This window comes from Aotus nancymaae, unplaced genomic scaffold (genome assembly GCF_030222135.1).
Source record: "Aotus nancymaae isolate 86718 unplaced genomic scaffold, 86718_ANA_hifiasm-v0.15.2.pri h1tg000059l, whole genome shotgun sequence".
Lineage (NCBI taxonomy): Eukaryota > Metazoa > Chordata > Mammalia > Primates > Aotidae > Aotus > Aotus nancymaae.
In genome coordinates this window covers 51,306,048-51,594,405 of record NW_026988473.1, presented here as the reverse complement: position 1 = coordinate 51,594,405, position 288,358 = coordinate 51,306,048, and the positions used below count along the sequence as shown (strand labels likewise).

The window sequence follows — 288,358 nt, the reverse complement described above, 5'->3', positions numbered from 1 at the left end:
TCACTTGAACCTGGGAGGTGGGGGTAGCAGTGAGCCGAGATCATGCCACTGCACTCCGGCCTGAGTGACAGAGCGAGACCCTGTCAAAAAAAAAAAAAAGAGAGAGAGAGGAAAAAAAAACCAGTGAGAGATGAGGTTGGTCAGGGTGAGGGTGAGAGAAGCCTTGACTCCTGAACAGAGGAGTGTGGACTTGAACATGTAGGGGTCCTCTGGGCAGGGGAAGGAAGGACCTGCCTGAGAAGAACACCCGGGGGCAGAAGGGAGAGTGATGAGAAGGCAGTTGCTGTAACCCATCTTCCTCGAGAGGAGAGTCTGATCTCATTTCTCCACCTCTCCCTCAACCTCCCCCGTCTGACTATTACCACAGTCACCTCACGCGTTTCCCTCTAATCCTCCCAGATCTCTCCACCCCTGCCTCTCACCCCGACCCCTAAGGCCAGGCCACCTTCAGCTCTCTCCTGGGCTACTGCAGAAGCCACCCTCCTGGACTCCGGGCTGCCCCCTGTATCCCCTCCTCTCCATGCCTGCCTTGGTGAGCTTTTTGGCCAGGAGATCTGACCTGTCTCTTCTTTTTAAAAAACGGCAGTGGCTAACACTCAGGTAGTGCTGGCCACAAGCCAGGCACTGTTTTAGTCATTGTAGGTGAATGCACTGTCTTGAACCTAGCCACAATCCTATGAAGTTGACGCGCTTATCAATCCCTTGGTTACATTTGAAAAACAGATCCTGAGAACTTAAGTAATAGTCCAAGGTTATATGGCCAGTAGGTGGCCAAGCCAGAGTTTGAATCCAGACCCCCTTCACTTCCGCCCTTGACCTCTTTCCCCCTGTTCTCAACGATGACGTCAGAAAGAGCCTGATCATGTTTGAGTCCTTACGATCACCTGCAAGGCCCTGTGCAACCTGGTTCCTGTCACTTCTCTGCCTCCCTCTCCTACGACCTCCCCATCCTCTCTCCAGAGCAGCCTCCTGGCTGTCCCTTGAACATGCCAGACCTCAGGGCCTTTGCACTTCCAATTCCTTCTGCCTGGGATTCTCTTCTGTACGTCCGCTTGCCTTGCTCCTCTGCCTCTTTCAAGTCTTGGCTCAAATACTGCCTTCCCAAGAAGGTCTCTATATAAAATGTAGAATTGGAACTCCTTCCCTGAGCGCCCTGTTTCCCTTCCCTGCTTAATTTTTCTACATGGCACTTCTCACTTTCTGACCTATTATACAATTTGTTTATTGCAGTGTTATCTTTGTCTTCCCATGGAAGAGAATGAAAACTTTAGGAGGACAAGGATTTTTGTCTGTTTTGTTCATTCAAAGATTCCTTGTGCTCAGAACAGTGCCTGAGACACAGCAGTCACAATAAGTATCTTTTGAATGAATGAAAGTGTCTTCACACTTCTCTACCTTTGCCCAGGTTGCTCCACCTCCTTGGAACGCCTTTCCCCACTGATGCATGTGAGACTCCAACATGCTGTCTCTGTGACCCATCCAATGGCACTCTGCTGAGAAGCATTCCCCTAGGATGGTCCCAGCTCAAGGACCTGGCCCTATGCCACCAGCCACACATGCACTGTCGCCCTGTGCACTGTGATCCCTGCATCTGACTCATCACCAGTTGAGATGGAGATGCTCTGACAAGGGGGGCAGGCGGGTGCTCCACTCAACGCTTTCTCTCAGAAAGGACACTCCCTTCATGCTCTGCAGACAGGAATGAGCCAAATCTCATGTAGCAATGGTACCCAGGGAAGAGGACCTCCGCTCCCAGCCCCTGGACCTGTGGTTCCAGATTCACCTTTGCGGTTCTCTAGGACTTTGCTCCCTTGGCTTCTGCTTCCACTCCCAGGACCTTCAACTCTTCACTTCAAGTCCTGATCTAAAAAGCGTAGGCACCCCTCTCCGACCTGGCCCCACCCCCATCAGTCTAGCTCCAATCTAGCTTTGGGCCCAGAGTCCAAGTTCACCATGTTCAGTTGTGGAGGTTGTATGCTGCACAATGGAGAGGGCATTTATATTGTGGTCTGTGGAAATAGCACTCCCTGGTGCCTGTATGATGCAAAATCAGCACAACACTCAGACCTGCTGGCCCCCCATCCACAGTGCTTCCTTGGGCAACGTCTCCACTGAGACAGCAGCAGGGTTTAGACACCAGCCCTGTTCCACTGGTGTCAGAATTTACCTACCCTGCTGCATACAACCTCACTGAATTATCTGAAAAAAGAAGATTCTAGGAAGAAGGATCATCTGCTTCTGAGTCCTTCTGCCCCCTTCTGTGGGAGAGGCTAAGCCTGCAGAAGAGCATGGGGGAGCAACCGGGAGCAGCCACCCCTCAGGACTAGGACTTGAACTCATAGCTAATGAATTTCTGAGCCCTTTACACTTGATGGAGAGACAAGAAGACCCAGTGGGCAGGGTACTTTGGGGATCGTCCCTGGACCAGCAAGGTATTTTTGATGTGGTATGATCACTCCTCATCATGTGGGGTAGCAACATAGTGCCCCCTGGCCATCCTCACCACCCCACTTCCCAAACCCAGCACTAATTGCCCTGGCTCAGGCCCATCTAGTTATGTCACCTGCATCACTCAAGACAGCCCATCAATTTCCCCATCTTCCTCTTTGGACACAACACAGACTAAGGGCATAACAACCGTTATAATCACTTTCATTTTTCCATTTATGAGCATCAGCCATATACAAGCAACTTACTAATTCATGTATGAGATGAAGACTGTCATTATCCCCATTTTAAAAATGTACAAACTGAGGCTCGTTGAGGTTATGTGACTCCACCCAACTCCCAGCAGTAAGTGTGGCAGAGTTAGAATTTGAACTCAGCTTGTCTGGCACCACATCCTACAGGCTTAGCCACTCTATTTCTGTCTCCAAAGCCCCTGGATGCTGAACAGCTGGTTGAATGCACATCTAAACTACCCAACATTCAGGTGCAAGACAGGGATGTTGGCCTGTGCCCCAAGTTACAGCCAAGGCAAAGCGTGACCTGCAGTAGGATGGATTGGGTGAGGGCTGTCCCTATGCATATTTGAGGGTCTAAGGAACAGAACATGGAAGCTTGGGCCTCTCTTTTCCCCAAAGAAGCAAATGCCTGAGTGAATTTCTTATTGAGCTGAAGTCAGGCCAAATCTGCTTCCACACAGTTGTTAGGTTATTCTCCCTGTTGGCTGGAAATTCGACTGCGGTTGATTTAAAATCCCGACACCTGTGTCCATCACCCGCGCCTCTACCATGATTACTGTCCCTATAAAGTTCCTAATCCCTGTACTTATGCAGTGTCCTTACCCTCTGACGGGCCAGACCTATGTGAGCAGGGAGATTTGGTTATTATGTAGAAGAGTTATAATAAGAAATATGACTGCAAAAGCCAAGTCAGTTGAAATTGGACTATAATTAAATGCTTAGAAAATTCTATGCTTGGCTCATTTTAAAATCAAGTGCTTCTTTGTAGCAATTTCCTTTCTTTAATTACAATTTCCTGTCTAGTTTGACATTTACAATGCAATCTTGGGGGACATGTTTGTGATTTATTATTCCTGCTCCTATCAGGATATCACTGTGCAGAAATGAGTTTATAAAATAAGAGCTCAAATTATTATGGCCTTTGACCAATAAAGCAGGCTCATAATTTCAGGCCTGAGAGGAGATTACCATTTTTGACAACCCAAGGCAGAAATACTGGAGAGGGGGAGGGCACAGTTTGGGAAATTCACTCCATGTTCAAAAACACCACACTGTCTCCTGAGGGAAGGCCAGCGTTGGAAGCAGAACATATTAATAACCCTTCAAATTTATACGAGACTTTTTGCAGCTTTGAAGAACTTTCACTGTCATTGATTGCATCATCTTTGGAGGTAGACAGGTAGGTGTCTTCATCCCCCTCTTACAGATGGTGAAACTGAAGCCCAGAGAAGTTAAGTGACTCACTCAAGGTCACAGAGCCAGAAAACAGTAATTGATTGATTGATTGATTGATTGATTTGAGACAGTCTTGCTCTGTTGCCAGGCTGGAGTGCTGTGGCATGATCTTGGCTCACTGCAACCTCTGCCTTCTGGGTTCAAGTGTTTCTCCTGCCTCAGCCTCCTCAGTAGTTGGGACTACAGGTGTGCGCCACCACGCCCAGCTAATTTTTGTATTTTTAGTAGAGACGGGATTTCACCATGTTGGCCAGGATGGTCTCGATCTCTTGACCTCGTGATCTGCCCGCTTTGGCCTCCGAAAGTGTTGGGATTACAGGCGTAAGTCTGGCCTGAAAACAGTGGTCTTTGAAACAACACTCAGGTCCAATCCAGGGAGTCCTTTCCCCACAACTTAATAGCTGCCCCCAAAGGCTGGAGAAGTGTCCTGAGACATGAAAGATGTCCTCAGTGCATCTCTGGGTAGGGAGCCTCTCTGCTTCCCACAGCAGGAGCTCTGACCAACCCCCAGAGCAGCATGTGGCCTGTGACTCACATATGTGCAGCCAACAGATGCCATGGCGGCTGTTGGTCCCAGCTCATGAAAGAGGTGCCATCGTTCCCTTGCTTCTGTTTCCTTTCCTCCTGAGGATTTGTCTAGAAATTGGGGAGTACTGTGTACTCTTGGCCCGAAACATGCTCTTTAACCCCGGGCTGCAAAGTGAGATTCCAAGCCCAGCACAGGGGGGTCTACCTCTGTGTGCCCATGTGGATGTACAATTGCTCAGCTGTGTGTGTGCCTGGATACCACATATGTTTGGAAGTGCTGTGTGGGGACCTGCGCACATATTCAGGGCATACGTGTGGTAAGTATCGGTAGGTATGTGGGTGCTTGTATAAAAGTATGCATTATTCCCCCATCCATTCTTCCTAATCTAAAGAAGAAAGGCCAAAGTGGACGACACACCAAGTAACTTTGGTGGGCCAGGTGCGGTAGCCCAAGTCTGTAATCCCAGCACTTTGGGAGGCTGAGGCAGGCAGATCACTTGAGGCCAGGAGTTCAAGACCAGTCTGGCCAACATGGTGAAACCTTGTCTCTACTAAAAATACAAAAATTAGCTGAGTGTGGTGGCAGGCACCTGTAATCCCAGCTACTTGGAAGGCTGAGGCAGGGGAATTGCTTAAACGCAGGAGACAGAGGTTGCAGTGAGCCAAGTGAGCACCATTGCACTCAAGCCTGAGTGACAGAGTAAGACTCTGTCTCAAAAAAAAAAAAAAAAAAAAAGAGTAACTTTGGTGTATTAAGTGCAACAGAATCATGAAAGACTGTTTCAGTCTCCTGGGAAGACCTTGAAGGGGATGAGAAGGGGAGAAGGAAGTTGGGTCTCTGGGGGTTGTCTATGGACCCTTCATCCTTTTTATTTCCTAGAATGTGCTGTGGTGAAGGTACCAATCAGCCCAGTCCCTAGCTGGGGGTGGATGGTGACTTCTGGTCAGGTGGAGCTCACCACTGGCCCTTCTCTGAGGCCACAAAGTCTTTAGGGGAGTGAGCCTCCCCAATCCCACCTTCATGCCAGCTGGCTATGCCCTCTGGTCAGGAAGGAGGAGATGGCCTTGTGATGATGGGGAGCACAGGAGCTAGGACAGGTCTAGAGAGTCCAGGGGTGGGTACAGTGAATTGGTGGCACCTGTGGGACATCCACAGGGAGGTGCCCAGAGAGGGGTTGTGTGTGTAGATCTGGGAGCTGGGAGAAGGTCTGTGATGGGCTTGTGCTTTCTGGCCCTCTGCCCTGCCCCCTTAACACCTGCTCTGTGATTTTCAGCTTTAATGTCCCTCCCCAGGTGTGATGGTGGCTGTGCTGCCAGGATCAGAACAGATCAGGGCACTGGAGCTGAGCCCACCATGGAAGCAGTGGGCATGACAGCGCCGGGACCAAGGTGGCCCCAGAAGCTGGTTGAAGGGGTGCTTATGGAGCTGCTGGCTGAGGTTCATTCATAAATAAGGCTTCTGGGCCCAGAACAGGGGTTTCTGGGGTGTCCTCTCCTGCTTGTCCTCCTGAGGATGAGTAGAAGTTGGGCTTCCTCTTTGTCTCACTTGAAAGGAGCCATTATGGGAGGTAAATCCCTGTCTCTGGCTTTTGGCCTTAGATTAAGTCTGTCCAGAGACTTATCTGTTGCCTGTGAAAATCTCCTTATTACTTCAAAACAATTTGAAGGCAGAATGCATTAAGATTTCTGAAGAAAGAGAGAGAATCATATCCCCACACCGGGATGCTGGTTGTGAAGTTCAAATGGATGAGGGAAGGCAATCCTCTTACGAATGGGGAAGAGCTTGGGCCTGCCCCTCAGAGTCTGGAAGAAGCACGAGATCACAAAGCAAAGCAGCTCTCCCGAAGGCCACCTTCTGGGCTGGCCTTGCCAGGGAGGCTGGGCACTCCCTTTCTTCCCCTGCACATAGGTACCAAAATTCATGAATACATGCACACGCACAAACGCACTGCCCCTTCTTGTCGACAGCTACTTCCGCGAATCATCATATTGTCCAGGGAGGAAGCCTGGGAGGCTATTTGATCCCAAATGTTCAAAGGAGGAAATCAAAGCTCTGACTGGGAAAGCAACTCTTCCAAGGTCAACCAGGACCAGAGCTGACATCTTCGCTTTCTAAGATCAGGACTCTCCCCCTAGAACTTCCTGAACCCATAAGCAGTCCTGAGGCTTCCCCTTGGTTCCTGAATCCATGAACGAGGCTAACCTGGGCTCATTTGGGCCTGGGACTGTGAGACCGTACCCTGCTCAAAAAGACAAAGAAGTAAAGCCATATGAATGCTGCCACCCTAACCCCATCCCATCCTCTTCTGAAATGGCCCTCTCAAGTCCCAGCACCAAACAGGGAGAAAGGCAGGAGGAGGTGAACCCATAGAGATCCAACCATCCACACATCCCTTCTTCCATCCACCCAGCAAAGTCATCTATGTGGGTTACGGGAGAGAGTAAGGAAACCGCAGTTCTGCCCTCAGGTTGCTCGTGGACCTGAGAAGACACAGGCATCTCAAACCAGTGTGTTAAATGTAACAGGAAAAGCAGAGGGAGCCAAGAGAGCACAGAGTCACTTACTCAGCTAGGGTGAAGGCCTCCTGAGCCTAAGCAGGTGTGAAGGAGCCAGCCACGTGAGGAGAGGGGAGGGTGCCCAAACGGAGAAAGGAGATTGGATGATGTGTGGCCAGGTGCCTTCAATAGGTTTGGTTAAGGAGGCCAAGGGGAAGGGAGGCTGGGTCCCAAGGACTGCCTCTGTTGGGTGTCCTCAGAGTTTAGGAAACCTTGGTGTGGCCTCATCCAAAGCCTGCTAACCTTGATTCCACTGCATATCCAATGCAATTCCACCATTGCACGTTCGTCAATGTGCTTAAAATAGAACCATCTCTGGGAGGAACACTCCAAAGACGTGTGCCGCGCTTTACACTAAATGCTTTGGGGATGTCATCTCCCTTAGAGGTAATGAAGTAGGTACAAACTGCTCTATATCACTTCAGGTGCAGTCAATGACATGTTTTCTTATTTGTCTAACACAAATTAAGTCTGACACTGGCCAAGCTCACAAAGATCGGCAAGAGATTCAATACCAGTCATTTGTAGGGGGCTCTCTCTCTCCTGCTTTTACTTTTACAGAAACTCAGGGGTTACACATCCTAGAAAACTAAGGAGGGCTTTATCCCTAGATACAGCTGTGTTTGCTCCTGATCTAGGCCCATTTAAAGGCAGGTGGTTCTGCTGGGACCTGCTCCCTTGGGGTTTCTCAGCCTTCCACTGCTCCCCAACAGGAGCTAGAAGCGTTGTCTCTAGGCTGTCCTGGGGCTTGAAGACAGATCCTGTGGAATAGACCACTTGAGGGACCTCCCATCTGAAGCTAATAATTTGGTCTAGAGGCCAGGAGATCCCCTTTGGCCGTCCAAGGTCTTGGGCTGTGGACAAGCCCGGCATCAGGTACCCTCCTTGCTGGCGCACCAAGGATGCTCTGGTAGCCTGCTGTCTCTTTGCTCTCCTGCCAAAGGCCCTACCAGCCTCTTGATCCCCCGCAAGCTGACCTAGCTCTGTGACAATTCAGAAATTGTGCATTCAGTGGGAAGATTAGGCCTGATTAAGAAATTTGCACTAACGAACTGTGCTTAATTGGATTTGGGGAAGGACACAAAATGGGCTGCTTGACATTCCGGGGTCCTCAGCAAAGTCCTGGGGCCTCCCTGGATCCTCCCCACAAGGCTAGTCATACCCCCAGCCCCTTCGCCCCCAATGCCCCAGCCTTCGGCCTCTCAGCCTAGTCACAGAGAAGTTATCTGCCTAATCAGACTAATTAGCACTGGGGACACAAAGTCATAATCTACAAAGAATGCAAATGCCAGTTTTACAAAATGAAAACGCCATATGTGCAGTAATTAGCAAACCACGGGCACATTTTATAAATCATATTTATTAGTTTGTAAACAAATCAAGCTCTAAATGAAATGAAAGATGCCATTAACTGAGACAGCAGCAGTGGCAGTGCTAAGCAGGCCTGGAAACGGGAGACTGAGGGTCCAGAGTCCTGCCTGGGAGCCCACCAATCTTCCCTAACCTCCACCTTAACCAAGAGCCCTAGTGTGGGTGGCAGGGGTCTGTGCCTTCGCTCTCCAGGATCTATGGCCCACTTGCCCTCCCACCAGAGCTCCTGCCCACCTGTTCAGCATTCCATGACTCTGGGCTGATTATTCAAACCAGGGCTTAAACAAGTGTTTGTTCCTATGTGAAGACAAGATGGCACCTGAGCTGTCAGCTCAGCTCCAGGCCCCTCTTGCCTTCATTTTGGAATCCCTAGTCTCTTTGTCTACTTACATATCTCTGGAAAAGAAACTGTCTCAGTTGAAGAACCTTTATTTACTGACCACACCTACTGCCCTGATTCTTAGCCTCTGTTGTCCTTGGAGAAAAGCTAGGGGAAGGGGCATTTCTAGGCTGGTTCTCTCCTGTGGTGCACTCATGTATTCTATCAATCTGGCTGAGCTCCCGCTGTGTACTCAGCCCTCCTCTGGACTCCCAAAATGTGGACATGCAAAGATAAAGGTAAGTCTTAGCTTTCCAGGAGCTCCAGACTAGAAGGGCTCTAGGCCTGGACTGTGGCCGCCGTGACTGTGTTCTGCTCAGCACATGATCCCATCTCCTATTTTTGGTGAACTAGCCCTCCTTTCCTTTGGAAACACTTTTCTGTCCCTTGTGGCCATGATAAGGCTATCAGTCCAGGTGCCCTGGCACCTCCTCCACAACAAGGTAAGCACTCAGGCCAAGGTGAACTAGTCATTCCACTGCATACCCTGGACCCAGTGACACAAATTGGGCACATCACATTCCTGATCTGGGTTTTCTGAATAGAGATAAGGGAATTGTCATCTTCAGGATGGTATAGTTGGTTCACACTTTGATCATCTGGTCCAGTCTATATAAGAAACAGTGACAGTAAATTATATAAAGAGAACACCAAAGTTCATAGCCATGTTCAAAAATAAGATTAATACCTCCATGAACCTGAAATGGAATAGAAATTTAAAATGATAAATGGAACCAAGGCCATAATTTTGCTGGGTTCTCGGTCTAGCATCAAGCAATTAGGTCCACAGTCCAATCCAGGTAGGTTAGAGGGGACAGAGGTGCTCCTAAAGGGTGGGAGGAGTAAAGATGTAGCTTTGTGGTCAGGAATGAAGGCTAGCTGCCTGCTGACTCTGTGACTGTGACTATAAGCGTGACACCCCCTGCTACATCCAAGGGAAAGGAACGGCAAGTTACTATATAAGACCTGGTTCGGGATGGGAATAGATGAAAACAGAGAGGGGAGAGAGAAGAAGAAAGGAGAAGGAAAACACAAAGGTAGAAAATCCCCACTTAAAATGAGCCTACAAAATCAATATTCCAAGTATATATGAAGGAATTTATTGCAAAGAAAAAAAAATCAACAATCCAAAGAGAAATTCACTCTAGATAAAATTAATATGACTGAAAAGTCTGACAGTGACATTGGGCATGTTTAGTTGGTCAAAGAGATAAAGGTAAAAGACTCATTAAAAGAAAACAAGAAAGTTACAAAATAAAAACATAAATATCAAGTGCTATGAAGAAGAATCAATTGCAAATGTGGGTGAGGAAAGATACAATTATTGAAATTAAATGCTCAGTAGATGAAATAAATTCCAGACTGGGCACACTTAAACAGAGAAACAGAGAATTGAGTTGAAAGCTACTATTGGAGAAATTCACCCAAATTGCATCACAAAGAGACAGTTACACACATACACACACACACACACACACAATTGAAAAACATGGAAGTTAGATTGAAGAGTGCCAACAGGCATCTAATAAAAGTTTCATAAGAAGAAAATGAAAGAAATAGTAGAGAAACAATATATAGAGATAATTGTCAAGAATTATCAAAAATTAAATCAAGATGTGAGTTTTCAGATTAAAAATTATATTCTGTACTGGGTGAGAAAACTAAAAACAGATCCACATCTGAAACATTATAGTGCAACTTCAGAACTTCAAGAGTTTAAAAAGGGCATTTAACAAGCAACCAGAAGGAAGAGACAGGTCACAACAACAACAAAGTTAGACCAATAACAGGGTTATCTTCACCAATAGTAGACATCAGAAGAAAATGAAATCATATCTTCAAGGTGCTGAGGAAAAATAACAATCAATCTAGAATTTTATACCCTGCTCATCTATTATTCAAAAGTGTAAGCAAAATAAAAGCCCTTGTAGACAAGCAAAGACTAGGTGAATACACCCCCATTGCCCCTCATTGACATAAAGATGTCCCTGTAGCAAAAAGTAGATACAAATGAAAAGCAAATGCATTTCAAGAAACCATGGTTGACTACAGGAAATAATAAAAAACATGTTGGTAGGCCGGGCGCGGTGGCTCAAGCCTGTAATCCCAGCACTTTGGGAGGCCGAGGCGGGTGGATCACGAGGTCAAGAGATCGAGACCATCTTGGTCAACATGGTGAAACCCCGTCTCTACTAATACAAAAAATTAGCTGGGCACGGTGGCGCGTGCCTGTAATCCCAGCTACTCAGGAGGCTGAGGCAGGAGAATTGCCTGAACCCAGGAGGCGGAGATTGCGGTGAGCCGAGATCGCGCCATTGCGCTCCAGCCTGGGTATCAAGAGCGAAACTCCGTCTCAAAAAAAAAAAAAAAAAAAAAAAAAAAAACATGTTGGTAAATTCAATTAAATATTGACTACAAAAATAATGATACCTATATTTTATATGATTAAAAGAAGCTAACTTTTTTTAAAGAAAGAAGCTAACTTCTTTAGTGTAAACTAAACTTCTAAACAAAGATAATGAAATGGATGGAGATGTCCAATAAAACAAGAAAAGGAAATCTCCAGGATCAGAAACAGAGTGTATTTATTACTCAGATGGCAATCAAGAAGTGATGCTATAGGGTCCCATGCTGCTGCTGGTGGTGGTAAGAGAATTCAAACACAAATGTATGGCATAGGGGCTGCTGGCTGGGGATTTAACACCCAAGCAGGGACTGGAGATTTAGCCTCTTGCCTGTGAAAGACACAGAGCTGGAATTAAGTCTTTCATATGTGGCTGGAAGCACTAAGGGCTGTCATCTATTTTCTTAAAAAAAAAAAAAAAAGGAAATAAAAAACTAAATTCACAAGCTCAGGAGGCAACAGGAAAGCATATTGTATGCCTGGGGCAATTAATTGGGGGAAAATTCCATGAGAAATGGAAACCTTGGGAATGGGACAGAAGTAAGTATAAAATTCAAATGCATACTACCTTTGTGACAGGGTCCACAAGCTGAGAGTAAGAATTGGTCTAGGGGACCCAGGACCAGCAATCATGAAATTGCACAGAAGGAATATTTTGACAACTATAGCACATAGGACGCTAATAAAAGCACAACTCCTGCTAAAAACGAACTCAATAACAATTTACAAATGACACAAGGAAATGAGATACCACAAGGAAGAATCAGCAGAAATTAGATGGTTCAAATATTTCTGATACTAGTTTCAAAAGAAGAGAGAAGAAAGAATAGGAGAATGCATATTAGAGGAGAAATGCCTAAGAATTTTCCATAACTGAAGAAAGAGTTGAGTCTTCAAATTGGTTAAACCCCTTCATGAGAAGGATAAAGAAAACAAATTCATACTAGATACATTATGAGAAAACTTCAAAACAGCAAATAAAAGAGAAAAGCAACTAGAGGCAGCAGAATGCCTAAAAAAGCACAACACTTGGGCTGGCAGCAGACTTCTAGCAGCAAAATTGATTCCAGAACACAGTGAAATAACATCTGCAAAGCACTAAAAGAAAATAACAGGCAATTTATAATTTGTTTGAAGTAAAGGCAAGATAAACATGAGAAAAATCCAGAGAGTTTACTATTCACAGTTCTGTGTAAACTAAAAGATAAGCGGTATACCTTACTAAGAAGGAAATTGAAACCAAAAGGAAGGAATAGTAAGCAAATGAATTAGAAAACACATTTCATTAATCTAAATAAGCATTGACTACAAAAAATAAAGACATTTTTGGAAAGAGTTAAAAGCAGGGTAGAGCGAAAATATTTAATTTATTTTTAATTTATTATTATTTTTTGAGATGGAGTCTCACTCTGTCACCCAGGCTGGAGTGCAGTGGTACAATCTCTGTTCACTGCAACTTCTGCCTCCCAGGTTCAAGCAATTCTCCTGTCTCAGCCTCCCGAGTAGCTGGGACTACAGGTGCACACCACCATGCCTGGCTAATTTTTGTATTTTTAGTAGAGATGTGTTTCACCATATTGATTAGGCTGGTCTCAAACTCCTGACCTCAGGTGATCCACCCACCTTGGCCTCCCAAAGTGCTGGGATTACAGGAGTGAGCCAGCACACCCAGCCTAGAATATTTTATAATGATAGCAAGAAGATGGAAAGGAGGATTGTAGTTAAAACATTTAAAGATCTTTGTATTATAGGAGGCAAATAAAGATATTGATTAAATTTAGACTTTTAAAACAGTTATAACACCCAAAGCTGTGGAGAGAAGAAAAAAGGTAATAAAAAACTCAATAAATCCAACTGAATGCAGGAAAGGGAAAGAAACAGAAAAATACATGGAAAAAATTTTTAAAGGTGGTATTAAAAACTCCAATTTTATCAGTAATCACAATAAATTTAAATGACTTAGACCCATTTGTTCTGAGATATTTCCAGATAAGATTTTTTAAATCCAGTTATAAGTTGTTTATAATAGACCTAATAGCTAAAACATAATTATATGGAAAGCTTAAAAGTAGAAGGATAGGGCAAAATCATAAATACTAACCAAAATAAATGAGATATAGTGACATTAACAGCAACCAAAAGAGATTTCATGGTTTTAAAAAACTGAGATTTAAAGAGGGTGACTGTTTACTGACAAGAAGAACAATTGAATAGGAATCTATAGTGATGCTGAGCCTGATTGCTCATAATACTATAACCTCCTTAAAGTTGACAGAATTATCAGGGAAAATTGACAGAGGATATTAAGCAAAATACACAGCAAAACTGACAGTCTTGTGGTAGAAACTGGCAAACCTACATTTGTAATGAGAAAGTTTAACACTCCTCTTCCAGAAATTGATGAAACAGATAAAAATTAACAAGAACATATAGAGTTGAATATGGTTGAACAACACAACGTTTGTTTGATGTACATATATAAAACACTGTTTGCAATAATTGAAGAGTACATTTTGTTTTCAAATGGAACATTTAAAAACTTACTGGGCACAGTGGCTCACGCCTGTAATCCCAGCACTTTGGGAGGCCTAGGTGGGTGGATCACCTGAAGTCAGGAGTTTGAGACCAGCCTGGCCAACATGGAGAAACCCCATCGCTACTAAAAATACAAAGTTAGCCGGGCATGGTGGCACATGCCTGCAATACCAGCTACTCTGGGGGCTGAGGCAGGATAATCAGTTGAACTCAGGAAGTAGAGGTTGCAGTGAGCTGAGATGGTGCCATTGCACCCCAGCCTGGGGAACAAGAGCGAAACTCCTTCTGAAAAAAAAATTAGCCAGCCGTGGTGGTGGTGGTGAGCGCCTGTAATCCCAGTTACTCAGGAGGCTGAGGCAGGAGAATCGCTTGAACCCGGGAGACAGAGGTTGTGGTGAGCCAAGACTGCACCACTGTACTCCAGTCTTGATGACAGAGTGAGACTCCGTTTCTAAATAAATAAATAAATAAAACTGACTATATAATAGGACACAAAGGAAGTGTTAACAGATACTAAAAATTTGATATATTAATGACACATTCTATGACTCCAGTGCAGTAAAGTTATAAAACAATAAAAAATTGGGTCCAAAACACCCCACTTATTTTCCTCATTGTAGTGAACTATATAAATATGTATAAAATAATATGTTTAATACACAGAATTTAAAGAAATATAATACAGTAAACATCTATATAACCATCACCCAGATTAGAAAACAGTACCTTTCCAAGACCTCAAAAACCTTACGTGTACCCCTTTCCAGTTGTATCCTCTTCCTGCTCCCCAGGAAAAAGTAGCCACCATCCTGACTCTTAGGGCAGAGGTCTATGACGCAGCTGCTGTGAGACGCAGCATTAGCGTCTCATTGGAGCTCGGACCCTGTTGTGAACTGCGCATGTAAGGGATCTAGGTTGCAAACCTCTTATGAGAATCTAATTATCCCTCCCCACCTTTAGGGTACTCATTTTTGTGCTTTTTTTCTTACTGTTTTACTGCTTATGTATGTGTTCCTAAACAGTGGTTGATTCGTTTTGCCTGTTTTCATCTTTATGTTAATGGAATCATATCGTCTATACTCTGCCTGGTGTCTGGTCATGTGCTGGGTACAGGGAATATAGTTGAATTAGACGTGAGTCCTGCCATCAAAATGATCATATTTGGTTGCAGAAATGGTAACTGCCACAGTAGTAATTAAGCTGTGGAGAAGGGGTATCACATCACAATCAAGTTGTTGAAAAAGAGAGACTTCTTAAAGGAGTTGACATTTGAAATGAATTTTTAAATGATTTGTCTTATTTTCCAATAAGACAAGGGAGGTGAGACTTGCCATCCGTGCGAACATCAAGTGCAAATCAATGCAGCCTTGTCTTAGTCAAGATTTCAAACTAGCTTAGACCAAACAAAAGTTAAAAAAAATTACACAAGTGAACAGTCCATGTGATGTGACTTCAGGCAAGGCTGGATCCAAGAGCTTAATCAACTGCCAGCTTCTATCTCTTTTTTTTAAATTTAAAGAAATAGAGATGGGGTCTTGCCATGTTGCCTAGGTTAGTCTTGAACTCCTGGGCTCAAGCAATCCACCTGCCTTGGCCTCCCAAAGTGCTGGGATTACAGGTGTGAGCCACCGTGCCTGGCCTCTATCTCTTTCTACATCTATCAGATAGGCTTTCTCTACCCAATGAATCAGATGGTCCTCAAAAACCTTAGACTCACTTCCTGTTGGCTTAGCATTACCAGCAAGTGGTGCTCTCTTTTATAAGTTCAAGCCGAAATTCCCAGAGAAGATTCTAACAGGCCCTGTTTGGGCCATGTCCACATTCCTAAATTAATCATCGTGCCTAGAATAAGGTGTTCTTATTGTTCTAGATCACAAATTAGATCACCTGCCCATCTTATTCAAACCTCATAGAACTGGTTCCTCACACGAGAGAAGGATTCTGTTCTCAGAAGTGAGAAGAAACCCTGAGAAGGCAAAGTCAACTGGAGTCCACCTGCAGTAGGAGAGGCCACTTTGCATTTGAAAAACCACAAGCTCTTTGGTGTGACTGAAGGGCAGGCTGGAGGGGGACAGGATCAGAAAAGAAATAGGCTGGGGAGGTGACCGGAGGAGTTTTATTTTATGCTGAACATAACAGGGGCTTTACAGTGACTGGAGAGATTGAAGCAGAGGGTGACAAGTTCAAATACTCATTTAGGAGGCTCCCTCTGGGGCCTGCAGGAGGGAGGGCTGGGGTGCTAAGACTGTTAGAATAACCCTGGTGAGGAGGCTGAAATAAGGTAGCAGGAAAGGAAGCCTTGTGGGCCAGGGATCAGGGCATGATCAGGTAGGAAACTAGAAAGAAGTAGAAACCATAGATGGGGGTAATGAAGGACGGGATGATGAAGAAGAGAGTGGAGTCAAGCAACATTCACATTTCATATCTGAGCATCAGGTGGGGGTGCTCATCACCAAGACGAGGAGCCTGCATTTGATGGGCCTATTCTGTGATGGCTATGGCTTTGCTCCTCTCCCCAGCTTTGAGCCTGGTGTTGGAGAAGCACGAGGTTCTTGGTATACACTTATGGGTAGACTAACCGGGAATCGAAATGCAGATGCTAAGCGTGGCTCATGCTTCAAGCTGCAGGTCTCCTTGAGCCCCCATTGCCAAGGCCTTGAAAGCCCCACTGAAGAGGGCTAGACTGATCCTGTGTGTGTGTGTGTGTGTGCGCACGTGTGCATATGTGTGTGTGTATCTATGTCTGTTCCTATCTCTTTGAATGGAACGATTTTTCGCACACACCCCCTGACCTCCCCATTCTTGACAGCCAGGCTCCTAAGCCCAGACATCCTACTGGCCAGGACCATATAGGCTGTTCCTCCCGATACCTACTCAGGCATGAAGGAGCATCCTGAGACATTCTCCTCCTCTAGTTCCTCCCTTCCCAGCCCTGCCAAACCTTCCAAAGGAAATCCTGGAAAGACTAGAGTGACACATCCCTACTCCCGCGGGAGACTAGGCTTCAAAGAGGGAGCACAGACAGGTGCTGCACCCTGCTGTGTGTCAGGGGCTCTGCAATGCCTTCTCTCCACTCACACTCACAACACTCTACGAGGCTAGTAGTAGCATTATCCCCAATTTACAGATGAGGACCTGAAGCCCAGAGAGGCGAACTGCATTGCCTGAAGCCACTAATTGGTAATTACAGATCAAATTGCAAGTCTAATCAGAATATTGGGGGCTTCAGCCTCCCTGGGACTGTTGTCAGGAGGCAGGCAGCTGGAAGCGGTAGGGTCCCAGGCTCTTTTGAGAAGAAGCTGGGCTCCAGAAGGGGTAGACCAGAAGCCTAGCTTTCCTGGATCCACACTAACCCCTCCCTGTTGGGTCTGGGTTTCTGGGGGCCCATACAGCTGATGGTGATAGGCAGGAGAGGGTTAGTGGAGACGGAGGGAAGGGCTGGAGGTGTGGGGGGCTGGGGGTGGGTTAATGCTGCTGCCTTATGAAGGACATTTTTCAATTGAGCCGGTAACTGGAGGCCCTGCGAGTGTGTTCTGTCTCAGCAACTCCACAATCAGAGGTTATGAACTGGCTGTGAGAAAGACATCAGAGGCTGGCTATTCCCAAACTCTTGGAAGCACGGAGCTAGATTTAATAAAAGGAGAAAATGGAACATTTTCATTAGCACCAAATTTTCCATTTAATTTGGACTTTTACAAAATAAGTGGCCTAATTACTGCCATGATTTGAGCTTCTCGATAGGTTTTTCCTCTAAGAAGCTGCAGACGCCACACAAGCTCCACTCTCCAGGGCTCGCCCTTGTGCCACAGCCCCTCATAGCTCCCCATTCCTGGAAGCAGGAGGGCTTCTGAGGCCTGAGCGAGGAGGCAGGGCGAGCCTCGGGAGGAGCACAGGTGTGCTGGCTCAGCTGACCTCTCAGGGCCCTGCCTGCCCCACCTGGGCCCCAGGTCTGAGCAGCCAGTGGGGAAGATGCCCTTCTGGAGCCTGCGGGTCTCGGCACTGGCCTAGACTGCGTCCGAGACCTAGTCTGAGTCTTGCCTGAGTCTCAGTGCAAGGGCCGGGAGTTTGCTGAACTGAAGTGAGGTGACAGCAGCTTCACCCCAGGGCTCTGTTCTTGGCCTGTAGAAATGACTGTAGCCCCACAGTGTCAGCACACAGGCCATTTACACTGACCTCCCAGCGCTGGAGAGGCTGAGGGCTGGAGAGGCTGAGGAGCGGGATGCAGCCCAGCCTGGGACTCCAGCTCCCGTCTGGACCCTGGAGGGCACTTGCTGTCCCCACCTGGATCAAGCCTGGGTGCCTCAGGCTGGAGTGACCTCCGTCACCTCTTTTCATACCTCCCCCACATCCCCCACGTCCCCCTCCCCACTCTCCACCTCGGCCCCTGGCTTTTTCCTCTGCCTTCTGCGCTTGAAGAGAACCAGGGATTAAAGAAACGGAGCAAGAAATTGCCAAGAACTAGCCTAGCAGACGATCAGATAGAGGGATGGAGGGAAGGGGCCCTTCCCCCAAGACGAGTCTGGGCGGTCCAGCCTGATGGGGCTGAGAGACATGGGGTATGCCGGGGGGCAGGGGCCGTGTCCGGGGTGTGCGCAGTGCTGAGAACATCCTCCCAGCCATGACCTAAACCCCAAGTCCTCTTTTGTCCCTGAGAATCAGTTCCAGCAAAGGTCTCACCACTGGGCCCTTGTCCTAGGTAAACTCTTCTACCCCATCCCTCCCCTGCCAAGGAAAGCAAACCTCTCTCTGGCCCTTCTCCAAGCCAAGCCCTGCTGCCCCAACACCCTCAAGGGCTCCAGGCCCGGCCTCCAGCCTCAGTCCCCCAGTAATTCCCCCACCTTTCCAAGGGGGAAAGAGGTAACCCCAAGTCCCTTATGGAAGAGTCGTTGGAGGGATGTGAGGAGACACCAAGAGAGATGTAATTACTAGGATGTCGGCAAAACTAGGTAAGATGTTTTCCTGGGAGCTGTGAGGTCCCTGTGACCTGGGGGAGGCTCTTCTTATATTGGCAATTTCTTAAGCCACAGAGGAGGGTCAGGTGCAGTCCCTATTCTCATGGAGGGCTCAGGATAGGGGGAAAGAAGTGGGTGATAGTCTCCGCATTTGTGGATAAAGAGACAGAGCCTCAGAGATGTTGGATGACATGCCTAAAGTTATCTGGCTGGGACGTGGTGGAGCTGGGATTCATTCATTCTTCAGGGCAGAGTCTATATCTATTTGCTTTTCGTCACCACAGTGTCCAATAAACATACAGCAGAGCATGGAGTCGACGGCTTGTTATGTATGTGTCCACCCATGTAATCACCATCCAGAGCAAGGTTTCGGTGACTTCCAGCATTCCAGAAGGCTCCTTTGTGCCCCCTCCAAGTCAGTATACCCCACAGAGTTCCTCTGTATTCTGCAAATCCTGGCACTGTCTTGTGGGGTTGGGGGTATGTGACATTTGTTGGCCCAGGGGATTCCCTGTGGATGCTGTAACTCAGCCGTCCTGCAAAGATGGCATGGCCTAGCACCCAGCTGGCACACAGCAGGAAACCCTGGCACTCTGGAGGGTGAAGAGAGGCGCTGTGAATAATGCCAGAACCACAGGTATTAACAGGGCTGTCTCAGCCTCACTTTCTCAACCCGGCCCTGCTGAGCCAAAGTGTTTGGTGGGAGGTGGCAGGGGAGGTGTGCTCATCTGTGGTAGCACAGACCTGGCCCTCCAGCCCCTTCTAGCAGCCTCTCAGTCTCAGGACTCAGCCGGGAGAGTGCAGGTAAGGGAGCTAAGGCTCTCTGGGTCCTAGAACAGGCTTCCTTTGCCCCTGGGTTCAGGCTGTGCTTTCCTTAAGAGAGGACTTCAGAGATGGCTAGAGGAGCCTCTGTGTCTGCCATCACAGGCAAGGGAGACTCAGAAAGCAGTATCCCACACCCCTATCCAGCCAACGGCCCTGAGAGGCCTTCCCAAGCCTATGGGGCCCCACATCCCTAGCACCACAGCCCAGACCCACCCACACCTGCCCCACCCCACCCCACCCACCCCATCTGCATCCACTGGCCAGTGGGGGGCCATTCAGGAAGACCCTTCCTGCCCTACAGCCTTGGCCCTGACCCCAGCTTGGCCTCTTTGTCTCTGAGCCCGGCCAGCCAGTTCAGCGTTAAAGCTGCTGGAGCATCCAAGGAGACATAAAGAAAGTTTAGAGACTTTTAATTTGCCAGCACAGCTCTCTGCTGGCCAGCAGGTTGAGCGTTTGTGGAGAAGGGCAGCCGCAATAAAGGCTTATTGTTCCTCTCTGAACCACTGCTCGTGACTCCTTTCTTAAGTGAGACAAAGGGAACCCAAGGCCCACAGGCATCCGCAGGCCCAGAGATGGGGGCCTACAATTAGCTAACGTCCCCCTGGGACAGGCCCCGGGGGTGGGGGCCCAACTCAGCCCCTGTTGGGCTGCAGTCACAGGAGAGTATAAGCCTGGGGCACTGTCAGCAGGGAAACACTCTCCAGTGGGGACCCCAGGGCAACAGGAGGCAGGACTCCCACAGGGAGGGGCCCAGAGCTCCCTAAGGAAGCACTGCACAGAAGAGCAGCTGCAGGAGCCGCCGGGATGGGCCTCGCAGTCAGGGTCCACCCTGGGTGCGGTGGGGGTGTCCCAGGAAATGTTTCCTACAACCAGAGAGGCATCTCCAGAGGGAGAGAGTTGCCCACAACAGGGAGCATGTAAGGGGAGGGTACCCAGAGGAAGGTGGAGCTCCGGCTGAGCAAGTCCCTTCTGGTGCCCAAATGGCCAGGCTTAGGAAGCTCAAGCAGACCCTCTTGGCTGGGCAGGGAAAAGGCAGAGCACAGGAATGTGGTGACCCCTCCAGAGACACCCTGCCACTGAGGCAGCCACTGGGAGCCAGGTATCCACATCCCTGGGGAGAGGACGCTGAAAGGTGGCACCATGTCCCTTAGCACCCCTTGCTGGCACCGCCCAGAATCACATCGCACAGGCAGTACTGCTCGGAGTCTCAGACAAGCGGCTGCACAGTTTGTCTGTCCCATCCTTCACTCACCCACTATGAGGCTCAAGACCTGAGAAATGCATCCTGGCAGATGGTGATGATGGGAATGTCCTTTCTCACTCATCACTGTGCCCTCCGGAGACCCTCCACTTTGCTGCCCAGGACATTATTGGCTTTGGAGACATGTGGCTAGTGAGTTCCTGAAATAGTCACATTTTAGGCCAGGAGGCTGCTGGCAGAGAATAGGACCATCATGTACAGCGGTGTGGGTTGTCCACTGCACAAGGACTAAGGGGGCAAATGAAGAATGGAATCCAGACTTTGTTCTGCTCACCAATCCATGGGCACACATGGTCTGCCATTGCCTGTAGGAAGGGGCACCTTTTTCTAACATACACAGAGGTACTGTATGTATATTACTGTGAATAAATAATATATTTAATATATAATGCTGCTATATTTGATATACTGTAACACACAGAGGAACTGTATATGTATGTGTGTGTGTGTGTGTGTGTGTGTGTGTGTGTGTGTGTGTGTGTGTACTGTGATACAGAGGTACTATAAGGGCTAGTGGAGACCCAGAAGAGAGGAGGACATTTTTAGCCAAGAGGCAGCCACCTCACCCATGAAGACTGGCCTTCCCACTGTCTGGCTTTTGCTTCTCTAGGGCACTCTGACCAAGTGTCACATTTCTGAAGCTTTCATGACAGACTCAGTTCTGGTTGGCTTCCTGCCCCTCCATCCCTGGCATGTGGAGGCTTCCCTGGGATGGGCAGCCAGAGCAGGTGTCTGAGATTGTGATGTCTGCACACAAGGCTACAGCCCCAGTTGCATCTGTGGCTGCTACTTCGGCCCTCCAACCTCCCAGAGCCTCTCTGCCTTGGGTAATTGGATTGGGGAAAGGGAGTATTATTTACTAGTCGTATGGACCTATTCCTCTCAGCCTCCCCCCCGCCACCCACCACCCTCCCTTTTCTCTGCCTTGCCAAAGAACAAAGATTGGGGATGAAATAAATTTGATAATAACCAATAAGGACCCCAGAGAAAATAAAACAGCTTTTATTAAACTTCTTCCAAGACCTTTTGTTCTGAGGCTCTGCAGGCTCTCTCGGTGGAGACTTGGAGGCTTGGCTCCTTTCCCAGCCGGCTAGAGGAGCCCCAAGTGTGGCCCTCACGGCCACTTCTGCAAACACCCGGCAATAACTTGGGGCCTCATCCTTCCCATCGCTGTCCTGAGTCTACTCCTATTTGAAAGGCAGTTAGGGCCTCAGAATAGCCTCTCAGCTGCGTGTTGCCTGGCTCTGAGGTTTTGCTACAGTGGCCTTACCCGGCCAGGCCAGGGCTGTGGGTGGCCAGTGTTGACGGGTCCACAGCTCCAGAAGCCACCGGGTAGAGGCTCGGGGCCTGCCGCCATTCATCCCCGGAGTCATCCCTCCAGGTTGAGTACGGCACGATTTAATGCTCCCATCCCTCCATTCCTGCTCTGCATGACAAATTGTTTTAATAAACATAAACCGGGTAATAATAAAGTCATAATAAGCCCGCGACTCACCTTATATCACTGCAGTTAAATCCTCCCATAAGCCGGCACTGGTTACAATGACAATTACGGCCGGGCCAATCCGCAGGCAGGCCTGCATGTGGACAGATTTAATATCGTTTGTAAATATGATTAGTGGGCTGTCATGTTATTGCAGGCTGCTATTTACATTTCTCTCCGGGGTTATACACTCCGCCAAATCAACATTAAGTAGTGGGTCTCTCTTTCCTCCTTAAATCATACATTCCTTCTGCCTGCGCCAATCCCGCTTAATGAAGAAAAGGAAACTGACGGCGGGCGCTGGGTAGAACGGAGCCTGGCCTCGGCATTTTTCTGAAGACAGATGGGCACGGGGAGCCCCAAGAAAGCTCTGCCCGGAAACTCCAGTGGGTACACGGGCCCCGTCTGCTGCAGCCCCTTCTCTCCCACACCCGCCGCCCCTGCCCCTCTCCCTGCCTGCTCGCTTATGAAAAATGTTCAAATAATGAATGGTTGTTGTTTACAGAAGTAATTTCATGCTACATTTCCATTATTGCCCGGATTTGTTTAGCTTCGCACACTACCCCATTGCCTACGATGAACTTTTAAGGAAATATTGCTGGTGCTTCCCGCTCTGCCGTTCCGCTTCTAATAGAAGCCGTTTGCATTTGAGACATATTGTGACACTTCATAACTGTGTGCAAATAAGCATCCTTAAACTGCTGGTGTCAATTAATCATTGTTTCAAAGGCTGATCTGCTCTAGGTGCACCAGAATCCACCCCCCGGAGAGCCAGGGTGGGTGAAAAACAGCTGAAAACCTGGTGTGGAGGGTGCAGGGGACAGGGGAGAGTAGGACCACGGCTCTATTTCCAGATCAGCTAAATCACTGGAGACAACATGGCTGTGTTCCCCTCATCTGCAAAATAGGTTCACATAGGCCCATAGGCCAGAGTGTACAGAATGGCTTGGGTGAGGAGCCACTTGGAAGAACTGAATAAAAAATGAATACCGTATGCCTCCCATGCTTCCTAAAGAGAGCGCTCTAGACAGGATTTAATCTTCTTGTGGTGGCCAAGGTCACCGTTGTGTTTGGAGGTGTAATATATTGATGCACTTTGAGGCTCTTGTGGCTGCAGAATGCCCCAGCACCACATTTTCTGAGCTCTGTGGTTGGATGTGTGCTGTGTCTCTGTCCCTTCTCTTAATGTCTGGCTATAGTTGGGGTGTCTGTCCCCAGCACCCTCACTTCCTCATGCTATTCCTAATCTTTGGGGAGCTTGGAGATCAGGAAATCAACTTTGGAGCATGAAGACTAGAAAACCAAACCTTACAAATGTTTTGTGAAATAAGATGAAGTAGGATCTGTCTGAGAGCATGGGAACTGTCCTCTAAGTAAGATTTGGGATGTGCATTTTATTCAGAGCCTTTTGCTTGCCTGATTCTCAGTTGAGTTGGAGCTGGCAGAGGGACTAGACAGAGGCTGTAAGAAACTATATCCTTAGGCAGAAGTGTATTCATTCATTCACTTTGTTAGCTAGGCACCTACTATATTCTAGGTGTATATAGGCAGTACTATATACAACACTGTTCTGGGCACTGTTGTAACCAACCAATGGGTTCACCCTGCCCACTACCTAGACAGAGCCAATTTATCAAGACAGGGGAATTGCAACAGAGAAAGAGTAATTCACGAAGAGCCGGCTGTGCGGGAGACCGGAGTTTTATTATTACTCAAATCAGTATCCACAGCATTTGGGGATCAGAGTTTTTAAGGACAGCTTGGTGGGTGGGGGAAAGCTAATGAGCCAGGAGTGCTGATTGGTTAGATAGGAGATGAAATCATGGGAAGTTGAAGCTGTCCTGTGCAGTCAGTTTTTGGGCGGGGGGCCACAAGTTAATCGACCTGGGTGGTGCCAGTTGATCCATCAAGTGCAGGTCTGCAAAATATCTCAAGCACTGATCTTAGAAGCAGTGTAGGGAGGGCCAGAGTCTTGTAGCCTCCAGCTGCATGACTCCTAAACCATAATTTCTAATCTTTTGGCGAATTTGTTAGTCCTACAAAGGCAGTCTAGTCCCAGGCAAGAAGGAGGTTTATTTTGGGAAAGAGCTGTTATCATCTTTGTTTTAACTATAAACTAAGTTCCTCCCAAAGTTAGTTCAGCCTACGCCCAGGAAGGAACAAGGGCAGTTAAAAGGTTAGAACCAAGATGGAGTCGGTTCAGTCACATCTCTTTTGCTGCCTCAGTCACAATTTTGCAAAGGCGATTTCACTGTGGATCACAGTTCCCTGTTCTCATGGAGCTTACACTTTAATGAAAGACGGTAGCAGGGCTGCTGTGTATGGTCACACAGGCGCACACTGCACAACTCTGAGAGAGCAGTGCACCCTGCATGAAGAATATAATGCGAGCAGCATCCCTGAAGCTGTGCAATGTCACAGCTCTGGGAGATAGACGACAAAGAAGTCAGAGAATTTTGGAGAGGGATAACTGCTATGAAGAAAATCGTATGGGGTACAGAACACAAACTGATTGGAGACATGGGGTCTCCTTCCTTGTCTGAGAAGGTGGCGTTCGAGCTGTAATAAACAACCCCCTCTTAGTGGACACATGCAAATCCTTACAGATCCCATGTGCATGCACACCTGTGTGCCTTTCCTTCTTCATTAATAACACCAGAATGAAATGGGTTCTCCTCATAATGGCCTACAGTTGCCAAACTTTGTATAATGCATATTTATTATTTTAATAAAAAGAAATAAAGGTATAATTTTTTAATGTCAAGGGAGATCTGAAAACATTTGGGGATGATTTTCAGCCAAAGCGTTAAATGATAAACTGTTGATTCTTCAATGGCCACACATTACACTATCTGGAAAATGTGGGTGACTTGAAAAACGCATTCCCAGAGGTTCATGCATGTGTGTAAGGAGAGGCAGGGATGGGCGTGTCTACGGGTGACATGACAGGCATGGGGGGTGGCCCCAAGTTCCAAGGCAGTGAGAAACAGACCACAGGTTTGAGGGCCATGTGTTAAATGGGCATATCAGCGAGCACAGAGATTAGGGCTGGGTGGTGGCCGGAGAACTGTCTCAGTCCCAACAATGCCGAGGAAGCGTGAGATGTAATGAAAGGGTGTCGCTGGGCCCTGAAAGTGGAAATCGGTATGGATTTTCCAGTGCCTGCTGCTCAGGGGAGCGCATCAGGTGCAGCCTCACAGGCGCGGTCCATTCGCTCTGGAGGGCCCGCAGGGTCTGTGGCGCCCCCTGCCTGCCATGTGTGTCCCCTCCACAAGGGCCAGCTCTCCCAACCCAGCCTCGGCAAATTCTGCAAAGCGCCTTCCCCTCCGTGCCACTGACCCCGCTCAGAGAGTGGAAGGGAGGTGACAGTGGGACAGGAGAGTCCTGAGTGGGCACAGCTCTTGGCTCTGAGACATGTAAACAGAAGTCGGATCACTGCCCCAACTCTGGATTCCTGCCCTTCATCACCAGCTGCCACCAGGCATCCAGCTGAGCCCCCAGCATTTGAACCTGTCCCTGCATGAATCCAGAGCCATGTGGGAGAAGAGCAAGCTCCACCTAGAAGCTGGGAGCAGTGAATAAAGGTGGAAACTCCCATGAGTAGTCCTGGATGCAAGGCCAGTGCAGCCCCACGAAACCTCACATCCGCAGGTGGGGGCTACCATCTGGGGAGGTGATAGAATGCAACTGGTAAGAGAGGGACCTTCAGAGTCAGCCGGGCCTGGGCTGGCATCCTAGCTCTTTCATTGCCCAGCTATGTTAACCCAGGCAGGTGAGTTAACTTTCTAGAGCCTCAGTAGTCCTATCTGTAAAATGGAGATATTTGTTGTATTTCGAGGATTCCATCAGATAAAGCAGGCAAAGCACTTAGCCCCGGCTTGGCTCTAGTACGTGCCCATGAGTGTTAGCTAAAACAATAGCAACAGAAACCAAGGACAAAGGGCAGAGCTGGGGCCCACCTCTGTTCCCACCCCCTCGACTTTCCCTTCATGAATGGGACCACCATCCTCTCAATTGCCTGAGGCAGTAACCCTGGGATGGTCCTAGACTCCTCTCTCTCCCCAGCAGTGAAGCAGTCATCTGGTCCTGCCCCTTCCACTTTCTGAAGATCCTTCTGTTCCCACTGCCTCCTCTCCCACCCAGGCACCATGATTTCTCTCCTGGGTCACTGCAGTAGCTCTAGACTGGCCTCCCCAAATCCACAACTCCCCATCCATTGCATTTGACACCCCATGTCTAAAACAACTCTAAAACATTCCTCACATTCTGAGTTAATGTCTTCAGTAGCACCTCTCCCCTAACTTTATTCTGTCCTTGTCTGTCCTCCCGTCTGTCTCCCCCAGTGGAATGTGAGCTTCTTGGGCAGAGCCCTTGGATTCTCACCACTGTATCCCCAGTTCCTAGCACAGCGCTTGGAACAAAACAGGCTCATAAAATGATGGTGGAGTGAATGAATGGATGGAGGCTCCTCACCCCCGGCCAGTCTACACTGGTATTTAAAGGCAACAGTTTGGTTTATAACCATTGTACTATTCTGCCTTGTTTGTTAAAATAAGTGCTCAATAAGATGATAGTTGTTATTTTTCTTTTTCTGAGACAGAGTCTCACCCAGGCTAGAGTGAAATGGCATGACCTTGGTTCACCACAGTCTCAAACTCCTGGGCTCAAGCGATCTTCCTACCTCAGCCCCCGAGGAGCTAGGACTACAGGTGCACACCACCATACCCAGCTGATTTTTGTTTTCTTTTTGTAGAGACAGGGGTCTCACTTTGTTGCTTAAGCTGGTCTCAAACTCTTGGGCTCAAGCAATCCTCCTGCCTCGGCCTCCTGGAGTGCTGGGATTACAGGCATGGGCCACTGTGCCTGGCTTATTTTTCTATTTTTAAAAATAATTTTTCTTTCACACACATGCCCACACTCCTGTTCTCATCAGCACATACATCTAGGTAGCTGTGAGCCTCTCAGCTGAGAACTTGCCTTCTGAGGCACTGGAAGTTCAGGGACCCGGGATCATGCTAGAAAGGTCACTTCTGGGGAACACAGGCCCGGCAAGGAAATAGGATAGACAGAGCCAGGCTGCTGCAGCCAGAGGGTACCCACTCCCCTCCCACCAGGCCGAGGAAGGGCATGAGCAGAAGCCAGAACACAGAGGAGGGGACCTGGCTCTCAGCCAAGCCCACTGTGAGTAGCAAGTGGTCCCTGGTGTCACACAAGGCCATGCCAGGCAGCCTGGCTTCACCAGTGGGAACTGGGTTTCCCAATTCCAGAAGGTAGATCGAGAACAACCCAAGCCCTTCATTACTCTGTAGTGTGATTCAGGGGCAAAAGGCCTGTGTGCAGACTCCTGGGAGAGGGGATGAGAAGGCAGGTGTGAACTCTTCCCTGGGGTCCCAGCTGAGTGGTACTTGGCCCCGCTTCCAACCTCCAGTGACAGGGAGCCCACCACCTCCTGGGGTGGCTGTGATAATGCCATTCATCAGCACAGCAACACCATCCGCCTACCTGCAGCTTCTCCCTTCCGAGTCGAAGCAGGCCCCTTGAAGCCTCCAGCGGCTTGTGGAATCCTTATACCACCTGGTGCTCAACGAGCTCAACGACCCTCCTCCCTGACAACCAGGTTTGGCCTTATCCAGGCCAACACCAGCCTTGCTTTCCCATCTGCTCAGACCACCTCAGCCAGGTTCCTCCTACAGCAACCGGGCCTGGGACCGGTTTGTTGGAGTCAGTAAGAGACAATTGGAAAATATCCAGGAATTTTTTGAGTCAGTTATTAAACTATTACTTGTTTAAAATCTGCCACTGTGGGAGTATTTACATCAAGGAAATTGGCAAACACTGTAAACCAGGACCTTTTCCCCACCCGGAGAACTGATTTAATAGCACACCACTGCCCTCTTCCCGTGGGCCAAGTGTTGGGAAAGGCCTAGGGGAGTGTGTGTTTGCTTTTGTGGGTGTCTCTGCATGCAACTGTTTATGCATATCCATGGGCATGCATAAAGTGCATGTGCGTTTGTGTGTCCCTCTGTGTATTCCAACAGAGTGGATTCTCTGTGGCAAGAATTTCCCATTGTAGGGGAATTCTCCCCTAGAGGTCTAGCAAGGAGCTCAGCACAGAGAGCCTGCCCTGTGATGGTGCAGGCTTTCCCCACCCATGCACGGGGCATTGGCCCCCACCTTAATTGTATAGTAAAGGACTGGGGCTTCAGTGCAAAGAAATCCAGTGGGCTCCAGAGTCACTGCACCTGGTCCAGTAGCCGGCTTGGCTAACACTGTTCACCAGCTGTGTTCTGATGCATTTGGTTGTTATTTGACGTCTTAATCCTCATGGGAAACAAAGTTTAGTCCTTTTGGAAAGGCTTAAATAGGAAACAGTTTAAAAACAGCAACAACAACTACTGGAAGTTAGTGAAGGGATAATCTGCAGTTTTTCATGCCAAATTGTGTTCATAGTGAATCCAGAGCAGATCGGTGAGCAGGCAGAAACGGAGGGCCTGTTTCTATGAGGCTCTGTTCACCACGACAGGTGGGGACAGGCCAGGACTCAGCTGGGCCAGGCACTTGTGGAACAAAGTGGGAACTTTTTCTCTGTCAGAAAGATTACCAGGGGGTGTCAGAAAGATTACCTGGGGGCGTCCACCAATGGGAGGGTCAATGAGTAAGTGACAGTGCCATGTCCCCTGGGCTGGCCACACACAGTAGGTGCTTGGTAAATGTTTTTTGTAATATCGTTTTATTTGGGGATTTTTTCCTAGAGGAAAAAAAATAAAACCTGAGCTGTCTGCACACCTCAGGTCCCCTGGACCCTGGTCAGAGCCCAAAATGTGAAGACAAGGACTCAGGGCCCTCTTCCCCTTCCCATCTTCCCAAAGGCCTGAGAAGGACTTTGTTGCTATGGTCCCACAGGAAAAGCAGCCAGGGAAGGTTTCAACCTGCAGAAAGGGTGACCACAAGGGTAGGGCCCTCAGGCTAAGGCCCATTCACTCTCTAATCCTAACTGACCACTCTTTTGGGGAACTCTTGGAGAAGTTGGTTGTAAACTTTCTGAGAAAGAGTATGGGGCCACAGCTGACCACCAGCTGGACCAGCCCTCCTGGTCTTAGCAGCTATCCTCAGCAGCACTTGGATGGACTTGGCTCTGCCTCCAACCCCTTGCCAACCCAGAACATGACAGCACATTCATCTTGCTGGAGCCATGGATAAAGGAGGCTCCTTGGGAGAAACAAATCCAGGGACCACAAACTAGAGGCTTGGCTTCCTAGTGCTGAGCAGCTGCTATCTGGAAGAATTCTAGGGGTTCCCCCTGCCCCTGAGACAACTCAGAATGTGGGAGAGGGGAAGAGGAGTGGCAAATAAAGACATTTACCCCAAGTTGTTATCTGCCTTGCATAATGGGCTTATACAAAAGATTTGTTTCAAAAAAGGGCTTGGCCACTTTTTAAAACCTGCAAATCATTAGTCTAGGAGTGGCAATCCTCACTGTACTGCGTAAGCTGGTTAATACCCATAAGGGATTCCACATGTGTGTGTGAGGGGGTAGGGGTTGTATATATTTTGTGAAAGAGTCTCAGGGGGTTCTCATATGCTCTGTTTGAGAACCAGTAGCCTAGTGAATCAGAGAAGGCTGAGCTGGACAGGTCCTAAGGACAGGACAAACATGCCCTTCTGTCTGCCCACACCATCTTCCTGTGACTCATCTGAGGGCCCAGGGGCCTGCCTGCCTGCCTGTCCTGGGTTTACGTGAGGTGCCATCCTAGTGGACCAGGCCAGGCTTTCCTAGGATTACAGGTGCAGCATGCCCATGCTGGGGAGGGGTGATTGGAACCTTCCCCCATCTCTCAGGCAGGCCACTCAGAGGTAAAGGAGAAAAAGGGAGCTCTCTGCAACCCTAAGAGGACAGGGAGTCCTCTCAGCATGGCTGGGGCCATAGAGATTGCTTTGACAGGCAGGGAAGGGGAGGGTCTCTGAAGAAGGTGGCGCCATTCCTCATATTTCTCATCCCCCACTCCAGCCACATTCTCAGTGCTTTGTGATTTGGAACCTACAAGAAGGGGATCCCTGAGACAAAGGGAGGATGAGAGGCTACCCTGGAGGAGGCCATGCCCAAGGTTGGTGCCAGGCCTGGAACTGGGATGCTGAGGGGCAGGAACTGACAGGAGGCCCTGGCCCCAAGGCTCTGTCCTCCCTTCCCAGAGCCTATCGGCCTTACCTGCTCCTCACCACCTGCAGACTCCCTTCCCATGGCTTCTTCTTTCTAGGCTGGGCCTCTGTGTGCCCCGCCTCCTCCCCATCCTCTCTGCTTACTCCTGGCCTGGCACAAGTCTTTCCTCCCTGTCCTGCACTTGTTCCTGTGTGATTCTGCGCACCTGCCCAGGGTGAGCCTGTGCCAGACCCCCAGGTCCTCTAGGGGGCGGCAGAGAGAGAGCACAGGCTGAGCAGCCGACCATTCATTCGTGTCCCTAAATTGGGACAATCCAATGGCCTCTCCGGGCCTCCGTTTGTACACTTGCTTATGGGGAGGTGACTCACCAGCCTCTCCCTGTCAGAGGCACAGCTGCAGCTGAACTGCTGCAGAGAACCCAAGTGGGAAGTGGGAAGGAATGCATGAGGGTGAGCAGTGGCAAGACCTGGCCAGGTGAGTGTGCTGGGGACAGCCACTGCTCAGCACCCCCGCCCCAGGACAGCAGACCAGCAGCTACAGCCAGGACAGGACGGCATGCTGCTGCCGGTGGCCTGGGTCCTAGCCCTGGGCACTTGGGCACTGAGAACCAGACAGTACTCTGTGCTGGGAGGAGCCCAGCACCCCCGGGGGCCTCGAGTGCCCACTCAAGAACCACCTCTCCCCCAACCCCTGCCTGGATTTTCTCAGCTCTGTCTGACTTTAGGACTAATAGATTTGGGATTTCTCTTTGTAAAGAATACAAGCCCAGTGCACAGGGGCCAGGAGGTCTCCAGCCCACCCAGATGCCCGGAATCCTACATCCTCCATGCCTCTGCCCTGGGGAGGGCTAGAGTTTGGGTCCAGGGGAGGTGGCTGGCCCTGCCCAGGAGGGCTAGTAAGTCAAGGAGGCCGGGGGGCCTGGCCCCTGCCTTGTTATACCAGGAGGCCCAGAGGGGTTTATTTGGATTTTTTAATTATCATTTTTCACTTTTTTTCTCCTCATGAAAAAGTTTTAATATACACAGTAAATTAAGCCTGGAAAAAGGGAGGAGGGCACATTTCATCTTTAATCTATTTACTTCTGAATATTTAACATACAATTCTGGCACCAATCACCAAATTTAACTGGAAAATTACTCACTAATCTGTTTGCTTATTTGGAATAATTGGGTCGGCTGCCAGCGCGAGGATTTCGCCCCCCCGTTTAATATCTCAGTTAGTAGTCCAATTTCAGCTTGGCGGCATAATTACTCTGACAGAGCTGTAGCCACGGGGCCTGTGAGTGGGGCTGCTTTTAAACCGTAAATTATGAAGGATTAGCATTTATGAATTTTAAATCAGGGCTGGGGTAGGAGACACTAAAGCTGCTTAACGCTGGGGAACAGCAGCCTCCACTCAGCAGCAGAAGCCGTAACCCTTCCGCTCCCAGGATGGGCCATAGGATGTGGGAACTTGAGAGGCAGGAAGTGATGACCTGTGGGACACGGAGACCTAAGAGTTTGGATCACAAGGGACATGGCGAGTAAGGGATGGCAGAGAACGCTGAAGCACCGATGCAGCCCCTGGGGGCTAGAAGCCTGGGAGATAGGGATGCAGGGCAGGAGCTTTGGTCTCTCCCCTGGTCTGTGGGGTGCAGTTTTCCTCTGGGAAGCAACAGGGCTCATTGCCCCAGAGGAAGCTTGGAGTGGCAACCTAGAAGCGAGGTGGTCAATCCCAGCAGCCCCCTGCCTCCACCCTCCCACAGGTTGTATCTCTACCTCTCTTAAGAATCCCCATCTGCAGCTGCTAACAGTTGCATTCTTTTTTTTTTTTTTTTTTTTTTTTTTTTTTTTTTTGAGACAGAGTTTCGCTCTTGTTACCCAGGCTGGAGTGCAATGGCGCGATCTCGGCTCACTGCAACCTCCGCCTCCTGGGTTCCAACAATTCTCCTGCCTCAGCCTCCCGAGTAGCTGGGACTACAGGCGCGCGCCACCATGCTTGGCTAATTTTTTGTATGTTTAGTAGAGACAAGGTTTCACCATTTTGACCAGGATGGTCTCGATCTCTTGACCTCGTGATCCACCCGCCTCGGCCTCCCAAAGTGCTGGGATTATAGGCATGAGCCACCACGCCCAGCTTTTTTTTTTTTTTTTTTTAAGAATCCCCATCTGGCTGTGAGCCAGACTGACCCAGTGCCCTCCAGTTCCCAGTGTGACTTCCTAGTGTGCCCAGCTCTGCTCTCTGGGGTATGTCCTCTGGGTCCTCACCTTCCTTCCCACTCTTCCTCCATCCCTCCTTCCACCCTGCCCCTCTCTAGCACCATGGCGTCATGAACCCAAATGTAAAACCAGATAGAGCTGACTTGAAAGCTGGCTGTACTTCTTATTAGCGGTGTGACCTTGGGCCAGTTACTTAACCTTTTTTAGTCTCCACTGTAGTTCAGTTCATGCTAGGCATAGTACTTGGCACACGGCAGGTGTTTACTGGGTCAGCCCCATGCTCTTTGGAGACTTCCCCAAACCTGAGTCAATGCCCTGTGTCCACTGCCCTCTCCCTGTCCCACATTCCCCCATCTCTCACAGAGCATGGGAAACTTGGGCGTCTACCCTCAAGACTCAACAGGTTCTCCAGGACTGGCCCCTTCCAGGAGAATCCCTCTGTCTAGGAATCTGCCCGTCAGCCTCACCTTATTGGGAGTCGGAGGTGGTACCAAGGTTGGATGCAGGGCACCAGTAGCCTCTAGGTCCGGGACATCTGCTGGACCACCAGAACATTCCGGAGCCAGTCTGGCTGGGTTTGAACTCGTATTCTGCCATTCACTAGCTGGGTGACCTTAAGCAAGTTATTCAGCCTCTCCATGCCTCAATTTTCTAATCTGCAAAATGGGAATAATAACAAGAGAATCTCATCATGGTACTGGTAAGAGGATGAGTGAGTTCGTCAGTGTGCAGCATTCAGAACCACACTCGGCACACAGGAAGCACTGGCTGTGCTTGCTCATTATCTGCTCTTCTTCTGAGGGAGGTGGCTGTCCTTCTCTGTGGGACCTGCCTGTTCTGAGGTGGCAGGTTGATTTCTCTGGGCTTGAGAGCTCTCCAGATTGCCTACAAAAAACAGGAGGAAAGAAGGCAGGACCTGAGTGGGTAGGACAGGACCACCTGGACTATGCTGAGGACCATTCTGGATCACATCACTCTGTGTGGGCTCAAGCAGTCCCTACTGAAACCAGGCCTCTCTCTGTTCCATCTGCTGGCCATGAGGCCTTTCCATGACCTGCGGCTCTGGCCAGGGGCCTCCTGAGGTACCTGGTAGGGGAGATCCCCAGGGTCCAGGCCAGCTAGGAAGGCAGCAGAGGCTGGAGAGTACCAGGGACAGAGCACATGGATGCCTCAGCCCAGAGAGACCTCTCTGCAGGCCAGCCCTCCTTCCCAGACTGACCAAAATCTCCATCCTCCAGATCTGAGCTAGAACAGGGCAGTGGCGGCTGGAAAGGAAAGGGCAAGTGCCAGTCCAGGGACCCCAGCATGGAGGCTGAGGCAGGTTGGGCCAGTGCCAGGCCCAGGTATCTGGACTTGGGGCCTCCAGACGTGCCCTCTAGGCCTCGCCCTTTCTACTGCCCCTTGCTACCCACCCAGCCCCAGCCACACTGTCCTAGACTATCATGTATACAATGTGACAAACTGCCACTTCCTTAATGCAAGTCCTCTGGCAATTCACTTCTCCATTCTGGACCCCACTGTGCACATCTGAAAGAAGCCCAGGAGGGGCTTGCCTGCCTGTGGGTCTCTGACTCAAGTGAGCGGCCTGCTGTCTCAGCAGAGTGGACACGGCATGGCACCTGCTCTCTGCAGAAGGTATCCCATAGGCCCAGGCTGGGTGAACTTTGACTTCATGAGACATACTGGATGGATGGGGCTGCCCAGTATCATCTCCATGACCTTAGGCTTCATGCCAGGCCAAGCCCCAGTTTCAGCAACCCTGGCATGGGCTGGCAACAAGAGCCCTGGGGAAACATTGCAGCCTGCCTGCAACATCTGGGACTCTGTGGCCTTCACATGGCATTAATGCTCTTTTTTAAAAAAAAAAAAAAATGGCCTGCATGATAATTTTGCTTCAGCAAAGAAATTCTTAAGTATCCCCCTTTTACCTCCATTGTACCCCACCCACACCATCGCCCCAGGTCATCTGGCCCTTAGGGACCATGATTGGGGGTGGGGGGCAGAGGGAGAAGGAAGCAGCTGCAGTAGCTGCCACATGTGTGTGTCCAGGCCCAGGAAAAGCACGTTCCCAGGGGCCTCACAAGATTTCTGGCGCTGCTGGTCTCCGACCACGCTAGGATGCTTGATGGATGGGAAGTGCCTGGTTTGTCGAGTCCTTGCTGGGCTTTGTGATAACTCATTATATTTCTTTCTTTACATATTGCCCCATTAGCACTCCTGGATTGAACTGAATCATAAAGCCAGGAGCATCTCAGCCTGGGCTGAGTCTGGGCCATGAATTACCTGTGGCGCGAAGGCCTGCATTCTGGGGAGGAGGCTGGGGGCAGCTGGCTGGAGTGAGCCCTAAATTCTGCAAGGGAAATGGGTTTGTTTTCTTTAAGATCAAGAGAATAAAAGAGTTCTAACCAAGTCCTGCTGGATTTAAATAGCAAGATCTGCCTCGCTGCTCATTGGCTTTCAAGCTGGGGGCTCTGATCCCTGTTTGAGGGGTTAAACTCTAACCCCATTAAGCCATTTATGGAAAGCTGACCACCAGGGAGGGAGGTGGCCCCTCTTCCTGCAGCCTCCCTAAACCCTACAGATTCTGAAATTGGTTGTCACTCTCAGTCAGAGGATTCTAAACAAGTAGGCGCTAATCCCCTCTGTTAAGGAGATACTTATTTTGTCTGAAAAACTTCAAAGAGCCCATGACAGACACTCAAAATCAAAATTAGCATTCCAATGAGGATTTAAAAAATAATAATTCTTACAGTTCTGCAGAAGAGAGGAGGAGAGGTGAAGTGACTGGCCCGGAGGCTGGGGGAAGGAGGTGGGGGTGAGCTCCTTTCATCTGCCCACCCCAGGAGCTCTGGGGATCTGCCCTGCTGGCTGAGATGCAAAGCCCCCTCTCCATAAAGGGGCAAAGGCTGGTCTGCAGCCTGGGCCCCCCAGGGTGGGCAGAAAGTGGCCACTGCCCCCCATAGGATTGTGCAGATGAGGAGTCCAGGGCTTAGAGAGGGCTGTGGTAGCCTGGCTGTCAGGGACCAAGCTGCGGCTGAAGCCAGGTCTCTGCACCTGGGGTGGGCCTGCATAGCAGGATGGGTTGCCAGTCAGTCTTCCTGAAGGCTGCAATGGCGATCTCTACTGGCAGCACTTGTAGGAGGTGGAGACACAGGCATGTGTCCTGGGACAGGTGAGTGAGTGACAGAGTGTGGAGCCAGCCTCCTGACCAACACCACTGCCATGTTACAGCAGCATCAGGGCACTGCGGCAGGGCCGGGGTTCTGACACTTCCCTCGGAACCTGGTGAGCTCCACTCACCCCCATGCCTGACCTGTCCCTTTGCTGGATGATTTTACCCCAGCCCCACCCAGCCCCACCCCACCCCTTAACTCAGCCCACCCCAGGAGGTCTCTCTAGCCCTTCCTCACCTGTGCCATCCTGGCATCTTCCTCTCTTGAGGGACCCTGCTGTTCCAGACGCCCCCAGCTTCCAAGGCTGGGAGGAGTCATCTCCAGACATGCTCCTCCCTCCCAGTTCCTCTGGCGCCTTCCTTTCCAAAGCTGCTCAGGTACCTGCAGGGCTCCTGGGACCCCCTTGGCTTCTAGGCCAGCTCCCCCACTTGCTCTGTTGGCTCCTGCCAGGAAGCCAGGTGGCAGCACCATCAGAAGGGACAAAGCTCCCTTCTGCATCCCACGGCCAGGCTGCCCCAAACCATTTCTGGTGTTTGCATGGGAGGGAGGACCTCATACCTTAGAGACTGCCAGGACAGGGATCATGGAGGTTCCCTGGGCGCTCAGTCTTCCCTGGAGCCCCTCACCCCCAACACACACTGCTTTTCTACATCACCGTCAAGCTCTATCCATCCCTTTCATCTGCCCAGACCCCACCAGCCCCTCTCCCCACCTCCAAGGCTGATCCAGAACCAGATTCTGTCTATGTATTCACACTCCTTCAACGTGTGGGTGTGCCCTGTGCCCGGCCCCAGGTTGGACACCCCAGCACACACCCTGCTCTTGGTTGGCTTCCAGCCAAGCGGGAGACACAAGCAGGAGTGCTGGGCCATCGCAGTCCACAGGCTGTGGGTCTCTGATAGAGGGAGCAGAGAACCCCACGCCATGGCAGATCCCTGAGGAGGTGCCAAGGAGCGGGTTCTCAGAGCTTCTGGAGGGAGCCATCAGGTGCACAGAGGAACGAAGGGCTTCTGGGTGGAGATCGAAGCCTGCAAATCACAGGGAGGCCAGCGGTGCCCGGGGCTGAGGGAAACCCAGACCCTCAGCTCAGGCAATTCTGGGCCCCTCCTGATCGCTAGCCGGGGTCCCCAGGCGCTTTATGGAGACTGGGTGGTCCTGGCTACCTGTTCTGTTAACAGGATTGGAGGGCACATGAACTTCAGAGAGGGAAAGAAGGAAACACCCGAGGGCTCCCACCTCTGCTCACCACTGACACTCCAGCCACCAATGAGAGGGACGCCTTGAAGGCATTACCTCATCCAGGACAATGGCCATTGGCTCCTGGTACTACCAAAGGCTGAAGAGTTCCAAAAGGTTTCGCTTTGGGCATTGACCCTCCTTGAGAAAGTCTGGTCTCTCCTGACAGCCAGGGTCATCCCTGTGAAGATGGATCTGTTCAAAGCAGCTTCATATCCACTCTCATACCACAGACGCCTCGAACTTCCACGCTCCGAGACTGCGTAGACCGGCATTGTCCAACAGAAACACATTTCGAGCCACATATGTCATTTTAAAGTTTCCAGGAGTCACATTTAAAAAGATTAATTGTAACAATACATTTTCTTTAACCCAATATTATTATTGAGTTTATAAAACCCAAAACATTATCATTTCAACATGTAATGAACATAAAAATTATGAATGAGATATTTTACATTCCTTTTTGGTAATGAGTCACAGAAATCTAGTGTGTGTTTTATACTCACAGCACAGCTCAGTTCCTACGAGCCAAGCGTCAGGAGCTGTTCCACGACTGCGTGCAGCTACCATACTGGGCAGCACAGAGACCAGCACGAGGGGTCTGCAGAGAAGGATGCTGGGAAGGAGGAAAACGGACTTGCTCATGGCCCAATGCAAACCAGGCTCTGGGATGAAGTCCCCTGACTCCAGCTCCCAGCCCTTCTGCTGTTCTCCTGGAGCCTGAGGTGGCCCCAGGACACTGAGGTGGAAGAGCCCTGGGCAGGCTGGCATCCCATGCTGGGCCTGCTGCTCGCCTGCCCTTGTATGACCTTGGGACCTCACTGGACACAGGGGCCCCACCTGGCCTGGGCCTCTTGCTCTGCCAGCTGAGGAAGGAAGGCCAATGAAGCCACCAACACCTGCTCTGTGCCAGGCACTGGGCTGTGAGCTGGGGGCAGGGCGCCCACCCTGGAGGAGCCTGCAGCGGGTGGGACAATGGCAGCTCAAGTGACAAGGCCTTGAGGGAGGAAGCAGAGGGCACCGTGGGGACACTGAGGACAGGACCTTTGCCATTCACGGGGAGATGGGAAAGGTGATACTTGAGCTGTGGAGAGAGACAGAAAATCTGCCCAGGGGCCTTTTTCTGACCTCACACAGCTTCCTAAAACCCCAGGATGCTCGTGTTTCCTATCAGGTGAGCAGCCTAGGCGAGGAGAGTGCACTCAGGCAGCACAGAGTGGGTGGCCCAGCCCTGCCAAATGCTGCTACCACCCTCTCTGCAGAGCCTCAGGAGAACAAGACCTAGCCCTTCCCGTTTTTCTGCAGGCATTCCAGACATCTTTGGCAGAAGTTCCTGGTGTAAGATGATGAACTGGATCCGTGCTTGAGCAGCAGGGCTGCCTGAGTGCTGCCTGCCACAGCCTGAGGTGGGAGCCAGCCTGCCTCCTGGGCCGAGGCTGGGCGGTGGCCGCGGGGCCCGCGGGCTGCAAGGCAGGTGCTCTGCAGGCAGGGCCAGGCTGCCTCTTGCCCACACCTGGCCACCAAGCCCCGAGGCCAGTAATGAGCATCTCCTGCACCACCGTGGCTCAGAGGAGGCCTCCTGGCAGCCTGGCCTTGTTCTCATTGTCCTGCTCCAGCCCAAATGCACCGGGCCCAGGCCTCAATCGCGATCAATGGGCCGAGGATGTGCTGACGAGGCACTTTCATCTTTTCTCAAGGCTGGTGTTTGAACTTCCCTGAGCAAGCAGCCTTCCCACACGGGCTTGTCTTCTAAGAAGGCGGCCAATCTCCTTTCCCTTGCTTCCTAAGCAGGCTGATCCTGAGAGTTATTGAGGCACAAGAAAGGAGATGTTCAAAGGCAAATCTAAATTACCGTCCTCTTCAGACTGGGGAAAAGTCTTATTAAGTCGCCTGCGTGTGATTCCCGGCCTATTTCTGTCTGCAGACCTTTCTTCCTTTGTGCCACATAAATGGACACATCTTATTGATTTTCTTTCAACCTGGATCACCTCCATGGCTGTGAATATGGGCAGACAAATCCCGCTCCTTCCTTCCCTGTGGGGCTGAGGAAGGACGCCAGTGGCAGCCAACGGGGCTGGCCTAGGGGGGCTGCTGCGCCCTCCTCACCTCCTGCTTCCCACTGGACTCAGCAGCCCTGCCTGAGAGCCAGCACTGTCTGCAGAGGAGCCACAGGGAGGCTTTGGGACCGCAGAGCCACAGAGCCACAGAGCCACAGAGCCACGAGGCAGCCTGCAGTGTGGGCCTGGCAGAGGGAGCCTGAAGACAGCCGAAAGCTGGTCGGGGACCTTGCCCTCAGCCCACTCTCTCACTTCCTGTGCCTCCGACCACAGGATCTCCTCTGTGGCTCCCCCGCCCTCAGCCCTCGCTTGGTTCACCCCACTCCAGCCCTGACTCCTGGCTGAACATACGACACGCATTTCCATTTCAGGGACTCTGCATTTCTCTTCCTACACACGGAAAGCTCTTCCCCCAGACATCCCCAAGGCTCTGCCCTCACTTTCCAGTCTCCATTCAAATGCAGCTTCTCAGGGAAACTTTCTCGAGCCACGGCATTTAAAATGGCAACCCATCCCCCATACTCGCTGCTCCCTTATCTTTCTGCACCTCCCTCTTCGTAACTGACATACCGTATCTTTCCCTCGCTTGTGTTGTCTGTCTCTCTTCACTAAAACCTCCATGTCAGTAGCAACTTCTGCTCCTTTCATTCACTATAGTGGCACCGGTATTTAGAATAGTGCTCAGTATACAGGGGAGCTTAAATAAGTTGTCCAATATGTGACCACAGGTCATACAGAAGGCCTGGTCAAGGCCAGCATCCTGGATTCTGTGATCCCGGCACCAGTCTCCAGAGGGCGCCACACAGGATACCAGACCGGATCCTCCAGGGAGGATCACCTCTGCCTCAGATCACTGCAAGCTCCCAGAAAAAGGGTTCAGACCTTACCTGGGCTGGGGGTTTGGCCTGGGCACTGACTGCCCCAGCTTTGGCCTCAGAACAGAGATGGCTTCTATGTCCAGGACGATGTCTGTGATCCCATCAGTTATCAGGAACAGGCCCCTTGTGAGGGTGTCGCACCCCACCAGACCCAGCTGGCCAGGATGGTGTCACATCAATGCTCTGGGCCCTCAATTGCCTCCCATAAGCCACTCCCAGTGGGTGGAGCCTCCCGTGGAGACCCCAGGGCTGCCACCCACCTCCCTTACTATATCCTAGGCCGGGTAGTGGGCATAATAGTGATTGTAGAAACCACGCTGGTTGGCCCAAGGATACCTGACTCCCCAGTTAGTCCCTGGGTGGCCCTTTCCATCTCCTCACCTCAGTTTCTCCATCCGCAATGTGGAAAAGGTGACCCAAAGAACCAGAGGACCCCGTCTTTTGTGTCTGACAGTCAATGGCGTTTTCACATGTCCCTCTCTTTCAATGGGCTGAATCATTTTTGAGGGCCAGGACAATCTCTAATTTTTCTCCTTATCCAGTCTAGGGCCTGTCTCCAAGTAAGTTCTTAGCAGGTGTTTGCTGACTGACTGACTGACTGAATGAATGAACCTGCAAGTGTGCAGGCCCATAAAGGAATGGACCTTTTGCCCCAGCATCACTGTGCTGATCCCAGCTGAAAATCCCCATGCACCGGCTTGCTGGAGAGAAGCAGACACACGGATGGAAGCAAGTGAGGCCCAGGAATTCTTTGGGGGAAAGCAGCTCATTTCCAAACGGGAGGCTATAGGCTGTGGGAAGACAAAAAAAATTCCTCAAAATTAAACCAAAGGAGGGGTTTGGGGAGCGACAAGGCTCCGAGGGATTTATTAATGCACGCCTCCAAGTGATTCTTCCTCCTGCAATCCAGGCACTGGGTTAGCACCGACTTCCAAATTATATTTAATTGGACAATTATTCAAACTGAAAAACCTGCACAGGAAACGAAGGCGGTCCTTAATAAACACCTTGTCTCCTCAGCCCCAAACAGGCAAGTTGTTTACTGACCCAAGAGGTACAATTTTGTCTTTGGTAAATTTATTTTGAAGTAATTGCCGACTCCGGGAGTAACCATTTTTCAAAGGGAAACTTGGCTCTAGCCAGCAGAATAATAAATTGTTCCGTGACCCGTGTGAAGCCTAATCCCATTAGAAAGATGTGCGCTTAGAGGGTGGAGGGCGGCGCGCAGAGGCCAGGGATGGCCCTGCCTCGGCAGAGTCGCCCCGCTGGTGACCAGAGGGAGCCTCCTGGGCTGACTGTGGCACAGCCTCAGGGACCAGCCCAGACGTTCTCTACAGGGGGGGCTGCAAGGGCTGGGGCAAGGGTGGGCGGGAGGTTGTCAACTAGCCATGGTCGCCACGTCGCCACATGGGGAGAGAGGACTAAAGCTTCCGTAGCCACCTCCGACTCTGCCTGGGGCTGGAGCTCTGCCTGGAGCCCAGCCTCTCCCCGGTCTCCTCCAATGTCTCCTCCCCGACCCCGCCTCACCACGCCCCTCCACTACGTGAGTTCTCACCTCCTGTCTCCCCGCTCTGCCTGGCCCAGACCCCACCCGCCAACCTTCTCCCTGCCCCTGGTGAGGTTGTGCAGAACCCGAGGGCAGAGCGCCTTTTGCGCAGAAGGCGCCCTGCGCAGCCAGCACCTTGTTGGGCAGCTGGGGGCCTTGGGTAACCTGCTTTAATGAATAGAAGTCCATTCCTAAACAGCGTATCCACATGCAAATGAGCACCTCCAACAGCCTGGAAACAGGCTGGTCTCTGATGGCTTCTATTTAAGTAAACACAATTTATAAATGCTGGGGTCTTTTTTCAGGAAAGGAATGAAGGGGCTTCCCTTGATTTACAAATTCCAACTTGAAGGGCAAAGTTCTTCCTTCTGTGTCTAATACAACTCAATGCCCCCACATCCAGGCTTGGCCTAAAGTGATCTCTGAGGTCCTTGGGAGACCTTCGCCTACGGTCCCCAGGGGAGGGGCCTTTGATTTTGTTCACCGATGTGTCCAAGTACCTATAACAGTGCCTGCCGTGAAATGATGTTCAATAAATATTGTTCACATAAATGAGTTCCTGGAGAACCCTCCTCCATTGCATGACACAGCCTTTCTTCAGACCTGAGCAAAGTTAAGCTTATAGGACACTAGAGGTGGACTCTTGAACTGTGATTATTTATCCTCTGCCCTTTTTTTCCAGCTGGGGAAGCTCTGAGAGACTAAGTAACTTGTCCCAGGTACAGTGCAGGCCAGAGGCAGGAGCAGGACCAGAACCTCCAGCTTCCAGCCCCAATCTCTCTAGTCCCTGCTGCCTTCCAGCACCAGCCTGATCCCCATCGGAGTGATGATACACACAGCAGGGCCCAGCGGGGAGCCCACAGAGAGACTGGAGAGCACCAGAACTCTGTGTACCCCTGTTCTACAGACAAGGAAACAGGCTCGCAGAGGTGGGTCTTGCCCTAGGTTAAACTTTGAGGGGCCTATTCTTTGTTTTGGTTTGGTTTTTAAGACGGAGTCTTGCTCTGTAGCCCAGGCTGGAGTGTAGTGGCACGATCTCGGCTCACTGCAACCTCTGCCTCCTGGGTTCAAACAGTTCTCCTGCCTCAGCCTCCTGAGTAGCTGGGACTACAGGTGCACGCCACCACACCCAGCTAATTTATGTATTTTTAGTAGAGACGGGGTTTCACCATGTTGGCCAGGCTGGTCTCGAACTCATGACCTCAAGTGATCTGCCTGCTTCCCAAAGTGCTGGGATTACAGGTGTGAGCCACTGTGCCCAGCCACAAGGGACCTGCTTCCCAGGCTCTTAGGCATCAATGTGCAGCATAGGAGTTAGGGCAAAGCACCCCCACCTTTGGTCCTCTTGAGGGCAGCAGTGCTTGGGCCCATTGAATCTAACAAGGCCACTTTATCAGAGGACAGGGACCCCACTAAGCAGGGAGGCTGCTTCTGTTGGGTCCTCATTCCTGGGCCTTCTACTGCCCTCACCCCATCCCATCAGCTTCCAGACGACCTAAGGGAGCCAGCCCCACACCACTCACATTGACTCCCTGAAACCTTCTCCCATGCCCCTGCACCTGGGCTTCCAGATAACCTTCCCTGCCCACTGGCTTCCTCCAGGATTTCAATGACTGTGGCTTCACTTGCTTAATAGGAAAGAAATGTAGTTGGGCAATGTGCCCTCAAGGTTTTACTCCTACCTAGAAACAAGCCTAGAGCAGCAGCTGGAAAAACTGGGGCATTTAGCCTTCGCTAGAGAATACCAGAGTCAAGGAGCCCATGTCCTCATTGGACTGTGTGGGGAAGCAGTTTAGAAGCTGAGGGTTAGAAATCAGGCACGGTGACTCACACCTGTAATCCCAGCACTTTGGGAGGCCAAGGTGGGTGGATCACGAGGTCAAGAGATGGAGACCATCCTGGCCAACATGGTGAAACCCCATCTCTACTAAAAATACGAAAATTAGCCAGGTGTGTTGGCGTGTGCCTGTAGTCCCAGCTACTCAGGAGGCTGAGACAAGAGAATCGCTTGAACCGAGGAGGCGGAGGCTACAGTGAGCTGAGATTGCACCACTGCACTCCAGCATTACAACAAAGCGAGACTCCATCTGAAAAAAAAAAAAAGCAGCAGCAGCTGGGGGTTAGGAGAGCAGGTCCTGAAGTCAGCCCAAATGTAACCCCTGCCCTTCTTTAACCAACTAAGTGACTTTCAAAAGGCACACCACCTGTCAGAGACTGTTTCCTTGCCTGGAAAATGGAATAATAAATAGAGCATAAATTGATAAGTTGGTGTGATCATGAGAGCTTACCTTCTTTGAGCACTTGTTACCAAACCAAACTTGGACCCACCTGCCAGGCACAGCAAAGCCCAACACTGCCATCAGGATTTGCAGTATGGGAAAGTGAGGCTTCATTGCCCGATGCCAAGCAAGGAGCATGGGGCAGCTCACGCTTGAGGCCTGATGGCTCACAGAAAAGGGCTTCTAAAGGTGAGGAGGTAGGTATATGACACCACAGGCAAAGTCATCAGTCAGTCCACGAAGGCTATGCATTGGTTTGACCTAAAAAGGCTGGACACCTTGAAGGGGGAGAGGAAGCGTAGGTGGATTTAAAGATATTCTGATTTGTGATTGGCTGAGGAGGCTAAAATTTGGGGGTCAGTAGAAGGGAATGTGGAGCTCTGGCATGTGGGTGTGACTTCCTCCAGGACCTTCAGGAAGAACTTTAGAACAAAGAATGGTGCTCAGAGCTCAGTCCTCGATTCCTCCTTACCTGAGGTCTATGTGCCAGCAGTCGGCCTTTCTCATTTAGTCAGGGTCTGGGTTTCTGAAAAACAACTCAGAGACATGTTAAGATGCCATATTTAGTTTCTAGAAGGAACCATCATTTTGTGACTCTATCTTCCTTGGCGATTGTTTTAAGCTACTGTTAGCTTCTTGCTTAGCAGGTTGCTCACTGACTTCGGTGCCTGGAATTCCCCTTGAAGGAACTCAAGACTTTTCTTTATTTTCATGCCTGGGGGCTGGTGGCCCACAGGTCCCTAAGAGGAGCCTGTGGGGCACCAGCTATAGAACAACCACTATTCTCAACACTTTACATCCACTCATTCATTTAATTTGCATGACAAACTTATGAGTTAGGTATTATTTCCTTGTTTAACTGATGAGGAAAATAAGACACAGAGAGGTTCAGTGACTTGTTCAAGGTCACACAGCTGGTAAGTACCTTTCTTTTAATGGATAGAATAGGCCTGGCATACTGTAATTATTAAATATTATTACGGCTATTATGAAGACCTGGCTTTCCTTGTGCCAGACCAAAGAGCAAAAGGAGCCTGGCCCCTGCAGGATCAAGGGAGCAATAAAGGTGTGTGTCAGGGAAAGTGCGTGGAGGCAGGGAGGTGGGGGCGTGAGCTGGTGCTGATGCTTTTGGTGTAGGGGGGTGGCGGCAGGGGTGGGGGGCACTGAGGTGCGACCCCAGGCAGGCATTTGAATCTGCTGATTTACACAGACCTAAGAAGTCTGCTGGGAGAAGGACTTGAATGTAAACCACATATGATCATTTCCTGCAGGGCTTCAGGACTCTGACAGAGATGGGAGCACTCTCCTGATGGCCAGAGGGCAAACCCAGCCGGGCAGAGCCCTTGTGGGAGCGTGGGTCATGGCCAATGAGCCAGAGGGGAGCAGCGCCCGTCTGGCCACTCAGAGCAGTGTGTGCTGTGCCCTGGGGCAGGAAGCCGGCACAGACTGAGTCATGACACATACACCTCAAAACCCGTCACCCAACTGTGGGTCCTCTAACTGGAGGGGAGCACCCCTTGCTTTGTGAGGGAGGGCCAGAGATGGTGGGGGAGGGTTTCCCTTGCCATATGACTGGCAGTGGGGACAGCAGCAAATTCCTGGCACAATGAGTTCTGAGGTGACTGTAGTGGTGGCCGTGGCAGTGAAAGCCCGGCAGGACTGTGGCTCAGTCAGCTATCCCTGTGAGCACCAAACCACATAAAGGACTGCTGGAAATCCTCCACACACTCGAGCAAGGAAAGTCTGCAGAGACTTGAACTTCCAGAGGAAGGCTCAGGCGTTTCGCTAAGGCCTGAGACCCATGTGGGTCACACAAGGAAGAACTCGCTAGCTTCCGGGTGTAAGAACAAACCACAAAACCTGATCTGGGATGAGTCCCCACCCCTGAAGGGTGCACGTGGGGCTTAACCACTCTCTCCTGGGTTGCTGCAGAGGGGCTTCCTGTCCTGTCTGGAGAGGCGTCAGAGGAGCCTCCCTGTTTCATCCTTTCTTCTCCCTCTTTGCTTTCTCCTCTCTCTCCTTCTCCCACACCCAGGTATGCAGAATTCCCACCCAACGCTCTTCTCTTCTGGAGGTTCATTGCCCACCCATCATCATATGTCCACAGAGCAGAAAGAGATGACAGTAAAAACAGCTCATACTGGCTGGGCACAGTGGCTCACAACTGTAATCCCAGCAGTTTGGGAGGCCGAGGTGGGTGGAGCACCTGAGGTCAGGAGTTCAAGACCAGCCTGGCCAACATGGTGAAACCGCATCTCTACTAAAAATGCAAAAATTAGCCAGGTGTGGTGGCAGGTGCCTATAACACCAGCTACTCGGGAGGCTGAGGCGGGAGAATCGCTTGAACCCTGGGGGTGGAGGTTGCAGTGAGCTGAGATTGTGCCGCTTCACTTTAGCCTGGGTGAAAGAACGAAACTCGGTCTCAAAAGAAAAAAAATAGCTCACACTTATATAGGGGTTTCTATGTGTCCACAACTTTGCAGAGACTGACCCAGTCATAGCCTCATGAGGTGAGCCAGCTATTGTTATCCCCATTTTACAGATGAGAAAACTGAGGCCTAGAGAGACTGAGTATACTGCTCAGCATCACAGTGCTTGGAAGTGCTGGCGCCAGGATCAGTGGCCTGGTGGCCTGGCCCCAGGTCCCCACACTCAGCCCCCATTCTAGGCTGCCTCCCACCATAAGGAGTGATATGCCTGTGGGTTCTTCAGGGCTGGGCTGAAGCCTGGAGACCTGGGTGAAGCCCAGCCTGGGGGGGCCTCAGGAATGCCCTATTGGGGCCAAAAAGGCCCCTACTGTCCTGGCTGGGCACCCTCCCCTTGTGGAACAGAGGTCTGGGCCCTCTCTTCTGGGAGAAGCGACAGGGAGCTCCACCCTCAAGAGGAGGTGGAAGCGAGGCTGGTGGGTTTCCTCCAGTTACCTGAGCAGCCAGGATCCTCACCTGCCAGGGCTCTGGGAACCGGTTTCTTGCTGTGCTGTGATTCCTGCAGCTGACTGCTCAAAACCCCTCTGAGAGGACTGAGCCCTGGGTCTTGTTGAGGACAGTGAAGAAAGCAAAAGTTGTAGAAACAGATGGTTTCTCAAGCTGCAACCTGGAAGGGAGGGGGAGGACCATGCAGGACCAGAGCAGATGAGAGTGGCTCCGCAGAGGTGCAGCTGAGCCCTGGGGCTTGCATTCACTCCTCACTCACTCCTGGGCTCCTGCCCTCACCAAGGCTGGGGGGAGTCTCAGAGCTGGCCTCTCCCTCTCCCCGTCCCCAGCAGCCCCTCCCCAATCTCCACTCCTCTCCACTGCCGCAGACTGATTGTTCCAGAACACGGTTCTCACCATGCCTTGACCCTGGTATTAGCCTCTGGTGGCTCCTTAACCTCCGAGGGCAGTGCCCCGGCCCCTCAGCCTGGCCTCATCTCCTGCCTCTTGTCCCCTGCCAGCCTCCCTGGTCTCCTTCACCTCACATCACTCCCCATTACCCCCAAGGGAATCTAATCACCAACTTAGCTTTGACTGCCCTTCCACTCCTCCACAGGAACTTGGGGGCGTCCTTCAGAGCCAGTCCACGGCTCCTTCTTCCATGCAGTCCACTCTGCTCCCCTTTCTTGCTCTGTTGAGCTCCCCGGAAATAATATAAAAATAATAGAAGCTGGGCACGGTGGCTCATGCCTAGAATACCAACACTCTGGGAGGCCGAGGTGAGAGAATTGAGTGAGATCAGGAGTTGAAGACTGGCCTGGGCAACATAGGGAGAACCCCCTTTCTGAAACAAACAAACCACACACACACACACACACACACACACACACACACACCCCAGTTATCTGGGCATGGTGCACACCTGTAGTCCTAGCTACTCAGGAGGCTGAGCCAGGAGGACCACTTTAGTCCAGAAGTTTGAGGCTGCAGTGAGCTATGATTACACCACTGCACTCCAATCTGGGTGACAGAGTGTGAGCCTGCCTCCAAAAGTATAAAAATAACAGCAAACATTTCTACAGCACATACTAGGTGCCACTATTAGTCCAAGAGCTTGAGGTAGTTACTACATCATCCTTGCTTTACAGTTTAGAAGACTAAGCACAGAGAGGGTAAGTAATGTGCCGAAGGTCACACAGCTAGTAATGAGTGGAGCTGATATTCAAATGCAGACAGCCTTGACTCCAGGGTTATTTTATTCCTGCAATGGGTATAAAACAGCCACTATTGTATATCCATAGGTTTAGGTGTCAGTGAGAGGCTCTATTTCCTTCTAGGGTGTGGAAAGGAATACTTGGGCCTATGTCTACATTACTGCACACCCCTTTGCCTGAGATGGGCTCACATCCCTGGTTGGCTGATGACCCTGGACGTGGGGAGGCTCCGCTCCTGGAGCCCAGGGCTGGGCTTCCTCGCTCAGAGCATCCTGTGCAGTGCAGACCCTGCTACAGGCACCATCTCCAGCCTCCCTGCCTCCCTCCCAGCACCTGTCTTCTCAGGCCATTTCCCACATACCTCTGAAGCTGCATCTCCCCTGCCTGGCAAAGACCCCAACGTTGGACCTGACAGTTTCCAAATCAGTGCAACGTCCCCAGCAGAAAGGCTGGTCCAGTGACTTACCCCAGGACAGTTCTTCCCCCTCCAAATGTCTTCACTTCCCCACCCCACCGTCCCTCCATGCTCAGCCCCGGAGAACAGTGAGGTTGGACCCCCAAGGCTCCAAGCATCTCCAGAGCTTCACCTGAGAGACCCCACAGAGTCCGAGTTAAAATCTACTGTCCTGGTATAGTTCACGGTCCAACTACGACAACCCCAGACTTCTAATCTTAACATCACTTAGATAGTCCTGGCTAATATTAGTCGTAAAACCACTGTGTCTATATTAGCACTATTAAAGGCCAGGCTCTCTTAGGCAAACAGAAGATAATGTACCTAGGGCCTGGCACAGGAAAGATGCCATTAAACTCTCGTCTCCCTTCCTTCCTTCCACAAATACATATTAAGCACTTGCTGAGGGCCAAGGCCTAAGCTCGATGCTGGGGAAAAGGCTGAAAGACAGCACACGCATCTTCACGGAGCTAACGGTGTTAATGAGGGAGGCAGGCAGGAAGACCCATTCATAGCATGCGGTTTGGGTGTGCCGGCAAGCCAGGGAGTAGGAGAACATGGCTCCTCTCTGGGAGGGGTTGACAAGGCTCTTTACCTGTGTGAGGGACGGGGAGAGAGAGTCAGGGAGAGCACTGTGGGCCAGGCTGAGGAGCTTGGACTCTGTCAAGATGCTGAAGGGTTCCACACAGGGGAGTAGCATGGTGAGGCTGGGTGTCAGTGGGATCATTCTGATGGAAGAGGACAAGGGGTGAGGCTGGAGGCAGAGACTGGAGGACAATGAAAATGAATGGGAGAAAGGTGGTAGAGACCTCTCTCAGGAAAGCAGCAGTGGGGATGGGGAGAAGTGTTGCTTCGAGCCAGATTTAGGAGGTAACAATGACAGCTTCCTCATACCGAGTGGTGACTGTACTGGGTGTTTGGTCTTTGTGCTTTACATGCGTCATCCCTAGTCCTTACGGAAATCCTTCAAGGGAGGTTCTATTAGTCACAGCCTGGTAGAAAACACTCTCAAACTGAGTACCATGAGAAGAGTTTCATCAAGGGATTATTCTCACTTGACCAGGGTTGAGAAGAACTATCAAGAGTGGTGTCGGCCAGGTGCAGTGGCTCACACCTGTAATCGCAGCACTTTGGGAGGCTGAGGCAGGCAAATCACAAGGTCAGGAGTTCGAGACCAGCCTGGCCAACATGGTGAAACCCCATCTCTAATAAAAATACAAAAAAAAAAATTAGCTGGGCATGGTGGTAGGCACCTGTAGTCCTGGCTACTCGGGAGGCTGAGGCAGGAGAATCTTTTGGACCTGGGACATGAAAGGTGCAGTGAGCTGAGGTCATACCACTGGGCTCCAGCCCAGGCAACAGAGTAAGACTCTGTCTTTTAAAGAAAAAGAGTGGTGTCATGCCCTGGAGCTAGGAACGGTGGGTAGTCATTACCACTGCGAGGCCAAAAAGCAGGTGGCAGGGAGAGGCCACTGGAATTCAGGGAGAGGAGCCATGTTGTCCCACACAGGAGGTGTTGCCTTTAGTTATGGGACAATGTGAGCCCAAGGTGAGTCTGCAGGGAGGGAGAGGTGGTAGGACAGCAGCAATGATGACGTGAAGGGGGTCTCTGCAGTCAGCCTCCCAGGGCACAGGGCAGGGTGGGGAATGGGCATCCTGGCAGGCCCAGCACATGGCAAGATCAGAGGGCTTGGGGGCTGAACATGAGGGTGGTAAGAGGCAGAATCAGGGTGTCCCGGGTTTCTGGGCATGGGCACTGGTGGCAGATGGTGGCATGATGCTCTGAGATAGAGTCCCATTTTACAGGGCAGGATATCTGTGAGGAAAGGCCCTGCTCCTACCTGAGGCTCCCACACGGCCCTTGCTGGCTCTGTGATCCCGGGGATGGCCTCATCTTGTCCTGGTCTCTCTATTTCTAAGACATAGCACTTACCAGCTACATGAGAGGACCTTCTCATGTCTCCCCACCCCGACCCCCACTCTCATCTTTCTTGCTGCCATAACTCAAGCCAGGTGCATGACCCCTGGCAGCCCCTTCCTCTACCGGGGCAGCATTTTGGGGAGCATGAGCTATCTGGAGACATTAGGTAGAGGAAGGCCCTAGTTCTGGAGTCAGACAGAATTGAGTTGGGCAGGCATGAAATTGTGAAATTTTATACATTCAAGATATGCAGAATCATGGACCTTTATTTTCTATAATTCATTTCATCTTGCTCTTGAGCTCGTATTCCCACAGATGACTGGGAAGGGAGTAGGGGAAATACTTTAACTTCCCAATTAAAGATAGCTTAGCCCTTTCTAGCTTAAAACAGTCTCTTTCAGGTTAACTCAGTATCTTTTGCATAAATACTCAGTCTTTCAAAATTCAAACTCTCTATCAGACTGTTTCTCTCTCCTTTCAATATATCTTCATTTGACTTCCTTCTTCCTAAAATGGCAGCTGAATGGAGAGGGAGTCACACTGCTCACGGTGGCAGAGGGAAAGGCATCCAGCCTACTGCTGCCCTTCGGGCTTCACTGGTGTGGGAAGTAGAAAAGTTCCTTTTTAAAGTTTCCTTTCTTGTTAAAAAATAAGTGTGTTAATAACTCTTTGTTAAGCCTTATCCTATGTACCTGTTAGATATGCCATGCTTATAGGCACGTAGTACAGTCTATGTCCTTGTACTTCAACCAAGACATCTGTGCTGGACGTGCTCACAGGCATGTCCCAGCTCTCCATTGCTTTTACCTGTTTAGAAAAGTTTTAAGTTGTTAGCCAACTGGGTTTTAGTTTAGATTGTGAGATCTGGCTCCAGCCAACAGAGATCAGACACAGCAGTAAGGACGACCCCAAATGACTAAGGAATAAATTTGTCTCTTTTCCTTTGTTCATTGTTCTCTCATGACAAAGTGGCTAGTGAGGGTACCCTTTCTGCAGTCCAGGAAGTAAAAATTGCGTTGCTGAGAGATCCTTTGTCTCGGTGCTGATTTCTCTTTGGGGCACCGAGCATCTATTTCCAACAACCGGTCTCAGACAGTGCCTCTGACCATCTCCGACTTCTCTGGAACTGCTGAGTCAGTTCTCCGGAGTTGGCATCCCTGGGGTGGCCTTGGCCAGTGATCAAGGGCTGGAGTGAAAACCCAGCTCCCTTGCCCCCAGTCAGGACAATCAGGAAGCATGATCTTGCCCCAGAGCTCCCCATGCAGGATCAGACTGACAGCACCCTCGAGTGGACTGAAATTGTCTGGAGTCCTCCCTCCACCACACTCCTCCCACCCCGCACCAGCTTGGCTTCTTCCCCTTCTCTATCCTTCATCCACTCCTTACAGATTTCTCCTGGGAAACCCTCCTTCATCAATCATGTGCATCCTCATCTCAGGTCTGTTTCTGAGGGCCCTGCCCTGAGACAAGCAAGGCCCCACAGGGCTGAGACCATACACAGGTTAGGCCAAGGGGATCAGCTGTTTCTTGAGAGCCTGTTGTGTGCGTCGCACTTCGTATGCCTCATCTCACTTCATCCTCAAAATGGCATTGCTCAATGGGACACATTAGTATTCCCATTTTACAGATAAGGAAACTGAAGCTTAGAACAGCCATGTGACTCACTGCTGAAGGCCATTGGTAGCTCTGTGGTGGCAGAGGATTTGGATCCAGGACTGTGGGACTCTGCAGCCTGTGCCTTCTAACCCCACCCTGGGATGCAGGATGGGCAGGAGCAGTATCCAGACTCCCGGAGCAGGAGGCCAGACAGTGCAAGGGCAGAGCAAGAGTCATTATGGAGAAACTGTGGGAAGAGCAACACAGAAAGAGCTCATAGTGCACCCGAGATGGAGAGGCAGACCTGAGCCAACACACAAGGCCAGGAATGGGCTGGGCTGAGCCGGCTGAGGCCACAAGAACGGAGAAGCACCAGATGCTTCCGCTCCGCAGCCCAACACCAACAACCCCCCACCCCGGGGCACACAACAGGGAAGCTCAGCAGGTGACAGCTCACATCTCACCTTCCCATGCAGGGACTTTGGTCTCCCCCATGCCGCTCTCCTGGTGCCGGCCACCCTCATCTTGCACTAGAAGGCTCTGAGAAAGGCTCTGGCCTTCAGGGAGAGAGGGACAGGCAGGACAGTGGGGGTCAGAAAGGGGAAAGAAAAGACAGGAGTGGCCAGGCCCGTCGCAGAGGAACCTGCACCAAAGTGAGGGACAGGGTTTGCAGCTACGCAGCAGGCGTGGGCTGCTGTGTGCCTGTGGGCAGGGACGGGAAGACACGGGGAAAGCTGAAGAATCACTGTCCTTTAGCGATGGCACGTGATGCCCACACTGCAGCCACAGACGGAAGTGACTGGGACCTTCAGTTTCAAGGCCTTCTGCAGGGTCACCAGCCCCCAGCATCCCTTGCTGAAGGAAACAGTTGGGATGGAAGAGAGCCCTGGAACAATGACAGGGATAAGAAAGCTGAGAACTCTAGGCTGGAAACAAGGGAGGGAAGGCCAGGTGCCAAGGGGGAGAGGACCCTGGGGACGGCTTGCCCGGTCCTGTCCTCCTTTCCTGGGGTCCCCAGATAGGACAACTCGATATCCCTTAAATGAAGAGTCCCAGCACCCTGACATACCCATAACCTCCAACTCTGCCCTCATCCAGGACAAAACGCCTTCCCTTGAAGCCAAATACCAATTCTATTCCCTAGTCCTGACTCCTCTCCTAAATCCAGCTGGAAGCCTCATCTGACCCCTGACCGGAATCTGGCCTTACCCAAAAACCCACTCTGACTGGCCTCAAACCAAATCATACACCTTACCTGCCCCTACCCCTACTTTTAATGTCTCCCCCACCGCGAGCTGGGTCCTGACTCCAGTCCACACTTAAAGTAGCATATATGTGTCCAGGGCTATGGCTTCATCAGGACCTGGTGGCCATCAGCCTCTGCCTGCCCCGCCACAAGGGCCGCAGGGGACCCCTTAGAGCAGCCGGGGCTCTGAATGGTTCTGGCTGTCCCTGCACGGGTGATGGATGAGCTCTGGTGTTATCAGCACCACAGGAGGGAGTCGCCAATTTCCCTGCCTGTCACTTCACCATAATTTCTAAAGCACAAGAGGCTGATTCCATCTCTTGACACCATTTGACTCTGTTCTCTGCCCTGGCGGGCTTCCTCGGGGCAGGCCCCAGAAGGGCTGCTGGGTGTGGGAGCGTCGTCCAGAGGCTGACAGGCATACTTCAGGACTTATATGTTCTGCTACTGTCCTAAAAGACGGATGCCAGGGCCAGGCCCGGTGGCCCACACCTGTAATCCTAGCACTTCGGGAGGCTGAGACAGGTGGATCACCTGAGGTCAGGAGTTTGAGACTAGCCTGATCAACATGGAGAAACCACATCTCTACTAAAAATACAAAATTAGCTGAATATGATGGCGCACACCTGTGATCCCAGCTACTCAGGAGGCTGAGGCGGGAGAATTGCTTGAACCCAGGAGGTGAAGGTTGCAGTGAACCGAGATCGCACCACTGCACTCCAGCCTGGGCAACAGAGTGAGACTCCATCTCAAAAAAAAAAGACAGATGCCACACCTCGGCCTCATCATTCTTGGCTCATCTGAGACTTGGATACCACCATGAGCTCCTCCATCACCTTGGAGCTTAAGGAGGAAGGTGAGGCACATACCATGAGGGGTCCTCACCCAGGGGTCATGACTTCAGCCTCTCTGGAAAATGACAGAAATCCTAAAATCCTCAGAGGTGCTCAGGGATGGAGGACTGAGACCTTCCTAAATGGGCAGGAGGGTACCAGCAGGGCCTGATGTGGCCTCCGTCCCATCATCTTCCCCATTGCAACTGTCCCAACAAATGAGCACAAGCTGTCTCTACTGCCATCAAAGCATCCCCTGGGCAGTGGGCAAAGCTGGCAGGTGGTGGCTACATGGCCCATTTTAGAGCTCGGTACTGCTTTCGGGGTAAAGGGGTTTAGAAATAAGCTAGCAGGTACCAGGGAGGTGGGATGCTGTGGCCAGAGCCTAGCAGGATGACCCCCAGGTAACTGAAAAGATTGACAGCACAGCACGCCTGGAAGACTGATGCTGCCATGGACAGAGCTCTAGGGTTTCGGCCCAGAACTCAGAGGCGGAACCTGCCTAGAGGAGAGCATTTCCCAGGCCTGTGGTATTATTGTCTGGGGGTGGCAGCCCAAGGGGCACAGTGAGTGTTAGAGCCTCCTCACCCCCAATGTCCACAGCCTCAGAACATGCCCTCCTAGGGGCCAGCACCTGGGGAGACCAGGTGATCTAGGGTGGCATAATGGAGAGGGCAGCAGGGGTGTCAATCAGGATATTTTAGTCCAATATCAGAAAAAACTTCCAACCATCACAGCATCCAATGAAAAAGAAATTCTAAAAAGAAGACATCACATCAAGTCTCTGATTGTTTGTGGGCTTTGACGATTGCCTGTAAAACTGCCTCGGTAATTAAGTAGAATGACTCCATTTTGCCACATAAGTGTAGTTATGGCTCCTGGGTGGCTGCAATTAATATAAAAGCAGATTAAGGAAGCCATTATCAAGGCATAATGAGTTTTTAAATATTAATTAATATGTTAATAACCATTCTAGGTTAAGGGTGAGGTTTTGGTGCTGCTAGATTATTTCTGACAGAGACCCAGGGATGCCTGCATCCTGCCCCCCACATCACCACCCTTCCAGTGGGGTTCCAGAGGGAGCAACAGCAGAACGGAAATCAGAACCCAGCCTCATGAGCATCTGTGCTGCGTGAGCACCCGTGACCCCAGTGCTCAGTGCTCCTAGCAGACGGGAACATGATGCAGCGGCTCAAGGTCCTCAGCAGGCCCTTTCACGCCCCAGATCTACCTGTGGCATCAGCGCATCCAGGTGGGCCTGGAGGAAAGAGAGAAACCCCATGAGAGCTTCTGAGCCCACGTCTCCTCCCAGGCCATGGAAGCAGAAGGGATGAGAGGAGAGGAGCAGAGGAGGGATGACCTCAGGACCCAGGGCTCACGCCATGCCCGGGTCAGCAAGATGCCACGAACCTGAGTTGGTGCCAGCCAAGGCTGTGAGCACACCAGTCTATAGCTTGGGTTCTGAGTAGCAGCTTAGCAAAGCCCTCCTTTGAAGGAAGCTGGGAGAACAGTGGTCAAAGGACGCTGTGGCACAGGAAGGGGGAGAGAAGCATGTCCTTCTCTAGTCACCCGGTTTTGTCTCTCTCGACTTTCTGATCTGTCTCGCAAGGGCATAGCTGCCTCCCTTGGTGGACAATCAGCAGCCCATTCACACAGCTCCATTTCTACTTCCTCTGATACCCACTAGAGCAGCTGCAGCCCCCAAGGCCACTGAAACTGGTTAGAACAGGACATTACAAGGCCACCTACACATTTAAGCCAAAAAATCTATCAGCACCCCCTCCTCCTCTTTCCCCATCTTAAGAGCCAGTCCATGTCCAAAATTCTCCCTTCCCTCTTGTTTTTCGGCTGTCTCAAATAGAAGGGGTCTTCCTCAGAGGAGGCCTGGGCGAGTGTGGGGTGCCTTTTTACCCTTGCAGCCTGGATGGAATTCTTCTGGAGTCGTTTTTCAAGGTTGTTTTGTGCTAACTCACTCTCTCATCTGTGCCATTCTTCCTAAAACTGCAAATAAAACATCAGCCACAGCCTAAAATCCAGGCCATTTGGAACCAAATGTGACCACTATTGCAGTGGCATTCCCCGCGTGCGACGAAGGTCTGAAATTGCTATTGGCAGCCATGGGCCACAGCCAGGTGGTTAGAGCCTGGGGACAAGGGTTGAGTTTCAGTGCCACCTCTGGCCCTGTGTGACATTCATCAAATCAGTTTCCCCTTCTGCAGACTGGGCATGATTGTCCTGCCCTGCTTGCTTCGCAGAGCCACGGAGATAAACCGAGAGGAAGGACTTTGCAAACTGTAAGGTGAGCCGCCAAAATGAGGACGCTGTGCCACCACATCTCCTCCTCCCCTCCTTGCCCTTTCTCCACGTGAAACAGCTCCAGGAACGAGGTGGCATCAGTTAGGAGAAACCCCCGCCAGGCCCAGCCAGAACTGCCTCCCAGAATCCTCCTAGCCTGCCCCACCTACGCTCTCACCCTCATCTCCCTTCCTTATTCCTCCTCATCCTGTTTCCCCAGATCAAATATCCTAAGGTACAGACCTAAGGGCATCCAGGTGTCCTAGTCTGAAGGCAGGTGCTCATACTCAGAGCTAGAAGCCTAATTCTTAGCAGATCAACACTCCAGAGCACATATCTGCAAAACCTCACACAGACACGCATCCCTCAGTCACCCCACATCATGCTCAGCCCCACCCAGCACAGGCAGAGGTCTAGGAAGCAACTGGGGATGTGGCCTGAACATCCTCTCCCAGAAACCTACCCAGAAACCATCCAGGTATACTTCCGCCCAGGGGCATGCTGTTGAACACAGAGCTTCCACCTTCTGTTCAGATGGTTTCAAACTTGCAGGGACAAAGGGCTGAGCTCCCTGAGGAACAGCAACTGGGGCTGGGGAAGCCAGAGGAGTGCTGCAAGACTCGCAGGCAAGCCCACATCAATTAGGCTCTGATTAGAGGAGGGGCCAGGTGGGTTGCTGGCTGGGCGCCGGCCCCTCCGTGACTGAAGCCGAGCTTCGGTAATTGGAAGCCCAGCCTGGTAGCGCTGGGCACAGACTTCACGCCGAGAGAGGAGCCAGCCAGGCGCAGCCTGAATGCTTCTGTTTCTGATCTCTTCTTGCAGAAAAAAGAGCAAAGCTGCTGGAGCTGCCCGGCCTCCAGCCTCCAGGAGGAGAAGAACGGTGGGTTCAAGCAGCGGCTGTTGCCTGCTAATTGCAGCTTCTGAGGCTTGAACGAGGGCTGCAGAGGCAGGTGTGAGGGTGGGGCTCTTCCCACCAACTTTCCCACAGAGATCCTTCCCACACTGCCCTCACCAGGTAGTTAGTACTCTGAGGCCTGGAGGGTGCCGGAGAAGATTCTCAAAGGTTTTGGCCTCAAAGTTCTACTCCAAGCTGGGCAGGCCACATGCATTGAGTATGGGGTGACTGAACCGCAGAGGTGAATATGGCGCATGTGACTGTTGTGCATGGAATGTGGCTGGTGTGACTGAGGAATCAAATTTGTCATTTTATGTATTTCAATAGCCACGTGGGGTTAGCGGCTACAGAACTGGATGCTCTAGGCGGAAGTGAGGACATGCTGCCCAGATTCCCTGCTGGCTGGCACACCTGTTACCCAGCTGGGTGAGACCTGGAGGAATGACCTGGCTGTCCTCTGACCCTGTCCTCTCCCTCTACAAAAGCAGGGCACACCTTCCTCTCCGTGTCCAGACTGAGCAGCAGCCCCTGGGCCCGGCCTTCCAGGTGCAGTCAGGGATTGCGGCCAGCAGCACAGCCTCTGGGGCCAGGCGGACTGGCTTTCAAATCCTGCTCTGCCACTTACCAACAGGCCACTAAACTTTTCTCAACCTCCACTTCCTCATCTGTAAAATGAGGATAACAAACATCCACTCAGGGTTACTGTGAGGGTTGAACGAATGAGTACACGAGGCCCTTAGACCAGTGCCCGGCACATAGGAAGCGCTTCATAAATGGTAGCTTTTGTTGCTGTTGCCATTATCGTCATCACCATCAGCAGCAGCAGCTGGCATGCAACAAACAGTGGCCGCAAGGAGGAGTGCTGGCAAGTCTATTCTGCGGGGGGACAGCAGACCTGACAAATGCCGTTTGAGTCAAGAGCTTTTCCTTGAGTAACAGAGAGTAAAGGCCAACAGGAAAGAAACCAAACACCCCATAACAGGTGTGTCGGGGTGGGGGTCTGGGGGCGGGGGATTACACTTTGCTAGCTGAGGAAGTATATCCTTTCAGAGCATGGATTCCAATCTTACAGTGGCTGAAAATTGGGTGGGACTTGTGGGAGGTGTGCAGGAATCTGTGCGTTAGTTACAGGCATGAAACTCACCCCAGTGGGAACAGAGACAGGGAAATCCACCCAGAGGCATCCACGCGCAGCTTTGACTGTGAGCCTGGAGCTCTTCCTGCCCACAGCTGTCCCGTGAGACCCGGATGGCATTGGGCCTTAAGGGAAGGGGCTGCGGAGGGGACAAGAAGGAGTGGGGGCCTCACACTCCTCCAAAATGACTGGCTGATAGGGGACCCTGCCCTGGGAGGGAGGACAGATGCCTCGTCAGTCATCCTTTCCTGCTGACAGTGGCGAGGTCTTCCTGGGAGAGGTGGGTGGGATGTCAGACAGGGAGATTTAAAGGAGACCCATGGTGGGGGCACAGGGGGACCTTAGGGCTGAGGGAGGCAGATTTGGAGCACGATGGCACCCAGAAGGAAGCAGTTCCTATAAAGGATCAAAGGCATCAGGGACATACCTGGGAGGCTCTGGAGAGCTCTAAACTTTCCCTCTGTCCATAGCAATTCCTGCTAGTCCCAGGAGGGGCATCTGAGGAGCCCAAAGACCCTCATCTCCGCTGGCGTTGGGAAATAGGGACACCAGCTGTCAGATAGCTGGACCGCGTGACTCATGACTCTGGGCAGTGGAGATTGTCTATGGAGGTCCAAGGCCCTTGGTGGGGCTGGGAGCACCCCCACATGACCCTTGATGCCAGGGAAGCACTCTGGAGCTGACTGCAACAGAGACAGAAGCCGGACTACAAGTCGGCCCTGAGCTGGAGGAGGCTGTCCCTGAAGTGGGGCGGGACCCACACAGCTGGATTGCATTAAACAAAGGTGGAGGCGCTGCCCCGTAGTTGTGCTGCCTGAGGTCCTCAGTGCCCAGGCCTCAGCTGTCTCCCTCCTTCCCAGCCAGCCCTCCTCTCTCCTCCCAGCAGGGCTGTCATCAGACTCATTGGCTCCCAAGTTCTGAAATGAACTCTGCTCCAAGTAATTACAGCTCTTCAAGTTTCCCGTCCTCTGTTTAAAGAATTCGTCCTCTAGCCCTCAATGCCCCATCAGCTCCCTAATTAGCAGTGCGCAGCGTGATTACACATTCTCCGCAGCTCACTGGGTCCGGCCCCCCTAATGAGTGTTTGTGGACAGCTGGGAGCCCGCCCGCCGGCCCGTGGAGCCAGGAGTCAGGGCCCAGGAGTGCAAGCTGTCAGCTCCGTGATGGGGCTGGAGCTGGTCGCAGCCCCGCAGGCCTCCAGGAGGAAAGGCCTTGAAATATAAATGAAGATGAATATTCATATTTGGTTCAATAAGTGCCAACTATTAATATACATGTCTGTCGGGAAGAGGAGGCAGTGCAGAGCCAATTGCGCCAGGCATAATTGGGCTCCTAATTCACAATTAGCCTTGAGCTCCGGGCCTCTGCACAGTCAGAACCTGGGCTCAGAACCTCGGGAGGGGCAGGAGCCTGCGGCAGGGAAGTCCCTGAACTCCCCAAGGGTCCTCCTGCCCTCAGACCCCTCCCCACTAGGAGAAGGCTGGGGAAGAAGAGGAGGCCCATAGTCCCCCTCCAGGAGTCCCGCAGGAATTGCAGTCTTCAGGTGCACCCCAGGGTCACCTTTGAGCCATGCAAACTGCTCCTGAAATCTGTGGGGGGCTGTACATGGGCGACCAGCTCAGAAGAGCTCATGCCCAGTGTGTCACCAGAGCCCCACATTAGGAAATGTCTGAAGAGGTATGAGAACGAAGCCAGAAAACTGCAGGTTCTCAGCCCACCTTGGCCACTCTCCACTCTGGAGTTTGTTTGGTTTAATGGGGCCTTGCCTGTATGGCCAGAGTCCCTCTGGCCCCCTCCCCATCCAGGCTCCTGGTGTCACTCAGCCTCTTTTCCTAGCTTGGGCTCAAGGCAGCCCTCTCTTGGTTCTCCAGACTCTGCCCACATGTCTTCCATTATGACAGCTGCCACTGGACCTTCTCCTGCACTTCCCCTGCAAATCACCAACTGCCCACAAGTGGCTGCGGAGCCAGGCTGAGCCCTGCCCTCTCCTGGGACAACAGGGAAGACCACACTGGAAGACGTCAGGGTTTGAGGACTGGGAGAGTCACAGCTTGGGGTGGGGGGGCATGTCTGAGCTCTGGAAGTGAGCTGGGACCCTGCCTTGCTCACACCTGAGGAAGCTGCATAGACTCCCTTTGAGCCAATAGTGCAGTCCTGCTTCCAATGCATTGGTGAGTGAAGGTGCTTTGCGCCCATGTGCTCAGCCCAGATCTGCTCCAGCCAAGGGCAGGGGCCGAGGTCTGCCCTCCGGCCAAGGTCTAACATGTCAGGATGGTAAATGAGCACTCAGGATGCTGGTCTGAGAGACTAGTCTTAAAGGCACTGCTACAGGGTGCCTGGAGGGTGAAGGGATGGTTGTTGAGGTCATCCAGGTACCCTTCCACCAGAGGAATGACCAGGAATGGCTGGGACAGTGAGAGGGGGCGGGCGCCGTGACAAACCAGACTGAAGGGGCTTCTACTGGCCAAATCTAGAGCAATCTGAACATCAAAATAAATAATGATAGTAGCAGTTTATAACCCATTTAAAGAAATAGGAAACCATGAATCCATACTGACATAAATGAATAAATTGAAAATTTAATGAGGAATGGGATATTTACAGTCTCGTAATACCTTCCCACATAGTTATTAATTACAAAGGGAAAAAGAATCTTACAGTGGAGAGCAGGCTGGCAGATACCACCTTCCTCATGTGACCAAAGTGAGCATCAGCAATGGGACAGCCAAAACCCTGCGCCTCCCGACAGGAAGTGCAGACAAGCCCACAGTCACATGCCTGCCCAACATGCACAGCCTGCTCTGAACCTTGAGAAATGTTAGACAAACCCAGACTGAGGGACAGCCTGCCCAATACCGACCTGTCATCTCAAAGGTGATAAGGTCAGGAAAGACCAGGCCCTGTCCCAGATTGAGGGAGATGGAGGAAACATGACATCTGAGCGAGATGCATGACCCAAAAAACCGAGTCCTTTTGCTCTAAAGGACATTGCTGGGGCGATTGGTGCATCTGGAGTGGGGCAAAGACTGACTTCGAGTTATGTGTCAGTGTTAATTTGCTGATGTGCTGTGTTGAAGGAGAAGGTGGGCCGGGTGCGGTGGCTCACGCCTGTAATCCCAGCACTTTGGGAGGCCAAGGCGGGTGGATCACGAGGTCAAGAGATGGAGACCATCTTGGTCAACATGGTGAAACTCAGTCTCTACTAAAAATACAAAAAATTAGCTGGGCACAGTGGTGCACACCTGTAATCCCAGCTACTCAGGAGGCTGAGGCAGGAGAATTGCCTGAACCCAGGAGGCAGATGTTGCGGTGAGCCGAGATCACACCTTTGCACACCAGCCTGGGTAACAAGAGCAAAACTCTGTCTCAAAAAATAAAAAAAAAAAAAGAAGGAGAAGGTGTGGAGGGAAATGCATGCTGAAGTGTTTTCTCGATGGGCCCAGGTCCGCATGCCCCTATGTTTTCAAATGGCTCAGGGAAAAAAGTCATGTGTACAGGATTTGCTACTTTTCTGTAAATTTGAGGTTATTTCAAAGTACATTTTTAAAGGGCAGGGAAAGGTGCTGGTCTGAGCTGAAGCCCAACGCTGAGGAAAACAGAAACCCAGACCCCATGTCTTTTTTTTTTTTTGAGACAGATTCTTGCTCTGTCTCCCAGGCTGGAGTGCAGTGGCGTGATCTTGGCTCACTGCAACCTCTGCCTCCCAGGTACATGCGATTCTCCCGCTTCAGCTTCCTGAGTACCTGGGACTACAGGTGCATGCCACCACGCCCAGCTAATTTTTGCATTTTTAGTAGAGATGGGGTTTCACCATGTTGATCAGGCTGGTCTCGAACTCCTAACCTCATGATCCACCCACCTCAGCTTCCCAAAGTGCTGGGATTACAGGTGTGAGCCACCATGCCCAGCCAACCCCAAGTCTTAATGGCACAATGCTGGGTGGTCTGGGCAAGATTTGCTGAGCAGAGACCCTCATGGGCCCCTGTGCCTCCTCAGTCACCTGCCTCCAGGTGGTGGGTGAGACAAGTGAGGATTTCTCTGGAGAGGCCATGTAGAGCTGCTCTTCTCCCCTCCCCTCCCCCAGGGCTGAGACAGTACTGCCCAGCAATCAGACAGAGGGGCTCTTGAGGGGATGTGGCCTGTGTCTCCTGAGTTTGGGGTAAAGGGCCTGACACCTTTCTGTGCAGCTGGCACAGGGGTGATCTAACAGAATTTGCATGGGCAAAGGGAAGCGTGCCCCTTAGCAGCAAGAAAGTCCACGGAGCTCCAGCTTTCTTGGAGGAAAAGGGCTTCTGGTGGGGCACAGTGACTTCCAGAGGTGACCCCAACAGAAAGAGCATGCAGACACCCAGGGTGGTTGTGAGGACAGTTAGCTGATGTTCGAGTGGCCTGGGCCAGGCTGGCTCAGCACAAGCCTTGGTCTCCAGGACTCACCCCTGCACAAGAGGACTGCTCCAGGACCTCAAACAGCCCCTGCCTCTTTGTTCCAGCCGGTTCCTGGCTGCTAAGATGAAGGTATCTGTAAAAGTCAACTCTTGCTGCGACATGATGGTGGCACAGCACCTCCAACTCCACAGTTTAGAGCAACATTGATTTGCCTGTTCCCAGATCTGCAGGTTGGCTGGGTGACTCCACTTCAGGATGCAGGTCAGCAAGGGCGGGCTGCAGGATCTTGTTGGGCTCAGGCCGGTTCCTCTGGCCAGCAGAAGGCACAGCTCCGAGGCCTGCACTTCCTCAACTCTAACCATCAGAGGAGCACGAGAGGCTGAGCAGAAACCCAGAAGGCCTAGTCCCAGGTCCACACTGTCACTTCCATTGTCCATTGTCCAATACAAGTCATGTCGTATATTAGTCTTTCATTGCTGCGTTACAAATTACCGTGAACTTGGTGGCTTAAAACAACGCCCATTTATGCGTCCACAGTCTGTAGGTCGGAAGTCCAGCATGGTGTGATGGGCTCTCTGCCCAGACAGAAATCAAGCTGTTGCATTCCCATCTGGGGCTGGGGCTCGTCTTCCAGGTTCATTCCTGCTATTGCGGCTGCAGGATTTTTCAATCCCCTCGGAGTACTGACGTCCCCTTTCCTGGTTGGCTGGCAGCCAGCGTTGCTCCCAGCTTCTGGAGGCTGCCTGCACTCCTTGTCATGTGGCCCCTCCATCATCAAACTAGCAATAGTGCAAAGAATCCTTCTCGTGCTTTGACTCTTTGGCTTCCTTTTGTGTTGCTAATCAGGGAGCATGCTCTGCTTTTAAGGGGCTCACCTGATTGGTTTAGATCCTTGTGGATAATCACTGTATCATCAGGTCAGCTGACTTGGGACTTTAATTATATCTGCAAAATCCCTCCACAGCAGTACCTAGATTAGTGTTTCACTGAATAACTAGGGATCAGGAATCTTGTAGTGAGGGGTCACCTTTACAATTCTGCTTACCACACATGGCCAAGCCAAACATCTATGGCTGGGAAAATGTACGCCTCCTCCAGAGAGGGGAGCGAAAGGTTCATGAATGATTGTCCCATCTAACAGTGTTCCTGGAAAGCCTGTTCATTCATCTATCCACCATCTAGCCCTGCACCTGGGCAGGGCTAGAAAGAAGGGGAGGGCTCCATGCTGTTCCCAGGAGGCTCTGCCACTGTCTTCTTCCCTAGATGGCCCTGGACAACCACCCAGGTCCCAGAGAGCCTCCTGAGCCTCCCTCCTGGCCCCCTGTCCTGCCTCACTTGGGTGGCTGTCCAGCCTGCACCTCGTCCCACAGCGAGCCGTTCCTGGGTAGCCACCAACCCATGGCTGACCAGACCCCTGCCTGCCCTCAGGTCTCCCAAGAGGCTGAGGCCCCGCCCTTCACCCCAGCCCCCACCTACCTGTCCGCTCGCCAGCATTTGCCCTCTCCACAGCCCCCGCCAATCCCTGACTGTCAATGTGCCAGGCTCCCCCCAACCTCCAGACCTTTCATGGCACTGTCCTCTCCTCCCCTCCGAGCTCCGGGGCTCTTCTCCCTATATCCAGGTTTTCCCAAGCCCTCAAGGGCTAGCTTGTCTCCTCTGCTTCTTCAGGAAGCCCTGCCAGATGCCCCTCTGGGCCCTGTCTTATCTCCGTGCTGGGGCTGGTGGAACGCCTCTGCAACGGTCAGGACAAGGTGGCAGGATCGCTGGCCCACTGCAGCACAGTGGCATGGAGGGGGTGCTTCATGGCAAGGAGTGGGCACCCACCCCACCACTGCTGGATCCCCTGCCCTCTATGTCATCGGGCCTATGCTCACGCGGGCCCATGCCCACCCTCTCACATGCCTGCTTAGCCACTCTGCTTCTTTCTCTCACGCTGAGACACCCCCCACCCCAGGATGGTGCAGTATCTCAGCTGCCTCATTGCCTCAGACGTGACATCAGTTTGGAACAAGTGTGTGCCTCCATGGGCCTCGGAGCTGGACTCAGTTTGACTAGAGAGGGTCAGCTAGCTTCCAGTCTCTGGCTTTGACTGCTCTCTGGGCAGCAGAGGCTCGGGGAGGGAGGGCAGGGGCCCAGCAACGGAGGGGCTTTGAGAACAAGGTCACATCTCGGCAACCGAAAGCCAGTCAAGCTCCTTCCATCAAGTTTTTAACTAGAAAAATAGTGTGCCCATTTCTCTGTAATACACCTCTGGGCTTTTTTATTATGACTTCATTTCCCCTTGTAATATTGGAACGTCTCTATAATTGTAAAAGTGTAATAGAATCTAATAGAATTTCATTTGGCGCCCGGAATGCTCCTTGCCATGGCCGCTCATTCGGAGTGAAATAATGATGTCTAATGCCCACACACAGCTCCCCGTGACCTTATTCAATCTTGGGGCTGATCGGGAAATATATTGATTCAATTATACACTGATGACAAATGAACTCAAAGAAAGAGGAAAAAAAGGTCAGCATATATTTGAAAATGTAAATCTTAGCAATGTCTTTGGGGTTCGCCCAAAAAAAAAAGCCATTTCAAAATGCCATTTGTGGCTAATAGTGTGGAGTTCCAGACTCCATTAGGGAGGCACGTCAGTGGCCGGGAAGGCATTAATGGGGTGTCGCTTTTCTAGAGCTGGGATCAGGCCCAAATCCTCCCTGAGCAGCTCCTGCCCTGCACGACCTCTCCCTGAAGCTGCCCCTTCCCCAGCAGCAGCCAGACCGGCCTTCCTTCACCCTTTTTCCATCCATCTGCCATCCCTTCTTCCTTCCTCCCTCCCTCCCTCCCTTTCTGCCTCTCTTCCTTCCTCTCCCTCTTTCCCTTCCTTCCTCACTTTCTTCCTCCCTCATTTCCCCTCTCCCTCCCTCCTTTCCTTCTTTCCTTCCTTCCTGAGAGAGATTGAAGAGACAAGGGTGACAGGGTCACCTGCTGACCATATCTGAAAGGAGGGAGCCCGAGGAGGGTTCTGGGCGAGCTTGGGCTCCAGGGTGGAGCAGGTGCTCCTTGGGCAGACCAGCGCAGCAGGTAACCACCAAGGTGGGAAAAGGTGAAGAGCAGCCAGCGCTCAGAAGCCAGACGTGGGCTGAGGAGTAGCCAGAGAGGAGGGCAACCAGGAGGGCCAGATTACTGGGGGCAGGTGAGGGAAGAGAGTGAAGAAGGGGAAAAGGCCAGCCACGTGGAATACTGTCAAATTCTCGAAGATGCAGCTGCACAAACCTCCAAGGCGTTCACAGAATTTCTCCACTTAGAAAATGATTTATTTAATAATATTTCACATATAGTCAAGTACACACATTTTCAGTATACAGCTGGATGATTTCTAAAATACATTTATACATGCCTGAAACCACCACACAAATTAAGATCTGGAATATATCCCACCACACCCCAATGGACTTCCTCATGACCCAGCTAGTGCCCCACCTCCCCTAGTAACCACTCTTCTGGCTTCTACCCCCATAGATTAGTCTTGCCTGCTTTTGAACTTCATGTGGCTGGAATCATAAAGTATGTACTTGTTTTTTGCATCTGGCTTCTTCTCAGCGTTGTCTCTGTGAAAGTCATCTGTGCAGCTGCATGTACCAGCAGCCCTCGCTTTGCACAGCGGTGCGTGCGGGACACAAAAACAACTGTGTGAGTTGAAATCACACAGGGAGGTCCTGATCAGTGGGGGGAAAGTATGATTGTTCCATGACCTGTAGAAGCTTTTTTTTTTTTTTGTCAAAACATTAAAAACTCTCTTACTGTTAGTTATAAATATAGTTGGGAAATTTAAAAAATCAGTTTTAATTCAATGCAATTTTAGACATCAGAAACATTAAGAATTAAAGTGCTTTACTTCTTTGTAAAAAACTTAGGAAGAGCAGATTGAACAGTGCTGGTCACGTCACGTACAACACGGGCAGCACGTTTTCTATGCATTGGCCAATTGTCAGACTGTTCTAAGTGTGGATCTGCTTCCAACATTTCCTCCTTTGTGTGTTCAATGTTGTGAAATATCTCTGGAAGGTCCTTTGGTGTGAAGCGTTTTTGAGAGCATCACTTTCTCTGGGGCATGTTCATCCATTTCATTACAACCTCGTTCCTTATGTTCATACGTTTGTCTTTACTAAGCTCCTCTGCTGCACATCTGGAGCCAAATGCTGTCGACACTGGTGGACATTCCCGGTCAGCTATTTCTTCTATAACTCAGTTTACATTTGAGTCGAATTTTACTTCTAGCATTATCATTTTCATTTCTTTGTTACAACTTCCTCTTTGTTAACTAATTCCTTCTTTGAATTAGAGATTTTTCTAAAGTGTCATGTGGGTTTCTAAATTGAAGACAAAGCGGCAACACAGCTGCACACTTTGCTGTCTGTGTGTGAACCGCCTGGCAGATGCCCAGTGTCTAATCAACGGCCTTAGAAAGAGTGACATGACTGGTCATTGATCATGATACGTATCTGCTACTGATGCAAACTGAAGAGCCAGCAGGGAAGTTTACCCTTAGGCCACTACTCACGGTTTAAAATATGCCAATAAAATGGTGACTGAAATTTGAACGGCCTTGCTGAGAGACTGAAATTGCTTACTTAAACCATGGTAACTGGAATTTGTGCATATCGGAATCCCATAAAGTGAAGACTGTCCACGTAAGTAGTTTGTTCTTTGTCACTGCTGTGTACTACTTCATTGTGTGAATGTGCCACAATTTCTTTATCCCTTCTTCCGTTAATGGACACTGGGGTTGTTCCAGTTTTGCTCTCTTATGAATATAGCTGCTATGAATATTCATGCACCTGTCAACCTATGCACTCATTTCTGTTGGTTAAAGATTTCTCTACTTGGGTTCACCAATTATTTCCTGTGACCCCCCAAGCAAATCCCTATGCTCACAAAGTGGGGGGCCTCTGAGCCATATCTACGAAGAGGGAGGTGTCACAGTGTCATGACTGCACTGAGATGGGAGGAAGGGCCAGCAGGGATCAGCTGGTTAGTCCTTTCTCCTCCTCCAGATCCATTTTATGGATAGCAGGAAAGACTCTAGACCCAGGGGGACCTGCCTGAAGTCACAGAGAGAGTGAGACCTCTGGGGCCCTCAGCTGCCCTCACAGGCCTGACCGCCCTGCCTTCAGGTGCAGCTGCTCCCCGGCTGTGGGGCTGGAGGTGCCTTATTCTGGGGCTGCTGGAGTTCTCCCTCTTTCTCTTCAAGAGCAAATTCCTCTACCCTCACCCTCATGAGGGGGCCAGGAGGCTGATGGGGACTTTCCGTCCCCCGGACACCCCAGAAGCTTTCAGCAAAACTCAGCTCAGCCCTGCTGCCCCATTTAATTCTCATAATTAGCTGACAGCTCATTAGCAGCTCATTATAAGCCCTGGAAATGCAGTGACAGTAACAAATTCAGTGCAGCCAGCCAGTCTGGGGGTGTCCCCAGGGGCCTGACCCAGGTTGGGCTTCCAGGGGGGTGCTGGAATGAATTCAGCCTCTGTGCCCATGTCTGAATCCACGGAGTCTGAATCCTATTCCTTGGATCCCATTTAATGTTACCATCCCTCCACCCCTCCACCTCCACCTACCCACTGCCACTTTCCAGCCCAGCTCCTGGCCGCAGGGCCTTCAGCTACCTTCCCCATGCTTCTCTCCAGAGAGGACAGATGGGAGGAAGTAGCCTGCCTCCCACCCAGGAAGGGGGTCTGAAGCCTCTAGGGGGCCCCAGAGAACACAGACTCTCTGCCCAGCACTGGGCACCTGGCCAAGCCCCCAAGGCCCATGTGCCCACCTTCTACCTCGCAGAGTCCCGGAACCCGGGCTCCAGCACCCCTCTCCATTTGTCCTTCCAGCTCTGGTCTCAGCTTTTCTCCTGTCTGTCTGTCTGTCTGTCTCAGTCTATTTCCATTTATTTAACATCCATTAGGCACCTACTACTTGCCTGTTCTGGGCTAAGTCTGAAGGAGCTGCAGAGATCAGTTAGACAAAGTCCATACAGGAAGACTTTCTCACGGCACAGTGGGGAAGGAGAGGGGAAGGCAGACCACTACAGCCTCGTGGGATAAGGGCTGGCATGGAGAAGAAGCTGCTGAAGCATCAGAAAGGGATCCAGCTAAGCAGGGAGTGGGGCCTGTCAGGGGAGGCTTCCTGGAGAAGGCGGCCTCTTGGAGGAGGAGCAGGAGTTTGCTTGTCTGTCAATCTGTCCCAGGCCAGCCTCTGCACCTTCATCCTCTTTGCAGCCCAGGCCTTCTCCTTCCTATAGCCAAGCCCTTCCGCTTTGTGGTCTCAGTCCCACTGAAGGCCCCAGGACACAGGACAGAGACTGTGAACAGGGCCAGCCCCACAGGAGATGGTTAGAGCCTGGGGGGAAATGAGGGACAGAGGGACTTCTACAGAAGGAGTGGGAGAGGACAGAGGGAGTCAGGGGAGGCTTGCATGTGAGGGGCTAAGTCCTGAGTGCCCAGGTGGCCCCAGCCTGTAGCAGGCCAGGTGACCTCAGGCAAGCGGCTTATCTCCCCTGGGTTCCATTTCCCCTCTGTGCTCTGCGAGGAATCCTGCGAGGTGGGGCCTGACCATAGTCTATGTGCAGGAACAGGGGCTTCCGGCGTGGCCACTGGAGATCGAGGCTCTGCAGGGGAGGCCTAGACCCCAGTCCTGAGCTCCCAGTTCCACCTCGGGGTGGCCATACATCTGCCACAGGGATCGATGAGAAGTCATTATCATTGCCACATGTTAATGACACCAATTAATTCCCCATCTGTGAGTCCAATGCAGCCTTCAGCGCTGAAGGTTAAAGGGAGGGGACTGGCTCGGGTGAGTTTTCCCCAGGGATGGCACCTACAGGCCGGTTTGTGTGGCTTGTGAAAGTCTGAGGCCTTGCATTTGGAACTGTACAGTGTGTGTGTGAGAGGACGTGTGTGTGTATATATATTTGTTATTCTTGTGTTGCCTTGTGTATAAAGAATACGTCCATCCTTTACTAGTGCATGCCATGTGTGTACACAGGTGTGCGTTCTGTGTATGTCTGCACTGTGTGTATACAAAGAGTTTATGTGTACAAAGCATACGTTCTGTATATATGCGTGAACAAGGTACCAAATGTGTACAAAGTGTGTGTATCTAAGTTATGTTCTACATTATGTTTGTAGACAATGGAGGGCTTACATCTGTGCACACTGTGCATGCCAAGGTTATATGTGTGAGTCCCACGTCTGCAAACGCTGAGGACACTAAGTATTCGCACCTCCTGTATCCATGCAGCTTGTGGGAATGTGGGTGTACATTGTGTATATACATGCATAATTGTACCAATTGTACAAGCCTATGCTGTCGTGTGTTCACATCATTGTACATTCATGTTCTGACCATGACGTATGGGGGACCAGAGGCTCCTCTCTGCTTCTTCAGGGACTGAGGTTCTGCCCCTGAGCCCAGGACTCTAAGGGTAGATCTTCTTGCACTGTGACACGGGCCTGATGCTGCCTGAACTTCAGCTGGGTCTTGAAGAATGAGTAGGAGTTCAACAAGTAAATGGAGTTGCAGAGGAGGGAAAGCGCTTCCAGGCTAAAGATGCTATTCAAACACAGTGATTGTTCTAAGTGTGCTACACACACTCATATAACCTTCACAGCAACCCTACGAAGTAGGCACTATTACCATTCCTATTTTACAGATGAGGAAAATGAGTCATAGAGAGTTTGGTAGCTTGCCCAAAGGCACATCGCTTGAAAATGGTACAGTCAGGATTTGAATATACGCCCACAGTCACACATTCTCATACACACTATGATATGCACAATGAACATGCAGACAAGACAGTGGACACACTCAACATCACACACACACAGACACACAGGTACACACACGTGCACACGCCACACCCAGGCTGTCTCCAGGTGTTCCCATCTGTCCAGAGTGACGGGCCCGAGCTCTAGCTCAGCCCTAGCTTTCTTGGGGTGGTGGAGCAGGAGGGAAGGGCAGTGAGCATGAGATGAAGGGGACTGAGGGATATAACTAAGGGTGGTCTCTATCCTCTAATCCTATCCCTGCAACCAAGCAGCAGAGGGTGGGATCCTCCCTACCCACAACACCCAAAGAAGTGGGCCCACTTTGGAAACCTCAGGGAAGTCTCACTTCCTCCATCAGCTACAGAGGAAGGATGCGGTCCACCCTGTCCCTGCGTGGCTATGGAAAGGACTCCCTGGGAAATGGGAGACCCCAATCCCCACCCAGGCCTCCTGTGTCCCGAGTTTCCTCAAGGGCCAGCAGTTACGGAGCTTCAAAAGCAAGAAACCTGAAAGCTGCTGCCTGTCCCATGCACAACGCTGCCTCTCGCCCAAGGAGGCTCCCTGAGGGCCAGGTTGTCCTTGGCCCATGCCCTCAAGGTCAAGCGTGCCCTGGCTGCCCCCTCACCGTCAGCAGGTCCAGGATAGGCAGCCTGCCTGGCCCACCAGTGCCAGAACGCCTGGCCCGTTGCCTCTCCCCTGGGCTCCATCTCTTCTTAATTAACAGAAAGTCATTGTGAATACTAAAGAAGAAATTAGCACATGTCAGTCATTTCCGGGTGTTTATGGATTTCTGGATCCATCTCTAATTAACCCATCCAGTTCTGAAGTCCTGCCCGAGTGGCAGGTTCTTGCCTCCCCTTGGATGGGAGCCTGGCCCCTGCCCTCAAGAAGCCCCAGTCTGGTCAGCCTTGTTTCCCTGCTTCAAAGCCGCTTCCCATTCATCTCAGGATCCAAAATAACTTACTGCATTCCCCCGGGGAGCGCCCCAACCACCCTAAGATATTGGGTGGTCAGATCAAGACATGAAATATACATGCCCTTTCACCTTCAACTCCACATCTGGGAATTTATGGAAAGGAGCTGATCACACAAATGAGTGGTGTACAGAGGCAGCCCCATCACAGAGCTGTCACCACTGCAGAAGCTGTCAGCATCTGTGTCCGTCTGTATGGAACGCCTGTTAGGGGACAGACAGAGCTACTGGGCAGCCATGGAAGAGCCTTGATATACATCTCTGTTCACTGCCATGGGGGCATGTCCTTTATGCACTGTGCTACTAAAGTGTATTTATGATACAACATCTACATAAAATCATACTCATTGAGAGAGAGAAAGAAGGCTCAAGACAGGAAAATATGAACAATTAGAATCTCTGGGTTGTGAAGTCAGGTTTTTTTTTTACTTCTATTTTTACATTTTTCTGTGGTGTTTGAGTTTTTACAGTGTGTGTGTGGGGGTATGTGTGTATTTATAATCAGAAAATCCAGCCAAGGTGTGCTACATGATGGCCAGGGAAGCACCAGGGAGCCCCAGGGGCAGCGGGACGGGCTGATGGGATCTTCAGACCTAAGGGTGAGGACAGAGGGAGCTTCCAGAGAGTAAGGAGGCTGAGGGTCCTGCCTGATGAAACTGCTTTGTCATTTGTGTGGAGAGCTTCCTTGCAGGTGTGGGGAGCGGGGCCTGAGGAGGGAGGGTGGGGCAGCACCTGGCCTCAGTTCTCCCACCTCCTCTCCTCCTCCGCCTCCGCAGCCAGTGCGAGGGTGCAGCCAGCCTGAGTGGGGAAGGAAAGCCCTGATGCCAGAGCTTAGCAGGCCTGGGCTCATGCCGGAGCTTAGCACACCTGGGCTCTCTTCCTGCTGACCCCATTCTGAACTCTCACCCCAGGACCTGGGTGGCTGTAGATGCCCTCCACACAGCTAAGGGTTGGGGCTGAGGGCTGGGCTTTGAGGTTTGAGATGCTGGGGCTTTAGCCAAAGCGGCCAGCCCGAGGAACACTGTGGCCAAGCTGCACACCAAAGGCTCAGTCAGTGTGTGTTTCTGAGTGAGGATTCAGAGCCTTGGATGGGGGATCCCAGAGAGAGGCAGTTGTCTGCTCTGAGTTTCTGTCTCAGGCCCTTCTGTGTTAAGAACAGCTCCTTCTGGTGCTCCAGCTATACCAACAAAAGCAGGAAGAGACCCCATCTGAGGGGCCACCTGTCCTCCAGAGGGCCAGGGCTGGCTTGGAGCTGCTTTGGGAGGATTGGGGTAGAGCTAAGGGGAAGCAGAAAAAAAAGGTTGATTCAAGCCCACGCCTCAAAAGATGAGGCCTTTAAAAAAAGAAAGAAAAATACAGAAATGGTGTTTCCTTCTGTCACCCAGGCTGGAATGCAGTGGCACAATCATAGCTCACGGCAGCCTCCAACTCCTAGGCTCAAGTAATCCTCCCACTTCAGCCTCCTAAGTACCTGGGACTACAGGACCATGCCATCATGCCCAGTTAATTTTTTAATTTTTTGAAGAGATAGGGTCTCACTGTGTTGCCCAGGCTGGTCTCAAACTCCTGGCCTCAAGTGATCATCTTGCCTTGGCATCCCAAAATGCTAAAGTTATGGGCATGATCCACCCCGATAGGCCCAAAAGCTGAGATTTTCTACAATTCCCTGGTGCTTTCTCCGCTTAGGGCTGTCAGGGAGAAGCAGAGGGCAGCATTGGGCCCCAAAACACGACATTCCCAAGGCCACAGGTGTGGGGAATCCCCAGACCTCCAACAGGGGATCTCAGTGGGGCAAATGTTACATCCTGAATTTAGGGTCAAAACATCAACTGAAATTGCAGCTGGAGGAGACCAGGTAGCTCCTGTGAGAAACAGGGGCTGGGAAGGCCCCGGGCAAGAGTGTCGTGCCCTCAGGCACCCAAGGCAGTGCCAGCCTAGGCTGTTTTGTCAGGAGCACCACACCCAGCACGAGAAGTGGTTGGGAGTTTGATTCCCAGTCTCATGTCAAGAGCCATGTTTTAAGAGGGACTCTGACAAACTGGTGGTCCAGAGGGGGATGAACAGGATAGTGATGAGTTTGGAGATCATGAAGCAAGACTAGGGCTGGAGAGAGCCGTGGAAGGAGCAGGGCTGTCTGTCCTGAAATGAAGCCAGGGAGCATGGCTGATGTCTGTACCTGCAGGGCTATTGGGGGCCGAGGAAGCACAAGTGCTCAGTGGGGGCCTGGGGCAGAGGAGGAACCATGAGGGAGTGGAGTGGGTTAAATAGTGTCCCTCTGCAAATTCGTGTGCATTCAGAGCCTCGGAAAACGACCTTTGGTAAAAATGGTCTTTGCAAGACATAACTAGTCAAGGATCTCAAGACAAAATCATCATAGATTTAGGGTGGGCCCTAAATCCAATGACTGGTGTCCTCAGAGGAGGACAGGAGGGGCCATGCAGAGAGACAGCAAGGAAGGCTGTGTGAAGACGAGGCGGAGACTGGAGGGATGCTGCCACGAGCCAAGGAATGCCAGGAGCTGCAAGAGGCAAGGGCGGATCCTGCCCTAGAAGAGTCAGAGAAAGATGGCTCTGAAAATACCTCGATTTGGACTTCTGGCCTCCGGGACGATGAGGAAACGCATTTCGTTGTTTTAAGCCACAGAATTTGTGGTAATTTGTTACACAGCCTTAGGAAACTGATACAAGGAGAAAGCACGGGAAGAAGGGTTCAGACGAGCAGGAAGACTTCTTTTCCTTCCTTTTTCTCTTTCTCTCTCTTTTCCTTTTTTCTTTCCTTTTCTCTTTTCTCTTTCTTTTTCTTTCCCCTTTCTTCCTTCCATATATCTCCCTCCCTCCGTTCTTCCCTCCCTTTCTCCTTCTTTTTCTTTTTCCTTTTTTTTTATTTTGAAGACTGGGTCTCACTCTGTCTGAGGCTGGAGTGCAGTGGCACAATCATAGCTCACTCTAGCCTCGACCTCTCAGGCTCAAGCAATCCTCCTGCCTCAGCCTCCTGAGTTGGCTGGGACTAGCTAATATTTTGACTTTTTGTAGAGATGGGGGTCTCACTTTGTTGCTCAGGATGATCCTAACTCCTAGGCTCAAGGGATCCTCCCACTTTAGCCTCCCACAGTGCTGGGATTACAGGTATGGGCCACCATGCCCAGCCAAGAAGTCTTTTCTAGTAGCTGGAATCACACCATTCCAGGGCAGACTGCCCTATAAGCCATGATCTTGGTGTTGCTGCAAGGGTCTGGCCAAGTTCTATCAACACCAGCTGGGCCCTTGTAAGGCCTTGTGAGGTCTCACTCTGCAAAGCAGGGCGCTTTGGGTGACCTATGGGGGCCTTACACCAAGATCCCATGTTTCTAAGTGGTTGGCCCAGGCCTGGAGAAGGAGCGGGTGGGAGAGGGGGTAGGAGAAACTGCTCAAATTTGAAAGCCTCACCCCACCTGGGGTCCAACATGAACACCAGACACCCAGTCTTTCAGGAAAACTCTCACCACCTCGGCTTCCCAGCTAGAAACCAGTGGAAAGCAGACACTCATGAGCGAGACGTGGGGACAGTGAACATTTGGATTTGAGACCAGTCCTTCATGCATCCCACTGCACAGGCCGGTTGAAGGGCAGCTGGTCCTGTGTTCACAGCCACATCTTCTTCCCAAGGCTGACTGGGAGGCGTAACTGCCTCCCTGAGTGCCTCAATCTGTGGAGTTGCCCATTGCAGCCCTTAGGACAGCATCCGAGGGCCAAGGGTACATCTTTCTACAGACTGGGTTCACGTCTTGCTCTGGCTTGCAAGGCTGAGGGCATGGTGGCCTCCTCCAGGGGCTCTGGGACCCTCCCACTGGCCAGCCTCTCTGAGAAGCCCTGCTTGGAAGGTGAGGGCTGTCATGGAGGTAGCTAGGCAGGGTTCATCAAGACCCTAAAGGTCAGCTTGGGAGAAGACCCCATGTAGAGGGAGGGTTCGTGCATTTAGCGCTTTGGGCAGTTGCAGGGTCCACTGTTCCCCTTAGGGCAGACCAAAATCTGGGGAGCTGCTGATCTTGGCTGGGCCGTCTCCCGTGTCTGGGCCTTGGTTGGGATGACTGGGCTCTGTACCATGTGGTCTGTCATCCTCCAGGAGGCTGGTCTGGGCTCGTTCTCACAGCAAAGGTTGGGGAGCAAGACAGAGAGCAGAAGGACGCGAGGCCCCTGAAGGCTTCAGCTCAGAACCCGCATGTTTCCAGGCCATGGCATTTCATTGGCCAAAACGAGTCATGAGGCCAGCCCAGACTCAAGGGGTGGGGGAATAGACTCCAGCTCTTGATGCAGCGGCCACAAGTCACACTGCTGGAGGTGTGGAGCCCACATGGAGAGAGAACACTGCCCAGACGATTTTGATAGGACACATCAGCCTCTACCCCTATTAGGAGCCCTGGGTTAAAGGCAGGGGACGAACATGGCAGGTTGCCCGGGAGCTGAGAGGAGGAGGGTGAGGGTGCTAGTATGAGGACCAGGCTGGGCCCAGGCATGGCTGGGAAGAATATGGCAGCAGAAAAGCAGAAAATAGACAGGAGGGGGCCTCTGCACAGGGAACTTGGGGTGGTCTCAAGCCCAGATGGCTGTGTCAGCCCTCAGAGGCATCACCAGGTGACACTGGCTCCACTGCCACTGTGATGGACTCAACTATAAGCGGACCCTCTTCACAGGGAAATCATCCCAAGTGACTGAGGCCCAGGTTGCAGGTTGTGGGGCCTAGAGTTTTAGAAGAACATGGCTGAGCGTGAGCTGGAAAATGCAAGTGGGTAGCCTCCTGGGGGCCTCCTTGGAACCCACGACTTTGACTAGTGGTTCTCAAAGAGGGGGCTGTGGCTGCAGCCACAGGGAGCCCAGAGGCTTCTCCCACCTCTCACCAGCAGTCCAAGTGTTCAGGTGCCTTCCTGAGCTCTTAGGCACAACAACATGAAATTCCTGGTCTTCCCTGTCTTCTTTCATCAGGCCTCCTTACTGATACCCAATTATGTAAGCACCAAAGTTATTAACACAATGCTTATATGTGTCTCCCAGCTCTCAGCTGAGGCCCCTGCTGCCTCCAAATCCAGTCGCACAGCCTGCGGAAGACCAGAACTCTGGCTGATGTCTCCAAGTTGCCATGGCTGACTTTCTGCTGCTTCTCTCTATGCCACTGGGCTCCCACCACCTCTCACCTGCCCCAGGGTCCACAGGAGCTCACCTAAGGGCCAATTAGAGCACAGAGTCCAGCCACCTCCCTAGCTCCCACCCCCCAACCCCTTTGTACTCTGTAAGCTGGGAGGTTGGGGGGTTGGTAGAGGTAGGAGGCTCTCTTCATCTGCTCGAGCTACCTTAATAAAATACCACAAACTGTGTGGCTCAAATAAGAGAAATTTATTTTCTTGTAGTTCTGGAGGCTGGAAAGTTCAAGGTCAAGGTCCTTGCAGGTTCAGTTTCTACTGAGGGTTCTCTTCCTGCCTTGCAGAAGGCCACCTTCTCACTGGCAGAGAAAGAGAGCGAGCGAGACAGAGAGTGAGAGAAAGCAAGAGAGAGAGAGAGAGATGGAGGGAGGGAGGGAGGAAGGGAGGGAGGGAGGGAGGGAGAGAGAGAGAGATTATTCTCAGGGTCTCCAGTGTCTCTTTTTGTAAGGACACTAATACGACTGGCTCAGGGCCCCAACCTTGTGACCACATTTAACCATAATTACCTCTATAAAAGCCCTACCTCCAGATACAGTCACATTGCGGGTAGGGTTAGAGTTTTAACACAATAATTTGAAGCAGGAGGACACAAACATTTAGCCTATAACAGAGATGTTCACGCAGAGAGGTCATGCTGCAGATAGAGGGTTTCAACTACCTCATTGTCCCTTTCTCCCTGTCTTGCCCAGAGCAGTGGACACATATTCCCCACCCCTCTTCCCCCCACCCACCTCTGCCTCAAAGCTCCCTCCTGATTCTGGTCTGGTGGTCACTTATCTCCTAGCCCAAAGACCCACCAAGGGATGTTTTGCAGGGAAGTATGGTTCCCTTCCTACGAGGAATTTTAACAGATAACATTTCCTCCATCTTGCAGCACAGACTTAATTTATTAATGTGTTTCCAGAGTATTCTGATGCCAAGCCCTCCTAAAGAGTCTGGCAGCACTAATGCTCCCACAGAAATGCACAATTGCAAGGTCTGAAGAGATGCCATCCTGAGTGGCTGTGGTTTTAATTACTGTTACTCTTGCCTTTTAACTACAGACTCCTATTAACTTAGCTTTGTCATTACCAATTTAGTTGCTTGTTGGTTAACCCTACAACTTGCAGTGACACTTATTTGCAATAAGGTTTCCAATGTACATCTTTCTAACAACTAGCATTTAAGGCAGGCATCCATATGGGTTCAAATGGGAGACATTTCTACCCTATGGCTACCTCAGAGGCAGGCATTACTCACCACTTCCTCCCCTCATTGCTTGACAGAAATAACCTCATTATTGGTAATGTACTCCTAGAACTTGTGTTATTTAAGTAACTAGCCTTATATGGTCAAGGCAAAAATAATAGAACCACTCAATGATTTTCAAGTTCACAGAGAATTGCTTTAGAATGTGTTTAAGCTTATATTCGTTAATAGGATGTAAGCAGTTCATGCACGCTGCCAGCAGCAAGATGTCTGCAACTTCCTTATTTGCAAATTCTTTTCCCTAGAAAGTGGAGGCAGATCAGTGAACCCAGGAGGCAGTTTCCCCCATGCTGTTTTTGTGATAGTGAGTCAGTTCTTACGAGATCTGATGGTTTTATAGAGGGCTCTTCCCCCTTCACTTGGCTCTTCTCCTTCCTGCCACCTTGTGAAGAAGATGCCTTTCTTCCCCTTCACCTTCTGCCATGATTGTAAGTTTCCTGATGCCTCCCCAGCCATGTGAAAGTGTGAGTCAATTAAGCCTCTTTCCTTCATAAATTACCCAGTCTTGGGCATGACTTACAATGGCCAAACCATGACTTACAATGGTTTGACTTAAAAGTTTTTGGCTTTACAGTGGTTTGAAAGCAACACTCATTCAGTAACACTCCTTGACTTATATCCTGATAAACCCCTTGTAAGTTGAAGATCTGCATATGTGTGTGTGTATAATAGAGCAGAGAAAGAGAGAGAAGAGACAGAATTATTATGGGCGTTGGCTCACATGATTATGGAGACTGAGAGGTTCCATAATCTGCCATCTGCAAGCTGGAGAATCAGGAAAGCTGGTGATATAATTCAGCCCAAGTCTGGAGGCCTGAAAACTAATAGAGCCAATGGTGTAACTCTCAGTGGGGGAGTTAAAGGTGGGGGTCTGGTCTAAGTCTCAGAGTACAAAGGCCCAAGAACCAAGAGCTCCAATGTTTACAGGCAGAAGAATATGGATACCCCAACTCAAAGACATCCATATTCTTTATATTAGTATGAAAATGGACTAATACAAGGGGTCCTAGCCAGGAGAGTTGGAAAATTCAGCTTGCAGAATACAGCCTAATCTCCAGGCACTCAGGCTACTTAGATTTCCAGACTTCCAACAGGACAAATGCATTCCTTTGTTTCCTTGCAGTCCCAGCCATCCAGGGAATATTTCAAAGAGGCTCCAGGGGAATGAGCAGGGTCAGAGCTGTGATTCCAGCCCAAGCATTGCTGAGCGACAGCCACCAGGGCAAGGCTCTGGGAAACAGGGATCTTGGTTGATCCTTGGGAACCCGGGTCCTGGCCAGGAGTGGGCAGAAGTGACTATGAGTTTATGCGTGTCTAAGGATGTCATGGGGGCAAGCTCAAATCTGTCCCCTGCAGCAGTGAGGGACAGAAGCTGCACACACATGTGCTCACATGTGCATGTTGGGTGGGGCTGGCTGGAAGGTACTTAATACTCTCAGCCAAAGCCAGGAGAAGGCAGGTGGCTTGAGACAGAATTTGGTTTTCCAAGCTCTCCTTCCCTGCATCTCACCTGGCTACTTTCTTCATCAGGTCTGATCTCTGCAAGTGAAGAAGCATTTGCAATAAAGCCTTGTCCTGCCAGGCTTTGATTGTGCATTTCTTTTAAGTAAGTAAGATCATATCTTCCAGCTGCCATACTTTGGCTCCAGCCAACCCTACTATAGCCTGAAACCTGAAGTTCTCAATGGTCTGACCGGGCAGGAAAGACTTCGCTGTGATGGCTTCCCCAGCCTCCCAGCTTCAGAAGCAGAATCTGAAGCTGTTCTCGTAGTATCAGTTATCCTCAGTGTCCTATATTCTGCCTAAGTTGGTCCATTTATCAAAACCACTAACTCAACTGTGCCCCTTTGCACCATGTACAATCCTCCATTTTCCTTCAACCAATTCACAGCCAAGGCAAAAACTAGAAGTTAGAGGTGATATGCTCAGTGGTTCTTCTCGATTAATGAGCATATCACCTCTAGCTTGATGCTGCTGGCTCCATTGCCTAGGCAGGGCCACTGCAGACCCTTTAATCTTCACCTTTGTCTAAAATAACCTCCCCTAAAAACTGGCCAATTAAAACATACTTCAAAATGGGATATATCACATAAACAGAATTAAAAACAAAAATCATATGATCATTTCAATAGGTGCAGAAAAAGCATTCAATAAAATAGAGCATCTTTTATGATAAAAACCCTCAACAAACTAGCCATAGAAGGGATTTACCTCATATATAATAAAAGCCATAGATATATGACAGACCCACAACCAACATCATACTAAATGGGAAAAAGTTGCAACATTCCTCCTAAAAACTGGTACAAGAAAAAGATGCCCACTTTTTACCACTACTATTCAATATACTACTGGAAGTCCTAGCTAGGACAATCAGGCAAGAGAGAGAAAGAGCAAACTGGAAAAGAGGAAGTCAAATTAAAGCTGTTCACCAATTAGATGATCATATATCTAAAATCCCTAAAGACTCCCCCAAAAGATTCCAAGATTTGATAAATGAATTCAGTAAGGTCTCAGGTTACAAAATCAATGTATACAAATCAGTAGCATTGCTTTATGTCAACAATGAACAAGTTGAGAATCAAATTAAGAACTTAATCCCTTTTACAACAGCTGCAAAAAATAAAATACCCAGGAATATACTTAACCAAGAAGGTGAAAGATCCCTACAAAGAGAACTGCAAAACACTGCTGAAAGAAACCACAGATGACACAAACTAGAACACAGCCCAAACTCATGAATTGGAAGAGTCATTATCATGAAAATGACCATACTGCCTGTATTAGTCCATTCTCAGGCTGCTATGAAGAAATACTCAAGATTGGGTAATTTATAAAGGAAAGAGGTTTAATTGACTCACAGTTCCACAGGGCTGGGGAGGACTCTGGAAATTTACATCATGGCAGAAGGGGAAGCAAACCCATCCTTCTTCACATGGCAGCAGCAAGGAGAAGTGCAGAGTGAAGTGGGGGAAAATTCCTTCTGAAACCATCAGATCTCATGAGAACTCACTCACCATCACAAGAACAGCATGATAGTAACTGCCCCATGATTCAATTGTCTCCCACTGGATCCCTCCCACAACATATGGGGATTATGGGAACTACAATTCAAGATGAGATTTGGGTGGGGACACAGCCTAACCATATCACTGCCAAAAATAAGCTACAGATTCAGTGTAATTCCTATCCAAACACCAACCTCATCTTTCCAGAATTAGAAAAAAAAAATCCAAAAATTTAGATGGAACCAAAAAAGGCCCAAATAGCCAAAGCAATCCTAAACAAAAAGAACAAATCTGGAGGCATCATATTCTCAGACTTCAAATTATACTACAAGGCTACAGTTACCAAAACAGCATGGTATTGGCATAAAAATAGACACATGGACCAATGGAACAGAAAAGAGAAGACAGAAATAAAGCCAAATACTTAAAACCAACTGGTCTTCAACAAAACACACAAAAACATAAATTGGAGAAAGGAGATCCTATCTAATAAATAGTGCTGGGAAAACTGGCTAGCCAAATATAGAACAATGAAACTGGATTCCTATCTCTCAGCTTATACAAAAATCAACTCAAGATGGATCAAAAGACTTTAATCTAAGACCTGAAACCATAAAAACTCAAGAAAATAACCCAGGAAAAACTTTCCTGCACATTGGCCTAGGCAAAGAATTCATAACTAAGAACTCAAAAGCAAATGCAACAAAAATAAAAATAAATAAATGGGACCTAATTAACTAAAAGACTTCTGCACAGCAGAAGAAATAATCATCAGAGTAAACAGACAACTCACAGAAGGGGAGAAAATATTAGCAAACCATGCATCCAACAAAGGACTAATAGCTAGAATCTACAAAGAACTCAAACAAATTAATAAGAAAAAACCAAATAATCTCATCAAAAAGTGGGCAAAAGACATGAATAGACATTTCTCAAAGGAAGATACACAAATGGCCAACAAACATAAAAAAATGCTCAACATCACTAATCATCAGAGAAATGCAAATTAGAATCACAATGAGGTACCACAGTACTCCTGCAAGAATGGCCATTTAAAAAAAACTAACTTTTAAGTTCACGGTTACACGTGCAGGTTTGTGATATAGATAAACTTGTGTCATGGGGGCTTTGTTGTAGAGATTATTTTGTCACTTCAATATTAAGCCTCGTACCTATTTGTTATTTTTTTCTGATCCTCTCCCTCCCCCTACCTTTTACCTTCTGATAGACCCCAGTGTCTGTTTTTTCTCTCTTTGTACTACCCATGAATCCTCATCATTTAGCTCCCACTTGTAAGTGAGAACACGTGGTTTTCTGTTCCTGTGTTAGTTTGCTAAGGATAATGGCCTCCAGCTCCATCCATATTCCTGCAAAGGACATGATCTCATTCATTTTTGTGGCTGCATAGTATTCCATACAGTATATATACCACATTTTCTTTATCTAGTGTACCAATGTTGGGCATTTAGGTTGATTCCATGTCTTTGCTATTGTGAATAATCCTGCAATGAACATATGAGTGCATGTGTCTTTATGATAGAACAATTTATATTCCTTATATTCCTTTGGGTATATACCCAGTAATAGGATTGATGGGTTGAATGGTATTTGTGTTTTGGGATCTTTGAGGAATCACTACAGTGTTTTCCACAATGGTTGAACTAATTTATACTCCTACCAACAGTATATGAGCCTTAAGAATGGCCATTATTGGCTGGGCTCGGTGGCTCACGCCTATATAGTCTCAGCACTTTGGGAGGCCAAGGCAGGTAGATAGCTAGAGGTCAGGAATTCAAGAACAGCCTGGCCAACATGGTGAAACCCAATCCCTACTAAAATAAAAATAAATAGCTGGGCATGGTGGTGGGCACCTGTAATCCCAGCTATTCAGGAGGCTGAGGCAGGAGAATCACTTGAACCTGAGAGGCAGAGGTTGCAGTGAGCTGATATCATGCCATTGCACTACAGCCTGGGTGACAAGAGTGAAACTCCATCTCAAAAAAAAATGGCCATTATTAAAAAGTCAAAAAACAATACATGTTGGTGGGCATGTGGTGAAAAGAGAACACTTACACACTGATGGCGGGAATATAAATTAGTACAACCCCTATGGAAAATAGGATGGAGATTTCACAAAGAACTAAAAGTAGATCTACCATTCAATTCAATACTGGGTATCTACCCAAAGGAAAAGAAGTCACTATATCAAAAAGACACTTGCACACATATGTTTATTGCAGCACAATTCACAATTGCAAAGATATCGAACCAACCTAAGTGCCCATCAACCAATGAGTGGACTTAAAAAATGTGGTATATATACACCATGGAATACTACTCAGCCATAAAAAAGAATAAAGTAATGTCTTTTGCAGCAATTTTGATGGAGCTGGAGGCCATTATTCCAAGTAAAGTAACTCAGGAATGGAAAATCAAATACCGTATGTTCTAACTTATAGGTGGGAGCTAAGATAAGGGTAGGCAAAGGCATACAGAGTGGTATAATGGACTATGGAGACTCAGAAGGAGAAATGCTGGGTGGCTATAAAAAACCTACATATTGGGTACAATGTACACCACTTGGGTGATGAGTGTACTAACATCTCAGCTTTCATCACTGTACAATTCATCCGTGTAGCCAAAAAACCACTTCTACCCCAAAAGCTATTAAAATTTAAAAAATTAAGAAAACACACCTCATTTTAAATCTAACTTGCAAAGGCAATGACAGGGACTGCTATATAATTGATAAAGGGTGTTCCAAGCAATCTGTCAGCCAAGAGTCTCCTGGCTGCCCCTTCCCCACTCCATGGTGGCTCAGGGTTAGGGCTCCTGCTGCTGACCCAGGGAGAATGGAAGCAGGGACAGCTGCTGGGGCTGTGTATGACTAAGCCACAGGAGCCTGTGCCTGCCCTGACCCCCATGCAAGGATCCCACAAGGAGAAGGCTTATCCCACAGGGTACATCCTGAATGCAGAAACATGAGAGATCACCTAGCACCCAGCACCCCACTTCTAGCCGACACCCTGCCTGGTTTCTGGTCTAGTGAACACCGAGCAGCTGTAACACCCCTGTCCCTGGGTCTTGCTATACAGTGAGGGGTTGGATTATATCTCATCCTTTGCACCTCCAGGGATGCCTGTCATTATTTCTTTTATGAGCTCCATGCTTTGAAATATTTTATTACCCCAAAACTTTAGGTGACTGTGACCTGAGCCATTTCATCATAGGCAGATATGCTTTTTCCACTATGTTCCTTGCAATTTGGAAATAGCCTACAAATCCCTTTAGTTTGGGGCCCAGGTAGGAAGCCTACCCATTGCTTGTCAGGAATACCTGGAGAGCTTCTGAGACCCAGAAGGGAAGGGCCAGAGCAATCTCTGCTGGGCCCTCCTTCCCAACCATATCCATCTGTAACCACAGTATGCACCGTGCCTCTCCCACACGACACCTCTTCTCACCTTCCCACACGCCCACACTCCCGCCTCGCCCCCACCCTCACATCCTATGGCATATGTGCCAGCACAACCTTACCACCACGTGCACCCCACTCCACGAGGCCAGTCCACATGAAGAGACAGACACCCTGCAGCAAGGAATATGGGAGGACTGGAGGGGCTGGCTGCTCTATCACACCGTGTGGGGGTGACGCCTGGGATTTGGGCCTGGCTCTCATCATACTGGACACATGGCATTTTGCTGGGCAGCTGCTGCCACAGACCCTGGCTGACCAGAGGCTGCACAGTTACTGATGGTAGCTGGGGAGGCAGAAACCCTGGAAATGAAAGTGAGGGAGAAGGACATCAGAAGCGACACATTTGAGCCTCTGCTGCAGGCAAAGAGCTGCAAGTGGACAAGGACATGTGTGAACAATCCTGGGAATTCTCAGAGATGTTCCAAGGGAGGGCGCTCAGAGTCTTCCCTAAAAAAGACTCAGATTCCTGATAGTAGCATGGGGAGAGGGCTCAGAGCCAGTCCATTTAGGCACAGAAGTGAATGTGCCCCCAGTGCCTATGGGTGGGAGGCACGGGGATGGACAGTTTACACAGACACAGACCACACCTGTGCTCATCCTGTTTGGAGGGTCCTGGACAGGTCCCATCTGAGGCTGCCAAACCTCTCCTGTTTCCCACCGCCACCCCAGCAGGAGCTAAGCCACTAATGCATCCTCTGGCAAGCAGGCCTATAATTCGGTTTGTGGCTTCTTACCTCCCCATATATCTTAGCGGATAATTAGCAAGACTGATACTTAAGGAAAATGAGTGTGTCTTCCTGGATAATCTCAGGGCTCTGTGACTCAGACCCAGCCCTGGAGCATTGACTCAACATTCTCTCTGTTGCTCCCCGCAGGCATCACGCTGCAAAAAGACTCTTTAGCGGTCACTGAGAGACCACCACAAAGACATTGATAGGAAAATAACCGTGCTTCAGGGACACACTGTCATTAAGGCCTGTCCTGGTAGACTCCAACAAGATTGCCCACAAATCCCTGTTAACAGGGACACAATGGGCTGCAGTGACAGACGCACCATGTTCCGAGGACACTTGGAGGCCTGAGTTCAATTTTGGAAAAAGACCCAGATGAGCTAGAATGAAAGGCCTAGAAACATGTCACTAAGAAGGAGTCCGAGACGTGGGGATGTTCAGCCTGGAGAAGGCACACAGGTCTGTGGGGATCACTTTCAAAACTGAGGGGCTGCGATGTGGCAGCTGGAGCAGCCTTTAAAGAGTTCCAGAAGGGCCAGTGAGCAGCAGGTATCAGATGACAGGAAGAATTTTCTCACACTTACGTGTTTCCAGAGTAGAATTCATCTGCCTGGGGAGGTTGGGAGCCCCCGACCCCAGGAAGTATGTCATCAGAGGGGAGCTCTCTGGAGGAGGCTGTAGGTGCAGCTCCTGCACTGAGGGAGAGTTGGGCTGAAGGAACAGTTCAGAAAGTCCCGGATTCTGCAAATGTGGGTTTCAGGAAAGTACCTGGCCCACCATTTTCTGATTTATTGCTGATGGAAGGCTATGGAATGATGATTTAGCTATTGAGGGCTTGTTACCTGTCACTATTCAGATTCAATTAATCAAGCAATAAGGAGGTTTGGCCACATCTCCCAGGGATATTTCTCCAAATGGTATTTCATGTCATTCCACTCCATTCTCATTCTTCTTGCCAAAGTACAGTCACTGCCTGGTCCTTGAGTGAGGGAGACACACTTGCTGTGTGGACCAAGATGGTGCCTTGATACCAGGTCTCCCTGGATTCTGCGAGCCCATTTGTGTCAGGCGCCCAGAAGCCCCTACACACAATTTCGCTGTTAACTCTGGATCTCTCTTCACATCCTTCCCCACACTAGGGCTCTTTTCTCTCGATCCACCTTGATCTGCTTCAACATTTAAATCTATCTCAAGTAGTCATCTCCACTTTGAGGTCTGATAGAGATCTCAAACTTCATATGACCAGTTAGAACTCTTCATTCCACTGCCAGACCAGGCCTGGCCTTTCCCAGGAAGCGAAACCACCATCAGTCTGGTTACTGAAGCCAAAGTCATCCTTGGCCCCCTAACCCACTCTTCTTTACCCACCACCTCTAATCTATCACCGAATCCTATCAATTTGATTTCTAAAACATATTGCATATCAACCCATTTCTCTCCATCTTCTCTGCCACTATCTTATTCAATGTCCTCTAAACAATCTCCCTGCTTCCACTTTTGTTCCACTTTGAGTAATCCATTACACAGAAGACAAATTGATCCTTTAAAAACATAATCAGATGTCATGCCCTAGCTGAAACCTCTCAATGGCTTCCCAGTACATTTAGAATAAAAGGTTTTCTTCCTGTGGCCTCCTCGATCCAGCAGGACCTGATGAACCCTGCCTCTCCTCCTCCCTGATCATCCTGGCCTTTGGGCTAAGTCCCTAAAGGCAGGGAGAGGGAACAGGGGAAGAGCTTGGTGGATTCCAGGACTTGGAATTCCCCTCCCCAGCTCTTCCCATTGTTGGCTTCCTTAGAGAGGCTTTCCAGAGGGTTCCTATCCTATAATCCTCTATGATAGCACTCTATAAATTCCTTCTTATCTGTAATCACAATATGTAATTATTTTATGCATTTGTATAAATGTCCATCATCTGTCCCTGTACCCCCATGGCTACAAGCTCCCTATGTTGGGCAATGGCTTTGACTGCCTTTCCATCGTTTTATGTTCTGTGCCTATCAGTGCCTGGCACACGGTAGGTGACCAGTAACTACTTCTTGAATGAATGACCGAGCCTCTCAATTCAGTTCTTAATGAACAGCTTTTGTATGGCTCTGTTCCTGCTGGTGCCATGGGATCTGATGCTAGTCATCTTACAGGAAAAAGATTCTGGCGGTGGTGAGACTGTTCTCCTCCAAGCAATCAGAATGCGCCCCAGGTAAGACATTTCTGCCAAGATTTCACACGGACTGGGCTACACAACAATGAATCCTGGTCAGGGACTGGTAAAAAGTTGGTAAGCAGAAAGCTGATATGAAACTTACGTGGCTAAATGACTACAGCCTTATGACTAATTTCTGTGCTGATGGGGGCAAGGGACTGAAGCTCCAACCAGGGAACTGCTTCTGGAAGAAAAACAGCTCTTGTGAAAATTTACCCATTTGCATGGTTTTGGGGAGCTAAAAGCCTTTTCTTCCAAAGTTCCAAAACAGCAATGAGGATCATGAATAAGAACTGCCTCTCTTCTCCTGGGACCAGGTGGCAGGCAATGGCCTGAGAGGTGGGCAGCCAGAGGGAGGCGGCACCATCCTTAGCTGCTGGCTTCGGCCCAGAGCAGACGTCTCCTCTGCCCTGGACCACAGAATGCACTGAGCCTATGGAAACATGGCTGCCCCCTGAACCAGGACAGTGTCAGTGTGAAAGGGACAAAACGTCACCGCTCTAACAGTCATCTAAAACAGTAAGTGATGGCAAAAGCTAGAGGAATGCAGGATGGGGAGGTGGACTCCACATATGAACCCCACCTGCTCAGAGGCAGGCACACCTGCCCACACCACCTGATGAAGGGATGTGGGAAATCAAAACATGATAGTGATTCTAACCCCCACCTGCCCTGTGATGGGAGTCACTTTGCTCCTGGTAAGCACTGATCTGTCATGTCTGCATAGAAAGGACAGTCCCTGTGAATGCATGAGGAAGCAATGGAACCTCTTTTCTCTCTTCTGTTAAAAACGTATTCAAAGGCTTCTAAAGATTGCTCCAGACAAAAAGATCAGTTAAAGGCTTGAGAACTTACTTTTATCACACAAAGTCCTTCAGAATGCAACTTTCCCTGATAGATTGCTTGAGTCTTGACTAAATTTGTCAACATACAAATAATTCCACTCCCTTCTGAAACCTCAAGCCCCAAACTTGTCAAAATTATCACTCTAGGCTGTTGCTGGAGACAGAGGTGTTTGTGAGTTGCTCAGCCTTTTGAAACTGTGGGATCAAACTTCATAGCTGCTCATGCCTAAAGAGTAGAGGACAAAACTCTGAATGCCTTGAGAAGCGTGTAGTACAACAGTGACACTTGAGCCCACTGGCCAGGTTCCAGTTCTCCTTCTGCTACGTCTTAGCTGTGTGACCTTGGACATGCTTCTTAATCTCTCTGTGCCTCAATTTATTTCTCTGTAGAGATAACAATGGTATCAACCTCATAGGCTGTGGTAAGGATGAAAAAATTAATACATGTAGAGTGCTTAGAATGGTGTCTGGCATGTAGTAAGTGCTCTGTAAATGTTGCTCCTGTTATATCATGACTCTGAAAGCAGGTTTTAGTTAAAAGAGATCCCGTCCACTACTATAGCTCAAAGTCCAGCTTACAAAAAGACTGATTCTAGCAACTATATGGAAGTCAGTATTTGGACCAGGAAATATTGGCTGCCGCCTCCCTGCAAGGGCATCTTCCTCAGGGTCCAGGGAGGGTGTCAGCTGCTCTCTATCTTCTGTCCCAACTGCCCCACCCTTTGGTCACATGGGAATGCTGACTCCTCCAGCCTTGCAATTGCTCCTGGGGATGGAGACAACTTTTTATGCTGACTGAGGAAAGGCTTTCCTAATGAATAGCTGGGCTTCAGGATCTTGCCGACAGGGAGGTTTTGGTCCCCAAAGGGCAGGGAGACTTGTGTGGCCCCTGTATCAATGCCCTGGATATGGTCTGAAGATGCCACAGGACTTAGTTAGAAGAGGGACCAGCAGGAGCCTGGACGAAGGCAGGAGCTGCAGGGCATCTCTAGTCCTGTTCTCTGGGCCAGGACAGGACCTGATGCCTGTTTGGAGGAGGAGGTCCAGGATTTGGCTAAGGTGTCTGGGATGGCACTCGGCAACAGGGAAGGCGAGGTCCCTGAGAGTGCTGTGGTGACACCGCAAGGGTCCTGTGAATCTTCCCGATGGGGCACTGGTGGGAACCCCTACTACTCCTCTGAGGGCTGCCCCAGATTATTCAGAGAAATGTAGAGAACTGACCAGCGAGCACAGAATTGAGCTGATTAGGGTAGTGACTGAAGGAGGCAGCCACAAAAATGCAAGACAGCTGTGAATGCAGCCTCACTTTGAAGAACAAAGGCAAAGAAAATTGGCTCACCAATGAGAATTAAGTGATAACAATGTACTGAACAGAAATCAAAATCGGTTCTCAGCCAGCTCCCTCAGAAAAATGCAGGATCCTGAAAAGTACAACTGAACGATGTGAGACCTTTGAATAGTAAAAATTTTTACCTTAAAATGCTTTTTTGTAAACTGATTTTAGTGCTCGTAGAGATGAAGCAAACACGAAGCCCAGGATGTGTCTTGTCTTCACGTCGCCTGTGCTTCCCGGGCTCCGTGGGGTCCCCTGGAAGCCCTTTCCTGGTCCCTCACTGGCAGCTGGCAGCCTGTATGGGGTGGCCTCGTCCCAGGTCCTCTTGGCTGTCACAGCGAAGTGCTGTATTCTTTATGCTCCCAAACTTTGAGCCCAATTTCAGATTTTAGGTTCAATCAGGCAACGTTCGTTGTATCTGGATCTGCCTAGGTCCCAACCTCAGGAACATCTCCCCGCCACCCCTCCCCAACCCCTAGCAACCACCCAGGTACATCTCTCTTTGCCAGGAAGAACTCATTTCTGGTTTTTGCCCTTTACTGTACTTTGGTAGGAGACTGGCAGTCAGAGACAAAACTACCTTGGGTCAGGAACAATGCAGCACTCATAAGGAAAGGGTCTCAATCACCTGGGTTGCAGGAGAAGACAGAAGCTAAACTCAGATGTGGACACTGAGGGTTTAACAGAGACTGTTCATAAAGGCACTGAGAGGGCTTAGGGAAACTCACAAAGGAAGACATATTAGCCAGGGCAATAGGCTGGTCTTGGCCTGCAGGGGCAGGGGACACAGCTGCAAGAGGGCAGGAGCCGTGCCCACAGAAGAAGTCAGCAAATGCCCAGCAGCCTGGCCCAGAGCAAGGAGGCACTCAAGCGGGGGGGGGGGGGGTCAGCATCTGGACCTGGCTCTCCCCTTCTCTTATCTCGCCTTGGTGCTTTCGTTGACAGAATCCCAAAAAATCCAGAAGCCCAGGGAGCATGTTACTGCAGTCCCTGAAGATCAGCCTCTCTGAGCAGAGAGGGCAGAGCAGGCAGAGTGGTTCTGGAGGGGCAGATAGAAAATATCCAGCCCAGGGTCATTTCCCAGAGGCCACAGCTCCTTGGTCTCTAGCCAAGCACAGCCATTATAAGACGCAACTTCCCTGGCCAATTTCAAAGCTCTGCTTGCTGCTGGGAATGCATGTTTAAACAAAGCCTTTATTCTCTGTTCCAACAGCAGGGCTGGAATTTAAAAAGCTTCATTTTCAAGACTGGTTGCCTTTGATCTGTCTAACCTGGAACTTACATTTTGGAGTCAAATAGAATTATTTAAAGAAAGCATTTCAGCGATAAGCACAAAATGTTTTGATTTTTTTGGGCTGCTCCCCCACCCAACCCCCGTAGCAGCATACAACATTCCACTCAAAAGGAAAGGAGAATTTTGTGGCTGACTCTTAAAATTTCAGCTTCCGTTTCCCTGGGTCTTCGTTTCCTCAGTCTGTGCCTTTATCTAGGTTTGCCTGTGTACTGGCCATGGGAGGGGGCTAACTTCACCTCAGACTGGCCTGGAGCAAACAAATATTCTATGAGCAGAGCTTCCCTCTCTCGCTCCAGCTTCCAGCTTTGGCAGAACCATGTGTTGCCATCCTGTCTTCTTTATTAATTATAATTCATTTTCATTTTGCTTTACATATCCCCATTTTCCTTCCTTCTCTGATTTAAGGCCTTCTCTGATATCATCCTTTACTGTCCTCAAATGAACTTGTCCCCAGCTCACCTGCATCTCTCTCTTTTTATCACATTTTGCCTGCATTATCTAATACTCAAGTTGGAATGCTGATCACTACTTGCATTTCTTGAAAATAACATCTGCTCTGTGCTGTCCTAGACAGACTATGTCCTGCTGGGTCACAGCAAAACCCAGCTCCCCATGCTATGGAGCACAGGAGGTGTTACAGTGTTTGTTAGTCATTCCTTCGTTGGCCTTTCAGTCATTGAAAGTCAATCTGAAATGGGAGCGCCTTTTTTCCCAGCTGTGAAAGCAAATGGAGGAAGGAAGGCCATATATCCCCAGACCTTAAAGAGGCACATCTGCTGGAAAACAAAGCTCAGACATGGCCTGGTCCAACTGTGTTCTACACAACGAAGTGACAAAAATACAACTAAGTCACAAAATGACGTGGAAATACTCTCTACAAAAAGTGAGCTAAATTTCTATTAAAACAATTCCTACAAATCAAATGAATGTCTCAATGGAGGGGTGCTAACAGAATGCACTGTATGGTAGGCAGGGTGGTTGGCCTTGTATGGTCTGAGGTGGGAAAAGGTGAAAACACACTAATGTATTACAAAATGACTTCATCTTTTTGTTAGTGATTAGTTCTAAACCTTTGCTCAAGCTTACGGAGCACAATCACTAATTTTTAGGGCCACGAGAAATGGGGATAGTACTCTATTTAACCACAGGATCTTCTAATCCAAAAAGAGTATCACTGTGAAAGAGTATTTTGAATATAGAGAATATTCCATTTTCAGGCCCAGGAATAGGCACAATCAAAGCCACCATCTTGGTTAGCTTTTCTGCAAGGACACAAGCAGCCACTGTGCACTAGGTCCCTGCTTTTCCCTGCCAGAGGTGACAGAACTGCAGTGCTCATATCTGCCTTCGAGGCTACTACCAGGGAAGGGACGTCTCCACTTAGCTAATGAGGCCAGAGTTCTCATCAGGTGAACAGAACACACCCTTTAAAGGCTGGCTCACTAAACCCTGAAAGAAAGCTTAAATCTTGGGATATGGTTTATAGGCTTCTGATGTGACTGGAAGTAGTCATCAAGAAGGGAGAAAGATCTTGAAGCAGCTCTGTTCATGCCAGTTTAAAATAAAATACAGACAATTTACACTAGATCTGCCTTGGCCAGCAGGTTCCCCCAAGGGGAAGCACACTGAAGGTACTAAGAAAGTACTCGCAGAACCACGTGGGGCAACACAGGCCAGTCTTGTCTTTGACTCATTCAGAATCACGTGTACTACTTTTCAGTCATCAAGTGGATATAAATGCAACTAGTATATGCTCAGCTGGCCAGATGTGGGCCATTTTGGAAACCTGACTGACCATTCCATGGGGGTTTGGAATGGAACTAGTTTATGACTTTATGAAGGTAAAAGCAATTGCAAATTCTTTCTTTAGAATTTTCTTGGGAAGCAAGGAAAGCAGCTATTCACCCAGTTGGACCTCAACTAGCAAAATTAGTTACTCAGGTGGAAAGGGGATGCCTATAATGCTAAGAGAAATTAGGTATCTTCCCCAAAGATGTACGCCTACCATTGCAGCAGTAGACCAAACTTATAATTTGCATCAAGGCTTAGAGGATCTTATCATATTCACCTCTTGTTAACATAAAAATTAATGTGCTGAATGACATCTGTTTTTTATTGATTGAATCAATACATTGGGAATTTAGCAGCAAGTTAATGGCAAGCAGTTACAAAATCTATTTTTTTACATTTAAAATAAGTTGTCTTAAACAATCTATAGAAACCTAAAATCTCACAAACACAGGTGAATGACTGAAGCACTTCTGCTGTAATACCTATGGCAAGTTTATTAGTAATTTTCTAACAAACTCTTCTAGTGCAAAGTGCACATAATTATTTGGAACCTCCATTACCATATTTGGCCTCTTGTTTTCCCCTATAAATAACTGTGCCTAAACATAAGAATTTGAAGTAAAAGTGAGCAAGTGTGCCCAGAGTCTTGAATTGAGGATATCTGCCCTCCTAAAAAACATTCGCATACATCTTGAGTTGATTTCAGCTGCAGCCCACTGCCAAGCCCACTGGTGGCTGTCCTTTAATGCCACGTGCAGCTTACGCTGCTTTGGCAATAACTAGCTTCAATTTCAAGCTGGTGCAAACACATGCCAGGGCTCTACAGTGCTAAAAGGCTACAAGCTCAGCATAGGGCTGTCCTCTTCCCCTCCTACCCTCTCATCAAAGTGCTAACAAGAGCAGTTTGTTTTTGTACTGTTCAGCACTGGAGGGAACCTTAGAGTTTCTTTTTGGATCTAGACAGGATTGTGGATTTAGCAGTGTACTTGGTTGCTGTTCCTTGGCTTGGAGTTACAGGGGTTTTCTCCAGTTCTTCCTTGAGTTCAGCTGGAAGGAGTTTGCTAGATGTGAAACTTGAAGAGCATATGTCAAAGTTGTCCTTACTGGTCGCAGGAAATTGCTTTTCATAAGCAGTAGACTGCAAATAAAAGGTCTTGATTAATTTTCAGACACAAAGCAATGCACATCAATTCAAAGATGCAAGGAACTACAAAGTTGTCCAGGATTTGCAAGCTGGAGCACTCTCTAGATACAGGATACAAACTAGTCATACTGTAAAATTATTATTAAATGCCAGAAGATCCTTTAGCACCTTTAAGAAAATGGAATTGTTTAGTGTTTGGTGTGGAGCAAACTCTACAGGCTCAATTTTGAAACCTCTGCCATCCAAAATGTAAGTACATGTCTGGTAACATTTGCTCAGGGAAGTCCACTTAGACATAATTATACTCACTTCATCTTTACAGATTTCTACACAAGCTCAGACATTTGCATGGATACCCTGACAAGTATAACATAATTATTCTTTCTAACCTAGGTACAAAGTGCTGCATATGGCCCACACTCACATCCTCACCATTTTCCCACATTAATTCCGGAGACTGGCTTCTAATCCCAGTCACACCACTTGGGCAGGTCTGGAGACCTCTCCAAGCCTCTCTATTCCTTGCCCTTAAGTGGAGGCAAAAATGTTTGCACATTTGCCACAAGAGGTTACCATAAGAATGAAGAGAAGGGTGGTCATGAAAATACTGTGTGAGCTTTACAGTAGAAATCAAGCAGATGGGGTTTTAATAGGCAATTGCATTTTCTCAGGTCGCCTCATTCCACAGTAAAGGAAGAAGTGGTCCTCAATCCTGCTGTCATGAGGGAGGCAGGGTCCATTTTGACTTAGGCCCATTTTTAAAGTGATCACTTTTAATTAAGTGAAGCTGGAACACAGAGTTCTAAAAGAGTAGAGATTGTCTCAGGAGACCCACCAAGGAGCACAGGGGCCAAGCCATTGGGGTAGAGATACAGAAGCTCTGATTTACACAGAATGATCGAGGAAAGGGCTCACAAGTTTAATACTCTCCTTACCTCAAAGTCACAGCACACTTGGGTTAAAAATCAGGTGAACAATTTTCAAAGAGTGTGAAAAGATGGCATATAACACAAAATAAATGCATCTAGTGTTTCTTTGATCATTCAGGTTCTTGTGATGTAATGACCATGTTTTATATCCAGTAGTAGCACTTTATACATGTTTGCCTAGTGAATCCACGACTTCCCAGGGCTGCAGTAAAACTCTGGGTCCTGTAAGGCTTGCAACACCTATACTTCAAGAAACAAAATCTACCTGATCTTTATTTACCAAAGACAGCCCTTAAAATGTACCTCTTCAGAACATCACTTATGTCTGATTTTATAAGCAGTATATGCTAATTCTTAAGCAGGTAATACTTAAAAATCATCTTGTGCCTTAAAATTTTAATTTGTATAAAATTTGAAATGTAAAAAGGTCATTTTTGCTAGTTTTCCCCCCCAGGAAAACTTCTGGGTTGCTTCTGTGCATTCTTTTAAGCAGTAGAAAATATTTAAAATTCTTTAGTATTCCTTCATATAGGTTGTATTCTTAATGAAAACTCCTTATGTTCAGTGATAAGGTGAGGATACAATACCGCTGATGTTCGAGCATCTGGCTAAGAACAAGTTGCTTTGCTTAGTACAGGGCTGGTCTCTAAGATATACACCCTATCTTGAAATTTTCAATTCATAAAGTTTAATTACTTTTACATACAAATCCTATTAAAAGGTGAATATAAGTGTAACCTTCTCTTTTTTGATATTTCTACTTGGATTTTGAGTTATCATCCAAATTGTTGAGGAAGTAGTTTTCCACATGTCCTCTACAAGTAATATTACACAGAGCAGGAATAAAGATTCATATTCCCTTTAGTGTGCTTATATTTCTATCTGGCTTAACAGTTCCATTCTTCTTCACTTTCCATTTGTTCATGTAGTTGAGTCATTACAGTAGTCTCAGGAGTTGCAGTCACCAGGAAGAAATACTCAGAAACAGTCTCTGTGAACAGAATTATTGACGTAGAATTTTTTTTCCAAAAACTCTATAGGTGCTGATATTTTCTTCTTAAATACAACATCTTAAGATCATTATTAAAGTCTCCTGGCAAAGTGGAAGGAAAAATCAAACTAACCAAAAATGTTTAGTTGCTTTGGTGTAGAAATATGATACTTCTGTTTCATTTTGTAGTAAGATAAGAAAATGGTTTTCTTCAGTCATATTTATTTGTAATTTTAGTTATTTATTTCTTAGATAGTATATCCCCATGATTTAATATTCACAATGTTCAAAATCTCCTCCTTATCCTCCTAGTTAACTGAGCTCTACCCCCAAAAACAACCAATATTGTCAATTTATAGTGTATGCTTCCAGAGAGATTTTATCCATTAGGTGGAACCAAATGGAAGTGGTTGTCATTCCACTGTCATTTCCATTGGTTGCAGGTCAAAAACAGTCTAATAATGGCAATTTCCTATGGTTCAATCTATTTCATTGATACAGTTTGGCTGTGTCCCCACTCAAATCTTATCTTGAATTGTAGCTCCCATAATCCCTACATGTTGTGGGAAGGGCTCAGTGGGAGGTAATTGAATCATGGGGACAGGTTTTTCCTGTGCCGTTTGTGTGACAGTAAGTCTCACGAGAGCTGATGGTTTTATAAAGGGCAGTTCCCCTGAACACGTTCTTTTGTCTGCTGCCACGTAAGGCGTGTCTTTGCTCCTCCTTTGCCTTCCGCCATGATTGTAAGGCCTCCTCAGCCATGTTGAACTGTGAGTCCATTAAACCTCTTTTTCTTTACAAATTGCCCAGTCTTGGGTATGTCTTTATTAGCAGCATGAGAACAGACAAATACATTCATCTATTGACATGCTTTCTCCCCCCACTTTTACACAAACAGTAGCCAACTATAAACACTCTTTTACACCTGGACTTCTTTCAACTAATGATTATCTTGAAGATCATTCCAAGTCAATTCATAGAAAGAAAAAGTCCTCATTCTTTTTTCTGGCTATGCAACATTCTTTTGTTTAGAAGTACCATAATCTATTTAACGAGTCCCTTCACAATAAACACTCAGGTTTGTTTCCAATCTTTTGCTAGCACATTTTGCACATGTCATTTTGCACATGCGTAAGTTTTCTACAGGATATATATTTTAGAAGTGAAATTCCTGGGTTAAATGGGATATGGATTTGTAATTTTGAAAGATATCATCTCCAAGATCAAGGTGCTGGCATATAGAAAAAGAAAAAAAGAAAAGAAAAGAAAAGAAATCATCATGTTGCCTTCCACTGCAGTTGTACCAATGTATAATCTTACCAGTAGCATATAAGAGTACCTGTTTTCTTTTTTTTTTTTTTTTAGACGGAGTTTCACTCTTGTTACCCAGGCTGGAGTGCAATGGCACAATCTCGGCTCACCGCAACCTCCACCTCCTGGGTTCAGGCAATTCTCCTGCCTCAGCCTCCTGAGTAGCTGGGATTACAGGCACGCGCCACCATGCCCAGCTAATTTTTGTATTTTTAGTAGAGACGAGATTTCACCATGTTGACCAGGATGGTCTCGATCTCTTGATCTCGTGATCCACCCGCCTCGGCCTCCCAAAGTGCTGGGATTACAGGCTTGAGCCACCGCGCCCAGCCTGTTTTCTTATCTCTTTGTCAATTTGGTTTTTTTAATACATGTAAAAACTAATACAGTCATCCACATTTTAATTGAGCTCCAAAATCAGCCTAATGCTGGCTGCACCAAAACAAATCACACTATTTGCTCCTTCACTTCATGGTAACATCAATTCAAATCTACTTACCTTTATGCAAATGTTTATGCTTCTGTGTATATGGGTTTGCCTTGTAAAATACTGTATATGTATGTGTACCTTACCATTTCTCTTTGCTAAATTCCAGTTGTATAAAGTTTAGGATGCCATTGTTTAGGAAGCAGAATTCTAATAGTTTTTCTAAAGGAGTCTGAGACTCCCCTCAAATATCCCTCATTAAAACCATTCTCTGATGCTAACAGAACACAGATGCAGAATGGCCACCATGGTGCCCTCCAGGCCAGGCCATAGTTTTCTTCACAAAGAGTCAAGCCTCTTAGTTCCTGGAGTGGCTAAGGCAAATTCTAGCTTTCAAGCTTCATCTAGAAACATGAAAAAATCTTAATTTTTCAGAGATTTATTTTGTTAGGTTATAGATTATCTAAGTTTTGTGTTTCTCCTTTTCTTCTCTCATAGCTGGTGGGATTCCTCAGGGATCTATGCTGTCACTGAGGCAATTTTATAGTTTTGTAAGTAATAGAACAGAGAAATGAAAAATGAAATTGCTAAGGCTATAAGATCTTCCAGGTCAGGAAAAGCAAATAGAAGGTGGTGAGCTCCCATAAGATTGTACAAAGGGGGTGAAAGAAAACAGAGGAATTTCAATACTAAGTTCTAAGGGGAAAGATCCTAAATGATCATTATGAGACTGTTGGCCATATATTTACCAATCCAAGAGAAGACCTAAAAAGCACTGTAGGCTGTTCTTTGAAGATACTGGTCTAATGTACTATTGCACACTGGTCAGAAAAACCTAGCTATCATCAGAAAGCATTTTAGAAATCAAAGAAAAAATTTTCTATCCTTCTATAAAATAATGATGAATTCATACCTGAAACACTGCAACCAGCCTGAACAGATATAGAGACCAGAGAATGTTTACAGACAGGCTACTAATATGATTAAGGGGTGGAGGTTTCTCTTTAAGAGTGCTCTTCAATCTAAAAGATAAAGAATAAGAGGCTACATATAATCAAAATCTATAAAATGAAGAAGGGGGCATATTTCAGCACTGTGGAGGTAGACAGCATCTCTGAGTGCTGCAGTCAGTCAGGATGGTTACATCAAGGGCTGCCTCAAGCAGCATTTCAATTGTTCTTCATCTCTGACAAATTCTTACAATTTGGGACAGTTGAAGAACAGTCAGTTCTATTGGAGGCAGAATGATGGAAAAGATGACCTTACAAGCTTTCCTCCGGTTTCACCTTTTTTGTAATTCAGTACCCTTGGACTAATTTCTCTAGCTCATATTATTAATCTTGAAAAGGGGGCTCCATGTGTGCAAGGGGAGATATGTAACAAGAAAATTGGACTAAATATGCATATTTCATTATTCACTGGCATAGCTTTAACCTGATGAACTTATCTGGTGATAATGGATGCAAAACCTGTAAGCTCTAGGCATATCCCTGCAAGTTAATACCAGTGCATGATTACTAGAAACTGTTAGCATTTCTCTGAATTTTGAGTAAAATACATGCTATTTAAGTAAAGTGGCTTATCACCATAGCAACAATTTCTAGAGTCACACATTCAAATTATAGGCCTGCACAAGGTCCAAATGACAAAATTCTGATATAAGTTTTCTGCTATAGTTTTGTGTATAATGGCTACCCACCTTCTCTCACATCGCTATGGTTTTCAGAAGGAAGGGAAAGAAAAGCTAAGAGAAGAAGAAAAATTGACTTCCAAATACATAAACTTCTAAGGTTACTTGCATAAAGATCTGGGTCTTCTGTGGAGTCAATGAAAATAAAATCTAACTTGCAAATTAGAGAAAAATATAAATATCTTTCTTTGTAACTGAATAATTCATATACAGTAGAATACACATATCTGAAGTGTACAGTTTCGTGAGTTTTGACAACACATAGGCCTGTATAACCAACATCACAATCAAGAAATGTTCAGAACAATTACCAAGAAAGTTCTCTCTTGCCACAACCCAGTCAACTCTCTTCTCCTGGGGGCCACACTGTTCTACTTTTTTCAACATAAAGTAGTTTTGCCTTTTCTAAACTTCATATAAATGAAAAAGAGTGCATTATGTATTCTTGTATCTGAGTTCTGCTTAACATTTTTAGTTGAATTTTAATTGAGATATTTGTAGATTCTCATGCTATTGAAACTTAAGTTTGTGAGATGCATCGATGTAACAGTAATTCATTTCTTTTTTCTTGCCAAGTAGTACTCCATTGTATGGATATACCACGATTTGTTTACTCATTCTTTTGTTAATGGCCATTTGGGTTGTTTCCAGTTTGGGGCTGCTTATATATAAAGCTGCTACAGACATACACTACAAATCTTTTTGTGAAATTGGGATTGCTGGATAAATGGTAAATGAATGCTTAACTTTAAAAGTAAATGCCAAACTATATTCTGAAAGAATGACACCATTTTGCATTCCCACCAGCAAGGTAGGAAAATTCCAGTTGTTTCATATCCTTGCCAGTATCTGGACTTGTTAGTTTTTAATTTTGGCCATTCTAGAAAGTATATAGTGATATCCTGTGGTGGCTTTAATTTCCATCTTCCTGATGACTAATGATGTTTAGCATCTTTTCAATGCTTATTAACTACTTGTATATCTTCCTATGTGAAGTTTCTGACCAAGTCTACTGACTATTTTAAAATGTGGATTGCCTCATTGCATTGTAGGAATTGTTTATATATTCTGCATACAAGTCCTCTGTCATATATATTTGTTGCAAATATTTTCTCCTTGTCTGTGGCTTGCTTATTTTTTAACATGCTTTTGATGAGCAAATGTGTTTTATTTTTAGGAACCATTTTACCAGTTTTTAAAAGTGCTTTCTGTGTTCTAAGAATCTTTGACTACCTGCTGGATAGAATACAGTCTCTTATGTTTTCTCCTAGAAACTTCATAGTTTCGCTTTTAGATTTAGTTCTACCCTTCTCAAACTAAATTTTGTGTACAGTTTTAGCTAGGGGGTCAAATTTCATTTCCCCCCGTATATATCAACTATTGTTCCAGCATTATTTGTTAAAAAGACTATCATTTACTCCACCAAATTGCTTTTAAATCTCTGTCAAAAATCAACTGACTATAAACATGGGTCTATTTCTAGACTCCCAATTTTGTTCTGCTGATCTATTTGTTTATCCTTACGTGTGTACCACATTGTATTAATTACTGTATCTATGTAGTAAGTGTTGAAATCAAGTCATATAAGTATTGCAACTTTGCTCTATTTTTAGGTTATTTTGTCTGTTCCAAGTTTTATGTATCTCCAAATAAATTTTATAATCATCTTGTCAATTTATAACAAAAAAGCAAGTGTTCTAGATTGCAATTGGGATTGGCTTAAATGTGTAAGTTAATTTCGGGAGAACTGACATCTTAATAGTACCAAGTATTCTAAACCATGAACACAGTGTATCTCTCCATCTATTTCAGTCTTTTTCAATTTTGCTCAACAATATTTCATGGGTTTTGGTACAAATATTTTGCATATATTTTGTTAGATTTATCACTAAGTGTTTTATGTTTTGTGACAATTGGTATTTTAAAATTTTATTTCCCAATTGTTCATTGCTAATATATAAAAATACAATTTTTATATGTAGATATTGCATCCAGCAACCTCCTTAATTCACTTTTTGTAGATTCCTTGGGATTTTCTATGTATACAAACATGTTATCTGCAAGTAAAGACGGATTAATCTTCCTTTACAATATACATATACAATTTTATTTCTTTTAATTGCCTTGTTGCATCAGCTAGAACCTCTTGTCCAATGTTAAAGAGAAGCAGTGAGAGAGAATATCTTTCTCTTTCTCCTATCTTTAGCATGAAAATGCTCAATATTTTACCATTGACAATGATACTAATGGTAGTTTTGGATTTTTTTTTTTGTAAAATCTCATATTATGTAACAGATGTTCCCTTTTGGCCAGGTGTGGTGGCTTATGCCTGTAATCCCAGCACTTTGGGAGGCCAAGGCAGGTGTATCACGAAGTCAAGGGATTGAGACCAACCTGGTCAACAGGGTGAAACGCTGTCTCTTCTAAAAATACAAAAATTAGCTAGGTGTGGTGGCACACATCAGTAGTCTGAGCTACTCAGGAGGCTGGGGCAAGAGAATTGCTTGAACCCAAGAGGCAGAGAGGTTGCAGTGAGCCAAGATCACGCCACTGCACTCCAGCCTGGTGACAGAGCGAGACTCTGTTTCAAAAAAAAAACAAAAAAAAAAAAAATGGAAGTTCCCTTTTATTCCTAGTCTGTTAAGGATTTTCTCATGTTTGAGTGTTGAATTTTATCAAATGCTTTTCCCAGAATTATTGAGATAGTTATATAGCTTTCTCCTTTATCTATATATGGTGAATTTAATCCAAACCTACACTCCTGGAATATACTACACACTTAATTATGATATGCTATTCTCTTATACATTTCTGGATTCAGTTTGCTAATATCATTTGAAATTTTATGTCTATAATTTATGAGAGATATTGGCTAATAATTTTCTTGTAATATTCTTGTCATGTTTAGGTACTATTATTTATAAGGCAAGCATGCCTTATAAATGAGTTGGGAAATATTATCAAGAGTTTGTTATGTAAGTTTTCTCTTATTTCTTCTTTAAATATTTAGAAGAATTAGCCAGTAAAATCATTTGGGAATAAAGTTTTCTTTTTAGGAAAGTTCTTTATTACAGATACGATTTTAAAAATATAGAATGATTCAAATTTTCTAATTTTGTGTAACTGTTTTTGTACTTTTAAAAGAAATTTGACCATTTCATATAACTTTCTCAATGTATTGGCATTAAGTCATTAAGAGCCAGTAAGTGTGAAGATAGATCAATAGAAAGTATCCAATGTAAAGAATAGAAAAAAGAGGTTTAAAAAGAGATAGTGCCTCAGGAACCTTTACAACAATAGCAAACTGTCTAATGTATGAGTAACTGGAGTCTCAGGAAAAAAAAAGGAAAGACAATGACAAAACTTCCGAAACGTGGCTAAAGGTACAAATTTATAGATTCATGGATCTCAGCAAACCCCAAGCAGGATAAATGTGAAGAAGAACATGCTTAGCAATCGCACTGTCAAACTGCTGAAAATCAAAGATAAGGAGATGACCTTGAAAGCATGCAGAGAAAAGTTACACAATACATATAAGCAAAAAACATTTCAAATTTCCACAGCTACTTCATCAGAAAAAACGCTCAAAAGAAAAAAAAAGAGTATTGGCATTGTTAAGTACCTGGATAAATATAAGACAATTTTTCCTCTTAATTTCTTGAAAACATACATGACAATTTAAAGCAAAAATAGTATCATTATTTTGTGGGGTTTATAATTATGTAGATGTAATATGTGTAACTTGTATAGCATAAAGGTAGGGTAAGAGATAAATGGACCCAAATTAATACATTTTAAATTGAAGCAATACTTGTTATAACCCAACCACAATGGGTTGGTTCTCCACAGAGAAAGGATATGTATAGCATAGCCAAACAGCCATAAGCCCTATGGGGAGCTGGGCAAAAGTCAGGCTTAAGAAGAGAGGAAAGTGATTTAAAGGATTCACTAATACGTCTTTTAAACAATGGGAATCTGGTTAAGCCTGTGGTAAAACCTAAGACTTATACAAAAAGCTCTTGTGTGGGAGTAGAAGGGGGGACAAAATATCCCCTTAGAACAAAAGCCTTGTTTATGGGAGCCTATGAATCCGAGCCAGCAACTCACACTGCAAACAGCATTAGATCATGTTAGCACAATTAGTTATTTGTACCTGTATTAGTCTGTTTTTGCAGTAGTTCTTCAACTATGTTTGAGAGGTCCCCACAATCACTCCCAGGTCTGACGAGTCACTAGAAGGACTCAAAGGACTCCACATTTATATTCGTACTCATGGTTATCACTTATTATAGTGCAAGGATGCAAAGCGCAACCAGCAAAATGAAAAGCACTTCAGGCTAAGTAAGAGAAACCACAAACAAGCTTCCAAGTGTCCTCTCCCAGGGGAGTTGCACGGCTGTGCTTAATTCCCCCTGGAGTTAGTTGTGACAGCATGTGTGAAATGTTGCCAACCATGGAAGCTCACTGGAGACTCAGCACCCATGGTCATGTAGGCAGCCTCTGCCTAGCACTTACCAAACTCCCAGACTCCCAGAAGGAACGTAGGTATTCAGCATAAACCATATTGTTTGCACAAACAGTTTAGACAAAATTAGCTATTCTTATCAGTTAATGATAGTAACTGTCCAAAAATTTAAGTTCCCAGAAATGAGCCAAGGGTCAACCTCGCAAATAAATAGGTCTTTTGAAGGATGGCAGTTTAGGCTGCCTATGTTAACTCTTTCCTGCACAACTATACCACAAACAACTGCAAAAATCCCAGTATCTTGTAACAGCAAGTATTTACTTTTCTCAATTAATTGCAGAGTTTGGTTGTGCTAGGCTAAACATCAGGTATTGGACTGAATTCACATGTGTTCCACAAATCTCCATAATTCTGAAACCTGTGGTTTTCTGCAGGTATGCTTTTCTCATGGCAAGTAACAGAAATAGAAGAGAGCAAGCTACATGATGCAAACACTTTTGAGGTCTCCGCTTATATTACACCCTTTAACATTCCATCAGCCGGAATAACAACCAAGACCAGCATTAGTAGGGTGAGAAAATAGCCTTCAACAGTTCTAGTAAGGAGAACTGCAAAGTCACATGGCAAAGGGTATCCATGTACAAATTATTTACAGGAAAGGAATAATTAATTGGAAACAAGAATCTGATCTACCACAGTATCCTAGGAACCTCACCAAACTCAGAGGGCAAATGAGGTTAGAAGCAGCACATTATCACTTTTGAAAATGAAATATCTTGGTTTGTTTACTAGTTTATGCCCACACTTACACCCAAAGGAACCTTGATACAGCCAGGAAAATATATGCAATTTTAGTAATATTCTATACACACTTTTTAGTAATATAATAATGAAAGTAATAATAGCTAACATGAATGAGTACTTACCATGTGCCAAGAGTGTTATACTCATGATTTCACTTAGCCCTTAGTTGATGAGATTATTCCTATTTTACAGATGAGAAAATGGAGTCCTAGAGACTTGCCCAACATCATAAAGCTTTTAAGTGGTGAAGCCAGATCTGAATCCAGGCAGCCTAGATACAAAGCTGTGCTTTTAACTATTACGATATTTTAAGGGCTGTACTTGGGCACGTATACCATGCTGTAATGCTTCAATATTGGGATACGAAAGTGTGCCACAATTGTACAAGTACCATCATATTTTCATCTGATGGCCAATTTTCATGGACTCAGAAAGCTAAAATATAATTTTCAGGAAAAGGAAATTTTTATCCCTCTCAACTAAAATATCACAAAAACTTAAGTTTTCCTCACAGAAACATTATCGACATATCAAAGTATTAAATTTTAATGTTATTTAAATCTCAACATTCCTTGTCTTTGAAAAAATGTTTTATGAACACATCATTTATCAAAGTAATTTTTCAAAGTTTCTAAACCACCATGTCTTTCTACTTTCTAGCCTAGATAAAGCAACTGCTACATGTACTATCTCCTACAATACCATAAAACTAGGTTTTCAGTCAAGGAAATGATCACAAAAGAAAATAATAACAAAAATCTTCTATTTTCTCTCTTTTTTTTCTTTTTTGAGATAGAGTCTCACTCTGTCCCCCAGGCTGGAGTGCAGTGCTATGATCTCTGCTCACTGCAACCTCTGCCTCCTAGGTTCAAGTGATTCTCCTGTGTCAGCCTCCCACGTAGTTGGGATTACAGTGTGTCACTATGCCCAGCTAATTTTTATATTTTTAGTAGAGATATGGTTTTGCCATGTTGTCCAGGCTGGTTTCGAACTCTTGTCCTCAGGTGATCCACCCATCTGGGCCTCCCAAAGTGCTGGGATTACAGTCGTTAGCCACTGTGCCTGGCCCAAAAATCTTCTATTTTCATTAAACAAATTCATTGTGTTAAATAAACAATTTTACAACTAAGAGGATTCTCCATTATGAAGCAAGAATTCCATAATGAAAATATACTTGTATTGCATATGGAGGTTTCAGTCCCGTCCTCTATGGTTATGGGGAGATACACTTTAATTATAGACATTCATTTCTCTCCAATTGTTTTCTGAGCTTATGAATAATGAAAGCATGATACCATTTATCAGGAATCGTTAAGGACCCAGTGTAAAAAGGCACAATACTGCAATAAGCACCAGTCTGCCGGGTGTCTCACTGGAAGATGAGCAAATGCTATTGCAGGAGTGAAAGTCGAGTCTATCCAGTAAAGCAGATAAAGACTTTGTCTTAGGGAATTCAGAGGATTACCAACAGCACAAAACATTCTCTAGATGTCCTCAGCATGTGAGAAACAAGATATACATGAGAGAACATTGCTGTCCTCAGAATACCATAACCAAGCAAAGGTAGAAATGAACAAAAGGACGTTGCCAAACGCCAACTATTGAAAGCAAATTTGAAAAAAGTGTCGTATGATACCTTAGTCCAAATATGAACAATGAGAAGATGCAGAATGCATGTTTCCATCATGTCCAAAGCATTTGGAACTAAGGGACTATGACAGAGAAGGAGGAAGGTGCTGAGTTCAAGTGCTTTTGTTTTTAACACATCCTCACTTACTCTCTCTACTAGTTTTCCAAGAGCTCTGCCACTTTTTTGAAAGGTATGATTACTCTGGCTTTTCAGAAATTCCCAAACCTAAGCATGGGAAAGTTCCTTAGAGGACGTCAAGAGAGGGCAAAGCTCCTACCCACCTTGCAAGAATTTCTGTTATGGCATTTGTAACAAGTAACCTTCCAGAGTCTGCTTGACTATTTCCAGTGATGGGGAGGTGGAGGGCTTGTTACCCATGGTCCAGCCTTTTCCACTGCTGGTGCACTCTGACTACGGAAAAATTCTTCCTGTTGATGAAACCTACATTCCTAAAATACCAACCAATATTCTTACAATTTCTATATTCTTAAAATGTCAACCCACTGGTATAGTTCTAGTATCCACAAACAATTCAAATTCCAATTCTTCTGTTCCCTAGTTGACGTAGCTGAGAACCACATAGCAACTTCCATTAATTTGTGACTTGCAGGGGCGGCTGGAGAGTGAGAGGGGAAAGGTGTGACATGGAGATGGAAAAGGAGATGGAAGACATCTGGTTCACAAGCATATTTTATGTTCGATTCAGTGACAAATAGAACTCAAGGCCACAAAACATGTGTGTATAACTGTACAGATGTATTTGTAGATGTATGTATAAGAATATGTGAGTATATGTGTATACGTGTATATGTGTATGTGTGTGCATATGTATGTATATGTGCATAAAATGCCAAGTAAGCCAACAAAAATCTTCAAACTATGTTCAATAAGAAATGCAAAAATTGAATTTTATGATATTATTTTTAAGGATATTATTTTATGATATTATTTTAATTATTTATTTAAAAAATTAAATACAATAATATTTTATTATTTTTAAAATAATATTTATTATTTTAGCTCATGTTATGATATTATTTTTAAGAGCTAAGCATCATAGGAGTTGTTAACATACTAGAGAGGAAAAAGAGAATTCAATGAGCTTGAATTCTCTTTTTCCTCTCTAGTATGTTAACTTGTGTTAACAATTTATGGTAAAAATATTATAATCTCAAAATACCTGAAACATTATGTTCTTCTTATTATCTAAACATTTGCTATAAAGTAACGAAGAATTCTCAACCACTAAATCAAAATCAGTGAATAGCGCATGCTACCATGTCCCTTTCTGTAAGTTACTGAGAGGATTCTTGGCATGGAGGGGTGTGGGCCAGCAACGCTGCACCTCCCTGAGTCTGGTCCAGGATTTACCCTGGCATTCCTTCTTCCCATTCTGCCTAATTCTAGGCATCTAAGAATCAGAAACCAGCAACTCTTCACAAGAAGTCTGGCTGCCCTGAGGTGAACACAGTCCCCGCTGGCAGGATGCTCATTGATTAAATAATAGCTAACGTATGTTAATTAGATTTCAAGACAAGAAGTAGAACAAACACATACAGATAAATTTTCTGCAAACACAGAAACAAAAAAAGAAAGCAAGGAAGGGGAGCTTTGGGTAAACTTTGTCAGGATATCCACTAAATAGACCATAATCTAGAACTAATAAAAATGTTACTCAATTCTATTCATTAAATAGAATAAAACTGTATTCAGAACTAAAAAGGTAAAATAATAAACCTATATAAGAAGTTTTGGTTACCATAAATTCAGACAAAAATAACTGAATAATATAATAATTATCATTTTCTAAGTAATACATAGAGCCATTCCCAATTCTATAGTCTGGTAAAGTACAAAAATTATTAATTTTGATCCATGGGCCAAATTTGGCATGCCATCTGTTTTTGGGGAGAAAAAAATAGTTGAGTTGGAACATGGCCACATTCATTCATTTGTTGTCTGGGCTGTTTTCACACTACAACGTCAGAGATGAGTCGCTGTGACAGAGACTACTATGGCCCACAAAGCCTAAAATATTTACTCTTTGTTTCCATATAGAAAAAGTTGGCAGACCACTGCCCTACATAATCACCAATCTTAAAATAAGCATGTAGGCCATACTACTAAATCGTGCTAGCCTATAAGGCAGAAATAACTTCACTTGCTGTATAATCCTGGGTCTTTGTTACGAACTAACAACAAAAAGACAGATTTGTAAAAAATGTTCTATGTGTGGTGAGGGTATTGTACACTTTGGAGAAAATGCAGCAATGATTTTTCCTACCTGTTTTTCCTTCTCTTCATCTGAAGTGTAATTGGCATCACGGACATTTTCCCAGGGTTGGTACCTTTTCAACTTTTTTTGAGTGAACGGATTATTCTTCTCTTCTGTTGTGTTTTCCTCATCACTTTCTGGGTTATTTTTCCATTCTTTCATCATCTCTAATACATTGGTTGGTCTCACCGAAGAAAGTGTATTGCCCTAACATTAACAATGAATGTTTGGTGTTATAAAGAGCTTAGATAATTGAGACGATACCTACATCATTTAGCAAGATAGTCTCCCAAATTCAGTAACAGTCACATGGAAAAGATTATAATGCTAAATAAATATGAAAACTTCTGATGACCACAGGAGTACACTCCCTGTACTGACATGGCTCACATCCCTTGCATGATATCACTTGTAATAGGTCAAAGTTGAGAGGGGAAATATTCAGCCTTGAAAGAACAATGCAGCATGCTTGTGCAAACACTACACAGGGCAATTTCCTGGAATCCAACCCCACCCCCCCCATAGCACTGTTCTTAGAAAACTGAGAGGGGACCAGACGCAGTGGCTCACGCCTGTAATCCCAGCACTTTGGGAGGTCAAGGCGGGTGGATCATGAGGTCAAGAGATCGAGACCATCCTGGTCAACATGGTGAAACCCCGTCTCTACTAAAAATACAAAAAATTAGCTGGGCATGGTGGTGCGTGCCTGTAATCCCAGCTACTCAGGAGGCTGAGGCAGGAGAATTGCCTGAACTCAGGAGGCGGAGGTTGCGGTGAGCAGAGATCGTGCCATTGCACTCCAGCCTGGGTAACAAGAGTGAAACTCTGTCTCAAAAAAAAAAAAGAAAGAAAACTGAGAGGGAGGCTGAAAGAACTAAAGGTGTCCAAAGGCCAGTGGTTCCAGTGCTAAGGATAAGTCTATACAACATCAAAATATCTAGGCAAAAAACTCTAAATTCAGTCAATTAGTCAAGCACTGTGTCTAAGAATATAGATATTTAATTTGAAATCTCTTACCTGTCTGGAAGATTTAAATATAATGTGCTCACTGGATTATAACTGACTTGGTACAGTGTTCTTATCTCAGCATATGACTATACCATACCGAAACTGACCATTTTATATTAACTGTATTTTCCCAAATATAATATCCCATTTAATGTGCAAAGAAATAATGAATGCAAGCTCAAATGGCCCCTGCTTGATTAGGTGTGTCTTAAATATTTTTATTCTTACCTCAGACTGTTAGAGAAAATTTAGACAAAAAATTTGAATCACATTTAGATTAAAATGAGAAGTTCAGGTGTTGGCACAGCTATGAAGTGATTCTAAATGACTCTGGTATGTGGATGTATTAAAATGTTTAGCCTCCATGACACAGAAAACTATGAGGCAGAGTACTGAAGAGTAGCCATTGGAATACACTGTTGAGGACTTGTTGAGTTTAAATGTATTTGTGATTAAAGACAGAGACAAACACTAAAGATGGAATGCTAATAACTAAATAAGGATCACTATGCAGTTAATTCTCTGTGGTTCTGTCCCCTTGTTTTAAGAAGCTCAGTACTCCTACCTACCACATTCATAGCATCCTATTACACCTTACACTGGTTCTGTACTTGTTCATCTGCAATCCCAGTCCTCGGTGGCTCCTCCCTGCGAGCCCTCCCTAGGTTAAGTCTTTGGAAACTGTGGTCATCACTAATGCTACTTGCCCAACATTTCTTCCTTCCAGGCTCATGGTAGAAGTTCACTTCTTTACCCATGCTGGGACATGACCATGCGCCTTACTTTGGCCAGTGATTCATGATGAGAAATGGTATGTATCACTTCTGGGTGAAAACTTTAAGAGATAGTAGGCAATTCATCATGTTTCCAATTCCTGCACTGGTCATTACAGAAGCATAGAGAAGTCTGTCTCAGCCTGGGTTCCTGAGTAAGGACAAAGTGAAACAGAACATCCTCCTCTCCTCCCAGCCAACTGGCCATGGAAGGTACTAAGACCACTGAGATTTGGGTGTCATTTGTTATCACAGCATAATCTAGTTTACCTTGATATAGATAGCAAAACAAACACTTACATTCTGTAAATCACCTCTAAGAAGCCAGTCTTGAAGAGTAAGCTCATTGTAAAACCATCATGTACAACAAAATTATAATTACTATTGAACTCATATGCAACCAATATGATGTGACAGCCCATTTATTTAGGCAGTTCTTGCTCTGCACAGTCCTGATATGCCTGCATTTCAGTTATAATTTACTTGAACAGCATTAGTCCCACAAGAGTAGAGTTTACATTTCAGTCAACATGGTATATGAACTAGAACTGCATAAAGTTCAAACTGCACTGCTACCTCTTCAGTCACAAAGCAAACACACACATATCATGATCAGTGACCAACTCTGCCACTTCTCTCAAAGGCTGTTGGTGATTAGACATTGGGCATCCGCTATTCAGTTTACACATAGACAGCAAAGTGTGTAGTTGTGTTGCTTCCTTGTCTCCCAGGGAATTAGCCAACAAAGATGACAGCACAGCAAAGAAAATAAAAGTGATAATGCTCAAAGTGAAAACTGAATAAAATATGAATGGAATAATAAAAGAAATAAGCTGACTGGGAATGCTGACACTACCGCCATTCAAAAGAGTATTTGCCAAGGCATAAAAAAGATGTTCCCTCTGTCTTGTAAGTTATATGGTAAGAAGAAGGTAAGCACTATTTAAATGAATCTTAATAAGTATTTTATTTTAAAAGATACTTTAATTCTCAGTATTTCTGACATCCTAAATTACAGTGTACTAAATGAATATCAGCATTACTTTTGTCCCATTTCCTTATATATTTATAACCATCAGAGAGTTATTAACATTTTGGCAAAAATGTAAAAGGCATGTAACAATCATAACTTTTCACATTCATCACTGAGATCATTTTTTCACAGTTTCAACCTGCTCTGCCATTTTACTGTCCTACAGTACTGTACAAAGCAAGTATTGCCTACATTATTTTGAATCTGAATCTCTAACAATCTTTCAAATGCCTGGTTCACATATATAATACCCAAGAGCTTGGTAGCTGATATTCTACATGTCTAAAGGAGAGTGTTTTAGTACTTGAAGAAATGACCCTATTTATCATTCTATAGAGATTGTGGAGAAAAGCAAAAGATCTAGAATAAGAGTATTATCCTAAATTTTTAGCCCTTTGCCTCCTATATACTCTCTTGAGATATCAAGCCTGGACTGGGTGGTATAGAGTCCAGGCTTTCCCTGTTGTCTAAAGTTCATCTGATAACTTACTACATCACCTACTTCTTGCTTGCTAGCAGTTGAAAGATAAATTGTATCAGATACTTGGACTAACCAATAATAAGTGGCCCACAGCAATGTATCATAAGCCTTCTTTCAACAGAAATTACAAATGAAGCAATCAACCAACCAAACAAAACTGGGGTAGAACTGTTAGGGTGGACACTGTAGACGCATACATCACCTCACCATCAGAACACTAACTTCTGAACTCCTTTTACTGGCTACTTCTAGGTGGTCAAATACTGAACTCATCAATTGCAAAGTAGCAAATGGCAAGAAAGCAGCAGCAATAGTTTGATAATCTGAAGCTATCACAAGCAGAGATCCAGCCTTTTGGATAAATAAATTTCCACTTGCTTAACCAACACATAGCTGAGAGTATTAATTTAACGTTGAACAATTAGAAAAATGAAATGCATGGAAGAGAAGAACTGCTTAAATACTAAGATTTGAATTTAATCCCTTAGTAGACAGGCCCCATATTGGAGACCCAATCACTTTTCCTCATCTAAAAAATACTGCCTTTTAAATGACAGTGTCTATCAGTGCTCTGTAAACAATAAGTACTTAGTAAGTGCTTTAAAATAAATGAATGAATGACATGATGAGCTGGGGTGAGATGGTATGAATCCAAATCAACAAAGCTAAAGGAAACATTCTGGATCTTTAGCAGGTAGTCATCATTCTCTATTTTTGCAAAGAGCTAGAACACTTTATTTTGTAACATTCCTAGGAGTAAATTTTTTCAATAGAAAAATGGAATACTTTATTTAAAAACGTAAAAGAATGGCCAATTTCACAAAATAAAATCCAAGTCAGAACAATGTGGTGCCAATTTTCACCTAATAGATGGAGAAAAATTTAAGTTTGATATTCCCCGTGTTGGTGAGGGTGTGGGGGAACAAGCACTCTCACTTGCTTTTTATGAGAAGATAAATTAGCAATAATTGACCAAAATGTAAAATGCATATTCTCTCTGACCAGTAATTCCACTGTTAAAAATTTACCTTATGTAAACTGACACAGTATGCAAACACGTATTTACAAGAACATCTGTTGTACTACTGATATAATAGAAAAGATCTGAAACAATTTAAATATTCACAGGGACTATTTACAAAGTAGTAGTTTATAGTTTGGGATACAATGTTGTTGGTTTTTAATTCGAAAAATTTTTTTTAACATTTTTTAGGTTTAGGAGTACATGAGCAGGTTTTTTATATAGGTAAATTCGTGTCACAGGGGTTTGTTACACAGATTATTTTGTCACCTAGTTACTAAGCCTAATATCCAAGTTACTTTTTTTTCTGGTCCTCTCCCTCCTCCCAGCCTCCACCCTCAAGTAGATCCCAGTGTCTGTTGTTCCCCTCTTTGTATCCATGAGTTCTCATAATTTAGTTCCCACTTGTAAGTGAGAACATGTGGTATTTGGTTTTCTGTTCCCAGGTTAGTTTGCTAAAGATAACAGCCTCTACTTCCAGCCACATTCCCACAAAAGACATGATCTTGTTCTTTTTTTAATGGCTGCATAGAATTCCATGGTGTGTATGTACCACATTTTCTTTATCCAATCTGTCAATGATGGGCATTTAGACTGATTCCATGTCTTTGCTACTGTGAAGAGTGCTGCAATGAACATTCACATGCATATGTTTTTATGGCAGAATAATTTATATTCCCCTGGGTATATACCCAGCAGTGGAATTGCTGAGTTAAATGGTAGTTCTCTTTGATTCCTCTTTTAGGAATCGCCACATGGCTTCCCACAATGGTTGAACTATTAATAATCTGCACTCCCACCAACAGTATATAACAGGAGAAAATGGTTTGAGAAATTAATGAATTTACCCTTATTCCAGAAGTACATTTCCAACTGCCTGCTGAGAATTTCTAGTTAGAGGTATAGCTGAGCCTTCTACTTAATGTATTCCAAGCCACACAACTACAAAGCAAGAAAACTAGAAAACAAACAATAACTTGCATCCATACACCTAGTTTTCCTCTATTTTGTCTTCCTGCCTTCTATCATCTGAGGTGACTGCTATCCGGAATTTGTGATTAACATTTCTTTGCTTTTGTTTTATATTTTTTATCACAACCATGTGCATTCAAAAAGGAGTATTAGCCAGGTGTGGTGGCTCAAGCTTGTAATCCCTACTGTTTAGGAAGATGAGGCCAGAGGATCCCTTGAGCTCAGGAGTTTGAGACCAGCCTGGGCAACATAGGAATACCCCTATGTTATAAAAGTATATATTTTTAATTAGCTGGATATAATGGTGCATGCCTGTAGTCTCAGCTACTCAGGAGGCTAAGGCAGAAGGATCACTTGAGCCCAAGAGTTCAAGGCTGCAGTGGGCATGACAGACCAAGGCCTTATCTAAAAAAAAAAAAATCGGGGGGGAATATTTTTTGTTTTAGTTGTTTTAACTTGATAAAAAGGATTTCACTCCTTGGGACTTCTTTCCACTCAAAATTACATTGTGAGACCTTTTGGACATTGTTGTGAGGGAAACAAGTAAATCTTTACTCCTATATTTCATCATATATTTTTAAAGTATTTTAAGAAAGTATGCTTACATGCTTTTCCATTATATAAACATATATTATGTATATTTCAATTACATATATAATTGAAATTGTTCTTGCTCTGTTGCCCAGGCTAGGGTACAGTGGCACAATCATGCTTCACTATAGCCTCGATCTGCTGGGCTAAAATGATCCTCCCACCTCAGTCTCCCAAGTAGCTGAGACTATAGTGTACATGTGTGGGAGTTCAGTCAGGGTGTTGGCAAAAATATTAAAGAAAAAATGTTAGAGAAAGTTACAGAATATAGTCTGAAACCATTTTGGAAGGCCTAAGAGTTTTTTCTAGACTTTGTGGCTGAAGGCAGCCTTGTCCCCTTAGTTAAATAAATTAGAGCAGAAACAAAGGAATGTGGGGAGTTTACCTAACTTGTTTACTCATGTGGTTCTAAAATTAACCTTTGATCATCCTGGATGGCTCTCTTGAGGGGAGGTTAACCAGGAATATTACCCACTAATGGTGTTTGTTTTAGGCCTCAGAACCTGTCCTTTAATCTTTAACCTATAGTGGTGCTGACTCAGAGTTTTTGTCATTTAATGTGTGCTGAATAAAGGCCGGCAAGGCCAGCATGTTAGGGCAGGGCTGTTATCTCTTTATAGCACTCTCCTCAAGTGCCTTTAAGTGGCCACAGGCACCAAGCCCACTCATTCACTATATTCTGTGTGTGAGTGAATTTATTCATCTGTCGTGGAGTCAAGGTCTGCAGGACAGACCCCTACAGGTGGTGACCCTGATATACGTGTGCACCACCGCACCTGGCTAATTTTTTTCTAACTATAGAGATGGGGTCTTGCTATGTTGTCCAGGTTGGTCTTGAAATTTTGGGCTCCAGTGATCCTCCTGCTTAGGCTTGCCAAAGTGCTGGGATTACAGGTGTGAGCCACTCTGCTGCCCTTTTATGAATTTATATACATCAAAACTGTTATGGGGTACAAATGTAATTTTGTTACATGCACAGATTGTATAGTGGTGAAGTGAGGGCTTTTAATGTAACCATTACTTAAATAACGTACATTGTCTCCATGAAATAATTCTCATCACCCACCCCTTCTACTCTCTCACTCTTCCATGTCTCCATTGACTATCATTCCACACTCTATATCCATGTGTACACATTATTTAACTCCCACTTATAAGTGAGAATATGTAATATCTGTCTGTGTCTAACTTGTTTCACTTAAGATAATGGCCTCCAGTTCCATCTACATTGCTGCAAAAGACGTGGTTTCATTATTTTTTATGGCTTAGTATTTCACTGTGTATATATGCCATATTTTCTTTATCCAATCATCTACTGATGAACACTTAGGTTGATTCCATATCTTTGCTACTGTGAATAGTGCTGTGATGAACATATGGGCATAGGTATCTTTTTAATAATATATAATGACTAATTTTACTTTGGGTAGATACCTAGTGATGGGGTTGCTTGATTTAATGCTAATTCTATTTTTATTTCTTTGAGAAATATCCATACTCTTTTCTACAGAGGCCGTACTAATTTTCTTCCCACCAACAGTGTATGAGCTCCCTTTTCTCCATATCCTTATCAAGATCTTTTATTTTTTTGTCTTTTTAATAATGGTCATTCTGAGTGGTGTAAGACAGTATCTTATTGCAGTTTTTATTTGCATTTCTCTGGTAATTAGTGATGCTGAGCATTTTAATTCTGTGAAAAATGACATTGGTACTTTGATAGGGATTGCACTGAACCTGCAGATTTCTTTGGGCAGTATAGTCATTTTAACAATATTAATTCTTCCAACCCATGAGCATGTGATGCTTTTCCATAGGTTTGTGTCATCTATAATTTCTTTTATCAGTGTCTTGTAGTTTTCCTTGTTAGAGATCTGTCATCTTGGTGATTAAACTTATTCCTAGGTGTTTTATATTTTTGTAGCTATTATAAATAGGATTGCCTTGGCTCTCGGCTGGTTACTGGTGTACAGAAACACTACTGATTTTGTACATTGATTTTGTATTCTTAAACTTTACTGAATTCATTTATCAAATCCAAGAGTTTATTCTGGTGGAGTCTTGAGGTTTTTCTAGATACAAGAGCATATCATTAGTGAACAGGGATAATCTGACTTCCTTTTTTCCAAATTGAATGCCTTTTATTTCTTTCTTTTGCCTGATTGCTTTGGCTAGGACTTCCAGTACTGTGTTCAACAGGAGTGGTGCAAGTGGGCAACCTTATCTTGTTCTGGTTCTTACAGGGAATGCTTTCAATTTTTCCCCATTCAGTGTGATGTTGACTGTGGGTTTGTCACATATTTCTTTTATTATTTTGAGGTATGTTTCTTTTATGCCTAATTTATTGAGAGTTTTTATCATGAAGGGATGCTAAATTTATCAAATGCTTTTTCTGCGTCCATTGAGATGGTCATATTTTTTGTCCTTAATTGTGTTTATGTGATATATAACATTCATTGATTTGCATATGCCATACATAAAAATTAATTCATGACTTAACAAATACCTTAATGCAGGAAACACAGACCATTGTCTTCATTACCTTGGGGTAGGCAAATAAGTTACTGGGCAGGACACAAAAATATTAAGCATAAAAAAATGATAAATTGAATAAAAAAATACCATTAAGAAACTGGAAAGGCAAGCAATAGACTGGAAAAAATTATATACATATACATACATATGTATATGTATGGATTTGTGTGTAAATTTATATATTATATACTTATATATAAATGACATATTTACATATTAATATGACACATATATACACAAATGACAAAAGGCTCATATCCAGAATATACAACATATTTCAATATATAATATGCAAATCAATAAGAAAAATATATTAAACCAAATTTAAAAGTAGGGAAATGACTTGAAATAGGCATTTCACGAAAGAGGAAATCCAAAAGGTCAATAAATAAATAAAGGTGATCAACTTCATCTGTTGTTTAGGAAGTGCAAATTAAAACCACAATGAGATACTATCACATGTCTACTAGAGTATCTAAATTTAAAATATACCAATAACAAACATTAGAGGTGATGGGGATCAAAACTAGAACTCTTACACACTGCTGGTGACTGGTACGATTGTTTTGGAAACTTCTTGGCAATTTCTAATTAAGTTAAATATAGGTCCACTGTTTCACACAGCCATTTCATTCCTAGATATATTATTCTTAATGGAAATGAGTGCACATGTCTACAAAGAGATCTGTACAAGAATGTTCATAACAACTTTATTCTAGTAAAAACTAGAAACACCCAAACGTCTAACAGGAAAATTTGATAAATGAGTCTGCTCTATTCATACAAAGAAATACAACATTTAAAACCCACTCTTCACACAACCACCTAAATTTCACAGGTATGAATTAAGTGAAAGAAGCCACAAAACAGCATATATTATAAATGCCATTTATTAAAGGTTCATCAACAGATAAAACTGCTCAATGGTGAAAGAAATCAGAATACTAGTTACCTCTGAGAGGAGGATAAGGAGAGTTACTGACAAGAAAAGGGAACAAGGGAACTCTCTAGGGAGATAGAAATGTGTTTATTGTTCTGGGTGGTAGTTACACAAATGTATAAATATATAAAAATTCACCAGGCTATAATTTTAAAATCTGTGTATTTTACAGTAAGTAAATCATATATTCATAAAATTACGATTGAATTAAAAAACAACATTTCATGGCTTTACAGAGATTATATGTAATCATTTTCACTGCTTTTAATATTCTATATAGTTGTTAGACTACATCACAGTGTAGTCATTCTTGAATTAAAGGGCCTTTTGGTTGATTTTGGGGTTTGCTCCATTAGATACTCCTATAAATATTATTGTGTCTGTCCCTGGTGTGTGTATATATATATATATATGCAAGACTTACTCGGGTATAGAAGTGAAATTCCTTGGTTGTAGGATATGGGAATGGTTAACTTTACAAGATAATGCCAGGTCTTTTCCCAAAGTAGTTGTGTCAAATAATAGCCTTGCCAGCAATGATTAAGAAACACGCTTTATCCCCATCTTTTACAACACCTGGTATTATCAGACTTCTTATTTTTTGGTTTCTTTCAATGAGGTCTTGATTTGTATTTCCCTGAATTCTAATGACATTGAACATCCCCTCACATGTTCATTAGCCAAATGTGTCCTCTTTTGTGAAATATCTGGCTCTGTCTTTGCTCACTTTATACTAGGTTGTTTTTGTCCCCTTTGTATTGATTTGTAAGAGTTACCCAAATTTCATGATATTATTCCTTTTTTGCTTACTTGCAACACAAAAGCCTCTTCCCAGTTTATAACTTACCAACTTTCCCTCTGGTGCTGTTTTATAAACAAGAGTTCTTAACATAGACAAGCTAATCCATTCTTTTATGGTAGTGCCTTTGGCTATCTTGCTTCTGAAATCCTTTCTTACACACCCCAAGATGCGGAATATATTCACCTATATTTCCACTTAGAGTTTCAAAATTTTGGTTTTTAATATAAGTCTCTGATTCCTTTGGAGTTGATTTTTGTCTATGGTGTGAATAGAAATTCAACTTTACTTTTTCTATATGGAGAAATATTGATTCCAGCTCCATTTATTGAATAGTCCCTCCTTTTCCATCTCATCTTCCATATGGCACTGTCAGAAAAAGTTCCAGATACACCTGGATATGTTTCTGTACTCTGTTTTATTCTGTTTGTCAATAATCATACTGCCCTAATATAGTTTTATAAGTCTTAATATCTGGTTGAGCAAGACATTCAGAAATTTATTGGCTATTTTTTATCCTTTAGTCTTCCATATAAATTTTATAGCCAGCATAGCTTGTGAAATTTTGATCGTATTTACACTGAATATGTATATCAATATGGGAAAAATTAATTTTTGATATTAAGTCTCCTGACACATGATTGTGATATATCTTTATATTTAAGTAGTCTTCAATTTTTTCAATAAAATGTTGTAACTTTCCCCAAGGAGGTCTTATAAATCTTATGTCATATTTATTTCTATGTATTTTATATTCTTTGCTACTATTTTACATGATGTCTTCATTTTTATATTTTTATTATTAACTGCTAGTGAATAGAAGTGCAAATGACTTTTGTATATTAATCTTAAATCCAGCTACCCTTTCAGCTCTCCTATTATTTCTAATAACTTATTTGTAGACTACTATAAATAATAAATTTTATTTCTGCTTTTCAAGTCTCACATCACAGTCTTAAGCTGACTAAGATCAACAATGTTTGAGGAAAAAAATGCTGACTTTCTTGAATATTCTCTATTTTAAAGGAAATGCTTCTCACATTTTCTATTCAGAATGATTATTTTCTGCAACATTTTATCAGGTTAAGGAAGTTTTCTTTTTAATTATGAATATATGTTGAGTGTTATTACAAATGTTTTCTCTGAAATGATCACAAGCTTTTTTCCTTTAACATATTAATGTGAAGATTTATACTTACAGATTCTGAAATTAAATCATCATTGTATTGTTGGGGATACTCAAGTTGGTCAAGATGTATTATCTGTTAATATACACAGCTGCATCCAACTTGCTAATAGTATGTTTAAGGTTTTATTTCCATATTAGTAAGGGAAATGGATAGTTTTCCTTTGTTATAATGTCTTGGTCTAGTTTTGTATCCTACAGTTTAGAAGGTATAATCTTAGGATAAATTAGGAGAATTTTTCTCTTTGGAAGCGTAGAAGAAGAGTTATAAATTTAAGATGAAAGTATGGTAGAACTCTGTAAAATCATTTGGGCATAGTGTTTTGCTTGTAGAAGATTTTGAACTATTGCTTCAATTTCTTTAATAATTAGAAGACAATTCAAGTTTTCTATTTATTAAGACTGTTGGCCGGGCGCGGTGGCTCACGCCTGTAATCCCAGCACTTTGGGAGGCCGAGGCGGGTGGATCACGAGGTCAAGAGATCGAGACCATCCTGGTCAACACGGTGAAACCCCGTCTCTACTAAAAATACAAAAAATTAGCTGGGCATGGTGGCTCGTGCCTGTAATCCCAGCTACTCAAAAGGCTGAGATAGGAGAATTGCCTGAACCCAGGAGGCAGAGGTTGCGGTGAGCTGAGATCGCGCCATTGCACTCCAGCCTGGGTAACAAGAACGAAACTCCATATCAAAAAAAAAAAAAAAAAAAAGACTGTTTTGTGTAACTATTTTTCTAGGAAAAGAATTTTTCATTTTGACTGAGTTTGCAGATATATTCGTATACACTTGGTAATATTCTCTTCTCTTTCTAATATCTCCTTTATCTGTGGCTATATTCCCTCTTCCATATGCAAGATATTTTCTCCATTTCTTTCTTTTTTTTTTTTTGAGACAGGGTCTTACTCTGTCACCCAGGCTGGAGTGCAGTGACACAATCATGAGTCATTGCAGCCAGACTTCACTGTCCTAGACTCAGGTGGTCCTCCCACCTCAGCATTCCAAGTAGCTGGGACTACTACTAAAAATCAGCCAGGCGTGAACCACCACGCCTGGTGAGAACATGATCCGTGTTAACTTTATTAAGGCTTGCTTGCTTCATGGCCTAGGACAAGATCAATTTTGATAAATATTCCACATGTGCTTGAGAACATGTATATTCACTAATTGCTGGGTACAGAATTGTGTATGTGTCTACTAGAATAAACTTGTTAATAGTATGTTAAAATCATCCATATATTTTTGTTTCTTTGCTTCATATATCAATAATTAAGAGAAGTGCATTAAAATCTCCTAGTATAATGAATTTGCCAATTTCTCCAGGTAATTTTGTCAATTTTTGATACATATTTTAAGGTTATTTTATTAGTTGCATACATTAAAGTTACTATATAATCTTTTTGAGTTGAATCTTTAATCATTATAAAGTGCCCTTCTTTATCTCTTAATGATTGTCTGTGTTAAGGTGTATTCAACTGGTATTAATTCCACTATACAGGTTTTCTTGGTTGGTGTTTGCCTGATATGTCCTTTTCCATTCTTTATTTCAATATTTCCATGTCTTTATGCTTCAAATATGCTTCTTATAAATAGTAGAGAGCTAGATTTTTAAAAAATGCAATTAGACAATACATTTTTAAACAGGTATTTTTAACCAATGTACTTGTAATTATTTCTATATTTGGACCTGTTTCTCCCATCTAAGCCTATTAGTGAAACGGGAAAAATTCCGTCACCCCCCTCGCTGGGCACGCATGTGGGTGTGGCTCACTTCTTCTGTGTCCACAGCATGCAGATGGGCAGGCTGTGGGGCTCCAACCCCAGGGCAGCATCTAGGGGTGACTGTTTATAGCTCCAGAAGCCCCAGTGGGTGTGTGTTACAGGGTGTTCCTTCAGTTTAACTGTCCATAGGTGGTGTGTGTTAGTTCAATTAGACCCCCTGCCTTATCGGAAGGACAGAGGGCTTTCTGTAATCCAGAATTTCTTGCCTTGGTTGGTGTACTGGAAGAATTTGATCACATGTGGGCTTGGAGAATGAATGCAAGGAGGTTCTCAGCAGGTGGATGGGGAGCCAGAAGGAAGATGGAGTGGGAAAGTGGTTTTCCCCTGGAGTCAGGCAGCTCAGTAGCCTGGGCTCTCCTCCGATGGCCCCAGCCTAACTCCCTGTTGTTTAGCCAGTGGATGGCTTACAGGCCTGCTGGCTCTTTTGGTGTGCTCTTACAAGCACCGCAGAGTGTGTCTCGATGTCCAGCTGCTTGTGTGTCTGCCTGCTAGGGTCTTGGAGTTTTTATAAGCACAGGATGGGGGCATGGCAGGCGAGCGTGATCTTGGAAAATGCAACATTTGGGCAGGAAAACAGAAATGCCTGTCCTCACCTAGGTCTGTGAGCACAGGCCCAGGAGGTGGAGCCCTAGCCAGGGACCATGCCCTCCACTACCCACTTTGGCGTCCCAAAGTGCTGGGATTATAGGCATGAGCCACCATGCTCAGCCTGTTTTCTCTACTTCTTTCTTAATTTTTCCAAAGATTTATTTATTTTGTTGTGTTTTTTTTCAAAGAAGCAAATACTGACCTTGTTGATCTTTTCTATTCTACCTTTGTGTTCTATTTAGTTGATTTTCATTCTTAGTTTTATCTTTCCTACTACTTTATTTGGGTTTATTCTGTTAAAATTCTGGAATTTTAAGTTAGATATCATTAATTTTCAGTCCCTGCCCCCTTCCATATCATTATTATTTCAGTTTGTCCCACTCTCTATATGTTTTTCATTCCTTCCTGCTTTAGAAATCTGATGCCTCCACAGTCTCCTTTAGCACACTTTCATGCGCGGCTTCCGTGCTCTTGCCCCTTCCCAGTGCTCGTCATGTGGATATTATCTCGAATTTTAATTCTGGGTTGTTATGTATTATATTTTCTCTTCTTCTTTGGTCTTGTCTTTTGTTTTTGCATTTTTTGATACCAGCAAACTCTACCACGATATTTAAAGCCTCTTGCTGCACATAGCTCTTGTGGCATCTCCTGGATTTGTTTTTCCTCCTATTAAGTACTTCTACCATGTGTTTTAATTGTAGGATTCTTGTGGCAAACTCTCTGAGCTCTTGTATATTTGAAAATATCTTAGTCATTCCCTTTCATATGAATAGCAATTTGGATGGATATAAAATTTTAAAGTTCTTTTTCCCTTAATACACTTAACATATTACTCCAGTTATTCTTGCAACCAATGTTGCTGCTGAAAAGTGATTCCTGTTCTTTTTCATATGATTTGCTCATTCTCTCTGGGGGCCTTTAGAATTTTTCTTTTTGATGTTTAAAAATTTCATTAAGTCTATTTGTCAGTTTTTTCTTCTCTTTTATTTGGTAGTCTATCATCTTGTTAAAGCTAAGGTCCTTCTTCTTTCTTTAATTCTGATTAATTTATCCCCATTATTTCTTAAAAGATTTATTCCTCCCCCTGTTTTTTTCTCTGAGACTCCTACTATATGGATTTTGGCACTTTTACTTTTAACCCCATATACATTTTCTATTTTCAATTTATTTATCCTCTCCTGCTTCCTTCTGTATAATGTTCTACAATCTAATCATCTAGTTTTAATATTCATTCTTTACTGTATCTACTATTTATCCTATATCACTGCATTCTATATTTCAACTATTATATTTTTTATACCTACTTGGTTCTGTTTTTCTTTTTCTTGCTTCACATTATCAACATCTTCCCTTAGCTCTTCTAGTACGTTCACTTTGTTAATTTTTAAATTCTAGGACTGCGTATTCTAAACTCTCTTCTAACGGTGTTTGAAACTTGGCCTCTGAGTTCCTTTTCCCAGGAAGCACTGGCACCTCAGAAGAACAAGGCATGGATCTAGAGCTAGTACTGTCCCTTGGCCTCAGGAGATCAAGGAAGAGTATGGGGAAGAACCCCAGACACCAAAAACCTGCCCCACTAAGCAACTTCTCAGTTCAGGGTTTCACACTTACCTACCTCCTCCTGCCAGGAGAAATAGTCTGAGGAGGAGGCACTCCTAAAGTACACCAGAAGTATCACCCAGCAGTCCTAGAGTTTGGAGGCCAAGAGGTAAGAAGTCAATGCCTACAACAAGTTAATTCCCACCCATTTTCCTTGGCTTCTCATTCAGGCAGGGCTTCAGCGATGCTCTGATTTTATTAATTCAGACCCTTGTGAGGGGCTGAGGATTGGTGTCCCAAAGCAAATGACAAGAGGCAAAAGGGGAAACTGGGTTGTTTTGTATTTCTGTTTTAATTCCCTGCCTTGGCTGCAGCCTCACCCACTATACACACCAGCTCAAGATATCCCTTTATCTTCCCAGGGATTTCTCACTCTTCTCTGGAACCTGGTATCATGAAGTTTCTCTCTAAAGTTAGTTCAGGTTTAATCTTCAGAGAAGACACAGTATCCTGGCAGGAACCAGAGCCTCCTCCAGCAAGCCCTTCACTGAGTGGTTTTGAAACATAACTCAAACAACTGTAATGAACTTCATGACACTACTATGTCAAAACTCCTTACATTCCTATCCACTTATTTATATAAGGTTCTCAGTGTCCATAAAAACTAAAACAACAATACAATATGTGGAACATTGTCTCATTCTAACAATAGTAATATTTGATCATGTATGAATGAACTAATTGGGAGGAAGGCAGCCCTATCCATCCACTAAAGCATTTCCAATATAATATTATGTTTAATAATTCTAAAAAATTATAATCATATTCTCTTGATCAATTATATACTACTGATAATAATCATAATGAAAAGTCATTCTTAAATAATTTTTAGAAATTACAGAGCCTTAGAATCCCAGGAAATAAAAACAAAAATTTAAATATAAATTTGAGCTTTCTTTATAAAATGAGACAAATTATAGGTGATTAATAAAATCCATTCAGGCAAAAATATTATTATATTAGGATAAAAATTCTGTAGAAGAAGTAGAATAGAAACACAAATTCAAAGAGAAAAATGAACAACCTAGTTTCTGTTAAAGAACAACATGTTCATAAATATCTAAAAATGAATGAGATAGATGTCCCATATGGGTAAAAAACTGATATTAGCTTTATTTTTAATCATATATGTTTATATGAGACATTATATTTCTTGCAATTAATTACATTTATGGTAGAAATTTTTAAAGTTCAACCTAAAAATATCTGAGGAGACTCGCCATTTTTCAAAATTCTTTTTTGGAATAATTCAAGCATATAAGTTTGAACAGATTGTTCCAAAAACACTTTATTCTTATTCCAATCTACAAAACCAGCACTTCTAGACTTTATTTTGTCTCATACCACTTTCCTAGTCACCTAAGAGGCAGTTTTGATTGCTCTTACTCTCTTACCTAACACTTCTACTTAGTTACATAATGTTTTCTTTCTAAAGTCTTCTTTCTCCCTTCTTCTCTGTTCCCACTCACTGCCCTCATTCCAGTCTTCATTATCTCATCCCAGTCCTACTTCAGTTCTCCAGTTTCTGCTTGCCACCATGCCAACCATACCACACACTGTTGACAGATAACTCTTCCTGAAGTTCTGTCTGTCGTGGCCAACACTGCAGCCACCAACCCACTAACTGATAGAATTGACCTATGAAGAGTCTCAGACACTTGGCCACTTGTTCCCAACCTGTTCCAATGCTCATCCTGTTTCCATTTAGCCCTGACTCTTGGTTCACCTCCTTGTTAAGACCTTGCTTCTACCCTTTAGCCACAACCTGTGTGTACGGGCTCCCTTAAGACCTTCAATTCTAATTTATTTCTAGGAATCTTCCTAGATTCAACTATCTGAGATTCAGACTATCTCAGGCAAGATACTCCATTTGAATAAGAGTTCTTCCCTCAGAATCTAGTCACTATCTATAGCTCACAGACCTCATCCAAGTCCACTGACATAATCTTCTAAGGGTTACAGGGATACAAGAGAAAACTCACATAAGCACAGCAGTGATCGCAGCACTTGAGTACCTTTTAGCAGTAACTCACTGCCAAATGAGACCAATGTAAAGTCTTAGAGTCTACAGGAAAAGGGCAGTAACCTTCCTTTTCAGCATAATTTCCCACTACTCTCCTATATGCCTTCTATGGTTATAGAAAAAAAGAACTACAAATTATTCTCTGAATATACTTCATATTTTTTCTATCTTTATGCCTTTGAAAAGTTATTTATATCTAGAATTCTCTTACCTTCCTTGCCCTGACTCCTACATTAATTTCTATTTTTACCCATTTTTTTAAAGCCATATCACAAATTACCTCCAACCTTAAGCAATTTTTATAATCCCCTAAAGCAGGGGTGCCCAATCTTTTGGCTTCCCTGGGCCACATTGGAAGAAGAATTGTGTTGGGCCACACATAAAATACACTAACACTAACGACAGCTGAAGAGAGAGAAATAATAATAATAATAATAATAAATCTCACAATGTTTTAAGAAATTTTATGAATTTGTGCTGGGCTGTGGGTTAGGCAAGCTTGCTAAAAAGAATAATAGCCCTCTTCTTGGAAATTCAATAGTAGTAGTTATAGTACATTGACATCCTTGTGGATCTATCATTCTCTGCCCATGTTTTTGTTTTAAACCCTTTACTAGGCTGTGGGCAACCTGTGGGCAGGGACTATGCCAGACTGATCCTTGTGTCGTCCATAGCACATAGTAGTTATCCAGTAAATATCTGTTGAATTATTGAGTATATACCAATAATTGAATATTGAGTAAATCTCCAAGTTTCCTGGCTCATGAGCTTTTCCTTAACATAATTTTTATAGAAAGCTTCATTAGAGACTCAAAAATATATACATAAGATAATTTAGAATTTATGAATAACTACATGTAGTGAAATAAAGGTAAGATTTAACATATTTAGGATGAAGATATTCAGAAGGAAAATATAACCACCAACAATTGGGCATCAGAAAATTTCCATCCTCTTATATAGAGTATATATGTTAAAGCTAAAGGTCAAAAGCTAATGATCAAAACCCAAATAACAATATGTAAATTAATGAACAAAGGCCCTGTTCAGACATTAGGAAAGACTGTTCTGAAATTAGTCCCCACACCTTGATTACAAGTGCTTTTGCAAGGTTATGACTATAAAACAAAGTACAGACTTACTTGTGGTAAATTAATTACTCGAGAAGAGGAACTGTTTTATTCAGCTTTGTACCCCTCTAGTACCAGATGAATTAAATAAAAAGATACTTGCTCCAATCAATATAGACATTTAAGTGATTGATGTCCTATTTAAAATAAGCCACCTGGCAAGACTGATGCACTTTAACAATTCCTTCATTTCAAAGAGCATACAACCGTTCTTTACTACCTACTGAATAAAATTAAAATTGTAACCCCAGATTCAAGTCCACTCACAATTTTCTTTTCTTAGTCTCACAATTTTCTTTCCTTTTCTGGTCTCATTTCTCACTTCTTTCCTTCAAGCTTCTTATCTGCCAGTCAAATTAAACTTTCTGACTTCATATTTGCTTGCCTCCATACCTCTTGTCATTCTGCAATTTCTTATGTCATTTATCATTTTCTTCCTTGCATGGAGTCTTATACATAGGTTGTTTTCATTACTAAGTTGTAAGATCTTTATGTCAGAAACCATGTCCTATGCGTCTTTAACTGTATTTTATACCTAGCACCTGGTACCTGGCAGGCGTGCACACGAACACACACATACACACGCGTGCGCGCGCGCGCGCACACACACACACACGTGTTGAAGGAATTAATGTTTGAATACCATTAAAGCTCAAAACTACATTTTCGCAAGACATAAAAGAAAAAGTGACTTCCTTAATTTATAGCAGTGGCTTTTAAATATAAGTGGGCAGAAACTTATACCTGGGAAACTTGTTAAAAATGTAAATTCTCAGTGTTATTTGTCACCAGAGGACTTGAAGGAATACCAAGAGGCCACTGCAATTACCTAATAAGAAGCAATTAACTCCTGAACCACAGTTGACAGTAAAAGGAAACAAGGAAGAAATGAATGAAAGAGAAGAATCAGCATACTCCTGGCCATTAGAGTCAAACTCTTCCTTTGCAAGAAAGTCATTTCTTGGGTATTTTTCCTTACATCTAACCACTGACTTTTTACATCAGCACGACAACATATATGTGTTTATTTGAAATTCCATTCCCTTAAATGTACACAGAGAAATAGTTATTTTTCTTAGAATAGTTCTGAGATATTTACCATATTTCAAAATGCACATTACATAAGCTAAACCATAGAGACTTTTTATAGAAAAAATGTTACTATGTGTTAGGTATTACAAAAGGTATAAGCTCTGGTTATAAAGCAGCAGGGCACTGAGAGAACTCTCATGTTTTCTTTAGATTACTTCAAACAGAGGATATGAATTATAGAAAGTAAGACTTCAAGAAGAGTTTTGCCTTTCAGAAGTTTGTAAAATGCCAGTATTCTAAATTTCATCCACTGAATTCCTTAGGACAATCTGATATAGTACACAATATCTGTCACTTATCTATCCATTTGGCAAAGACTTCATAGAGACAAATGTGACAGAGGCTCAAAAATGGAGACTACTAGAAAAATGACCAAAGCCAGAAATAAAGTTGTGCTAATTAGAAAACAAATAATTAAATGGCCCAACCCGAATGTTGTGTGATGCTGAAAAGAGATAAATTTCTAAGGCACACCATCTGTTTTACAGTTTATTTTGCTGTACTACAAATCTACTCAACATAGTTTTGCAGTGATCTAGCTGCTAACTCATTTGCACAATTACTTTAGGCCAGAAATAATTATTGCACAGAATCCTTTGAGAGAGCAACACATTGATTGAAAAGGGCAAATATAATTCATTCTTGGGTGAAGACTATTTTTTAGCCCTTAAAGAAAAAAATGTTATTCAAAGATATTCAAAATTGCCAAAGGAAAATTAGATAATTTAAAAGGAGAGTGATATCACTATACATTTATGTATCTAAACTTCTCTGAGGTTCTTAATGTTTTAATACCTAAAGACATGTTGCTGGGGCCTCTTCTCTCTGTCTTTCTTCCTTATTTATCTCTTCAGCCCAATGGCTTTATGTGGTGTTTGTATACTCAATGATTCTCAAATTTGTATCTCCATCTTAAACCTTTCCAGTCTCAAATTTATATATTCAATTACCTGTTTGACATCACCACTCGGATGCCACATAAGCATTGCAAACTGATCCTATCTAACATAGAGTTCTTGATTCACCATCCTTGCCCCAGAAAGAAATTGATTTCTCCTACAGTCTTCCATATCTCAGTAAATAGCGCTACCATCCAACCAGTTGTTAGAATAAAATCTAGATGTCATCCTTATTTCCTCTTTTATCCTCATTTCTCATCCAATCCATCATCAAGTCCTATCAATTATACCTCTAAAATATGTTTCACGTTTTTCTCTTCATCTCTGTTGCTACCACCCTATCCAAGTCACTATCATCTCCCAACAGTTCAACTTCAATATCTATATAATTCCCTATTTCCAAGCCATTCCCTACCCCAATGGTCAGAGTGATCTTTTAAGAATATTATCATATGCTAATTTATATTTCAAATGTAATTATATAATGTATCCCCAGTACCTAACACAGTGTCTAGTAAATAATAGATCTATAATTTTTAATAGATGAATACTCCCTAGTAACATCCCCATATATCTCTAATAATTTCTAATCTCATCTCTCAGAAAAATTTCTGAGATACCTACAGACCTATTCACTTACTGAATAATTCACTCATTCAGCAATTGTTTGAATATTATATTAATTGAAATTAGGTCCAGCTGCACACTATAGGGTATCTTAACAATGACAGAAATCTGTTTCCTGTTCACATAAAAAATTCTGGAGGTAGGCAGTGAAGGGCTGACATGGTAGCTCTGTGAGCTACCTTGTGGTTCCTTGAATTTTGTTGCTCTGCCATCTCCAGATTCTACTTTATGATCTAATTTGGCTACTTAAACTCACATCTGCATCTACTAGGAAAGAGGAAGGATATGAGAAATGCCATACCCTCTCCATTTAAGAACACTTCCCAGAAATTGCACCCACTTCTACTTGTATCTCACTGACCATCACGATAAGTAGCAAAGAAGACTGGGAAATAGTCTTTTAACTGGACAGCAATGTTTCCAGCTAAAAGTCAGGATCATTATTATAGAAGGAGAAGAATAAATACTGAGGGATAAGCAGTAGCCTTTCCCAAAGTTCCTGTTGTGACCAGGTAATGTTCGGGTGCAGGCATACAAAAATCAGTAAGAAACAGGTCTGTACTTGAAGCACTTAGTCTAATGGCAGAAAGCAATTGTAAATAAAATTCCAAACCAGGAGACTGCCACTGTTTGGAGATCTTGGCTTTTCTGAGTCCCCAAAGATTTTCTACACCCCAAGAGGTGAAAGAGAGGTGAGTGGTTCCAGTGTTTTACTTCACTGAACTATATAGACTGTTTCAATTTTCCACAGCTATAATATTGGACATTTTTCAGCTCTATTCCATTGGACATGATACTTTCATGACACTGAGCAAAGACCATTTAAACCTCTATAAATATATATAAACAACTGTGACAACAGTTTGAAAATGCCCATTTTCAGAAATCTGTCAAGACTCAATTTTTTTTTAATTTGACAGAAAATCAAACTAATTGACTGTTTTAAGACTATACAGAAACCTCCAAGGCAAAAAGAAATGAGCAATGGTAGCAGGTCAGAAAGAAAGAAAAAAGTAATATTGTGACTTACTGTTAACCACTGGTTATCTAGTAGTTCCTTAGCTGTGATTCTGTGAGCAGGATCTACTTTCATAAGTTGTTTCAAAACACTTTTAGCTAAAAATAAGGAAAAATCCTGAAAAAATCTTATTTACTTTAACTACAATTAATAGCATACATTTTATAATTTTTTAGGATTAGTTGTGTATAACAGGAAAGAAAGATGCCAAGTATACACTAAATATCATCAGTATAAATGCGTAATAAATATAGTTTAAAGCCTAAAGTGAAGTTTTATTGCCTGGATTACCTAGTTTAATGGTCTATAGTAAACATTAGCTAGAGGATTAGCAAATTTCCTCTTTAATTTTTACTATTTTCTGTTTTTGAAAGTTTTGATGATGAACAATCACAGTGAAGATATTGCTATTTCCACAAGTAAATTTAATGACTAAACAGAGATTTAAAACATTTTAACCACTGGCCAACTTTCTTATATTAGCTTTAGTAAATAATAACACACCTATACTTACCACAATCACTTATGGAATTCCAGACTGGATTTTCAAAATGTAGTTCTCCTTTTCTTATTAACTCAAAAAGCTTCTCTTCTGAGCTTGCCAAAAAGGGTGGTTTTCCACATAATCTGCAACAAAGGCAATCACTTTATTTAAATTTTTTAAATAATAAAAATACGGCTATTAAAATTAAGTTTCTATAGGACTTGGAAGTAGCGTTGCTTCATATTTAAGGAAAGGGTGGGAGAGATGGGTACCTCCCTGAAGTAAAAATGGAAGCAACAGGGTTTTCCAAGATCAGTGCTAGGCTCTTATTTCAACATTGAGAGAAAGGATCTGGTAGAGGAAGTATGCATGTATACATTAAAACCTCCAGATTTGCAAATGACCCAAAGCTCTTCCAGGTGGGGAAACACTAAGCTTAAATGAGGTTAAAATACAGGAAGGTGAGTGTAAGTATACAATAATAGTGGTAGCTAATAAAGGAGATACACTTTAGAGGGAGCACCAGGAAGGTAATACCTTAAGGTACATATTGCAAATTGACTCAACTGAAAAATAAAATGAGTTATCAGTCTAATTAGTTACCAGAGACTAATGACCACCAAAGGCTTTTATCCATGGTAAAATACTATACAAATGTTAATAATAATATAAATAAACCAAGACTAACCCTGGAATTTTTTTTTTTTTTTGAGACAGAGTCTCACTCTGTCTCCCAGGCTGAAACCTCTGCCTCCCAGGTTCAAGTCATTCTCTTGCCTCAGCCTCCCAAGTAGCAGGGATTATAGGCATGTGCCACCATGCCTGGCTAATTTTTGTATTTTTAGTAGAGATGGGGTTTCACCATATTGTCCAGGTTGGTCTTGAACTTCTGTCTCAAGTGATCTGCCTGCCTTGGCCTCCTAAAGTGCTGGGATTACAAGTGTGTGCCAGTGCGCCCAGCCCTAACCCTGGGAATTTCTATAGGATCTGAGTCAAAGCCAAAAAACCATTCAAATGGACACAAGTCTTCAAAAACTGTACATGAAATGAAAAAGGTCTGAATGCAGAAAAAGCAGATGATAATTTGACCTTAGGCCTGAAAGGGTAAAAGCTGAGTATATATAATGACCAACATCAGTAAAACCATGAGCAGTCTATGTAAGGTAAACACGGGCTTTCATATTCTGTAACACAGAAACAACGTACCTTTAGACTCTTAACAGAACATGGTAAGCCTATAAAGCTATTACTTCAATAAGTAATCTAGGTCAAAACTACAAGAACATGCTTAAAAGCTGAGTTCAATTCTTCATAATACAATATCAACAAATGTCAGCCATCTTCATTACCGTCAACTCCAACATCTGAGGGCAATCCAGTAGATAACAACCAGATTTGCCCAATGACAACCAGACAGATGAAATTAGATCAGTCACAGGGGCAACTCTGTCTGTTCTTGAACTCTCAGTATTATATATTTATACTTCATTGATGAAAGAATAAAATGGCATAATTTCATAATACTTCTCAAACTGCCAGTCTATACTATATATAAGTATAATAATCTCTAAGTCTTTTAACAGTTACATTTTTGCTAATTTTCTTTTTATCTTTCTTTATTTAAAAAATCTAACTGATGAAAATTTTCTGAATAAGTCAAAATTTGATTTTTTCATAATAGTAATGATGATGATAACTTCTGTGGGGGGAAGAGTTGCTTTCATCCTAGTGGTTTATCAAACTAGGATGGACAACAGAGCTTTTTCATTTACCAATAGGTTCTTACTAAGTATTTATCAGTATAATATTGTTCTGCAAACTCTTATTTTAATATTCTTCATTTCTCTAGCTCATTCTGATTTCCTCTGTCTCATCCTATTTGCCTTGCTATTGTTTAGTTTTAAAATGCAATTTAAAAAGCATGGAAAACAAAATATCCAGAAAAATGGCCTTCTGGACAATTACTATCTATTATAACAGTGCAGGCCAGCAAAGGTCTAGTTCATTGAGCCTGTCATCAACCAGTGATATGCACATCCACCAATTTCCTAGCTGCCTCAGCTTTGTCTGACTAGCATGCAACCATAGCTTAAGGGCTACATTTTTTAAATTTCACTTTTTTTCTGTTCTTTGCAATTTTACTTACATAAAAATGTATCTAATGGTTGGTCAATCAGCAGCATACAAAATTTTATGACAGCAATTTCCTGCACATCCAGAAAAGGGAATCCAACACATGAAAAATGTCTCTTAAAGCTTCCTACTATTTTGTTGCATTCATAGAAATCAAAGCAGCAGAGGACAGTAACCATAAAAAATATTTACTTATGCTAATTTCACCTTGAGAAAGTATATTATCACTATCTGATTAAATAGAAATGAATCAGAGGTAATTGATAAACAAGAAAATAACCCCCCTGAAGAAGGTAATATGTTTGTGCTCTTGATGAAGGAAATTATAACACCATTGGGCACAGACAGATTAATGAATAGGTACTGATTAGCTAAGTAAGAGTCTACTGTAAAGAAAATACAACGTCATTACGATGACATGCTGTCACAATATGAAGCAGAAAAATTAAAATTACATTTTTAAGAAAGAGGAAGGTATTTAAAATATAATACATTCTAATACATTCATTTTTCTTAGCACCAAGTTCAAACTAAAAGGGCAGCAAACACTACATGAATTGTGTAATATCAGATTATATACAGGATGTTTGACTCATGCTGTCTAGAAAGTCTTGAGAGTATAAAAGACTAATTAAAAAGTTATGTTTTAATTAAAGACTAGGGCTCAGAATTTTACTATGATTTTAATCAGCACAAAATGATGATCAAAAACTTTGTGAATACATTTATACTTTATGTAATCTAAGCAGTGATGTGTGTTGACCAGCTGAATTACAGCTACAATCACATCATCTAATTTCTACTGCCTGTGTATTCCATTTCGCAGAACTGTGAAAATGTAACTACTGTGAGGTCAATATTTAGAAATGATCTGGAAGAGGTAGTGCATAGTGAAATCTTCAATATGACCATAAAACTAATGTTGCATCAACATAAAAATGTTCATATTCACCAACAGGCAGAACAATAGTCACTAACTTTTCAGAACACCTCTTAGACAATTCACTTTAATTCAATTTAACAAACATATTGAGCACTGAATATATGTCTATTATACCAGATGCCAGGAATGCAAAGATGAATAATCTAAGAGCTCTGTCCTCCACGGAATTTAGAACAAGGAAAACAGATACAATATATAGTATTATAATACAGTTTTAAAAAGCTTTATGAGAATACATAAAAGGGAATAATGAATTCTATCAGATGTACACATGTGCATAGCTTCTTGGTTAAATATTCCTATTTTGTTATTTTTTCTTTCAACATTACTGTTCTGTATGCCACCTTAAAATCTTTTGTGGAATATGAGAAAGTATATACATAACAAATGTGAGAACTCTGCTATAGTGGGGTTAAGTAGGAGTAGAGGAGTAGAAGGCTTTCATGTTTGAGCTAGGTCCACCCAGAAGAGAAGCTTATAAAGAAAAAGAACGCACATATACCCAGACACACCCCACAGGCATGCAACACAGGGTGTGTCTGAGAATTGAAATGTGACCTGGAATCACCACAGCACAGTGTAGGTGCACAGGAATACACATCCAGCCCCAAACTGGAAAGGCGTGCTGGAGTCAGGTCATGAAAGACCTGCTGTGCCATGCCATGCCATGCCAGGATGTTCTGATACTTTTCTATATACAAATATATATACATTTGTGTGTGTGTGTGTGTGTGTGTGTGTGTGTATATCAGAGGCTTTTAATCAGGAAAGCAGTATGATCAGATTTGTGATTTGAAAGGACACCCCTGGCAGCAATGTGAAGGACAAACTGGGGAGAGTGACCAGAAGTAGGGAGAACAGTCTTTCTGTTCTGTATTAGTCTAGAAAAGGAATCATAAGAGTCTTTCTGTTCTGTATTAGTCTAGAAAAGGAATCATAAGGAGAAAAGATACAGGTGAAGAGAAATCAAAGAATAGGTGGGATATTTCAAAGGAAAAATGAGCAGGATGTGGAATTTGACTGAATCTTGAGAATGAGAGAGAAGGAAGAACGAGAATGACTGAAGGCTTCAGCAGCATTAGGGGAACTGAGAACTGTAGGATACTCCCTAGATCCTGAGTGACCGTCTGCCTAGTTAGTGCCCACTCCCACCTATGCTTTGCCTATATGGGCAGAATGAGTGCCAGGCTGCAGTACCTCCCTAGACCTGATAAACTACAAGTGAATCTCATGAGAAAACACAAAGAAGCTTTTAGTTTGTAGCAGGAGATATGGAAGGTGTTTTGTCATTTTGCTCAGATCATATTGTTGCATTTATAGATCAATGAAAACCAAAGCTGAAAGTTATAAATTCGCAGTATTAAAAAATACCTAAGGGATGTATACCTGACAACTAATACAAGAGCTTTTAGAATGACCTCCCAATTGGTTTTCAAATCACTTTTTAAAAATATATATTAGCTTTAATTTAAAGTCTACATCATTCTACTGTTAAAAACTACCCACTCATCTTAACATGTACATTTAGCAGGCTACTTACAACATGTACATTATGACGCCTATGCTCCAAATGTCACACTGCTGGCTATAGTCGTGGGCATTGATAACTTCAGGGGCTGACAAACAAGCAGAAATAAAACAATATTAATAATACAATAAATGTCTTTTAAATGCTTAAACACAAAGCATGAAAAATGTGCTGATGTGCTGTAATTTATTCCCCCATAGGGAAAAAATAACCAACAGCAGATGTTAAATGAATAATGCACAGGCCTTAACAATTGATGTCACTGTATCCTCACTCCTATCATTTAGCTTCTAAGGGAACAATGGTGTAAACTGTATAACTAAATGCACTCCTCTTTATTCCTTTAAATTGTTAAGAAATGGTTTTGCAAAGGTTGTGTAGTTATAGAAGACAACAATATCCCAGTCCCTTCCACATAATAGAATTAAATATATGCCTTAAGTGGATGTAACATAATACAAGTCCAATATGTGGAAATCTGGATTCACAGAAAAACTAAGGCACATGGTTACAAATCACTTTGGTAAAATAATAGCAGCATCACTCCTATAACAGAATATGAACTATTTTCTGCATTTTCAAATAAGAAAGCCAAGACAAAAAGAGAACTCCTAGATTAACCAGATCAAAAAGCCAACTAGTCACAGAATATAGACTATACTAAATATATATATGTATATATATACATATATTTTTTTTTCTTGAGACAGGGTCTCACTCTATTGTCCAGGCTGGTGTGCAGTGGCATGATCATGGTTCACTGCAGCCTCAAACTACTAGGTTAAAGGTATCCTCCTGCCTCAGCCTCCTGAGTAGCTAGTCCATAGGTGCACACCACCACACCTGGCAAATTATATTTTTTAAATTGTTTTAGAGATGGGGTCTTGCTGTGTTGCTCAGGTTGGTCTCAAACTCCTGGCCTCAAGTGATCCTTCCACCTCAGCCTCCTGAACAGCTGGAATTACAGGCATAAGACACCATGCTCAGCTGGCTGCCTTTTTAAAATGTCACAAATGACATTGCAGGAACATGTCTATAGCTAGGAATCAGATACATTGCTTTAAGAAAAAAATTTTACAAAGTTGTAAGCATAAAAACAAAACAAATGTATATATTTCAATAGAACTTTAAAATTTACAAAGTGTTTTTGCCTAAATTATTATTTGTATAAAGTATGTTAAGAATTTTGTGAGGTAGGTATGTGAGCATTTGACTCCCTTTGCCAACGAGGAAACTAAGGTTCAGATATATTAAGTAACTTGCCTGAAGTTACACAGCTACAGAGTGCCTCATATGGAAAAGGTATGTTTTTATTTTAGAAAACAGTTTCAATCTCTTCTACCTACACATACCTACACCTACATACCTACACCTACACACACACACACACACACACACACACAACTTTTATAATAGTAAAAGCAGGCCGAGCACGGTGGCTTATGCCTGTAATCCCAGCACTTTAGGAGGGTGAAGTGGGCGGATCACCTGAGGTCGGGAGTTCAAGACCAGCCTGACCAACATGGAGAAACCCCATCTCTACTACAAATACAAAAAATGAGCCTGGTGTGATGGTGCATGCCTGTAATCCCAGCTACTCAGGAGGCTGAGGCAGGAGAATCGCTTGAACCCGGGAGGCAGAGGTTGTGGTGAGCCGAGATCAGGCCATTGCACTCCAGCCTGGGCAACAAGAGTGAATGAAACTCCATCTAAAAAAAAAGTAACAATAATAAAAGCAAATGAAATTTCATTTCCTCCTTTTTCCTCAGCTTAGTGTTAAAGAAATAAAATGCAACAAAAAGGTCTCAAAAGATTAAACAAAAGAAAGAATGAGAAAAGGTAAAGTGCAGATCACTAACACTGAGCAATCTGTCTCCAAAATGATTGAAAATTAAGTGATATTTTCCTTCAAGCTGTTATTTGTATTCGTTAACTCTATTTAAAATCTTTAAATATTGAATCTTTAAAGTTTCAGTTGCTCTATGGCCACATGTCTATGAAAGGGCAAATTCTGTGAGTAGATTCAATGAAGGATTTCCACACTGGTGCAGCACACTGCAGGGGACAGGAATCCCTGGTCCACACTCTTTCAGAGTCACCTTAATTATCAGGGGCATTTCGATTTGCACTGTCATCTCAGCCCTCATAGGGATGTAGAGGCCAGAGTAACTGCCAAGAAGCCATTTAGGAAGTCAGCAAAGCTCCACAAACCATCTGTCTTCTCTCTTGTTCTCTCACTTGTTATCAGTGTAGACAACTAATAAGGAGACATAAAACTCAGGGTGCTTGAATATATTTTCCCCATGTACCTACAGACCAGATGTCTTTTGCCAACAGGGGATATGAACAGAATCTAAAGTAGCCTGTTCCCAAATAAGATAAAACAATTTCAATACTTTATGCATCAAGTAGACAAAAAAGCAATGAACTAGACATACTCTTCAGCAACAAAAATGAATAAACCACTGATACAACAACATGGATAAGTCTCAAAAGCATGAGGTAAGACAAAAGAAGACAGACACAAAAGAGTATGTACTATATGATTCAGTTTATATCAACTTCTAGATAAGCAGAACTGAGCTGTGGTGATAGAAATCATCAGTGGTTATGGGTGGGGGATTGACTGAAAGGGACACAGAGGAACTTTCTGGGGTAATAGAACTGTTCTATATCTTGACTGGGGTGATGATTACACAAGCATTTGTCAAAACTTAAAATTTGTATATCTTATTGCAAGTAAATTATATTCCTAAAAAGTTGATTTTTTAAAAAAATCTACTAAAACCTCAAAAAGAATATGTCAAAGACCTATCTTGGTGAATGATTCTCTTAGAGATCGACAGAAGTGGCAAGCAAAAATAAATCAACAATATGGAAGATCTGAATCACGAAAATAGCACATTTGATTTAATAAGCACACACAGAAATGTTTATGCTCAACAAACCAGGTATACATACATATTTTTAAAATATCCAATGCATCATTTGCAAAAACTGATCATGTGTTCAGTCACAAAAAAAATTCCTAAAAGCTGAAAACCTCTAAGACGCAGTCACCTACCGCAAGAAAGAAAACCAGACAAACCAAAAGGCTAGGATGACTAACATGCATTCACATGAGTTTCAAACGCATCTCAACCACCTAGAAAAATTCTAAAAACACTTCTAAATAATTTTTCAATTAAAGAAAGAAGACTAAAATTATAGTATTTTAAGAGATGAATCACAATTAGAACACCGTATGGCAAAAAAAAAAAAAAAAAAGTCAAGGTATTCAGAGGAAAATACACAGCTGTAAATGCATTTCATAGAAAATAAGAAGCCTGATAATAAATATGTATTCAACTTAGGAAGTTATAATAAAAAACAAACCACCAGCCACAGGGGCTTATCCCCATAATCCTAGCAATTTGGGAGGCCAAGGCAGGAGAATCGCGTGAATCCAGGAGTTTGAGACCAGCCAGGGGAACATAGTGAGACCTCCTCTCTAATAAAATTTAAAAAAGAAAAAAGTTATCTGCTATCTCTTAAAAAATAAAAAATAAAAAAATTTAATTAGCCAGGTGTAGTGGCATACACTTGTGGTCCTAGCTACTCAGGAGGCTGAGGTAGGAGGATCACTTGAGCCCAGAAGGTCAGGCTGCAGTGAACCAAGATCATGGCACTGCACTCTAGCCTAGGCATCAGAGCATGATCCTGTCTCAAAACAAAAATTTATTTTAAGTCTACTAACTTACCCATATAGATAGGAGTCCCACATGTGGCCTGCAGCATGGCTTCACTCCTACTTTGCTTCTTCACCGCTAAACCAAAATCAGTCACCTAAGAGAAGATATTCAAGCAGAGTCACTTGTCTTTCTGTCCTAGAGCTCATTCATTCTGAAGATAAGACTTTCAGTACATTGTACCTGCATTGAATTCTGGAGTTCTTGGGGTTGAGATGACTTTAATTGAATCATTAACAAAAATTTTCCTTTTCCTTCCCCACCCACCTCTCTGTATAGAGAAGAAACTGGGTAAAGAGAAGCTTGCATTCTCAAATCTTGAGAGAATACTGTGATTTAGCTGTTCTTGCCTTCAGATTATTCACCAGTCTAACATCGGAAGCAGTATTTGAAAGAAGGCATTTAAACTTTTTTCAGATTAAAAAAAGGTTTTTTTTAAAAAAGTTCTTTCATTGTAAAATACATTTTGGGTTTAACATATTATCTATGTTTCTGATAATCAAGTTATGTTCCAGTTTAAAGCACTGTTGTAAATGCAAATCATTATCCCTGTCACAGCACTTACTGAAACTCCATTTTTAAATAATTATTTATAATTGGTAAACAGTATATTTTCTTTACTGTTATTTCCTTTTTGTTTCTAGTGTATACTAATTAAAACAATTACTACACTATTAAAAACTACAACAAACATATTAACAGGAAAAAATCACAACAAGAAAGTATTAACCACAAATACACTGGTGGCCTAGTGCTGCAACTGTAATCTCTCTGTTCAGTTCTAAATCTTGGTCATTAAACATTTAGTTATTAAATATTCAGTATGTGCCTTTGGAATTATCTCCCAAGTTGGAACACCCCTGGACTGAGAGCAGAACAACAGACACATTTATTGATTAAGTAACCAAATATAGGCTCTTGGTCCAGAGACAACGAATGCAAAGTTTCCAGTGGCTTATGGAGTAAGAAAATGCTCCTATTTACATGTGATATTACTATTTTTCTAAATAGATGAATCAATTTCACCATTAGTTTTCATAAATATTTCACTTGGAGCATATGATACATATCTTTCTCTGTGGAAAATCCATCCAGACACATGAAATATACAAAGTTTCGCAGTCCAACTTAGTTCTTTGGAGAGCATCTACTCCTTCCTTCATCAAATGTTAAGTGAACACCTACTATGTTCCAGGCACTACTTCAGGTACTAAGTGAATAAGACATGCACAATTCCTGCCTTCATAGAATTTACAATGGAACTGTTCATGAACATTTACTTGGGTAAACCAACAATGCTGTTAAACCTATTTCTATTACATAGGACTTAGCTTCTGCAACAGAGTGAGTTACTCATAGACAACATTTTATTCCTAAATTGACACATTTATATATTTTGAAAGCAGCCACTATAATGGGGCTAAATAATGTATCCTATCATTTATTTGACATTAGGGAACACTTAATTTGAATAAAATCTTCAAGAATAAACACTTGGCATATTAATTGTACTTAGGACATAAATACTAATACACAGGAAAATTTTCAATAAGAAATATAGACTGTAGAATTAATTTGTTATCAAGAGCACAGGCAAGGTGTGCTTTTCTTGAAATCTGTAACACATTTACATCAAATTACCAGGCATAATTTTGAAATTAATTAGAATTCAGAGCATCTGTTTGCTTGCTATTAACTAATGATTTAAAATTATTCAAATGAATGTGTACTTTAAAAACACATTCAATAGCTCCACTTAACTTGCAAAATTACTCTTGTCAGTTACAACCTCTTGTGAAATTTTTATTTTTTAGCAAAAGCCACTTATTTTCCGGCTTCTCAAAAGCTAGCAACATGTGTCTAAAAAGAGGATGTACTTTGCCATTTTGCTATCAAACTGTTTATAGGCAAATATTTAGCACCATTGCTAATCTTACCTTTATGTTCAAGTTTATTTCATTGTTATCATCAATAAGGCTGCTTTTAACCAATATATTTTCCAGCTTCAAATCTCTGTGTACAATATCTACCAAGAAAATAAACAACAAATCAAATGAAATGAATAATGGAAAAACAGGAGAGACACATATAGAATAAATAAATTTGACAAATTAATATCTACTATTGAAAAATTCGAGGGCCAAGCATAATCTGTCCTGTTCTATTCTCTTATTCATAAACCCTTTCCCTGCATTTCTAATCTTAAGGAGCCATTTTCTTTGACTCCCTCACCTCTACCCATTTCCCTGTGGTCCCAACCGGCTGCTCTTTATGATGAGTAGTCTGGGGAGTAAAGGAGAATCCTATCCATGCTTAGGTAATCCCAGGAGAAGGGATATCATCTTAGACACAAACCCAGCCAGGTTTCCCATATTCTTAGGTCTTTAAATAGAGGATCACTTCTTTACTTCTATGTATATGTTACTGTAAACATAAACATTTTAACACACTGTAACTTGGCTACATATATACAGACTATACTTATTTCAATATATTTTTCTACAACATCAACACACATTTTCCTACTCTTTATGTATTAAAATAAAAACCAAACAAACAAAAACCCTTGAGACACAAAATCTCCAGCTGGACATGTCAGAGCTCAGGTACAATTTTTATGTACATACAAATAACCATGTACCAAACACTTCCTTTGCAAATAATTAATTCAGTTCATATCCATTGCAATCATTTCCTTAGACTTAAAAAGTTATACACATAATTGCTAGAGGAATGTATTGAATGAGTCCTGAACTGGCAATTATACCTAATCATTTATAGCTCCATTACATAATTCCCAGGCTTTGTTTTTGGAATTTTTATTGTTTCAATTGCTTTTCTTGTCCCTTTGAACATAAATGTCACACAGCCTTAACAAATATATCATTATGTTCGATCCTTGGCAGGGCAGATCTCCCTGTTGCCTCCATTCTTCTTTTTCATTGTTGCCTTGACTATTTTTACCCATTGAGAATAATCTTATCAAGTTCCATGAAAAATGCCGCTAAGATTTTGTTTGGAATTATACTGAATTTATAGATTTTTAGGGAAGGACTGACAATAGCATAATATTAAGCCCTTGAAAAAACTGTTTCCCTCTGCCTGGAAAGCATGCCTTTTTAATTTTTTTCTGAGTTTGTATTCCTCAGATCAAATATTGCTCCTTCAGCGAATTCTTTCCTGACTTTCCAAGCCAAATGAGGCACTTAGACTCCTGTAATCCTTGCGCTTTATGTGGCTTTCCATTAGGGAGATTATCACGTTGAATTACAATTTGTTTTCAATACTCAATCTCCCACAGCCCGTGTTCCTTGGAGGGCAGGGGCCTTGTCTTTTAATCTTTGTAATCTAAGATCAATCACAATGCAGTAGGTGCTCAGGAACTATCTGCTGAATGAACCACTGGGTTCCAGTACCAGCTCTGTCACACCAAACCATGTCACTGCACCTCTCTGGAACAAAGTTTTTGTTCATCTGCAAAATGAGAAGGTTCTAAAGTCACATGTAAGCCAAACTAACCTTAAAGGAAAAATAAAAATCGGGGGAGGAGCAGCAGCAGTAACACCTAAGAATAGTAAGGTAATTCGAATAATTTTTAAATGTAGTTTTTAAAGTACTGTGAAACCACTCTGTATGATACTATAATGGTGGACAAATGACATTACGTATTTGTCAAAACGAACACCAAGAGTGAATCCTAATATAAGCTGTGAATTTTGGGGGACAATGATATGTCAATGCAAAATATCACTCTAGTTGGGAATTTTGGTACTAGGGCAGGCAGGTTGTGCATATGTGGGAGCAGGGAAGTATACAAAAAATCTCTCTACCTTCTGCTCAGTTTTGCTGTGAATCTAAAACTGCTCTAAAAACAAAGTCTAAAAAGACAAAAAAATGCCTACATATTTTAATGTTATGATTAATATATATTTTTGAAAACTTCACCTTTACCATTGATTTATCTACTTTTGATGTTATAACATTAGCTGCTTTTCAAACCATTGAATAAAAAATGTTCATAATTTCATCTTCATTCATATATGATGTATTGTATACCTGCCTTGTTTCTAATTAAAATGTACCTACAAAGAAAGTTAAAAAGAAAACATTTTTTTAAACTAACAATTAAATCTTCTATATTAGCAGGTGTCTTTTTTTTTTAATTTCTTTTAATTTTTTTTTTTAGCAGGTGTCTTTATATGACTATAAATCTGGAATACAATCACCCTTAAACAAAAGTGACATCAGTATTCATGGAGTCAATGAGCTGGATAACCCTCTTCTTACCATTATTGTGAAGATAAGCTATAGCTGATGCGAGACTTTGAATGATCCACCTTGTCTCATTCTCTGAGAAATGCCCTTTTCTATCCAGAATTTCTTTGAGTTCTCCATCCTCACAAAGCTCCATCACAAGGTACATTTTCTAACATTATATATATAAAAGAGAGAGCAAATTATGTATCTGGGGATTTTTAAAATGTTATATATCACATATACAATCACAGTCATAATCATGAATTTATTCATTCAAAAATATTATCTATCATGTACAAGATACCCAAGAAACTCATAAATAGTTATCATTACAATATCATGGGATAAGTGCTAATGGCTCCAAATGCCATGGAGTTACAGAAGAGGGGCAGCCTCTGCCTGAAGAACGACCCTTGAGAAGAAATATTAAGGCGAGGTCTGGATGTCTGAATAGGGATTTATAGATAGAGAATGTGGGGAGGAATAGGCAGGGCACATGGTATTTGCAAAGACTCCACAGCCTGAAATAGCACCAGCTGTTAAAAGAATAATCTCAGTGTTAATAACATGGAGAGCTTGGTAGGGTGGAGAAGAATGATAAGGTGAGGGGGTGAGGCTAGAAAGAACAGGTTGGGGCCAGGTTGTAAAGAGTCCTGGATATCATGATAAGGAGTATGAATTTTTTTCCCATATGCAATAAGGAGCCATTGAAGATTTTTAAGCTAGTGCCGGGGTTGTGGGGGGGACAAGTATATGATATTACCAACTTTGCATTTCTAAATGAACACATCAGTAGTAATGTAGAACAGGGCTCATCAACAAACCTTCACTATAGAGACCAGACCCAATAGCAAATATTATTGGTTTTGCAGGCCATGGAGTCTCTTTCACAGCTACTCAGTGCTGTTCTGTAGCATGAGAAAGCAGCCATAAACAACACAATAGACTTGAAGATTTACTTATAGACTTGAAAATTTCAGGTTTATAGAATTTTCATGTCATAAAATATTACTCTTTTACATTTTTGCAACCATTTGAAAATGTAGAAACTTAGCTTATGGGCTATACAAAAACAGGCAGCAGGCCCAATGTGGCTCTCAGACTGTAGTATGCTGACTTTTGTTTATAGAGGGTAGACGTGAGGCATAGAATAGACACAAAAAGGAGGGAAATCAAAAGATTTTAAAATGCCAACAAGAAAGAAACAGTGGGACTTAGTGACTAATTGGGTATGAGTGATAAGAAGTCATGGCTGAAATGCCTCTTCCATATTTGCTGTTCAGGTAGAGGCATGTTAAGATCACTTGAGGTATTCTAACAGCCAAGTCAGCTATTGAGTCAAAAAAGATTCACAGACAACTAAAAAGCAAGTCTTTTTCATTCATATTTCTATTCAAACACAGAGTATCCTTTACGTCTCCATTATAACCTATGCTGCTAGATTTTTGTTGTTTTTAAGATCTTGGGGTCTGATTTTGTTCTTATAAGCACTGTTAGTGCAACTTCTGTGTTCAATAAGTAAGTATGAAAACAAGAAGCAAAGGCTAACATCCTTTCTTCCTATAGCACAATTGTATCTCAGGTAGTTTTAGAATTTCAAAAGTAACTGTAAAATCTAACACATAAATAAGCTTTTGAACTGGACTGTATTTTTTCCATTGCCAAGACTGTACAGTTCACTGGTACATAAAATGATAAGCGAACTATCTGGAAGGAAAAGTTGGATTAGTAGTACTTGAAATATAAACTGATGTCAATTTTAAAAATGTAAGTTGGTCAAAGTTATATAAATGTAAGTTATAGCCTTTTTATACTTATTAGAAACAACTGTGTAGACCTGGAGAACATTTAGACTCACAAGAAACCACAGCATAGTCAGTCTGGATAATCAGTACCACGGCACAACCAATCAGGTAGCAATTTCTATTAATACTTAAGATGGCTTCAATAGAAGGTCTACATTCTTGTGTGTGTTTATGAGGCAGAGGGGGACAGACCTGACCTACATGAATCAAGGGCAAGCAATACATTTGAAAAATAACAGATGATGGTTTCCTCTGCCTTCAAACTTATTCTAGATTTAGACTCCTGCTTGTGCCCGTAATGGAGTAACAAAGACTAGACTTATCCTCCCACCTGAAACAACTTACTGGACAAAATATATAAAACAATAATTTTTAGACATAAACATCAGGCAGCATAAGGTAGTTATCCCTGAGAGAGAGGAAACAAATGAGGCAGTCCCCATGAGTACTCTGGCTTGCTGTCTGGAGAGTTTCCAGACCACAGAACAGGGAGAGGGAATCTAAGCAGAGCCTAGCAGTCTCCATGAGTAGAGGGCATGGAGCTAGAAGCCCAGGAAGGCCAAGACAATTAAAGTTCACAGGACAGAACATCAAAGAGGAGAATGCTGTATGGAGAGAAATCTTCAGAGACTTGCAGAGGATCCCTCAATTCTTCAGGAGAATACAAATCAACACATGTGTGAGGAAACTACCCAAAGCTGGGGTGAAAATATGCAAAAGGGGTGAGGGAACAATCACTGGAGGTTACACACAGCCAGGAACAGTTGTGTTCCCATGAGCCAGAGGTAAACCTCATAATTCATGGAGCACTGGGGAGAGCGCTCAGTAACAGGAAAAAATTAGACCTAGACTAAAGGTTGCTCTGGTGCCACCTAATGAAGCTTAAAGTAAGCTTCAAAAGTATCAAACTCTTTCCAAGTGACTTAACTATATCCTAGAATAAAGCTTAAGAATAATCATTAGAATATAAAAGTATCCAGCATCCAACAAGGTAAAAGTCACAACATCTGGCATCTGGCCAAAAATTAATAGGCATGTAAAGTAGCAGGAAAATAGAACCCATAATGAAGGGGGGAAAAACAACGAATTGAAACTGACCTAGAAATGACACCCATGATAAAATTAGTAAAAAAGGACATTAAAACAGTTACTATAACTCCATTCAAGAAGAATGAGGGAAGACTGAGCATGTTAAGTAGACACACGGAATATATATATAGTTTTAAAAACCAAATCAAACTTCCACCGGAAGAGATTAACATCACATACAATGCTATAGACAGAGATTACTGAATCTGAAGACAACAACAGAAGCTATACAAAATGAAACAAGGAGAGAAAAAAATTATTTAAAAAATGAATAGAGCCATCAGTAGACTGTAGACAGTATTAGGCAATCTAACCTGGAGACTACAAAGTGGGATGAGGGAAGGCAAATACAAATTTGAGGAAATAATAGCCCCCAATTTCCTAAATTTGGTGAAAACCATAAACTCACAGGTCCACGAACTCCAAACAAAAAAAATGAAGAAAATGATATCAGTTACATTATAATCAAATTGTTTAAAACTGATGATAAACACAATTATTATTAAAAAAAAATTTTTTTTTTAAGACGGGGTTTCACCATGTTGCCCAGGCTGGTTGCAAACTCCTGAGCTCAGGCAATCCACCTGCCTTGGCCTCACAAAGTGCTGGGATTACCGGCGTGAGCCACGGTACCTGGCCTAAACAAAACTATTCTAAGAAGATTTGGGGATAAAAGAAATCATAACTCTAAGACTGAAAAGGGCAAAGAAGACTTCTGGCATCACTGCTCTCATAAAGGATAACTGTGGCCTTGAAGAATCAAGCATAATGCACAACCCGAATTGATTATTACTACCTTAGAGACTGGCCTAGGAGACAAAGAACAATAGCTAACATTTAATGAGACAGATGCTTTATATCAGTTGTCTCATTTAGTCCTTCAACAACAACCAAGTGAGGTCAACACTATTATTAAGCCCATTTTACAGATGAGGAAACTGAGATATGGACAACCTGAGTAACCTGTCCATGTTCTCATGGATAATAAAGAACTGGTAGAGCCAGGATTCAAACGTGCAGGCAATACGATCCCAGAGTCCACATGCCTAATCTGTACATTATTCTTCTAAGAGAAAACACCCAAGCCCACAAGCATTAAACAATCTGGAGGCAGAATGGCAAATAATCCAGGCTTTTGAACGACTCTAAATACAAATTACAGGTAAAGAGAAGAATGACAACATCTAGGGAAATATGAATATAACACATTTGTAAGACATTGATGAAAAAATATCTTCTACACACTGTAGTGATAGAGATATACCCATACCAATTTGATAATGTAGTTAACTTTGCAAAATTATGAAAATATTCCAATAAACTTTAACAGAGAAACTAAGGATCAAAGCAAAAGGAAAGGCACCTCTAAGAAAGTTCTAATCACTATTTGGTTGTGTATGAAGTTGTTGCAATTTTAAACATTTGTTTTCAACATGCCACCCAGAATATATTACTGAAGACATCAATCTAGTCATCAGATGTCTAATTATACAATCAATAATAAAAGTCCTCCAGAATGTTCTCATCAATCTCCAGTGACAGACTCATGCCAAGGACATGAGCAACTGTGCCCCAAAGGGATTACTTCAGAATGGAATGATACTCATTTTGTAATAATAACAACTTTCAAAATGCAGCATCTAATACAGCTTTACCTTTGGCGTTTCAAATACTTGTTCCAGATGTATGATGTGTTCATGTTTTACACTTTTCAGAATGTTCACCTCTCGTTCAAGTAACTTCACAGCAGAGCTTCCAGCCTTAATCAATGAAGAAACATAGATTTCACATAATGAAAATCACTCCTACATTCCTTGATACAAAAGTTAGTTGATTTCCTACTTTTTTCTTTTTTTCTATAACTTTGTATTTGAAGTGAATTCCTACATTTTTTGAGACGTTTCTTTTTCAAATGATATCATGCCATTTATTCCCATGATCAGATTAAATTATGCCCCTTCTTTCCTTTTTCCAATTTTAAGTTACATATAATTTGGCCTCAAGCCACAGCTTTTTCCTGAATTGCTTCTATAACTTAGCTACAACATGGTATCTGTCCCCTCACAAAAGTACTAAAATTACTCTAATTTTTAATATGCTTTTTGATACTTGTTTTAAAAATATGTTGATCCCTTGATGTCAGCATAATAAAAACAAAATCTACTTCCAATTACATAAGTTGGGGAAGATAAAAAGTTTTTCTTTTGTTATCTTGTCTTGTTTTGATTTGATTATACAGATACACATACACACACAGATATATATGAAAAATAATAGGCAATGAGATTCTACACATGGCTCTGGAGAGAGAGAGAGAGAGAGAAAGAGAGAGAGAGAGAGAGACAGAGACAGAGAATTGCAAATAGGTATGCTATTACAAACCCACAAACTGAACGCCTAACCCTACCTAACACCAAAGGAGCAAAGGAAATGACATCGCAGGTATCACTTAGGATGCCTACCTGTAGTTCTAAAGAATTCTAAAGATTTCTAGAAAGGCTCATAATCCCTTTATCAAGATTGCTATGTTACCTTACTAATCTTTAGGGAGAAATGGTATGTAATTTGCTACAGTTTCTTTTAAATAATACATACAGCCTACCATTTCATTTTTTAAATGTGATATTTATCATCACAAATCCAAGGGGGGAACACCATAATGTTGTTTGGTTTTTCCCAGGCACAGAAATGAAAAAGGATGATGAAATGATCAGGTATAAAGTCTGAGGTCTCAGACTTTATCTTCAAGAGAAGCTCAGTCATTCCCCAGTTCAAGAGGAAATCTAGTGAGGAGTACAGCAGATACAAGAGTATAGTAGTAGACAGTTGGAGAAAAAAGTGGTTCAACATGAAAGAGCAGGCAGGATGAATAAACAGAATTAGCTAACAGTGAGGAAATGAAAGGAGAGGACAGGAGAAAAGTATATCAAAACAACACCAGGAGAGAGTTTCAGCACTCCTAGCTAGGATATCTCTAGCCCACAGCCCTACACCTACAGATACTGAGAACCAGCCCTTATCTTCAGCATACTCTGGTAGAATTTACCTATTTTTTGTTATATTGGTTATGTTATTCCTTCCATTTGTTTTTTCCAGGCAGCACTTGCCTACTTGAGTTCAGAAACTAGTACCTTTACAGGAGGTTAGAAAAATGCCACGCTTCTCCAAGGGATCAGCCCAGGCCTGGGACCTCGGAGTGAGAAGCAGCTTGTGTTCACGTGAAAAGTTGTACCGCCCACACCCACCCTGCACTAACACTGAGCCCTCAGTAGGATGCTGCTAATGGGCCTTACCTTTACTTTGTTCACTTTTTTAATTGCCCACTTTGTTTCTGTTTCCTTGTCTGTAGCTTCGATGACCATTCCAAAGCTCCCTTTTCCCAATATTCTTCCAAATGTATAGATTTCCTAGAGAAAAAGAAAAGAGTTCTTTGTCTCTCTATGCCATCATCAGATATTAAAAATGAATATATAGTATTGACAGATACTCACCTAAGGGAAGAGAGATTCTGCTCCAAAGTAAAATCGAATAGAAGACACTATACATTTGCTTCAATACTAATTAACACATCTTAATTAACCAAAAATAAGTGTTGATGAATTTTATTAACTGTCCTTTGGAGGAAAACCATAAAAATCCTAATGGCGAAATGTGGAAAAACTCAAAAGTATAAAAATGAATCTCTTTCAGACTATATTAATGAAATATCTTCATAAGAAAAAGGAGAAATAGAGTATTAAAATATATATATATGTTTGTATATATATAAAATACACTCAACCAAAAAAATCCCAAATCTCTGAGAGCTATACTATCAATCAACACATATTAACTATTGAACAAATGTTTCCTTATTTAACAATTAATGCTTTTCCTTTATCTTCATTATTAAAAACCACTTTTGTTGTTTTATTCCTTTTGCTTTAGAAAAGGAAATATGTAACAAAAATTTTAACCAGATCAGCACTGAGAAAAAAATAACCACTACCCATAAAACCATCATCCAAACCAAGAAGCCATCCTCTTAGCATTTAACTTCTGCTTATAAAGAGAGAATTCATTGGTTTTGCCAACACCAGCAGGTTGCTTTGCATTGTAAATAATAAACAGCTAACTCATTTACACTTTCATTTCATGTAAATTTGGTTTTGGAGGAGACAGTCTCCCTGATCCAAATCAACTCCAGGGCATTAACAAGAGTTTCCGGACCCATCATGCATAGGAACAAGAACATGGGAGAGCAGCTGAACTAATGCCACTAGGTAATGCCCTGGTTGGGTCAGCTAGTCAAAGCCTTCCCTAGAAATGCCACTCTCTCTCTCTCTGTGACCACTTTCACATTCACTATGTGTATTAGTCCATTTTCACACTGCTGATAAAGACATACCCAAGGCTGGGAAATATAAAAAAGAAAGGTTTATTGGACTTACAGTTCCACATGACTGGGGAGGCCTCACAATCATGGTAGAAGGCAAGAAGGAGCAAGTCACATCTCATGTGGATGGAAGCAGGCAAAAAGAGGGCTTGTGCAGAGAAACTCCCATTTTTAAAACCATCAGATCTTGTGAGACCCATTCACTATCACGAGAACAACATGGGAAAGACCCACCCCCATTATTCAATCATCTCCCACTGGGTCCCTCCCATGACATGTGGAAATTATGTGAGCTACAAGATGAGATTTGGGTGGGGACATAGAGTCGAACCATATCATTCCACCTCTGGCCCCTCCCAAATCTCATATCTTCATTTTTCAAAATCAATCATGCCTTCTCAACAGTCCCCCAAAGTCTTAAGTCATTTCAGCATTAACTCAAAAGTCCATAGTCCAAAGTCTCATCTGAGACAAGGTAAGTCTCTTCCGCCTATCAGCCTGTAAAATCAAAAGCAAGTTAGTTACTTTCTACATATAATGGGGGTACAGGCATTGGGTAAATACAGCCATTCCAAATGGGAGAAATTGGCCAAAACAAAAAGGCTACAGGCCAAGTGTAAGTCCAAAATCCAGTGGGGCCATCAAATCTTAAAGCTCCAAAATGATTTCCATGCCTCATATCCAAGTTATGCTGATGCAAGAGGTAGATTCCCATAGTCTTGGGCAGCTCTACCCCTGTGGCTTTGCAGGGTACAGCCTCCCTCCTGGTTGCTTTCACAGGCAGACATTTTGAGTGTCTGCAGCCTTTCTAGGTGCACGGTGCAAGCTGTTGGTGGATCTACCATTCTGGGGTCTGGAGAATGGTGGCCCTCTTCTCAAAGCTCCACTAGGCAGTGCCCCAGTAGGGACTCTGTGTGGGGGCTCCCACTCCACACTTCCCTCTGCACTGCCCTAGAAGAGGTTCTCCATGAGAATCCCGCCCCTAGAGCAAACTTCTGCCTGGGCACCCAGGCATTTCCATCTATCTTCTGAAATGTAGGCAGAGGTTCCCACACCCTAATTCTTGACTTCTGGGCACTCATAAACTCAACAACACATGGAAGCTGCCAAGGCTTGAGGCTTGCACTCTGAGGCCACAGCTTGAGCTCTATGTTGGCCCCTTTCAGCCATAGCTGGAGTGGCTAGGATGCAGGGCACCAAGTCCCTAGGCTGCATACAGCACACAGACCCTGGGCCTGGTCCACAAAATCAATTTTTCTTCCTAGTCCACTGGGTAATGGGAGGGGCTGCTGTGAAGACTTCTGACATGTCCTGGAGGCATTTTCCCCATTGTCTTGGGGATTAACATTTTCCCTGCTGTCTTGGCTCCTGGTTACTTATACAAATTTCTGCAGGTCAGCTTAAATTTCTACTCAGAAAATGGGATTTTCTTTCTATTCCATTATCAGGCTGCAAATGTTCTGAATTTTTATGCTCTGCTTCCCTTAAAAAACTGAATGCCTTTAACAGCACCCAATTTACCTCTTAAATGCTTTGCTCCTTAGAAATTTCTTCCACCAGATGCTCTAAATCATCTCTCTCAAGGTTAAAGTTCCACAAATCTCTTGGGCAGGGGCAAAATGCCACCAGTTGCTTTGGTAAACATAACAAGAGTCATCTTTGCTCCAGTTCCCAACAAATTCCTCATCTCCATCTGAAACCACCTCAGCCTGGATTTCATTATCCACATCATTACCAGCATTTTGGTCAAAGACATTCAACAAGTCTCTAGGGAGTTCCAAACTGTCCCACATTTTCCTGTCTTGCTCTGAGCCCTCCAAACTGTTCCAACCTCTGCTGTTACTCAGTTCCAAAGTCACTTCCACATTTTTGGTTATCTTTTCAGCAGCACCCCACTCCTGGTACCAATTTACTGTATTAGTCTGTTTTCACACTGATGATAAAGACATACCTGAAACTGGGCAATTTACAAAACGAAGAAGTTCATTGGACATACAGTTCCATATGGCTGGGGAGGTCTCACAATCATGGCAGAAGGCACAGAGGAGTAAGTCACATCTTACATGGATGGAAGCAGGCAAAGAGTGGGTTTGTGTAGAGAAACTCCCGTTTTCAAAACCATGAGATCTTATGAGATCCATTCACTATGACAAGAACAACACAGGAAAGGCCTGCCCCCATGATTCAATCATCTCCCACTAGGTCCTTCCCACAACACATGGGAATTATGGGAGCCACAAGATGAGATCTGGGTGGGTACAAAGAACCAAACCATATCACTACATAACAGCTAAATTAGAGGCTTGTCTTCATATTTTCTTTTTCATGGTTTTTTTTTTTTTTTGACTGTTGAAAGAATTAAAACTTTTTAAATATATTTTAAGTTCTGGGGTACATGTGCAGATCGTGCAGGTTTGTCACATAGGTATACATGTGACATGGTGGTTTACTGCATCCAACACCCCATCATCTACATTAGGTATTTCTCCTAATGTATCCCTCCCTCTCCTATCTCCCCACCCCCTGCTATCCCTTCCCAACCACCCACCCTCCACACCCCAACAGGCCCTGGTGTGTAATGTTTCCCTTTCTGTGTCCATGTGTTCTCATTGTTCAACATACACTTATGAGTGAAAACATGCGGTGTTTGGTTTTCTGTTCTTGTGTCAGTTTGCTGAGAATGATGGTTTCTGGGTTCATCCATATCCCTGCAAAGGACATGAACTCATCCTTCTTTATGGCTGCATACTATTCCATGGTGTATATATGCCACATTTCCTTTATCCAGTCTATCACTGATAGGCATTTGAGTTGGTTCCAAGTCTTTGCTATTGTGAACAGTTCCACATAAACTTACATATGTCTTTATAATAGAATGATTTATAATCCTTTGAGTATATACCCGGTAATGGGATTGCTGGGGCAAATGGCATTTCTAGTTCTAGATCCTTGAGGAATTGCCACACTGTTTTCCACAATGGCTGAACTAATGTACACTACCACTGACAGTGCAAAAGCATTCCTATTTCTCCACATCCTCTCCAGCATCTGTTGTCCCCTGATTTTTTAATGATCACCATTCTAACTGGTGTGAGATGGCATCTCAATGTAGTTTTGATTTGCATTTCTCTAATGACCAGTGATGAGGAGCTTTTTTTCATATTTTTTTTTGTCTGCATAAATGTCTTCTTTTGAAACATGTCTTTTCATATCCTTCACCCACTTTCGATGGCATTTTTTTTTCTTGTAAATTTGTTTAAGTTATTTGTAGATTCTGGATATTAGCCCTTTGTAAGATGGGTATATTGCAAAAATTTTTTCCCATTCTGTTGGTTACTGGTTCACTTTAATTATAGTTTCTTTTGCTGTGCAGAAGCTCTTTGGTTTAATTAGATCTCATTTGTCTATTTTGGTTTTTGTTGTCATTGCTTTTGGTGTTTCAGTCATGAAGTCTTTGTCCATGCCTACGTCCTGAATGGTACGGCCATTCAGTACTGAATGGTTTTCTTTTAGGGTTTTTATGGTGTTAGGTCTTATGTTTAAATCTTTAATTCATTTGAAGTTAATTTTCGTATAAGGTGTAAGGAAGGGATCCAGTGTCAGCTTTCTGCATTTGGCTAGCCAGTTTTCCCAACACCATTTATTAAACAGGGAATCCTTTCCCCATTGCTTGTTTTTGTCTGGTTTGTTAAAGATCAGATGGTTGTAGACGTGTGGCATTATTTCTGAGGCCTCTGTTCTGTTCCATTGGTCTATATCTCTGTTTTGGTACTAGTACCATGTTGTTTTGATTACCGTAGCCTTGTATATAGTTTGAAGTCAGGTAGCATGATGCCTCTAGCTTTTTATTTGTTTTTGTTTGTTTTTTGTTTAGGATTGTCCTGGCTATGTAGGCTCTTTTCTGGTCCCATATAAAATTTAAAGTTGTTTTTTACAATTCTGTGAAGAAAGTCAATGGTAGCTTGGTGTGGATAGCATTGAATCTATAAATTACTTTGTGCAGTGTGGCCATTTTCATGATATTGACTCTTCCTACCATAAGCATGGAATGTTTTTCCATCTGTTCGTGTCCTCTCTTATTTCCTTGAGCAGTGGCTTGTAGTTCTCCTTGAAAAGGTCCTGCACATCCCTTGTTAGTTGTATTCCTAGGTATTTTATTCTCTTTGTAGCAATTGTGAATGGGAGTTTGCTCATGGTTTGGCTCTCTGTTTGTCTGTTATTGGTGTATAGGAATGCTTGTGATTTTTGCAGACTGACTTTGTATCCTGAGACTTTGCTGAACTTCCTTATCAGTTTAAGGAGATTTTGGGCTGAGACAATGGAGTTTTCTAAATATACAATCATATCATCTGCAAATAGAGACAATTTGACTTCCTCTTTTCCTAACTGAATACCCTTTATTTCTTTTTCTTGACTGATTGCCCTGGCCAGAACTTCCAATACTATGTTGAATAGGAGTGGTGAGAGAAGGTATCCTTGTCTTGTGCCAGTTTTCAAAGGGAACGCTTCCAGTTTTGCCCATTCAGTATGATATTGGCTGTTGGTTTGCCCTAAATAGCTCTTATTATTTTGAGATACATTCCATCAATACCTAATTTGAGAGGTTTTAGCATAAAGGGCTGCTGAATTTTGTCAAAGGCCTTCTCTGCATCTATTGAGACTTTGGTTCAGTTTATGTGATGTATTATGTTTACTGATTTGCGTATGTTGAACCAGACTTGCATCAATGGGATGAAGCTCACTTGATCATTATGGATAAGATTTTTAATGTGCTGTTAGATTTGGTTTGACAGTATTTTATTGGGGATTTTTACATCAATATTCATCATGGCTATTGGCCTGACATTTTCTTTTTTAGTTGAGTCTCTGTCAGGTTTTGGTACCAGGATGATGTTGGTCTCATAAAATGAGTTAGGGAAGATTCCCTCTTTTTCTATTGTTTGGAAGAGTTTCAGAAGGAATGGTAGCAGCTCCTCTTTGTACCTCCGGTAGAATTCAGCTGTGAACCCGTCTGGTCCTGGACTTTTTTTGGTTGGTCGGCTATTAATTGCTGCCTCAATTTCAGACCTTGTTATTTGTCTATTCAGGGATTCAACTTCTTCCTGGTTTAGTCTTGGGAGGGTGTAAGTGTCCAAGAATTTATCCATTTCTTCTAGATTTACTGGTTTAAATGCATAGGGTGTTTGTAGTATTCTCTGGTGGTAGTTTGTATTTCTGTGGGATCAGTGATGATATCCCCTTTATCATTTTTTTATTGCATCTTTTGATTCTTCTCTCTTTTCTTTTTAGTTTGGCTAGTGGTCTATCTATTTTGTTGATCTTTTCAAAAAACCAGCTCCTGGATTTACAGATTTTTTGAAGGGTTTTTTGTGTCTCTATCTCCTTCAGTTCTGCTCTGATCTTAGTTATTTCTTGTCTTCTGCTAGCTTTTGGATTTGTTTGATCTTGCTCCTCTAGTTCTTTTAATTGTGACATTAGGGTGTTGATTTTAGATCTCTCATTTATCTTGTGGTCATTTAGTGCTATAAATTTCCCACTACACACTGCTTTAAATGTATCCCAGAGATTCTGACATGTTGTGTCTTCATTCTCATCGGTTTCGAAGAACATCTTTATTTCTGCTTTCATTTCATTATTTATCCAGTAGTCATTAAGGAGCAGGTTGTTCAGTTTCCATGTAGTTGTGTGGTTTTGAGTGTCTTAATCCTGAGTTCTAATTTGATTGCACTGTGGTCTGAGAGACTGTTTGTTATGATTTCTGAGTTCTAATTTGATTGCACTGTGGTCTGAGAGATTGTTATGCATTCACTGAGGAGCGTTTTACTTCCAATTATGTGGTCAATTTTAGAATAAGTGTGATGTGGTGTTGAGAAGAATATATATTCTATGGATTTGGGGTGGAGAGTTCTGTAGGTATCTATTAGGTTCGCTTGGCCCAGATTTGAGTTCAGATCTAACTCTTGGATATCATTGTTAATTTTCTGTCTCGTTGATCTGTCTAACACTGACAGTGGGGTGTTAAAGTCTCCTGCTATTATTGTGTGGGAGTCTAAGTCTCTTTGTAGGTCATTAAGAACTTGCTTTATGTATCTGAGTGATCCTATATTGGCTGCATATAAATTTAGGATAGTTAGCTCTTCTTGTTGCATTGATCCTTTTACCATTATATAATGCCCTTGTCTCTTTTGATCTTTGTTGGTTTAAAGTCTGTTTAACAGAGACTAGGATTGCAACCCCTGCTTTTTTTTAATTGCTCTCCAATTGCTTGGTAAATCTTCCTCAATCCCTTTATTTTGAGCCTATGTGTGTCTTTGCACAAGAGATGGGTCTCCTGAATACAGTACACTGATGGGTCTTAACTCTTTATCCAATTTGCCAGTCTGTGTCTTTTGATTGGGGCATTTAGCCCATTTACATTTAAGGTTAATATTATTATGTGTGAATTTGATCCTGCCATTTTGATGCTAGCTGGTTTTGCCTGTTAATTGATGCAGTTTCTTCATAGTGTCAATGGTCTTTACAGTTTGGTATGTTTTTGGAGTGGCTGGTACTGGTTTTTCCTTTCTATGTTCAGTGCTTCCATCAGGAGCTCTTGTAAGGCAGGCCTAGCAGTGACAAAATCTCTCAACAGTTGCTTGGTCATAAAGGATTTTATTTCTTCTTCATTTATGAAGCTTAGTTTGGCTGGATATGAAATTCTAGGTTGAAAATCTTTTCTTTAAGGATGTTGAATATTGGCCCCCACTCTCTTCTGGCTTGTAGGGTTTCTGCCAAGAGATCCACTGTGAGTCTGACGGGCTTCCCTTTGTGGGTAAGTCAACCTTCTCTCTGGCTGCCATTACCATTTACCATTTTCTCCTTCATTTCAACCTGGTGAATCTGACAATTATGTGACTTGGGGTTGCTCTTCTCAAGGAATATCTTTGTGGTGTTCTCTGTATTTCCTGAATTTGAATGTTTGCCTGCCTTGCTAGGTTGGGGAAGTTCTCCCGGATAATATCCTGAAGAGTGTTTTCCAACTTGGTTTCTTCCAACTCGGTTTCATTTCCCTGTCACTTTCAGGTACACTGATGAAATGTAGGTTTATTCTTTTCACATAATCCCATATTTCTTGGAGGCTTTATTTCTTTTCACTCTTTTTTCTCCAATCTTGCCTTCTCACTTTATTTCATTGAGCTGATATTCCATCTCTGATATCCTTTATTCCACTTGTCTGATCTGGCCATTGAAACTTCTGTATCCTTCACGAAGTTCTCATGCTGTGTTTTTCAGCTTCATCAAGTTGTTTATGTTCTTTTCTACTCTGGTTATTCTAGTTAGCATTTCATCTAACCTTTTTTAGGGTTCTTAGCTTCCCCTCCTTGCATTAGGTTAGAACATGCTCCTTTAACTCAGAGAAGTTTGTTCTGAAACCTGCTTCTGTCAATTTGTCAAACTCATTCTCCAACCAGTTTTGTTCCCTTGCTAGTGAGGAGCTGTGATCCCTTGGAGGAGAAGAGGCATTCTGGCTTTTGGAGATTTCAGCCTTTTTGTGCTGATTTCTTCCCATCTTCGTGGATTTATCTACCTTTGGTCTTTGAAGTTGGTGACCTTTGGATGGCATCTTTGAGTGCACATCCTTTCTGTTGATGTTGAAACTATTTCTTTCTGTTTGTTAGTTTTCCTTCTAACAGTCAGGCTTCTCTGCTGCAGGTCTGCTGGAGTTTTCTGGAAGTCCACTCCAGACCCTGCTTGCCTGGGAATCACTGGGAGCGGAGAAAGGAAATACAGTCATAGTCTGCCTGCAGAGGTCTTGCTGAGCTACTGCAGCTGCTGTATAAACTTCCTGGAGACTTTGTTTACACAGGCAAGGTTAAAACTGCCTACCGGAGCCTCAGCAATGGCAGATACCCCTCCCCCACCAAGCTCAAACATTCCAGGTTGAGCTCAGACTGCTGTGCAGGCTGCGAGAATTTCAAGCCAGTGGATCTTAGCTTGCTGGTCTTCATGGAGGTGGGACCCGCTGAGCCAGATCACTTGGCTCCCTGGCTTCAGCCCCTTTTTTCAGGTGAATTTCTGTCTCGTTGGCGTTCCATGCACCACTGGGGTACGAGAGAAAAAAAAAAACTGCTGTGGCTAAACGGCCGCCCAGTTTTGTGCTGGAAACCTGGGGCATTGGTGTTGCAGGCACCAGAGGGAATCGCCTGGTCTGCAGGTTGTGAAGACTTGTAGGAAAAGCACAGTATTGGAGCCAGAGTGCCACAGTGTCAGGAAAAGTCCCTAATAGCTTCCTTTAGCTAGGAGAGGGAATTCTCTGGCCCCTTTGCTTCCCAGGTGAGGCGACACCCCACCCTGCTTCAGTTGCCCTCCTTGGGCTGCACCTACTGTCTAACCATTCCCAATGAGATGAACCAGGTACCTCAGTTGGAACTGCAGAGATCATCTGTCTTCTGCATCACTCTTGCTGTGAACTGCTCACTGGAGCTGCTCCTATTTGGCTATCTTGATGGAAATCCCTATCTTCATATTTTCTAATGCTTACATTCCTTTCTTTTGTAACAGAAGATTTAACGCCTAATTACTCACCTCCTTCATGAAGGGCTTCCTTGCTTAACACAATTTTGACTTGTTTTGTTATTTTTACTCCTTTCACCATGTTTGCATTGGTCCTCAAATAGTATTACTTTTTTGTTTACAAACCTTTTGGCTCATTTTTTTTTTCTTCCAAGATGGTCTAGAAGCTCTTAAAGGAGTTGTTTCTTTTGTATCTCTTAAGAAAACCTAGCTCCTCTCTCTTCCCTTGATACCACTTAATAGCACTTAATATAATTAAAGTCAGAAAAGTTTGATAATTATAAAATAGTACAAAACATAATTTTATTCTTATATTTATATGCAACTCTCAACTACATATAGAGATACCTCAGAGATATTGTGTATTCACTTCCAGATCACCAACATAAAGCAAAAATTGCAATAAAGCATTTAAAGACACGTTTACACTATATTATCATCCATTGTCTGCAATAGCATTATGTCTAAAAGTATACACAAAATCGGTCAGGTGCAATGGCTCACACCTGTAATCCCAGCACTTTGGGAGACCAAGGTGGGCAGACCACGAGGTCAAGAGATTGAGACCATCCTGGCCAACGTGGTGAAACCCTGTCTCTACTGAAAATACAAACATTAGCTGGGCGTGGTGCCGTGTGCCTATGATCCCAGCTACTTGGGAGTCTGAGGCAGGAGAACTGCCTGAACCTGGAAGGTGGGGGTTGCAGTGAGCCAAGATTATGCCACTGTACTCCAGCCTGGCGACAGAGTGAGACTCATCTCAAAAAAAAAAAAAATGTACAAAAATTTTAAAAATACTGTATTGCAAAAATTGCTGACAATCATTCAAGCCTTGAGCAGTTGTAGTCTTTTTGCTGGTGGAGAGTTCTGCCTCAATGTAGATGACTAATGACTGACTAGGGTAGTGGTGGTTGAAGATTGGGGTGGCTGTGACAACTTCTAAAAATAAGACAACCATGAAGTTTGGTGCATCAATTGACTCTTCCTTTCATAAAATATTTCTCTGTAGCATGTGATGCTGTTTGACAGCATTTTGCCTACAGCAGAACTTCTTTCAGAACTGAAGTCAGTCCTCTCAAATCCTGCCACTGTTTTATCAACTAAGTTTACATAATATTCTAAATTCTTTGTCATTAAAAAAAGGTTCACAGCATCTTTACCAGGAGTACATTCCATCTCAAGAAATCACTTTCTTTGCTCATCCATAAGAAGCAATTCCTCATTCACTCATGTTTTATCATGAGACTGCAACAAGTCAGTCCCATCTTCAGGCTCCACTTCTAGTTCTCCTGCTGTTTTCATTATATCTATAGTTATTTTATCCACTTAAGACTTGAACCATTCAAAGTCATCCATGAGGGTTGGAATCAACTTTTTCTAGACTCCTATTAATGTTGATATTTTGACCTTCTCTCATGAATCACAAATGTTCTTAATGGCATCTAGAATGATGAATCCTTTCCAGAAGGTTTTCAACTTAATCTGCCCAGATCTATCAGAGGAATCACTATCTGTGGCAGATATAGCCTTATGAAATTTATCTCTTAAATAATAAGACTACAAAACAGAAATCACTCCTTGATCCATGGACTGCAGAGTGAATGTTATGTTAGCAGGCGTGAAAACAACATTCACCTTGTTTTGCATCTCCATTAAAGCTCTTGGGTGACAAGGTGCATTGTCAATGAGCAGTAATATTTGAAAAGGAGTCTTTTTTTTCTGAACAGTAAGTCTCAAATGTGGGCTTAAAATTTCAGTAAAGCATGCTGTAAGCAAATATGCTGTCATTCAGGCTTTGTTCTTCTATTTATAGAGTACAAGAAGAATAAATTTAGCATAAATTCTTAAGGCCCTAGGATTTTCAAAATGGTAAATTAGCACTGGCTTCAACTTAAAGTCACCAGCTGCATTAGCCACTAACAGGAGAATCAGCCTATTCTTTGGAGCTTTGAAGCTAAGCATTGATTACTCTTCTCTAGCTATGAAAGGATTAGTTAGCATCTTCTTCACATATAAGGCTTAAATCTATTGTTTAGTGTACCCACCTTCTATCAATGGTCTTAGCTACATCTTCTGGATAACTTGCGGCAGCTTCTACATCAGCACTTACTGCTTCCACCTCACATTTTTATGTTATAGAGACAGTTACTTTCCTTAAACCTCTCCAATCAATCTCTGCTAGCTTCAAACTTTTCTTCTACAACGTCCTTACTTCTCTCCCCCTTCATAAAACTGAAAAGAGTTAAGGCCTTGCTCTGGATTAGGCTTTGGCTTAAGGGAATGTTGTGCTTGGTTTGATCTTCTTCCAAATCACTCAAACTTTCTCCATATTCGCAATAAGGCTGTTTTTTTAATCGTTCATGTGTTCACTGGAATAGCACTTTTAATTTCATTCAACAACTTTTCTATTGCATTAAAAACGTAATTAACTGGTGCAAGAGGCCTAGCTTTTAGCCTGTCTTGGCTTTCAATATGCCCTCCTCACTAGGCTTAATCATTCCTAGTTTTTGATTTAAATTGAAAGGCATGTGACTCTTCCTTTCACTTGAAATGCTGCAGGGTTATTAATTGTCCTAATTTTAATATTGTGTCTCAGGGAATAGGAAGGCCCAAGGAGAGGGAGAAATGGAAGAATGGTCAGTCACTGAAGCAATCAGAACACACACAACACTTACTGATTAAGCATACCATCTTATATGGGTACAATTTGTGACACCCCCAAACAAGTACAATAGTAACACCAAAAATCACTGATCACAGATCATAACAGATATAATAATGAAGAAAAAGTCTGAAGTACTACTAGAATTACCAAAATGTGACACAAAGGCACAAAATGAGCACATGCTGTTGGAAAAACGGCATCAACAGACTTGCTTGACACACTTGCCAAAACTTCAAATTTGTAAAAAAATGCAAGATCTGCAGAGTGCAATAAACCAAAGTGCAATAAGACGAAGTATGCCTATATTTTGTAAAATGAGTTAATTCTCAACTAAAATGGTCATTTACCCTTTTCTCATTTACAAAATAATCTCTTCATAACCATTTCCCTAATTTTTCTTGTCCTTTAAAAGTTAAACTTTCATTTTCTGTCTAAATAGAACCACAATTTGAAGACAGTATTTCAATACTGTTTAAATAGGTTCTAAAATGAGGAATGGCCAACTAGTTTTTTATAATCACTTTCTTCAACTAACTGCTTTGGTATTAACACACAGTGATGAAGGTGAAAACAGTTTCTTATTTCTGATAATTGTAAAGGGATGTTATTAAAATGATAATGTGGATCTATCTTTATTGATGCAGAAGAAGTCCATGACATAGTGTACAGTGTGAAAAGCATGCAAGATATGATTTCATTATGAAAATGTGTGTATGCGGAGGTGCTTACATGGATCTCTGGGAAAATGTTCATTTAAATATTAAGAGTAGTTATGGAAGGGTAGTAGAATTGTGGATGTTTTTAACTTCCTTCTTTACACTCTTCTGAAATGTTTCAAATATTTAAAATGAGCCTGTCTATCTTAAGGGGGAACAGAAACTTCAACTTCAACTATATCAGGTTAACGTTAGTTCTTTAAAATATGCATATATTTGAAATAGCCCCTAATTTAAAACAGGAAAAATGTTAAAGAATAATAAAACAAAACTAGTACATGCATAGAAAAAGTGAAGGTAAGAGTCAAATTGGTTATACCCTGGTTGATTTTTATTTTCTCCACACTTATATTTGCTTAATTTTTCACAATGAACACATTTTGCTTTTATAAAAGCTCTTAAGACTAAATTTATTATTTGTTTATTTATTTTATTGTTTTTGGAGACAAGGTCTTACTCTGTCGCCCAGGCTAGAATGCAGTGGTATGATCATAGCTCAATGCAGCCTCAACCTTCTGGGTTCAAGGAACACTCACATCTTAGCCCCACCCCCAGCAGCCAGGACTACAGCTGCATGCCACTACACCCTGCTAATGTAAAAAAAAAAATTTGTAGAGAAGGAGTTTTGCTATGTTGCCCAGTCTGGTCTCAAACTCTTGGCCTCAAGTGATCCTCCCACCTCAGGCTTTCAAAATGGTGGAATTACAGGCAGGAGCTGTCATGCCTGGTCCAAGACTAAATTTAAAACTTGGTAAATTTGTGTGTGTCTGTGTGTGTGTGTGTGTGTGCGTGTGTGTGTGTGTGTTGTTAAGTACAGGTCTTTTATTTAAAGAGGAGACATTTAAACTTTTCAAGTCAGAGTTTCTCAGGCAGCTTTTTTAATCACTTCAAGTAAGTTGCCAAATACCTTGTAAAACAAGTTTTAACATTAGGGTTGATCATTTCTAACTTTTGATTTAAAGTGAAAGACATGCAACTCTCCCTTTCACTTGAACCATTATAGGATTATTAATTGGCCTAATTTTAATATTGTTGTATATCAGGAACTGGGGAGGCCCAAGAAAGGGAAAGAGATTAAGAGTGGTCAGTCAGTTGGGCAATCAGAACACATACATTTATTAAGTATGCCATCTTATATGATGCCATTTGTGGTGCCCCAAAACAATTTAAATGGTAACACTAACGCAATTTTCTTCTTGTTGTGGTTGTTCTTATTGCAGTTTATTTAACTTTAAAAACACACATTTAAATTTTTTCTATTGTTCTAATATTTAATTCATATTTTATATAATAATTTGAATCCTGGAAAAATAATATTGGTATATATCCAATCGCAGGATGGAAAAGATGGAGGAGCTCATGAGAGAGATTCTGGCCTCACTATCAAGGAAGTGAACAGACAAACTAAAATTATCTGGTCCTTCTCTGCATCATGAAAAGGTCTAAACAAAGACTCCATTATTGCTTTTGGCAATGGCCAAGACCTGACGATGAAAATATCCTCATTTGGTCTAATGAAAATGTTCTCTACTTTAATTAAAATTCACTTGGTCTTCCATAAACAGAAAATAATTAATCTATTTGTTTTAGTAAAAATGTTACCATACTTGAAAATGGTATGTTTTCTCTTTACTTCCTTTCCTTAGAGATTTATTTTTAAATCATTTTTTTCATTAACTGTTGACTTAGAAGAAACCTGAAAGTTCACAGTAGTTTATTTGCTTTCTATATACCTCAATAGCAGCTCCATTGTCAATCCTTAGGTGAGGAACTTTTCCTTCTGTAAAGTTGCCCCGGCCCCAATGTTGTTGAGATGCTTTTCTCTCTACATTTGAAGTTCTTGAGAGCTGGGACCAAAACGAAATACAAACAAAAAAAAAAAACCTTAAAGATGTAATATTTTTGGTTGACAAAGAACCCTAATTTAAATAATCTGATAACTCTTTAACATGTGCCATGTTTACTATGCATAAGATTGTTTACTCTATTTTTCAAATTCTAAGCCTATGTAACTCATTGGCTCATGAGGCTAAAGGAGAACTTAAGAAGTTACTCAATCCAATCCCCTGAATCCAGGAAAGTCTACATGATAACCAGCATAGCAGATTCATCAAAGCTTACCTAATGATTCTCTGAAATCAAAGAAGGCAACTTTAGCTTTCTCAATCAATCTCCTTTCACAATGTAACAACCATCTCAAATAGCTTACACATAAATTATTGCCCACTCAAAAAATATGCTTTGAGTGCAAATAACATAGTAATAACTCACTCAGAGACATCCATATAGCAGTAGCTACATAGCAATACAAATGGGAAATAATAGTCAAGGGAGAACATATGAAAAAGGTACAATTTTGAGGAAAGGGAACCTGACTTTTCTTAGACTTACTGCTCTCTGTCTCCAAAGTTGTACTCTATCAAATATAATCTTATACACTACCTGCCTATTCTACATAAAGATGAATATGGCCGGGCACAGTGGCTCATGCCTGTACTGCCAGCACTTTGGGAGGCTGAGGCAGGTGGATCACTTGAGGTCAGGAGTTCAAGACCAGCCTGACCAAAACAGAGAAACCCCATCTCTAAAATACAAAAAAAAAAAAATACCTGGGTATGGTGGCGCATGCCTGTAATCCCAGCTACTGAGGAAGCAGAGGTAGGAAAATCACTTGAACCCGGGAGGCAGAGGTTGTGGTGAGCTGCAATCGCTCCATTCCACTCCAGTCTGGGCAACGACAGCGAAACTCCATCTCCCCACCAAAAAAAAGATGAATACATCAAAATCTGTACAATTGGGTAGCCATAGATTATTTCTAAATAATGCAAACTGATTTTGTAAAGTATAGTTAATATTCCACTTAGATAACCACAACTTAAATAACAAAGCCATAACCACCCTTTATTTAACCACACCCATAAATCTCATTCTCAATCAGTTGAAGAAAATACTCAAAAATTCAGATTTAATTCAACTGGAAAACCAATTCACGTATGTATAAACCATTTAAAAAATAAGTTGGGATAACATGTTTTCCTCATGTCCTGAGAAATAATCAATTTGGGTAGTGGTTGGAAATATCATAAAACAAGTTACTAACCAAATTTGCTTGCTCACCTCCTCTGTGAGAAAGAAATGTTTAATAGTTATGAAGGCAATGAATTAGCTAACAAGGACTCATGGGATATGGATGAAGCTAGGGGTGGCATTAGGGAATGGATGTCAACTTGTGCTTGGATGTGGAATCTTTGATATTTACCAAATCTTTCCCAGAGGTTATGTCTCTGTTGATATTTTTTTCTTTTTTTCTCTCCAGTGAAAGTAAAGATTCTGTAGTACCAATGCTTGATGTCTGTGACATTTCCACCACCAAAACTGAAGGAACGCTTGTTTTGCTGGAACATACACTAAGTACATCTTCCTGAGAAGCAGATGAACAGTCAGGGCATTTTGTGGATTTTTTATCTAAGCCACTATCAGCCATTTGTTTAACTCTGCAACAAAAGCAACTTTAAAAATGTTTCCACTGTTTGTGGAAGAAAACCAGACCAAAAAGGATAAGGTAGTTGATGGTGAAAACTGTAACTTCGAACTGGTGGAGTCCTTAGGTTAAGGATGCACCAGACACATATTCACACATGAGAGCTGCAGAAAGAAAAGAAATAATCATTTAGAAAAATTCTTATCCTATTACTGCCCTGGAAATCAGAGAAAAGATAGCAACTAGCACTAGAAACATCCTGTAGAGACATGAAAAGGACAAAATTGGATTACAAAACTGCTGAAAAGCATGGTCTAAAACAGTGTCTTATCAAACTGCTATAGTGGGTTATGAAATCCATTTTGTAGGTTGATATCACTTTTTAAAAATAAAGTAGAATCAAATAAATTATATAGAGTATTTAGCATATGTCCTTAGAAATTTCTGTGAAACTTTTAATTAGACAGACATATATGTATAGAGAGAGAGAGAGTGAGTGTGTGTGTGTGTGTGTGTGTGTGTGTGTGTACTTGATCACAGTATGAAATGTATTTCTTAATGTGGGTTGGGGTTTTTTTTAAGGCTTAAAATATTGGTGTAAAATACACATTACTCTGGTTTCAAATTTTAAACCTTAATCTATTTATTATTAGAGCAAATTCCTATTATATACTTTACAAAGGAGTGAATAATTTGATTTTCATAAAACTACCTAATCCTAAAATTTAAAGACAATATCATAAGTATCCTCATTCTTATATTCAGCAAAAATAAAAATGAGTGGGTGCTATTTTTTCTTGAGTCTAAAATAGGTATGGTGGCATTTTACTTAAGTAGGACCATTGGCAGCTGCATGGTGGCAAGCTGGAAAGATCTCAGTTAAGGAAGAAAAATACGCTCTGCAGTACATATAAAGGAGTACTCTGAGAAACTTCCAGAAGTAACTGAGTACATTATTATGGTTTTATGCTATACAATTTCAGACAGTCTTTAAAAGTAGATTTTGTAGTCATAGATTAATAAAGCTGGGGATATGTGCAATATACTTTTATCCTTTGAACTGGAATAAATTTGACTAGAATAGGAAATTAGATGTATTTATATCATTAAAGAAATATCTGGTTTTCTTGTTTTTTGCTTTTCTTTTCCTCCAACTCCCAGGTTCAAGTGATTCTCCTGCCTCAGCCTCCTGATTAGCTGGGACTACAGGCATGTGCCACCACACTTGGCTAATTTTTTGTATTTTTAGTAGAGATAGGGTTTCACTGTGTTAGCCAGGATGGTCTTGATCTACTGACCTTGTGGTCTTCCCGCCTCAGCCTCCCAAAGTGCTATGATTACAGGCGTGAGCCACCACACCCAGCCAGAAATATCTGGTTTTCCAATCAGAAAGCTGTGATGACTTTTATCAAATCCTTATCTAATGTGATTGGCAGGAAAATCTGCCAGGCCCATAGGATTTTATAAAAAGATATTGCTAGTAGTTTACCTAAAAGTTGTTCTCCCATTCTTTCTTACTAACAGAATCCTGATTTTGTTTGGGGCAGCAATGTGCTCATTAATATCCTACATTTCCTGCCTTCTCTTTCAGATTAGGGAGAGCCATGTGACTTATGGCCATTAAGCTTAATAGAATGCAGGCAAAGCTGCACTTAAAAGAAAATTTATACTCTTAAACTTTTATTAAAATCAGAAAAAGGATAAAAATATACTAAGTGTGCAGTCAAATCTAAAAGATAGAAAAATATGACTAAAAAGCAAGATTAAGGAACAGAAATGACAAAGAAATTTTGTTGAATTTTGCCTATAAGGTCCCCAATAAACGGAGTCTTCATTACCTCTCAGCTTTCATATCTTCTCTCTCTCAGATGCAGTAGCCTCTTGCTGCTCCTCAATATGCCAAGTATACTCCCTTCTCAAGACTTTGCCCTTATGCCTCCTCTCCCTAGGATGCTCCTCTCTCAAACGTTTACACGGTCTGCTCCCATTGTGGCTTCTGCTAATTTGAAAGACTTTCCTAACCACCTCATCTAAAACAACAGGCCCATTCCCTCTACCCGCTTACCTGGCTTTGTTTTTCTTCATGGCACTTATCATTTTACTCAGGAAGTTTCATAGCAGAGTCCTTTCCTACTTTTAGGTTACAGATGATTCCCATATAAATGGTTTCAGAGCATGCAAAGCCATCCAGTTCATTTTATGCAATTAGAATAACCAAAATCTGACAATGGTAGTGTTCCCCAAAAGAGGGATTTATAGGCCAATCTCATTTGTGAACAGATTTTAAAATCCTAAATGCTGTACTTACATTTACCTCAGGTAATGTATACAGTGTATTACAAGATTACTAGATAGAATTAATAGATAAGTCAGCCCACTAAATATGACCTTTCATCAAAGTGTTGGGAAAAAAATTTCTATTGTGATTAAAACTCATAATGGAGAGTATGGGGACAGGCATGTTAAAAGTGCCCTCCAGACAGGCAGAGGAAGAAAAGAATGCAACTGATGCCACTGAAAACACACATACACGTGCGCGCACACACACACACATACCCCTCTTACAAACACTTAGCCTTGTTTTTCAAGAATATGTAGCAAGACAAAATTCAGAATGTACCTGTATCACTTTGCAAAATGATTTAACTTCAGGCCTAGAAGAAAATGTTTTGCATTTCAGGTTAAATATAAAACCTATAACCATCAATGACTCAGAGCAGTGCAGTAGATCTGTAAATAATAGGTTTTCTGTTTAGGAAAAACAGTGCTTTCTCTCTGCAGGTGTAGAGAAGTTCCATGTCAGATGTGTAAAACATCATTTTTTTGCATACATTAAGAATACCAATTTTGTAGTACATTTTATAAGAAACTGTAAGAAGTGTTTGTAACCTACATGTCTATTTAACTGCCATTGAGTTTCTTCATGATAAACAGTACTCCTAAAAGCATACTTACCATATCCTTCAAGGTTTATAAATATATATATTCACAAATTTTCAACAGAATCTTTAAATATTAAAATTTTCATTTTAAGATAGATTTTTGGGGATCTAAAAACAGCTATTCTTTTCTTAGCTTTGTTCAGAAAGCATTTCCTTTAATTTTTCATCAATTTTTCAATAAGTCATTATCATATCACTGACACTGTCATGAGTACTTTCTCACTCCAGTCTTCTGATTTATCAGTTGCCTAGAAGTATTTGGTAGCTATATTCATAAAGCATAGGAATTCTTCCTATTACTCACTGAGAAGTTTCATTTTTACTCTCCAGCCTACCAAGCCCTACATTTGCCAAAGTAATGTTCTAATTTCTTACCACAGCAATTCTAAAACAATAGGTTGAACAGTTGAATGCAAAATTTCTTGACAAGAATTAGATTTCAAATTTAACTTCTTTTTGGCTGGCTGAATTCTAATTATTTTAGCTTAAACAAAAACCAAGATAGAACAAATGTTTACTCACATTTATTTCTTTCTCATTTATGAATTGATCTGAAAGATTTGTTACTAAAACAAATCTACTATCTCACAGGACAAATGATGTCATTCATATTTTAGAGGCTTAAAATGAATCAAGTATTGCGAACTTATGTAAACACAAAGATTAATAGCTCTTTTTCTATAGAATCATGGAATTATGTTTAAACAGGACTTTAGATATAAAAATAAAAATATGTATTAGAAAACCAAAGAATCTTCTAATACAATAGTGTTTCTTTGTGTCTCCAAAGCTTGGACATACATAGGTATTAGATATAATATAAGCAAGTAAAATAAGTTCAAATCATGTCAGTATTTAGCTAATGCATGAGCCTTCCTTTGGCTAAAGGTTTTCATTTTATTTTTAGAACTAAGGCAAGTCAATAAAACAACTCTGATACTGAAAATCTCTGAGCTTTTATTTAATCATAAAAAGGTCTCTTACATATTGGCCCTAGAAGATACACTTATAGCAATTTCCTCAAGAAAATGAACACAAGAATGGTTTTATAAGATATAACTAGCTACAATTTTCTTCTCCAAAAGCAATTTTTTTAGTTTTCTTTGCTAAGACTGTGTCTACAAGAAACCTAAATAGTCAATTCAGTGAAAAATGTGTTTTATTCAAGTAAAGGGAAAAAAAATTATGGATTGTCTGACATTCTGCAGACCAAGCCAAATGACTGACTGTTTTTGTAACATGTTTACAAAGCCTAAAGAAGGGCCCAAAGAGTTTTCTAGATCATATTGCTATATTTTAAGGAAGACTAGCACTTGTTTATTACTTTCATTGAGGGAATGATTAAGAAAATGAGTCTGTATTGCCTTATGAAAGGATTTACAGTATATTTAAAATTTACATTATTTAAGAATTTTAAAAAATGTTTAATGATTGATGTTTGCTATTAATTTTTCTTTTCTATTTTAGTTTGCATGATGTTCCTCACTGAATAAGCTGTAATACGGAAGGACAGTATTAAGTGTGGCCCCTATACTGACAGTTAAGACCCAGAACAGAAATTGCAGTTCAGAGACACTGGATAAACCAGGAAACCATCTCCCCGATTCTTCCCTGTTGATATCAGTCTTTCCTCCCTCTCCATTATTAGCAACCAGAAGCTGGCTGGGCACAGTGGTTCATGCCTGTAATCCCAACACTTTGGGAGGAGGATGTGGGCTGATCGCTTGAGGTCAGGAGTTCAAGACCAGCCTGGCCAACATGATGAAACCCCATCTCTACAAAGAAATTCAAAAATTAGCCAGTTATGGTGGCATGCTCCTGTAGTCCCAGCTACTCAGGAGGCTGAGGTGGGAGAATCGCTTGAACCCGGGAGGCAGAGCTTTTAGTGAGCCGAGACCGTGCCACTGCATACCAGCCTGGGTGACAGAGCGAGACTCTGTCTCAAAAAATACATATAATAAGTAAAAAAAACTAAGCAACCAAAAGCCAAGGACCTTTCTCCAGCACAGGCCTTTTCTTGTACATAATAGGCACTCAATGAATATTTCTGAGTGTTGATTTTGTGGAAAAGAGCCAGAATCACAAATCACTTAGTTAGAAAAACAGGTAGGTATATAGGAAAAGTCATCAAAGAAATGAGGGGATCATATGGAGAAATGATATCTCCAAGGGAATGTGAGAGCTCTCTTCACATTTCTGAAGAGTATTGGGTATATGGAATTAGACTTCCATGTGATTTGAAGGGAGAACGCATGCCAATTTCCATCTAATATAAAGGACTTCCTAACATTTATAGCTGACAAAGATAAAAGGAAAGACTATCTCAGTGACTACAAGTGTTTGAGTAGAGGCTGGAGCATCAGTTGGAAAGGAAGCCATGGAGGGATTTAAGCATAGAATAGGACCTGTTGAGGTTCCTTTTAGCCCTAAAATTATATGAAGATGAATCACTCCCAACAATCATCTGAGATGCAGCAGATATTTAAAGAAACAGAAGTGGCAATATTCCTCACCTCCACTGTGGAGGTTTCAATATTAATGGGGATCCAGATCAGACCAAACCAGTAAGAGCCCTAAAGTTCACCTCAGTCAACATGAAGTCCACCTGTAACAAAGCAGCATTATTGGAATTCACCACAGGATGAGGAGGGGTGTAGTGAGAGGCAGGGAGGAGGTAAGCCAGAAGGCTGGATGTGCTGAGAAGCAGTGGCCCTGCCTAGAAAAGAAAAAGATAAAAAAATCAGAAGAAGAAAAAGGAAATTAAGTCCTCCTTTCCCTTCATAGAATCAGAGAATAGGTCTAAGAGTGAGCAAGTGGGCCCACATGTAGCTAAGGCAGACAAAAATACAATGTTGCCAATAGATTCTTGAAGAAGTAAAACCACTGTAAGGATCCAAACAGGAAGGCTCTGCTGTGCTCCATCCAGGAAGCTGAAAAGAAAACAGTCTCCTCATACTCAGGAATCTTAACTCAATAAGCAATAGATCAGTAAGATCAGGAATTCCATGGTAAATCTGGGAGGTCTGCTACCTGTGACTATCAAGCCCAAATTAAACATTTTTCATTAATAAATGTATTAATATAAAATTCTGTGGTCAGAGTACCTGTCCTCTACATCAAACATTCTCAAGAGTACTGAGAGAAAGGAGCTGTCCAAAGCCAGCAACTTTCCAGGAAACAGTTAGTGGAGGAAATGTGTGATGTAACACTCTGACTTGGGTGTTTCATTCCACATGAGAAAGGCACTCTGATCCTAAAGATCATGTTCAAGATGGCTGAAAAGGAACAGCTCTGGAGTACAGTCCCCAACAAGAACAGCACAGAGGGTGAGTGATCACTGCATTTCCAAACGAGTTTTTACTGCCCACAGACCAGGAGATTCCTGGGCTGAAAAGCACCACAAGTTTCCAGCAGGGCTGTTTCACCCAGTGCCATGAGTCTCCATATAAAAACTCACACGAATCTGGGGCTGTTTCAAATGGCGTCTGGAATGGGATACAGAGCCACCCATTCAACCGAAAAAAGGGGGTGAAACAGGGAGCCAGGTGATCTGGCTCAGCGGGTCCCACCCCCACAAAGACCAGCAATCTGAAACACTCTGGATTGAGAGTTTTGCAGTAAGTGCAGCTGGACCTAGGATGGTCCAGCTTGGTGGGGGGAAGGGTGTCAGCCATTACTGAGGCAGTCCACCACTACCAAGGCAGTCCGCCACTACAGAGGCAGTCCGCCATTACCAAGGCTGTCCACCATTGTCGAGGCAGTCCACCATTACTGAGGCAATCCACCATTACTGAGGCAGTTCTCACTGTATCTCTGTAAACAAAACCACAAGGAAGTTCACACAGCAGCTGAGCAGAGCCCATGGCAGCTCAGCAACGCCTCTGTTGGCAGACTGTGACTAGACTACCTCCTTGCTGGGCAGGGCATCTCTGAAAAAAGGCAGCAGCACGTCAGGAACTTACAAATAAAGCCCCACCTTCCCAGGACAGAGCATCTGGGGAAAAAAGAAAGGTGGTTATGAGTTCCACTGCAGCATACTTAAACGTACCTGCACAGTAGTTCTGAATGGAACAACAGAGCTCCCAGCTCAGCATTTGAGCTCCAATAAGGGACAGACTGTCTCCTCAAGCAGCTCCCCAACCCCCATATATCCAAAGAGACACCTCATAAAGGAGAGCTCAGGCTGACATCTGGTGGATACCCTTCTGAGACGAAGATAACAGAAGAAGAAACCAGCAGCAACCCTTACTGTTCTGCAGCCCCCGCAGGTGATGCCCAGGCAAGCAGGGTCTGGAGTGGACCTACAGCAGTCCTACAGCAGAGGGGCCTGACTGTTAGAAGGAGAACTAAAAAACAGAAATAAATAACTTCAACATCAACAAAAAGGACATCCACTCAGAGACCCCATCCAAAAGTCACTGACTACAAAGACCACACAACTATAAATACACCAAGATGGGAAGAAACCAGTATAAAAAACGATGAAAACACCAGAAACCAGAACACTTCTCCTCCTCCAAAGGATCACAACTCCTCACCAGCAAGCGAACAAGGCTGGATGGAAAATGAGTCTGATGAATTGACAGAAACAGGCTTCAGAAGGTGGGTAGTACCAAACTTCTCTGAGCTAAAAGAACATGTTCTAACCCAATGCAAAGAAACTAAGAACCTTGAAAAAAGGTTAGATGAAATGTGAATGAGAATAAACAGCTTAGAGAAGAATATAAATTACTTTACGGAGTTGAAAAACACAACATGAGAACTTCATGAAGCACACACAAGTTTCAACAGCCGAATTGACCAAGCAGAAGAAAGGATATCAGAGATTGAAGATCAACTCAATGAAATACAATGAGAAAACAAGATTAGCAAAAAAAGAGTGAAAAGAAATGAACAAAGCCTCCAAGAAATATGGGATTATGTGAAAAGACATAATCTATGTTTGATAGGTATACCGGAATGTGATGGAGAGAACACTCTTCAGGATCTTTTCCAGGAGAACTTCCCCAACCAAGCAAGGCAGGCCAACATTTAAGTTCAGGAAATACAGAGAACACCACAAAGATATTCCTCAAGAAGAACAACTCCAAGGCACATAATCATCAGATTCACCAGGGTTGAAATGTAGAAAAAAATGCTAAGGGCAGCCAGAGAGAAAGGTTGAGTTACCCACAAAGGGAAGCCCATCAGACTCACAGTGGATCTCTCAGCAGAAACCCTACAAGCCAGAAGAGAGTAGGGGCCAATATTCAACATCCTTAAAGAAAAGAATTTTCAACCTAGAATTTCATATCCAGCCAAACTAAGCTTCATAAGTGAAGAAGAAATAAAATCCTTTACGGACAAGCAATTGCTGAGAGATTTTGTCACCACCAGGCCTGCTTACAAGAGCTCCTGAAACAATCACTAAACATAGAAAGGAACGAACAGTACCAGCAACTCCAAAATGTACCAAATGGTAAAGAGCATCCACACAATGAAGAAACTGTATCAACTAACAGGCAAAACAACCAGCTAGCATCAAAATGGCAGGATCAGGGCCAGGCGCGGTGGCTCACGTCTGTAATCCCAGCACTTTGGGAGGCTGAGGCGGGTGGATCTCGAGGTCAAGAGATTGAGACCATCCCGGTCAACATGGTGAAACCCCGTCTCTACTAAAAATACAAAAAATTAGCTGGGCATGGTGGCACGTGCCTGTAATCCCAGCTACTCAGGAGGCTGAGGCAGGAGAACTGCCTGAACCCAGGAGGCGGAGGTTGCGGTGAGCCGAGATCGTGCCATTGCACTCCAGCCTGGGTAACAAGAGCGAAACTCTGTCTCAAAAAAAAAAAAAAAAAAAAAAAGGCAGGATCAAATTCACACATAACAATACTAACCTTAAATGTAAATGGGCTAAATGCCCCAATCAAATGACACAGACTGGCAAATTGGATAAAGAGTTAAGATCCATTGGTGTGCTGTATTCAGGAGACCCATCTGATGTGCAAAGACACACATAGGCTCAAAATAAAGGGATGGAGGAAGATTTACCAAGCAAATGGAGAGCAAAAAAAATCAGGGGTTGCAATCCTAGTCTCTGATAAAATAAACTTTAAACCAACAAAGATCAAAAGACGCAAAGAAGGACATTACATAATGGTAAAAGGATCAATGCAACAAGAAGAGCTAACGATCCTAAATATATATGCACCCAATACAGGAGCACCCAGATACATAAAGCAAGTTCTTAATGACCTACAAAGAGACTTAGACTCCCACACAACAATAGTGGGAGACTTTAACACTCCACTGTCAATATTAGACAGATCAACGAGACAGAAAATTAACAAGGATATCTAGGAATTGAAATCAGATCTGGGCCAAGCAAACCTAATAGACATCTACAGAACTTTCCATCCCAAATCCATAGAACATACATTCTTCTTAGCACCACATCACAGCTACTCTAAAATTGACCACTTAATTGGAACTAAATCACTCCTCAGCAAATGCAAAAGAACAGAAATCATAACAAACAGTCTCTCAGACCACAGTGCAATCAAATTAGAACTCAGAATTAAGAAACTAACTCAGAACCACACAACTTCATGGAAACTGAACAACTGGCTCATGAATATTGACTGGATAAACAATGAAATGAAGGCAGAAATAAAGATATTTTTGGAAACCAATGAGAACTAAGACACAATGTACCAGAATCTCTGGGACACATTTAAAGCAGTGTCTAGAGAAAATTTATAACAGTAAATGCCCACATAAGAAGCAAGGAAAGATCTAAAATCGACACCCTATCATCAAAATTGAAAGAGCTACAGGAGCAAGATCAAAAAAACTCTAAAGCTTGCAGAAGACAAGAAATAACTAAGATCAGAGCAGAACTGAAGGAGACAGAGAAACAAAAAACCCTTCAAAAAATCAATAAATACAGGAGCTGGTTTTTTGAAAAGATCAACAAAATAGACCACTAGCCAGATTAATAAAGAAGAAAAGAGAGAAGAATCAAATACATGCAATAAAAAACAATAAAGGGGCTATCACCACAGATTCCACAGAAATACAAACTACAATCAGAGCTTACTACAAACAACTCTATGTACATAAACCAGTAAACCTGAAAGAAATGGATAAATTCCTGGACATTTGCACCCTCCCAAGCCTAAACCAGGAAGAAGTCAAAACCCTGAATAGACCAGCAGCAATTAATAGCCTACCAACCAACAAAGCCCAGGTCCAGATGGGTCACAGCCGAATTCTACCAGACATACAAAGAGGAGCTGGTATCACTCCTTCTGAAACTATTCCAAAGAATCCAAAAAGAGGGAATCCTCCCCAACTCATTTTATGAGACCAATATCACCCTGATACCAAAACCTGGCAGAGACTCAACAAAAAAAAGAAAACTTCAGGCCAATATCCATGATGAACATAGATGCAAAAAATCTTCGATAAAATACTGGCAAACTGATTGCAACAGCACATCAAAAAGCTTATCCATCACGATCACGTAGGCTTCATCCCGGGGATGCAAGGCTGGTTCAACATATGCAAGTCTATAAACGTAATCTACCACATAAACAGAACCAAAGACAAAAGCCACATTATTATCTCAATAGATGCAGAGAAGGCTTTCAACAAAATTCAACAGCCCTTTATGCTAAAAACTCTCAATAAACTAGGTATCAATGGAACGTATCTCAAAAATAATAAAAGCTATTTACGACAAACCCACAGCCAATATCATACTGAATGGGCAAAAACTGGAAGCATTCCCTTTGAAATATGGCACTAGACAAGGATGCCCGCTCTCACCACTCCTATTCAATATACCATTGGAAGTTCTAGCTAGAGCAATCAGACAAGAGAAAGAAATAAAGGGTATTCAATTAGGAAAGGAGGAAGTCAAATTGTCTCTATTTGCAGATGACATGATTGTATATTTAGAAACCCCATCTTCTCAGCCCAAAATCTCCTTAAACTGATAAGCAACTTCAGAAAAGTCTCAGGATACAAAATCAATGTGCAGAAATCACAAGCATTCCTATACACCAATAACAGATGAAAAGAGAGCCAAATCAAGAGCAAACTTGCATTCACAATTGCTACAAAGAGAATAAAATACCTAGGAATACAACTAACAAAGATGTAAAGGACCTCTTCAAGGAGAACTATGAACCACTGCTCAAGGAAATAAGAGAGGACATAAACAGATGGAAAAACATTCCATGTTCATGGTTAGGAAGAATCAATATTGTGAAAATGGCCACACTGCTCAAAGTAATTTATAGATTCAATACTATCCCCATCAAGCTACCTATGACCCTCTTCACAGAACTGGAAAAAACCACCTTAAACTTCATATAGAAACAAAAGAGAGCCCACATAGCCAAGACAATCCTAAGCAAAAAGAACAAAGCTGGAGGCATCACGCTACCTGACTTCAAACTATACTACAAGGCTACACTAATCAAAACAGCATGGTACTGGTACCAAAACAGAGATATAGACCAATGGAACAGAACAGAGGCCTCAGAGGCAATGCCACACACCTACAACCATCTGATTTTTGACAAACCTCACAAAAACAAGCAATGGGGAAACAATTCCCTGTTTAATAAATGGTATGGAGATAACTAGCTAGCCATGTGCAGAAAGCAGAAACTGGACCCCTTCTTGATACCTTACACTAAAATTAATTCCTAATGGATTACAGATTTAAACATAAGACCTAACACCATAAAAACCCTAGAAGAAAACCTAGGTAAAACCATTCAGGACATAGGCATAGGCAAGGACTTCATGACTAAAACACCAAAAGCATTGGCAACAAAAGCCAAAATAGACAAATGGGATCTAATTAAACTCCAGAGCTTCTGTACAGCAAAAGAAACAATCATTAGAGTGAATCGGCAACCAACAGAATGGGAAAAAATTTTTGCAATCTACCCATCTGACAAAGGGCTAATATCCAGAATCTACAAAAAACTAAAACAGATTTACAAGAAAAAAATGAACAAACCCATTCAAAAGTGGGCGAAGGACATGAACAGAAACTTTCCAAAAGAAGACATGTATGAGGCCAACAAACATATGAAAAAATGCTCATCATCACTGGTCATTAGAGAAATGCAAATCAAAATCACATTCAGATACCATCTCATGCCAATTAGAATGGTGATCATTAAAAAATCTGGAGACAACAGACGCTGGAGAGGATGTGGAGAAATAGGAACACTTTTACACTGTTGGTGGGAGTGTAAATTAGTTCAACCATTGTGGAAGACAGTGTGGCGATTCCTCAAGGACCTAGAAATAGAAGTTCCATTTGACCCAGCAATCCCATTACTGGGTATAAATCATTCTATTATAAAGACACATGCACACTTATGTTCATTGTGGCACTGTTTACAATAGCAAAGACCTGGAACCAACCCAAATGCCCACCGATGATAGACTGGACAAGGAAAATGTGGCACATATACACCATGGAATACTATGCAGCCATAAAAAACAATGAGTTCATGTCCTTTGTAGGGACATGGGTGAATCTGGAAACCATCATTCTCAGCAAACTGTCACAAGAACAGAAAATCAAACACTGCATGTTCTCACTCATAGGCGAGTGTTGAACAATGAGAACACATGGACACAAGGAGGGGAGCATCACATACTGGGGTATGTTGTGGGGGACTATGGGAGGGATACCAGGGGGTAGGTAGGTTGGGGACGGATAACATGGGGAGAAATGCCAGATACAGGTGACAGGGGTATGGAGACAGCAAACCACATTGCCATGTATGTACCTATGCAACAATCCTGCATGATCGGCACATGTGCCCCAGAACCTAAAGTACAATTAAAAAATAAATAAAAATAAATTAAAAACAGTAACAAACAAACAAAAAACCAGATGCTGGTGAGATTGCAAAAAAAATGAAACATATACACTGTTGGTGGGAGTGTAAATTAGTTCAGTCACTATGGAAAGCAGTGCAATGATTCCTAAAAGAGCTGAAAGCAGAAATACCATTTGACCCAGCAACACCACTATTGGATACATCCAAGGGAATATAATTCATTCTATTGTAAAGAAATATAACATAAAATGTTCATTGCAGCACTATTCACAGTGGCAAAGACATGGAATCAACCTAATAACCCATCAATGGTAGAATGGATAAAGAAAATGTGGTACATAATACACCATGGAATACTATACAGCTGTAAAAAAGAATGAGATCATGTCCTTTGAAGAAACATGGATGGAGCTGGAGGTCATTATCTTTAGCAAACTAATACAGGAACAGAAAATCAAATACTGCATGTTCTCACTTATAAGTGGGAGAGAAATGATGAGAACACATAGATACATAGAGGGGACTAACACATACTGGTGCCTTTCAGAAGGTGGAGGGTGGGAGGAGGAGAGGATCAGGAAAAATAACTAATGGTTACTAGGTGTAGTACTTGGGTGATGAAATAATCTGTACTACAAACCCCATGACATGAGTTTACCTATGTAACAAACCTGCACATGTACCCTGAACCTGAAATAAAAGTTAAAAATAAAAAAACTTTTTTTAAATTAAAAAAAAAAAAGGTCATGTTCAAGGAGTGAAAGCAGAATTGAGGGGTCCAGGCAACTTTCACCTTGTAGCCAGACCTCTGCAAACTTGACAACCCTGAATAGTCTACAACAAAACACCAACAACAGATTCCATTATACCTGTCTTCAAGTTTTGGCAGAAATAACATTAATTTAATAAAACAGAAAACAACAACAAAAACTACTCTGAACTGCAAACCCCTCCAGGGCAGGAACCATGTCATATATATGTTGCCATTTATGTCCAGCAAAAGGCCTCCATTAAATAAGAATTATTGATTGAAAGTCATTAACTGATGGAAACAGTGTTTTGGAGCTTACAAATATAATATACAAGACAGGTGCCTAGTATAAGGCAGCCAATGACCTGAAATGTAAATGAAGTCAGAATGTATCTGTGAAGTCCTCAGGCCAAAAACTGCACCTGCACCATAATCTAGCCCTCACTCCATCTTGTAGCTTTCATTTCAGAGCAAAATGTCAAAACCCCTACACCTAGCCTGATTCCAATGAGGCTAAATTTCCACCTGATTCTGAAAGGCTCCCTATCAGACAAGAAACTATAAATGCACTCCTATTTTACGTTCAACATTTTTTGTTTTCAGGAGTCTAGAAGGATATAAACACATTAAGTATTTATTGTGGTGATGGATCATATTGTGAAACCCAAAGGGCTTCGGCTGGCCTTACTTACTCCCCAACAACTATAGGCATTGGTTAATAAACCTTATTACTAATATCTTCATATTCAACAAAAGATCAATATTTTTGGCAGACAGTGTAACTAGCAATAACTGGTTTGTTTTTCTTTCATAATTAAACATGTAAGTCATAGCCAAGACCAAAAAGATTCATGTGAGACATACGATAACTTTCCAGGCTCCCTAGCCACATCATTTCAAGTAAGGATGCTTGTTTTCTGGGAGAGCCTGTTTTCTTCAATCCCAGTGATGAGCCACTTATCCACAGCACACAAGCCCTAGTCTCATAGCCAGAACAAAAGCATTTAGAATGTCATAGCTGAGGAATAAATGTGGCATGGCTGTTGAATTCAGCAAAACGGGAAAGATAAGAGAAGAGTACATCTGGCACCAGCACTACCCAATAAGACATCAAAGGCACTTAATGGCAAGTTTTCTGTAAATCTGATCAGTAAGAGTATCTAGAGGGCAGTTAGGAGTCAAGCAAAAAGCATCAGAGGCCCAAGAGGAGAACAGGTCAAATGAGAATCCAGTCATCTAATAGTTTATGTATATATCCAGTACATATTTTAATATTTGTGATATACTAAGGATTGAATTAGGGATAAAGAGATTATGAAGGCATAGCCTTCACTAATAATGAGTCTGATAATGATAACAAATATGAACAAAGTAAAAGGTGATACAAAAGAGGGAGTAACAAGGGAATTAACATAATCTAGTTGGAAACATGCAGTTTTTAGAAAGAGAGATGCCAGGATGTGAATTCCACTCCTATCACTGATTAGCTCAGTTCCCCCATATGTAAAGCAGAGATAATAGCAGTATCTTATGCAATTGTTGTGAGGACTAACTATATGACACTTGTAAAGTTCTTAGTACTTTGTCCTTTGTCTGACGCATATATCATTGCTTTTAAAATCATTATAACTCACTTGCTGAGGCAAAGTTTCATGGGACAGGTAACACTCAAACTAAGTCGTAAGGTGAACAAGTCAAGGAAAGGTTCTCCAAGTAGAGACAACAGCACATGCAAGGGCCCAGAGCCTGTGGTTCCAGATGAATGGAAGGAGATGGTTTCCATTTGAAGGCAAGAACAACAGGAGAGAGAAAGCCAGGTCTCTCTCCTGGGATGAGAAATGTGAAGAAGCACTTCCAGGAAAGATTCGGGTTAAATGAGTGTTTTCACTGAAGAAAAGGCACAAAAGATGGATGGAGTGGAGTGGGACATGAGGCTTTTGTTCTAAATAGCTGCAAAAAAGAAAAGCCTGCTGTAATGGTATAGTGTTAGGTGGGCACTTCCCAAACTGACCCTAATCAGCCACAGGTTTTAGTGAACAGAGAGTGGTGACCAAATTGCCAACACTAACTCTTCAGCAAGCATCTGAAACTCTGCAATGGAGAGGGCACAGGTCATCAATGTCTGCAGAAAATATAAACTGTAAAGCTAAAAAGTATGAAGAATAGGCTCCGGCCAGTACAATCAATCAAAATCTACTGCTGTATGAACGTATCAGAATTTAGTGACAAATTCACTATAGTGAAATGTTTCAATGTGACAGAATAAATTGCTTATTTCTAATTAGTGCCAAAATTACCAAAAATAATCAAAGGAAGCTTCTCACTATAACTTCGACAATGAAATATTAAGTTCTTTATTTTACACAAATACACACGCAAATGCCCCTACTCCAAATTCAGTACTATTATCAATAAAGCTATATCAATTTTTAAAAATAGAACATGAATGTTCTACCATTTCAGAGTCTAAAGACCCCAAGTTTCTAAACAATTATTGAACATTAAAATCTCAAAAGTCTTCTGAGATGATTTTATATCTATTTTTCATGTACACAAACTTAAAAACAAAATGTTTATACTCTTGCTAAAGCAGAAATAACCCAAGCTTTACTATTAGACCAACACTCAAATTCCTCCCTGTAACCTACCTAGTCTCAGCCTCCACATATGCATTGTATACAGATGATATGTATATATCTGAATGGCAGATTTGTTTTAGGGCTAAGGTATCATGTATGTAAAGTCCTGATATGCTTTAAGCTCCTAATAAATGGAGGCTTTTATTACTGTTGTACAACTCTGTCAAAACCCAATGCATGACAGCATCAGAAAATTATTTTAGCAGATATAATCTCTCAACCTAATGCTCCAAATATTGTTCTACATGGATTCCAAGATACAAATTGCCATATAATTAGCTCACAGTTAGCTTAAAATACAACCCTATGGGAGCTTGCTCTAGATGTTTGCAGCTGAGTTGTAAAGGGAATGGCTTGATGGACTAGTCTACAAGAAACTTGACATGCTAAATTCTGAATGCTACAAGACACCCAGATACTACATGTATAAGAATTGTATATTTTAAATATGTACATTCTAAATAGCAAGGAGAACATTTTAATTTTAATTTAGCCACGATCAAAGTCTATCAGATATGAATTACTAGTCTATATTATACCTTAACAACTGATTGAGGAGGAATAGTATATATGATTAGGTTTCCAGAGAAAGGAGGCATCTGTATCCACAGATTTATTTATTTGGTGAGTTTTTGAAACTTTGCAATGGAACTATAAAAACAATGTGATTAAAATCGATAGAGCACATCATTTGGTGATTCTGTTGCCCAAGAAAAGGCAATAAGCCTTAGGCATATTATTAGTAGATTACACAATTTCACTGACAGGTTCAAAATTTTTAAAGGCAACTGAGAAGAGAGAGGATTTCCCTCTTCGAGCCAAGGGATTTTTCTCCTCTAAAAGGAAATCATCATGTCCCTTTCAAAATAAAGATTGAAAATGTCTTCTGTAACATTTGAAAAATAATATTGTTTTCCTTTATTTCCTAAAATAAAAATATATCGATGATTCTGATTAAAATTAAACTGAAATCTACTTTTGTTGAACAATACTGTATCCAACCACATATCCATTTAACCAATACTAGAATAATTTGGGAAGTAGAGGTTATAAGTTTATTATTTCCAAAAAGTCCATGCAGAATAATATGAAAGTCTAAAAATAATGAGTTTTCAGACCTCTTCTGAAAGAAATATAAATGATTCTCTTTTCACCTATTAGTGATAAAATTATATACTTTTAAACAGGCCTTCAAATTCAAAGAATGTTGCTTCAAAGCACACTTTTTAACCAGAAAACAAAAGTTAGTCATGTAGACAAAAATTTGTCTTATTAAAAAGTGACTAAGTCAAACCGAATCTAAAATCAGCAAGACTTTAATCAGATATTCCACTATACTACAAACAGAAAATTGCCAAAATGTTCAATTTGTGGCTTTATCGTGAGAAGTCCAAAGTAGAAACATCTTTGGGTAGCCTGGGAAAACTAACGAGAATCAATTTTATGTAGCTTTATGCTTACAACAGAAAAGAAAAAGTTGACTATAAAGTTGACCAGAGTTTAATCACTGAATCTCAATAGGAAATACAAGGCTACGCTCACAGAAATAAATAAGTTGACTCAGTCATTAGGCTGTATAGCTTTTACCAAATGAAGAGTAAAGTTTATTTAGTGGAGCTTAAGTCTTTAGACTTACATCAGGCATAGATAATTTTTCAAAGAAAACTACAAGACACTACTTTCTTATTACTAATATACATACATACTTGAAAACATATAATAGCTTTATGTTCTAAATAGCTATTGAAATAGACAACTTTATTAACTAAATAATGCCAACAATTTTCTTTAGCTTCTCCCTCTCCCTCAGTCTCCACATTCAACATTGACGAGCCCATTCTATTTCCAAAACACTTCTCAAACCCATCAGTTTTCTCTGTTCCAAATATCACATCCCAGTCCACACCACTATCATCTCTTGCCTGGATTACTGCAGGAGTTTCCTAACTGATCACCCTGACTCCAACTAAGCCGTTTTTCCAAAGCATTTTCCATAATCTAGCCAGAATACTCTTTCTAATATGAAAATCTGATATTTCTTTGCAAGAAAAAAACATTTCAATGGCTCCCAAAAGCACTGAGATTCAAACTTAACTCCTACTACTTCCTTAACAAAATTTGCCAGCATACAGAACTTCTTTCATTTCCTGGAATCCAGTGCTTTCTCTAGGTTTATGTGGATCAGCCTGGAACATTCTTTCTCATTCCTCTCTTCATCTGCATAATTCCTACTCTTCCTTCAATCTTAGCTTAGACATCATCTCCACTGAAATTCTCTTAAAATCTTGAGTCTCAGTTGAGTCTCTTCCTCTCCTATGTACATTTTGCTGTATCACACAATGAATGTACTTGGTCACCACCTTGTCTATATCCTTCACTATACTCAAAGCTCCCTGAAGGCACGGATGGTGTTTATGTTGTTAGTCACTGTTTAGTGAGAGAATGACATAATAAAATGTGCTTTTTGGAAAGCACATTCTACCTTCAGCATGGAAAATGTATAGAAAGCAGGACAAGGCTAGAGACAGAAAGACAGGAAATCATGACAATTGTTTTAAGCAAGATGAAATCGTGCCCTTAACCAGGAAAGCAGAATCAGGGATGGGGAAAGTGGACAAATTCTAGAGATGTTTAAGATGTATAGTGGTAGAACTTGGTAACTTGGCCGTTGTGACCCGATGAGGGAAAAAGAAAAGTCAATATGTTGAAAACTGAGATAGATACAGCCATTTACTGAGACAGTAAAGGCAAGAGGAAGAACAGATCTGGAGTAAAATAACCAGTTCAGATTGGGATGTGCTACGTTTGCTTTGTCTTTATTACACCAAAATGGAGTTGTAAGAGGTAGTGGATATATAGGACCAGAGATAAGGAGAAATCTAGGTAGAAAACTTGAATTTAAGAGTTATTTCATAGAGACTGGGCACAGTGGCCCACGACGTAATCCTAGCACTTTGGGAGGCAGAGGCTGGTGGATTGCTTGAGCCCAAGAGTTTGAGACCAGCCAGTGCACTATGGCAAGACTCTGTCTCTACAAAATGTACAAAAATTAGCCAAGTATGGTGACATACACCTGTGGTCCCAGCTACTCAGGAAGCTGGTGTAGGAGGATCACCTGAGTCCAGGAGGTAGAGGCTGCAATGGGCTGTGATTGTGCCACTGCACTCCAGCCTAAGTGATACAGTGAGACCCAGTCTCAAAAAAAAAACAAAAAGTGAGAGTGAGTTACTTCATAGAAAAGGCAACTGAAGTTATGCATATAGGTGAGATCACCCAGGAAGGACATGTAGAGCTGAAACGAGAGCCAAGAATAGAATTCTGAGTAACATCAACTTCTAAAGGATAATCAGAGGAATTAAATCCACTGAAGAATGGAAAGGGTGTCCATAAAGGCAGCAAGGAGGTCATTTCTTGAAGGAAAGATTGGTCAAAAGCCAAATGGCTCAAAATTTTCAAATAAGATGAAGACTAAAAATTATATTTAAAAGTTGAGCTATGGAATGCTATCAGCAAAAATGGCAGATTTAGGATCTCCAAAATTTTTCCCATCCACAAAAGCAATGAAAAAATGGCAAAAAAACATAATAAACTGTTTCATAACTCCACATATTAACTAAAAGCTTGCAGTAACCCAAAAAGCATGCATGTGTAAATGTATGAATGAATGAATATCAGTAAGAACAACAAGCTTTGTGTCATTTTAACTTGCCTTAGTCCCATCTCTGACTCTCTATATCCACAATAAATTTGAAAAGTAATAACCCACAATCTTGGTGCAGTGTAACAGCTACTGGAGAAAAGAAAATGGAGCTGGGGCTCTTTCAAACATTCATTCCCAAGAACTGTCATTATTTTATCATCTAGTGATTCCCTGGAATAACCCACTTATAAGTAACTCTGTATTTGGCCTAACTCAGGGTTTTCCAATACAAAATGTCTCCTTCCCAGGATTTGTAATTATTGAAAATAATTACAAGCAAGTGTTTTAACTTCACAGTTGCCCAAGGCAGTTGATAACACTTGGAGCAACAACAGACTAATCAAAAAGTTTAAAAGGAAAAGCTGGGGCCGGTCATGGTGGCTCATGCCTTCCTGTAATCCTAGCACTTTGGGAGGCCAAGGCAGGTGGATAATGAGGTCAGGAGTTCAAGACCAGCCTAACCAACATAGTGAAACCCCATCTCTACTAAAAATACAAAAATTAGCTGAGCGCAATGGCAGGCGCCTGTAATCTCAGCTACTCGGGAGGTTGAGGCACGAGAATCGCTTGAACCCAGGAGGCAGAGGTTGCAGTGAACTGAGATCATGCCACTGCACCCCAGCCTGCACGATGGAGTGAGACTCTGTCTCAAAAAAAAAAAAAATGAGATGTCTGTAGGGGCTTTGAAAACTTCCAACATATTCTGGGGAATCTAGGAGGCTACACACACACATAGGGCTATATGCATGCACAGGAAAGACTTGAGAAGCTCCTAAACTCTCTTCTCTGGCTGACCCTGAAGCTCTGCACAAGCAGGAAATGAAGACTAAAGTGTGAAGACTAAGGTAAGTTGTCAACTACCTTGCTGAATGTTGCAAGTGTACCCCAATATGCACATAGAGTTTCTCAGCAAAGAATGGGTGAATTATTGCTTCTAGGCATTGGAGGAAATATTTTCCAATCATTAGCTGACCACCAAGATAAACAAGTAGAGACTTCAATAGTTATAAACAATATAGTCTTCAGAAAAACAGTTCAGAAAGGTCACCAAATACTACTACAACCAGCAGCAACAAAACACCCTGGGGACGGGAGAGTATCTGATTTCCAGAGTTTTCCCATTTAAAATGTCCAATTTTAAACAAAAAAATTATGAGATATGGGAAAGAAAACAAGCAAGCATGGCCCATATAGAAGGAAAAAGAAGCAATCAGTAGAAGCTCCCCTAAGCAGGCCCAAGTGTCGAACTTACTAGACAAAGACTTTAAATGAACTATTTTAAATATGTTCAAAATGCTGAAGGAAACCATGTCTAAAGAACTAAAAGAGGCTGAGCATGGTGGCTCATACCTATAAACCCAGCACTCTGGGAAGCTGAGGGGGAAGAATTGCTTGATCTGAGGAGTCCAAGACCAGCCTTGGCAACATAGCTAGACCCTATCTCTAGTAACATAAAGAATCAGCCAGGCATGGTGGCATGCACATGTGGTCTGAGCTACTTGGGAGACTAAGGTGGGAGGATTGCTTGAGCTCAGGAGTTTGAGGCTTCAGTGAGCTATGATCTCATTACTACACTCCAGACTGAGTGACAGAGCAAGAACCTATCTCAAAAAAAAAAAAAAAAAAAAAAAAAACTAAAAGAAAATATAAAAGTATAAATATATTCTTCCTAATAAAGATGATCAATAAATGTATGTTTTAGTCCTTTTCTGCTGCTATACAGAATACCACAGGCTGAGTAATTTCTAAAGAACAGAAGTTTATTTGGCTCATGGTACTAGAGACTAGGAAGACAAAGAGCATGGCACTAGCGTCTAGTGAAGATCATCTTATGGTGGAAGGTATCACATGATGAGCAAGCATGTAAAAGAGAGTGAGGAAATCAGGCCAAACTCATCCTTTTATCAGGAGCCCCAGTGTTGTAATAACTAAACCATGATAATAGCATTAATATATTCATGAGGGCAGAGCTCTTATGACCTAATTACCTCTTAAAGGTCCCACCTCTTAATACTGTTACAATTAACTTTCCAGCACATAAACTTTTGGGAGACACATTCACACCTTAGTGATATATAAATTATTTTTTAAATTAAATAGCAATTTTGGAGTTGAAAATCATAATAACTGAAATGAAAACTTCACTAGAGTGACTCACATGCAGTTTTGAGTAGGCAGAAGAAATAGGAAACTTGAAGATTTATTAATTGAGATTAGCTAGTTTGAGGGACAGAAAGTAAACAGAATTTTTAAAAACCATAGATTCAGAGACACCTTTAGGATACTATCAATGTATCAATATATGCATAACCCAAGGAAGAGAAGGACTATAAAGGGAAAGAAAGACTATTTGAAGAAATAATGGCCAAAAATTTCTACATTTAGTGAAAAACATTAGTCTGCACATCCAAGAAGCTCAAAAAAATTCTTGAGTAAGATAAACTTAAAAAGAACACACCAAGACACATATTATCCAAACTGTCAAAAACCAAAAACAAAGAGAATCTTGAAAGCAATAAGAGAGAAGCAACTCATCACCATACAAGGCATCCTCAACATCCTCCAAAAGATTAACAGCTAAATTGTCAACAGAAACCATGGAGGCCAGAAGGAAATTGGATTATATGTTCATTCTTCTTTTTCTTTCTTTTTTTTTTTTTTTTTTTTTAGATAGGGTCCCACTCTGTCACCCAGGCTGGAGTGGGGTGGCATGACCACAGCTCACTGCAACCTCGACCTCCCTGGGCTCAAGTGATCCTCCCATCTCAGCCTCCTGAGTAGCTGGGACTACAGGCACATGCCACAATGCCCAGCTAATTTTTGTAGAGACAGGGTCTGACCATATTGCCCAGGCTAGTCTCAAACTCCTGAGCTCAAGTGATCCACCTGCCTTGGTCTCCCAAAGTGCTGGAATTACAGGCATGAGCCACCACACCGGCCAATATACTCAAAGTTCTGAAAGGAAAAAACAACCTATCAACCAAGAATTCTAAATCCAGCAAAACTATCCTTCAAAAATAAAGTGATTAGACTGAGGCCAGTACTACAGTGATACCAAAACCAGTCAAAGATGTCACACACATATGCAACTTTTATAAACCAATTTCCCTTATGAGTATAAATGCAAAAGTCTTCAACAAAATACTAGCAAACTGAATCCAGCAGCATATAAAAATGATACACACTATGACCAAGTGGAACTGATCTCAGAAATACAAAGTTGGTTCAACAAATAAAAATCAATGCAATATGCCATATTAATGTGATAATCCAATATATTATCAATACAATAAATGATAAACATGATCATCTCAATATATGCAGGAAAATATTTGACAAAAACCAATAACCTATTGTGATTTTAAAAGAAAAAAAGTACTCAGCAAACAAGTGGGGAACTTCCTCAAACTGATAAAAGTTGTCTATTAAAAACCCATAACTAATATCATACTTGATGGTGAAAAATTGAAAGCTTTCCTCTAAAATCAGGAATAAGACAAGAATATCTATTTTCACCATTTCTATTTCACCATTTGTATTGTACTGGAGGTTCTAGACTATAGGGCAATTAAACAAGAAAGTAAAATAAACTGCATCCAGATTATAATGGAAGAAAGAAAATATTACCTCTATTTGCAAAGAGACATGATCCTGTATGTAAAAAATTCTAAGGAATACATACATACACACAAACAAACACCCCCCCCCCCACACACACACACCAGCTAATAAATGATGATAGCAAGGTTATAGAAGATCAATATATAAAAATCAGTTGTATTTCTACACATTCACAATGAACAATCTGAAAATGACATGAAGTAAACAATTCAATAGTATAAAAAGAATAAATTAACAGAATAAGTGCAAGACTTGTATACTTGAAACTATAAAACTTCACTGAAAGGAATTAAAGAAACAAATGGAAATACCTTTTGTCTTTATGTATTGGAAGACTCAATATGCCCCAAATTGATCTACCAATTCAATGCAATCCCTATTGAAATTCCAACTACCTTTTTTGCAGAAATTGACAAGATAACTGTAAAGTTCATACGCAAATGCAAGGATTTAGAATAGCAAAGTTACAGGACTCATACTTCACGATTTTAAAGCTTACTTCAAAACTATAGTAATCCAAACACTGTGGTACTAGCCTACAATAGATATATAGATCAATAGAACAGAATTGAGAGTCCAGAAATAAGACTATATACATGTAAAAACCAACTGACTAATTGATTTTTGACAAGGGTAGGTATCAAGACAATTCAGTGAGGAAAGAACAGTCTTTTCAACAAATGGTGCTGGGACAAGTGGATATCTACACACAGAAGAATGAATATGGATTCATATCTCACACCATATATGAAACTTAACTCAAAATAGATCAACTACCTAATTATAAGAGCTAAAACTATTAAACTTCTAGAAGAAAACACAGAGTTAAATCTTTGTGATGTTGGATTAGACAACAGTTTCTTAGATATAACACCTAAAGCATGACAACCAAAGAAAAAATAGATATATGAACTTCCAAATAAGAAACATTTATGCTTCAAAGAACACTATCCAGAAAGTGAAAAAGACAACCCACAGACTTGGAGGAAAATATATGCAAATCATATAACTAATAAGAGTCTAGCATCAAGAATATATAAGGAATTCTTACAACTCAAGAATAAAAAGACAACCCAATTTTAAAATGGGCAAAGAATTTGAATAAACAGTTTCCCAAAGAAAATATACAAATGGTCAATAAGCACATGAAAAGATGTTCAACATCATTAGTCATCAAGAAAATACAAATCAAAAGCATGAGATACCACTTCATATTCACTAGGATAGCTATAGTAAAATAGTAATAATAATAACAAGTGCTAGAGAAGATATGAAGAGATGTGGAAAAACTAGAACCTCCACACACTGCTAGTAGGAATGTAAAATGGTATAGCCAGAAAACAGTTTGGGATTTCCTCAAAAAGTAAAACACAGAGTTACCATATGATCCAGCAATTCTACTCCGAGACACAAGATAATTGAAAACATGTTCACACAAAAATGTACACAAATGTTCACAGCAGCATTATTCATAATAGCCAAAACATTGCAAACAACCCAAATGTCCATCAGCTGATGAATAAACAAACAAAACATGGTATATACATACAACACAATATTATTTGGCCACTGATATATGTACAACATAAATGAACCTTGAAAATATTCTGCTAAGTAAAAGCAGCTAGATACAAAGCCCATATATTACATGACTCTATTTATATGAAATGTTCAGAATAGACAAATCAGAAACAGTCATTAGAGTGAATCGGCAACCAACAGAATGGGAAAACATTTTTGCAGCTTATCCATCTGACAAAGGGCTGATATCCAGAATTTACAAAGAACTAAAATAGATTTACAAGAAAAAAAAAATCCCATTCAAAAGTGGGCGAAGGATATGAACAGATACTTTACAAAAGAAGACATACATGAGGCCAACAAACATATGAAAAAATGCTCATCATCACTGGTCATTAGAGAAATGCAAATCAAAACTACATTGAGATACCATCTCACGCCAGTTAGAATGGCGATCATTAAAAAATCTGGAGACAACAGATGCTGGAGAGGATGTGGAGAAACAGGAACACTTTTACACTGTTGGTGGGAGTGTAAATTAATTCAACCATTGTGGAAGACAGTGTGGCGATTCCTCAAGGACCTAGAAATAGAAGTTCCATTTGCCCCAGCAATCCCATTACTGGGTATATATCCAAAGGATTATAAATCATTCTACTATAAGGACACATGCACACGAACATTCATTGCAGCACAGTTTACAATAGCAAAGACCTGGAACCAACCCAAATGCCCATCAATGATAGATTGGACAGGGAAAATGTGGCACATATACACCATGGAATATGCAGCCATCAAAAATGATGAGTTCGTGTCCTTTATAGGGACATGGATGAACCTGGAAACCATCATTCTCAGCAAACTGACACAAGAACACAAAATCAAACACCACATGTTCTCACTCATAGGCAGGTGTTGAACAATGAGAACACATGGACACAGGGAGGGAAGCACTACACACTGGGGTCTGTTGGGGGGAAATAGAGGAGGGACAGCGGCGGGTGGGGAGTTGGGGAGAGATAGCATGGGGAGAAATGCCAGATATAGGTGAAGAGGAGGAAGGCAGCAAATCACACTGCCACGTATGCACCTATGCAACAATCTTGCATGCTCTTCACATGTACCCCAAAACCTAAAATGCAATAAAAAAATAATAAATAATTAATTAAAAAGAGACAGAAAGCAGATTACTGGATTTCAGGGCTTAGGAAGTGACTACTAATAGGTATGAGGGTTCTTTGTGGGGAGATAAAAATGTTCCCAAATTACATAGTGTGATGGTTGTACAACCATGAAAATATATGTTTTAAAATGGTAAATTTTGTGGTATATAAATTATATCTAAATTTTTAAAAATTAAGTCATCCCTAAAAATTTACCAAGATTAATTAAAGTGAAGCTTGTTACCCAACTTCAAACTATACTACAGGGCTACAGTAACCAAAAAAGCATGGTACTGGGACAAATACAGACCAATGGAATAGAGAGCCCAGAAATAATGCCATGCACCTACCAGCATTAATCTTCAACAAAGCTGACAAAAGCAATGGGGAAAGGACTCCCTATTCAATCAGTGGTGCTGGGATAACTGGCTAGCCATATGCAGAAGATTAAAACTGGACCACTACCTTACACCATATACAAAAATCAACTCTAGATGGATTAAAGAGTTAAATGTAAAACCCAAAACTATAAAAGCTTTGGAAGACAACCTAGGCAATACCATTCTAGACATAGGAATTGGCAAAGATTTCATGATGAAGATGCCAAAAGCAATTGCAACAAAACCAAAAATTGACAAATGGGACCTAATTAAACTAAAGAGCTTCTGCACAGAAAATTTAAAAAAAAAAAGAAAAGCAGTAAACAGACAACCTACCAAATGGGAGAAAACATTTGCAAACTATGCATCTGACAAAGGTCAAATATCCAGAGTTTATAAGGAAATTAAGTTAACAATCAAAAAATAAACAACCCTATTAAAAAGTGGGCAAAGGACATAAACAGACATTTTTCAAAATTTGACATATATGCAGCCAATAAGCACACAAAAAAATGCACATCACTAATCATTAGAGAAATGCAAATCAAAACCACAATGAGAAACCATCTCACACCAGTCAGAATGGCTATTTTTGAAAAGTCAAAAAATAACAGATACTGGTGAGGTAGCAGGGAAAAGGGAATGCTTATACACTTCTGGTGGGAAAGTAAATTAGTTCGACACTGTGGAAAGCAGTTTGACGACTTCTTAAAGAACTTAGAACTACCATTCAACCCAGAAATCCCATTATTGGGTATACACCCAAATGAATATGAATTGTTATTTATAAACATAAAGACACATGCATGTATATGTTAATCTCAACAGCACTATTTACAATAGCAAAGACATGGAACAACCTAAATGCCCATCAGTAGTAGACTGGATAAAGAAAATGTGGTAAATACATACCATGGAATATTACACAGCCATAAAAAAGGATAAGATCATGTCTTTCATAGCAACATAGATGCATTGGAGGCCATTATCTTAAGCAAACTAATGCAGGAACAGAAAACCAAACACCACATGTTCTCACTTATAAGTGGGAGCTAAACATTGAGTACATATGAACACAAAGAAGGGAACAATAGACACTGGGGCCTACTTGAGGATGGAGGGTGAGAGGAGTGTGAGGATTCAAAAAACTACTGATTAGGTACTGTGCTCAATCCTGAGTGACAAACTAACATATACACTAAACCCTTCTCACATGCAACGTATCTATATAACAAACCTGCACACGGACCCCTGAAACAAAAAGTTTAAAAAGTCCTCATCTTGAAACTATTAACCCTAAATGCTTTCCTAGCTTAAAGGATCTATGTCTTTGACTAGCATTTTAGTCAGTTCCACTTCAAATTCGCTACTCTTTCTTCCTTGGGTGGAAAGCCCTTCATTTCTCCCAGTCTACCCCTTCCAGCCTCTTATTATGATGATTTAGCACACTAGGTCTCATTCTTTTTATTGACTTGTCACCAATCTCCTTATCCATATAATAAAGGAACTCTAAAGGAGCCCTCTTCCCTGTCTTACATTTCTCCTGTACTTGAACTTGACTTCTGTGTTTTAAATAGGTAGGACTCTTTTCTTCAGCAAGTAACAAACATCAAATGAAACACAATAGCTTTAAACAGAATTATACAGAAATTGTTTCACAATGGACTTTGAAACTATACTCCTTAAGTTCCCAGTGGCTAAAAATAGTAATTTGTTTGCTCTGCCAAGAACTCATATAAAATAGGAAAATTTTCCCCGCTCCATGTTTTATCTCCTCTACACAAAAACAAATAAAATAAATGCAACAGACTATGTTAGCCAGACATAAGCCTGCCAAGCTGAAAAACAGGATTCAGAGGAAGGGGTATATATGAGCTTTTCTACTCCATGCCCATGAAACTGACAGCTGCTGCTCTTATGAACCAATACATCATTATTTACATTGTGTGTAGGAATATGTAAGCTTTGTATGAAGCACAGAGAGCCCTTTGACAACTGGGTCAATTCTCACAATGCCAAGGCTCTAAGCAGCATTTCCAGGGGTAGCTGCTGAAATGTGCTGAAGCTGGCCTGCATCAACTTGCAAGAGCCAATTGTTAGATTTTCAGGAATTTTGAGATATTGTTGTCAAATACAATTACTATTAAAAATTGTATTGTAGGCCAGGTGCCATGGTTCACGCCTATAATCCCAGCACTTTGGGAGACCAAGGTGGGAGGATCATTTGAGGCCAGGAGTTAGATCAGCCAGGAGTTCAAGATCAGCCTAGCAATACAGGGAGACTTCATCTCTACAAAAATAAAAAATAAAATAAGAAATAATTAGCGAGATGTGGTAGTGTGTGCCTGTAGTCCTAGCTACTTGGGACACTCAGGAGGATCACTTGATCCCTGGAGTTCTAGGCTTCAGTGAACTATGATCACACCACTGTATTCCAGCCTGGGTGACAGAGGAAGAACCTGTCTCTTTTTAAAAAAAAAAAAAGGAAAATAAATTATATAAACTTATAAATTACATAGAAACAAAGGTAATAAATACTTAAAATTCATCACTTCCTAATCATTTTATCACAGGTTATGCTATGCTTTTACAGTTCTTTGTGCCTACTGCATTTGTGTGCTGAAAATACTACACAATGGTGTATTCATGCACATTTTCTTCCCATCTCCACAGCAGTGATGGCAGCTTAAAATTAGCCATGGTAGGTGTGCTTATACCATGGAATTGGCAAATGTTATAAATCAGGGCTTATTTTTCTGGAAAGGTGGTTGTTAAATATTTACCAACACACCACTGGACAGCCATAAACTGACTGTTTTTCTCCTGGAAGAGTCTATTGGTTCCACCTCGGAACTCTTATTCAGTGCTTAGCATCCTGATTTGCACCTATATATGCCTGATATATAAGCTAACGATAAAAGTTCACCAAATGAAGCCATGCAGTCTGTTGGCTATTTAAAAATTTATATTTTTTCATAGGTTTATTGAATGTTAAAGTTGGAAGGAGGCTTAGAAAACATTTTTCAAATCTGTTCAATAGTGGAAGGACTCTCTCCTCTGACATTCTCAGACAGCTGTCAATTTAGTTTCTCTCCTCTCTGTGCTTCCATGAGTGCTATTCCTTCTGCATGGGACGTTCTTCCTACCATCCTCCCCCTGCCCAAGATCGTCTTTTTCTGGATCACTCCTCATCATTCTTAAACATCACCTCTTCCAAGAAGGCTTCCCTAATCTCTAAGGCTGACCTGGTAATCCTTCCGTGTGTTCTTGGATCACACACTACTTCCTCCTACACAGCATTAGTCATGCTCTATGAAATTCCCAGTTTCTCTTTCCTCAGACCGTAGTGCTAAGGATAAGAAACACACTTACCTTGTTCATTACTTTACTCCTATTGCCCTATCCAGGTGTTTGTCAAAAGAAGCACTCTATAAATGTGAACAAATGAATAAAGGAATGAATGAATGAGGCAGTAGGAAAGGCACTGACCTTCAACTCCTAAAACACTCAACCCAGCTCTGCCCTTACTAGCTAGCTGTTAACCCTTTGTTAAGTTACATTAAGCTCTGTTAGCCTCCATTTACTTACACATGAGAAAATTAAGACTAACCACACTGTCGAGGATTAAATGGGATGACTTATGAACATAAAGCCTTTGGTAAACTGCAAAATGGCTTTAAAATGCCATGTTGTATTATTGCTGGGCACTTCCTAAGAAGGGGAGCTTACATTTTGCAATGCCACCAGTCTGATTTTGATAGCTATAATTGTCACAATTTCTATAACCTCAACTCTTGACATAAAATTTTTCCAACTCAACATAATAATCTAGTCTTTTTTCCATATGATATCCTTTTAAATATTGAAGATCAGGGCTAAACTACCCTTACTAACTTTGTCTTCCCAAGGCTAAACAGCTTCAGCTTCTTTGAGCAGGTGGAAGGAAACTTACCTTCAGACAAACTCTCTTTTTGATAAGTTGGGCAGTACTAAAGAGCACTATATTCATTTTCTATTGCTGCTATAACAAAGTAGCACGAACTCAGCGGCTTAAACAATATAAATTCAGTATCTTACAGTTCTGTAGGTTAGAGATCTAGCAGTCTCCCTGGGCTAAAATCAAGGTGTTAGCAGGGCTGCATTCCTTTCTGGAGGTTTTAGGAGAGAATCTGTTTCCGTGCTGATTCTCCACAGCTGGAAAAGGTTCTCCTATTTTAAGGACTCATATGATTAGATTGGGCCCACCTGGATAATCCAGCAAAAAATCTCCTCGTTTCAAGATCCTTAACCCTAATTAATTCTGCAATGTCTCTTTTGCCATCTAGGGTAACATTTTTTACAGGTTCCAGGAAGTATGACATGAACACCTTTGTGGGACCATTATTCTGCCTACCACAAGCTCCTTTATGGCCATTTTCACTCTTACATTTGTCAACATAATTTACCCACATACACACTTTTACCTTTTTGACAGTTACACATACATATACATATGCACATATATATATACACATATATGTGTACTTATAAATAATCCCTCTTTCCACTGCTTACCCTGAGTGTCTATTCACGTACTAGCCATGGGGCATCCTATATGGCAGAGATTATACTTCAGGTTTCCAATTCTGATCATTGCTTTTCAAACTAAATATGGATTTAACTTAAATGACATGCGATCATTTATCTCAAGCTTTGTCCACATAGCATCAAAATGTTAAGCAAAAAGTGAAAATGCAGTCCATTTTCCAGATTTGCCTAATTTCAGGGATCTGAAATACAAAAAAAGGCAAGGCCTTGTAGCAGCCCTGCCCCCAAGAAGAGCCTTGATTGAGTAAAACTCCCTGAGCCAACCAGCCCTCTAGCCTAGATCTCTGCTCTTGGAAAGTGCTGTGTTCTTTCTATGATACCCAGGGATTGCTTAGGTTCAAATCCTGGCCATTTACTAAGTCTGTGATCTTAATCTACTTCATCTATTTGTGTTTTAGTTTACCCATCAGTAAATTGGAGATAACAGAGCACCTTCCAGAGGCTTTTAATAAGGAGTGAATGAGTTAGTACATATAAAATGCTTATACTGCTGCCTGATAAATTATAAAAACACTCAATGCACATTGTGAGTGGAGATGAGACAGGGAATGAGTCTAAATCATTACCAGACCCAGCAAAGATTCTTTGATGAGTCCTGTGGTAAAGGTGAAGAAGGAAGGAGGAAAGATAGAGCATGTCTATGTCTTAAAACCCATTTATCTTAAAGAAGACTAAATAACAAAGGCAGGGCAGTACACTTAGGCACCCTGATGAAAAACCTGTATCTCCACATAAGCTCAATCAGAAATTGATTGGGTAAACAAGCCCCTCATTTTTAATACAAACTGACAACTGAGGCAAATGTAATAATTCCACAAGCATTTAGTGAGCACCTATAATATGACTCCTATCACAAAGATCTGCAGTCTAGTTGAGTATTTCTCAAATGTTTTTCACCTGATCTACAATAACAAATACTTTTTCTTCTTTTTGACACAGAGTCTCCCTCTGTCACCCAAGCTGCTGTGCAATGGTGCGATCTCAGCTCACCATAACCTCTGCCTCCCAAATTCAAGCAATTCTTCTGCCTCAGCCTCCCAAGTAGCTGGGATTACAGGCACCCACCATAATGCCTGGCTAACTTTTGTATTTTTAGTAGAGATGGGGTTTCACCATGTTAGCCAGGCTGGATTTAAGCTCCTGACCTCAGGTGATCCTCCCACCTCGGCCTCCCAGAGTGTTGGGATTACAGGCATGAGCCACCATACCCAGCCAACAAATGCACTTTTACATTATGACCCAACACACACATGCATGTATATACTGAAACAAATACTCTAGCATCTTTTTTTTTTTTTAAGATAGGGTCCAATTCTGTCCCCCAGGCTGGAATGTAGTGGCACAATCAAAGTTGACTGCAGCCTCAAACTCCTAGGCTTAAGTGATCCTCCTACCTCAGCCTCCCCATTAGCTAGAACTACAGGTGTCCAGCTAATTTTGACATTTATTGTAGTGATGGGGTCTCCCTATGTTGCCAAGGCTGTTCTCAAACTCCTGAGCTCAAGCAATCCTCCCACCTTGGCCTCCCAAAGTACCGGATTATAGGCACGATCTGGCCTTACCTTCTATTCTTGTCTATTCTATTCCTCTTTTTTAAAATTATTGTCACAACACCCCTCACCCCACTAAATTGATTTCACTATCCATTAATGGTCATGGTCCAAAGTTTGACCAAATTGGTATTGAAAAATATCAATCTGGACATGTGAGCAATTAACTTTAATTAATTAATTAATATATGCCTATTTTTATACCAGTGACATGCTGTTTTGATAACTATAGCTTTTTGGTACAAATTGAAGTCAGGTAATGTGATGCCCCCAGATTTGTTCTTTTTGCTTAGGCTTGCTTTGGCTATGCAAGCTCTTTTTTAGTTATGTATGAATTTTAGGATTGTTCTTCTAGTTCTGTGATGAACAACAATAGTATTTTGATGGGAATTGCATTGAATCTATAGATTGCTTTTGGCAGTATGGTCATTTTCACAATACTGATTCTACCCATCCATGAGGATGGGATGTGTTTCCATTTGTTTTTGTCACCTATGATTTCTTCCAGCAGTGTTTTGTAGTTCTCCTTGTAGAGATCTTTCACCTCCTTGGTTAGGTATATTTCTAAGTATTTTATTATTTTTTGCAGCTATCTTAAAAGGAACTGAGTTTTGGTTTCATTCTCAGCTTCATCATTGTTGGTGTATAGCAGTCTTACTGATCTGTGGACATTGATTTTGTATCCTGAGACTTTACTAGATTCATTTATCAGATCTAGGAGCTTTTTGGATAAATCTTTAGGGTTTTCTAGATATATAATCACATCACTGGTGAACAGTGACAATTTGACTTTTTCTTTTCCAATCTGGATGCCATTCATTTCTTTCTCTTGTCTGATTGCTCTGGCTAAGATATCCTGTACTATGTTAAATAGAAGTGGTGAAAGTGGACATCCTTGTCTTGTTCTAGTTCTCAGGGGAAATGTTTTCAACTTTTCCCCATTCAATATGATGTTGGCTGTGGTTTTGTCATACTTGGTTTTTATTACTTTGAGGTATGTCCCTTCTATGCCAATCTTGTTGAGGGTTTTTACCATAAAGGATGCTGGATTTTATCAAATGCTTTTGCTGTGTCTATTCAAATGATCATATGATTTTTGTTTTTAATTCTGTTTATGTGATATATCACATTTATTGACTCGTATATATTAAACCATCCCTGCGTCCCTGGTATGAAACTTACTTGACCTGATAGACTATCTTTTTGATATGCTGTTTGATTCAGTTAGCTTGGATTTTGTAGAAGATTTTTTCATTTATCAAAACAGTAATATTTTAAGTATTGCCCTGAATATGTAATAAACTGGAAATTCTACAAAATGATTAAAGAAAGCTACTTTAAAAGGATTAAATGTGCACATAATTTCTTCTGCCCCATTATTACAATTAAAGCTCCAGATCAAAGTGTAGATCTTTAAGTAGGTGGTGCTCATATATAAAACAGACTAATGAATTTTACAGTAAAGTAGTTTTCTGTTGGGTCAATAATCTATAGATTAAGTCTCCTTTATTTCTAGTGACTCTCCAAGTTTTCCTTGCTACTTATGCTTTTCTCTATAACTGACAGAAATTTACATAGTGATATACAATTTCTTTTTTTTGAAGTTTGTATTTATTAGGCATCTAATTTATATAAGATCTTGTGCTTGGTCTTGTAGAAGTAAAGGGTAGATATACAAAAAATTATTGACCAGAGTCTCTAATAAATACAATCTAACATAAAATGTGACAGATACACAAAGTATACAAAGTGTTACTGGCTCAAATAAGGGAGATGATCTCCAGCAAGGTAAAAAAAAAAAAAGTGAAGAGTCCATAAAGGGATTTAACTTAAAATTGGCAGAAGCTGGAAGGAAAAGCTTTCCTGTAACAGTTATTATGGTCCTAAGACAAGAGTGTTTGTGGAGACAGGAGGTCAAATGTTCAGAATTTTGTTGAAAGCTCACTTAACTTCTTATGAGCTTCTTAAGCTTATATTTTTATTTTTAAGTCTAATACAGAAAATACTAAAGGCCTAGATCTTCTGCCTTACCTTACTGCCTTTCTTAGGTTCTTGCCTATACTGTGCTGATTCAGATTTCGCCTTGCACAAGCTTGTTCCCCTTCTCATAGAGTCAGCATGACTTCACTAGGGAAGTATCAAACTTTCAGTCTAATCAAATTTTGACCTCAGCCTTCCTCAGGTACACCACTACCTAGTTTTCTGCTCTTCTTTCTTCTTACTGTGTCTTATAACTTCCCATTATATTTAGCATATTTAGCATCCCCAGGTTTAGCACTGAGCCGCTTTTCACATTAGATTACTCTTTTCACCTCACACCACTACACTTTCCAGCCTCTGGTAACCATCCTTCTACTCTCTAGCTTCATGAGTTTACTTGTCTTAATATTTTAGCTCCCAGAAATAAGTGAGAACATACTAAGTTTGTCTTTCTGTGCCTGGCTTATTTCACTTAACATAATGATTTCAGGTTCCAACCATGTTGTTGCAAATGACAGGATCTCATTCTTCTATATGGCTGAATAGTACTCCATTTATATATGCATCACATTTTTTTAATCCATTCATGTGTTGGTGCCTCCAAATTTATGGTAACTTTTATTTTTTTGATAAATGACTATAATCATTTTTAACACATTTTCTACAATTTTTCTACTTCATTTTAACATACTAGCAGACTAAACCTTTGTGGGTTAGCCTCGAAACTTAGCAATCAGGAATAAAACCACTCTATAGAGGACAAAAATCTGAGTTTAAAAAAAATTAAACTAAAATTGATTTATAGATTCTATTTGGAAATGTGTAATTATCTAAAAACAGCCTTCACCTTGTGAAGTAGAGGCAAAAAAAAAAAAGGGTATGGAATATCTTTTGAAATACCAAATTCAATTAAGAAAGTTACAAACTTGGGGTTTTTTTTGGTGGTGGGGAAGTTGAGGGGAAGTATAACTAAAATGCAAATCAGATTGTGATAGATGCTATAAGATGTATAAAATGCCATGCTAAAAGCATTAATTTGCCTAGGAGTATTAAAAAACTCCACAAAGAAAGTGACATTTGGATGGTGCATTAGGGTAATTCAGACTAACCAGTCTGCTGACTACTAAAAATACAGAAGAAAAGAAAAGAAAGATCTGTTTGAAAGCATCAAGGAGCTACTATAAGATGAAAGAATTACCAGGCCAGGATAGGGAAAAGAATGGTAATTTAGGAAGCAGAGTGCTTGCCAATTCCCGAGGAAACAACAGATAGACTGAGTGGGATGTTACTGATAGCCTCCAGAAGTCATGGGGATAAGAAGTGGAGTCTAAAGTCCACCAAGGTTGAGTACCTCAGGAGCTTTATTACACTGAAGTAGAACTCTGAAGGATTTACAATCTATAGCAATAGGCATCAAATCATCTCATTCTCTAAAACCGAGTTGATATGATCCTGGACTGGTTATACCCACAGGCACTAGAAGGAACAAACATAATCCTCTGAATGCTGATGACACCATCCTGGACTCAGATTATCTCTACAAACAAATCTGCAAATGTATAATGTATGGCAAACAATTTTATTTTTAAAAAAAAACAGGTACATGAATAGACAAGAGAACATGAATAAAACCAGGAATATAGGCCGGGCGCGGTGGCTCATAACTGTAATCCCAGCACTTTGGGAGGCTGAGGCAGGCGGATCACAAGGTCAGGAGTTTGAGACCAGCCTGACCAACATGGTGAAGCCCGTCTCTACTAAAAATACAAAAATTAGCCAGGGGTGGTGGTGTGTGCCTATAATTCCAGCTACTCAGGAAGCTGAGGCAGCAGAATTGCTTGAACCTGAGAGGCAGAGTTTGCAGTGAGTAGAGATCGTGCCACTGCACTCCAGTCTGGGTGACAGAGCAAGACTCTGTCTCAAAAATAAAATAAAAAATAAATAAAAAAACAGGAATATGAACTCACCAACTGAAGCTCCAAACATTAAGTTATCAGATACAGACTTTAGCTATCAGAGAAATACAGACAAGAAAATTATAATAAATAAGCAAACATAAAAAATGAACAAAAGGAAATTAAAGTCCTGATAAGTGCAATTGCAAAAATTAGAAACTCAAAGGATGGTCATAACAGCAGATTAAACTCAGCTGAACTGGAAGGGAAGTCAGAAAAATGAACAAATAAAATTTTTTAAATGCATCCAGATTAAATCAAGGAGAAAATATAAAATATTGAAAAGAAGACAAGAGACATACGGAATAAACAAAATTGACCAATTCTTAGCTATACTAAAAGAAAAAAAGAGAATACTCAAAATCAGAAATGAAAGAAGAGATATTATAGCTGATGCTACAGAAATAAAAAGAATCATAAGAGACTACTTGAATAATTCTATGCCAACAAACTGGATAACCTAGAAGAAACAGAAAAATTCTTAGAAACATAGAACGTACCAAGATAAATTCAAGAAACAGAAAGTCCAAACAGATTGTAACTAGTATGGCAATTGAATCATTAATCAAAAACCTCCCAAAAAGGAAAAGCCCAGGGTTACAGGCTTCACTGGTGAATTCCAAACTCATTTTATAAGATCAGCACTGGCCTGAAATGAAGGCCAGATAAAGATACCATGAAAAAGGAAAACTATATGACAGTATCTCTGATGAATATAGATGCAAAAATTCTCAGCAAAATACTGGCAAACTGAATTCAACAGCACATTAAAAGGATCACAAACCATGACCAAGATCTCTGGGATGCAAGGATGGTTCAACATATGAAAATCAATCAATGTGATACACCATATTAACAGAATTAAGGATAAAATCACATGATTGTCTCAACAGATGCAAAAAAGCATTTGGACAAAGGTCAACACCTTTTCATGATAAAAAAGATTCTCAACAAACTAGGAATAGAAGAAAATGATCCCAACATAATAAAGACCATATATAAAAAGCCCGCAGTTAACGTCATACTCAACAGTGAAAAACTGAAAGCTTTTCTTCTAAGATCTGTGACAACAAAGATATCACATGTTCATGGATTGGAATAATTAATTTTGTTAAAATATCCACACTGCCCAAAGCAATCTACAGATTAAATGCAATCCTTACCAATAACCCAACAGCATTTTTTACAAAAAAAAAGGCAATGCTAAAATTCAGATGCAACCCCAAAAGACCACAAATAGCTAAAGCAATCTTAAGAAAGAACAAAGCCAGAAGCATCACACTTCCTGATTTGGAAATACATTACAAAGCTATAATAATCAAGAGTATAATATGCCATAAAGATAACCATATAGACTAATGAACAGAATAGAGATTTCAGGATAAATCAATGCATATACAGTCAACTGACCTTCAGCAAAGATGCTAAGAATACACAATGGAGAAAGAACAGTCTTCAACAAATGGCACTGGGAATACTGGATATCCACATGTAAAAGAATGAAATTGGATCTTTAACACCACATACAAAAATCAACTCAAAATACATAAACTTAAGAAATGAAAGTATAACATTCTGGGAGAAAACATAGAGAAAAATCTTTCAATACTGGCCTTGACAATGACTTATTGAATATGGCACCAAAAACACAGGTAACAAAATCAAAATAGACAAGCAGGATTACATCAAATTAAAAATCTGCACTTCAATGGCCAGGCGCGGTGGCTCAAGCCTGTAATCCCAGCACTTTGGGAGGCCGAGGTGGGCGGATCACGAGGTCAAGAGATCGAGACCATCCTGGCCAACATGGTGAAACCCCGTCTCTACTAAAAATACAAAAATTAGCTGGGCATAGTGATGTGTACCTGTAGTCCCAGTTACTCGGGAGGCTGAGGCAGGAGAATTGCTTGAACCTGGGAGGCAGAGGTTGCAGTGAGCCGAGATTGTGCCACTGCACTCTAGCCTGGCACCTGGTGACAGAGTGAAACTCTGTCTCAAAAAAAAAAAAAAAGAAAGAAAAAAACTGCACTTCAATGAAACCAGTCAACAAAACAAAAAAGGCAATCCACAAAATAGGAAAAAAAATATGCAAACCATATATCTGATAAAAGGTTAACATCCAAATTATATAAGAAACTCCAACAACTCAATAGAAAAAAATAAAATAATCTGATTTTTAAATGGGCAAAGGAATTGAATAGACATTTATCAAAAGAAGACATACAAATAGCTTACAATATATGTAAATGTGCTCAACATCACCAATTATCCAGAAAGTGCAAATCTAAACCACAATGAGATACCTTAACACAATGTTCAAGGTTAGAAGTGGTTTGGGTTTTTATTCAGAAGTTTTATAATGTTTTTGTGATGAGAAATATGTCATAGGACCAAAAATATGCCATACATAACTCTTATTTAAATCAATTTGCCTATTTTGGTAAAATTGGTTTTGTTTTACTTCATTCACTTTAAGTCAAAGTTTCCAAGAAACTATCAATGACATTAAGTAAGGACTCACTGTACTTAAAACTGTGCCAGTATGGTAGATCTTATGTTAAATATCTGCATCACAAAAATAATAATAGTAATAATAAAGAGGCCAAGGGGAAACTTTTTGAGGGGATGGACATGTTTATTGCATACATTGCAGTGATGGTTTCATACATTGCAGTGATGGTTTCATAGCTGTATACTTATCTCCAAATTTATTAAATTGTACACATTAAATATGTACAGTTTTTTGTATGTCAATTATAACTAAATAAACTGGTTTTTAAAAGGTGAAAACAAGAATAAATCTAACAAAAAAATAAGAACTTTGAGCAGAAAACTGTAAAGCATTTTGAATAATATAAAAGAATATTTAAACGAATAGAAGGACATACTATGTTCATAGATTGAAATATTCAATATTTTTTAAATGAAGTTTCCCCTAAGCTGATCTAGGGATTCTGTAAGATTCCAATCAAAGCTCCAGTAGGTGTGTATATGTTTATGTGCTGAACAAGCTAATTACAAAGTGTATATGGAAATGTAAACTGTTAAGGATAGCCAAAGACAATCTTAAAGAAGAAAAAGTAGGAGGACTTTCTCGATCAGCTATCAGCACTTACTTAGCTGTATTAGGACATGTATTGGTTTAAGAAGAGCCAAACAGATGAAAGAAATAGAACAGAGACACAGAAACAGACTCATGTATATAGTCACTTGATTTAAAATAAATATGACACTGTAAAGCAGTGAAAAAATACAGCCTTTTGAATAAATGGACATCCTAACATCACAATAAAAAGAACTAGAGGAGCAAGATCAAGCAAATTCAAAAGCTAGCAGAAGACAAGAAATAACTAAGATCAGAGAAGAACTGAAGGAAATAGACACACACACACACACACACACACACACAAAATCCTTTAAAAAATCAGTGAATCCAGAAGCTTGTTTTTTTAAAAGATTAACAAAATAGATAGACTGCTAGCCAGACTAATAAAGAAGAAAAGAGAGAAGAATCAAATAGATGCAATAAAAAATGATAAAGGGGATATCACCACCAATCCCACAGAAATACAAACTACCATCAGAGAATACTACAAACACCTCTATGCAAATAAACCAGTAAATCTAGAAGAAATGGATAAATCATATTCATGACAGTTGCGACTGCTGTGCTGAAGATTTCATGGTGATTGGTAGATTAGCATTTAGGAAGGACAGCTTTATAAATGTTTACATTTGAGATTGAAATAAATTTTATTGATTGACTTCCAAGTAACAGAGAATGTTTTGAAATTCCTTTTTTTGTTAACATCTTTTTCATTGTCTCTCTAGAAATGGCTAGAAATTCATCTTTCACCAAATAATGAACAGATTTTAACTGTGGCTGTGGTATAATAAAAGAAAATATGTACTGTGTAAAAAAGAAAAGAAAAGAAAAGAAAAAGACCTGTTGGCCTTCTGTGGCCATATTCCTTTGTATCACATGCACATGCTTTTCAACTCAAAGCTTTTATAGTGAGTTCTACGGTATGGCTGGAGTATACAGTGCCAGGAGGTGAGTCCAAAAAGGCACACAGAAGACAAACTGAAATGTCTGCATACGAGCCTATTTTAGTTTACTTAAGGAAATAATACGTGCCAGAAAGTGTACTGAGCACTTGCTATAAATTATAATATCATTTAATCTTTACAATATCACTATGTGAGTATTATTAGTATTATCATTATCCCCATTTTTAATAATAGTATCATTATCCATTTTTCAGATGAGGAAACTAAGTCAGTGTAGCTATATGGCTTGCCCAAGATCATACAGGTAGCAAACAATGAAACTAGGGCTTGAATCCCAACGGTCAGATTCCATGTCTTGTTCTTAACCATTAAACTATTTTCTCTGCTACAGTCTTAAACTGTTTAGTATAAAAGGCCATTTATCCAATAATATTTACATTATAGAGAGAAAGATTCTAGGAACATGGCAGCCTGAAAACATAATTACTGATGCTTCTCCTAACTCCAAACCAACTAACTCTATTAGTTGCTGGGCCAATAGGCTGGTAGGGCCTAGAGAGTGTGAGTAGAACCTCTGCTCTTATGGGATAACAGGGAAAGCTAGCGTAAGACTTTTTCTCTGCTAAGTCGAAGGATATATTGAGGTCTAGTGGCAAAGAGCCATAGGACAAGAATCAGAATTCAAGGTTCCTAGGAAAAGCCTGGTCTTAAGAAATTTATGGGCCCCTGTGGTAGACATAATAATGCCTCCCTCCCCGTAAGATATCAAAAAGCTCATCCTATGAACCTGGGAATATGTTTCCTTACACGGCAAAAAGATGATGCTGATGTGATTATCTGATGGGACCTAAGTAATCACAAGGATCCCTACAAGAAGGAAACAAAAAGGGTAAAGGCAGTAGTAGGAGATGTTATGATAGGAGTGTCAGAGTGATGCAGTATGAGAATGAAAGACTTGTTGAAGATGAAAAAAGGGACCATAAGCCATGGAACACAGGTGGCTTCTAGAAGCTGAAAAAGGCAAGGAAATGGATTTTCCCGAGGAGGAACACAGGCATGCTGACACCTTCATTTTGGCCCAGTGAAACTGATTTCAGACTTCTGACCCCCAAAACAGTAAAATAATAAATTCATATTGTTTTAAGCCACTAAGTTTGTGGCAATTAGTTACACGAGCAATAGGAATATTGCTCATGTAATATATCCCCCCCAAAAAACAGGCAGAGCTGGACATTTTTTTATGAACATGCTGGTCTTCCTGGCCCAGATGAGCTGGTGCGAGAAGGGTAAAAAAGGTGTGTGAAGTCCTGCCTCCTCCTTAGGATGGAAGAGAGGCTTTGCATCTATAAAGATGAGAATGTGGAGAGCATCACACAGTACCCTGAAATAGAATGAGAATGTGTAGTATCTGTGCAAAATAAGGAATAGAAACCTAACAATATTCCAAGGCAAAAATTACCAGTTTTTTTTTTTTTTTTTTACACTTTTTAAGGTATTAAGGAAGGAGGTATTAAGGTCAGACATGGGGAGACAGCAGACAAAAGAACATTTAAAGGTCTCTGGTGGGGAATCAGGAAGTAAAAACACTCTAAAGTAAAAGCAAATTTACTGGTAAGAGAAGAAGAGAGGGTCTTGGTGGGGGAAATAGTTGAAATTTTATTTTCTTGTACCAGAGGAGAAATGTGTATTTATTACATGTTGGAAAAATAAGGGGGAAAATCCACCACCACCACCACCAAGAATAAAAAAGAAAAACTTAATTATTTGGAAATTTAGAAACACTTTCAAAATGCTGTGATACAAAGAAAATATAAACTGAAATTACAAACTCTCCAGAAGACAAGGAAGAGGAAAATGTTTCAGAGAAAACTTAATAGGACACCATGAAAGCCAAACTTAAAGGAAACCTTATAGCTGTAAGCTTCAAAAGCATTTATTTTTATTTTTATTCTTTTTTTTTTTGAGACAGCGTCTCGCTCTGTTGCCCAGGCTGGAGGGCAGTGACGCAATCTCGGCTCACTGCACCCTCTGCCTCCTAGATTCAAGCGATTCTCATGCCTCAGCCTCTTGAATAGCTGGAACCACAGGCACCTGCCATTAAGCCCAATTAATGTTTGTATTTTTAGTAGAGATGGGGCTTTGCCATGTTGGCCAGGCTGGTCTCGAGCTCCTGACCTCTGGTGATCCATGCACCTCAGCCTCCCAATTATAGGTATAAGCCACCGCTCCCAGCATCAAAAGCACTTTTTATAAGTCAAGAAAGAAGAAAAAGAAAATTAACCTATTGCTAGTTTTTAGCAACTAGGAAAGGAAAGATTAAATACACAGAAAGTCAGAAGAAAAAATGAATAAAGGTAAAGCTTCAATTAATAAAACTTAAATATCTCAAATAGTAAAATGAAGAAATCTGATCTTTGAAATGATTAAAACTAAAACTGATCTTTGAAATGATTAATGAAATAAATACCCCCCCAACTTTGCTTAAAGGAAACTGAGAGAAAAATATGTAAATGATTAGGCGTATGAAAGAAATCGTGAAGTACAGATAAGAATGACACTAAGACAATCATAAGACAATAGGACTTGCTATTTTGTGTACTATTTACAAATGTTGCATAACAAACTACCCCGAAACTTAGTGGTTTAAAACAATTACTCTATTATGCTCACAGATGCTTTAGGTCAAGAATTCAGGATGGGCTCAGCTAGGCTGGGTTTGTCATGTGATTACATTGAAATGACAGCTGGGTTGGAGCTTTGTGAAAGTTCAAATTAGACTGTTTATCCAAGATGCCAACTGGCTTTCAACAGATGCTGGTGGAAGGCAGGAACTGAGCTGGGAGCTTAGCTTGGCCTCTCAATGGGGATCCTCACATATGGGCTCTCCAGCATGGAAAACCCAGACTTCTTACATGGCAGTTGAGTTCCCCAGAGTGAGTCTCCCAGAGAAGTGGGAAAAAGCTGCATAGCCTTTTCTGAACCAGCCTTGGAAATCAGCATCACTTCTGCCATTTTCTAGTGGTTAAAGCAATCATAAGCCTGCCTAGACCCAGGAAAAGTAGGTATAAACTCACATCCTGACAGGAATGTCAAAAATTTTGCAGAAATGTTTTAAAACCGCCACAGCAACAAATATGAAGCCTAAAGGAAATAGATAATTTTCTAGCAAAATGTAAATTCCTAATCATAACCCAAGAAGTAGAAAACTTGGATAGATCAAATGCCATAGAAGAGATAAGAAAAGTGATTAAAGATCAGCCATTAAGTAAATGCATCAGGTAGTTTCACAGCTGAGGTCTATGAAACTTTTAAAGAAGAGCAGTGTAATATTATTTAAACCAGGGACTTTCCAATTTTAGTGAGCCTCTTTCCAATTTTGGTGAGCCTTCCTCACCAGCTAATAAACACACATTCCTGGGCCCCATCCCAGATTGATTCAGTAAGTCTAGAGGACGCATAGGGATCTACATTTGTAACATGCATACAAGTGATACTACCACCACTTATTCACATAATTCATTTAGAGTAGCACTGATTTAAACCAGGAGCTAGCAAACTACGGCCCAGTGGCCAAATCTGGCCTGTTGCTTGCTTTTGTAAATAAAGACTTATTGGAATACAGCCATGTTTATTCACTTACTTATTGTCTATCTTGCTTTTGCACTATGATGGCAGGTTGAGTACATATGACAGAGACTATGTGGGCCACAAAACCTAAAATACTTACCATATCTGGCCCTTTGCCAAGAAAAGTTTACCACCCCTGCCTAAACCACTACCTTGTTCTACCTCATTTATAACTCATTATATTTTCCCTTTTCCAAACTTAAGTGGACTTTTTGGATATTCTGCTGACATATTCACTCCAATGGTTAAGGTACAAAACTAATATGACAAATCGTTTCCATGGCACAGGCTATCTGCACTAAGCAACAACCAGATCACTATGTTGAAGAGGATGTGAGACTGCCCAAGCTCAGCAGGAAACAACATTGCAATTGATTAGAGATGTCTCCTACATACATTGAAAGGGTAACTTGCAGCATGCATGCTGTGTATTTGCTAACCCTGATTATAAAATATGTAGGGTTTAAGATTATTTTCAAAATCTGTTGGGTAACTGCAACAAAATATGAATGTAATGCACCCATTTTTAACTGCACTATTAACAATCTATCAGATTTTGCTCCAAAGGCTGTGGAAGTTATTGTAATAATATGCAAATGTTTCACACTCATAAAAAAGTGGAAAAATAAAACCATTTTGTGATTTTTATCAGAGTGTAATACAGACCAATTCTGTCATGTTTGTACACAAGATTTCTGAGATTGATGTCTGCTCTTGAAAGAATACTAATAATGTTTCAAATGCTGTGAACCAATATTTTATCAGTTGAAAATGTTCTTATTGTCAAAACATCTTTCAAAGATCCTAACTCTAAACTCTGAGGTAATTTTTGCACATTAACCCCATTTTCCCATGATGTGAGTTCTAAAATAGCAGCCCAGACACATCAACAGCAGAAACTAGATTTCATGATTTGCATATTTACATTATTACTTAAAAGAAAAAAAGTCTGTTGTTCTAGGCAAAAGAAAAATGGTACAAGAAAATACACATACATGTTTGTTACCTTAGGCAGAAGAAAAACTGCAGGTGGAAATTTCCAGTGTGAGTAAGCAACAGTTAAATACCAAAACCCAGTAAAGCCAGAAGCAAGCAGCAGAGCTGCCACAGAGAGCACTGAAGGTGGCACCAGAGAACTAACACCAGAGGAAGGTCCTAGAAGAAAGAGGTGAAGATCAGCCAGGCATGCCCAGACATGGAGATTTTCTCACCACTGTAGTCCCACATGAACAAAGCCCGGCACACAGAAAAAACACCATTAATATTTATGGAAGGAAAGACAGAAAGCATGAAAAGTAAAAGGAAGGGAAGGCAGAAGCTCACAACAAAAAGCCAGGGTCTTCCAAAACATGCCAACAGAGTGGTGGCTTCATTCTAATTACCAGATGGTGGTGTACAGAGCAATTAGGAAAGGTGACTGGTAGGAAATAAACTTTCCACCAAAAATGAAGATAACTGAGGAATCAGCCTGCAGTTGCTAAAAGACTGATGTGCCAAGAACTAGAGCAGTTCTGCAAAGGACAAAATGGCTCCTAATATATCATAAGCAAAGGTTTGTCTCTCCCAGTTCTATGTGCACTGAACCCAAATATAAAGACAACTATACATCCAGGAAAAATAAAGACCCCCAAGAATTTTAACCTTGATATGCAAAATAAAGATTTATTTATTACATGGTTTTGTTTGTGGTTTTGTTTATTACATGGTTTTTCTGGTAACCCTGTATTAATAATCCATAGCAAGAGGAAAGAAGGGCAGAATATCTGCTGTACAGTTGATGACATTTGTCCAGGCATGCTGGGTGAAATGTATCAACAAAGCAAGATAATTCCAAATTTTATCTAGCATGGAAGCATTCAAAATTAGGTAGTCCATATTTATGCCCCAAACTGTGAATCTCCTGAAGACATACACAAAAACGTTTACATGGGCCAGGTGCAGTGGCTTGCACCTGTAATCCCAGCACTTTGGGAGGCCAAGGCAGGTGGATCACCTGAGGTCAGGAATTTGAGACCAACCTGGCCAATACAGCGAAACCTCATCTCTACTAAAAGCACAAAAATTAGCCAGGTGTGGTGGCAGGCACTTGTAATCCCAGCTACTCAGGAGGCTGACACAGGACAACTGCTTGAACCCAAGAGGTGGAGGTTGCAGTGAACCGAGGTCACGCCGCTGCACTCCAGCCTGGATAACAAGAGTAGGACTCCGTCACAAAAAAAAAAAAAAAAGTTTATATGTGCATTTTTCTAAGAACAGATTTCAACACATTCATCAAAGTCACAAAATGGTCCAAAGTCTAAGCCACCCTACTCCCCAAAACTATGAAGAACCACACGGCAATGTTTTACAAACTATAGGTCATTTTGTTGTGCACACATTTTTAAATTAAACAGAATAGGAAGTATAAGAGTGTAACGTTGATCATAAGGGTATTATTTCTTCAAACTTGTTCCAGCAGCTATATATGTTTCTCTCTCTCTCTCTCTCTCTCTCTCTCTCTCTCTCTCTGTGTGTGTGTGTGTGTGTGTGTGTGTGTCAAGGTAAATTTTTCATACTGAGGTCTGGGTCAATACATTTGGAAGTCACTGATCTAAGGCATAAAAAACGGCTAGATTCAACTTTGTAATGTATTAAATCATCATCCATTGAAAACAATTAGGTGATCTGTGGTTCCAGTGGGCATTATACTGTTTTGAGTGGCGTAAGACACACCAAAATGAAATTGCCATAATTAGAGAACTGCAATCTATAATACTCATAAATAAAAGTATATCTCTATAAAGTCCTATTGATCATAAGGAGATCAGGGTCTATGAAAAGGTTTTCATTGAAAGGACTTCATACTGTCTGGGAAAATGTTAAGTTCTAAGTAAAATATTTCAGAATGAAAAGAGTTAAAATATTCCCCTGGGATGATAAAGTCCTCTATGCACCTTAAAAAGATGTCAGAGAACGGGAGACAGCATATGGAAAGTCATCCCTAAACCTGGTACAGAGATGAGTTTTAGGAAAAAATATTTCCTTTATACAAAATAGATGAGAGAACATGGAAATTTTGCCATGACTGCTTGGGTATGATGGTGTCACCACAGTGTCTGGTACTGTCTTCTGACTTCCTCTAAGCCTCAGCATAAGAAGCATAAATGGTCCAGATAATGAGTTATTGGGCTTATTTCTAAAATGTTACCAATGTACTTTACAGGTTTGAGTTCTCCCAATCAACACAAAAATTTCAAAAGCATCACTAGGTTCTACATGGCCAGACCATTACCCATCCCCACACTATTCATTCAACAGGGGACTAATATCCAGAATATACAAGGAATTCAAACAATTCAACAGGAAAAAAGGCAATCCCACTAAAAGGTGGGCAAAGGACATGAATAAACATTTCTCAAAAGAAGAGCTACAAATGGCCAACATATGTGAAAAAAACGGTCAATATCACTAATCATCACAGAAATGCAAATCAAAACCACAATGAGATATCATTTTACCCCAATCAGAACGGCCATTATTAAAAAGAAAACAAAAATAATAGATGTTGACAAGGATGTAGAGAAAAGGGAACTCTTACAAACTGTTGGTGGCAATATAAACTAGTACAGCCACTATGGAAAGCAGTATGAAGATTTCTCAAAAACTAAAACTAAAAAATAATTATTATCAATGCAGTAATCCCACGACTGAGTATCTATCTACCCAAAGGAAAAGAAACCAATATATCAAAGGGATACGTGCGCTCACATGTTTATTGCAGAATTATTCACAAGAGTAATGATATGGAATCAACCTAAGTATCTCTCAACAGATAAATGGATAAAGAAAATATTTTATATATATATATACACACACACACACACATATACACATACACACACACACATATATCTATATATATACACTGGAATATATATATTTCTAAAATGTTACTAACGCACTTTATAGGTATGAGTTCTCCCAACCAACACAAAAATTTCAAAAGCATCACTAGGTTCTACACAGCCAGATCATTACCCCTCCCTAAACTATTCATTCAACAGGGGACTAATATCTAGAATACACAAAGAACTTTTTTATTTGGCCACAGAAAAGAATAAAGTCATATCATTTTGTAACAATATGGACATAGCTGGAGGTCATTATCTTAAGAAGCCAGGCACAAAAAGGCAAATATCACATGTTCTCACTTACATGTGGGAGCTAAAAAATGTGATCACATGGAGGCATAGAGTGAAAGGTAGAGAACACAGACTGGGAAGAGTGAATGCGGGGAGGAGGGAGGATGAAGAGAACTGAATTAAAGGGTATAAACATAGAGTTAGATAGAAAGAATAAATTAAATGTTTGATAGCAGAGTAGAGTAATTATAGTTAACAAAAATGTATTGTGCTCAGGTGATGGATATCTTAAATACTCTGACTTGAATTTCACAGGTATCTCATAAATCTGCACAAATTTTTTAAAACAACATGAATTTCCAAAGTGAAAGAGCCAAGAGACTTCAGAGCAAAATTAATTTTTTAAAAAAGATCCACATCAATAATCACTGTAAAATTTCAGAACACCAAGAATAAAGAGAAGATTGGTCAGGGAGCTTCGCAATAGAAGGAATAGGCTGATACCACCTGAATGAGTTAATCACTATTAGCCTCACTTTTTAAAAGTAGGACAACCAGAAACTGTTACGTGCTCATGATATAATACAATAGGAAATACAAAGCACCAGCTTTGAATTTTGAGAGTGACACGATCTCAGCTCGCTGCAATCTCCACCTCCCAGGTCCAAGGGACTCTCCTGCCTCAGCCTCCAGAGTAGCTGGGATTACAGGCACCTGCCATAGCACCCAGCTAATTTTTGTATTTTCAGTAGAGATGGGGTTTCACCATCTTGGCCAGGCTGGTCTCAAACTCCTGACCTCATGATTCGCCCGCCTCAGACTCCCAAAGTGCTGGGATCACAGTTGTGAGCCACCGCACCTGGCCTGTTTGTTTTAGAGACAAGGTCTCACTCTATTACCTAGGCTGGAGTACAATGGCATGATGATCATAGCTCACTGCAACCTTGAGCTCCTGGGCTCAAGCAATCCTCCTACCTCGGCCTGCCAAGTAGCTAGGACTATAGGCATGCACCACCATGCCCAGCTATTTAAAAAAAAAGGCGGGGGGTGTTTGTTTTTTGAGACAGAGTGTTACTCTATCACTCAGGCTGGAGTGTGGTGGCTCCATCTCTGCTCACTACAACCTCTGACTCCTGGGTTCAAGTGATTCTCCTGTGTCAGCCTCCCAAGTAGCTGGGATTACAGGCACCTGCCACCACACCTGGCTAATTTTTTTATTTTAGCAGAGATGGGGTTTCACCATGTTTGCCAAGCTGGTCTTAACTCCTGACCTCAGGTGAACTGCCTACCTCAGCCTCCCAAAGTGCTGGGATTACAGACATGAGCCACCCCACCTGGTGGGGTCTTGCTATGTTGCCTAGGCTGGTCTTAACTCCCGACCTCAGGTGATTTGCCTGCCTCAGCCTCCCAAAGTACCAGGATTACTGGCATGAGCCACCATGCCTAGACCACCATTTAAAAACTTTTGTTTCAAGTGTGTTCGTAATTGCTCACTGAAGTGTTTTTTACCATGTCTGCTTTAAAGTTCTTGTCAGATAATTCCAACACTTGTGTCATCTCAATATTGGTGTCTGTTATTGACTTTTCTCAGTCAAGTTGAAATTTCCCTTGTTCTTGGTATGATGAGTGATTTTCTGTAGTATACTAAACATTATTGTTTAGAATAACATGAGATTATTAAAATGGACATGTGCTGGGCACAGTGGCTCACGCCTGTAATCCTAGAAGCACTTTGGGAGGCCGAGGCAGGTGGATCACCTGAGGTCAGGAGTTCAAGACCAGCCTGGCCAACACAGGAGGCTGAACCTGGGAGGCGGAGGTTGCAGTGGGCCGAGATCATGCCACTGCACTACAGCCAAGGGAAAAGAGTGAGGCTCTGTCTCAAAAAAAAATTTTTTTAATAATAATAAATAAATAAAATAGATATGCAAATCATAGACAAGGAAGTTTTCTTGAGTTAAAAAAAAAAAATTAGGTGCAGGCATGGTGGCTCATGCCTGTAATCCTAGCACTTTAGGAGGCCAAGGCAGGAGGATTGCTTGAGCCAAAGAATTCAAGACCAGACCAGGCAACATGGTGATACCTCGTCTCTACCAAAAATACAAAAAATTAGCTGAGCATGGTGGTGTGCACCTGTAGTCCAACCTACTCAGGACACTGACATAGGAGGATGGTTTGAGCCTGGGAGGCAGAGGTTGCAGTGAACCAAGAGCGTGCTATTGCACTCCAGCCTCAGTGACAGAGCCAGACAGTCTCAAAAAAAAAAAAAATGAATAGGAATAACAAAAGCTAACACTTAAATAGCCTGATGTGTCAGGCACTATAATGAATATATTATACATATTAACTCATTTAATACTTATGACAACCCTATGAAGTAGGCACTATAATTATCTGAAGTTTACAAATAAGGAAACTGAGGTTAAGTAACTTGCCTGCAGTCACGCAACTAGTAAATGGTAAATCTAGAATATGAATCCAAACCGTCTGCCTCCAAAGTCCATGCTGTTGAAATCACTATGCCATCATGCCCCCAGTAATGTATTACTGTAGTCTTATTTGTGCAAACATATCACTGTGTTCCTATACAGGGAACTTTTAGTGTGACTTGTCATTTTAGTCATCATAAGTATCATAAAAGATTACCTTGTTGCCACTAACTAAAGAAAAAAGCCAATAGAAGGATTTTTTTTAGAAAAACAAAAGGCTCAAAAAGATAGGCAGTTTTACATTAATTTGGCAGAGTGACCTAACCTAACAAGAGGTGTTCTTTCCTACACCAGTGTCTAGTGCTCAATGAATGCTTGTTGAATGAATGAACACACAGATACATGCATGTCTCTAAATAATGAAATAGAAACAGAATGTCAGCTACTTTTTTAAAATGTCAAAAAGGGAAAGAAAATAGAGCTCTGGTCTCCTAACACGAAGACTTCCTAAAAGTCAAGGGTCAGGAACTCGCTTGTCTCAGATCATAATTGTACACTATTATTTGGCCAATTAACCTTTCTGACAACAGGAGGATATCTAAAAACTAAGAGAAATGTTTTCAAGTATTACTGATAATATAAATTGGGTTTTGTAAATTTAAGATTTGTCCAGAATCTCTTCGTTCCTTGACATGCAACCTAGCCAAGAAATACGAGATCTAACCAGAAGGATTTTATGATTGTCCAACCTGTAAAGTTTACAGAAAAGGCATTCTGAGGGGGTAAAAAATAATGTCTTTCTGAAAAAATAAAATTGTAAATAATTTTGTTAAAAAACAAAGATGCAAAACCAAGTAAAAATTAAGATTTTCACCTAGTCCATTATCACAGAGACTTACATTGCTATCAAGCCAGGTCCTCTAGAGACTTAAAGGCAATCTCTGACATTGTGCTGCATCTCAAAATGTACTATTAGTGAGGTGCTGAATCTCTCTTGCCCTGGTCTCCAGGTCTGATGAGGCTATGAGTGATCATTTAAGAATCAGCATATCAGGGCCCAGTGCAGTGCCTCACACCTGTAATCCCAGCACTTTGGGAGGCCAAGATGGGCAGATTACAAGGTCAAGAGATTGATCGACACAATCTTGGCCAACATGCTGAAACCCCATCTCTACTAAAAATACAAAAATTAGCTGGATGTGGTGGCATGTGCCTGTAGTCCCAGCTACTCGGGAGGCTAAGGCAGGAGAATCACTTGAACCCAAGATGTGGAGGCTACAGTGAGCCGAGATCACACCACTATACTCCAGCCTGGTGACACAGCAAGACTAAGTCTCAAAAAAAAAAAAAAAAAAAAAAATCAGTGTATCAGTGAATAAGGTAAGGGAGCAAGCCAGCTGGCCATTGTGAAGATGAAATACTTGACCTGGAGACACCACAACCAAAGTCTCAGCAAAATCAGGTAGGAATCTTTCCACTTCTAGCCTGAAACAATGGAGCACCCCCAAAACATCAATACCAATACATAAGAGTAAACTCCCGAACACTTTTGGACTGCAAAAGGATAGCATAAGATTTGGAGAATCTACCTGAAATTGCTTCTTCATTATAAAGAATGCCCCTCAGCAACTGTTGCAATAATTACTTGGCATTAAGATAGTCATATGATTTATTTGGCATTTAACTATCATGAATATGCATAAAGGAACTCAGTGAGGTTACATTATGCCCTTAATAGCTAACTCATAACTTAACTGTAGTACACAAATAGGAGCTAATATAAATGCTAAACTTCTATATATAAATAAATAATACTTGATGTATCATCCTTCAGTGAGCTACAAACTGAAAGACTGTATGATCAATTTAGGCCCAAAATCCTTAGCACACTATTGGTGGGAATGTAGATTGGTACAGCCATTATGGAAAACAGTCTGGTGGTTCTTGAAAAAATTTAAAATAGAACTATCATACAACCCAGCAATCCCTCTTCTGTGGGTATACCCAAAAGAGATGACCTTTTGGTCACCTCATAAATACATATGCACTCCCATGTTGATTACAGCATTATTCATAATAGCCAAGATACGAAAACAACCTAAATGTCTGTCCATGAATGAATGGATAAAGAAACAGTTGGCCAGGGTGGTGGCTCATGCCTGGAATCCCAGTGGTTTGGAAAGCCAAGGTGGGAGAATCGTTTGAGGCTAGAAGTTTGAGACCAGGTTAAACAACATAGTGAGACTCCATCTCTACAAAAAAAAAAGGTTTTTTTTTAATTATCCAGGTGTGGTGGAGTGTACCTGTAGTTCCAGTTTCTTGGAAGGCTGAGGTGGGAGGATCACCAAAGTCCAGGAGTTTGAATGAGCTGTGGTCATGCCACTGCAGTCTAGCCTGGGTGACAGAGCAAGACCCAGTCTTTAAAAAAAGACAAATAAAATTTTAAAAAGAAACAGCAGTGGACAATCCAAGATGGCTGAATAGGAACAGCTCTAGAGTGCATTCTCCCAGAGAGAATGCAGAGGGTGAGTGATCACTGCATTTCCAAACTAATTTTTACTGCCCACAGACCAGGAGATTCCTGGGTGGAAAAGTGCCACAAGTCTCCAGCACAGCTGTTTCAGCTGGCACAGTAGGTCTCCACACAAAAACTCATACAAATCTGAGTGCCGTTTCAACTGGTGCCTGGAACACCTGGGAGACAGAGTCGCCCATTCAACTGAAAAAAAAGGGGCTGAAACAGGGAGCCAGGTGATCTGGCTCGGCAGGTCCCACCCCACAAAGACCAGCAATCTGAAACGCTCTGGATTGAGAGTTTCACAACAAGCACAGCTGGACTCAGGACAGTCCAGCTCTGTGAGGGGAAGGGCGTCCACCATTACCGAGGCAGTCCACCACTACTCAGGGAGTCCACCATTACTGAGGCAGTCTGCCATTACCAAGGCAGTCTGCCATTACTGAGGCACTCTACCATTACTGATGCAGTCCGCCATTACTGAGGCAGTTCTAACTATACCTCTATAAGCAAAACCACAAGGAAGTTCACACAGCAGCTGGGCAGAGCCCACGGCAGCTCAGCAACACCTCTGCTGGCAGACTGTGACTAGGCTACCTTCTTGCTGGGCAGGGCATCTCTGAAAAAAGGCAGCAGCACATCAGGAAATTATAAATAAAGCCCCACCTTCCCAGGAGAGAGCACCTGGGAAAAAAAGGCAGTTATGAGTTCCACTGCAATAGATTTAAATGTACCTGCCCAGCAGCTCTGAACAGAACAACGGAGCTCACAGCTCAGCACTTGAGCTCCTACAAGGGACAGACTGTCTCCTCAAACAGCTCCCTGACCCCGTATATCCAAAGAGACACCTCATAAAGGAGAACTCAGGCTGACATGTGGCAGGTATCCTTCTCAGATGAAGGTAACAGAAGAAGAAACTGGCAGCAACCCTCACTGTTCTGCAGCCCCCACAGGTGATTCCCAGGCAAGCAGGGTCTGGAGTGGACCTCCAGCAGTCCTACAGCAGAGAGGTCTGACTGTTAGAAGGAAAACTAAAAAACAGAAATAACTTCATCATCAACAAAAAGGACGTCCACTCAGAGACCCCATCCGAAAGTCACCAACTACAAAGACCACAGGTATATAAAGCCACAAAGATGGGAAGAAACCAGCACAAAAAGAATGAAAACACCCCAAACCTGAATGCTTCTCCTCCTCCAAAGGATCACAACTCCTCACCAGCAAGCAAACAAGGCTGGATGGAGAATGAGTCTGATGAATTGACAGAAACAGGCTGCAGAAAGTGGGTAATAACAAACTTCTGTGAGCTAAAAGAATATGTTCTAACCCAATGCAAAGAAACTAAGAACGTTGAAGAAAGGTTTGACGAAATATTAACAAGAAAAAAATAGCTTAGAGAAGAATATAAATGAATTGATGGAGCTAAAAAACACAACACGATAACTTCGTGAAGCATACACAGGTTTCAATAGCTGAAACAACCAAGCAGAAGAAAGGATATCAGAGATTGAAAATCAACTTAATGAAATAAAACAAGAAGGCAAGATTAGAGAAAAAAGAGTAAAAAGAAATGAACAAAGCCTCCAAGAAATATGGGATTACGTGAAAAGACCTAATCTGGTACTTTACAAAAGAAGACATACATGAGGCCAACAAGCATATGAAAAAATGCTCATCATCACTGGCCATTAGAGAAATGCAAATCAAAACTACATTGAGATACCACCTCACACCAGTTAGAATGGCAATCATTAAAAAATCTGGAGACAACAGATGCTGGAGAGGATGTGGAGAAATAGGAACACTTTTACACTGTTGGTGGGAGTGTAAATTAGTTCAACCATTGTGGAAGACAGTGTGGCGATTCCTCAAGGACCTAGAAATAGAAATTCCATTTGACCCAGCAATCCCATTACTGGGCATATATCCAAAGGATTATAAATCGTTCTACTATAAGGACACATGCACACGAATGTTCATAGCAGCACAGTTTACAATAGCAAAGACCTGGAACCAACCCAAATGCCCATCGATGATAGACTGGACAGGAAAAATGTGGCACATATACACCATGGAATATTATGCAGCCATTAAAAACGAGGAGTTCGCGTCCTTTGTAGGGACATGGATGAACCTGGAAACCATCATTCTCAGCAAACTGACACAAGAACACAAAATCAAACACCACATGTTCTCACTCATAGGCGGGTGTTGAACAAGGAGAACACATGGACACAGGGAGGGGAGCACTATACATGGGGGTCTGTTGTGGGGGAGTGGGGGGGACAGCGGAGGGGTGGGGAATTGGGGAGGGATAGCATGGGGAGAAATGCCAGATATGGGTGAAGGGGAGGAAGGCAGCAAATCACACTGCCACGTATGCACCTAAGCATCAACCTTGCATGTTTTTCACATGTACCCCAAAACCTAAAATGCAATAAAAAAAATAAAAAAAAAAAAAAGACCTAATCTGGGTTTGATAGGTGTACCTGAATATGATGGAGAGAATGAATCCAAGCTGGAAAACACTCTTCAGGATATTATCCAGGAGAACTTCCCCAACCAAACAAGTCAGGCCAATATTCAAGTCCAGGAAATACAGAGACCACCACAAAGATATTCCTCAAGAAGAGCAACCCCAAGGCACATAATCATAAGATTCACCAGGATTGAAATGAAGGAAAGTTTTTTCAAAGGGCAGCCAGAGAGAAAGGTCGGGTTACCCACAAAGGGAAGCCCATCAGACTCACAGTGGATCTCTTGGCAGAAACCCTACAAGCCAGAAGAGAGTGGGGGCCAATATTGAACATCATTAAAGAAAAGAACTTTCAACCTAGAATTTCATATCCAGCCAAGCTTCATAAGTAAAGAGAAATAAAACCCTTTACAAACAAGCAATTGCTCAGAGATTTCATCACCACAAGTTCTGCCTTCAAAGAGCTCCTAAAAGAAGCACTAAATATAGAAAAGAACAACCAGTATCAGCCACTCCAAAAACGTACCAAATGGTAAAGGGCATCGACACAATGAAGAAATTGCGTCAACTAATGGGCAAAACAACCAGGTAGAATCAAAATAGTAGGATCAAATTCACACATAGAAATATTAGCCTTAAATGTAAATGGGCTAAATGCTCCAATCAAAAGACACAGACTGGCAAATTGGATAAAAAGTCAAAACCCATCGGTGTGCTGTATCCAGGAAGCCCATCTCACATGCAAGGATACACATAGGCTCAAAATAAAGGGATAGAGGAAGATTTACCAAGCAAATGGAGAGCAAAAAAAAAAAAAAGCAGGTGTTGCAATCCTAGTCTCTGATAAAATAGACTTTAAACCAACAAAGATCAAAAGACACAAAGAAGGGCATTACAAAATGGTAAAAGGATCAATGCATCAAGAAGAGCTAACGATCCTAAATATATACTCACCCAATGCAGGAGCACCCAGATACATAAAGCAAGTTCTTAACGACCTACAAAGAGACTTAGACTCCCACACAACAATAGTGGGAGACTTTAACACTTCACTGTCAATATTAGACAGATCAATGAGACAGAAAATTAACAAGGATATCCAGGACCTGAACTCAGATCTGGACCAAGCAAACCTAATAGGCATCTACACAACTCCCCACCACAAATCCACAGAATATACATTCTTCTCAGCACCACATCACATCTATTCTAAAATTGACCACATAATCGGAAGTAAATCACTCCTCAGCAAATGCAAAAGAACAGAAATCATAACAAACATTCTCAGACCTCAGTGCAATCAAATTAGAACTCAGGATTAAGAAACTAACTCAGAACCACACAACTTCATGGAAACTGAACAACTGGCTCTTGAATGTTGACTGGATAAACAATGAAATGAAGGCAGAAATACAGATGTTCTTCAAAACAAACGAGAACAAATACACAATGTACCAGAACCTCTGGGACATATTTAAAGCAGGGTCTAGAGGAAAACTTACAGCAGTAAATGCCCACACAAGAAGCAAGGAAAGATCTAAAATTGACATCCTATCATCAAAATTGAAAGAGCTACAAGAGCAAGATCAAAAACACTCAAAGCTAGCAGAAGACAAGAAATAACTAAGATCAGAGCAGAACTGAAGGAGATAGAGACACAAAAAAAACCCTTCAAAAAATCAATAAATCCAGGAGCTGGTTTTTTGGAAAGATCAACAAAATAGATCACTAGCCAGATTAATAAAGAAGAAAAGAGAGAAGAATCAAATAGATGCAATAAGAAACAATGAAGGGGGGCCAGGCATGGTGGCTCAAGCCTGTAATCCCAGCATTTTGAGAGGCTGAGGCAGGTGGATCATGAGGTCAAGAGATTGAGATCATCCTGGCCATGGTGAAACCCCATCTCTACTAAAAATGCAAAAATTAACCAGGCATGGTGGCACACGCCTGTGGTCCCAGCTACTCGGAAGGCTGAGGCGGAAGAATCACTTGAACCTGGGAGGCGGAGGTTGCAGTGAGTCGAGATTGCGCTACTGCACTCCAGCCTGGCGACAGAGCAAGACTCAGTCTCAAAAAAAAAGAAAGAAAGAAACAATAAAGGGGATATCATCACCAATTCCACAGAAATACAAACTACCATCAGAGATTACTACAAACAACTCTATGCACATAGACCAGTAAACCTGGAGAAATGGATAAATTCCTGGACACTTGCATCCTCCCAAGCCTAAACCAGGAAGAAGTCAAAACCCTCAATAGACCAATAACAGAGGCTGAAGTTAAGGCAGCAATTAATAGCCTACCAACCAAAAAAAGCCCATGTCCAGATGGGTTCACAGCCGAATTCTACTAGACGTGCAAAGAGGAGCTGGTACCACTCCTTCTGAAAATATTCCAAACAACCCAAAAAGAGGGAATCCTTCCCATATCATTTTATGAGACCAATATCATCCTGATAACAAAACCCAGCAGAGACTCAAAAAGAAAAGAAAACTTCAGGCCAATATCCATGATGAACATAGATGCAAAAATCTTCAATCAAATGCTGGCAAACCGATTGCAGCAGCACATCAAAAAGCTTATCCATCACGATCAAGTAGGCTTCATCCCGGGGATGTAAGGCTGGTTCAACATATGCAAGTCCACAAACGTAATCCACCACATAAACAGAACCAAAGACAAAAACCACATGATTATCTCAATAGATGCAGAGAAGGCCTTCAACAAAATTCAACAGTCCTTTATGCTAATAACTCTCAATAAACTAGGTATTGATGGAACATATCTCAAAAATAATAAAAGCATCAAAATAAGAGAGGACACAAATAGATGGAGAAACATTCCATGTTCATGGTTAGGAAGAAGTAATATTATGAAAATGGTTATACTGCCCAAAGTAATTTATAGATTCAATGCTATCCCCATCAAGCTACCTATGACTCTCTTCACAGAACTGGAAAAAAACCACCTTAAACTTCATATGGAATCAAAAGAGAGCCTGCATAGCCAAGACAACCCTAAGCAAAAAGAGCAAAGCTGGAAGCATCACACTATCTGACTTCAAACTATACTACAAGGCTACACTAATCAAAACAGCATGGTACTGGTACCAAAACAGAGATATAGACCAATGGAACAGAACAGAGGCCTCAGAGGCAACGCCACACACCTACAACCATTTGATCCTTGACAAACTTCACAAAGACAAGCAATGGGGAAAGGATTCCCTGTTTAATAAATAGTATTCGGATAACTAGCTAGCCATGTGCAGAAAACAGAAACTGGACCCCTTCCTGACACCTTACACTAAAATTAACTCCAGATGGATTAAAGACTTAAACATAAACAGTAACACCATAAAAACCCTAGAAGAAACCTAGGTAAAACCATTCAAGACATAGGCATAGGCAAGGACTTCATGACTAAAACACCAAAAACATTGGCAACAAAAGCCAAAATAGACAAGTGGGATCTAACTAAACTCCAGAGCTTCTGTACAGCAAAAGAAACAATCACTAGAGTGAACCGGCAACCAATAGAATGGGAAAAAATTTTTGCAATCTACCCATCTGACAATGGGCTGATACCCAGAATCTACAAAGAACTAAAACAGATTTACAAGAAAAAAACAAACAAGTCCATTTGAAAGTGGGCAAAGGATATGAATAGACACTTTTCAAAAGAAGACATATATGAGGCCAACAAACATATGAAAAAATGCTCATCATCACTGGTCATTAGAGAAATGCAAATCAAAACTACATTGAGATACCATCTCACGCCAGTTAGAATGGCGATCATTAAAAAATCTGGAGACAACAGATGCTGGAGAGGATGTGGAGAAATAGGAACACTTTTACACTGTTGGTGGGAGTGTAAATTAGTTCAACCATTGTGGAAGACAGTGTGGCGATTCCTCAAAGACCTAGAAATAGAAATTCCATTTGACCCAGCAATCCCATTACTGGGTAAATATCCAAAGGATTATAAATCATTCTATTAAAAAGACACATGCACACATATGTTCATTGTGGCACTGTATACAATAGCAACAACCTGGAACCAACCCAAATGCCCGTAAATGATAGACTGGACAGGGAAAATGTGGCACATATACACCATGGAATACTATGCAGCTATAAAAAATGATGAATTTGTGTCCTTTGTAGGGACATGGATGAATCTGAAAACCATCATTCTCAGCAAACTGACACAAGAACAGAAAATCAAACACCGCATGTTTTCAGTCATAGGCGTGTTGAACAATGAGAACACATGGACACAGGGAGGGGAGCATCACACACTGTGCTCTGTTGGGGGGACTAGGGGAGGGATAGCAGGGGGTAGGGAGTTGGGGAGGGATAACATGGGGAGAAATTCCAGATATAGGTGACGGGGATGGAGGCAGCAAACCACATTGCCATGTATGTACCTGTGTAACAAACCTGCATGTTCTTCACATGTGCCCCAGAACCTAAAGTGCAATAAAATTATATATATATACACACACACACATATATAAAATAAATAAATAAGAACAAAGTAACCAAAAAAAAAAAAAAAAACACGTGCACACACACAGACAGAAATATTATTGAACCTTAAAAAGGAAGGAGATCCTGCCATTTGCTACAACACAAACCTGGAGGATATCATGCTAAGTGAAAAAAGCCATACACAGAAAGAAAAATACCAGAGGCTCTCACTTATACATGGAATATTTAAAAAGAAAAGGGCTCAAGTACACAGTTATAGCACAAAACAGTAGCTACCATGGATGGGCAGGGGCGGAAGAGGAAAGGAGGAGATGTAAGTCAAAGGATACAAAATACCAGATAGTAGGTTGAACAAGTTAGAGATAATATACAACATGAGGACTAATGTTAATCAAACTGTATTATACTAGAGATTTTTGTTAAATAACTAAATTTTAGTTGCTCTTGTCATGAAAAAGTAATTATGGGAGATGAGATATGTGAATCAGCTTCACTATACTACCCATCTTACTATCTATATATATCTCATAACATTATGTTGTAAACCTCAAATATACATAATACATTTTTTTAATTTAGTTTTGAAACAACATTTTACAATGAAAAATAGATGAAGCAATTAAGGACCTCTAAAGAATTCAGTTCAGATATTATGCCTTTAAAATATGAATTGAATTAAATTATATCATTACTTAAGAAATGTGTACATTTCAATGAACATATTATTTAAAAACTGACCTAATTTACCAATAAAAGAACAAGAGGCTTTTCATTTCTCCTTTTCCATAAAGGTTTTTTTAAAAAATAGTTCTGTTTCTTAACTCAGTACTATTATACAGTTTTACATTTCCTGCTTTATCTGTTGAAACAAGATAACTCAATAGCTATTGTCCAGGTAGATTTTCATTTCACCCAGACCACAGTTTCATACAAAGTGAATTTTCTAACTTCAGAGAACTTAACAACTACTCCTAATCAGAAACTCTTTAGGCAATGCCAAGAAAAATATCCAATGAAAGAAATTCTGTTTAAGTACAGGATGAATAATAACTCCTTACTAAATAGCTTTTCCTCCAAATCCAGGGCATAAAGTATGTTCCATACATATCTTTATATCACTATATATTTTGAAATTTAAAAAATAAAAACTATACATTCCTAAATTAGTTGCTCTTTTACTTTTCATTTATTCAAATGTTTCACAACTTACATCTGTAGTACTGCAAGCCCCTCCAAAAATCTTAAATTGTATTAAAATACAACTTTCAATTTAAAGAGCAAAATATCTGAAAAATTAAGGTCACAATGTTGGAGAGTCTAATGGAGTATAGATTTCTGCTTGAAGTACTTCAACCAGAAACCTCAGCAATCTTAAATCTGTCTCTCCTGGATATAATAAGTTTTAAAGCTTTGAATTTTCAGGCTATGTTTCACATCTCTCATAACTTCAGAAGATGATGCAACAGAGAAGCAAAGAGAATAGTCTCTATAATAATGGAATTTTTATGCAGTACCAATAAGTTACATAGCCTTTAAAACAAAAGATGAATAGGATCATTTTTAAAGGAGGAAAAATAAGCATTAGAAGATTTCTTTGTAAGAATTTGCTCATAGGTACAAAGTGCTTTTCAAAAGATCAAGAAATCATAGGTTCTTTGATTCAGGATGTCATATATGTTACAGAATCACAATTAAATCAACTATTTTAAAATATATGGTTTTTATTTCAGTATTTCTATGATAAATGTGGCTAGTTCCATATGTCATTATGAAACCTAAGTTAATTTTCAGATTGGGCACTGCCCAGGAAATACTGACAGACAAAATCACATGAAACATGTACAAATCTGAAATAGGGAAACAACACAAAATGCATTTCAAAAACAAATTGCTTTTAAAATGTTTGTCATCTAAAACAGTGGTTCTCAACCGAAGTGACTTTGACTCCCAGGGGATAGCAGACAATGTCTGGGGACATTTTTAGTTGTCACAATTGGGGGAGTGCTACTGGTATCTAGACAGAAAGAAACCAAGGATTCTGCAAAACTTCTACAATGCATACGACTGCACCACAAGAAATAATTACCCACCCCAAAATGTCAACAGAGTCAACATTGAGAAACACTGACCTAGAATAATACCAAGCACATAATCAAATATGCTTGAATGACACAAAAATACTTTCTGAATGAATTAATGAATTTTTTTTTTACTTTTAGTATTTTTTTTATTTTGCTTTATTTTATTTTGTTTTTTATTGCATTTTAGGTTTGGGGGTACATGTGAAGAACATGCAAGATTCTTGCACAGGTACACACATGGCAGTGTGATTTGCTGCCTTCCTCCCCATCACCTATATCTGGCATTTCTCCCCATGCTCTCTCTCCCCAACTCCCCACCCCTGCTGTCCCTCCCCTATTTCCCCCCCGACAGACCCCAGTGTGTGATACTCCCCTCCCTGTGTCCATGTGTTCTCATTGTTCAACACCCACCTACGAGTGAGAACCTGTGGTGTCTGATTTTGTGTTCTTGTGTCAGTTTGCTGAGAATGATGGTTTCCAGGTTCATCCATGTCCCTATGAAGGACACAAACTCATCGTTTTTGATGGCTGCATAATATTCCATGGTGTATATGTGCCACATTTTCCCTGTCCAGTCTATCATCGATGGGCATTTGGGTTGGTTCCAGGTCTTTGCTATTGTAAACTGTGCTGCAATGAACATTCGTGTGCATGTGTCCTTATAGCAGAATGATTTATAATCCTTTGGATATATACCCAGTAATGGGATTGCTGGGGCAAATGGAATTTCTATTTCTAGGTCCTTGAGGAATCGCCACACTGTCTTCCACAATGGTTGAACTAATTTACACTCCCACCAACAGTGTAAAAGTGTTCCTATTTCTCCACATCCTCTCCAGCATCTGTTGTCTCCAGATTTTTTAATGATCGCCATTCTAACTGGCGTGAGATGGTATCTCAATGTAGTTTTGATTTGCATTTCTCTAATGACCAGTGATGATGAGCATTTTTTCATATGTTTGTTGGCCTCATATATGTCTTCTTTTGAAAAGTGTCTATTCATATCCTTTGCCCACTTTCGAATGGGCTTGTTTGTTTTTTTCTTGTAAATCTGTTTTAGTTCTTTGTAGATTCTGGGTATCAGCCCTTTGTCAGATGGGTAGATTGCAAAAATTTTTTCCCATTCTGTTGGTTGCCAATTCACTCTAATGACTGTTTCTTTTGCTGTGCAAAAGCTGTGGAGTTTGATTAGGTCCTATTTGTCTATTTTGGCTTTTGTTGCCAATGCTTTTGGTGTTTTGGTCACAAAGTCCTTGCCTACGCCTATGTCCTGAATGGTTTTGCCTAGATTTTCTTCTAGGGTTTTTATGGTATTATTGTTTATGTTTAAGTCTTTAATCCATCTGGAGTTAATTTTAGTGTAAGGTGTCAGGAAGGGGGTCCAGTTTCTGCTTTCTGCACATGGCTAGCCAGTTTTCCCAATACCATTTATTGAACTGGGAATCCTTTCCTCATTGCTTGTTTTTGTCAGGTTTGTCAAAGATCAGATGGTCGTAGATGTGTGGCGTTGCCTCTGAGGCCTCTGTTCTGTTCCATTGGTCTATATCTCTGTTTTGGTACCAGTACCATGCTGTTTTGATTAGTGTAGCCTTGTAGTATAGTTTGAAGTCTGGTAGTGTGATGCCTCCTGCTTTGTTCTTTTTGCTTAGAATTGACTTGGGTATGCGGGCTCTCTTTTGGTTCCATATGAAGTTTAAGGTGGTTTTTTCCAGCTCTGTGAAGAAGGTCATTGGTAGCTTGATGGGGATAGTGTTGAATCTGTAAATTACTTTGGGCAGTATGGCCATTTTCACGATATTGATTCTTCCTAACCATGAACATGGAATGTTTTCCCATCTGTTTGTGTCCTCTCTTATTTCGTTGAGCAGTGGTTTGTAGTTCTCCTTGAAGAGGTCCTATATGTTCCTTGTTAGTTGTATTCCTAGGTATTTTATTCTCTTTGTAGCAATTGCGAATGGCAGTTCATTCTTGATTTGGCTTTCTTTAAGTCTGTTATTGGTGTATAGGAATGCATGTGATTTTTGCACATTGATTTTGTATCCTGAGACTTTGCTCAAGTTGCTTATCAGTTTCAGGAGATTTTGGGCTGAGACGATGGGGTCTTCTAGATATACAATCATGTCGTCTGCAAATAGAGACAATTTGACTTCCTCCTTTCCTAATTGAATACCCTTTATTTCTTTTTCTTGCCTGATTGCTCTGGCTAGAACTTCCAGTACTATATTGAATAGGAGTGGTGAGAAAGGGCATCCTTGTCTAGTGCCAGATTTCAAAGGGAATGCTTCCCGTTTTTGCCTATTCAGCATGATATTGGCTGTTGGTTTGTCGTAAATAGCTTTTATTATTTTGAGATACGTTCCATCAATACCTAGTTTATTGAGGGTTTTTAGCATAAAGGGCTGTTGAATTTTGTCAAAGGCCTTCTCTTCATCAATTTTAGAAAATACTCACTGTGATTCTGTCATTTGCAACAACATGGATGGAATTGGAGATTATTATGTTAAGTGAAATAAGCCAGGCACAGAAAGACAAACATCACATGTTCTCACTTATTGGTGGTATCTAAAAATAAAAACAATTGAACTCATGGATGTAGAGAGCAGAAGGATGGCTACCAGAGGGTGGGAATGGTTGTGTGTGGGGGGGAAGATGGGAACAGGTAATGGGTACATGAAAAATGGAAAGAATGAATAAGATCTACTATTTGATAGCACAACAGGGTGACTACAGTCAATAATACTTAATTGTACATTTTAAAATAGCTAACACTGTAATTAGATTGTCTGTAATACAAAGGATAAATACTTGAGGGGATGGATACCCCATTCTCCATGATGTATTACACATTGTATGTATGTATCAAAATATCTCATGTACCCCATAAATATATACACCTATGTTAGCACAAAAATTAAAAATATAAAAGGAAACACTCATTGTGTGAAAAATACAACTAGAAAAAGTTAAAATGTCCATGTGATGTTTTAAAATAGAAATTCACAATTGCCAGTTCAAAAGAATACTAAAGGATTTTTTTTAAGACTCTGGCATTCCCAATTTAATCTAATATGAAAACTATCCCAAATGAAAATGATTTATATATTTTATGCACATTTACATGTATCCTTAACTGTCAGGGAGTTACAGATTGATTTTGTTAACAAATATTTAGAAGAATAATTACTCTTTCTCAAAAGAAAATTATGAGTATTAAAAAATCTGTAGACAGCAGATGATGGAGAGGATGTGGGACAGCAGATGATGGAGAGGATGTGGAGAAATAGAAACATTTCTACACTGTTGATGGGAGTGTAAATTATTTCAACCACTGTGGAAGACAGTGTGGTGATTCCTCAGGGACCTAGAAATAGAAATACCATTTGACCCAGCAATCCCATTACTGGATATATACCCAAAGAATTGTAAATTGTTCTATTATAAACAAATACGCACATGTATGTTCTTTGCAGCACTGTTTACAATAGCAAAGACTTGGAACCAACCCAAATGTCCATCATCAATAGACTGGATAAAGAAAATGTGGCACATATACACTATGGAATACTACGCAGCCATAAAAAACGATGAGTTTGTGTCCTTCATAGGGACACGGATGAACCTGGAAACCATCATTCTCAGCAAACTGACACAAGAACAGAAAACCAAACATCTTATGCTATCACTCATAGGCGGGTGTTGAACAATTAGAACACATGGACACAGGGAGGGGAGCAACACACATCGTGGTCAGTAGAGAGGGGACAGGGGAGGGACAGCAGGGGTAGGGAGGGTGGGGAGGGATAATGAGGGGAGAAATACTAGATATAGGTGATGGGGAGGTGAAGGCAGCAAACAGTCTTGCCGTGTGTGTACCTTTGCAACAATCCTGCATGATCTGCACATGTACCCCAGAACCTAAAGTACAATAAAAAAAATTAATTAATTAAAAATAAAAAAGAAAATTATGAGTAAATTTTATTTTTTTATAGCTTTTTAAATTTTTCAACTGTTTTACTATCTACATAATAATTTTATAAGGAAACTGAACCATATATTCAAAAAAAAAAGAGCCTCTGCTAATTCACATATACTCACTGTTTTCTATAGAACCATATATTACTCCAGTTTAAGAACAATAGTTAATCATAAAGAGATGGAATTCCCAAACTATTTCCCTTTAAAGAACCTACCACTTGTGCATGGGTGAAAACAATATAACTAAAAGAGACTTATTTTTTAAATGCTTCTAGCCAAAATAATAATGTTAGATAAATTACAAGTACTAAGTCAAACATTAAGTGTTTACACATTATTCTGCTACTGTGCTTTGTTTTAGTTGTCCTTAGAGACAAATGTTTCTGTGAGAAATATATCACTCCCTCTTATATTTAGGTACTGCCCTGAGATAATGTTATTCCAATAAAAAAAATATTCTAAAAACTGCATCAACTAAAACCATGACATGGTCCTACTTACAGTCACAGATTGAAGAGCCATCCAAAAGCTTTTCAAATGTTTACTCAGAGAGAAGCGAAGGGCACAACTTCTCAAAGGAAAATGGTTTTTAATAAAAACTTACAAATAGGAAGTTGTCTACCAGGAGTATAAGTCCAAATGAACCAATGAATAAGGAAATTCTTCATGGGATTATTCCAACCTCATCTGAAGCCACATGCATTTGGAAAACCCGAAACAAACAAAATAAGTACATTACCTAGACATGCTTTCAAATCTATCTCTCCCTACTGGGAATCAACAACCAGTGAGGATGTTGATCTGTTCTTTTCATCCTTTTTTACAGTTAAATGAGCATGCAAACCTTTAAAAGAAGACAAAAATAGAAAAGACAGCACCATTTATGAATCTAAAATAATCTCTGTGAATCAGTGTCACTAAATTGGGCAAAACAAAATATAAATATCCCAATCAGTGGTATCCCTTTGAGGGAAAATACATATTTAAGATTACTAATGTTACAAAGGATTTATATGTATGTCAGTCCCCTGATGCATTTATTTAAAGATTACTAACTACTTTTTCAGGGCAATCTAGCCACCAACAATTAACTTATAAATAAATTTAAGAAATTTTTATTAAGAGCCTACCATGTACAAGGGACTGTATTAGGCACAGTAAAAGAAGCAGACTTATCCTTCACATGCTTTGGTCTTAAAACATACAAGTCAAGTTAGGAAGATAAGACAAGCCTAGAAATAACTTTAAAACAAGAAAGGAGATGACTGACCAACACAATCTTGAGCAAAAAAGAACAAAGCTAGAGGTATCACATCTCCTAATTTCAAAATACAGTCATGTGTTGCCAAACAATGAGAATACATTTGAGAAATGTGTCATTGGGTAATTTACCATTTTGCAAACATCATAGAGTGTGCTTACACAAACCTAAATGGTACAACCTACTACACACGCAGGCTATGTGGTGTAGCCTCTTGTTCCTAGGCTACAAACCTGTACAGCATTTTACTGTATTAAATACTGTAGGCAACTGTAACACAACGGTATTTGTGTATCTAAACATAGAAAAGGTACAGTAAAAACACAGATAAAATATTTCTTAAATGATACACCTGTATAGGGCGCTTATCACAAATGCAGCTTGCAGGACTGGAAGATAATTTGGGTACAACAGTGAGTCAGTGGTGAGTGAATGTGAAGGCATAGGTCATTATTGCATACGACTGTACACTTTGCAAACACTTGTACACTTAGTCTGCACTAAATTTATTTTTTAAATGTTTTTCTTTCTTCAATAATAAACTAACTGTAGCTTACTGTAACTTTTTTTTTTTTTTCTTGAGACAGAGTTTCACTCTTGTTGCCCAGGCTGGAGTGCAATGGCGTGATCTCGGCTCACCACAACCTCTGCCTCCTGGATCGCTCAGCCTCCCGAGTAGCTGGGATTACAGGCATGTGCCACCAGGCCTGGATAATTTTTTGTATTTTTTAGTAGAGACGGGGTTTCTCCATGTTGGTCAGACTGGTCTCGAACTCCCTACCTCAGGTGATCTGCCCACCTCGGCCTCCCAAAGTGCTGGGATTATAGGCATGATACTGTAACTTTTTATTGATACATGGTAACTGGATGTATTTATGAGGTACCTGTGAGAGTTTGATACATTCACACAATGTGCAATGATCAAATCAGGATAATTAGGCTATCCAATACCTCAAATATTTATTATTTCTTTATGTTGGGAACATTCCAAATCTTGTCTTCTAGCTATTTTGAAATATAAAATAAATTACTGTTAACTACAGTCACCCTACTGTGCTATCAAACACTAGAACTTATTCCTTCTATCTAACTATATTTTTGTACTCACTAACCAATCTTTCTTCATCCCTCCTACCCTACCCTTCTCAGCTCCTTGGAACCATCAGTCTACTCTCTACCTTCCATGCCATTAACTTGCTTATCCACCACATATGAGTGAAACGATGCAATATTTGTCTTTCTGTGCCTGGCTTATTTAAGATAATGAGCTCCAGTTCCACCCAAGTTGCTGCAAATGACAGGATTTCATTGTCATTTATGGCTGAATAATATTCCACTATGTATATATGCCACATTTTCTTTATCCATTCATCCACTGGTGGGCACTTGGGTTGATTCCATATCTTGGCTATTGTGAATAGTGCTGCAATAAACATGGAAATGCAGGTATCTCTTTGATTACTGATTTCTTTTCTTTTGGATACCTATCCAGCAATCGGATTGCTGGATTGTGCAGTAGACTATTTTTAGTTTTCTGAGGAACCTCCATACTGTTTCCATAATGGCTATACTAATTTAAATTCCTACCAACAGTGCAGTTGCTTCTCCCTTTCTCCCAGTCTTCACTAGCATCTGTTACTTTTTTTCTCTTTTTGACAATAGCCACTTTAACTGGGATAAAATATCATATTGTGGTTTTGATTTGCATTTCTCTTATGATTAGTGATAAGAATTTTTTCATATAGGGTTGGCCATTTGTATAACTTCTTTTTTTGTTTGTTTGTTTCTTTTGAGATGCAGTTTTACTCTTCTTGCCCAGGCTGGAGTGCAATGGTGCAATCTCGGCTCACTGCAACCTCTGCCTCCCAGGTTCAAGTGATTCTCCTGCCTCAGCCTCCCTAGTAGCTGGGATTACAGGTGCACACCACCATGCCTGGCTAATTTTCTATTTTAAGTACATATGAGGTTTCACCATCTTGGTCTGGCTGGTCTCAAACTCCTGACCTCAGGTGAACCACCAGCCTCGGCCTCACAAAGTGCTGGGATTACAGGCATGAACCACTGTGCCTAGCCCTGTATGTCTTCCTCTGAGAAATGTTATTCAGATCACTCACTTGTTTTTAAAATCAGATTATTCATAATTTTGCTATTGAATTGTTTGAGTTCCTTATCTCTTCTGATTATAAATTCCTTGTGGATGGAGAGTTTGTAAATATTTTCTTACATTCTGTAGGTTGTTGCTTCATTCTGTTAATTGCTTCCTTTGCTGTGCAGAAGCTTTTAAACTTGATGTAATCCTATTTCTCTATTTTTGCTTTCATTGCCTGTGCTTTTGGGGTCTTATCCAAAAAAAATCTTTGCCCAGACCAATGTCCTCAAGTATTTCCCCAATGTTTTCCTCTAGTAGTTTCATAGTTTCAGGTCTTACATTTAAACCTTTAATGCATTTATTTTGTTTTTGTACATGGTGAGAAATTGGGATCTAGTTTCATTCTTCTGCATATAGATATACAATTTCCCCAGTATCATGTATTAAAGAGGCCGTCCTTTACACAATGTATGTTGCTGGAGCCTTTGTTGAAAATAAGTTGGCTGTAAATGTATGGATTTACTTCTGAGTTCTCTATTCTGTTCCATTGGTTTATGTGTCCATTTTTATGCCAGTACCAAACTATTTTGGTTACTATGTCTTTGTAATATATTTTGAAGTCAAAAAGTGTGATACTTTCAACTGTGTTATTTTTGCTCATAATTCCTTTGGCTATTCAGAATCTTTTGTGGGTGCATATAAATTTTAGAATTTTTTTCTATTTCTGTAAAGAATGTCATTGGTATTTTGAAAGGGATTGCATTGAATCTGTAGATCACTTTGGGTAGTATGAACATTTCAACAATATTAATTCTCCCAATACATGATCATGGGACATCTTTCCATTTGTTTGTGTCCTCTTTGATTTCTTTCTTTTCATTTTATCATTTTCATTACGGAAATAGTTTACTTCTTTGGTTATATTTATTCCTAGGTGGGTTTTTTGGGTCAAATTTATTCCTAGGTGTTTTACATTTTTGTAGCTGTTGTAAATGCGATCATTTTCTTAATTTTTCAGATTGTTCACTGTTGGTGTATAAAGATACTACTGATTTTTGTATGCTGATTTTGTATAAAAGACATCCAAATTGGAAAGGAGAAAGCCAATTTATCCTTTTTCACAGATGGCATGATCTTATACATAGGAAAACCTAAAGACTCCACCAACTGTTAAAACTAATAAACAAATTATTAGCTGTGATTTGGTCATATATGGTCTTTATTGATTTCAGGTATGTTCCTTGTATACTCAATTTGTTCAGAGTTTTTAATCACGAAGGGATGTTAAATTTTATTGAATACTTTTTCATTATCTATTGAAATGACCATATGGACTTTGTTCTTGATTCTGTTAATTGGATGTGTCACATTTATTAATTTACATATGATGAACCATCCTTGCATCCCTGGTGTAAATCACACTTGAGTGTAATGAATCTTTTCAGTGTGTTGCTGAATTTGGTTTGCTAGTGTTTTGTTGAAGATTTCTGCATCTATGTTCATCAGGGATATTGGCCTGTGGTTTTCTTTTCTTTCTCTTTTTTGTTATGGCTTTGCCTGGTTTTGGTGTGAGAGTGATGCTAGCCTTGTAGAATGAGTTTGGAGTATTCCCTCCTACTTGATTTTCTGGAATAGTTTGAATAGAAAGGGTATTAGCTTTTCTTTACTTGTTTGTTAGAATTCAGTGGTGAAGACACTGGGTCCTGAGCTTTGTTGGGAAACTTTTGATTGCTGCTTCAATCTCAAAACTCACTATTAGTGTGCTCAGGTTTTCTATTTCTTCTTGGTTCAATTTTGATAGGTTATATACATAGGAATTTATTCATTTCTTCTGTTTTTCAATTTGTTGGCATAAAGTTGTTCATGAGATTCTCTACTGATCCTTTGCATTTCTGTGGTTATCAGTTGTAATGTTTTCATCTCTGATTTTATTTGGGTTTTCTCTCTTTTTTTTTTTTTTTTTTGAGACAGAGTTTCGCTCTTGATACCCAGGCTGGAGTGCAATGGCGCGATCTCGGCTCACCGCAACCTCCGCCTCCTGGGTTCAGGCAATTCTCCTGCCTCAGCCTCCTGAGTAGCTGGGATTACAGGCACGCACCACCGTGCCCAGCTAATTTTTTGTATTAGTAGAGACGGGGTTTCACCATGTTGACCGGGATGGTCTCGATCTCTTGACCTCGTGATCCACCCGCCTCGGCCTCCCAAAGTGCTGGGATTACAGGCTTGAGCCACCGTGCCCGGCCTTCTCTCTTTTTTCTTAGTCCAGCCAAAGGTGGTTGATTTTATATTTAAAAAAAAAAAACTACTTTTAAATTCATTTTCAAATTTTTAAATTCATTTCAAATTTTTTAAATCAGCTTATCTTTACTTAAAAGTCACTGTTTCTATAACATGCTTTCAAATAGCTGTCAAATATTAACTTTGTACTTTGTATATCCATAATTACAAATATCACTCTGAACAAATCATGGCTCTCAGTGACTGGATATTAGCATCTCCTGCAAAAGTTTTATATAATTAATGAAGAAACAATTATTGTAATAATTTTGAAGAAATATTATTTGATGATAGTAATAATTCTTCTTACAGAAATACTTTTGTTTGAAATTTTACATCATATACAATAAGGTGCCAGAATATATAATTTCAAATAGCCCTAGATTCAGAGTGATCTTTTGTGTTTTTTTTTTTAGTCTCAAGTGCATTTATTTCTGCTCTGATCTTTATTATTTCTTTCCTTCTGCTAACTTGGGGTTTGGTTTGTTCTTGTTTTTCTAGCTCTTTGAGGTACATCATTAGTGTCACTTATATGAAATCTTTCTATCTTCATGATGTAGGTGTTTATTGCTATAAACTTCCCTCTTAGAACTGCTTTTGTTATATCCCATAGATTTTGGTATGTTGTATTTCCATTTCATTTGTCTCAAGGAATTTTTTTTAATACATATTTTATTGCACTTTAGGTTCTGAGGTACAAGTGAAGAACATGCAGGATTGTTGCATAGGTACATACATAGCAATGTGGTTTGCTGCCTCCATCCCCATCACCTATATCTGGCATTTCTCCCCATGTTATCCCTCCCCAACTCCCTACCCACCACTGTCCCTCCCCTAGTCCCCCCCAACAAACCCAGTGTGTGATGCTCTCCTCCCTGTGTCCATGTGTTCTCATTGTTCAACACCTGCCTATGAGTGAGAACATGCAGTATTTGATTTTCTGTTCTTGTGTCAGTTTGCTGAGAATGATGGTTTCCAGGTTCATCCATGTCTCTACAAAGGACACGAACTCATCGTTTTTTATGGCTGTATAGTATTCCATGGTGTATATGTGCCACATTTCCCTTGTCCAATCTATCATCAATGGGCATTTGGGTTGGTTCCAGGTTTTTACTATTGCAAACAGTGCCACAGTGAACATACATGTGCATGTGTCTTTATAATAGAATGATTTATAATCCTTTGGATATATACCCAGTAATGGGATTGCTGGGGCAAATGGAATTTCTATTTCTAAGTCCTTGAGGAATCACCACACTGTCTTCCACAATGGTTGAACTAATTTACACTCCCACCAACAGTGTAAAAGTGTTCCTATTTCTCCACATCCTCTCCAGCATCTGTTGTCTCCAGATTTTTTAATGATCGCCATTCTAACTGGTGTGAGATGGTATCTCAGTGTGGTTTTGATTTGCATTTCTCTAATGACCAGTGATGATGAGCATTTACTCATATGTTTGTTGGCCTCATGTATGTCTTCTTTCGAAAAGTGTCTGTTCATATCCTTTGCTCACTTTTGAATGGATTTGTTTATTTTTTTCTTGTAAATCTGTTTTAGTTCTTTGTAGATTCTGGATATTAGCCCTTTGTCAGATGGGTGGATTACAAAAATTTTTTCCTAGCATTTCTTATAAGACAGGTCTGGTGTTGATAAATTCCCTCAACTTTTGTTTGGAAAAGTCTTTATCTCTCCATCATGTTTGAAGAATAGCTTTACTAGGTACAGTATTATTTCTTTGTTGACAATTTTTTCCTTCAGCACTTTGAATACAGCATCTGTCTTCTAGCCTACAGGATTTCAGCTAAAAAATCTATTGAAAGCTGTATTGGGTCTCCAATGAATATGACCTATTTCTTTTCTCTTGCTGCTTTGAGTATTCTTTCTCTTTGATTTTTGCTCATTTGATTATGATGTACTTGGGTAATTCCTCTTTGGGTTTAACATGATTGTTGATTTTTAAGCTTCCTGTGCCTGAGTGCTGGCATCTTTCTCCATATTTGAGAAGTCTGCAGCCATTATTTCCTTAGTTATGCTTTCTAGGCCCTCTTCTTTCTCATCTCCATCAGGAATTCTAATTATGTGAAAGTTAATTCATTTATAGGTGCCCCATAATTCTCACAAGAGTCCCATAATTCTCACAGGCCTTCTCTCTCTAATTCTTTTCTCTATTTGCTCTTCTGATTGGGTAATTTCATATGTTTTTTCTTCAAGCTCACTAAGTCTTTCCTGTTTGATCCAGTCTGCTGTTGGAGCTTTCTAATGAGTGTTCCAGTTCAATTATTGTATTCTTTATTTCTAGGATTTGTTATAATTTTTAAAATTGGATCTATTTCTTTGTCACATTTCTTATTTTGTTCCTGGATTGTTTTCAAATTTTCATTTGGTATTCTATCTGTATTTTCTTGTGACTCCCTGTATTCATCTGTTTTCATGCTGCTGATAAAAACATACACAAGACTGGGCAATTTACAAAAGAAAGAGGTTTATTGGACTCACAGTTCCACATGGCTCGGAGGCCTCACAATCATGGTGGAAGGCAAGGAGGAGCAAGTCACATCTTACATGAATGGCAGTAGGCTAAAAGAGAGCTTGTATAGAGAAAACTCCCCCTTATAAAACCATCAGATCTTGTGAGACTTATTCACTATCATGAGAACAGCATGGGAAAGACCTGCCCCCATAATCCAATCATCTCCCACTGGGTTCCTCCCATAACACATGAGAATTCAATGTGAGAGTTGGGTGGGGACACAGAGACAAACCATATCATTCTACCCCTGGCTCCTCCCAAGTCTCATGTCCTCACATTTCAAAACCAATTATGCCTTCCCAACAGTCCCCCAAAGCCTTAACTCATTTCAGCATTAACTCAAAAGTCCACAGTCCAAAGTTTCATTTGAGACAAGGTAAGTCTCTTCTGCCTATGAGCCTGTAAAATCAAAAGCAAGTTAGTTACTTCCTAGGTATGATGGGGAACAGGCATTAAATAAATATAGCCATTCCAAATGGGAGAAATTGGCCAAAACAAAGGGGCTACAGGTACCATGTAAGTCTGAAATTCAGCAGGGCAATCAAATCTTAAAGCTCCAAAATGATCTCCTTTGACTTCAAGTCTCACATCCAGGTCATGCAGATACAAAAGGTGGGCTCCCATGGTCTTGGGCAGCTCCACCCCTGAGAATTTGCCAGGTACAGCCTCCCTCTTGGCTGCTTTCATAGGCTGGCATTGAGTGTCTGCAGCCTTTCCAGATGCACAGTGCAACTTGACAGTGCATCTACCATTCTGGGTTCTGGAGGATGGTGGTCCTCTTCTCATAGCTTCACTAGGCAGTGCCCCAGTAGGAACTCTGTGTGGGGGTTCTGACCCCACATTTCCCTTTTGTACTGCCCTAGCAGAGGTTCTCCATGAGGACCCCCACCCCTACAGCAAACTTCTGCCTGGGCATCCAGGCATTTTCAAACATCCTCTGGCATCTATGCAAAGATTCACAAACCGCAGTGCTTCACTTCTGTGCACTTGCAGGCTCAACACCATGTGGAAGCTGCCAAGGCTTGAGATGATGTGCACCCTCTGAAGCCATGGTCTGAGCTCCACGTTGACCCCTTTCAGCCATGGCTGGGGCGGCTAGGACACAAGGCACCAAGTCCCTAGGCTGCACACAGCACAGGGACTCTGGGCCTGGCCCATGAAGCCAATTTTTCCTCCAAGGCCTCTAGGCCTATGATGGGAGGGGCTGCCATGAAGACCTCTGACATGTCCTGGAGATATTTTCCCCATTGTCTTGGGGATTAACATTCAGCTTCTCATTATTTATGCAAACTTCTGCAGCCAGCTTGAATTTCTCCTTAGAAAATGGGATTTTCTTTTCTATTGCATTGTCAGCCTGCAAATTTTCTGAACTTTAATGCTCTGCTTCCAACTGAATGCCTTTAACAGCACCCAAGTCACCTAAGTGCTTTGCTGCTTGGAAATTTTTTCCACCTGATACCCTAAATCATTTCTCTCAAGTTTAAAGTTTCACAAATCTCTGAAGCAAGTGAAAGAAAAATGCCACTGGTCTCTTTTCTAAAACATAAGAGTCACCTTGGCTCCAGTTCCCAAAAAGTTCCTCATTTCCATCTGAGACTACCTCAGCCTGGACTTTGTTGTCCATATCACTTTCAGCATTTTGGGCAAAGTCATTCAACAAGTCTCTAGGAAATTCCAAACTTTCCCACATTTTCCTATCTTCTTCTGAGTCTTTCAAACTGTTGCAAACCCTGCCTATTACCCAGTTCCAAAGTCACTTCCACATTTTCGAGTATCTACAGCAGCACCACTATCTACTGGTACCAATTTATAGTGTTAGTCACTATTCACACTGTTCACACTGCTGATAAACACATAGCCGAGACTGCAAGAAAAAGAGGTTTAATGGACTCAGTTCTACATGGCTGGGGAGCCCTCCCGATCATGGCAGAAGACAAGGAAAAGCAAGTCATATTTTACATGGATGGCAGCAGGCAAAAAGACTCCCTGAACTTAAGTGGGTTATTCTTTTTTCTTTTTTTTTTTTGAGGCAGAGTCTTGTTCTGTCACCCAGGCTGGTGTGCAGTGGTGCAATCTCAGCTCACTGCAACCTCTGCTTCCTGGGTTCAAACCTCCACTTCCTGGGTTCAAGTAACTCTCCTGCCTCAGCCTCCCAAGTAGCTGGGACTACATGTGCCCACCATCACACCTGGCTAATTTTTGTACTTTTAGTAGAAACAGGGTTTCACCATGTTGGCCAAGCTGGTCTCAAACTCCTGACCTCAAGTGATCTGCCCACCTCAGCCTCCCAAAATGCTGGGATTGCAGGCATGAGCCACCATGCCTGCCCTTATTTTGAATTCTTCATCAGACATTTCATAGATCTTCAATGCTTCTGGGTCCATTGCTAGAGCTCTGTTAGTATCTTTTGGTGTTATCATATTTCCCTGAGTTTTCACAATCCTTGTGTCTTTATGTTGATGCCTGCACATTGAAGGAGAAAGCCACCTCTTCTAGTTTTTGCAGGTGTCCTTTAGTGGTGTTAGACATTTACTTCTTCATATCAGAACTTAAATGCGGGCTTGTCACTGTTTCCCATTCTGGGAAGAACCTGTAGTGAGCATCAGAACTAAAACTTTGCCCCAGAACTATATTGCTGCCCTGTTATTGTTTCCTAGTCTAGGGAAAACTTAAATGGGCACAAGAACCTAACCCCAGCCTTTTAGTTATTTCTAGGTCAGGGGAAGGCTTTATTCAAATGCCTAGGCTTTGTGGGAAATGCAGCTAGGTATTCCAGCCTTTCCATGAATTGTGCCCCTTGCAGCACTATGGCACTGGCCAGTCTTTTCAACAGGGTGTCCCTGCTGATTGGAGAGCTAAAGAGCCCACACCAGTCACTGTGATCAGTGCCCCTGTCTACCCCCAATCCACCCCAGAAGGTATATCCTCCTGGCATTTCCAATGGTTCCTATGGAATGGATCTGGAGTAGGCTTCTCACAAAGATTCCAGACCAGTGGAGAGAGTGAATGTCCACCTCCTATTCCCTCCTATCACCTCATAAGCCATAGGTCTAGAAAAATTCTCTGTGAGTGGCATTATGCCAGCTTGGGGAAGGAAGTGGCACAGACTGAAATGACCTCTTCTCTTACCAGTCATTGCTTATCTTGATTCTGTGAGTCTATGGGGTTTCTCAGCATCTCCTCCAAGTTCTGGTATATTCAGGGTGGTATTCTTATTTTTAAATCGTTTCTAGTTGTATTTTTGTAAGGAGAGTGATGCCAGAGGATCTCTATTTTGTCATTTTGCTGGCATCACCTTGCTTGCTATAACTTTTCTACTTTATAAACTTTTTACATTTTTTTAACTTTTTGCTTCTTTTTAATAACACATAGCTTAAAATGCAAACACATGTTCAGCTGTACAAGAATATTTTCTATCTTTATACCTTATTCTATAAGTATTTTTCTGTTTTTCAGCTCTTTTATTCATTTATCTATTTTTTCACTTTTTAAACTCTCTTGTTAAAAACTAATACATATACACACACATTAGTCTAGGTCTACACAGGATAAGGATCATCAGTATCACTGTCCTCCTCCTCCAAATTTCGTTCCTCTGGAAAGTCTTCAGAGGCAATAACAAGCATGGAGCTGTCATCTCCTGTGATAAAAATGCCTTCCTTCAGATACCTCCTGAAGGACCTGTCTGAGGTTGCTTAACAGTTAACTTCTTTTTTTTTTTTTAACTGTTGTTGAGATGGAGTCTCACCCTGTCGCCCAGGCTGGAGTGCAATGGCGTGATCTCGGCTCACTGCAACCTCCACCTCTCAAGTTCAAGCAATTCTCCTGCCTCAGCCTACTGAGTAGCTGGGATTACAGGCACACACCACCATACCTGGCTAATTTTTTATATCTTCAGTAGAGACAGGGTTTCACCATGTTGGCCAGGCTGGTCTCAAACTCCTGACCTTGTGATCCCTCTGCCTTGGCCTCCCAAAGTGCTGGGATTACAGGCGTGAGCCACCATGCCCAGCCAACTTGTTTTTAATAAGTGAAAGGAGTAGACTCTAAAATAACAAAGCGTATAATATAGGCTGGGTGATGGATCATGTCTATAATCCCAACACTTTGGGAGGCCAAGGCAGGAGGATCACCTGAGCCCAGGAGTTCAAGAGCTTCCTGGCCCATACAGTGAGAACTTGTCTCCACACACACATACACGCACACACAAAAAAATTAAAATTAGCCAGGTTGTGGCACACATCAGTAGTCCCAGCCACTCAGGAGGCTGAAGCAGGAGGATCGCTTGAATCCAGGAGTTCAAGGCTGCAGAGTAAGCTATGATGAAGCCTGGGCAACAGAGGGAGACTCTATCTCAAAAACAAGCAAACAAACTATACATATAAACTAGTAAATATGTAAACCAATAACATGATTGCTTATTTTCATTACCTAGTATGTACTTTACGTAAGTATATGTTCTACACTTTTATACAACTGGACGTACAGTAGGTTTGTTTACAATAGCACCACCACAAACACCTAAGTAATGTGTTGCCTTACAATATTACAACACCTACAATGTCACTAGGCAATAGGAATTCTTTAACCCCATTATAATCATACGGGACCACCACTGTATATGTGATCCATCATTGACCAAAATGCTGTTATATGCTGTATGACTGGATATTTTAAGGCTATCATAATCAAAACAGCATGGTACTGGCATAAAGATAGACACATTGACCAATGGAACAGGATAGAAATCCCAGAAACCCACACATTCAACTGATTATTTTTTGACAAAGGTGCCAAGAACACCCAATGGCAAATAGACAACCTTTTTAATAAATGGTGCTAGAAAAACTGAATCTCCACAAGCAGAAGAATTAAATTGGATCTTTATCTCAGACCATATATAAAAATCAACTCCAAATAGATTAAAGACTTAAATATAAGATCTGAAATTATAAAACTACTAGAAGAAAACACAGGGGTAAGCTCCATGACATTAGATTGGGCAATGATTTTCTGGATATGATCCCAGAGGCACAGGCAACAAAAGCAAAAACAAGCAAGTGGGATAGCATCCCCTGAAAAACTTCTGCAGAGCAACAGAAACAGTTTAACAAAGTGAAGGGACAACTCACAGAGTAGGAGAAAGCATTTACAAACCATTTATCTGATAAGGGATTAATATCCAAAATATGTAAGGAACTCAAACAACTCAATAGCAAGAAAACAAATAACCTGATCAAAAAATGAGTGAATTGGCCAGGTGTAGTGGCTCATGGCTGTAATCCCAACAGTTTGGGAGGCTGACGCGGGCAGATCACAAGGTCAGGAGATCGAGACCATGCTGGCTAACATGGTGAAACCCCGTCTCTAATCTCTACTACTCATCTATGAAAAATACAAAATATTAGCTGGGCATAGTGGCATGCACCTGTAGTCCCACCTCTTCGGGAGGCTGAGGCAGGAGAAGCTTGAACCCGGAAGGCAGAGGTTGTGAGCTGAAATCACACCACTGCACTCCAGCCTCGGCAACAGAGCAAGACTCCATCTCAAAAAAAAAAAAAAGGAGTGAATGACCTGAACGGACATTTCTACAAAGACATAAAAATAGCCAACCAGTTCATGAAAACAATGTTCAACATCACTAGTCATCAGAGAAATGAAAATTAAAATCACTATGAGATGTCACCTCACACCTGTTAGAACGGCTGTTATCAAAAAGATGAAAGATAAGTGTTAATGAGGATGCAAAGAAAGGGAACACTTGTATACTGTTGGTGGGGATGTAAATTAGTACAGCTATTACAAAAAACAGTATGGAGGTTCCTCAAAAAACCTAAAAGTATCACTACTATATGATTCAGCATCAGCAATCCCACTCCTGGGTACACATCCAGAGGAACCAAAATCAACATGTCAGAAGGAGATCTGCATGCCCATGTTCACTGCAACATTCCTCACAACAGCCAAGATGTAGAAACAACCTTGGTGCCCATCAACAGATGAATGGATAAAAAACGTGTTATACATACACAATGGAATACTATTACGCCTTTTTTAGAAGGAAGTCCTGTCATTTGCAACAATGTAGATAAGTCTAGGGGACATTATGTTAAGCAAAATGACTGAGACACAGAAAGACAGAGGACCTCTCTCCCACAGGGACATATGGAATCATTCTTCTCTTCAGCCAGGGCTGGAGGCCAAGACAGCCCTTGAAAATCATCATTGGGACTGCTGAGAGCTGGGCAGCCTTGTTTATCTCCCTCATTTGAAGAAAAAAAGACAAATACCACACAATCTTACTAGTATGTAGAATCTTAAAAAGTCAGACTTATAGAAGTAGAGACTAGAGTGACGATTACCAGAGGCTGGGAGGAACAGGAAGGAAGGAATGGAGAGCTGCTTGGTTAAAGGGTAGACAAGAGGAATGCTTTGAGTTCTACTGCACAACAGGGTGACTACAGTCAATAATAATGTATTGCACATTTAAAAATAATTAAGAGGCCAAGCACAGTGGCTCACGCCTGTAACCCCAGCACTTTGGGAGGCCAAGGCAGATGGATCACCTGAGGTCAGGAGTTCGAGACCAGCCTGGCCAACATGGCAAAACCCTATCTCCACTAAAGATACAAAAATTAGCTGGGTATGGTGGCAGGCATCTGTAATCTCAGCTACTCAGGAGACTGAGGCAAGAGGATTGCTGGAACCCAGGAGGCAGAGGTTGCAGTAAGCAGAAATCATGCCACTGCACTCCAGCCTGGGCAACAACAGCAAGACTCTGTCTAAAAAAATAAAGTAATTAAGAAAGTGGCTGAGCGCTGTGGCTGATGCCTGTAATCCTAGCACTTTGGGAGGCCAAGGTGAGTGGGCTGCCTGAGTTCAGGAGTTCAAGAACAGCCTGGGCAACATGGTGAAACCCCCATTACTACTAAAAACACAAAAATTAGCTGGGTGTGGTGGTGAGTGCCAGAATCCCAGTTACTCGGGAAGCTGAGGTGGGAGAATGAACCTGGGAGGCAGAGGTTGCAGTGAGCCGAGATTGCACCATTGCACTCCAGTGTGGGCGACAGAGCAAGACTCCATCTCAAAATAAAATAAACATAAAACTAATAAAGAAAGTAAATTTTAATTATCTTGCCACAAAAAATAAGTGAGGTGATAGATATGTTAATTAGGTTGATTTAATAACTCCATGCTGTGTGCATGTATCAAAACATCACATTCAAAACATTCTACCCCATAAATGTATAGAATTATGATGTCAATTAAAAAGAATAAATTTTTAAAAAGCAAGAAGGGAAAAGTACCTAAAGAACAGTAAAAATTAAAATGCCATAAGAAGTCAGAAGAAAAAGAAGTGATTTTAGCCAAGGTGATCAGAGAAGACACCGAGATCAAATGTTAACATCTGAAATGGGCCTGAATATACACACGGGATTTGGGAAGTCTAAGAAGAAGGTAAACAGATTGTAAGGACAGAGAAACAATGCAAGTAAAGGTGGGCAAAGAAGAAAGCACCATGATCATCTAGAAGTTATGTTGGCTAACACAGAGTACTTCAGAGAGAGGAGTAAAGTTGAAGTAGAATATTGAGACTAGGGTCAGTTGGGGAGGGCCTGACCATGAGGCTAAGAAGTCTGGATTTTATTGGGTAATTGGGGAGCTGGTAAAGATTCCTGAGCAGAAAAAAGCATCATCAAAGTTGTGCTTTAGAAAGATCAATCTAGCAGTAATTGAAGTAACTGAACATCAATCAAATGCAGATGATATAGCACAGTGAGTATAATGTAAGCCTGCAGGAATTCAGGAATTCATTTATAAAAATGTAATTTATATGCATCTTTTCAGTAACATAGCTCTATAAACTGTCTTGCTCATAGACTAGTACCTAATTATATAAGCATCTAAAAAGGTCATAAGTACTATAAAATGATATCACAAAACCTCTTGCCTCTGCCTGGAAATCCTTCCACCCCCTTTCCCTTCCAGTAAACTCCTTATCCTGTAGACTTCAGTTTAAATGTCACTCCTTCAGAAAGTGACTTTTAAATCACTTATCCAAATTGGGTCCCCTTGTTTTTCTCTTTCAAAGGAGCTTACACACTTTCTTCACAGCACTTATCACAATTTGTAAGTATATATTTTGGTCATTAATTAAAGTCCATTTCCCCCACTAGATTGTGAGAGGAAAGACTGTATTTTTGCTAATCATTATATTCTCTGGCACCTAAAATGATATAACACATTTTAGGCAACTAACAAATATTTGTTCTATCAAGAATGAATGAATGAAGAAGTGAAGAACTGATTTTAGGGTCGCCATAGTAATGCCTCTCTTTGCTAGATGCATGTACTATTGACTAAGATACTTTCTTTCAAAGAGAAAATTAAAGGAATTTTAAACCAGGCATGGTGGTTCATGCCTGTAATCCCAATTCTTTGGGAGGCCAAAGCAGGATGATCACTTGAGCCAAGGAGTTCAAGACCAGCCTGGGCAATATAATGAGACCTCATCTCTACAAAAAAATCGAAAAATTAGCTGGCCATCATGGTGCATGCCTGTGGTTCCAGCTACTTGGGAGGCTGAGGTAGGAGGATCACTTGAGCCTGGGAGGTCAAGACTGCAGTCAGTCATGATTGCACCACTGTACTCCACCCTAGGCAATAGAGGGGGACCTTGTCCAGAAAAAAGAAGAGAAAAGAAAGGAGAGGAGAAGGAGAAGGAAAGGAAAGGAGAAAAGAAAGAGGGAGAGAGGGAGTCAGGAAGTCTTAAGTTTCAACTTAAAGTTGAATTCCTGTGTGCCAAAATCAGAATAAAAATCTGTCCTTACACAAGGAAAACCTTAAAGCAAATATTCAAGTCAAAATATACATTCCTGTGTCTCATATTTTTACACAAATAATTCCGAGTACAATTACTGAGTAAACTAGAATAAGGAACAGAATCTAGGCACAAGAAAGCATTTTAAGTCAGATGTAAAGAAGGCCATTATAGATTTATAACTCCTTTATTCCTGCATATCATGTTAGAACCTCAAAAAGGAACTTCAGCATTCAATGAAAGATTTACTTTAACCTAAATCATCACTGGAGTAGACAAAAATCCTCAAAAAAGATGACTAAGCTTTTTTTAAAACAGGTAATTCGCTTCCAAATAATACTTTGTTTTCAATCACATGCTGTTTATACCTATGTGCTTACTTCATGCTACAAACTTGGTGCAAGGCTTCCTTCATATAATAATAAACATAGACGATTAGCAATGTAATGAACCTTAAGTCACAGAAGTCTAGAGAAGTCCAAAGGAGTTCAACATAAGGCATTTGGGACCTTATCTCAAGATGCAGCCCTTCACAAAAATTTAACTTAGAAAAATCACCCAATGCACTAGGACACATGAAGGCCTAACCAACTGCCAACAAGGAACTAGAGAAGTTGGTTTAACTTGGTACAATGGGTCACCTGCAACAAAAGGAAAAATAAGATTTCCATTATTCATTTGTCTGGGGGGCGGGGTGTTCATTCAACTATTACAAATCAGATGCACTACAGAAACTTAAAATGAAAAGGAAAAAAGACCAGCATAAATTTGTTCAAAGAGATATAGTCAGTTTTACTATAAGGAAATACCTCAGTTCCTAAAAATCACTATATTATGCAAAAATTGCACAAACAAGGACTTACGGGGGAAATGTAGTTAGGGACACAAAACCTCAAACCTTTGTCAGTGATACACACACACACACATACATACACACACACACACACACACACACACACACACACTAGAAACCTAATAAAAAACCATGGCATTTTTATACATGCTAAATGGTTAGGAAACATAAATATGGCACCTCACCTTGAAAAAAACCCTGAAATGTACTTATAGATATAGGCATTTAAAAGCCTGTAGCTTTTTAATTAATCATGAGTGCTTGAAAGAAGGTGATTTGAAATCAGAAGGAAAGGTATAACACAGATGCGGGGGGGTGTAGCTCATAACTTGCGGCGAACTGAGGTAGCTGGTAGATATTCCAGGTATGTACATGTGTCCATTTTGTGTGTTCCTGCTGGGTTCAGTACAACTGTGTGCAGTATTCTGTGTTCACACTGGTGTTTCTTGCTGACAAAATCATGGATAACACAAACATGAAATTCATTTATGCTCAAATTGCTTCCTAATATATCAATGGCATCGCAATAAATTCATGTTTTTAAAACAAGTATTAATAGCACAACTAACTGTATGGGTATTCAAATTCAAACAGCTAATGCCAACTGGATACTGCAGTTATTTCCCATTCCTCAAATGTCTTGAGCTCAATGAAATCACAAGATTTTGAAGAATCACAGACTCTCTAATAGAAAACAGCCACAATTCCTAAGTAGATTGGTATAATTCACATGGCCAAACCCTAGAAAATGTAGGGGTCTGCATGCCTCCATGAAACTACAATCTTCTTCATAAAATCACTGCCTTTAAAGCAACAAAACATAAATAGCACTGGTAAATATGGCATTTGATCAAATCTAATTTTTGCTCAGGAATACAGGATCTTCTCCTGTCATAGTGAGCATTATCTCACATATCCCTAACACCTTCAGCAGCTATACTATGACAACCAAAGCACAAAGCCAACAAAATGGCGTAGCCAAATTCACAAATCTTAGCATTTTTTCCTGCGTCTGGTGCTAGTTTCTAGGTTGGTGGCATAACAATCATGTAGCAAAAACAGTGTTCACCAACAGACTTCATTTCATCTGGTTTTAATAAAGAACATTTAACCTTTAGCAGAAATGTCTGAACCTCTATTTTTAGCATTTATCAAGTATTACCTGTTCCACAGGCTAAACTCTCAGTTTAGTACTTCATGCAAAGTAGGAGCTTCCTAAATCTTTGTTGAACAAACATTAGTTGAACCCACTTGTTTTGTTTTACTATTCTGCCCCATAATTTTATGCCCAGAATATTAAATTCCATTTTCAAAAACATATTCACTTTTTTAAAAGATTATGTTTGTTTGTTTTTAATTACTATAAAATTAGAAAATAATTGCTATAATAAAAATTGAGAGAGTCCAGAGCTATCTCAGAGATACTCATTTTCAATGGTTCTGTGTAACATTCTAGAAATTTTCTTTGCACATATACAGCATAAGTATAAATCGTATATTGTTGTAAATAAGCCCATACTATACCTATTCTCAGTAACTTACTCTTTTTCTAAATATTATAGCCTAACCATTTTTTCATTATCAATATATATATTTATACATCTTTTGTTTTAATGGCTATATAATATTCCAATATATAAGCATTCTAAATTATTTAACAAGCCCATATCAATAGTCAAGTGAGTTGCTTCCAAATTATTTCTATTATAAATGATGCTATATGCAATAACCTTTTACATATATCTTTGTACACTAAGATGAATATATTTGTAGAATATACTCTTAGCAGTAGCACTGCAGAGATAAATGTGTGAGAATTTATTATTTTGATGTCAGATTGCCCTCAGGAAAGGATATGAGAGTACATTTTACCACATGCCATCATTAGATGTTTTTTAACTTTTTCATCTTTGTCAATTTGATAAATGAAAAATAGCATCTTATTTTAATTTCTACCTCAATTATAAACAAAGCTAAGTATTTTTCAAATTTTTATTTTTTCTGAAAAATATCTGTTCATATTGATTTTTTTCTCATCTTTTTCTTGTTGACTTATCAGTGATCCCTAAATATTAATGATATCAATCCTTATTCTGTCAAATACATTGCAATTATTCTCCCCCACTTGGGTATTTGTTCATTGATTCTTATCATGATGATTTTGTCATGCAAAAGCTTTTAGTTTTTATGAAGTCAAATGATTAATCTTTTCTTTTATGGTCACTAGGCTGAGAGTTATGCACAGAAAGGGCTTCTGTGCCCCAAGATTAAAAAATTATCTACCCATGTTTTTGCCTTAAAATAATAATAAATAATTGGTAATTTTTACTGAATGTGTACTTCAGGCCAGGCACTGCTCTAAGTACCTCACATACATTATTGTATTTATCTTCACAACAACCCTAGTAGGTGAGTAGTATCATTACCTCCAAGATACAGATGAGGATTCTATAACTACTTATGAGATTTAAACTCATTTGAGAATGCATATCTGGTATGTGGCAGTGCCAAGATTTCAACTCAGACTAGCAAATTCATCAACTACAGGCTATATCTACTGACTCTCTCTCCACGAAGATAAATGGGAGCTCATACCCTTTTACAACCCTCTACCAATTCTACCTTCCCCTCTTTATATCTGTTATATAAACCCTTTATTCAATATTAATTTTAGAGCCTTTACATTCTCTTCTGTTTTCATAGTATGCAGTTATCCAGACCTTACTTAGTCTATGTTTAAATAGATTTCATATGCCCTGTCAATCCTTTCCTACTTCTGCTTCTTCATTCCCAAGTTCTTTTTATTTATCACTTAGATGATTAATTTTACTCATGAGGCAATTTTTCAGGGACTAGGTTCCTTGAACGTTTGAGAATATTGGTTGTTATCTTTATCCATAAGTAAGAGCTTGAGCAGGTATTAAATCTGTGGGTCACACTATTCCCTGCCTACACACATTCCACCAAAATTCTAGGGACACTATTCAACTGCCTCCTACTTTGGCTATTACCATGATGTCAGAAGCTAGTCTCATTCTCCCCCTTTTGGTGACTTGCTTTTTCTGTCTGGATGCTTGGGGATTCTTTTTCTTTAATCTTGAAGCACAACTAACTTTACTTACTTGATATTGATAATCTTACTTTATATTGATATACTTGCTTGATATTGATAATCTTGTTTCAGTTTTTTTAGAACTCTGTGCTCTTTGAATCTGCAGATTACTAATTCCTTTAATCTCTGAAGGTATTTTCCCCATTATATATCTGAAATTGTTGTCCATTTCTTCTACTCTTTATATCAGGCACACCAATAACACATATGTTGGATCTTCTCTGCCTGTATTATCTACATATCATACAGAATTCTTAGTTTAAAGTCTATGGCATAAGCCTAACTTGAAATAGTTTAGATAAAAAGAATTTAATAGAAAGACAATGTAGTACCTCATATAACTCTAGGAAATGTACGAAAGTGTAACTGGGCCTCAGGGATAACTGGAACCACAGACTTGGACACCACCAGGACTGCTTATCTCAACTAAGGCTATTTTTCTCTTGTTGCTTATTTCTGCTTCAATGTGTTGGCTTGGCTGTCACTATCACAGATGGACCAACTTCTCCTACAAGGCACAGAACATGGCTGCCACCAGCTATGAAGCCTCACATCCTATGACTGACCACCAGGAAGGGATTGCTTTGCTTTCCTTAATTCCAATTTTTAAAAATTATATGTTCCCCTTAATTTCTTTAAGTGAATGCAGATGTATTTTTCTTGAATTTCTGTTTTCTAAAATAATTCTTAATCTGAAACGTACTTCATTCTGTATGCTTAGAGTCAAGCAGTTTAACCAGTTTTGGTTTGCTAACTTATTAGTTATTCATTTCTGTTCATTTGATTCAGTTAACTGCTGCATAACTCACTGTCATTTCTTTTCTTCCTCTCCACTTCGCTGTAGATTAGAAATTAAAAGATACTGTCCTCTTGTCTTTCTCTCCTCTCTCTTTTTCTCTCTCTCCATTTTGAGATATTGTCCTGGATTCCTTGTGGATTTTCCAGGTTTTCCCATGGCCTGTCCTAACTCTAAAACCTTACATGACAGGGCACTCATGGCCCCCACTTTCAGTGAAATCTGTACTGAAGTGTATAACAGATTTTAGCATCCTCTTTTGATTTTATCCATATTTTATTATACTCTTAGTTTCTAGTCTGTAGCTAGGAACTGAGCCATTCCTAGTTTCATGGATTTCTTTTCTTTGCTTTTCGTTCTATTTGTTGATTCTGAATTAGTTTCATAAAAGGGAATATGGTTAACATGGCTTTACTTTTCTGAATATCTTCTGAATTCTTAGAAGTAATAGTTACTATTAAAATTCCACTTTGGAATACTTGAAATTCATTCACTAATCAAATATGCATGGGATATTAACTATGTGCAAGGCACTTTGGGAGGCACTGAAGATACAGCAATGTAGAAGGCAAAAATAGTTCCTACCCTCTTGGAGCTTACAGCATAATGGGGAAGACAGACTATTACTATTTTTAAAAATCACAGGAATAGCAGATCAATCAGTAAGTAAAGGGGTAGCTGTTCAAGCAGAGATTAGAATCCCCAAGAGTTATGGATTAGAGTATTTTAGCTAAAGAATCTCTTGAGTTGCTTCTCAGTTCAAAGAGAGACAAAAGTCTCCTTGAAGCTCACTTTTTATTTTGGGAAGAATCACTTAAGTTGCCTCCCATAGATTGCAAAAATAAGTAAGTATCCTGTATCTGGGTAGACAGGGCCTTCCTTGAGCATACAATCTAGCAATAACTATCTTTTTTCTTGGGGTATAAAGCCCATAGGCCTTCTAGGAGTGTTCCTTGGGATTCAAAGTTAGCTGTTGGAGTAAACCTAACATTGCCCTGACCAAAATCTTCTGGCAAGAAGGGATATAAATGGCACCAAAAGAATACTCACTTGGCAGGAGCTGTCTGGGTTGGTGTCCCAAGCTCAATCCAGCCCAGGGTATCATGAGGAAGAGTGACTCTAACCCAGCCTTTAATCACCATGACACAAGATTATGCTTTGAGAAACAATGACTAAGTATATGAGCATAAGTCTGTACATAAATAAATGTAAAATGTACACTCTGTATCTTGGGCAGGTCACACAAATAATCAGTCCCTTTGGACTGTGCAGGACCATTCTTCAACAGCGACAGTCTTTATCAGCAACAGCTATATTGTACTTCTCGGATTTTGAGTTCATCCTCGACGTGGTACATGAAACTAACCCTTTGGAATCCCCAGTTCTTACACAATACACAAAGTGAAGGAAGAGTCCTCAAGAGTGAGACACTGAACTTGCTGGTAATAAAAACACCCGGAAAATAACGTAACTAACTTAATGATTAGGAGAGATAGGACTACATTGGGATTTCCCAGAAAGAGTAACACAAGCAGTGACCTGAAAGACAGTAATCAGTTAGCCAGGAGAAGTAAAGAATGCATTCCAAAAAGAGGAGCCAGGAAGAAACTTGACAGATTTTAGGAAATTAAAAGGGATCAGTAATGCTGAACTGTGGGGTAAAAAAGGAGCTACAATGCTATCAGTCAAAGATGGTAAGGCAGGCAAGGGGCGATATCTACAGGGTCTCATAAGGTATGTTAAAGATTTGAGGCTCTATCCTACAAGCAATGTAAATAAACACACTTTCAGTATAGGAGTGGCATGATCAGATTTTTGTTTGTAAAATATGATTTTAGAGGCAGGATGTAAGAAAATCAAGAGTGAAAAGTAGCAGGCAGGCCAGCTGGAAAGCTATCTGAGGAAGGTGGATGCTAACAGGTAGAAGTAGGTATATAGATTGGTTGTAGGGAATTTAGGAAATCCCCATCAAATGGCTTCCTTCTTTATGAAATAGCAAATAGGAGAGAGAGATGACTTTGGGCATTGATAGATTAAAAACACAGATGAGTACATTTAATCCCAAAACCTTATGGAAGAAAGCAGGCACTCTGGCCTTACACAATTCTGCTGAGCCTGCTCTGCTGAGAAGAGTCTGGCCCTTATGAATCTGGTGTTACATTATACTGCTAGGGTAAGAATTCTGTATTATTTTGTCAAAATAAATCAAAGTTTCACCCAAGAGATAAAAAGCTATAGAAAGAGAACTTTCCATTTGCTTGCCCTTGTATAGCATGTGGATGTACTCTTCCTAAGTATCACCTTCAAGCAACTTCAGAAGAAAAGACTGAAGGAACTTGGGAAATACTTGTTGCAGTTAACCATAGATGGACCCTGGCTAAACCACAAAAAAGAGGGCCTTATTAAAAGCATTCTTAGCTGATGGACCTTTCACCATTAACCAGTCACTTAGGTCAAAAAACAAAAGATAAATGCTATTCCCCAGGTCTAGCGCCACCATCAACACGGAGGAAATGATGAAAGTCCTAGATTACAGGGGAAATTCAACAACCGGTGCCTTTGGGAGAAGAAAGCTGACATTCTGTCCTCATCCCTTCAAAAACATATCCTAAGCAGAAAGAGATCTAGGATCAAAGCTATCTTTAAAGGACTAAAAGGTCTCAGAAGCACTGCTGCCTGCAGGTGTAAAAATAAAGTGACAAAAGTACACTTGACAGACCAAATTAGTGATCCCTAAACTTCCTTTTAGGTTTGCCCACTACTCTTCCTATTATGGAAAGCCCTTGAGAGGGTATCTCCAGGAGTGTCATTTATGAGACAAGCTAACAGAGAGAACACCTAGTAAGATAATTAGTGGATTTTAGGAAAGAGGAAAAAGAACAACAAAGTAGTGAAAGTACAAGAGATGAATTTGCCACCATCTAATCAGCGCTACATGGAGAACACAGGTTTTTCACTGTGATTTCTAGTCAAAGGTTAAAAAACTTCACATTTTTAACAAAACTACCAACTCCCGCCTGCTGGAAGTTATAACTCTCTGCTTTTGTTGTAATTGGGGTTTACCCATGGCATTAATTTCACATTGGATATAAGCCTATGACCATCCCTACACTGCAGGCAGCATAAAACTGGGGCAAAAAAAGAAATACCTTCTGCATCAGAAAGCAGAGTTTCATAGCTGGAGTCATAGCCTTCAGTTCTAATATCAGTTCTGCCATTTACAAGCAGTATGACCCAAGGCAGGTTATTGAAACCCATTCAGCCTCAGTCATCTTGTCTGTGAAAAGGGATTAGAACCTACTTCACAAGATTATGATAAGGAGAAAAAGAGATAATGCACATGAAGCTCTTAGCACAGTACCTGGCACATAAATAAGTACCCAGGAAGGGATGGGTACGGTTAGAAATCATTAACTCTTACCTTCACGTTCATTTGTTCATCTCTGCTTCCTCTGAAGACTTCTTAGGTCTTAGGTGCACCTGTTTACCTAGAACCCAAATATCCTGTCTGCTTCTGCCTATCTCTATCTGTAGTACTCCCTTGTCCCTCCACCAACAATCCCCTGGGTTAACTTATTACCCATCCAAACTTACAAACTGTGGGGATCCACCCCTCCTGCGTAACCTCCCTCCTTGTCCTGGCCTGTTCCGCATGTTGCCATTCATTTCCAGTGTGACAAATCTGAAGTCAAGTCAGATTGTTTCAGTTAGTTTGAAGGCTGCCTAAAAGGTTTTATTTAACCTACAGAAGCCAAAATCATCATTTACATATAAATAATATCATTGGTCAACTGATTAATAACTTTATACTCAGGACTATGCTAGACTCTCCAACTATATTTAATCCTTCCAAATTAAGACTCTAGTTAATAAATTATATTTAATCCTTCCAAAATATCACTGTATTTACAAGCAAAGAAGTTACCTCAAAATGCAGCTTTTAAATAGACTCTTGGTTTCTTCATCTTAATTCCTTGTTATCTCCAAAACTTGAGAGTTGAGAAATAAAAGTCTCTAGGCTACTTTTAAAAAAATCTTTGACCCATATTGCCTTAAAATTATCAGAGTATCTCTTAGTGAACACTCAATCTTTTCACTATTTCATTTCTCTCCAGGTACATTCTAACTCCTTGAATGAATTAAATGAGTCAAGAAAAAGAATCTGAAGTACTAGTAACACAAAATTGGTTTAATGTTTAATGTGTGGTTCATTTAGAGGCAACAACTAAATATCAGGGTCATTAGCCTTTCCTATGCCAGATGGCATCTCACAGGATATCTTGACTACATTCTGCAAATACAGTCAATTGAACCAATATTGTATCTTGCAATAGTCATATATGCTTTTACTACTATAAAGATAACTTTTCAATTATGTTTCTAATTCAAAATTTATTCTGCTACTCAAGTCTCTTCCATAGCATACTTCTTTAATTTAGTAAATGAAATTCTGCACTTCTAAGAAAAGCAGAAAATATTTATATTGTCAAGTGATAGACTGACCTCTAGTGGAAATTTTTTAAACTACTGGGTGAGCTTCTCAGGATTTTAATACAGTTATAACTGTCTAACCTATGACTTTGTTAAAATAATGTTTAAGGCTGGGCATGGCAGCTCATGCCTGTAATCCCAGCACTGTGGGAAGGTTTGAGACAAGCCTGGGCAACATGGTGAAACCCTGCCTCTACTGAAAATACTAAAAAATTAGCTGGGGTGGTGGCATGTGCCTATAGTCCCAGCTACTCGGGAGGCTGAGGTGAGAGGATTACTTGAGCCCAGGAGGTAGAGGTTGCAGTGAGCCAAGATCAAGTCACTGCACTCCAGCCTCGACGACAGAGTAAGACCCTATCTCAAAATAAAAATAATAATAATAAAAATAATAACAATGCTTAAAACATTACTAATAAATTACTTCTTAAGTCATTTCAAGCTAGGAAGCATAGACTAGGGTTAACAGCAGAGACTCTGGTTCACAGCTCATCTCTGTCACTTTCTAGCTGTGTAATATTTATCTGGCTCCCCATCTGTAAAATGAAAAAATGAATATTACCTACCACATGGGGTTATCATGAAGATCAAATGAGCCAAAATATGAAAAGTATCTAGAACGCAGTGTGGTATACAGTTCAGTGCTATAAAATTTTTGGTTATTACTATTTGTGGCTGTAAGAAATTATGGCTGGAAGAAAATCATAATTTCAGAGGATATAAAGAAAAACAAAAGAGTCTTTACAGGAACACATTTCTTTAAGGATTGGCTATAACAAACCAATATAGCACCAATATAGCTATTCCTCCCATTTCCAGAAATATATGAGCTATGCCTATATAAATAGAACAGGGAAAATCAGAAGCATGTAACTATACCTGGATAATCTTTTGTAGGAAATACTGGGAAGTCTTTTCATTATCCCAATGTGGGCACGAGGAAGAACATCAGATTCTATCCTTTAAATCAAAAACAAACTTACAGCTCCAGCCCACGTGGATCTTTCCAGGCTTGGAACTCCTTTTACATTTAATATTCACAGCACACACAATTAGCCCCTAGCTACACACTAAATTAGTCATCAGTCTCCGATTATCTGAATCATACAATGTAGCACTTTTCTACAACTATCTTATTCTTTCATTGGGCTTATATTACAAGATTCTGAACTTTTTAAAATAACATTCAACTGCTTCTACAGCAATATATCTGATTAATGACTAAAAAATGCCTCCCTACAAAGTTAATAATATAATTTCCACCTCTTTTTCCAAGGAAAATCCAAATCAGCAATTATTTTCAGCTGACAGGAATGTGCATAAAATTGAAAGATGGTCTATAATTCCACTTCCTTAGTATAAAATAATTGCCATCCTGAGCAAAATAGCTTATTTTTATCATAAAACAATATGCTCACTAAATAAAATATAGCTCTTAGTTCCTTCCATCACAGTCTTGAGGTGCCCAAACTCATTTTAGTAATTCACATTTTTTATTCTGGGAACACTCCACATTGCAATTTAGTTATTCAATGCAAACATGAACTCATTAAAATGGCATAAAAGTTCCTCCAAAATATTATTCATAACATTTACATGTATTTACTACAAGAGACTAAAAAGAACTGATTTATGTAACTGGGATCATAAATTGTGGATAATGAATTACATATATAATACCACAATTCAAAAATAATTACAAATGTGAATCAGACATAATATAATTATTTCTGCTATTAAAATTAAAGCATGTATTTCAAGATAACAGCAAAAATTAGGCTGTTTGAAGTTTTTTGAAAATTTGAGTCTATCTGGAAATATAAAAGCAAGAAAGCTAATATAGCATTTGATCCTTCACTAAGTATGGTTCCATAAAACTGTGTCCCTGAACATTTCCCTAATAACTGTCTAGGAAACATAATGCAGCAGAAGGAAGATCAATTCTGATACTACAGAGAAAAAATCTTATTCTCTTACACATCCTCTGTAGGCAGGCCTTAATGGATTATGAGCTATATTACCTTCTTATTTTTCTTGTACTGTAGCAACATTTATATTCTTAAGACGGAACAGTAACAACTCAGTTCTACCAAAGACACTAAAGTTGACAAGGAAACTATGTACCTAGGCAAAGACCTAAAGAAGAGTATGTATTAGCATACATTTCCTTTTTAGGAGTTATAAGACATAGACATTCAAACAGAATAAATCCCAGTGCTCCCAAGGAATATTATTTGGAGAAGGTCCCAAAAATGACTTTTTAAAAACATCACAAGGCATGAATTTACTAAGGTCTATTCTACAATTCTCAACCTGGCTGCACAGTTTATTGAGATTGGCAAAGTGATTCTAGCATGTATCAGTAAAGGCAAAAGTCCCAGAAAATTCAAAACAATCTTGAAAAATAACAAAATTGGAAGACTCGCACTACCTTGTTTTAAGACTCACTATAAAGCCACAGTAATCATGACACTGTGGTATTGGTGTAAGAATAGACACATCAATGGAAACGAAAGGAAGTCAACTGATTTTTGACAAGGGTGGCAAAGCAATTCAACAACACAAGTCTTCAACAAACAGTGCCGAAACAGCTGTATATCCATAAGGGAAAAAAGAAATTGAACTTCAACTCCTATCTCACACCACCCCACAGGTATTACCTTGAAATGGATCATATACACAAAAGCAAAGCTAAAACTAAAAACTTCTAGAAGAAAACACAGAATGTTTTTATGACTTTAGATAAGTTAAAGATTTCTTAGAAAGAACATGGAAAACATTAGCCATAAAAAAAAAACTGATAAATTAAACCTCATTAAAATGTAAGATTTCTGCTCCTTCAAGGACATCATTAAGAAAATCAATAGGCGGCTGGGCATGCTCACTCACACCTGTAATCCCAGCACATTGGGAGGCCAAGACAGGCAGATCACTTGAGGCCAGGAATTCAAGACTAGCCTGAGCAACATGGCAAAACCCTGTCTCTACAAAAAATACAAAAATTAGCCAGGCATGGTAGCACACGCCTGTGCTCTCAGCTACTTGGGAGACTGAGATGGGAGAATCGCTTGAGCCCAGGAGGCCAAGGCTACAGTGAGCTATAACTACGACACAAAAAAAAAAGAAAGAAAAAAGAAAATGAATAGGCAAGCCACAGGCTGGGAGAAAATATTCACAATACGTTATCTCTAAGAAGAACTTGTATCCAAAATTAGAATTCCTACAACTCAAAAATAAAAAGACAAACAACCTGTTTTCAAAAAAATGGACAAAAGAACAGATACTTTACAAAGGACACATGAGTGTTCAATGAGCAGATAAAAAATTTCACAAAATTATTATTCATTAGATAAATGTAATTTAAAACCACAATGAGACATCCCTACACATCGTCCAGAAAGATTAAAGTTTAGAAGACTGACAAAACCAAGTATTAGGGGCGGCTGCAAGGTTCTTGCAACAAGAACCCTCATCAGTTGATGGTGGGAATGTAAAATGGTACAACCACTTTGGAAAACAGCTTTACAGTTTTCTATAAGGTAAACATGTATCTATCCTATAATTAAATAATTCCAGTCCTAGATATTCACCAAAGAAAAATAAATACACGTCTACAAAAAGCTTTATCCAAATATATAACAGCTTTGTCTGTAGTAGTCAAAAGCTAGAAACAATGCAAATGAATGTCTATCAGCATATGAATGGATAACTCGATTGTGGTATACCCACACAATGCAATACCACTCAGCAATAAAAATGAGTAAGTTATTGATACACACAACATAGTACTGTATTATTCCTTCTATATAACATTCTAGAAAATGCAAACTAATCTACAGTGACAGAAAAGTGTTCAGACGTTACCTGAGAATACAGAAGAGGGCAAAGAGAGGCAGGATGGAGACATTAAAAAGGACATAAGGAACTTTGGGAGGTGATGGATATGTTCATTATCTTGATTGTGTGATGGTTTCATGGGTGTGCACATATATAAAAATCAAATTGTATACTTTAAGCACAGGTAGTTTATTGCATGGCAATTACATCTCAATAAAAGCTGTTATACACTCTCTCACACAGAGGAGAGTTCTGCTTCTGATCAAGACAGAATAACAGGGGGACAGATCTTACCCTTCTGCCATAAACTGCTAGAAAACTGGACAAAATACATGCTACAATGGTTTCTGGACAATCACACAACAAGACACAGCACTGTAATACTCGGGAGAAGGAAAACTAACATGACGAGTTCCACAATTGCACCAGTTTACCACCTAGAAGCAGTTTCCAGAACGCAGCAAACTCCCCAAAAGCCCAGCAGTTTAGCTTAGCTGAGGGAAAGAGCTACACAAGAGACAGCTTCCAAGATCTGCAGAAGGATGTGTGTGAGTCTCTTGGCTAAGAGCTGATACAAGCATGTGTGAGGCCAAAACTACCCAAGATGGAAAAACCTTGAAAATAATATGCTAACTAGAATAAGCCAGATACAAAAGAGCAAATATTGTATGATTCCACCTATATGAAATACCTAGAATAAGCAAATTCAGAGAGATAGAAAGTAGATTCAAGGTTATCAGGGATAGGCGAGGGGAGAATAAGAAGTTACTAGAAAAGTTAACAGAGTTTCTGTTTGGGGTGATAAAAATGTTTTGGAAATAGTGATGATGGTTGTACCAAATTGTGAATGTAATTAATGCCACTTAATTAAACACTTTAAAATGGTTAAAATGTCCATTTTTATGTGAATTTTAGCATGATAAAAAAATTATTTTTTAAAAAAACTATCCAAGGCTCGTGTTGGGGTGGGAAAGGAAGGAGAACTGCCTTTCAAGAAAAAGACAGAACAACCCCCAGATCTCATCCAGGATTTGGGAACAATTCCTGTTCCTGCCAGACAGAGAGGAAAGATATCTTAATACATAGGGTAGCAAGTAGAATTCTCAGAAGGGTTTCATCTTGATAACAGAGATAAATTAGCCCTAGACTAAAGATCACTCCAGACCTGCCCTACTTAAGCTTAAAAGTAAGTCTCAAAAGGCTTCAACTGATTTCAGGCAACTTAACTCCATGCCAGAACAAATCCAACACTAAAGAAGTGAACTAAATCCACCAGTCAACTACATAAAATTCATAATGTCTTGCAACCAGTTAAAAGTTAGCAGGCACATACAATCTGCAAAAATAGGGCCAGGCACGGTGGTTCCTGCCTGTAATCCCAGCACTTTGGGAGGCCAAAGCAGGCGGATCACCTGAGGTTGGGAGTTCAAGACCAGATTGACCAACATGGAAAAACTGCACCTCTACTAAAAAAAATACAAAAAATTAGCTGGGTGTGGTGGTGGGTGCCTGTAATCCCAGCTACTTGAGAGGATTGAGGCAGGAGAATCGCTTGAACCTGGGAGGCAGAGGTTGCAGTGAGCCGAAATTGTGCCATTGTACTCCAGCCTGGGCAACAAGAGCGAAACTCCATCTCAAAAAAAAAAAAATCTGTGAAAATATGGTCCAGAAATGACATTAACTAGCAGAGAAGAATCATATAAATATGTTCTACATGTCTAACAGGGTAGAGAAATATCTAAACATGATGAAGAGAAAAATGAAAGATTTTTCATTTATTTTGTTTTATTTTCTTTAGAGACAGGGTCTCACTATGTTGCCCAGGCTGGTCTCGAACTCCTGGCCTCAAGCAATCCTCCAACCTCAGCCTTTGAAGGCACTGTGATTATAGCCATGAGTCACCATGCCTGGTGCCTGAAGGATATTTTTTAAATGACTGAAATTGAACCTCTACAGATGAAAAATACAATACATAAAATGAAAAATACAATGGGTAGAATTAACAGCAGATCAGATATTGCCAAAAAATAATCAGTAAAGGCATAGAAATAAGAACTAACCAAAATAGAGAAAAAAAAATGGTCAAGGAAAAAATGAACAGAGCCTCAATGACCTGTGGGATAGTATTAAGTATTCTAATGTATATATATTAAATGGAAGACCAAAAGCAAAAAAAAGAGGTAAAGTATTTCTCAAAAATGACAAAAACTACAAACCTACAGATCCAAGAAGTTCAATAAACTCCAAAGCTCATTCAAAACAGAACATGTAGAAAGGAAAAATTGATAAGCTGGACTTTGTCAAGATTTAAAATTTTTTCTCTGCAGAAGACTCTGTTAATTATTAAAAGACAATTTACAGACTGAGAAAAATGATTGCAAATCACATATCTGACAAAGAGTTCGTATCTAAAACATACAAAGAATGTCTAAAACTCAACCTTAAAAAAATTCATCTATAAAATGGACAACATATACGAATAGATTTTTCACAGAAGATACACAATGGCAAATAAGCACATGAAAAGATGACCAACATCAGTAGGCACTGGGGAAATGTGAATTAATATCACAATGTGGTATCATCAATCAGAAAGAGTAAAATAAAAAACAGTGGCAATACCAAACTCTGGTGATGATATGGAGAAAATGGATTGCTCCTACACTGTCAGTGGGTGTGTACAATGGTACAGCCACTCTGGAAAATAGCTCAGCAGTTTATTTTACAACTACAAAGGACTTATCACATGACCCAGTAATTGTGCTCTTGGGCATTTATCCCAAAGAAATGTAACTTATGTTTACACAGAAACTTGTACACAAATGATCATAGTAGCTTTATTAGTAACAGTCAAAAACTGGAAACTATTCAAATATCCTTCAACAAGTGAATGGTTAAACAAACTGTGGCACATCCATACAAAGGATTATTACTTAGCAATAAAAAGGAATATGCAACAGACTTTGATGAATCTCAAAAGAATTATGGTGAGTGAAAAAAGCCAGTCTCAAAAGGTTACATATTGTATGATTCCATTTATATAATATTCTCGAAATAAGATTATAGAAATAAAAAATAGTGGTTTCCAGTGGTTACAGAAAGAGAGGGGTAGGTATGAGTATAAAGGAGCAGGCAGGGGAGACGTATGGTGATGGTGCAATTCTGTATCTTGATTACAGTGATGGTTACACAAAGTTTGTGGTTACACAACACCTGCTTTGAAGTTGCCCATGGACCCCAATGCCACATGCTGGAGTGTTGCCAGTCCCTCAGTCACCCCTCTCCCTCCCTCTCCACCCTCACTCACCCCAGAAGAAGTGGACACTTAGAGACGGAGCTAATGTGAGCCTCAGGCATAAAACTGCATAGAACTATATATACACAAATAAGTGAATATATAACTGGACAAGTCTGAATAAATTCTGTGAACTGTGCCAACCTTGATTCCTAGTATGATACTATACTAAAGTTATACAAGATGTTAATATTGAGGCATCGAGGATGGTTGAAGGGTGCTCAGAGCCTCCCTGTGTATTTATTTGCAAGATTTTGTAAATCTGCAATTATTTCAAATTAAAAGTTAAAAGAAAGAAAAAAGATAATCAGAATAGCCATAAATACTTTTTCCTTCGTAAGTAACTATAAATATTAAAGAAATTAAATTCTTAGTAAAAACTTTTCAACAAAGAAAACTCTAAAGCCAGATAGCCTTGCTGGTGAATTCTATCAAACATTTAAAGAACACTTAAAGAAGAAATAATACCAATTCTATATAAACTCATCCAGAAAATAAAAAGGAACATTTCCCACTACATTACCATGTTAGCAAAACCACACAAAGACACTGCAAGAACCTATAACATACCAATATCTCTCACAAACCTAGATACAAAAATTCTTAAGAAAATGTTAGCAAATTGAATCCTCTAATATATAAAAGGATAATGAGGCTACACCTGGTGTCTCATGCCTGTAATCCCAACACTTTGGGAGGGCAAGACAGGAGAACTGCCTGAGGCCAAGAGTTCAAGACCAGCCTGGGCAACATAATGAGGCCCCATCTCTACAAAAAATAAAAGTAAAAAAAAAAAAGAAATTAGCCAAGTGTGGTGGCATGCACCTGTAGTCCTAGCTACTAAGGAGGCTGAGGCAGGAGAATCACTTGAGCCCAGGAGTTTGAAGCTGCAATGAACTATAATTGTGCCACTGCACTCCAGTCTGGCAACAGAGCAAGACCCTGTCTCAAAAAAAAAAAAAAATGGCAAGTGTTGGTGAGGATGTGGAAAAAACTGGAACCCTCATACATTGCTGCTGGGAATTTAAAACTGTGTAGCTGCTAGGCTGAGTGTAGTGGCTCACGCCTGTAATCCCAGCACTTTGGGAGGCCGAGGTGGGTAGATCACGAGTCAGGAATTCGAGTCTAGCATAACCAACATGGTGAAACCTGGTCTCTACTAAAAATACAAAAATTAGCTGGGTGTGGTGGTGTGCTCCTGTAGTCCCAGATATTCAGGGGGCTGAGACAGGAGAATCACTTGAACCCAGGAGGCAGGGGTTGTAGTGAGCTGAGATCACATCACTGCACTCCAGCCTGGGTGACAAAGCAAGACTCCATCTCAAAAAAAATAAAAAATAAATGGTATAGTTGCTGTGGAAAAAAGTTTGGTAGCTTCACAAAAAGCAAAACATAAAATTACCATATGACCAGCAATTCTACTCCTAGGTATACATGCAAAGGAATTGAAAGTAGGGCCTCAAACAGATATCTGTACACCAACAGTCACTCACTGCATTTTCTCATTATTGTAAATAACTAAAATGTAAAAACAACCGAAGTGTCCCTCAACAGATGAAGAGATAAACAAACTGTGGTATACAGACACAAGGGACTATTATCCAGACACAAAAGGAACAAGCTCTGATACAACATGGATGAACCATGGAAACACTGTGCTCAGTGAAATAAGTCAGACACAAAATGACAAATACTGTATATGAAATATCTAAAATAGGCAAATTCATAGAGACAGAAAGTAGATTAGAGGTTATCAGGGGCTGGAGGAAGAGGGAAAATGGGGAATTACTGCTTACTGCTATAGAGTTTCTCTGTGGCATGTTGAAAAATTTTGGAAGTAGTAGTGATAGTCAGCTAATGCCACTGAATTGTACACTTAAAATGGTTACAATGGCAAATTTTATTTCACATATATGTGTATAGCACCACAATAATAAGGGGGGTAACATATCATGACCAAGCAGGGTTCATCCTAAGAATACATGGTTGGGTTAATGTTTGAAAACCAATCTATCTAACTTACCATAGTAACAGACTAAAAAAGAAAAACTATATGATCATCTCCATAGATGCAGGCTGAGGAGAGTGGGAGAGATTAATCATGGAGTACCTTACCAGTCTTAACATGCTTACACTGTATTCTAAAGACTACAGATTCCCCACCAAGGGATATTAAGGAGGGAGACATTAAGAAGACTAACTCAATCTAGTTAGGCAATCAATAACCAATATTTGTAGATGGTAGAGAAAATGTTTATAAGATGCTGTGCCAGAGGGCAGCAAACAGAAACTGGGCATCTGAGATGGAGAAAATGAAGAGAGAGGTATGAAGGGGAGCGGAAAACAAACAGCAGAAGCTTCCTAATCCTCATGACTGCCTCTCAGCACCAGCACTGAACCAATGTCTGGGAAATGCATATTAGTGATCATACTTTGCATGGACAAGAACAGTCCAGGTCCTAAGGTGACTTCTTTCATTCAAAACAAGAATTACAACCAACAATCAAGTCAGTGTGCTCATAGGCCTTTAAGACTTCATTTCCTTTTGGCACTTTCCAAACTATTTCATGTTCATGAAACCATCTAATGAATAAGAAGAAATGAATAACCCTAACATCTATTTTCAGGTTGTAGATAAAACTTCATAATATATTACTATCTATCTGGCTATAAATATATGAAACAAATTTCATCACTTCAACTGCTTAATGTGTGAATATACCAGATATTAACTTTCTCATGTTGAAAAACAGCTAACATTTACTAAATACCTTTTTTGTGCCAGAACTGGCCTAAACAATTTGGGAATATTGTCTCACTTAATTATTATAACAGTTTCATAAAATAGTTTCTAAACCACTTTACAGATAATTAAACAAGACACAGAGAGGTTCGGTAATTTACACAAGGCCACACAGCTAATAAATAACAGAGACAGGCTTCAAAACCAGAAATCTGCTAACACGTCAAATTCCTAACAACAATGCTATAAAATGAAGCAAGTGATAGATGTTCCAGAGTTTTATCAATTCACAAAAGACTACTGGATGACTTTAAACAACCTTGAATAGGACATGAAAGAACTTCTCTACTTCCCTGGGATTTAATGTTCCATACAATAAATAAATTATATGCTATCAGTGATCCTCCTTGGCCTCCCAACGTCCTGGGATTACAGGCATGAGCCATCACGTACTGCCAGGGAGACTCATTTAGAAGAAAATTTGGGAGGATAGGAGATCCTGAAAGGAGTCTAGTAAAAAATTAGCAGAGGGCCCTATGGTATCTAATATGATAAAACTACCAAAATATGGCAGTATCACTCTTTTATATTCAATTATGCCTCAAATACAATACAAATAAATGAAAAAGCTATATTTCTGGATAAAATATTTTAAAATCCTCATAAATCAAAGTGACTTTAGACCATATTCTAGAGTTCGTTAACTATAGATTCTAAGAAGTAAAAATAGCAGAAGGAAAAGTCAAAGGTATTTCATTAATAAATTAGAATATTAGGAGAGTAAATCAAACTAAGTCTTAACTCAAATTTCAAAAGCCTAGATGACTTTTCATAAACCTTACTTATTGTTAACTATTTATGCTACATGCTATAAGCAGAATAATCTTAGATTATGTTTCTTGATTCTGCCATGTCACCTTTATTGAGCTTCTTTATCTGGGCATATAAATATTTTATTTTTCTTTGCTATACATATTCTTTTTAAAATATCTAGAACCACTTCTGGACACAGTAATTATCCACTCAATAACAGGAAAAATGCAAAGTACTGTGTAAATTAACATTTATTTTCAGATTCACTTTATACTCTACAAATGCAGAAGCTATGAAGGTGTAAGTACATGCCATTTACACTCTATTCTATCTCACTGCTCTGTAGTTCTTTATACACAAGGTTACTTTGGTTCTCTTCATTTTATATATAAATATTAAAAATTTCCTTTTGCCCATTTTCTGGATATACTCAATGGTAACAGAGCCATTATAACCATTTTTATATGATAACTTTCCTGAGCAAGAATTATACCATAATCCTAATAAAGGTCAAATGCATCAGTGCCTCTCTGGGGAAGTTCTTCCATGCAGCAATGAGTCATTTTTCTTCAGGAATGAAAGTTTCACTCTGTTGAGTAAATGTCTGCTCATATGCAGACATCTCTTGCTGCAAGTCAGTCAACTATGCCATAATCTTCTCTTTTCTCATTTTGAAATCTACAAACCCACACATACATATGATTACAGTGCCCGATATGGAGCTCTGCTGATAGAAAAGCACTCGCATATTTATGATTTATCACACACCTGTACTTGGAAGGAAAACTTTCTATATTACTGAATTTCACCATGTTCATAGTAATCTCCTAGTTTCTTGTTTAATATACACAGCGAATTTACACATGTACAAAATAACCGAAATTAAAAGTTATTCATTACAGCATCACTTGTAATAGCACAATACTAGAAAATATTCAAATACCCTTAAATAGGGAACTAGTTAAGTAAGTTGTGGTACATCCATACAGTGGAATACCATGCAGCAATTTAAAAAATGCAGAGGAGTTTTTTTTTAACTACAACAATAATCAAGATATTTTTAGGCAAAAAAAAAAAAATCAAGGTACAAGATAACACCTACAGTATACTACCACTTGTATAAAACAAGGGTAACATTTTATTTATATATACTATACATATACCACATATGTACATTTTTTATACATGTAATTCACAAACACACACACACACACACACACACACACACACACACACACACGATCTCTGAAAGCATACTCATTGTTAATTGGCTCCAAAAAAATGAAACGGGTATCAAGGCCACAGAGACAAAAGGAAGACTATTTTACTACATATAATCTTCCTTTTAAAAATTATATACCAACTGCAACTATTATCTATCTAAAAAATAATTAAACTTTAAAAGAATATATAGGATAATAATTATACGCAGACGCTCTGTGGATAAGAAAATCTGAGTTTAGGCCATGCACGTTGGCTCACGCCTGTAATCCCAGAACTTTGGGAGGCCGATGAGGGCAGATCACCTGAGGTTGGGAGTTTGAAACCAGCCTGACCAACGTGGAAAAGCCCCGTCTCTACTAAAAATACAAAATTAGCCAGGTGTGGTGGCACATGCCTATAATCCCAGCTACTCGGGAAGCTGAGGCAGGAGTATCGCTTGAACCCGGGAGGCGGAGGTTGCGGTGAGCAGAGATCGTGCCACTGCACTCCGGCCTGGGCAACAAAAGCAAAACTCCATCTCAAAAAAAAAAAAAGAAAAGAAAAGAAAATCTGGGTTTAAGTCCCCATTCTTCCATTGACCAGGGTGTAACCTTAGGCAAGTTCTCCAAGCCCGAGTTTCCTCATCTGTAAAATGGGAGTAATGATAGTTACTGTAAGAACTAAAGCCAATCAAGTATATAAAACAATTAGCACAGGGCCTGGAAATTATTATTATTTAGTGCTGTCTTTCAAATAGTACTGCAGACTTGGAAATCACAAAGTTACAGTCATCACCAAACCCTTTTTCTCTTTCTTCTTATTCTCAACGAAAAAAAAATTGCCAGTTCTCTTAAAATGTGTGGCATTCAATTATTTCTGTCCATTTTATAACCACTAGAAATTGGCCCAGACCCTGAAGAATCAGAGTATGGATTTGGTGAGCAAAGCAATTAGGAACTATCTACATTTGGTGTAAGTTTTTGATTAAATCTAAACCTTTCCGTTGAGCCCTTATTGCCACTATATATGGGCATATCTAGAGTCTCTACTACACTAAATACCAAATGCCACCAATTTTTACTTGTATTCCTACTTAACAATTTATAAGGTATTTTCAAACACTTTAGTTCAATTCCCATAATAAGAATCTCAGAAATGGAAGATACTTTAAAATACGATGTAATTTTTTCAACAATGATGAGGGAAGCAGAGCATATATTTTTATCTCTCTTGTAGATGAACATTTTTAATTTAAGGGCAACCTGTTAAATATGAATTTAAATTATTTTAAATAATGAAATAAATAAACGAAATGAAAGCCAAAGAAGAGAAGTGACTTGCCAAAGACCCATATGCTTTACAAGAAAAAAAAAAAGCTGCCTAGAATTCACATGTTCTCATTTTACTGCTCATTTCATTCACATTCTTACCAGGAAGTCATCAAGTATGCTATTTTGCCTCACCGAAAGGCTCCTATATAACCTAAAACCCCATTTACAGCTAATAATCTGATTTTTTAAATGGGCAAAAGATTTGAATAGACACTCCTCAAAAGAAGACAAACAAATGGCAAACGGGTATATAAAAAGGTGCTCAACACCACTGATCATCAGAGAAATCGAATCAAACTACAATGAGAAATCATCTCACCTCAGTTTAAATGGCTTTTATCCAAAAGACAGGCAATAACAAATGCTGGAGATGTGGAGAAAAGGGAACCCTCATACACTGTTGTTAGGATGCAAATGACTACAACCACTATAGAGAACAGTTTGGAGGTTCCTCAAAAAACTAAAAATAGAGCTACCATATGATCCAGCAATCCCACTGCTGGGTATATACACAAAAGAAAGGAAATCAGTATATGGAAGAAATATTTGCAATCCCATGTTCGCTGCAGTACTGTTCACAACAGCCAAGATTTGGGGGCAACCTAAGTGTCCATCAACAGATGAACAGATAAAGAAAATGTGGTACATATACACAGTGGAATACTATTCCGCCATTAAAAAAAGAATGAGATCCAGTCATTTGCAACAACATGGATAGAACTGGAGGTCATTATGTTAAATGAAATGAGCCAGGCACAGAAAGAAAAACATCAAATGTTCTATTTGTGGGATCTAAAAATCAAAACAATTGAGAACGAAAGGATAGTTACTAGAGTCTGGGAAGCAGAATGGGGGAGGAGGACAGGGGGAGGGGGATCATAAATGAGTATGAAGAAATAGAAGGAATGAATAAGACCTAGTATTTGATAGCACAACTGGGTGACTACAGGCAAAATAATTTAATCGTACATTTTAAAATAACTTAAAGAATATACATGGATGATTTGTAACATAAAGGATAAATGCTTGAGGGCATAGATACTCTATTTTCCATGATGTGATTACTATGCATTGCATGCCTATATCAAAATATCTCATGTATCCTATAAATATATATACATACTATGTACCCACAGAAATTAAAAATTGTACACTGTAAAAAAAAAAAAGAAAACTTTGTTCACAGAACCTATCTTGGATCTGGTAGCCATAAGTCTCTCCCCTCTGAATTCCAGCTACTACCTTAGCAACAACTTAGCACTTTATCATGGGTTATCTGCTGTCTTCATGTTGGTATTGACGCCCCAGCTGTAAGCAACCTGGGAGCAAGTTGGTCTGGTAAAAAAGACACTATAATCACCACCATCTACCCTATCTCCCCCTCAGCCTAATATCCCTAACACTTACCTCCACTTGGAAGCTCAGATTTCTCAGCCAAGCAAAAGTATCTGCTGCTCCATTCATCACTCCCTCTCAATTCCTCCTGGGACGCCTTTTCCTTCCTCCCCACCAACTCACATTCCTCATCTTGAGCCAAACCTTAGTCTAATCCCTCTCACACAGAAAGCCTTAATTCAGCCCATCTCCTTAGAAACCTTTCTGCAACCGATATACACAGTGTTGTACAATTTTCCCATTCATATCTCATAATATTTCTGCATATATGCTTAGAAATATATATTTCTGCATATGAGATAACAGCCTGGGCAACACAGTGAGACCCCCATATATGCAAAAAAAAAAAAAAATGCTGAGGCATGGTGGTATATGCCTGTGCTCCTAGCTACTCAGGAGGCTGAAGCAGGAGGATCACTTGAGTCTGGAAGGTCGAGGCTATAGTGAGAAATGATTCCACCACTGCACTCCAGACTGGGTGACAAAGTCACCAGGGAAATTCTTCCAGCATGATGACTTTTGGTTTCACGATACCAAATCAAAGAACCTACCCCGAGCTAAGGCTCATCCCAGAAAAGAGATTCCTCCATTGACTTAGGAAAAGACACCAACCACTTACAAGGAGTCTTCTAAGTGTTTGGAAGAAAGTCTGTCCTGAAAGAGAACTCTCTGCCCATGAAGGATGGGTCCTTTTCAATGAGAAGATATGTAACATCCCCTATTTTATCAATTTACTGGCATGATAACTCGCATCAGTTTAAAGTCATGTCATCCACAATGAGCACAAGCTAAATACACTAAATCATCTTTCATGCGATATGTATTTTTTGAACTCTTAGTGGTTTGCACTTAATGCTTTATTTTAAAATCAGATTTAATCATTTCATATAACCAGTACTTCTTCAGGAAGATGGATTTCATTTTACCTCTACATCTATTACCTCAGGTCAGAATTGCAATGAATTGTAATGCCATTTGAAACCACTAATACAGCATTCAACAATCCAATTAGCAAGGGAGTCTGAAAATACAATTTTCCAAAATGACTACAGTGCTCCCACTTCCTATTCTTAAATATCTAAGACACTAATTGAATGTCCATGCTATTTTATTTATAGATCTTTCTCAAATACTCTCACAATAAAACCACCCATTTTTAATTCCTACTTCCATAAAAGCCCTTTGTTGGCTCTATTTTGAAGAGTTAACAGGGCTGTATTTTTTAAAAAATCAATTTGATAAACAAAATACATTTTCTTATGATACTCAGAGATCTCTACAGCATATAGCTTGATTTTTTTAACAACAGGAACAAAGGACAAAACTAAAAAGTGTAATTCTCAATTATACAAAACAAATCGGTGTTGTATTAGTCTGTTTTCATACAGCTATATAGAACTCCCCAAGACTGGGAAATTTATAAAGGAAACTGGTTTATTTGACTCACAGTTCAGCATGGTTGGGGAGGCCTCAGGAAACTTACAATCATGGCAGGTGAAGGGGAAGCAGGTACCTTCTTCACGAGGTGGCAAAAACGAGAAGTGCTGAGCGAAGGGGGAAGAGCTGCTTATAAAACCATCAGATCTCATGAGAATTCACTCAGTATCATGAAAACAACATCGGGGAAACCATCACCATGATTCAATTACCTCCACCTGGTCTCTCCCTTGACGTGTGCAGATCATGGGGATTATGGGAATTTCAATTCAAGATGAGATTTGGGTTGGGACGCAAAGCCTAACCATATCAGGTATATACGTGGATAAGTATATATGTACATGGCATATATCCCCTTAATTATCTTATGAAATTTTAATGTCAGATAGTTTTCATCCACATTACAGCCTTCTGGGCTACGGTATGTTCAGGAATATAAAACAAATGGCATAAATCACCAAAGCAAACCCTACAGTCCCTACAGTGGAGAAGTGGCCACAACATAGCATCAGTAGTAAAGAGGCAACCACAGAATCTAGAAATTACAAAGAATATCTGAGGACATCTGGCATAGCATGGAATTTCTTTCACAGAAGATCTGATGGATGCTGACATAGACACTGTTTAAAGTTACCCAATGACAGGGAGCTCATTCCTTAACTTCCTCAAGAAACTCATTTAACTGGACACCACCAGAATGTTTTTCCCCAAAACGAGCCAAAATTATCTCCTTACAAAACTTCTTACAGCTCATACATAGTTATGTCCTTCTTACAGATATGCCTAGTCCTTCTTTAACAGGTTTCTGTCTTTCAGATATGAAGGAAATGAGCATGTGTCCCCTTGGTCATATCTCCTAGAGGCCAGCTGTCTTTTCTGCAACACCAACACCCTTGGCTGTCCTTCATATCATTTAAAGGTCTTCACCAGTCTTCACCATCCAAGTCCCTTTACTTCTGGATGAAATCCAATTTGCCAATATTTCTACTGAAAAATGGCATCCGGTACTAAAAATAAAACTCCACAAATTATTGCTAACATTATTAACGAGGAAGCAGATATTTAGGAAAGGATCAAACTCAAGAACCCTCTGCTTCATAGGGAGCAAGTCTTGACATGCACTATGGAAATGACTAGATGAACAGAAAATATAAATCAATGCTATCCAAAGACAATGATAAGAAAGATGGGGGAGGGTAGTAAAAAAATCATGTCATCAAGCTATTCATTCTGAAAGAAGTTAACCCCCCTATATGCTAGTCGCAGCCTAAATTATCTAGGATAATGATAATCTGGGTGTAATATGACCAAAACTTTCTAAATTTACAATAAGCATAGTTATGCAGAGAATAATCACATCCTCTGAAATAAGTTACTTTTAATCTCATCTAAAGAATCAAATAAAATAAAAAAAACACTAGATGTAATTAAGACTGTAGTTTCTCTGGAGATTATAGCAATCAGACATTTTAAGTATTCTAGGAATGAAACATTTGAGGCAATTAAGGAAATCCTATTGAAAAAAATTAGTCTGTAAAACAGAGATAATATGGGACTAAGGAATGGCTTATTAATAACATTCAATTCTGACTATAATGAATACAGCTATTACAATTTCAATTCACTGGTGGCTGAGCTCAAAAAGCTAAAATGCTGCCACTCAATCTGCCTCGAGGATCCAGATCTAATCAGTACACTCACTGCCTGTTACATTTATTGAACTGCAGAATTATTTTAGGTTGAAAGGAATTTACATGAAAACAAAACAAAACAAAAAACCAAAGCTAGTAAATGGTAGGGCCAGAACCCAAGACCAAAATCTGGGACTTTGCTATACTTGAGCAACTCTTCGAATATTTGGAAATAGCTACCATACCTTCCCTTCCCACCTCTAACCAATCTTCTTTTAAGGCCAGTTTCTTCAATGATTGATAAAAGGGAGGATTCCAGAACAAAGTCCTACATAAGTGACTTCTGGAACTTCATACATATTCTTTCATGTCTCAAGTGTCAGCTTGGGCTGTATCTTGAGAGAATGAATACTGTAAGGATGACTGCTCAACAAGACTAGAACTCCTAAGCTGCTCAGCAACTCCTCAACCCTCCATTATTAATACCACAAAGAAGCCAGGGCAAGAGAGGCCTGAGAGATACAGCCTTGGAGCAAGGCCAGTCAGTGAAAGACTATGGGATATGATCAGAGGAAGACTATGACAATGCCAACATCAGAAGCACCAGAGCATAAATCTCTGGTTTAGGCACCTTCCACCTAATACTTGGCCCTTCTCCAACAGCTCTCTCTCTACCAGGTCTCAGCCATCCTAATACGATAGGTCTTTCCTGTTACTAACTGCCCGGGCAAACAGGGGATAGACCCTTTCAGACAAAGCATACACCCACAGAGGGAGCTCTCCATGAACTGAAAGGTCATGTCCTAAAGTAAACAGGCAATTAACCTATGCAGGATGCTAGAAAAGAATCAGGAAGGCAAAAGCGCAAAATAGCAGATTCTTAGAGAAAATGCTAAAGACAAAAGACAAAGAAAATGATTTTTTAAATCTAGCCTTAGAAGAACAGCAAGTCCAAGACAGACAAATTGTGTTTCTGTCCTATCCATCAAAATGGACCTCAGGCCAGGCTCAGTGGCTCACGACTGTAATCCCAGCACTTTGGGAGTCTGAGGCGGCAGATTGCTTGAGCCCAGGAGTTCAAGACCAGCCTCAGCAAAATGGAAAAATACTGTATCTACAAAAAATACAAAAATTTAAAATTAGCACCAGGTGCAGTGGCTCACACCTGTAATCTCAGCACTTTGGGAGGCCGAGGTGGGTGGATCACTTGAGGTCAGGAGTTCTAGACCAGTCTGACTAACATAGTGAAATTCCATCTCTACTAAAAATACAAAAATTAGCTGGGCATGGTGGCAGGTGCCTGTAATCCCAGCTACTCAGGAGGCTGAGGCAGGAGAATTCCTTGAACCCAGGGGGCAGAGGTTTCCATGAGCCAAGATCGTACCACTGCACTCCAGCCTAGGCAACAGGGTGAGACTCCGTCTCAAAAAAAAAAAAAAAAAATTGGCTTGTTTCCTTCCATAACAGATTATGAGCTCAACATGGAGTGTATATTTTTATCTTTGTATCTCAAACACCTAGCATAGTATCTGGCTCATAATTTGGTAAGTGAATGACTCAAATGAGGGAAGTGAGGACGAGTGCAGTGGCAACCACATGCAAGGCTGTGTGTCATGAATATCTGGCATGTCTCCCTCAATGATTTGTGACAGACAGAATGGTATCTGATACCCAATAGGTGATCAACAAAAACTGACTGAATAAATCAAGTGAACAAACATGAAAAGAGCCAGAACAGATTCAGCAAAGTATTATTTATGACAACAAGTATGAAGATTCCCTCCAACTCTAAGAGTCTATGGAGTTTTTTTAATTGCATTTATAAAAATTTATTAGAAAATTTGAAAACATGCTGGACATGGTGGCTCATGCCTATAATCCCAGCACTTGAGAGGCTGAGGCAGGTGGATCACAAAGTCGGGAGTTCAAGACCAACCTGATCAAGATTGTGAAACCCCGTCTCTACTAAAACTACAAACATTAGCCAGGTGTGGTGGCAGATGCCTTTAATCCCAGCTACTCGGGAGGCTAAGGCAAGAGAATCACTTGAACCTTTGAGGCAGAGGTTGCAGTAAGCCAAGATCACGCCACTGCACTCCAGCCTGGGCAAGAGAGTAAGACTCTGTCTCAAAAAAAAAAAATCTGAAAACACTGAGATGGGAAACTAGCATTTATTAAAGGGCTACATATTTGTTAGGCACTTTACATACGACATTTGCTTTTCATAATTTTGGGAAATGTTAATTATAAGCCCCTTTTATAGAAAAAGGAACCAAAGCTAGAAATGCAAGACCAAAATTTGAACCCAGGTGAGCCTGAGCTCACCAATGCTAAGCTTTCCCATACTGCACGCTTGAACCTCTGGGAAGAACACACGGCACACCTCCCTATCATTCCACTCCAAGAAAAGGAGTTCTGAACAAGCCACGGCTCAACTGGATCGCAATTCCAGAGGAAGGAGTTTTTGATGGAAGGTTAAAAAAACAAAGGTGAAAAGTTTTTTCTTCCCTTGAGGATCATCACCTTTTCTTTGTGGAAAGTTTCATATGGCCCCTTCTGTTTCTCCCATGAGGCTGTAAAGAAAATCTTAAGGCCTCTTCACCTTGGTAGAGGGCAATCCTTCCTTTGCTCTTCCCTTTCCCCAAGGGGTCAAGTGGGAATCAGGTTATGATCCAGAAAAAAAAAAAGATGACAAAGAGGCATCCATATGGGTCTACTTAGAGGCCTTAAGTGAGTTTAGAGAGGGAAGCAGCCTTGAAGCTTATAACCTCAGCAGGCCAATTATCTTAGTTCAGGCTGCTCTAACAGAATACCATAGACTGGGTGGCTTAAACAACGAATATTTATTTCTCACAGTTATGGAGGCTGGGAAGTCCAAGACCAAAGCACCAGCAGATCTGATGTGTGGTGGGGGTACTCTTCCTGGTTTGCAGATGGCCATCTTCCTGCTGTGTTCTCACATGGTGGAGAACAGAGAGCACTCTGGTCTTTCCATTACCTTATAAGGTCACTAGTACCATTCATGAGGGCTCCACGCTCATGACCTAATTACCTTTGAAATTCCCCCACATACCATCACACTGGGGATTTAGACTTCAACATATGAAATCTGAGGGGATACAAACACTCAATCCATAGCACTAATTCACCAAATTATATTCCTACTGGAAATTTGGAGCCAAAGTCCTGTTAGCAATATAGAAAGTTTCTTTGCCTGGAATGTCCTCTATGTAGGATGGTGGCATTAACTGGAGTGACAAGGAATTAGCCAAATTTTGTCTCCCCAAAATATGCCTAATGAGTTGACTTTAACAAGTGAAATCAAGTGTACAACAAACAGGACAACTGAATAGCTACTCATAAAAGAATGAATCTGGACATGTACCTCAAATCATAAACAAAAATTCACTCAAAATGGATCCAGAACCGAAATATGAGATATAAAATTACAGAACTTTTAGAAGAAAACATAGGGGTAAATCTTTATGACCTTGTATTAGACAGCAGTATATTTTAGATATGGCACCTAAACCAAAAATATATATATTGGACTTCATAAAATTAAAAATTTTTGTGCTTCAAGGAACACTACCAAGAAAGTAAAAAGACAACCTACAAAATGGAAGAAAAAATTTGCATATCAATTATCTGACAAGAGTCTAGTATCCAGACTACATAAAGAACTCTTACAACTGAACAAGAAAAAGACAACCCAAATTACAGACAAAATATTTGAATAGCTATTTCTCCAAAGAAGAGATACATATTGCATATCTTCCAATTAACACATGAAAGTATCCTAACATCATTAGTTATCAGTAATAATGTTACTGATATTTAGAAAATGTAAATCAAAACCATAATGAGATACCACTCTACACATACTAGCATGGCTATACTCAAAAAGACAAGTAACAAGTTCTAGTGAAGCTATGGAGAAATGAGAACCCTCATACATTGCTGTTGGGAATGCAAAATGGTACAGCCGCTTTGGAAAACAGTTTGGCAGCTCCACAAAAAGTTAAACACAGAGTTACCATATGACCAGCATTCCACTCCTAGAGAACCCAGGAGAACTGAAAATATATGTTCACACAAAAACTTGTACATGAATATTCACAGCAGCATTATTCAAAATACCAAAAAAAAATGAAAATAACCAAAATGGTCATCAACTGATGAATGGATGCACAAAATGTACCATAAGATGGAATTCTATTTGGTCACAAAAATGAATAGAATACTAATATATACCACGACAGAAATGAACTTTGAAAACATCATGCTAAGTGAAAGAGGCCAGATACAAAAGGCCACATACTGTATAATTCCATTTATACAAAATTTCCATAACAGGCAAATCTATAGAGAAAGAAAGATTCATGATTGCCAGAGCTTGGGGACAGGGAGAATAAGGTGTGACTGCTATTGGATGTGAGGGTTCTTCTTAGGGGTGATAAAAATGTTCTGGAATTAAATAGTAGTTATGGTTGCTAGTATCATTGCTATTTAACTATTGTGCACTTTAAAAGGGTGAATTTTATGGTATGCAAATTATATCTCAATAAAAAAGTGAGGTGCAACTATAAAAAGGAGCCAAGTATACACATTATATGTACCATCAAAGAGATATGACAGAAAAGCAATAAAGAAGTTAACTTGAAAATCACTGCTGGATATTGGTGTTTACTTTCATAATAACAAATATGAAAATATTAAATTTTTATTGCCATAAACTGAAAACCAAAATAAAAAAGATTGAGAGCAAAATTAATTGGATTTCCATGAAAAATATCCAAGGATAAATATTTGCTTTCTTCCCAATATTTCAGCTGTTTGGAAGCTGAGCTCCTTACAGCAGATATAAGAGCCTCGATGTTAGATTTGCTAGCAGCAAACAAACTTGAAAAAATTCAAGTCTAAGACCCTGAGCCTCAGATGCACTGCCTTTGGTAAACGGTAAATGAATTCTCTCCCAGTGAGCTCTGTCATTGTAGACAAGCATTCCACCATGATAATGACAAAGTAACAGAGTATAACTTTCAATTACCAACATCTCAACCTTGGAGACTGCATGAACATTTGACTTAAAGCTTTTTTATAAGCCTCTGAATTAATATGTGTGAGACCAAATGGCCAGTTTTTCCAAATAATCATCAACTCATGTTAAGAATACTCAATCATAAGCAAACTTTTTACACATACCCTATAAAAGATATAATACAATATTCTAGAACTGTCCCTGGCATATGATCAGCACCCCATAAATATTTATTGAATGAATGTTTATAATAGTCAATATTGTTTACTAAATTACTTGATCAAAAATAAGGATCAGTAATAGTATTCCTAAATCAACTTATCTTTATCAATAGAAAATTGTTTTTATATATTTATTTATTTATGAGATGGAGTCTTACTCTGTCGCTAGGCTGGAGTTCAGTGGAGGGATCTCAGCTCACTGCAACCTCTGCCCGCCTCCCTCCTCCCCGGGTTCAAGCGATTCTCCTGCCTCAGCCTCCTGAGTAGCTGGGACTACAGGTGCATGCCACCACACTCAGCTAATTTTTGTATTTTTAGTAGAGATGGGGATTTCACCATGGTGGCCAGAATGGTCTCAATCTCTTGACCTTGTGATCCGCTTGCCTCAGCCTCCCAAAGTGCTGTGATTACAGTCATGAGCCATCATGTCTGGCCTCCTTAATTTATTTCTAATGTAATACCACATAATACCACATCCTTATTGATCTTCAAACAGACAAGTCAATGGTTATTAAGAAAGGTAATTAGTCCGTTATATATAAAAAGAACATTCTAATTCTTAAAATTACTGCCCCTCACCTTGTAAACTTTTTTTTTTTTGAGACAGACTCACTCTGTCGCCCAGACTGGAGTGTAACGGCTGGATCTCAGCTCACTGCAACCTCTGCCTCCCAGGTTCAAGCAATTCTCCTGCCTCAGTCTCCCAAGTAGCTGGGATTACAGGCATGTGCCAGCATGCCCAGCTAATTTTTGTTTTTTTTTGGTGTTTTTTTTTTTTTTAGTAGAGATGGGGTTTCACCATGTTGGCCAAACTGGTCTCAAACTCCTCCTGATCTTGTCATCTGCCTCGGCCTCCCAAAGTGCTGGGATTACAAGCGTGAGCCACCACGCTCGGCCAAACTTTTTAAAATAAAACAACTTCAGGTCAATAAAACTGCAGGGAGTTGTGAGATTAATTTCTTATGCACTCTACAATTTATTTTAGTTAATAAACTAAGAAAATATATATTAATAAAGCTGAACAATAAGGTGTCCATTCTTCACATTCTAGAGCTCTGAGATAAATCCAAACAAAACACAATTAGCCTCACTCATATATATTGGAGTTCAGCAGGAAAGGAAATTCTTTCTCAATCACATCTTAAGGCATACCAATTTATCAATGCCAAAAAAGTCAGCAATTAATTTTATATTGCACTTTCCATTTTGTAAGCCTCTTTTTAAAAACAAGAAAGTATTTTTCAGTATTTAACAACTATAGGTGTTTGAAGTACTACATAGTATCATCAGATGAATAAAAGTAGAAAATAGCTCCGAGAACACATCTCCTCTTTCAGGATACTTCTTCTTTAAGTCTTTAAGGATAAGCTTCTACAACGTTTGACAGATAAGTCAATGGTTGAAACAGCCTTCAGTTCAAACAACTCAGAAACCGTCTTCCTCAATCTCCCTTACAGTAGTGTAAGCTCTTCTCCTTGCTTCAAGGACACATGAAGACATGAGTACCCACCTTTGTATCATCCTCTTTCAGGTTTTTTATTGGACATCACACTACTCAGCTTTCTTGTACTTACTTTCTTTACCTCTTGATTTGCTGACATTACAAAATAACATTTTTAAAGAAAATGCAGATAGATAGCTGGTCTCTACATGGGAAGAACTTTCTAAGCATAAAAGTGATGGATCATAAAGGAAAAGATTAACAGGCAGACAACATAAAATTGTTTTAATTTCTATAAATCACAAGCCATCATAAATTAAAGGGCAATTGTGGGGAAAATGCCCCACATGAAGAAGGGTTAATACCCTCACATGGTTCAGTGAGTGGCCAAGACAGTGCCCCCAGCATTCCCTCATCCTCTATACAGGAAACTGCAATGGCTCTACAATTGAAAAAAAAAAAAAAAAAAAGAGGTTGCAGCTTCTCTCCTGCAGCTTTGAAAATTACTCTGCCTTTCCTTGTCTGTCTCGGTCTTTGCCTCCTACCTGGATGCTCTCTTTCTTTCAAGCCCTGTTTAACTTAAGTTCACATAAACAGGCAATCAGCCCAGTCTTGATTCCAGATTTTTCCCAAGAAACAGCCTCTGAAACAGTTTTCTACCTTGCTCTGTAGCCTGCAGACAAGTAACAACTCGTCCCAGGCTCCAGGGATGCCTTATCCAACTAATTCCAGCCAAAGCCAAGCAGAGTGGCTCCTGCCTGGGCTGGGGAAGATAAAAATCAAACAATTCAACAACTGCTGAAAAAAAAAAAAAAAAAAAAAAAACTAAGACTCCAATACAAAAACCATCAAAGAGCTTATGGAGGCAACTAACAAAAAAGAAATAGCTAATAGCTAACAATAAGATTTCTTAACACTTAAAACATATTAATAATGATAGATGTGGGTCAAAATTAGGAGGTGCCATTTTATCTGTGAAATTAGCAAAGTTTTTAGAATAATAATGCTAATACGGGTGTCATAAAACTGATGGTGGCAATGTAAATTGGCAATCTTTCTGGAAAACAGTATGACAATGTTTCGATACGCCTTGAGAGCTTCGCAATCTTCCTGCCCTTTGACCTCCCAATAATTTCATTTTTGGGAAGTGATCCTTTTTTTTTATTTTGAGATAGGGTCTCACTCCATTTCCCACGCTGGGGTGCAGTGGCAAGTTCACTGCAGCCTTGAACTCCTGGGTCAAAGAGATCCTCCCACCTCAGCCTCCTGAGCATTAGGGGCTAGCTACAGGTGCATGGCACCACACCTGGCTAATTTTTTAGTTCTTTTGTAGAGATAGGGTCTTGCTATGTTGTCCAGACTGGTCTCAAACTCCTGGCCTCAAGTGATCCTCCCACCTTGGCCTCCAAAACTACTGGTTTTACATGCATGGACCTCCACACTCAGCCCAGGAACTGATCTTAAGTAATCAAAAAAATGTAGCAAAAAGATTTAAGTATAAAGACATTCATTACTAAATTTTGTACCTGAGGTCTAAATACTCAACAATAAGTAAATTGCAAGTAAATTAAGTTTCATCCATGGTGTGATTATGGAACTAATAGAAATGATATGAGAACTGACCCTTGTATAGTACCGATGAAGGACCATTCCCTGTTCTATACAGTTAACTTGTACTAACTCATTTACTTCTCAAAACAGCATGACATGGAGCCTGTGACACAGGCAGGTGCTCATATCATCTCCATTTTACAGTTGAGGAATCTGAGGCCAGAGAAGTTCAATGATTGGCTCAAGATTACACTAAAGCAGAATCACATATCCTCATCTGAAATTCTAACACCCAGAAATCTCAGAAAATCAAGTGTTTTCTCTTTTTTTTTAATTTTCTCTTTTTCAGAGACAAGGTCACCCAAACTGGACTGCAGTGGTGCAATCACAGCTCCCTGCAGCCTGGGGTTTGCTTTGGGGCTCAAGAGATCCTCCTACCTCAGCCTTCTGAGTAGCTGGGACCACAGATGCACACCACCATGCCCGGCTAATTTTTAAAACATTTTGTAGAGATGGGTCTTATTATGTTGCCCAAGCTGGTCTCAAATTCTTAGCTTCAAGTGATCCTCGCACCTCAGCCTCCAACAAGAGTCAGTGTTTTCATAAACTTGTGGCAAACTCATTTGCAAAACCTGACTTAAACTGACAATGAAATCATGTGTTATCCTTATCCTACTTAGAGAAAATTCATTTAACTAAAGAGAAGTTCATGTGTTTGATTACAAAGTTCTGCGACCCCACCAGACGTGATGCAGTGTCTATACCATGGCATCTTTCCATAAAGTGAAAATTCTGAATTTTAAAACACAACTAGCATCGTAAGTTTTCAGATAAAGAACTGTGACAGAGCTGTGCCAATTCTAAGCCATCCACCTGTGCTCCTAACCACCACGTGATCTTTTCAGAGCCTGTTTAATGACATAGGAAAATGCTTATCATTCAAGTATTTACACAGACAAATTTTAAATTGCAATTGTGGTAAGTGCTACTAAGGAGAAATCATTGGCACCAGAAGAACCTATGTCAAGCAGGTTTATCCTAGACAGTCAGAAGCAGATTTCCTGAGGAAATATTTGACCTGAGATGTGAACAAGAATTAGCTAAAGAAAAGAGGAAAGAGCACATCTGGCACGGAGACTATCATATGCAACAGCCCTGTAGTAGGAGGAAAATGGCACACAAGTCTGAGAAGAATCCAATGTCGGCCAGGCGCAGTGGCTCACTCCTGTAATCCTAGCACTTTGGGAGTGCTAGGATTACAATCAGGTGGATCACCTGAGGTCAGCAGTTTGAGACCAGCCTGGCCAACATGGAAAAACCCCATCTCTACTAAAAGCACAAAAATTAGCCAGGCGTGGTGGTGGGCGCCTGTAATCCCAGCTACTCAGGAGGCTGAGGCAGGAGAATTGCTTGAACCTGCGATGTGGAGGTTGCAGTGGGCAGAGATCGCACCTCTGCATTCCAGCCTGGGCAACAAGAGTGAAACTCCATCTTAAAAAAACAAAGCCAATGCAGAATAACCATTTGCCTCAGTTTGCCTGACAGAGCCCAAGTTAGATCTTTTGTCCTAGTATAAATAATAACATTCTTTTTCTGAAACGGAGTCTCACTCTTGACCAGGCTGGAGTGCAGTGGCGCAATCTTGGCTCACTGCAACCTCCACCTTCCAGGTTCAAGCGGTTCTACTGCCTCAGCCTCCTGAGTAGCTGGGATTACACGCACTCACCACCACTCCTGGCTAATTTTTGTATTTTTAATAGAGGTGGGATTTCACCATGTGGATCAGGCTGGTAGCTTCTTTTACTCTCAAAAATATCTTGGACTGGATGATCAAGTATATGGTCACCCAACTTTTAGGCCACATTAAGAGTTCTGACTTTATCCTAAGAATAATGAGAAGCCATGATGGATTTTAAGCTAGAGGAGGTGGGTGGGTAGCATAATCAAATTTTAATTGTTAAAGCAGTAATCCTGCTGCAGGGCAAAGAATGGATGGGAATATTGAAAGGAAAGGGTTAATACCTTTAGACTAGTTAGGAGGCTACTACTGGACAACAGATAATGGTAGACTGGTCTAGTGTGATAGTAGCAGAGACAGAGATACTCAGATGGATTTGAGATTTGGTATGAAGATAAAATGAATAGAACTTGATAATTGTTTGGATATGGAAAGGAAGAAAGTGTGAGGTGTCTAGGATGAGGCCAAGATTTCTGATTTGCAAACTAGATAGAGGTTGGTATGACTCATTGAGATAACATATTTACATGAGCTAAAACTTAGAAAGTGTGATATATCTGCATATCTATCACAGTCTAAAGGCACAGGCCTGGAAAACAAGGAGAGAGTTTAGGTTCAAAACTTGTTGATGTTCCTTTCCATTCACAGAGCCCTCCTCCAAGGCAGGACCATCCTATTTTCTGGTTGCATATTAGAGTTATTTGGTGGTCAGACAAAAAAGAAGGTCCTCCTTAGCTGGTGATGTGGGACGGGAGCACTAGACTACTTTTAGCATGCAAATATCCCTTACCACTAAGCTTTTTACATGTACTGTTCACAAAACAGCTTCACATACAGGTTCACTGAAACCCACGACCTTGTGAGAAATTATCATCAACATTTAGGAAACTGAGGGAGAGCACTTAAATTACCTGTCCACAGAGCCAGTGCGGGGCTGCTTTATGTCAACCTATCACCTCCTATGTGCATCCTCTGGGTGCAAGAGACTATCTTAAGGGCAACAAGAAACCGACCATAAAATGAGGTCCTACTAGGTACCAGGCTCTAGGAGAAAAAAACTCAACTTCAGAACTTCTAAGGCTGTTTCTCACACACTTACCCTACAGTAAGTTCACTTTAAACTTTCAAAAAGGTTCAAGTCCCAAGATGGCGTGGAGGTGTGAGACGGTGGAGATGAACCCGGGCAGACAGAGACCACCCTAAATACCGGACCGGGGTGGGAGGGAATGGGGTCCCAACTGCTGGGCCCCAGGAGACACTCGGAGCGGTCCGCGGGCTCGGCCGGGTCCCTCCGCTGGGGGGCCGCCAGCCGACCGGCAGCGGGAGGCCCAGAGGCCCGTTTGCCCACCGCGTTGCTATAGCAACGGCCAGGTCCGGCTGCGCCCCAGGCCGTCCTCCCCCTCCCGCGGGCACTCCCTGAGCGGCCACTCCAGGGACCACTCACCGCGGCCGGCGGGCTGGCGGGCCTCCGACAGGTGCGCACACTTCGCGCAAGTTGTAACCAAGCCCGGAATTCTGCACCGGGAGAAACTTTTCAGCCCGCAGAGCAGCCGCAGGGCGTGGACGGGGGCCGCGCGGGGACAAAGAGCGGCGGCGGGTGCAAAGCCCCTTTTCCAAGCCGCGGGGCTGGCCCAGAGGTGCCGGCTGCACAACGGCGCCCACGTGCCCCGGGTGCAGCCCCAGGCGCGTCCGCGGGCAGCTCCCCTCAGGGACGGACCTAAAATCCCGTCTGGGGCACAGAGGAGCAGCCACATGTACGTAAAATACAGCTTTGTAGCACGAATATCACGGTACTGAGGTGACTGATGCCCAGGCCACTCTTCTCACTCCGGGTCAAGCCCTGAACCCCCAGCCAGTTGGAGCTAGGGCTGCAAGCCTTGAACTGCAGTGCGGGGGTGAGGGGGGGGGAGTTAGCCTAAAAAGATGGGGAAATGCTGGGGGGAGGGTGTTTGTCCCCACACAGGGGCTGAGAAGACTCCTGACAGATCAAATGACGATTCTCACGGATATATTTTAGCTACAAACCTATGAGGAACCATCTGAATGCCTGTCCCCGGCAA

The 288,358-nt window shown here is 41.5% G+C and overlaps 1 protein-coding gene and 1 non-coding gene across 3 annotated transcripts; one reads left to right on the top strand and one right to left on the bottom strand.

The window, feature by feature from the left end:
* Positions 1-92,810: 92,810 nt before the first annotated feature.
* STK33 (serine/threonine kinase 33) lies at positions 92,811-287,887 on the bottom strand. 2 transcript variants are annotated; one of them, XM_012456715.2, is made up of 13 exons: positions 287,743-287,887; positions 165,798-166,183; positions 164,272-164,385; positions 149,523-149,636; positions 147,885-147,989; positions 143,366-143,504; positions 141,016-141,104; positions 139,091-139,175; positions 135,363-135,438; positions 130,777-130,889; positions 130,275-130,360; positions 108,182-108,379; positions 92,811-93,644 (listed from the first exon to the last, which is right to left on the bottom strand). In XM_012456715.2, exons 2-13 carry the CDS (start codon positions 166,020-166,022, stop codon positions 93,444-93,446), a joined length of 1,545 nt encoding a protein of 514 aa, XP_012312138.2. In that variant the 5' UTR covers positions 166,023-166,183; positions 287,743-287,887; the 3' UTR covers positions 92,811-93,443. The 2 variants fall into 2 exon arrangements, with proteins under 2 accessions (XP_012312138.2, XP_012312139.2); XM_012456716.2 differs by lacking the exon at positions 108,182-108,379.
* Positions 246,695-246,825, top strand: LOC135270332 (small Cajal body-specific RNA 20). Its single transcript, XR_010338492.1, has one exon. It is a non-coding gene; the product is annotated as a small Cajal body-specific RNA 20 (non-coding RNA).
* Positions 287,888-288,358: the final 471 nt, after the last annotated feature.

Excerpts from the sequence above, each read along its gene's own strand:
- STK33 (XM_012456715.2), bottom strand. The coding sequence starts at position 166,022 with ATGGCTGATAGTGGCTTAGATAAAAAATCCACAAAATGCCCTGACTGT. Across the intron at positions 141,105-143,365 it reads AGCTTATCTTCACAATAATG|ATATTGTACACAGAGATTTG; the intron begins GTAAGAAGAGGG and ends TTTTCTTGGTAG. Across the intron at positions 135,439-139,090 it reads TGGGACTCCTATCTATATGG|CCCCTGAAGTTATCAATGCC; the intron begins GTAAGTTAGTAG and ends CTTGTTTGTCAG.